We start from the raw sequence: 288,358 nt of genomic DNA, 5'->3' as shown, positions 1-288,358 counted from the left end.
ATGTGTCCTAGACCATTATGTTTCCTAGACCGTTATGTGTATATTTCGTTTCCTATCTGGCCAGATTAATCTATCACACTGTCTAAAAACTACTTGAAATATATGTCTTACTAAGGGCCGAAAGTGTCAACTCCACATATGAAACAACTAACATGCAAAAAGTAGAAAGTGATCCATTTGTAGACTTATTTGGGTTGTGTTTGCAATTGGAGGCATCTTGCTCTGCCATCTTCTCCAACATTCTGCGTCAAATAGAGATGGCAAATCCTATTAAGTTTCTCAGGGACATTTCTCTGATGACTAGACTTGGCCTTGGAAGGTGAAAATCAACCAAAGGAAAATGTCTTGACACGTATTGGATAAGAGGCAAACAGATGACTGAGGCATTTCAACATGACAAACTCAGAGAAAGTACTTGGGAAGAACTAAACCAAACCACATCTAGAGGATAATTGGTTGTCGGTTCTCCAACATAACCTTGGAAAGGCATCTGGGTGTCACTCCTTCAACTCATATTTGTGAGCAAGATGCCACATTAGGCCCCATGGGAGATTCGAAGATGATAAACATGGGTCTTGCCCTCTAAGAACTCACAGTCTTGTCACATTGCAGAAGACGCACAAGATCATCAAAGATTAAAATGTACTGGTTTTTATCTTCATCAAATAGCTTCCCTGGAGAATGTTTTCTGCTTCTATCATTAGCTGCCATGGGTGCTTTCGCATAGAAGAGAGCTCCATGTCTTGCCACAATCAAAGAAGATGCAGAAGAGGACCACAATGACCCTCTGTAAGACCACCACCCTGGAGCTGCAGCCTTGCTTCTTTATTTTCCATCTCCCTTCCGACAAGTTGATGCTGCTACTTCTAGCAGCATCACAGTCAGTCACTGATTTAGAGAAGTGACTTTACAACAACATGAGGAATATTGGAACATATCTGAAGGGAGCCTGGATCAAGAGTAGGAAGTTTTAGAATCCGTCCTTTCCTATCCCAGTTATTTTATTGTCTGGCTCCTTGAGTCTGAATTTTTCTCCCCAATCCCACTTGCTGCTGCTTCTCTCTAAATGCTGAAGACTTGCTCTCAGCTCTCCTTGTCCCAAGGCAGTTACACCATCTGATCTGCCCCCTTCAGGAACCACAAGTAGATCCTGAGAAAGTGGGGATCTTGGGTCCCCTGGGAGCCACCAGGGAGATGTTGACACTTCCTAGTCAGCACACCCCAAAGTTCTCCCCTGGACTCATTCCTCACAGGCATCAACTTCCATACTTTCTCTTGCTTTTCATAACTCTTCTGTAATGGCTGCCAGCACCTAAAGCCTGCACTCTTACTTCAAAGCCTGTGCCAGGTCAGTTTGAATTTAAATTACAATTTATTTAAGTGGACTGATAATCAGATCGTCTCTGTTCTCGTTCTGTCTCCATGGCCACAGGCATGACATTTCACCTCTCCAAGCTCCAGGTGACTGGATGGGAAAAACTCCATCATTGGCAAAGGCATGTTCACTGGGCACTCACATGCAAACATACACATATACACTGATTCTCAGTATGAGTTAGGAAGGTAGTTTGAATCCCAACCCCTCCGTTTACTAGCACGTATAATCTGGGGCAAGTTATTTTTCTGAGTCTCAATGTCTTTATCTGTGAAGTAGAGAAAATATCACCTCCCTCAAAGGGTTCTATAACGATGGAATCTTCTAGGCAAAGCACTTAGGATTGAGCCCAGCACAGAGGAAGAGGAAGAACTTAGTAAATGTCAGTGAGCATCGCAAGCTCTCCTAAGGCTCCCTCCCCCCAATCTTCTCTTCTATCATTTTAACTGACTGATTCTTCAGGTTTTCCCTCTTTTTCCCCCCCCCCCCATTTCTGCTGAAAGTGATAGAGGTCTGGGAAGAGAGTGGATTTGTGTTCTTTAAATGTGCCTACTTACACTAATTAAGAAATGGTAGTGCAGTGCTTGTACCCACATGCTTCTAGCCTTGGTGGCCAGAAGAGACGATATGATTACACTGTGGAACTGGTCCTGAGGTTAACTGAGACTGTCTAACCATTTAAATCCCAACTTCATGAAAAATATTTTATTGCCATCACATCATATTCTTGCAAGGAAACGCCAACATCAACATTAGATGACTTCCTAAAAGTATTTTCTCAAATCTTGTTTTTGGTGAAAATTACACTGTAGGAAAAAATGTGGAGCAGTGTAATTTTAATAGCCCTTTAATTTTTTTTTGTTGTTAAAATTTACTTTGGCTTTTCTGACTATTTATTCTAGAAAATTAGAAATTACAGAAAAATATTTGGAGGAGATGAAAATTAAAATTATCCATAATCTTACTACCCCAAAACAAATATTGTTGGCTTTTTGGTATTTTCTTCTTTGCAAATGCTTTTATTTTAAAGTTAAGGACATTTTTGTATATGTAGTTTTGTGTCCTGTGAACATTTTATGATGCCAATAAAAAAACCGTTTAATAAACAGAAATCGTAAGATGTGTCATTGTCTCCAGATTTAACTAATTGCCTATTGTAAGCCATTTTGTGGTTGTTTTCAATTTTGTTGTTTTGTCTACCCTACATCCCGTCTCCTTTTTCCTCTTTGATTGTTAGTGATGCTAAATATTTTTATATGTTTATTCACCACTAATATTTACGAATTGTCATTTCTGAGAATTTTTCCGGTGTTGGGGGTGTTCATGGTCATTGTTGTCATCATATCATTTGGGGCCAAGAATGGTCAAGGCCAGGTTAGCACAGACACTTGGGTAGAAAAGAGAATCATAGGTTAGAACAGTATTTATCTTCCTGATACTGGCATTTTCCTGGGACCAGGTGGTATGGAAAATAGTTATTTTTGTTGCCAAGAAATCTGTTAGAAAGTTAGTTTGCAAGGACACCCAGGCCTGGTGTGGTGCCTGAAGCTGAACAAGAAGCTACCAAGTCGGGCTTCCCTGGTGCCGCAGTGGTTGAGAGTCCGCCTGCCGATGCAGGGGACACGGGTTCGTGCCCCGGTCAGGGAAGATCCCACATGCCACGGGGCGGCTGGGCCCGTGAGCCGTGGCCACTGAGCCTGCGCGTCCGGAGCCTGTGCTCCGCAACGGGAGAGGCCACAACAGTGAGAGGCCCGCGTACCGCAAAAAAAAAAAAAAAAAAAAAAAAAGAAGCTACCAAGTCGTGAGACTTCTCAGGCGTCTGAGCTCAGCTAAGGGAAGGAAACCCTAGGAAGGATCATTAAAGAAAGGAAAACAAACAAACATGGAATCTTTCTTATCTCTAAGGAGAAAAATCATTTCTCCAGGGAGGAGTTAATTTTCTCCTAAGTAGTTCTCTTTTTGCCTGAGCCTTTACCTGTAGGCTCAGCTCAACTCTACTTGGAAATCTATAGCAGGCGGAGAATGGGGAATAAACATGATGCTCCAAACTTGGGATCGTGCCCCAACCAGGACCTCTCCAAGGCCACCTGCCTGCCAAGCTCACTGGTCACCAGATGGGACATATCAGGGAAGGCAATTGTAGCTTGAAGACAAGAAGGAATGTTGGCTCATTTTCCAATGATGAAAACTACTTATTTCACCTGCCACCCTAGAAAGACTGGGCTTTCCTGCAGCATATTTCCTGGCCTTGATGCTTGACGACCTCCACAACTTTGGGGCACAAGAAAACACTTGGTTGCATCTGTGAAGATATAACACTCTTGAAGTCAGAGATGAAATCTACAACTTCTTTGGAACTCTCACTGCAGGGAGCCTGTCCAAAGCTGTTGGACTAGGAATCAGCCAGAAGGTGTATTGCTTTGCTAGATGCCGGGTCTCTGGAGGGCTGGGTATCATTGAAGGGGAGGAAGTGGGCTGTAGCAAAGACAGAGGCTAAGGATAGCATCAGACATAACTCAGCTCACATCACTGCCTACTCAATGCCCTCCTCCCACCTCATATCACCTTGAGTAGAAGCCAGTGTTCTCATGATGTCCTCCAAGGCCCTCCATGGTTTGGCCCACAATCCCCCTTGTAACTCATTCTTTTTCTTTTCCTACTACTATTCAGGCCACTCTATGTTCAGTGACATAAAGGAGGTGGGCAGGGTGGGGGAGAGACAGTGCTGTGCCCCCAGCATGAAAGAGCATGGCCTCACTTGAAGGTGAGGGCAAATCCTGACATCACTAACAGCTGGGTGCTCTCAGGTAACTGCACTCTGCATTCTCAGTAGCTGAAGGGCAAGTTTCTTTTTTCTTTCTTCCTTCTTTCCTTCCTCTCCCTTTCTTTCTGCCGCTCTGCGCAGCTTGTAGGATCTTACTTCCCCAACCAGGGATCCATCCCAGGCCTTCGGCAGTGAAAGCGCAGAGTCCTAACCACTGGACCCCCAGGGAATTCTGCAAGTTCTTTCTTAAAGGGAAATCCAAGTGGATTATTCCATGGCTGCCACTCTCCCCAAAGTAATTTTTTCCAGGAGTCTTTCCCCATCATCACCCCGCAACCTGCCGCCAATCATGTCTGGGCTGGATGTCCTAACCCTGTCCCTCCCAGCATCCTGGACTCCTGCCTCACTGCACATTCACACTGAGTGCAAGTGCCTGCTCCCTCTTCTCTGCCTCCCACTGGACTGAGGACAGCGGCTGTGTAATTTTATTCACCATTGTATCCCCAACCCTAAGATTTGGCATGTAGAAGACATTCAGCAGATGGCTGTTGAATGAAAATATAAATGAATAAATGATTACCAGCTGTTTCTATTCCCTTAACCTGCTGCAGAATTAATAAACTCATCTTGAACCCAGCAGATATATGAACATAAAGGTATCACTGAGGACTACCAGGCCAACCTTTCTGTACTGGTTGCCGTATTGTGCTTTTGCTGATTTATGCTAATAATTACTGCTACTTTGACTTTGGATTTGGTTGTAAAACGATAACATCACTTGAGAGAAAGCACCCACATTTCTAAGCATGGGGACCCTGTTGAGGACATAGAACTTCGAAGGGCTTAGAAGACATTTCAATGTGCACACGTATACACACACACACACGCACACACACCACTTTGTAAACATCTAGCAGACCACATCTAGTAGAAAAATTCCATAATGAAATTTTTATCTCAAACCAATTAGCTCCAGACATTCCAACCCCGTGGCCAAGCCAAAGACGGCATCCTTGTAAAGTTCTGAAGGAAAATAGGAGAGAAGGACCCATAGTTTCCCTCTAGACCAGGGTATGTTTCTAAACCTTGGCTGTGCAACAGAAACCACTGGTGGGCTTTTAAAAATGCCAGTGCCCTGGCCATACCTAAGACCAATTACATCAGAGTTTCTGTGGCCGGGAACCAGAGAATGATATTTTTTTCAAGTGCCCCACATGCTTCCTCTGTGCAGTAGGCTTGAGAACCACTGCTCTGGAGTCTACCTTGTGCTGAATTCCCTCACAGAGCCCTGCGGTGTGCCAGGCATTGTACGAGGCACTGTCTTTCCCCTTAATTTGTTGATATAAAATTGTATTTCATCCATTTTACATGGACTGGCTTGCACCCTGGAAGGGAACCCCTTTTATAAGTCCTCATTATTTACTCTATACTGTCAGAGCACAGGAAGAATAAGAAAAAAATTGTGCATACTTGCTTAAACTAGCCCCTCAATGTCTGAAGACAATCCTTTAGCTCAGTTTTTTTTAAAGAACGTTGGAACTAAAGCCATTCCATAGATGAACTCTATGGAGTTTATTTATTTAAAAAATTTTTTATTTATTCATTTATTTATTTGGCTGTGTTGGTTCTTCGTTGCTACACGCAGGCTTTTCTCTAGTTCTGGCCAGTGAGGGCTACTCTTCATTGTGGTGTGCGGGCTTCTCATTGCAGTGGCTTCTCTTGTTGTGGAACACAGGCTCTAGGCATGCGGGCTTCAGTAGTTGTGGCTCGCGGGCTCTAGAGCACAGGCCCAGTAGTTGTGGCGCACCGGCTTAGTTGCTCCATGGGATGTAGGATCTTTCCGGACCAGGGATGGAACCCATGTCCCCTGCATTGGCAGGCAGATTCTTAACCACTGCGCCACCAGGGAAGTCCCTGGAGTTTAATTTAGACACTTTAATTTACATGTGGTGGGATAAAAATTGTGAATGTTTGGGAGATCACAGCATTCTCTCTCCACCTTTGTCCACTCAGCTCCTTAATTCTCCCTCACTTTCTGTGAAAAAATGGGGAAAAAAATCCAACTCTCATGAGAAAAGCCATTAGTAAAGAACACAACCCTCCATCCTTAGGGTGCTTTGTGGGACTTGGGGGGTGAGTGGGACTCCTCTGGAGCCTTTGTAGAGCTACATGTGGAGAGAGAAGAGAGGGGAGCCAGGGACCAGGGCAACAGAGACAGGGCAGAAAAAAAAAACTGCAAAGAATTTAGGGGTCCTAAAGATAGAAGAGGACAGGAGATTTTAAGGAATTTCTAAGAACTAGGTTTGGGGATCAGCTTAAATGTTTGTGAGAGAGTGAAGTGTAAAAACTAAAACTTCTGTGTGAATCATGCTACCAGCTCTCACCTCCCCTGGGCAGGACTGCAGAGGCCACGCCTTTATGGGAGTTACTCAGACACGCTCTGCGTGCGGGTCCTCGGCGTGGACTCTGACTCCTAACTCCCATCCCCTCCTCCCCAGATAACGAGGAGACACATCAGGAGTGACCACTGAGGCTCTCTGTCCTGCTTCCCAGGGAATTCTATTCTTTTTCTGTCGCTCTGATTCCTCACCTTCTCATCTTCCTCTTTCTCACTCTCTCTGCTCATGTCTGCTTCCCACACACACTGGCTGCATCCTGGTATCGGTGTTGCCTAAACAGAGGGTTGCCCCAACATACATTGTAGTTTCAGATGTGGTCACGTATACTCCCATCTTCAAGGCTGTGCACAAATCAGACCCTTGTTTATTGAGCACATATTCACTGAGTGCCAGCTGCGTGTCCAGCGTGGCAGAAGGTAACAGGATAGACACAGTGACACATCCCTGGCCTCACAGAGCCTCTACTCTAGCAGGGGATGAGGTGTAATTTTAAAAGCAAGAGGTTGTTTTTGAGTATTACTTTCAATGTAGGGCAAGAATAGGGTGCACACTGCAAAGCCTCACAATCACAGAAAACTGCCTGAGGAAGTGACATTGAAATTGAAATTGGTGATGCTAGAAAGGGTATTTTAGCAGGGAGGAAAAGTATGTTGGAAGCCTGGTAAGGAGAGCAAAGAGTGCTCAAGGAACTAAAAGAAGTTCAGCATGCCTGGAGAATAGTGCTTGAGGGGAGGTATGGGGTAAGACGGTGACAGAGGTCAGGAAGGGCCAGGTCTAGGTTTTGTAGCCAGATTAAGGAATCTGAGCTGCATACAAGGGCAAACCCCCCCTGCAGCTGCACTGTCCAATAGTGTGGCTATTTTGGTGATGACTGGAATGCTGTATATCTGCTCCATTCAATATGGTAGCCACTAGCCTCATGTGGCTATGGAGCGCTTAAAATGTGGCTAATTTAACAGAGGTACTGAATTTTTAATTTTAGTTAATTTAAATATGCAAATGTGGCTAGTGGCTACCCAAATTGGACAGCACAGCCCTATAGTGTTATAATCACATTTACACACATGTACATTTGTTGGCACATAGCACATGTACGGACACCTACGTCACGGAAACGGTTTTATATTTGCACGTGATTATACACCCTCATACCTCAAGAATTCACATATAGATACAGCTAGACACAATTGCATGAAACAGACCCTTACCTATTCTTATGGAAGGATAAGAACAATGAAAATTGAAATTGGAAAGAGTACATGGGTCAGTCTAAGGAGATTTGACACAGGAAGAATTGGAGCAAAAAGGATATGGGTGGGTCGGAAAATAAACCGAATTGGGGATGATATTATTTAACTGAAAACAAGAATAAAGGAAAGAAAATCCAGTGAGACCATCAGTGGTTTGGGAATCTAAACTTTGTTTCCTTTGTTCTTTTAATCACAAATGATGCACATCCTTCTAAGGCAAACTCGAACTATTAGGATGGCCATGATGACTGGGAAGAATTCCAAGGGACATAGAGTAGAGGAAGAAAGCACTTCTTAACAAGGATGACCTAATTCTCTAATTGACATCCATCCACCAAGAAAAATTTAGACACTCTGGTTTGCAGCAGAAATATTTATTTCAAAGTTATTAAAATTATATGAGATGGAATAGATGAAGTTCTAGCTATCAGAATTATTAGTTTACCTGAAAGCTTTACCATCCCATGGACTAGAATATTGCCTTTTTCCTTGTTGAAAAGGTAACTAAATTCTACACACATGAACTAAACAATAACTCCTCCATCTAATAAGTGGTATAATGCTTACGAGCTGGAGATGTTATGATTTGCTTTCCAGTGCTCATCTCATCCACCTAAGTCTCTGGATGGCTACCCTTTACAAATACTGGCCTTGCAGTTCTATCAATGTGCTATGCTCCTTCCTGCCTCTGAGTCTTTGCACATGCTGTTCCCCCTACTTGAAACACTCTTCCCAATCTCTTGCTAAGTTAGCTTATGCACATCCTTTTGGTCTCAACTTACACACCACTGCCTCGGGAATGTCATCTCCAATCCATCCCAACTCTCCCAGATTAGATCGGTTCTTCCTCTTTCATGTTATCATAGCATCCCATTCTGCTCTTTTATAGCACATTTCCCAGTTATAATTACTTAATTTTGTCATTATTATTATTATTTTTTGGCTGCTTTGGTCTTCGATGCTGCATGGGGATTTTCTCTAGTTGCGGTGAGCGGGGGCTACTCTTCGTTGCAGTGCACAGGCTTCTCATTGCGGTGGCTTCTCTTGTTGTGGTGCACGGGCTCTAGGCGCGCAGGATTAAGTAGTTGTGGCACACGGGCTCAGTAGTGGTGGCTCACGGGCTCTAGAGCGCAGGCTTGGTAGTTGTGGCATAGGGGCTTAGTTGCTCGGCGGCATGTGGGATATTCCTGGACCAGGGCTCGAACCCGTGTCCCCTGCATTGGCGGGCGGATTCTTAACTACTGCGCCACCAGAGAAGCCCTCATTTGTGTCATTATTGGCACAAATTTAATTTAATTTTATCTTGTCCTCAGGATTGTTAGCTCCATGAGGTCAGATATTGTAATCTGCCTTATTTGTCAGTTACTTTGTCCGCAGGATTTAGTACAGGTCCTGGTAAATAGTAGATGCTCAATAAATATTAATTAAATGTTCAGTACATGAATGAATGTATTTAAATTTCTTCACTTTAGATTTACTTATCTAATTCCTCCCTCCCTTCCTTCCATCTTGCTGTATCGTAAACGGCATCATTATATATTCTATACAAAGGTAAACAAGTAGAAAGAAACCCTAAGCCCTGTACATGGTTGATTAATTCTAATATTCCTTGTTCAGTTCCATTTAAGATCTGATAGACCATCTGGTGGTAAGTCATTAAGCTGCAGCAGCTATAAACATGTTCAGTCCCAGCATGAACCTGGTCTGACATCCAACCAGTCTTCTGGACGTCGCAGAAATGCCTCCATCTATTTCAGAAATGTGCTTACTAAAGAAAGACACTTTGCTATATTTATGAGATACTGAATTTCCAGATGCCTTTCATCAATAGAAAATACACATTCTCTTTTTACCTGAAGGAAAGAGTGATGTGACTGGCTGTGAATTTGGGAGTGAAGGAAATAAGATGGCTCTCAGAGAATTATTTTAATCAGAAATGTGCTAACTTATCTTAGAGAGAATGGCTTGCAGACAATTAGCCTTGATTTTAATAATAATTATGGAAAAATTTTAAATACATAATGGTCAAAGGGGATTAATCAGAGGTGGGGACAGAAAGGAATCAACAGACACCAATAAAGGAGGTGTTTGTTGTCCTCCCACAACAGATCTTGAGGAGCTATAATTGCATTGGCGGAACCTTTTCCCCCTGGAGAGAGGGTTGATCAGCTATCTACATCCATTGAGATTAAACATCTGTTTCATCTAACTCCTTGTTTTGAATCCAATCACCAAGCTACCTTAATTTGATTTCTTACGTATGTCTGTCCACTGGGAGAGAGTATGTTCATCTTGCCCATATGCGCATCCCTTTTGGCCTAACAGTTCCATTTCCCATTGGAAAGACATGCATTGGTACATCAGTCTTGGGAACTTGGTCAACCTGAGTCCTCCCCCCGAGAGGCGCATCCTCTGCTCCAGGTGTTGAGGATCAGGTGGCAGAGCATGGACAGCTGAGGCCAGCCCTAAAGCCTGGTGCATCCACCACAGGGCTGCCCTGGCAAGCTTCCCGAAGAGTCCCCTCGCCTCTCCCCTCTCCTGGCAAAGCTCCAGCCTTGCCCCCACACGATTTCTGTCCAAATTTCAAACGGAGACTGGGGGAAGTGAAATGTCTGTTAAAACTGGCACACTCTCTTGGAGACCCTTTTGAAGATTTCAATTATGAGACATGAAATTCAAGTCATACTGTGGTGATGAGAACTAATGTCTCAGGAAAGTAAATGAAAATTGGGAGGAGGACAGGAGAAGGAAGGTGGAAGGAAAGAAGAAGGGGCTAATATCCCCATGTGAGGAACTAAGGAGACAAAAGACAGTGTGTCAGAGTTGAGGAGAAATGTGGTGGCATATAAGGAAGTTACATGAATAAGCAATAAAAGAGGTAAAGGTGAGTAACTACACTGTGATAGATACATAGACGAAGAAGGAACTAAAAATAGTAACATAGTAACTACATTGTAGTAGATAAATACATGGACTGAGAAAGTAAAATGAATCAAATCCAGCTTTATCCTAGCAGGGGGCCAATAGATCATGAAAGTAGAAGCATGTATTTAGAGATCTAGGGGTAAACAGAAAGTATAGCTTTAAAAGTTCTAAGTGGTTACCTCTGGAACTGTGACTGTATAAGAAAGGTTGGGGCAAAGGAAATTTTTTTATATGTTATTATTTGATTTTTGATCGTGTGTAGTTTTTTGATTCATTCATTCAACAAATATTTATGAAGTACCACCTATGTACAAGGCACAGTCTAGGCACTGGAGATACAGCACTAAACACAGATAAAAAATCCTGCCCTCAGAAACATAGTAGAGGAGACAGAAAATAAACAAAATATATGGTATGTCATACGATGTTAGGTGCAATCGAGAAAAATAAAGCTCTTTTATATCAGGTGAGAGATTTGAACACAGACAGGAAGGAGGTAAGAGAGGGAACCATGTGGATTCCCGAGGGAAGAGTGTTGCAGGCAGAGGGAACAGCCAGTGCAAAGGCCCTGGGGTAGTAGTGCCTAGTGAGTGTGAAGAACAGCAAGAGGTTAATGTAACTGGAATGGAGTGAGTGAGGAGACGCGATCAGAAGAGACAGTGGTGGTGGAATGGGGGGAGCGACACACTGTATAAGGCTTTGTAGCTATAGTCAGATTCTGACTTTTACTCTGAGTGAAGTAGGAAGCCCATTGAAGGTATTTGAGCAGAAAAGTAACATGTAACAAGGGTTTGTTTTTTTTTAATTATTCTGACTTTTTGTGAATTGGCTTTTTGGAGATAGTCAGGGGAAGGAAAAAAGGGACAAATAGGAGGGTGAACAATTGAAAAAAAATTGCTATAAAGAAATGCAGTGGTAAAAAAAACCTCTCCTCTTAATCTATCATTTAATAAAAAGGTATGTTTTCTCATTTTTAACATGTCAATGTCTATAAGTATCTTTCATGACACAGTGGAAGAACTTTCTATAGTTGCCCTTGGAGGTTCTTTCAACATGCTTGCTCTCAGTGGTCATCCATCTTCCCCCAGTGCGCCTGGGGAGGGGTTTCTAGAAGTTGGAGACTTGATCAGCTCCTCAGATATCCCAACCTCCTCCCTTGACTTTGAGTCGTAGATATCTGTCTCTGTGGTTCCCAAACCTGGCTGAACATCAGAATCACATGGGAGAGCTTTTTACAAATGTAGACTCCTGGGCCGTCCTCCCAAGAGATTCCAAATATTTTGGTTCGAGGTGGGATCTAGGCAGGGATGCACCAGGCGCTGGGTGTCGGGAGTGGTACACCCAGGTGTAGAAGGTGAGTGGGAGCATCGTCTCTAGAGAATTAAAGAACAATAATAGAACCAACAAAAAGTCAGCCTGCTTTTTATTACCACCATGTGCTGACAGCTCCAAACAACATCAGTGAGAAAATCTCTCTCCTCCAAAACCTTGTTTTGGTCTAAGTTCTAAGCACTTGCTGTTGAGTTTAAGTAATATTTACTCAAGCTTCAAACTGCTTGAAGAAATGTCGTATTCTGCACGCATATTAATTTACTGAACTCCCAGTGATACAGTCAGCCCCCAACACACAGTCTCACCTACACATGCTCATTTCCAGAGAAGATTTTTAACGGTTAGAGTCCGAGGCTTGCTTTGGGTTCAGTTCATGTCTCCAACACCAATAGTTCATTTACCTGCATTTATTCAAAATAAGTAAGAATCACTCATGGTAATCGCCTGAGTTAAGACAAAGAAAAAGAACCTGAGTTACATCAAATTTGCCATTCTATGTAATCACCTGGAGTTTTTATTTGTATTTCAAATTTCAAATGGTGAAATAGAGTGTAAATTATGAAGTACAACATGCTATTTTGGAATGGGAAAATTTTATTCTGTATGTGAAACTATTCTATTGAATAATATTTTAAAATTGAAAGTTATTCTTTCTAATTAACTATAAAATAAAAATGAGTCAAGAAAGTAATGCTATTTTATATATAACATTATTTTTAATTTTATTATATATACATTATGTATAACATATATTACATATAATATGACTTTTATATATGTTATATAACATAATCAGTTATTGTTGATTATTACATAACTACTATTTAAATAATTTTGTCACGTAGAGGAGGGAGATTTTTATCTGCTCCAGGCATCAAATGTGCTAGATTCATCGTTGGATCTCGAGGTTTATCTCTTAAAAGTTCCCCAGGTGATTCTCAGATGCAGCCAGATGCGGGAACCACCACCTGCAGAACATGTGTATCACTTGTTCTGACTCTTTTTCTATATTCCCCATCCTCCTTCGCTACACTCACTCAACCCCCAGTTTTCACTACATTAGGTCCACCGAGGACTCTAGATGAAGGGGTGCTAATTAGAACTCTTGGTGCTTCTAGGCAGTGGTGTGCTGGAAAACACTTCACAACCAGCTCTCTGGGGGATTTATAACATTTACGGATTACCCCAGTGTAAAATACCGCGAACCACCAATGAATCTCAGCCTCTGTGGGAAGTTCCCGCAAATTTAACAACCATCTCTCACAAGCCTGTAGGAGTCAACTGCAGCACACCACTGCCCCCAGGGGTTCCTAAGACATTCTGCTAGAAGGATAATGGATGCCCAAGGAAGAGTGTTGTTCATTGTTTAGAAACGATAAAGTCTCGGTTTTCTGGATCCTTTCTTAAATTTGTGAGTTCATCTTTTAATTTAGACTACTCTTACATACACTCTCCCAACAAGGGTCAAGAATAACAACCCTCCATGTTCCTTTCTGTATCCACTTTATGTGACACATGACAGCCCCATATTCAGAAGCATGTGGGGATGAAAAGTTGACTGGCTAGCAATCTGTTGTGGCAGCCCACAGGCTCTTCTTTCTCCCCCTAAGTTTCTAAGTAACGCAGAGAATTTATGCTGCTTCCTCCATCCCCAGCCAGCCTGCTCTTTCATATAACTCAGTTTAAGCCTTTTTTCATTCCCTTTTTTTTTTTTTAATCTGTATACTGGCTTAAGTGATTTACTTTCCAATTGTGAATTTCTCTTTCCTATAGATTCTTGCTTCTCTTCATTAAGTCTTTCCTCATTCTTCCCTCTTGGAAGGAGGTGCTAAGAGATGAGGCACATTCCCATCCTGATTTTGAAGCATAAGCCGTATCCAAGGAGACCTGGGTCCAAGTCCCAGCTCTTTCCACTTACCTGAAGTGAGACCATTTACCCACTCCGAACCTCAGGGTAGTCGCTACCTCTTAGGGTTGTTGTGAGATTTAAATGAGATTATACTAGCAAAGTGTATTGCCTGTGTCTGAAATATAGCTTCAGCATGTGCTATTATTCTTCGAATTACCTTGATAAGTATTAATGTAATTAGTCCCCTAGACTTTCCAGTTACCATGGGAATGAATAGCTGAGATGCTGATGTTCAGTGAGATACATACTCAGCTGGACTGAAACCAGCTGAAGGATCTTTTCCTATTGCTCAGTCCTTCCACTTATAATTACTCACCAAGCATTGTTTAGAAGCAATCCTAATGTATATTTTGTCTGTGTTGCTTTGTATAAACAAAGTCTCAGTACGTAATTCCTTCTTATTACTTAACTGTTCACGTACGGTGCTTTGTTTTCTGAAGTATTTTCTGAAAACACAGGAGCCAAGTCTTATTCCTCAGTGAGCACCTTCAACACACTTAACAGAAGTGCCTTGTATGAAGTGAATGTTCAGTAAATATTTGCTTGACTACATTGTTTATAGAAAACGTTTGCACTGCACCTTTGTTGGCTTGCTTTGGTGCTGTAATTCTGTAATATTTCCTTATTCTTTTTTTTTAACATCTTTGTTGGCGTATACTTGCTTTATAATGGTGTGTTAGTTTCTGCTTTATAACAAAGTGAATCAGCTATACATATACATATATCCCCATATCTCCTCCCTCTTGCATCTCCCTCCCACACTCCCTATCCCACCCCTCTAGGTGGTCACAAAGCACCGAGCTGACCTCCCTGTGCTATGTGGATGCTTCCCACTAGCTCTCTATTTTACATTTGGCAGTATATATAAGTCCATGCCACTCTCTCATTTCATCCCAGTTTACCCTTCCCCCTCCCCGTGTCCTCAAGTCCATTCTCTAAGTCTATGTCTTTATTCCTGTCCTGCCCCTAAGTTCTTTAGAACTTTTTTTTCCCTTAGATTCCATATATGTTAGCATACGGTATTTATTTTTCTCTTTCTGACTTACTTCACTCTGTATGACAGACTCTAGGTCCATCCACCTCATTACAAATAACTCAATTTCATTTTCTTATGGCTGAGTAATATTCCATTGTATATACGTGCCACATCTTCTTCATCCATTCCTCTGTCGATGGACACTTAGGTTGCTTCCATGTCCTGGCTATTGTAAATAGAGCTGCAATAAACACTGTGGTACATGACTCTTTTTGAATTATGGATTTCTCAGGGTATATGCCCAGTAGTGGGATTGCTGGGTCATGTGGTAGTTCTATTTTTAGTTTTTTAAGGAACCTCCATACTGTTCTCCATAGTGGCTGCATCAATTTACATTCCCACCAATAGTGCAAGAGGGTTCTCTTTTTTCCACACCCTCTCCAATATTTTTTGTTTGTAGATTATTTGATGATGGCCATTCTGACAGGTGTGAGGTGATACCTCATTGTAGTTTTGATTTACATTTCTCTAATGATTAGTGATGTTGAGCATCCTTTCATGTGTTTGTTGGCAATCTGTATATCTTCTCTGGAGAAAAGTCTATTTAGGTCTTCTGCCAATTTTTGGATTGGGTTGTTTGTTTGTTTGATATTGAGCTGCATGAGCTGCTTGTAAATTTTGGAGATTAATCCTTTGTCACTTGCTTCATTTGCAAATATTTTCTCCAGTCTGAGGGTTGTCTTTTCGTCCTTTATGGTTTCCTTTGCTGTGCAAAAGGTTTTAAGTTTCATTAGGTCTCATTTGTTTATTTTTGTCTTTATTTCCATTACTCTAGGAGGTGGGTCAAAAAGGATCTTGCTATGATTTATGGCATAGAGGGTTCTGCCTATGTTTTCCTCTAAGAGTTTTAAAGTGTCTGGCATTACATTTAGGTCCTTAATCCATTTTGAGTTTATTGTTCTGTATGGTGTCAAGGAGTGTTCTAATTTCATTCTTTTACATGTAGCTGTCCAGTTTTCCCAGCACAACTTATTGAAGAGAATGTCTTTTCTCCATTATATATCCTTGCCTCCTTTGTCATAGATAAGTTGACCATAGGGGCATGGGTTTATCTCTGGCTTTCTATCCAGTTCCATTGATCTATATTTCTGTTTTTGTGCCAGTACCATACTGTCTTGATTACCGTAGGTTTGTAGTATACTATGAAGTCCGGGAGCCTGATTCGTCCAGCTCCGTTTTTCTTTCTCAGGATTGCTTTGGCTATTCGGGGTCTTTTGTGTTTCCATACAAATTGTGAAATTTTTTGTTCTAGTTCTGTGAAAAATGCCAGTGGTAGTTTGATAGGGATTGCATTGAATCTGTAGATTGCTTTGGGTAGTAGAGTCATTTTCACAATGTTGATTCTTCCAATCCAAGAACATGGTATATCTCTCCATCTGTTGGTATCATCTTTAATTTCTTTCATCAGTGTCTTATAGTTTTCTGCATACAGGTTTTTTGTCTCCTTAGGTACGTTTATTCCGAGGTATTTTATTCTTTATGTTGCAGTGGTAAAGGGAGTGTTTCCTTCATTTCTCTTTCAGAGTTTTCATCATTAGTGTATAGGAATGCCAGAGATTTCTGTGCATTAATTTTGTATCCTGCTGCTCTGCCAAATTCATTGATTAGCTCTAGTAGCTTTCTGGTAGCATCTTTAGGATCCTTTATGTATAGGATCATGTCATCTGCAAACAGTGACAGCCTTACTGTCTTCTTTTCCGATTTGTAATCCTTTTATTTCTTTTTCTTCTCTGATTGCTGTGGCTAAAACTTCCAAAACTATGTTAAAGAATAGTGGTGAGAGTGGACACCCTTGTCTTGTTTCTGATCTTAGAGGAAATGGTTTCAGTTTTTCACCATTGAGAATGATGTTGGCCGTAGGTTTGTGATATATGGCCTTCATTATGTTGAGGTAAGTTCCCTCTGTGTCTACTTTCTGGAGGGTTTTTATCATAAATGGGTGTTGAATTTTGCAAATGCATTTTCTGCATCTATTGAGATGGTCATATGGTTTTTCTCCTTTAATTTGTTAATATGGTTTATCACGTTGATTGATTTGTGTATATTGAAGAATCCTTGCATTCCTGGAGTAAAACCCACTTGATCATGGTGTACAATCCTTTTAATGTGCTGTTGGATTCTGTTTGCTAGTATTTCGTTGAGGATTTTTGCATCTGTGTTCATCAGTGATATTGGCCTGTAGTTTTCTATGATTATGATGTCTTTGTCTGGTTTTGGTATCAGGGTGATGGTGGCCTCGTAGAATGAGTTTGGGAGTGTTCCTCCCTCTGCTATGTTTTGGAAGAGTTTGAGAAGGATAGGTGTTAGCTCTTCTCTAAATGTTTGATAGAATTCGCCTGTGAAGCCATTTGGTTCTGGGCTTTTGTTTGTTGGAAGATTTTAAATGACAGTCTCAATTACAGTGCCTGTGATTGGTCTGTTTATATTTTCTCTTTCTTCCCGGTTCAGTCTCAGAAGGTTGTGCTTTTCTAAGAATTTGTCCATTTCTTCCAGGTTGTCCGTTTTATTGGCATATAGTTGCTTGTAGTAATCTCTCATGATCCTTTGTATTTCTGCAGTGTCAGTTGTTTCTTTTCCTTTTTCATTTCTAATTCTATTGATTTGAGTCTTCTCCCTTTTTTTCTTGATGAGTCTGGCTAATGGTTTATCAATTTTGTTGATCTTCTCAAAGAACCAGCTTTTAGTTTTATTGATCTTTGCTATTGTTTCCTTCATTTCTTTTTCATTTATTTCTGATCTGATCTTTATGATTCCTTTCCTTCTGCTAAGTTAGGTTGTTTATTTGAGATGTTTCTTGCTTCTTGAAGTAGGATTGTACTGTTATAAACTTCCCTCTTAGAACTGCTTTTGCTGCATCCCATAGGTTTTGGTTGTCGTGTTTTCACTGTCATTTGTTTCTAGGTATTTTTTGATTTCCTCTTTGATTTCTTCAGGATGTCTTGCTTATTAAGTAGTGTGTTGTTTAGCCTCCATGTTTTTGTATTTCTTACAGATTTTTTCCTGTAATTGATATCTAGTCTCATAGCATTGTGGTCGGAAAAGATACTTGATACGATTTCAATTTTCTTAAATTTACCAAGGCTTGATTTGTGACCCAAGATATGATCTATCCTGGAGGATGTTCCATGAGCACTTGAGAAGAAAGTGTATTTGGTTGTTTTCGGATGGAATGTCCTATAAATCTCAATTAAGTCCATCTTGTTTAATGTATCATTTAAAGCTTGTGTTTCCTTATTTATTTTCATTTTGGATGATCTGTCCATTGGTGAAAGTGGGGTGTAAAAGTTCCCTACTATGATTGTGTTACTGTCGATTTCCCCTTTTATGCCTTTAGCATTTGCCTTATGTATTGAGGTGCCCCTATGTTGGGTGCATAAATATTTACAATTGTTATATCTTCTTCTTGGATTGATCCCTTGATCATTATGTAGTTTCCTTCTTTGTCTCTTGTAATAGTCTTTACTTTAAAGTCTATTTTTTCTTATATGAGAATTGCTACTCCAGCTTTCTTTTGATTTCCATTTGCATGCAGTGTCTTTTTCCATCCTCTCACTTTCAGTCTGTATGTGTCCCTAGGTCTGAATTGTGTCTTTTGTAGACAGGATATATATACAGGTCTTGTTTTTGTGTCCATTCAGCCAGTCTATGTCTTTTGGTTGGAGCATTTAATCCATTTACATTTAAGGTAATTATCAATATGTATGTTCCTATTACCATTTCCTTAATTGTTTTGGGTTTGTTATTGTAGGTCTTTTTCTTCTCTTGTGTTTCCTGCCTGGAGAAGTTCCTTCAGCATTTGTTGTAAAGCTGGTTTGGTGGTTCTGAATTCTCTTAACTTTTGCTTGTATGTAAAGGTTTTAATTTCTCTGTCTAATCTGAATGAGCTCCTTGTTGTGTAGAGTAATCTTGGTTGTAGGTTTTTCCCTTTCATCACTTTAAATATGTCTTGCCACTCCCTTCTGGCTTGCAGAGTTTCTGCTGATAGATCAGCTGTTAACCTTATGGGGATTCCCTTGTATGTTATTTGTTGTTTTTCCCTTGCTTCTTTTAATATTTTTTCTTTATGTTTAATTTTTGATAGTTTGATTATTATGTGTCTTGGCGTGTTTCTCCTTGGATTTATCCTGTATGGGACTCTCTGCGCTTCCTGGACTTAACTATTTCCTTTCCCATATTAGGGAAGTTTTCAGCTATAATTTCTTCAAATATTTTCTCAGTCCCTTTCTTTTTTCTCTTCTTCTGGAACCCCTATAGTTCGAATGTTGGTGCATTTAATGTTGTCCCAGAGTTTTCTGAGGCTGTCCTCAATTATTTTCATTCTTTTTTCTTTATTCTGCTCTGCAGTAATTATTTCCACCATTTTTTCTTCCAGGTCACTTATCTGTTCTTCTGCCTCAGTTATTCTGCTATTGATTCCTTCTAGAGAATTTTTAATTTCACTTATTGTGTTATTCATCATTGTTTGCTCTTTAGTTCTTCTCGGTCCTTGTCAAATGTTTCTTGTATTTTCTCCATTGTATTTCCAAGATTTTGGATCTTCTTTACTATCATTACTCCGAATTCTTTTTCAGGCAGACTGCGTATTTCTTCTTCATTTGTTTAGTCTGCTTGGTTTTTACCTTGCTCCTTCATCTGCTGTATGTTTCTCTGTCTTCTTATTTTGCTTCACTTACTGTGTTTGTGGTCTCCTTTTCACAGGCTGCAGGTTCGTAGTTCTTGTTTTTGGTGTCTGCCCGCAGTGCCTAAGGTTGGTTCAGTGGTTTGTGTAGGCTTCCTGGTGGAGGAGACTGGTGCCTGTGTTCTGGTGGATGAGGCTGGACTTGCCTTTCTTGTGGACAGGACTGCATCCGGTGGTGTGTTTTGGTGTGTCTGTGAACTTACTATGATTTTAGGCAGCCTCTCTGTTAATGGGTGGGGTTGTGTTCCTGTCTTGCTAGTTGTTTGGCGTAGGGTGTCCAGCACTGTAGCTTGCTGGTCATTGAGTGGAGCTGGGTCTTAGCGTTGAGATGGAGATCTCTGGGAGAGCTTTCACCGTTTCATATTATGTGGAGCTGGGAGGTCTGTGGTGGACCAGTGTTCTGAACTTGGCTCTCCCACCTCAGAGGCACAGACCTGACATCCAGCCAGAGCCTGAAGACCCTCTCAGCCACACAGATGTTTGAGGGGGATGTTTCAGTATCAATGGGTTGTGGAGCCTCCTGCAGTCGGTCACATCAGACTCTTAGTAGCGCTTAGACTTCTATTTAATTATTCTTGATTCCCAGGGATTAAGGATTGTCAGCAAAACAAAGCTCCTCCTTCCCCTTCCCCAACAGAAATGTACATTATTTATATTAATACAAAGGATGGATAGATAGATAGATAGAGGTATGGCTGTGTTCAGTTAATGAAAATGATATAAAGAATACAGTTTTATCATCAAAATGATAATAATGCACTAAGGATCCTCAGACCTATTGCATTTCTCTGTGCCTCTGTTAGTAACTCAGTTGCCCTCAAAGGACACTTTGAGAGCTAACCCAGGCTGCTCATGACTGTTTGTGCCCAGGTGATCAGCACCTGCCTGCCTTAAGACTTCTGACTATACTGTTTCTATAGTGGAACTGGGGAACAGGAAGCCTAAAGAAATTCTGGAGCCTTTGTACCAGCTGCATGGCTCTGACTAGACGTATAGAGGGTACTTGCTAAACTTTTGGCTGTGTGGAGTGAAGGATAGAAAGAGTCATGGATGGAGCCAGGTGTCTGACTTGAACCTTAGGGATGAACATAATCTACTGGGTTGGAAAACCCTGGCAGAGAAATAGGTTTTAGAGGGAAGAATATAGTCTAGTTTTGGAAATGTGAAGCTTGGGATGCTTATAAGTCATCTAATTGCAGATGTCAAGGAGGAAATTGGACCTCAGAGACCAGAACCCTAAAGAGGAGACTAGGCTAGATACATAAATTGGGGGGTCATGAACACAGAGATAGCATTTGAAAACAGAAATGGAAAATTCATCTGGCAATCAAACTGAGAAACTCCTGTTTAGAAAAGGCAGCGAGAAGAGTGGAAGCCTGAGAAGAAGCAGATAGGGACTGATGCAGAAGTGGGAGAAAAACCAAGAAAAAGTAAAATCACGGAAGCCAAAGGAGGAGCACTAGAAGATGAAGGTGTCTCAGGCTGGTTTCCTGGGGAACAGGCTGTGAGAGCAAGCTACACAGGAAGTGGGGGAGAGCAAGGACCCACTAGAACCCATGAAGACGAATGGAACCTGTGAGGACAAACCAAAAAGCATAAGAACTAACCCAACCTTGATCACACAAGGGACCTGCAGGAAAAGCCGGTGTCCTCTACCATGGAGATGCACACACAGTGAGGCCCAGGCTGCAGAGAAGCTGAAGGAGCAAGTGCAGTGGGAGATGCAGGGGCTGGAGCCCGGCTGCTGCCCCAGGCCAACTAGGGTAGCCAGCAGACCAGTGACAATGTGCAGGAGCTGCCACCGTGCCTGGCGGAGAAATGGCGGCTGCTTTACTTGTCTTCCAAATCTCATCCACATTTCTTGTGTGGCCAATCCTAATCCCAAATCATACAGAGAAGTCCTTTCACTTCTCTCAATGTACACAGTGAAAAGCCACCACAGAGCCCTAGAGAGCACAAGAGCTATCATTTCCTTGCAACAGATAACACAGGTTAAATCCGACAGAGTGGCAGGCATACAACTGGTCCCTAATAATGAGAAGGGAATGATAATGCTGTTGATAATAATAATTTGTTAAAATATTAATTTATGGTTTCTTTTCCTTATATTTTCCTTTATATTTCAAACAGATAGCCCTAATTTTCTCTGATTTATATTCTCTTCTTCTTGCTATTAGAATTCCCTCCAGTCCTGTATTTCTTTTGCAGCCAGGTGTGGTTTTATGAATTAGTTCAGTCAGCGGTTTGGGAATTAAAGTGACCTGAGAACTTCTAGATCATCTCCTTAAAGACAAGTTACAGGTCTTGGTCTTCTACTCTTTCCCCTCTCTGCAGGCTGGGTCACTGACATGGAGGTGACCTAGCCTTGGACATGTAGATGAGGACGACCCCCTGGGGACAAGTGGAAGGAGCCTCCATCCCTACAAGACCACATGGAAGAGATAAGCCCCATCCACCCTACTGCTCATCTCCAGGCTGCTATTCGAGTCATCATACATTTGGGTCTCTTGTCATAGTAACTGAGCCCACGCCCTAACTAAAACACATGCTATTTCCTAGCACTCAGGCTTTTTTTTTTTTTTTCTGAAGGCCTAAAGCAGAAAAAGGATTTTTAAAATAAATATATATATATATTTTTTATTGAAGTATAGTTCATATATGATATTATAGAAGTTATAGGTGTACAATATAGTAATTCACCATTTTAAAGTTTATGCTCCATTTATAGTTATTATAGAATATTGGCTATATTCTTTGTATTGTATAATATATCTTTGTAGCTTATTTTACACATAATAGTTTGTACCTCTTAATCCCCTTCTCCAATCTTGCCCTTCCCTCTTTCCCTCTCCTGACTGGTAACCACTAGTTTGTCCTCCATATCTGTGAGTCTGTTTTTTTTGTTGTTGTTGTTATATTCACTAGTTTGTTGTATCTAAAGCAGAAATAATTTAAAGTGTCTCCTAGTTTTAAGTACCTAAACTCATTAAATAGATGTTCCTGGGAGGGAAGGAGAGAGTGGGGAATGACTTGAGGATAAGAGGAAAGAGAGCTTTCTTCCAGAGAAGAGGATTGAGATCTTCAGGACTTGTGAAGAGTGGCAACCCTTATTCTGCTCTCTGGCAGAATCCCAAGAGGTGGCAATTATTAGGGGGAATGACTGCACGGTGCCCTAGGGAGGCTGGGCCCTAGCAGACTGACTCCAATCTCATCATAGATTACCATGGTTGGCCACAGATATGCCAGATATGGGGGACCATTTGGACTGGGACAAAGAAGCTCTTAGCAGTAACCAGTCAATCAGTTAGCAGAGAGGTTGTGCTGATGCTCTGCTGTTGGAAGACCCAGGAACATTTTAGCCAAAGGCAATCAGGATGGAGGCTCCGTAACAACTAAGATTTCCCATTAGTTTGTAAGATGTGGACTTTGAGTTAGATTTAATATTATTTTAAATAAAATACAGAAATGTGATATTTCTGGCATTCCTAAGTTTGTGGATGTGGATTCAAATGGATACATCATCATTTTAATTATTATCCAAGAGTCATACCAGATGTTGTATCTATACCAGGATAATCCCCACCTTGGCTTAGGGACTGACTAAGGCTGATGTGCAGAGTAAAGATTATTAGTGTCCACAGTGGGAGGGACTGGGGTTCATCAAGCAGGATGCACTCTTATGGTCTCAAAGGGCTGTGGCTCCAGGGCTGAGTACTCTATTCCATAGTTCTTGTGCCTCTGACATCTACCAAGTTATCCTTTTCGCTCCCTAAAGTGCCAAGCTTGACAGAAACAAACAGGCATAACTTGCGCACAGTGGCTACCCAGTGTCCTCCATCTCAAGCTCCTCTTGGAGCAGTGAGGGCATGGTCAGGGCATGCTTAGAATTAAGGGAGTGCCACAGCCAGGAAGGACTCTGGAGACCCTATAGCTCAAACTTCCCATCACCCAGATGACCAATCGGGGCCAAGAGAGGAGAGACTTGCCCACATCTACACAGTGAGCTGGAGGCAGAGATGAGATGGGCACCAAAGCTCTTGATTTTCAGACTAGTCCCTAGTTTATTACACACAGGAAGAACCTAGAGGGATTTTTTTCCATTTATTTTATTGGGGACCATTTAATGGGGGATTAAATTCCCATATTCCCCTTCCATAATCCTGCCAAGGTGCCATACATAAACTTTCAGTATTCATTTCAACCCATGAAGCCTTAAGCCCATAAGCTCTTATGTTGACATAAGCAGGAACAGAGCTCCATGTGAATGTGAAAGGGCATGTGGAGGCCAAAGATGCTGACAGGTGGGAGGCCAGAGGACACACAGGGAAGCTGTCTTCCAGCATCACACACCTCTCTCTCTCTTTTCTCTCTCTCTTCTTCCCTCCCTCCCTCCCTCTTTCCCTCTCCCTCTAATACACATACACCGCATCCCCATCTAGGGGAGGGTACAAGAGGGGCTGGGGTGACAGAATCAGAAGGCCAGCTCAGAGGGTAGAGGTCCCTCCCAAGGTAAAATACTGAATTTTCCTAGTGACCAGTACCACCTACAAACCCTTCAGATGTTTTGTAAGTTATGAAGGGCTAACAAATTGTGGAGAGGCTCACCATAAAGGTCTGAAATTTAATGGCCCCAAAGCAGGTGTAATAAACACCTGTAGAAGACAAACAAAGCTGCTTCTTGGCAGCCAGGTGCACTTGTCCTGGGAAGTGGGGTGGCCAGGCCAGCTGTCTGTTCTCAAACCACTTCCTTCCTTCCTTCCTTTTTTCCTTCCTTCCTTCCTTCCTTCCTTCCTTCTTTCCTTCCTCCTTCCCTTCCTCCCTCTCTCCCTTCCTCCCTTCATTTTATCACTCATTAACTAATCCAAAAACATGTATTTGAGTTCCTTCTATGTGCCAAGAACTCTTCTTAGATACTATGGTTACAAAGACAATATTTAGTCTCTGCCCAGAGGACATTGCACCATTTTTATAGATTATTCATTCATTTATGCATTCTTTCAAAACACATTTATGAGTTACTGGGTTAGGAAAAATACAGTCCCCCTGGAATTGGAGCTTACATTTTTACATGCCCTCCACAACTAGCAACTCCCTTCTACCAAGCATGCAGAGGAAATACACAGTTCTTCTACAGACTGATTACAGAATCATCTATGATTCTATTCCCCCCCCCCCGCCACTTTCTCAGCTCCTAAATGTACCCTTCTATTCCTGTGTCCACTAATTTTTCTTCCCCAAAAGGGAAATAGTTTGTGCCTGAAATTTTAAACTCCCTGATTTCAGACAAGGCCTGGGAGAGTATAAATAAGCATATGAATATTTAGCAAAAATGACTGCTATGTGAAGCTTGAAGCACTGTTGTCATAATGCAGAGCCCGCTTTAATCACAGCCACAGGGAAAGCATTTGTCGCTGTCTTATCACAGAGGAATGATTTTCCCATTGGTAATGGCAGTCTGCCAGCTGGCTGTGCAGCCAGTGCTTTATTGGTCTTTTGGGTCACAATTCCAGTTGGCATATGCTCCACCACTGCCAGGCACTGACATTTCTATTTTTGCAGGAGGCACCAGGTCAGTAAACAAAACTGCAGAATCACAGGCTAATTCTTATTTATATCAAATGTGAATCTCATTTTGGCTCAGAAGCCTATGAATTTCCTATCCTTATAGTTCAATACATCAGGATGATGTGGAACTTTGCTGATCAAAGTTGTCTGATAGTTTTGGATATGATCATTCCCTTTAAATTCCCAAGGTGGGTAGTAGAGAGTAAATCTACAGTAATTTGCCTTTTCTAAATAAATCAGCAGCTCAGCTGGGGCACCACTTTCATCCAGGCCCAGCTCAGAATGAGCACAAAAGAATGATGGCTTATATGGGGAAACTGAGTCCTCTGGGAGTAAGGTTTGGAATCATCATTAGTTGTCTCCCCCACAGAAGACTGCCAAGGGCTCCTTGAGACCTTTACATTGGAAAATTCATAGTCATGCATACTCCCTCATAACTGTGTCTTGGAAATATTTTAAGATTAGATTGGCACTTCTGATTCTAGCCAAGATGGAGTAACAGGGACCAGATTTACTTTCCCACATTAAACAAAAACTGGACAGAGTATATGAGATAACAGTTTTCAAGACACTAAACACCAGGCAGTAAGGGTTTTGTGAGAGCTGGGAAACAAACAAGATGAACACTAGGATTGCCTTGGCTCACTGAGTTGAGCAATTTCACAGGTTGCAGTGCAGTGGTGAGGAAACACATCCCTCAACTCACATCCTTGAGTTGAGGGATGTGGCTGAGAGTCTGAGAGACCAAGGCAACTGGAGTTTGCAGGACTGCTTACTGGAGAGGAGGAAGCAGCATGCAGAGAGCACTCTGAACATCTTCAGAGAGTCCCCTCTGAGTATTCAGCTGAGTAATGATCAGTGCATGCACGTGAAAAAACTGCATGAGGCTAGGAGAGAAACACCCAAAAGAATTAGAGGTAATACTGCCCAACAATCACATACAGCTAGGAATAGTACCTGTTCCCACAAGCCAGACTGGACAACCTCATTATTCATGGAACATTGGGTAAAGTACCCAGAAAGGACTTATTTCTGTAGCGGGGAAAAATTAGCCCTCAACTGGTCTCTGCTCCAGTCCTGCCAAATCTTAAAAGCAAGACTCAAAAGGATCAAAATATTTCTAAATAACTTAACTGGGTCTCAGGAAAAAAGGTCAAGAATATTTATAGGAATACAAAAATATTCAGCACCCAATAAAGTAAAACTCACAGTGTCTGGCATCCAGTGAAAAACTACCAAGCATGAAAAGAAGCAGGAAAATATGGCTCTTAATGAGGAGAAAAAACAATTAATTAAAATCAACCTAGAGCTGACACAGATGTTAGAATTAGCAGACAAGGACATTAAAACAGCTATTTTAACTACATTCCATATGTTCAAAAAGTTAAATAAAGGCTTAGAAAATATATATTTTTAAAAACTCCAGTTCAGCTTCTAAAGATGAAAACTACAATGTGTGAGATGAAAATACTTTGGTTGGAAATAATGGCAGTTTAGATGTTGCAGAAGAAAAAATTAGTGAATTTGAAGACAGAACAATAGAAACTATTCAATATGAAACAGAACAAAAAGAGAATTTTAAAATGAACAGAGCATCAATGAGCTGTGGGAAACTTCAAATATAAGTGTAATATATCTATATTCAAATATAATTTAATATAAGTGTAATTGGAGTCCCCAAAGGATGGGTGGGACAGAAAAATATTTGAGGATAATGACCCAAAATTTCCAAATTTGATGGAAATTATAAATCCACAAATCCAAGAACATCATCAAACGCTAAGCACAAAAAATATTTTTAAAAAGTACACCAAGGGTCATGAAATCAAACTGTTCAATATCACTGATGCAGAGAAAATCAGGGGTACAAAGGAAAATAATAACAGTAGATTTCTCATCAGAAATAACGTGAGTGAGAAGACAATGGAGAAACGTCTTTAAATTACCTGAAAAAACCATCAACCTAGAATTCTATACCCAGAGAAAATACCTTTCAAAAACAAAAGTGAAATAAAGCTGTTTTCAGAAATAAAGAAGCTGAAGGAATTCATCACCAGTGCACCCACACTACAAGAAAAATCAAGGAAAAGTATACCAGATGGAAATATGGGTGTATACGAAGGAGAGCTTCGGAAATGGTAACTAGATGGGTAAATAAATAAGATTTTGGGGGAGAACTTCAAGATGCCGGAAGAGCAAGGCGTGCAGATGAACTTCCTCCCCCAAATACATCAGAAATAGACCTACATGTGGAACAACTCCTACAGAACACCTACTGAATGCTGGCAGAAGACCTCAGACTTCTCAAAAGATAAGAAACTCCCCACATACATGGGTAGGAAAAAAGAAAACAGGAAAAACAGACAAATAAGGACGGGACCTGCACCACTGGGAGGGAGCTGTGAGGGAGGAAAAGTTTCCACACACTAGAAAGCCCCTTCATTGGAAGAGATGGGAGGTGGTGGGGTGGTGTGGGAGGAAGCTTCGGAGCCACGGGGGAGAGCGCAGCAACAGGGGTGCAGAGGGCAAAGCAGAGAGATTCCCACACAGAGGATCGGTGCTGACCAGCACTCACCAGCCTGAGAGGCTTGTCTGCTCACCCGCCGGGACAGGAGGGGGCTGGGAGCTGAGGCTCGGGCTTCGGAGGTCAGATCCCAGGGAGAGGACTGGGGTTGACTGCGTGAACACAGCCTGAAGGGGGCTAGTGCACCACAGCTAGCCAGGAGGGAGTCTGGGAAAAACTCTGGACCTGCCTAAGAGGCAAGAGACCATTGTTTCCTGGTGCGTGAGGAGAAGGGATTCAGAGCACCACCTAAATGAGCTCCAGAGACCGGCGTGAGCCACGGCTATCAGTGCAGACCCCAGAGACTGGCATGAGATGCTAAGGCTGCAGCTGCAGCCACCAGGAAGCCTGTGTGCAAGCACAGGTCACTATCCACACCACCCCTCCTGGGAGCCTGGGCAGCCAGCCACTGCCAGGGTCCCATGATCCAGGGACAACTTCCCAGGGAGAGCACACGGCATGCCTCAGGCTGTTGCAACATCACATTGGCCTCTGCTGCTGCAGGCTCGCCCCGCATTCCGTACCCCTCCCTCTCCTTGGCCTGAGTGAGCCAGAGCCTCCAATCAGCTGCTACTTTAACCCCATCTTGTCTGGGCTGGAACAGACACCCTTAGGCGACCTACACACAGAGGCGGGTCCAAATTCAATGCTTAACCCCAGCAGATGTGCAAAAAAAAGAAGAGAAAGGGAAATCTCTCCCAGCAGCCTCAGGAGCACCAGATTAAATCTCCATAATCAACTTGATGTACCCTGCATCTCTGGAATACCTGAATAGACGATGAATCATCCCAAAATTGAGGCAGTGGACTTTGGGAACAACAATATACGTATATTGTTCCTTTTCCTCTTTATATGAGTGTGTATGTGTATACGTCTTTGTGTGATTTTGTCTGTATAGCTTTGCTTTTACCATTTGTCCTAGGGTTCTGTCTGTCCATTTTTTCTTATTTGTTTGTTTGCTTTAGTATAGTTTTTAGCACTTGTTATCATTGGTGGATTTGGTTTTTCGTTTGGTTGCTCTCTTCTTTCTTTCTTTCTTTTTTCTCTGTTTAATTACTTTTTAATTTTTAATAATTATTTTTTATTTTAATAACTTTTATTTTATTTGTTTCTTTCTTTTTTCTCCCTTTTCTTCTGAGCCATGTGGCTGACAGAGCCTTGGTGCTCCAGCCAGGTGTCAGGCCTGTGCTTCCGAGGTGGGAGAGCCGAGTTCAGGACATTGGTCCACCAGAGACCTCCCAGCTCCATGTAATATCAAATGGCAAAAGCTCTCCCAGAAATCTCCATCTCAATGCTATGACCCAGATCCACCCAATGACCAGCAAGCTACAGTGCTGGATACTCTATGCCAAACAACTAGCAAGACAGGAACACAACCCCACCCATTAGCAGAGAGACTGCCTAAAATCATAATAAGTTCACAGACACCCCAAAGCACACCATCAGATGCGGTCCTGCCCACCAAAAAGACAAGATCCAGCCTCATCCACCAAAACACAGGCACCAGTGCACTCCACCAGGAAGCCTACACAACCCACTGAACCAGCCTTAGCCACTGGGGGCAGACACCAAAAACAACAGGAGTTACGAAGGTTCGTAGCTGTGAGACCCCCAAACACAGTAAGTGAAGCAAAATAAGAAGACAGAGAAATACACAGCAGATGAAGGAGCAAGATAAAAACCCACCAGACCTAACAAATGAAGAGAAAATAGGCAGTCTACCTGAAAAAGAATTCAGAGTAATGTTAGTAAAGATGATCCAAGATCCTGGAAATAGAATGGAGAAAATACAAGAAACGTTTAACAAGGACCGAGAAGAACTAAAGAGCAAACAAAAAATGATGAACAACACAATAAATGAAATATAAAATTCTCCAGAAGGAATCAATAGCAGAATAACTGAGGCAGAAGAACAGATAAGTGACCTGAAAGATAAAATAGTGGAAATAACTACTGCAGAGCAGAATAAAGAAAAAAGAGTGAAAAGAAATTAGGACAGTCTCAGAGACTTCTGGGACAATATTAAACACACCAAAATTCGAACTATAGGGGTTCCAGAAGAAGAAGAGAAAAAAGAAAGGGACTGAGAAAATATTTGAAGAAATTATAGTTGAAAACTTCCCTAATATGGGAAAGGAAATAGTTAAGTCCAGGAAGCGCAGAGAGTCCCATACAGGATAAATCCAAGGAGAAACACGCCAAGACACATAATAATCAAACTATCAAAAATTAAACATAAAGAAAAAATATTAAAAGAAGCAAGGGAAAAACAACAAATAACATACAAGGGAATCCCCATAAGGTTAACAGCTGATCTATCAGCAGAAACTCTGCAAGCCAGAAGGGAGTGGCAAGACATATTTAAAGTGATGAAAGGGAAAAACCTACAACCAAGATTACTCTACACAACAAGGAGCTCATTCAGATTAGACAGAGAAATTAAAACCTTTACATACAAGCAAAAGTTAAGAGAATTCAGAACCACCAAACCAGCTTTACAACAAATGCTGAAGGAACTTCTCCAGGCAGGAAACACAAGAGAAGAAAAAGACCTACAATAACAAACCCAAAACAATTAAGGAAATGGTAATAGGAACATACATATTGATAATTACCTTAAATGTAAATGGATTAAATGCTCCAACCAAAAGACATAGACTGGCTGAATGGACACAAAAACAAGACCTGTATATATATCCTGTCTACAAAAGACACAATTCAGACCTAGGGACACATACAGACTGAAAGTGAGAGGATGGAAAAAGACACTGCATGCAAATGGAAATCAAAAGAAAGCTGGAGTAGCAATTCTCATATAAGAAAAAATAGACTTTAAAGTAAAGACTATTACAAGAGACAAAGAAGGAAACTACATAATGATCAAGGGATCAATCCAAGAAGAAGATATAACAATTGTAAATATTTATGCACCAAACACAGGAGCACCTCAATACATAAGGCAAATGCTAACAGCCATAAAAGGGGAAATCGACAGTAACACAATCATAGTAGGGAACTTCTACACCCCACTTTCACCAATGGACAGATCATCCAAAATGAAAATAAATAAGGAAACACAAGCTTTAAATGATACATTAAACAAGATGGACTTAATTGAGATTTATAGGACATTCCATCCGAAAACAACCGAATGCACTTTCTTCTCAAGTGCTCATGGAACATTCTCCAGGATAGATCATATCTTGGGTCACAAATCAAGCCTTGGTGAATTTAAGAAAATTGTATCAAGTACCTTTTCTGACCACAATGCTATGAGACTAGATATCAATTACAGGAAAAGATCTGTAAAAAATACAAACACATGGGGGCTAAACAATACACTACTTAATAACCAAGAGATCACTGAAGAAATCAAAGAGGAAATCAAAAAATACCTAGAAACAAATGACAATGAAAACACGACGACCCAAAACCTATGGGATGCAGCAAAAGCAGTTCTAAGAGGGAAGTTTATAACAGTACAATCCTACTTCAAGAAGCAAGAAACATCTCAAATAAACAACCTAACTTAGCAGAAGGAAAGGAATCATAAAGATCAGATCAGAAATAAATGAAAAGGAAATGAAGGAAATGATAGCAAAGATCAATAAAACTAAAAGCTGGTTCTTTGAGAAGATCAACAAAATTGATAAACCATTAGCCAGACTCATCAAGAAAAAAAGGGAGAAGACTCAAATCAATAGAAATGAAAAAGGAGAAGAAACAACTGACACTGTAGAAATACAAAGGATCGTGAGAGATTACTACAAGCAACTATATGCCAATAAAATGGACAACCTGGAAGAAATGGACAACTTCTTAGAAAAGCACAACCTTCTGAGACTGAACTGGGAAGAAAGAGAAAATATAAACAGACCAATCACAGGCACTGCAATTGAGACTGTCATTTAAAATCTTCCAACAAACAAAAGCCCAGAACCAGATGGCTTCACAGTCGAATTCAATCAAACATTTAGAGAAGAGCTAACACCTATCCTTCTCAAACTCTTCCAAAACATAGCAGAGGGAGGAACACTCCCAAACTCATTCTACGAGGCCACCATCACCCTGATAACAAAACCAGACAAAGACATCATAATCATAGAAAACTACAGGCCAATACCACTGATGAACACAGATGCAAAAATCCTCAACGAAATACTAGCAAACAGAATCCAACAGCACATTAAAAGGATTGTACACCATGATCAAGTGGGGTTTATTCCAGGAATGCAAGGATTCTTCAATATACACAAATCAATCAACGTGATAAACCATATTAACAAATTAAAGGAGAAAAACCATATGACCATCTCAATAGATGCAGAAAATGCATTTGCAAAATTCAACACCCATTTATGATAAAAACCCTCCAGAAAGTAGACACAGAGGGAACTTACCTCAATAAAGGCCATATATGACAAACTTACAGCCAACATCGTTCTCAATGGTGAAAAACTGAAACCATTTCCTCTAAGATCAGAAACAAGACAAGGGTGTCCACTCTCACCACTATTCTTCAACATAGTTTTGGAAGTTTTAGCCACAGCAATCAGAGAAGAAAAAGAAATAAAAGGAATACAAATTGGAAAAGAACAAGTAAAGCTCTCACTGTTTGCAGATGACATGCTCCTATACACAGAGGATCCTAAAGACACTGCCAGAAAACTACTAGAGATAATCAATGAATTTGGTAAAGTAGCAGGATACAAAATTAATGCACAGAAATCTCTGGCATTCCTATACACTAATGATGAAAAATCTGAAAGAGAAATGAAGGAAACACTCCCTTTTACCACTGCAACATAAAGAATAAAATACCTAGGAATAAACCTACCTAAGGAGACAAAAGACCTGTATGCAGAAAACTATAAGACACTGATGAAAGAAATTAAAGATGATACCAACAGATGGAGAGATATACCATGTTCTTGGATTGGAAGAAGCAACATTGTGAAAATGACTCTACTACCCAAAGCAATCTACAGATTCAATGCAATCCCTATCAAACTACCACTGGCATTTTTCACAGAACTAGAACAAAAAATTTCACAATTTGTATGGAAACACAAAAGACCCCGAATAGCCAAAGCAATCCTGGGAATGAAAAACGGAGCTGGAGGAATCAGGCTGCCTGACTTCAGACTATACTACAAAGCTACAGTAATCAAGACAATATGGTACTGGCACAAAAACAGAAATATAGATCAATGGAACTGGATAGAAAGCCCAGGGATAAACCCATGCACCTATGGTCAACTAATCTATGACGAAGGAGGCAGGGGTTTACAATGGAGAAAAATCTCTTCAATAAGTGGTGCTGGGAAATCTGGACAGCTACCTGTAAAAGAATGAAATTAGAACACTCCATAACACCATACAGAAAAGTAAACTCAAAATGGAATAAAGACCTAAATGTAAGGTCAGACACTATAAAACTCTTAGATGAAAACATAGGCAGAACCCTCTATGACATAAATCACAGGAAGATCGTTTTTGACCCACCTCCTACAGAAATGGAAATAAAAACAAAAAGAAACAAATGAGACCTAATGAAACTTAAAAGCTTTTGCACAGCAAAGGAAACCATAAACAAGACGAAAAGACAACCCTCAGACTGGAGAAAATATTTGTAAATGAAGCAAGTGACAAAGGATTAATCTCCAAAATTGATGAGTATCTCATTCAGCTCAATATCAAAAAAACAAACAACCCAATCCAAAAATCGGCAGAAGATCTAAATAGACATTTCTCCAAAGAATATATACAGATTGCCAACAAACACATGAAAGAATACTCAACATCATTAATCATTAGAGAAATGCAAATCAGAACTACAATGAGATATCATCTCACACCAGTCAGAATGGCCATCATCAAAAATCTACAAACAATAAATGCTGGAGAGGGTGTGGAGAAAAGGGAACCCTCCTGCACGATTGGTGGGAATGTAAATTGATGTAGCCACTATGGAGAACAGTATAGAGGTTCCTTAAAAAACTAAAAATAAAACTACCATATGACCCAGCAATCCCACTACTGGGCATATACCCTGAGAAAACCATAATTCAAAAAGAGCCATGTACCACAATGTCCACTGCAGCTCTATTTACAATAACCAAGACATGGAAGCAACCTAAGTGTCCATTGACAGAGGAATGGATAAAGAAGATGTGGCACATATATACAATGGAATATTACTCAGCCATAAAAAGAAACGAAATTGAGCTATTTGTAATGAGGTGGATAGACCTAGAGTCTGTCATACAGAGTGAAGTAAGTCAGAAAGAAAAAGACAAATACCGTATGCTAACACATATATATGGAATTTAAGAAAAAAAAAATGTCATGAAGAACCTAGGGGTAAGGCAGGAATAAAGACGCAGACCTCCTAGAGAACGGACTTGAGCTTATGGGGAGGGGGAAGGGTGAGCTGTGACAGGGCGAGAGAGAGTCATGGACATATACACACTAACAAACATAGTAAGGTAGATAGCTAGTGGGAAGCAGCCGCATGGCACAGGGATATTGGCTCGGTGCTTTGTGACAGCCTGGAGGGGTGGGATAGGGAGGGTGGGAGGGAGGGAGACGCAAGAGGGAAGAGATATGGGAACATATGTATATGTATAACTGATTCACTTTGTTATAAAGCAGAAACTAACACACCATTGTAAAGCAATTATACGGTTTGGGTTATATGGTTTGGGTTTTGCTTTGTTTTGAAGTTTAAAATGTTGTATTTAAGGATTATGCTCCTCTGGTTTAATCCAACACTTTATAAGAAAATAAATTTATGACTTGGCAAAAAAAAAAAAAAAGAAATGAAACTGAGTTATTTGTAGTGAGGTGGATGGACCTGGAGAATGTCATACAGAGTGTAGTAAGTCAGAAAGGGGAAGACAAATACCATACGCTAACACATATATATGGAATCAAAAAAAAAAAGGTTATGAAGAACCTAGGGGCAAGACAGGAATAAAGATGCAGATGTAGAGAATGGACTTGAGGACACAGGGAAGGGGACGGGTATGCTGGGACGAAGTGAGACAGTGGCATGGGCTTATATATACTACCAAATATAAAATAGATAGCTAGTAGGAAGCAGCCGCATAGCACAGGGAGATCATCTCAGTGCTTTTTGACCATCTAGAAGGGTGAGATAGGGAAGGTGGGGGAGAGATGCAAGAGGGAGGAGATATGGAGGTATATGTATATGTATAGCTGATTCACTTTGTTATAAAGCAGAAACTAACACACCATTGTAAAGCAATTATACTCCAATAAAGATGTTAAAAAAATAAGGTTTTTTTAATTATTATTTAAACTCTTTTTAAGGATAATTGTTTAAACAGAAAGTATAATGATGTAGTATGGGATGTATAGTGAGTGTGTGCATGCATGCATGTACACACACATACATGTTTGTAAAATGTACGACAACTGTACTATAAAATCTGAGAAGGGAGAAGTAAGAGTATATTGTCGTACGGTTCTTATACCACACATGAAGTGGCATATTATCACTTGAACATAGAGTCTGATTAGTTAATGATGAATTCTCTAACTCCTAAAGTAATCAATAAAATGACAAAACAAAGAGTTAAAACTAAGAAGCCAACAAAGAAAATAAGATAAAATTATAAAAAATTCAATTCCTCCCCAAGCTATATTGTCTAAGATATTAAAAACAAATCTCAGTGAAGTTTAAGGGAGCAATTTGAAGGACATGAGAAGTGGCAGAGGAGCAGAAGGCTGTGAGAAAGAGAGGAATTGACTGAGAGCAGGAAATGGATACTGGGAAGGATGGGAGGGTAAAGATGGGGTGTAGGAAGAAAGCAAGGGAAATTACGGTGACAGAAGGTCAATCATGAGGGAGGTATTTGATATGTCTACACTTTACCATATTTAAATGGTAAAGCCCTGCCGCTTTCCCTAAGCTTGGATTATACAAAAAAAAGTTAGCCACTACATCTTTCCTCTCTTCTCAATACTCCTCCACCCCTACATTCAACAGATGACTTTATCTCATTTTACATTGGGAAAAATAGCAAACATTGGGTAGGAACTCTCTGATCTTCCCATGAGCATTTTTAGCATCTTACTACATCTGCCCCTAACTGCTGCTTCCTGCCTCCTGGTTCAAATGAAAAAATATTGACCCTCCTTTCTCTCCTTCTCATCTTACCTATGATTTGGCTTTTTCTTTTGCATCATTGTCTCTCCCTGACTACCAGGTCATTCTTTGTGATATACATGCATACTCTACTATCCCTATGCACCCTGCTTTCCACCACATGATCACTGGGCTAAACCTCCTCCCAACCTCCGTCATGCTGACCCGGTTTTGTGGCCAATCTTGAGCTTTGGCTGCCTGCCATGAGCTCCAGTTCTGACCCTTTACCACTGGGAATTTTGACTGTAGCCCTGAATCTTGCCTACATCACATACATTCTCTCCACAGCCATGTTCCTCTTCCTTGTTCCCTGTCATTTGTGACTATATTAAAATTATCCTATGATATATGCAAAGAAAATAATAATATCCCCATCTATGGATAACAAAACTTAGTGAGGTTGAATGATTTACCCAACATTACACAGTAAGTGGAAGATCTGGGATTTAAGCCCAGGTGTTCTGATTACAAATCATTTTATTACCCATAAGTAGTTAAGCTAATGGGAATGGCCGCTGTCTCAGGTGAGCTTTGAAATTCTGACCCCTCTTTATTTATTTATTTTTAAAATTTTTATTGTAGTATAGTTGATTTATAATGTTGTACTAGTTTCAGGTGTACAGCAAAGTGAATCTATTATACAAATACATATATTATATCCACTCTTTTTTAGATTCTTTTCCCATACAGGCCATTACAGAGTATTGATTACAGTTCCCTGTGCTATACAGTAGGTCCTTATTAGTTATCTATTTTATGTATAGTAGTATGTATATATCAACACCAATCTTCCAATTTATCCCTCCCCATCCTTTACCCCCTGGCAACCATAAGTTTGTTTTCTATATCTGTAACTCTATTTCTGTTTTGTAGATAAGTTCATTTGTACCCTTTTTTTTAGATTCCACATACAAGCAATATCATATGATATTTGTCTTTCTCTGTCTGACCCCTCTTTAGATTGTACCTGATCTGGGAAATTTCTGAGAGGCTGATTCCCTTTAACAATTATGACAGCTCTCCTGTCCCCTTTGCTGTTCTTCTATCCCTCCAACTCTCAGAAGTCCAGCCCTTGGGGAGGAGGAATTCCTGTTTTGTCTTTGACTGTAGGTTATTTTGATCAGGGATAAGGAATGAGGTGTAGAAATCAGTATAAACCAAGTTCCTACAAAATGTCCTAACCTACCTGAATGCCCAGAACCAATGCAGCAAACTTGTGAGAAGGGGTCCAGAACACCATTTATGTATGTATGTATGTGTACATGCATGCGTATTTGTATCTATCACTTGAACTAAAATGCAGTTCACTAGATATTTAATAAAAATATGAAAAGAATACAGTAAATTGGAGGACTTATATTACCAGACATGAAGACTTACTCATAAGTTAAAGTAATCAAAATAGTGTGCCACTAACACAAAGACAAATTGAGCAAAGCAAACACAAATCACACAGTGATTTTATTTAAGCTCTAAAACAGAAAGCATAAGGTCATTATTATTCCTACCACATATAATATAAAATAACATGAAGGACCTAATTTCTAATGTATCAGTCATATCAACAATTGTAAATGGGTTAAAATCATCTGTTAAAAGATAAGACTAAATTCAGTTTTAAAAGAGTTATGAAGATGGATGGTGGTGATGATTGCATAACATGATAAATGTCTTTAATATCACTGAACACTTGAAAATGGTTAAGATTGTAAACTTTATATTATTATATTATGTGTATTTTACCACACAAAATATTTTTATTTATAAAAGATAAATCCAAGCGTATATTGTTTATGAGAAACATATGACAGAGGACACAAAAGACTCAAACAAATAGAGAAGTATGCTTTGTTCTTCGATAGGAAACATCAGGTCATAAAAATGTCAGTTCTCCCAAACTTGGCCTATCATCTTTAAACACTATGCAATAAAATTGCTAATAGGAATTATTTGAAACTAGACAACCTAGTTCTAAATTTCACATGGGAAGAAATTTAGCCAAAGATATTCTGAAAAAAGAAAAGTAATAGGAGTGGGTAGTAATACGTGTTATGAAGCTACAATAATTTAAGCAATGTGGTAAATGAATTAGCAAATAAGTGGATCAGAATAAAAAGCCAGGTCAGATCCAAATAAATTGAGAAATTTAGTAAATTTTTAAAAGGACACTTCAAGTTAGTAAGAAAAAAGTATTATTCAACAAATAATGCTCAGACAAATGGGTAGCCAGCTGGAGAAGAATAAAATTGAATCCATGGAGCATACCATACATCAAAATAAATTCTAGGTAGATCAAAGGTTTGAATGAGAAAGTAACCCATAAAAGTATTAGAAAAAGAGAACTCTCTAAGTTTGACACAAATTCAGCCATAAAGTGTAGGTTGATAAATTTAACTCTTTAAAGACATGCACGTGCACACATAATACACATTTACATGTCAAGAGACACCACCAAAAAGCCAAAATATAAATGACAAAGTGCAGGGGCAGGGCGGGTATCATATTTCAACAAAAGCTTAACATAATAATACAAGTACAAATCAAAAGAGGGACAAGAATGGAAAAATGAACAAAGTTTTATTTTTCAGATATGTATTTTAAAACCCCCTGATTTAAGATGATTTTCTTTCATTTTCCAGTCTTCTATCCTTCTAACACCTCTAATATTATCATTGTTACACTTTATTGAAAACTTCACTAATTTTCCAGATGTTCTTTCTATATCTTCTCTGTTTGTTCATTTAGCCATCCTAAGATACCAAGTACTCAATACAAATGTCACCATGGCTGGCTTCCCTGATAACCCATGTCTTAATCTGTTTGGGTTGCTATAACAAAATACCACAGACTGGGTGACTTATAAAGAGCAGACATTAACTGCTGACAGTTCTGGAGGTTGAGAAGTCAAGATCAAGGTGCCGGGATGGTTACCTTCTGGTGAGGGCTCTCTTCCTGGTCTGTGTCTGGCACCTTATCCCTGTGTCCTCACATGGTGGAAGGCACCAGTAAGCTCTCTGGGGAATCTTTTATAAGGGCTCTAATCCCATTCATAAGGGCTCCACCTTCAGGACCTAAGCACCTCCCAAAGGCCCCACCTTCTAGTACCATCATATCAGGCATTAGGATTTCAACATATAAATTTGGGGAGAATACAAACATTCATACCATAGCATCCTTTAAGGACAAGTCTAGGGTTAAGCAGTAAATTCAAGTTGACTCTCTTCTACCTTCAGAGGCTACCCAGATGCATCATTAGCTTAAACCCAAGTCTATTTAACTTCTCAATATGGGTTCTTCTCATTCCCAATCAGTAGGTCTGTTGGATGTATCACAGATACCTGCCACATCTCCTGCTATTACTCCTTAGTAGAAATCACTAATTGATCACATCACTCTTTCATGTTGAACCCATAAAACATTACTCTTTTTCAAGACAGACTGCAGCACTTCAAAGACATGGTGACATTCACAGACCCTGCCCAGGATGGATCTAGGTCAGCTTCCACCCTGGGTGGCATTTACCATGGAGTTCGGGGCCTTCATTCAGCCCTCCCCTAAATGTTCCAGTTGCACTCACAAGGCCAGTGCTCCAATTGGTGCCCTTCTAAGTTCATTGATCTTCCTGTGTTGATGAAAAACAGTAACTTTTTTTTTTTTTGGCAGTACGCAGGCCTCTCACTGTTGTGGCCTCACCCATTGCGGAGCACAGGCTCCGGATGCGCAGGTCCAGTGGCCATGGCTCACGGGCCCAGCCGCTCTGCGGCATGTGGGATCCTCCTGGACCGGGGCACAAACCCGTGTCCCCTGCATCGGCAGGCGGATTCTCAACCACTGCGCCACCAGGGAAGCCCAACAGTAACATTTTTTATTTTATTTTTGTTCTACTTCTAATCCAGAGGAGTCCCTAAACCCTTCTGCCTACAGGATCCCCATCAGGTTTCCACGTCTATAAGTATTTGTCCTGAACCAAAGTCAGCCTGGATTTATATTTGAAATTTCCTGAAATGTAGAGAAGAGGAAGAGGAAGGAAAAGGATGTTATTGTTGTTGAATGCCTATCCGCTGAGAACAGCAGAAGGACCATTTTTGGTTTTGCCAAAATTAGCATTGCTAGATAAATGAGAGCCTGTGTCTTCCCGGTTGCCAGGAGAGCATGCCATCTAATTTTAGCTCACTGTGTAAATATAACCGGCACTGGTATGCACTGGCCTTTAACATTTGACAAGGCTCAATGACATCCGGTAGCAGCCAAAGAAGTGCCTGTACTGCCCCACGATTGACCGGGCTTCCTGGGGCCATAGGCCCCTGCTCCTCCTAGACATACTGATTTTCCACTTGGAAATGACTTTGGAGATCCTTTGACCTGACCCCATGCATGGAGTGTGGCCTCCTCCACTTCTCCAAGCAGAAAACTGCCCCAGCAACGGCAATTTTAATAAGGCAACATCCTTAATGAGTTAATGCTTGAGTTAATATGGGTAAAGCATTTAGAAGAGTTCCTGGAAGATGATAAACACTTAATAAATGTTAATTATTATTTTATCATTGTTGTGGGTTGAAATCACAGCTCCTCATTTACCAGTTGGATGACCTTAGGCAAGATGACGTAAGCCTTGATTTCCTCATCTGTAAAATGGTCATAAGGAAAAGCCCTACCTGATCGTGTAGCTGTTAGGAGCGAATGAGTCGAAACCTATAAAGGTCCTGGCTTCTGCCTGGCACCTGTGTATGCCCAGGATGTGGCAGTTGCTCTTGGTATCTCTTCAGACACTCGAGAGTCTGAATTTTCAGTTGACAGTCATACTGACAAACCACTCAACTTAGATTTTTCCAGAAACAATTTCAGAGTGACTAAAGAAATTCAGAGGAGATGTATATGTGTTCATTGTCACTATTTTTTCTTGATGGCTACTGAGATTAAGATCATGATAAAGACAAAATTGTTCTCAAATATGTAAAAATAATCATAGAAAAACGTTCAAGAAAGAAAGGAAATACTTCTGGGTTGGTTTTTTTTCCCCCCTTTATCTTGTTGTTTCTGGGTGGGTTTTGTTTTGTTTGTTTTTATCTCAAAGTTAGTTACAAGAGTAAGAGTGATAGAGTAATGACTAGAGTGGATTACTCCAAAGGTCCTTGAAAGACATAGATAATAATTGAGGTAGGTAAAAATGGCATATGACTTCTCTACAGATTATGTGTATCTGAAGAAAGCCCTGAAGGGACTAATATAAACTGATGGATAATCCCCCAAGTTTTCTTCATTGGCTTAAGTGTGTATCATGTTATTTCTTTTTAGCAACCAGTTAATTGTGCTAGCCATGTTTTTGCTTAGGCTAACATTAGCTGTTATTATTTCCTGAGCCAGCCAGGCAATTGGTACAAGATAGCGACATGAGAAAGGAGTTGGTTCAGAGTTTTAAAACTGGCAACAGAACAACTGCAAGGCAAATAATTCAGTATTTAAATGTGGAATATTGCTAGATCATTTTCTTTTCATGGAGAAGCATTTCTTTTCGGTAAACTATTTCTACTATTACAAAAATGTACTCCCAGGAGTTTGCCCTCATTTGTAGTTTCTTTTAGAGGCAAAGGCATCATGGCAAAGACAGAATTGCTGAGTGTGGTCTTTGGCAAACACCTCCCTCCTCCCTCTCAGGGACTCTCAGGGGAGCCGTGGTCAAACTGTGCTCCTCGGTAATAACAGGTCATGGCAAGTAGGGAGACATTTCTCCTTTCTACCTCGAACCCCAGTATGAGGAGACTTCTCTTTATGGCTCTAGTGAAAAGAGGACAAGCCCCAGAAATCAGACAGACTGAGTTTAAAACCCCACTCTATAATCACAAGCTGTGTGACCTAGGGCAAATTACTGAACCTCTCAGAACCTCTAAACAGGAACAGTGGTCCCTGCTTTGCATGCTTGCTTTTAGCTCAATAAATGTTAGTGCTTTGCATGCTTAGTTCTGTTTAAGCCTCCCAACACCTCTGTGAGGTGGGTATTAGTATTAGTCATATTTCATAGATGAGAAAACCAAAACCGGTCAGTGGTTCAAAAGTCATATGCGTTGCTACTGTGCGGCTTCTAGCATGCCACCGGTGAATGCTGCACGCGGCATGACGAATTACCCTCCCTGATGGAAATTTGGTTCAGATACTCCAAACAGATGCACAGTACTTGCCACTAGCAGGAGGCAGAAGGGAGAAGATGAATATAGCCTCGCTGCATCCAGCCTCCTTTCTGCCGATCCGGCTCCCTCCCCTTTCCCCGCTCTATGTTAATGACAGTTTTTCTGAACTGTCAATTGAGTTGACTAGAGTAGCTGTTCTTCTTAAAGTAGCAAGATTTGCATCTCATTTCTCCTGTTAACAGACCTTGTTGCTCAGTCCCCCACTGCAACCCCACCACACACACGTGCACACACACGAACCGCTTGGAATAGGCCTGTCTGCAGTAGGGGATTCAAAGACCAACACAAAAAGAAACAGAGACCAGCAGAAGTGAAAAATGCATGTGCAGAAGACAACTCAGGCCTCTTAAGGAAAAGGCCATTGAGTCCCTGCGTCTGAGGTCTCTGGGCCCTGCCCTCCTGAGGCCTGGTTGTTCATCTCTTACTTCAATTCTGCAAGCTTCTTAGAATCCCTCCCTCCCAGCTACCTGAGCCAGTTTGAGAAAGTAAATTGGAGTTGGGTATTTGCAGCCAAAGGAGTTCTATTTTAGTGTACTCAAGTCTTCCATCAGAAAGTTGAGGAGAAAGAATTCTAAATGTAAGTATACTTTTCACATTGCCGAGGATGACTCTACACTCGTTCATTCAACACACTTGAACTGAATGCTGACTCCATGCCATACACTGTGCTAAGGGCTGGCAATCCAAGGATGGATAAGACATGGTCCCGCCAGAAAGGAGCTTACAGTCTAGAAGAGGAAGATGGACACTGAGTTAAAATGCAATCAGATGTCACTTGTGTTTCAATAAAGGTCATGGGGAACTATAGGTGTGGGAAGAAAACAAGTAGTCGATTCTTCCTGGAAGTTTCAGGAAAGGCTTCAGAGAGATAATGACCCTTTGCTGACATTTGAAAGTCAAGTGTCGTCCAGGACTTTGCTGTTCAAAGTGTGGTCCAGAGACCAGCAGCATCAATGTCTAGAAATACAGAACCTGTGGCCCCTCTTGAGGCCTAATGAATCAGCATTGGAATTTTAACATGATCCCAAGGTGATGCCGTGGGAAGCTCTGAGAAGTGCTGATCTAGGCAACAGGAAGGGCAGAGGGAGAGGAATTTCAGGCAGAGGGAAAAGTTTGAATGAAGGCTGGCAGATATGATAGCACGTCATCTGTGAGACTATAAGCCACAGCAGAGGGTTTGAGGGAAGCTGTGGCAGGAATGAAGGCTGACAGAAGAGAAGGGTCAGTACTGGAAGCAAAGCTCCTAAGTTCTGTTCAGGGTCTGTTGAGTTTGGGCCCTCTGTGAGACGTAGACGTGGAGATAAACAGACACGACACGTTAGCATCAAACACCAACCTTCATGTACAAGACCTCTCTTGAATTTCCTCAATTAGAACCTTCTTTACTTACTTAGAAAGTATTTAATTAATTCCATAAAAAATTAGCTCTGCTGTAGAATTCAGTGGCGGTGAACACAGACTCCACACCTGGAAGCCAACCTTCTACCTGTTCCCTCTGCTTCCTGCGCGTATGGCATGGAGAGCCATCGAAGGGGCAGCCAAACACGGAATGTGATGCTGGGGACAGGACAGATAACTTCTCTCTGTCCTCCCTAAATGCCCCCAGATCCCTGAAGCCTTAAGTACAATTCAATTTAACAAGTAATAATTGAGCAGCTGGCACGGCTCAAGCCCTGTGTTAGGCACTAGGGTTACAACAATAAACAAGAGGAAAAGTGTTCTAGCCCTCACGGGGCTTCCATCTAGCAAGGAAGACAATAGTTAAACAGCAAAGAAATGTGGTGGATACAAAGATCTTCGGTTCAGTTCTCCCTTCAGGAAAGGACTCGTTGCCCAGCTGTAAATAGCGTGGTTAGGGACTTCCCTGGTGGCACAGTGGTTAGGAATCTGCCTGCCAATGCAGGGGACACGGGTTTGATCCCTGGTCCGGGAAGATCCCACATGCCACGGAGCAACTAAGCCCGTGCACCGCAACTACTGGACCTGCGCTCTAGAGCCCACGAGCCACAGCTACTGAGCCCTCGTGCCACAACTACTGAAGCCCGCGCACCTAGCAGTCACGCTCTACAACAAGAGAAGCCACTGCAATGAGAAGCCCGCATACCACAATGAAGACCCAACGCAGGCGAAAATAAATAAATAAATAATTTTTTAATTTTTTTAAAGTGTGGTTAGCTAACAGCCTCCAGCCCTTAGCACCTTCAGGTCTACCTCAGCTTATAAGCCAAGGTCACTATTCTCACAGCAGCTCCCAGACGATGGCTGCGCAAAGCAGCGGTAGCTGAAAGCATGCACTTCTTGGGGTGACCCCCAGCTAGAGTTGCCAGATTTAGCAAATAAAAACACAGGACACCCAGTTAAATTTGCGTTGCAGATTAGCAGTGAATATTTTTTAGTTTAAGTATGTACCAAATATTGCATGGGACGTGCTTATATTTAAAAAATTATTTATCTGCAAGGCAAATTTAACTGAGCCTCCTCTCATCTGGCAAACTTACTCCCCAGTCCATGGCTGAGCAAAGCAGTCGTACACTCAGTCTCAGATGGTATTAGCAATCTTTCCTCCAGAGCTCTTGTTGGGTTGGCCAAAACTTTGTCATGTCTTTATCCTGGTCTATGGCTCTCTACACAATCCTGATTTGTCTCCTTTCCCTTTCACAGGTGTTACTCTCCAATAAATCTTCCACACTTCTAACTCCATTTCAGCATCTGCTTCTCAGAGAACTCAACTTCGACAGTTGGTATCAAGAATGACCTGAGAAAGCAAGTGACAAAAGAAAGGTCTGGGGACTGGATCACTCACCACCCAGATGGTTATGAAGACCCACATCCCTGGTGGTAGGTAGTGTGCAGATAGCCCTTGGCATTAGATGGTGGTCCAGTTGTCAGAAGGTTCATCAAGAGTGAGCTGGGATGGCATGTAGGCAGGGGGGAATGTACTGATTCAAGCGTTTGAAATGAACATTGGGATCTGTAAGTATAAGGATGATGGAAGTAGATGATTATCATTAAGTTCCTTGATGCCCTACAGGAAGATAATGAAAAACTGGGAACAGTTAACCGTTGAAACTAAGTGTGAAAGGAATCTCTACAAAGAAGCCCTCCTACTGTGGGTGAGCAGAAAAGCTGAAGATGGAACACAGGATTTAACCGTGTCACAGAACATCAGAAACCATTGAATGTTCAACCAAAGCGGGGCTGTTATGCCAAAGGCACGGCCTAGTTGGCAAAACCTGGGACCATGACATATGGGACTGGAGCATTTGGGTGGATGCTCCCCAGACGCCTCTGACCTTCTGAGCCTGTCGGCGCAGCTCACCACTCTCCAGTAAGAACTAGCACGCTTCTGCGCATGTAGACCGTACAGAGGGCTTACCGTGAAAAGACAGCACGTGGCTCCCTCTTCCTCTCCTAGACATTGGGCCTATCATCAGGGTTAAGTCACAGCATAACCCAGCCAGGGATATGCTGCGCCTGATAAGGGAAGAAAGGGGCCACAACCCCAAAGGAACTGCAAGATGGGATCGGGTGGTGGATCAAGGGGACTGGAACATATGCCTAGATAAAGGAGAGTGGTTTTTTTTTTTTAAACTTTGGTCACTCTCTTAAGATACAGGAAACACCCCAGGAAACAATACAAACTTGCTGCTAGGGCGGCTTCTAGAAGCCTGGAGAAAACAATGGCCCATACTGAACGGTGCACATGCAGACACAGACGAAGAATGAAAAGGCGCAGGGAAGTGGGCTTGCAGGGGTGGTTGTGTTAGTGAGCCCAGAAGACCCATCAGAGGACACACTATCTCCCAAGGCCACCGAGAATGTGCTGGAGAGAAGGGAGTGGCCAGCGTCACTAAGCGGTTCAGTGGTGGCACTCCTGGGGCCAGGGCTGACGATAGAAGAATCCATCACAAAACTTGGCTCACTGGTGGCAACGGGGATGTTTCTTCCCTCTTCTGGGCTGAATGGTGGCCACTGGGTACACACACACACACACACACACACACACACACACACACACACACACACACACACACACACACACAGGGTTGGCCAAAAGTTTGTTCGGGTTTTCCCGTAAGATGTTACAGAAAAACGCAAACGATCTTTTTGGCCAACCCAATATATATCCACCTCCTAGTTCCTGGAATCTGTGAACATTACCTTATTTGGAAAAAGAGTCTTTGCCTATCTGAATAGGTCAAGGATCTGCAGATGAAGAGATCATAATGGATTATCTGGATGGGCCTTAACTGTAATCTCCTGAGAGGCACACAGAAGAGAGAGACACAGAGAAGGCAGAGGAGGCGGAGACTGGACGTATGCAGCCACAGCTAAGGATGTCCAGAGTCCCCAGAAGCTGGCGGAGAAAAGTAACCAATTCTCCCCTGGAGCCTTCAGAGGGAGTGCAGCCCTGCTGACTCCTTGCTTTTGGACTTCTGGCCTAGAGAACTGTGAGAGAATAAAGCCACCCACGTTTGTAATAATTCGTCGCGGCAGCCACAGGAAACAAATACACTCCCCTTTTCTTTTCACAGCTGACACTCCCCAGCCTTTTCCACTCCTGACTACAATTCTGCATTTGCTTTCTGGAGACCCCAACCTGCAACAGCATGATAGAATACAACTAAATTGTTTTCCTGGGGAGAGTATATAGGAGGGATACTTAGCCCAGTCTTGGGGGAGTGGGAGGGCTTTCCGGAGGCAGTGACATCTCAGGTGGCCTGAAGGATGGGTAGAAGTCAGCCAAATAAAGACATGCCAAAGAGAGTGTAACATACTCAAGGAAGCAAAAACTACCCAGTATGGGGAGGAGTTGTGGGAGATAAGGGCAGTGAGGCAAGGAGAGGCCAGATCAAACTGGGCTTTGCAAGTGATCTGGGTCTTTGTACCTAATCCTAAAAGGATTTTAAACAGAGGGTGCCATGATCGCCGCATTTCACTAATAAAGATTAATTCCTTTGGCTTAAAAGCATTGCCAGCACACAGCTATTCCTGGGACAGATACCACAGTAAAACCTCCTCGTGTATCAATGTCTTTTGTGTGACGAGCTGTATCCAATCCTATCCTAAGAATGTTTTTGCTGGGGAGATGGAAACATTATGATGGCCTCAGGCAGCCCTTGCTTCAAAATTTGATAAGGACAGTTCACAGCCTCTTCTCAATCTTAATATAATAAAGCGCTATGCAAAGGCAGTTTCAAGTCCTCCCTTCCTTCCAACAAGCTGGGTAACCCTAAATCCCTTCTGAAGAGACATTCTGGAGCTGTCTTTGGCCGTGGCCTTCAGGACAAGAAGAGTTTTCAACACAGGGAGGAGTAGAAAGGATGCAGAAAACAGCACCACCATCTGCCACCTTGGAATCCTCCCCAGGGACTGAGCCCCCGGGGACTGCAAGGTGTCATTATCTCACCAGCATGTGAGCTAGCACAGCTGCAAGATATGACCAGTCCCAGGCAGGAAGAGACATCAGCACCCACTCTAGGAAGGCCTGGCCTCCACAGGAAATTGTTACCTTACCTCCCTTGGGGAACAAAGAACAAACTTTGATGCGGCATCTAAAACGAGTGGCCTGAGGGCCATATCTGGTGTACTTTCTCTGATCCTCCAGTGCTATTGTTGTCATTTGTTATGGCACCAACATTCATTTTAGAAGAGTTCATGGGACGGTCCAGACTTCCGGGTTCTCTTGTCAAATCAGGAGCCCTGGCTTTAATTCACCCGCATTCCTGCAGTGACTAGAGTGCAGCGGCCACCCCCTTCACAAGGGACAAGCCAGCTTCCATCTACACTGCCCCTGCCCTCCCGATTTTCTCCTCATCACAGAGCCGAGTGTTTTGTTTTTCTGATGCAGGTCGAAGAAATATTTATTCCCAGCCAAAGTGGGAAAATGAATAGTACATTGAAAAAGCCAGAACTTCGAAACAAGCAGACAAGGCTACACAGTGTTTTTCCTCTGACGGCAGCCAGCTTCATTCATTGAATTCATGTGACCAAGTTTGTGACCCTTGATTTAAGTGTTTCTGGGGCCTCAGCACCCCCGGCCTCCTGGTCCAGTTCCTCTGTTCTGCCTGCAGCTTCCCTCCCACCCTCCAGGATGAGCCTCCAGGCCTTGCCTGTATCCCAGTGGCCGAGCATCACTGCAGAGTGGAACCACACCAGAGATATATCAGGGGAGACGTTTCCTGGGTCCCTGGGGAATGGCAAGCTTCTGGGAAGAAGCCACAGACAGAAATACTGGGGGAATGGCAGAGAGAACTTTGGCAGAGTGGCTCTGACCAAAAAGGAGATTATTTCAGTTACCTCTTTCTTCTTTGCCTTCCCTAAGTTATGGTTAACACACCCGGGCACCCAGTCTAGAATTGCCTCACTCTTCATTGTACCGACAAATGGAACTAGAGTCTGCTCCTGAATTACCCTTCCTTGTTCAAAACCACTGGGGCAGGAGTGTGATGGGGGTTGGAGTGGCTGATAATTGACCCAGGAGCTCGCACGCAGGGTGGCCTCGTGGTGGGAGGGGTGCAGTTTCATCTGCTAATTCTCCAGGCCAGAGTGTCCTGCAGGGTGGCGTTGGGGTGGGACAGGTGAGAGGTGGAGCAGAGCTCCCTGGCAGGGAACGTTTCATCACTGATATTGTTCAGAATCTCCGGCACAACTCGGTACTCACTAATTCAGTGTTGGCAACAGTGCTTTCTATTCCGTTTTATTAGTGCCTGTAAATCCTCTACAGAAAGGGCGTCCTTTTATCGCTTGCACCCAGGGCAGCCCACCCACCCTCCTCTACCTTGAAGTGTCATTGCTCCCCTACCTCCACTGAAGCTCCATGGCCCTCCCAGAGCCACACAGAATGAGCCTATTAAACCAGACCTCGCTAACTCACATCCCATCTGATTGAATCCTCCCAGCAACCTGCAAGGTCCTGTAATCATGCTCACTTTTTCAGATGAGGAACTGGGGCTTAGGGAGGGGAAGTGACTCTCCCAAGGTCGCAACTAGGAAGTGGTGAAGGACAGATGAATCCAGGTTCTCAGGACTTCAAGTGCTTGTGCTGTACTGACCCGCTCACCCACTCGGTTCCTTTCCGAGCAGGCTCCCAATCTTGCCCACTTCTGGCCTGGCACCTGCAGTTTCTGTTTCAGCCTCGGCTGGCCCACTGAACGGAGCGCCAGGGCATCTCTTCCCTGACTCAGACCTTTGCTTTTCTTCTCCACCAAGTTTAGGATTCTCTCTCTTTCTGTGTTGCCTCTAGAGTTCCCCAGGAAGATTCCCCCACCCAATCCAACCTGGCTGGAAGGAGGTCCTCCTACCTTGTGGGTCTGCCCATCTTCTGTGAATACGATTTGAACTGCCTGGTAATGCCTGTGTGTGGGCAGGGGCCGGGGGGAATCTGGGGGTATGGAATGGTATAGATGCATGGGATGGGGCAGTCCTATTAGGACAGAGTAGGTAGGTAGAGATACCGGGAGAAAACTAGGAGTAACAGACTTGCCTGTGCATGCTTTATAAGCACTGCTTCCACACAGGTTTCCTGCCTGCAAGACCATTCCTTGAGTTGGCCTTTCCTCTTCCTGCCTAATGCTATTCAGGAACAATTCCTTTGTTTTGCTTCCTGAACGCACTGTCAGTGCTCAATCCGTCAGTGCAATTCCCCAGCAGCAGAATAATAAAGAGGCATTCCTCCTTGGCCCTTCACTAGGTCCTCTGTCTTGTCTCTCAGACCCAGGACCTTAGGAGCCAGCCATGGGCACCTGCCACCCCTGTGCTGCTATGCAGGGAGGACAGCTTCTAGGACACCAGGAGCCGCGATGTCCTAATACGAAAGAAGGAACAGGGAAAAAGGTATATTTTAAATGAACAATGCCATTTAAGTACTACAAAATGGTTTTAGAAGTGGATTTTAACTTCATAAGTAATGCATATTCATTGAAGAAAAATTAGAAAATCTATTTATGCAAAAAGATAAAAATCTCACCACACATATGGGAACCATTGATAATCTCTGATTGCATATTCTCCAAGATTTTTCCCATTAATATGATTATGTATGTCATGTATGTGTTTTTATAACAAGCATGAGAAGCACAGGCAGTTTTGTAACCTGCTTTTCTAAGGAATTGATTATTACACCTTTGGTATAGTTCAATCATCTTCCAGAGATCCAGGTTTCCCTATACGACACTCTAACTTTTTGTAATTTAATGCATCATTTACCATACAAGTGACTATAGGTGGGCCAGGAACGAAAAGAATTAATTTTTTTAAATTATTATTTCTGACCTAAGGTCGGCCTATTGTGTGCCATGAGCTATATGCACCATCTCATTTAATCCTTACTTTAAATTGATTTATCACTCTCATTGTATAGGTAGAAAAAAACCCTGGGCTTAGAGAGGTTCATTGACCTTCCCAAGGTCACACAGCTGGGAATCGGCAGCTCCACTCCTGTCTCTTTGACATCAAAATCAAGCTCTTTCCAAATTAATGATGTCGATGAAATAGACCTTGACCTGGCGCAGGCAGGAGACATGTGTAGCAATACTGATCATGTGATGTAGACCGTAAAAGAAAGCACCCACCGTTACCACGGGCCCATCACCAGCACTTGGTGTGAATGTCTCTGATGGAGGCCCCCCCCCGAAGGTCAACTTCAGCCTCTACTGATGAGCCTTCTCTTAAGCACCCCAGGCAAACTGAAACAGCTGAGCCGGCTTATTAAAGGGCAGAAGCAACTTGGCCTTCTCAGTATATAGAAAAGTAGGCAGATATGATCATCAATTGGGATAACATCTCAACCGGCTGGAGCTGACTGGCAACTGTACCAGCCCTAAGATGGGCTCCAGGGAATCCTGGGCTAGCACACTCAGGCGCCATTAAATTCAACTTCTCCTTGGGAAAAGGGTCCCTTCCGTTTCTTGTAAAAACTCAGGATAAAACAGGCGAATTTCCTAGTGGTCACCCCTGGACATTGGCTGACCACAGTCTGAATGAGCAGGACAAACAATTACTGCATATTAGGGCAGCTTTTTTTCTTCAGGGGATGAAACCCGAGAATGCATGTGCCCACTTGCAGACTTCGGTATTTCTGCTGTAAAGTTGGAAGGATTAGCACTCTATAACTTGACTCTTCGCTTGTATGGGGAGTAATTATTTGTTAGAACAACAGCCATTCGTTCCTTCAATGTTACAGTCATAACTAAACTATTTTAATGTCTTTGAAGAGAATTCATTAGCTCTTCTGTTGATACTTCTAAAGCGCTTTAATGCAGGTCTGTTTTTTTTGCTCAGCCTTTAAAAGAACTTCCATGGTAGCCGTTTAACAGATAACAGACTTTTCAGGAAATGTTCAGTGCTTTGTAGCATCTGAAAGGAATCATGTTTGATAGACATTTGTGCAATTAAGAAATATAATTACTCATTGATAAAAGGGTACTGTTGATGAAAACTCCGTTAAAAATTAAAAGTATGACTTATAATTGATTTTTCTCTTAGTCAAAAAATAATGGCATGGCAAATTTCTTTAATTATAAGGAAACTTTAAAGGATAAGGCAGTATTCAGTGTTTGGAAAAATCACAAATTATTTAAAATCTCCAGAGGAAAATTCATTATTTCTCCTGGTGGTATAGTCCTATATCTGACAGACAGTTTCATTTCCATTCTTCTTTTTAACTTATCCTTAAATAGATTTATTGAAAGCCAGTAAACACCTGCTGTATGCCAGTTTAATCTGGCAATTATTATTTTAAATAATCCTCAAAACCGATTCCATACAACACGTAGCAGTAAAGTCACAAAATACCAACATTTTCCAGATGATAAAACTAAAGTTTGGGAAAATCAATTGACATGGTCCAAGTCGCACAATTCTAAGGTCCAGAATCAGGATTTGCACACAGGTCTAGAGCCTCCAGTGCCCAGCTAGCCACAGCCGCTTTGCTGTGTGCTGTGGAGCCGCCGTGGAAGGGTAAGCCACTCAGTCACAGGCACACCTGTCCCTTCTCTCATCCTTGTCCCTAGGCCGGGGCTCAGGGGCCACTTCCCAGGCCTACTGTTTGGGACCCTTGGCTTGGACGCTGGGCGTCTTCCTTTTTAAAGCTTTCCAAGTCATCTTCAGGGAGGAAGAGTTGTGAAACCTGCATAGATTCCATGAATCCAATGCCTTTGGCTTCAGCTTACAAATCTCATTTTCTGCAAACCGTCTTCATTTTGCCGTGGCTCCCTTTGGGACTTATCCGTCATAATTAACGTGGAGTTGCCCTGGAAGAGCCCGCCAGCTTCAGGAGACAGAATGACAGAACCTGTAGCCTGTTTCCTTCCTGTCAAACCTTCTCAATAACTTCTTACTCATTCAGTGTTTAGGTAAAAAACCTCAATGACTTTGTTTCAGAAGCTAAGAGAGGTCTGTAGGTGTACGTGTGGAGGCAAAACACATCTGTGTAATTGAAGGAACATGGAAAGTCAACAGACTTTTCTTCAAATCCTCGTGATGTGATTTTGGCTACATCATTCACTTCCTCAGAATCTATAAAATAGGGATAATCACAGATACCGCTCAGAGCTATTGGGAGTCATATATGGGCCTCAAACAAAACTCAAAATAACTTTCTTCTTCCCACCCTGCCTAGGCAGAGCGTCAGGCTCAAAAGAAACAAATCAGTTCCAAAATATCTTGAAAAGCAATGTCTGTCTATATGGAGGTCTCTTTAAATATGACAAGCACGGCTTCCAAATGGCAGGACTCGTATGAATAAGCCACGGACCAAACTGCCTAAATTCAAATTTTGACTCCCTCACTTCTCGGTTGTGTGTCCTTGGGCAAGTTTTCAGGTCATTTCCATGCCTCGGTCTCTTCATCTGTGAAACGAAGGTGCTTGCCTCAGAACTGGAGTCTCCAAGAAGTAGAACAACCGTAGCAGAAGGAATCCTTTCGAGGCCTGCTGTCTTGTTTCTTGGAAACCTGTCTTGACCGTAGGCACACTAGACAGAGCTTGCAGAATTTAGATGCAAGGCCCCTTTCTCTTTCCTACGGCCCTCACCACCCCCCCGCCTCTGCCCTAACATCCGCTTCCAGTGGTGCTGAACCTCTGGGGGCTCTGCTTCTCCTACAGCCAAGGCCTAGAGTCTAGGATTAAATGTATGACTAGATGTAAAGAAGAGCGCCTGGGAATAGTCTAGAAAGTGTTTGCCATGGTAGCTATTATTGCAGCCTGTTACACAGAGCAAAACAGCCTTAAAACCTTTGACCCAAGTTAGTAAGTCCCTAAGGCGCCACACTGGGTAGCAGCTGCCCCAGTCTCTCATCTCTTCTTCTCCCTAATACTCGTGTCTGCCTGGCTAAAGCCTCCACCTGCCTCTCAGACATCTTCGACCCATTGCCCTGTCCCCAGAGGCTCCCGCTCTTTCATAGGCAATGTGGTGTACCCCTTTCTCTACTTCTCTTGTTTCTTTAATCTAGCATCCCTCATCTTTACTCCTATCAGCCTGCCAGATGTTGCCAAGGGCCTGGGGAGGCAGAAGGTGGCAAGATATTTTTGTCACACACACACACACACACATAATATATATATGATGTATTATAAATAGATATTGAGTGTCTGGCGGGCACTCAATAAATATGAGTTTCCTTCTCACTTTAATATCAATTACAGAACAATAAGGGCAAAGCGACGCATTTCAGATGTTTACAGAAAGTCCAACACCACCAGCTCCTCCTCACTCACAGAACTAAGACACCCACTTCATGACATTTGTTCTGAAATCCAGGAACAGAAGCGGATCCACAGGCTCAGGGCATATGCGATCTGAGGATCTAGGGTTGTGTTCTCCAACATGATGGCTACTAGCCATATGAGCCTATTCAATTTAAGTTAATTAAAATTAAATAAAATTGAAAATTCAGTTGCCTCAGCCATATTAGCCATATTTCAAATGCCCAGCTGCCAGATGGGACTAGTGGCTGCTACATCAGACAGCATGGCCATGGAACAGTTCCGACACAGGAAATTCTACTGGGCAGTGCTGGTCTCTAGAAGATAAGCACATCATGACTCGGATACCCTCATTCCAGCCCTTCCTGAGCCTCGAGGCCTCGGCTGTAGAAGAAGCTGAGCCCCAGAGATTTAAGGCCATTAGAAGTGGATGTCAGGGCAGAGGCTGAGGTGGTGGTCAGGATGGTGGGAAGGAGAAAGGGGACAGACACAGGCCCTGCATCTAAATTCTGCAAGCTCTAGTCTGCTTTAAGGTCAAGATAGGTTTCCAAGAAACATGGTAACATGCTTTGGAAAGACTCATTCTACCTCAGCCAGAGGTACCTCTGCACTACCCCTTATAACTGAACTGCTTGGGAAAGGAACTCCGAGGTTATTTCTTGCCTTTTATAGTGAAGTGGAAATTGGGAGCAATTATCAGGCCATTTCAAAGAGAAAAATGTCCGAAATAAGTTATCAGCCTTGTTGATACAGAAGTAAGTTTTCTGCCCTGAATTATCCAGATCATGGCTGTGATTCTTATGCAGACACAGTCTGAGAATGTGTTGCCCACCCTTGCTTGTGATTTCTCCCCACTGTGACATGAGAACCATAGCAGGTGGGAATGGAAAAGACAGCAAAAAAGAGGGGCTGGCAATCATGGGTCGGGCAGGTGGCAGAATGTACAGAAGGGGGTCTTGGCTATCAACTGGTTCTTTAGAGGTTAGGTTTGAAAGCCTGCGGAAACTCCGGTTCTCAAAGACATTCTTTCCTTTCCAGGGCCTCCTGCCTATGGGGCCTCTCTTTGCCACTGTCTCCGGGAGGTTCCCAAGTGCGGAGCTGATGAGTGGGGATCGCCAGCTTTTTTACAAGGTGTTTTTCATCAAAGACTTCCATTCAGGGAGGCTCTGCACTCAGGTTCGATGGGCACGGGTGACATCTCAGGTACTTCTAAGGTGGGATAGCAGCTGTCCCAAGTAGTCATGTGTCTGAGGGGGGATGAGGGGGTGCATGGTGCCCACCACCTCCAGGCAGGACTGGAAGTACAAAGCGGGTCAGCAGCCTTGTTGGCACCTGGCAGCTTACGGAGACTTCTGAAGCCCCTGCCTTAGTTTCCCTTCTTATTCTGTCCCCTTTTCCTACACTGGACCACAGAGAGACACATCCTGGCACTTATACAATATGTGAGCCTTCGTTAGGAAACAGGGTAAAAAACTGTGAACACAAATTAGGTAGAAAAGTGAATATTTATTTAGACTTCAAATTTCAGGAAGCGGAAAAATTCAGGACCTTTCCCCTGAAACCTCTTCAGGCAATTTACCAGAGATGCTTACGAAGACATGCTTCCTGGCTTTTCCTCTCTACCTAGAACATTCTATAGCTCCCCATAACAACTAGCACTCACAGGAACCATACAAGCGAGGGGCTCTGAAGCTCCTGATTTATTAGTTTCACAGTAAATCCACCTCTGACCATAAGTTGCAGGACTGTGGATAGGATTAGAGGCTGACCCCAAGTATTCTAGCCCTTTATTTTTCTTTTCCGAATAAGAAAACGACCCCAGAGGAGTAAAGTTATCCCATCGCTTTTAACATTAGGGATGAGAGCCAGGTCTCATTCCCAGCCTGCGTTCTGGTCTCTAAAACCACTTTGTCTGATAGGATGTGACATTGTGAAGTAAGTGGTCAGAGCTCAAGCTTAGAGTCCGAAGATTCAAGTTACAAACCCTTGACCTACATCTTAGGGGCAGTAAGATCTTGGGCAAATCATACAGCTTCTCTGAACCTAGTTTCTTGGTCCAATATGTGTCCCTTGGGTGCGTTGTGTGCATTAAGTGAAATAACGTATTGAAAATGGATAAAATGTCGTAGGTGCTTAATAGACGTTGATTGCCTTATCGTCTCTAACGCCTTCCCTTGGACTCTGCCTTTCTACACGAGGATGTGTGTTGTTTGTTTGTTTTTAATTAATTAATTAATTAATTGGTTTGGTTGCGTTGGGTCTTTATTGCTGCGCACAGGCTTTCTCTAGTTGTGGCGAGCAGGGGCTACTCTTCCTCTCAGTGCACAGGCTTCTCATTTTGGTGGCTTCTCTTGTTGCGGAGCACAGGCTCTAGGCGTGCGGGCTTCAGTAGTTGTGGCATGCGGGCTCAGTAGTTGCGGCACAGAGGCTTATTTGCTCCGCGGCCTGTGGGATCTTCCTGGACCAGGGCTCAAAACCATGTCCCCTGCATTGGCAGGCTGATTCCTAACCACTGCACCACCAGGGAAGTCCCCTGAGGTTGTGTGTTTGAGGCAAGACAATGTGAAATTAAATGCCACAACAAAGCTTTCTTAAATCGTTTTTTGCAAGTCTAAAGGAGAAAGAATCACATATCCTTATATCATTTCTGCAATTCAAACAACCCAGGTGTCGAGTTCCCAGGGTAAAATATGGCTATAAAATTAGCTCTAACCATCTAGGAAAATAAAGTACAGAAGTAATTTACAATTAATATATTCTCCATTCTGCTTATGAAATCTTCATGGCTAGTTTAATGTATTTAAAAATATGAATTCAAGCCAATACTTAAAATATGGGGTATTGATTCTGTTTCCTGTTTTACCTCATGACAGGAGAGATTTCGTGCTGTCATATACACATTCAAGCAGAAAGCCATTTTGCTTTTTCCATTTGTTTTCATTACTTTTTTTCTATATTTGTTCTTTGACACTGTTTGTATTGAAACCAGGGTTTGCCTTTTTTTTCACTTTATCTCTCCATGGCAACAGATAGATTGCAATACCACACACAAAAAATGCAGAATTACAACCTCCCGGCCAGATCAAGCAGAAAAAACTGTATACAGTGTAACCAGTGATGGAAACTTGGGAGAGTTAATGAATAAGCCAAATCTTTCTCTTTCAGTTAGAACATAAATCACAATTCCTTTTTGTATCTTCTCTTTTCTCCCTGGAAAAGATCCTGTAAATATTTGTAGAATGACCAGTCAGAATGGCCATCATCAAAAATCTAGAAACAATAAATGCTGGAGAGGGTGTGGAGAAAAGGGAACACTCTTGCACTACTGGTGGGAATGTAAATTGGTACAGCCACTATGGAGAACAGTATGGAGGTTCCTTAAAAAACTACAAATAGAACTACCATATGACCCAGCAATCCACTACTGGGCAAATACCCTGAGAAAACCATAATTCAAAAAGAGTCATGTACCAAAATGTTCGTTGCAGCTCTATTTACAATAGCCCGGAGATGGAAACAACCTAAGTGTCCACCGACAGATGAATGGATAAAGAAGAGGTGGCACATATATACAATGGAATATTACTCAGCCATAAAAAGAAACGAAATTGAGCTATTTGTAATGAGGTGGATGGACCTAGAGTCTGTCATACAGAGTGAAGTAAGTCAGAAAGAGAAAGACAAATACCGTATGCTAACACATATATATGGAATTTAAGGAAAAAAATGTCATGAAGAACCTAGGGGTAAGACAGGAATAAAGACAGACCTACTAGAGAATGGACTTGAGGATATGGGGAGGGGGAAGGGTAAGCTGTGACAAAGCGAGAGAGTGGCATGGACATATATACACTACCAAACGTAAAATAGATAGCTAGTGGGAAGCAGCCGCATAGCACAGGGAGATCAGCTCGGTGCTTTGTGACCGCCTGGAGGGGTGGGATAGGGAGGGTGGGAGGGAGGGAGACACAAGAGGGAAGAGATATGGGAACATATCTATATGTATAACTGATTCACTCTGTTATAAAGCAGAAACTAACACACCATTGTAAAGCAATTATACTCCAATAAAGATGTAAAGAAATAATAATAAAAATAAATATGTGTAGAATGAATGATGGATTGACTATCACCCTTTCCTTTTCTAAGCTCTCACCAGTCAACTGATTAATAATGTATTTGAGAAGTTGTAACTCTAATTATTATAGCTTATTGAATGCTTTCCATCTATTGTGTACTCTACTGAATGCTTTACGTACATGAGTTTATTAAATCATTGCCACAGCCCTAGGAAGGGGTCCTTATTGTCTCCTGTTTGCAGATGAAGAACCCGAGGCTCCGGGAGGGTAAGTGATATGCTCATAGCTACAAAGTGGAGGAACTGAGATTTGCTCCTTCAAAGTCTATGTGATGCTAGAGCTGAGGTTCTTAACCTCTCTGCTGGCGTACTTGCCCACAATTTTGCTGGGAGATCAATGTCAATTCTATAGATCTATTATTTCCAAGTGCTGCTGCCCCCCACTCCTATTTTTCAAAAGAGGGTACAGTTATTCATCTCTAATGTGTTCCCCATGCTTCCTCAGAGGTTTCTGACAGTGGCTCCACTTTACAATTGCAATCTTGTTCAGTGTCTAGGATTTATTCAATACAGACACCTTTACTCATCTGAAAATAGCTACATGCCTTCTTTCTTTATGGTGTTTGCTATCATCCTTCCAGTGTCAATCCAAGTTCTTTGCAGATTATTTTCTTTGATGATTCATTCTCCTTAGGAATACTTACAAGTTATTGATTGACATGAGCATGTGCTTTGAGCTCATGGGGTTGAATCCTATGTGACTTTTGTCAGGTTCTACAGCCTCATGAGCCTCAGTTTTCCTCTTCTGTAAAATGGGAATTAGTAATGTGGTATAAACCTTTTGGTATTCTTCAGTGCTCAACAAATGTTACCCCCTTCTTTGTTCCTCTTAGGACAGAAAATCAGGAATTTGGCTCATCCTTAAGTCTCATCTTATATATCACCTAAATGGAGCATATCACCTCACCACTTACTCTAAGTAGAAACCCTTCCCCTTGTCATTCTCTGTTACCTCAGTAGTTTTTTTTCTTGATGGTGCTTAGCTACAACTTGTCTATTTGTGTTACTTATTATCCAAGCTCTGTGAGGTTGGGAAACAAAAACTGTTTTATTCACCATCTAGTACAGTGAATGGCACATGGTGTTTGCCCAATAAATACTTGTTGAATGGATTTAAAAGTGAATGAATGAGTGAATGCATATTTTTGCCTCTCCACCAGTTCCTTAGCAGAGTCGGAACATGCTCTTAAACAACCAGCCTCAGAAGTCAGGTGCCATGTTTTCTCCTCCTCTAGGACTTACTCCCAAGTCCTGTTGATTTTTTCGCTACACCCTCGTTCAGACCTGTCCTTTCTTTCCCAGTTCTGTAGCCTCTATCAAATCAAGACACCCCTAAATTATCGCAACAGTCTCTTGAACATCTTTCTTTAAGATCTCCATCCCACCCAGTCCCCTGCTAAAACATTTCGGATTCTTCTGTTTAGGAACTTACTGCAGCTTTATGTCTCTTCAAGGATAGGTGCCAAATCCCTTCACCATCCTCCAACTAACCTATTTTCTCATTCTTCCCAAGGTCAGACCTAGACTAGCAAATCTATAGTTCTCTAACATAGGCTTGCTCCTCTCAGCCTCTAAACTCCCCCTGTACCACTCTTTCGACTGAAATTTCCTCTCCACTCCTTTCTGTCAAAACTTATCCTGTCCCTATAAATCCTTAGTTTGAAATTTACTTCCATGACTAGAGACCTAACTTTCCTCTCAACTCATTAACTAGTTTGGGATCATGGGTAAGCCTCTTAGATTTTTATCTTTTTCTGGCAATTAGCCAGAAATGCTTACATAGACATGTTCCCCCAGAGATTGGCTGTCTTGGGCTTCATGGTGCCCTGGTGGATGAAGGCTTCCCTTTGGCTTGGTGCCCAGGAGGTTTACACCTTGGAGCAAGACACCAAAAGAAGACTTTAGATAAACAAGGACTATGTCTTTTGTAAAGTGGGAAAACGGGCCACTTCTCAGGCAGATCAAATTTAATAATGATGATCTAGAAGCTAAGGATGTGAAAGCAGATTCTCTTCAAATATCCAATGAAAAATCTTCTCATTGCCCTAGAAATACAAATCCTCCAGATTAAAGATCATCGAGACTAGAGGATACTTGGAGTCTTTTCTGATGATAAGATTCCATGTATGTAATCTGCAGTTAAGCTTCTATCTGGGCATCCTGTAAAGTGCAGATCCTGAAGCCAGTTGACTGACATTCAGATGCCGGTGTGTTTTATCACTGACCCCCTATGTGACCTTGGGCATGTTACTCATCTGTTCCTTGACTAAATGGAAATAATAATAGTACCTCTTTCATAGAGATGTTGTGAATAATAAATGAGTTAGTGCAAGTAAAGCACTTAAAACAGTGTCTGGTGCCTACATTAAGTGTTTAATAAATATTAACTACTCTTACTACTGTAATGAGAGAGATGGCCTAGCAAGAGCTTGAGAAGGGAGTCATATCTGTGTGGCTGAGGAGGTATCTGCACACAGGTGGTAATGAAACCTGTAGGCACTGTTGCTTCTAAGAAAATTCTTTCATTCAACAAATGTATATTGATCACCCACTAGTTCTGTGCTAGCTGTTGAAGAACAGATAAGTCAAAGCCCTTGCCCTTCAGGAGCTAAACCTTGGAAGGAAGGTTAAGTCAATGCAGGTATCATGCAGTTAATGGGCAAAATGGTTGGTAGACCATACTTGCTACAGGAAGTCAGAAAAGGGAAGAACAGTAAGAGCTGAGGTTAAGGAACTGACAATGACCTCAAGGAGGATTCAGTTTGGATAAATGTGGAGAGGGCTGAGAATTTTACCCACGGCCAGAGCATCAAGGGAAGAAGAAGAGTTAGTATAGAAGACTAGGTTGGTGAGAGAGAGGACAGGAGCTCAGCCAACCCACACTGAATTTTAATGAGAAGGGGAAAGGGTACCAAGCCAACAAGATGGCAACTGTCCTGTGTGCACGTTCAACATGTCAACTGCACAAATTCAGGAGTAGGTGACCTTAAACTGATGGCAGTTCATGCGAAAAATCCAGGAAGAGGGAAATTAGGGACCAGTTGATTGGATGGTAAGTTCAATATGAGTAAGATTTTTCCAGCCTGAGTTGAAATTCCTAACGCAGCCCAGGAGGCTATCACAGGATCAGGAAGATCATTGTTCAATGTGAGGTTTTTCTGTTGCCCTTGAAGTGACTTTTGAAAAGACTATTCAGGGTTAATTTTGGTTTAAATTTTTGACATACAGTGCTTTACAATATCTATTTCAAAAATTTAGTTCTTAAGCTTTTAAGTTAAACTTGCAAAATCTATCATTCAATTCCAGTAAATTTCACAATCATTTTGAAAGGGGCTTTGAATAATATTTGGCTCCAATTATAAATTTAAAGACCTTAAAAATATTTAAACCATGTTTATAAATGTAATACAGCCTGTTATATTTTTTAAATAGATATATATTTAAAAAATAATAAATGGTATTTATAAATGTGATGACCCAAATTCTCGTAAATATTCTAATACTGTATAACACTTATATATGTGTCAATTCATTGATATAAAAGTATTAATATCCTTGGTTTGATTTTCTTAAAACATGTTATACAATTCTAAATCTTTCCAGGAATGGAATGAGTTTAACCCTTAAGTTAACTACATTATTATACAATTTGGGGGATTACCTTCTGCGATACTGTGGGGAATGGCCTTCTCTGCATGAGATTTTTACAAAATGATCCAAGATTTCAGTGGGGGGCTGTCTGCATTTTCTTCTTTGGAAAGCTTGATGGAATGCTTTGAACTCAGTTAGCTTTTATGGAAATGACTCCATAACTTCAAAGTGTTTATGGGGTAGAAGAAGGGGGAGAAGAGAGGACAAGTAACCCATTTCCCTGGACTCAAGTTTTATATATTACCTAATTTTCATTCTTCTCACAGATGTCTGCAATTCCTACCCAAATTAACCATTTGGCCCAATTTTGCATTTTTTGTGTCTTAAGAGAAGTGTGTTTTTCTTCTAATTCTAAAAGGTCTTATACTTAGTGGAATATGCTGATGTTTTTCATGTATTTGTGATTGCCTTAGGATCACACAACTCTTGCAATTAATTTGTAATAATATATATAGTTAGATTCTGGATACCTCTCTAGGTTTTGCCTTACCTTTCATCCCAACCTACAGGGCCACACCGATGGTCCAAAATCACCAGATTTGGTGCTGAGCAGAGACCATGTCAGGTGTCTTCTGTCCAGTGCTGCTCCAGGTGATTTAAAAGAGCGTGACAGGGCTTCCCTGGTGGCGCAGTGGTTGAGAGTCCGCCTGCCGATGCAGGGGACACGGGTTCGTGCCCCGGTCCAGGAAGATCCCACATGCCGCGGAGCGGCTGGGCTCGTGAGCCGTGGCCGCTGAGCCTGCGCGTCCGGAGCCTGTGCTCCGCAACGGGAGAGGCCGCAACAGTGAGAGGCCCGCGTACCGCAAAAAAAAAAAAGAAAAATAAAAAGAGCGTGACAGCACAGTGAACAGCTTCCAAGGACAGCCATCTGGACTGCAGTGTTGACATTAATGCTGAGGGGTGAAATAGGGGGTTTAGGGAGACATAATAACTCTCTGCAAACGTGTGACTGGCTATCCCATGAAAGAAGGACTCCTGACACCACTGGATAGATGTGACAGAGTAGCAGACTCGGTTCAGCATAAGGAAGAACTTTCTAGCAATTGGGTTTCTCACAGGGGAAGAGATTATCTCGGGAGATAGCCCTTTGTCACCAAAAGAGTCCAAGTGAACCTGGGTCCTCATCTGTCAAAGACGTACTAGAAGAGAGCCTGTCAACAGTCACGAGGTTGATATAAATGATTTATAAACTCTCTTTCACGTTTAAGAACCTTTGATTACAGACGCGGAGCAACTAGGCCCGTGAACCACAGCTACTGAGCCTGCGTGTCTGGAGCCTGTGCTCCGCAACAAGAGAGGCCGCGATAGTGAGAGGCCCGCTCACCCTGATGAAGAGTGGTCCCCGCTCGCCGCAACTAGAGAAAGCCCTCGCACAGAAAGGAAGACCCAACACAGCCAAAAATAAATAAATAAATTTATTTTTTTTAAAAAGATGGAATGTCCTGATTATAAAAAAAAAGTAAAAGAATCTATGATTACAGAAAACAGAGTTCACAAAGCTAGATGGCTCATAAAAGGCATCTAAATGTCGAAAAAGTAATGGTGTCATTATATTGCCACACCTACTGCAGCACGGGCATGTCAGACCTCTTGGTGCTGAAAGCCTTCCTCTTTCCTGGGACAGAAAGCATTGTGAGTTTTACAGAGAGATTAGAAATGAGATGGACCAGGGAAGTGGTGGAGGGAAAAGGGAGGGGAGGCGTGGCAACAACAGCTGGAAGAAATTAGAGCTACAGTAGAAATCAAAAGGAACAGATACCCTGAAAGGAGAGGAAAAAACAGTACCACTGTGCAGTTTGGGAGGGGGAAATAGTGGAAAATGCTTTATCACAAGATAAAGCCCTTGAAGATACAGGCACGCATATATAAATTGGTGTCTGAGTGTGTGTGTGTGTGAAATAGACAATGAGAATTTGACCTAAGGATAAGTTAACTAATTACAATTTATCAAGTGTGGGACAAAATAAGTCATTTGCACACTTCATCATTATGTTATATTTTCATATTAATATTAGCTGAAATTTATTTAACGCCTGCATCAGGACAGGGACTACACCAGGCATTTTCCATGTTCTTTCCTGTTCCACACCAGTGGCAGTTTCAGCATGATACAGTGATCAAAGAAGACAGGAAAACCTAAAGAACATTGTAGAGAGATGTCCATTGACCACTCTTCAGAGCCCACAATCAAACTTTCAGATTCTCTAGTCAGGTACCTGGCTTTGAAAGCCAGCTCCACCATTTTACCAGGTATGGAAATTCTAACTTCTTAAAACTTGTTTTCCTAGATGTAAAATATGGATAAATAACATATCCATTATTTCGTAGTGTTAAAAAGAGAACAACAAGCCCAAAATGGAGTTTCTTATGTTAAGCCCCGTGTCACCAAACCAAGATTTAACTTAATTACGGTTTGGGCTCTCCCAGAAATGGAATTTTAAACCAGTCAGTCAGGAATTGCCTGATCAACACTAGTTAAGTACTCTGCCTGATGTATCCCTGCCAGCCCCTAAAGGAGAGTAACCTTGAATAACTAACTCACTTTTTTGCCTAGTATAACTTCCTTGTTCCTGTTCCTTCTCCCTTTAAAAGTATTTCATTTTGTACAGCTCCTAAGAGCTCCTTTGTATCTTCTAGATTAGATGTTGTAAGATTTGAATCAATTTTTGCTCAAATAAACTTAAAATCTTTAAATATGCCTGTTTAACTTTTAACAATAGGAAGAGTTGTGAAAATTAAGTGAGGAAACGCATGTAAAATTATTTCTATAGTACTTGCACACAGTAAGTGTTCAAGAAGTAGAAGTGATTCTTCTCTCTCAGGGATAGGAAAACTTCCTCTGTAAAGGGCCAGAGAGCAAATATTTTAGGCTTTGTGGGCCATTCACACTCCGTCACAGCTAGTCAACTGCCCAATTACTTCATTTATGGACACTGAAATTTGACTGTCATAAAACTTTCACATCTCCTATAACATACTTCTTCTTTTATATTTTCAACTGTTTAAAAACACAGAAACCATTCGTGGCTCACAGTCTGTGGGTCATTTTTTGTGGACGGCAGCGTTCAGAACACCTTCGCCTCCATCCACGGTGGTCATGAGCAGGGGTGCTCAGGTCTCAGACCACGTCACCAGGAGAATTCTCTTCCTCCTTGAATATCTCATCATTTCTTCTCAGCTATAAAATGGAAAAAAAAAATCTTTGCTAAGCGTCCCCACTGTGCTAAATGTTGCAAGAGAAACAGACTGCCCTTTAGTACTTCCAACCCTGGTAGAGAGACAAAGAGTAAACTTCTGGAAAGCCAGTGGCCACTTTTCCTTACTCTCCCAGCATATCTGTCAAAATCTGCCTCTTCCTCACTAGGGCATCTTCACACTCCATTTCTTTCTTCCTTCCCCAACCTAGATCCTATGGTAACTACTTGAAGCTGACCTTTCAAGCAACACGGGCTCCAATAAAGTTTTTTTTTTTAATGTACACAGATCGATAAAGGGAAGCTCACAGCTTGAGTAAGCTCCTTTTGTGGGCTTTCGTTACCACCTTTTTATGGGAACCCTGTTCATGGAAGACCTCTCCTATAAATTATTATTTCTGTCCTCATGCAGATTGAAAGGAGCCAGCAGCAGGCATTTAACAATGCACGAACGTGTACACACAAATTCCCTGGAAGTGACTTGGCAATATCTATCGAAAGATGGTTAATGTTGCGGATCCTTTTGACTAGGTAATTGACCTTCTAGGAATGTGCCCTAAGGAAGTCATCACACACACACACACAAGTTTTTGAACAAGATGTTCATAAGACTAAATTCTTGAGAGAGATTAATTAATTGCTATAGCTGAATGTATGGATTTTCCCCTATGTGTCAGATGCCTACTTCTGGTCCAATCAACGACAACTGAAAGGGTTGAGAGGTGAGCAAGGTCATGTGGTAATCAGGGCTGTCCCTTCCAGGGGTTGTGGATAGGGAAACAGTACTTTTCATACACTGTTTCGTGACACAGGAAAACAGTCATGATATCATGACAAGTGAAAAGAGGAGGATATAAACTGTACATATGATAGACCTTAATTTTAAAAATACAAAACTGTTTGAAAAGAAATGGATACTTACAAAAATAAATCATGTAGAAATTAAGTTCTATATGAACATATAATCAAAATCTATTTCTACTCCTACAAACCATGAATATGTGCTCCTCATGCCACACTGCCCCCATCAATTCTACAGTCTAACTCATCCTGGCATCACCATCCACAGTTAAAGTGACCGTCGGGATTTATTACTTCAGTTCCTTAAGGTTATGAATTAAAGTAGTACAAACATAAAACTTTTTGACATATGCCTACATGTAGAAGTTGTACGGTATAATGAATGTTGTAATTTGTTTAATTATTTTTTAATCAACCTGCAGATATATAACACACACATACACTTTGCACATGCACACACATACATACACACAGAAAAAAGAAAACACTAGAAAGGTGTACACCAAAATGCAAATGGTTATTATCTCTAGGTGATGGGCTTACCATCATGGTTTGTTTCCTTGTTTATATCTTTCAGTATTTTATAGATTTTCTTCAATACACATGTATTTCTTTTTAAATAATAAACAGTAAACATTATTTTTTTCTAAGATTAAAAAAAAAACTATTGAAGGGGATCAGAATCTGCAACCCCAAAATATGACTGTAAGAGTTCATGACATACCACCCCAAAATAAGTCTCTTTGGTATATTGATTATTTTGAATTGTAGGCACTTGAAAAACAGCAAATGCAGTGAAAGGCTTTCTCTGAACTCCCCTTATCTGCCTAAAGACAGATCCTCCAAAAAGAACTGAGTTATCATCAGTCCTCTCCCCAGGAGATTCATCGACCAGGGAAAATTGACTCTTAACATAGGAGAGGAGTCTAGAAGTTGACACCACACCCCAGACAAACTTTTTCACAAACTATCATACCTCCCATCTGTTCCTCTAAGGACCCATTCATCTTTACTAGAAATCATTTACTCCCCTTCCCTTTCCCTATTAAGACGGTATTTAAGCCTGAATTCTAAACCACCTCAGGGAGTTACCCAATTTTTTTGAGTACCTCCTGTCTATTAGCAAGGTGTACATGTTAATAAACTTCTGTTTGTCTTTCTCTTGTTAATCTGTCTTTTATGACGGGGTCTTGGCTAAGAATTCAGAGGGTGGAAGGAAAATTATTTTTCCTCCCCCACAGTATTCTTTTGCAAGAAAATAAACAATGACCACGTTAGGTACCAGCTCTGAGCCTCAGCCTCCCACACTGTCTTTTCTCTGTCCTTCTGTGTTGGAGGTGGAGCCTCATTGTTGGAGGAAGATGCAAAGCTGTATGGATCAGCTTAGAAATGTGCTCTGTGCTGGGATCTTCCATTCGTTTCTCCAGATCCACTCTCTCCTCTACACTGCTCTGTGGACTAATCTGTATAGATCCGTACTTGTGCTCTGTGCTGAGATCTTCCATTTGTTTCTCCGGATCCACTCTCTCCTCTACACTGCTCTGTGGACTAATCTGTATAGATCCGTACTTGTGCTCTGTGCTGAGATCTTCCATTCGTTTCTCCGGATCCACTCTCTCCTCTACACTGCTCTGTGGACTAATCTGTATAGATCCGTACTCACCAGGCTCCTTTGCCCTCTGGCATCAGTTGATCTGGCCAACCCCAAGGCAGGGAAATTGAGGGCGTCAGGATCTGCAAAAAAACCACAGCTCCCCAGTTCCCACCAGGCAACTCTCTCTGTTAACTTCTCTCCTAAGCCCTGGCAATAGGTCTGCCTGTCCCTGCAGGCCTGGGAGTGATAAAGGCTTCCCATGATGACCGCTCCAGAGTCCTGCACCATTCCTTAAGTTCCCTAAAAGGTTGAAATCAACCTTTTCTTAGACTCTTCTTCTTCTTTTTTTTTTTTTTAAATTCTTTTCCATTATGGCTTATCCCAGGGTATTGAATATAGTTCCCTGTGCTATACAGCAGGACCTTGTTGTTTATCCATTCTATAGATAGTAGTTTGCATCTGTTAATCCCAAACTCCCACTCCATCCCTCCCCCCATCCCTCCCCCTTGGCAACCACAAGTCTGTTCTCTATGTCTGTGAGTCTGTTTCTGTTTCGTAGATAAGTTCATCTGTGCTCTTAGGCTCTTCTTAATGACCCCACTTGAGTGTGCCCTGTGTCTCCTGCTGAGTCGCTGACTGATAAACACTCACATTGCCCTACATATCTGGCTCCGTAATACTCACCACCTGTTTACATCCATCCTCCTGACTTTCCAGGGTTCTCCCACGATGAGGTCCTCACCACATGCCCAGCTGGGTCCTGGCAGTCCTCAGGCCTCACATATTACTTCCCTCTCAGCTCTCTCCCCCTGAGGTCAGGAAGTCAGAGGACGAGGCCCCTCCTGGGTTCATGGAAACAATTCCCCTGAACAGTCTCTGCTCCTTAGTGCTGCCCCAAAGTAGGCCCACTGCCCACACTGCCGTGACACCCTAGGTGTCACACCACTGCCCCTTTCTCCTTTCCATTTCATGGTATATTGTCCACTTTTATTTTTAATCCTCAAATCCAACCTTTATCTTGCCCCTCCCCACCATGCACACAGAGGCTTTGCATATGGTATGCAGCTATTTGTGAAACCAAAAAGGAAAAAAAAAGAGAGAAGTATTTATATACTCAGGATACTGTCCTTTGTTACTTGTATGTATTGAAAATGTCTTCTCCTAGTTAGTGACTCATTTTTCTACACTCGCCACCTTAAGTTTCCCTAAAATCACCCTGGTATACTTCTCATTATATTCAAAATGAATATAAATTTGACCTCCAGCCCTCATCCTGGAACTAAGTTTGTGCATCTCAACTCTGTTTCTTGGGAAAAATTCCTTTCTATCAGACTAGACACACTCACGTAAATAGACTCCCAGTAGGCTCACCCATTCCCAAACATGCCCAGGAAGATATGAATCCTCATGGATGGGCCAAACAGTCCAGGAATGGAGTTAGTGAATGGAGTCAACCGATAGAATGAGAAGCTTCCAGCTCCACAGTGAGGGTGATTAGCAGACACACAACCTGCAGGGAACTAGAGGGATGGAGTAAAAGGCGGGGTTCAGGTTCACTTCCATACACACACTGGAAAACCACCTCTCTTCTTGACCCTTCAGTCTCAGTTGTTTTCCCTCCTCTTTCCCTCTGCCCTTCTCTCCTTCTGTCCTCATGACCTTTCTTCTCTTCCCATTAGGGTGGTGCTCTTTACAGATCATGGCAAACGCAGGGCAGCCTGGCCTAAGACATTTTCTCATCACATTGACAAATATACCAAGTGTTCAACGAAAACTTTGGTGGGAACTTTCAATCGAGTTTTGACATGCTTGCTGTTCCACAACCTGAAGATCTGTCGTGACTTGGGCCTTTTCAGAGCATTCCACTTGGGAAAGTACCTGTGTGCAGATACGTTTTGTTTATTTTCTCCTTTGAGTTCAACACTAGGAGCATTAGACTGTATCTCCTCTGAACCTCCCCGGCTGACCTTCAGGATCACCTTGGAGGAGTCTTCGGTTCTTTTCCTCTAATTCTAAATGCTCATCGACTCTCTCTATGAACCTAAGCTATTTCAGAAAGCAACATGGGGATTGCCATCTAGGTGGAGAACATTGGTATAAGCACTGTGGAGTATGTAGGATATTAACAGGGAGCTTTCTAGCGAGTTGTAATTTTTTTAAAAAAGACGTGTAGTGAGGAAGTTAAATAACAGAATTTAGAAACAGTTCAAGAAGGTCCTCAGGGCAGGAACTACGCCCTTGTTGCTAAGGTTTTCTCTATAGAGTGTCTGGCATGTAGTGGTAGCTACAAAAATGTTAGTCAATTAAAAGCCCAAAGAAATCTCCCAAGGTGCCCCACAACCAGCCCCCTGGTGTCTCACCACCTCCCTGGCTCTTCCTCACCAACTTCAGCCCCATCCCCATCTTCAAGAATCACTTCCCACCTGTCTTAGTCCATTTGTAATACTTTAACAGATACCATAAGCTGGGTGACTTAAAAAACATTTATTTTTGATAGTTCTGGAAGCTAAGAAGTCCAAGATCAAGGCACCAGCAGAGAGCATGCCTTCTGGTTCATAGATGGCCATCTTTTTTCTGTGTCCCCACATGGCAGAACAGAACTCTGCCATGGGAGCTCTCTGGGGGTCTATTTTATAAGGGCACTAATCCCATTCACCAAGGCCCCACCCTCATAGCCTAATCACCCCTCGAAGCCCCACCTCCAAATACTATCACATTGAGAGTTAGGGCTCCACATATGAATTTTAGGGAGACATAAACATTCAATCTAGAGCACTACCCATGCCACTTGGCATACTCCTCTCAATTTAAATGTTCAGGTTTTCACATAAACAAGGAAAAGAGTGTCACCTCAAGCAGCTTCTGAAGTACAGTCCCATAAACACCCTGGAGGACAGGAACACCAAGGAACAAACACTGGTTAAGAGCTCCATGTATCTCTCTGCCACACCAGTCAGGAAAAATCTTCCTCTATCCTGCTGTACTGAGATCTCATTGGTGTCAGGACTGGGCAGTGGGGTTGGGGGATAGGCTCCGGGTGGTAGGACAGTGAGATACACCCAAGACTGCAGAGCCTTGACCATTTGAACTGCTTACTTAGCTTTGGATCACATGTTGCCTCATGGCGATTCTGTTATTGTCTTGCAAACCCGTTTAGTTCTTGAATTCTCATTTCCCTTATTACAGTTATATATCCTACCTTGCCAACTACACTCTAATTCTTCTAAGAGCAGGGATCTGTATATATACCTCCTTGTATGACACACAAAACTCTACAGGTGCTTGATAAACACCAATCAAATTAAATTGTGACTTTTTACACTTTAGACAAACTCCCTCTCTTTCCAAAGTAAGATCCTGATTATTTTAGTATTTCTTCTCTTATATGTGGTTCCACCAATCTTGAATAATGGTAGTTACTAATCTCCAAATAATCTCCTTTACATGCAAAGAAAAGTGTTTCAGCTACAGAAGAGTCATGTTTTTAGAGACACAGGTATTTTTTTATGAAATACTTTGTATTTAAATTCCAAAATTAGGCTGATGAGACAGAGCATCTTCTTGACCATCTAAGATGAGACAGTGTATTCAGGGATCAGCCTAAGCATGTGGTTCTCAAAGTCCCTCGTGTCCCTGAGACCCTCCCAGAGGGTCAGCAAAGCAAAAACTATTTTCATAATAATAATGAGAAATTATTTGCATTTGTTACTGTGCTGGATTGGCACTGATGGTGCAAAAGCAATCAGTCATCGCAATGGCACCAGGCGATGGTGTCATTGCCTTAGCTCTGGTGGTCATTGTGTTCTTCACCACCATGCACTCCTGGTTAAAAAAAAAAAAAAAAGCCAATTTCACTTAAGAATGTCCTTGATAATGCAGTAAAAATTATTAATTGTATTAAGTTTTAACCCTTGAGAACACTTAACTTGTGTGGCAAAATGCAAACTACGTAACTTCTGCTGTGTTATAAATATGAAGGTTGTCTTGAGGAAAAGCACTCAGGCATTCGAATTATGAGCTACACTTGGTGCTTTTTCATGGAATACCAGTTTTACTTGAAGGATGCGTGACCAAATATGGCTACAGTATCTGGCAGATACTTTCTCCAAAATGAATGAGGTGAGCCTGTCACTTCAAAGAAATAAAACTGACGGTATTTGTTGCCAATGATAAAATTGGCATTTACAAGCAAAAATTAGAATTTTGGAAAACATATATCCTTTACCAAGAACTGGACAACTTTTCGATGCCTAAGGGCTTTTCTGATGAGATCCGTGGTGATATTAACAAATGTGGGTTTTTATATTGTAGAATAAAATATCAACATTTGGAGGATCTACAGAACTCAGTCAATCAATAATTTCTAAATAAATAATCCACTATGTTTCACAAATTACTCATGGATTTAAATTTTTTTAAGAATTCAAAGTGCAAGGTAAACCAATGGATTTTAATATAACAGAACATCATAAGATAGTTAATATGGTTTCAGATTCCACATTACAACTAACCTCTAAAAAACCACCACTTGGTGAGTTTTAGTGTAGTATCAAAGAAGAATACCCACAATTACCTAAAAAAGGCTATGAAAATATACTCCTATTCTAAATATACTACTGTGTGAGGCCACATTTTCTTCATCTACTTCAATCAAAACAGCATTGCAACAATTGAATACAGAAGCAAATATAATCAACCACTCTTTTCTCCTAAGTCATATATTAAAGAGATTTCTAAAAATAAAAAAATTCCATTCTTCTCACTAACTTTTTAATTTGGAAAAAATAGTTAATTAAAATTTTTTATTTATATTAACATGTAATGGATTTATTGTAATTTTAAAATAAACTAACAAATAGCTCTTTGGAGTCCTCAATAAATTTTAATTTCTTGGTCCTGGGACCCAAATTTTTGAGAACCACTGGTCTAGGATAACTCAATTTATAGGTCTTCTTTGATCATAACTTACGAGCAGGGCATAACGTCTTTAACGTATACACCCAACATCTTTAAAGTATAAACCAGATTATTTATTTTATTTATTTATTTTTGGCTGTGTTGGTTCTTCATTACTGTGCGAGGGCTTTCTCCAGTTGCGGCTAGCGGGGGCCACTCTTCATTGCGGTGCGCGGGCCTCTCACTGTCATGGCCTCTCCCGTTGCGGAGCACAGGCTCCAGATGCACAGGCTCAGCGGCCATGGCTCACGGGCTTGGTTGCTGCGCGGCATGTGGGATCTTCCCAGACCAGGGCTCGAACCCTTGTCCCCTGCCTGCCTGTCCCCTGCCTGGCAGGCAGATTCTTAGCCACTGCGCCACCAGGGAAGCCCCAGATATTTTTTATCCGTGTGTCTGATCTGACCCTGGCCTACACTGAGGCTCCTGAGTGGTGTTTATGGTGGCATTTATGATGGCTCACAGGTATGATTGAAGAACGTCTTCAATCCATTTCTCAGAGGAGCTTAGAGTTACTTGAAAATTTGGAGGTTTTGCCTTTCCAGGTCATTCATAAAGACATTGAGTAGAATATCCCTGTATACTTATTACCTTTGAAAGGAACCCACTTAGCTTTATATGTTTTCTGTCTCAAAGACATGTGCCTTTGACTAAACGTTGCCCTCAGTTTCATGAAATCTTAACATCAGGATTGTCTGTGGTGTGCAATCTAGTGAAAGGCTGATCATTGTCGATATAGGCTACATCCATGGAGACCCCATTCTCAGTAGACATATGTGACCCCTCTGGGGGTTCCTAGGGCATTTTTCAGGCATGATTTCTCCTTATAAAACAATTTCCCCAGAGAGTTTATGCTTGACTCAGTATTGCTCGATCTCTTAGCTTGAGTGATTTATTTCAGAGTCCTAGTCACTCAGAGATGGCTCATATGAAAATGGTGTTCCTCGTTCTACATGATCCTTGAATTTCTGACTAATTTTTGATGTGAATTTGATCTGATAGAAGTTATATGCTTTCCTGTTTCTGTCATTTGAGGAATGTCTCCCTTCTCCTGTGAAACTCTTTACCTCTCTCTAGTGATTTTGTTTACTGCTCTAGTGAACAGCATAGGATTTTTTCCTCCAACATCTAATTTGTACAATTGGTGACATTCATTTCTTAAGAAGGTATTTTTAAACTCTTTGTATTATTTAGAAAATGAACTACAGGTATTTATTTCAATCTAACAATTTAATCTTATTTCCTTTTTAAAATTAAGCAACTTAATGGATTTTTTCCTTCCTTTTCCTCTCCCTCTAGATCCTGAATTCAATCATGTTGTCACTGTTATGTAACAGTTTACCCACAGCTACTTCCTGTAGCTATTCCTAATCACCACTCAGGACAAAATACAATATGTTTCTTTCCTGTGGATTTAAAGACTAACTTTTTAAAGAAAGAATCTGTGTTATCCCAAACTCTTTATTTCTTTATCTGGTCCTGATTCAGGAAAAATTGCTACAATTTGTATAAATCCTTCTTTGAGGCTCGGTCCCTGGCTATATCATTTGGTCTAGTTTTGTAGCTTCCCTTCTTATTACAAAATACCAGCTCATGCTCATCATTCGATCCAATAAATGTGTGTTGAACACACACTGGTATAAGTGCTATGGGGACACATATCAAAGATGATATAAAAGCCTAGGCACACCATGGTCTCTGACCTTCCAAGAGTCCATTCTAATGCAGGAGACCAAGGCTGACATGAGCAACTCCAGTTGGCATTTACAAAGTGCTTTGGGAGCACAAAGGAGGGCGACAGGAACTGTGGTGCCATTGCTGCATTACCGGAGGTGACTATGCCTTCAAGGTCTCTATTAACCTCTTGTGTAGACCCTGCTTCCCTGAACTATACCCATCTTTGCATCTAAGAGGCTCAGGTGATAAGTACAAGGGCATTTGTGTCTATCCACCTCAAAAGGCCACATTTGACACCCTGTACTTCCCCATGTACACCCTTCCGGTGGGTTCTTTGGCTGTTGTCATTCCACACTGCTTCTTCTAACGCATGCCCAGAAGCCCACTGTACCCCAAAACTGCGACCATGCCTTCCGGTGCCTTTGGTGCTGGGCTCTACTGCCCTTACTGCAATCACTAAAGGAGTTCTAGAAGCTGGGAAAATATTTTAATCCAGTCTTTGAGGTCTGAGAAAGTAGTCAATTACAGTTATTGGGTGGGCCAAAAAGTGCCTTCGTTTTTTAAGTAAAAATAAAAGACACATTTTCACCAAGAACTTTATTGAACAACATATTCACCCTTTTGTTCCACTACCTTCTGCCATTTTTCAGGCACCTTCATAATTTCATCTTCCCAAAACTTTTTATCTTTTTGAGCAAGGAACTGTTCCAGGTGCCTTTTACAGTCTTCCAAGGAATTGAAATTTTTTCCATTAAGAGAATTTTATAAAAACCGAAATAAATGGAAATCAGAAGGTGCAGTGTCTGGTGAATGTGGTGGATGAATCAGAACTTCCCAGCCAAGCTGTAACAGTTTTTGCCTGGTCATCAAAGAAACATGCGGTCTTGCATTATTCTGATGGAAGATTATGCGTTTTCTGTTGACTAATTCTGGATGCTTTTTGTCAAGTGCTGCTTTCAGTTGGTCTAATTGGGAGCAGTACTTGTTGGCATCAATTGTTTGGTTTTCCGGAAGGAGCTCATAATAGAGGACCCCCTTCCAATCTCACCATATACACAACATCACTTTCTTTGGTGAAGACCAGCCTTTGGTGTGGTTGGTGGTGGTTCATTTCACTTTGCCCCACAATCTCTTCCATTCCACATTATTACACAGTATCCACTTTTCATTGCCCATCACAATTTGTTTTAAAAATGGAACGTTTCCATTACGTTTAAGAAGAGAATCCCATGCAGAAATACGGTCAAGAAGGGATTTTTCGCTTAATTTATGTGGAACCCAAACATCAAAGCAATTAACATAACCAAGCTGGTGCAAATGATTTTCAACGCTTGATTTGGATATTTTGAGTATGTCAGCTATCTCCTGCGTGGTATAACGTTGATTGTTCTCAGTGAATGTCTCGATTTGATTGCTATCATCTTCAACTGGTCTACACGACCCTGGAGCATCATCAGCGAGAAATCTCCAGCACGAAACTTTGCAAACCCCTTTAGACACGGTCGATCAATCACAGCACCTTCTCCATACACTGCACAAATCTTTTTTTCTGCATTTCAGTTGCATTTTTACCTTTCTTGAAATAATAAAGCATAATATGCTGAAAATGTTGCTTTTTTTCTTCCATCTTCAATATTAAAATGGCTACACAAAAATTCACCAATTTTGATATCTTTTTTTTAAATGCACACTGATATGACAGCTGTCACATACAATCTAACAAAATTGTTTTGAATGAAGTTAAAGACAACTAAGTGCTACTAGAGCCATCTTATGGAAAAAAATGAATGAAGCTTTTGGCCAACCCAATATTTTTAAGCACTTATAATGGCCTCTTTTGCTTAGCCCTCAGGAGAGGGACTTGGTGAAAGTTCTGCAGAGTGAGGATGGAGATGGGAGAGATGACCTAAGAGTCATCATCATATGCATTAGCACTCATAAGTATATTTTTTTCTCCTCACAGTAAATTCTCTGCCTTCCTAGAGGCATACTGATCCCAGAGGTTGGGAAATTTTATCTCCTCTCTGTTGAGCCGTACTACTTAGGGATCCTAGAATCTGACTCTCAGCTTCAAAGGCGCTTCGAGATTTATCCCAGGAATCAAGTCTCCCATGCAAATAGGAGTCTTGATGGAGATGACTTGACTATTTCCACGTGATGTGGGTGGGCTAGTTATACATTTCTAAGATCCGTGAGGGCAGGGACAGTGTATGTTTTGCTCATCACTGTAACTCTAATGCCTGGCACATAGTAGGTACTCAATAAATATTTTTGCCTAGCAAACCTGATAGAGTGACCAACTGTCCTGGTTTGCCTGGGACTGAGAGGCTTCTGAGGACATGGAACTTTCAGTGTTAAAACCAGGGCAGTCCTGAGCAAACTGGGACAGTTGGTCACCCTACTTATCAATAAACCCAAATGGGCGAAAGAATGAGTGTCCACTTGTATTGAAAAATTCAGTTTAGTCTACTGCCTTTGTACTGTGTGTTTCTTCCCTGTGATTTTTGTTTACTATTCACACAAAACACTTCACTTGTGGTCACCAAATGTGTGGAGGTTTTCCCCCACACCAAACAATTCTCTTTGATACCAGGTGGATGTCCTACAATTTAACTCAATTCTGACAGTATGAATCCCATAGTTTAAGGGCTCAGATCCCATAGGTTAAGGGCTCAGTCCCACAAGACTGCCCACCCCCCCCCAAAACCCCCCACACTTCAGAGGCCAGTCAAAAGTCAGGTTATCACCTGTGCTTCTGACCAACTGGCTATAGATCAGAGGTTTCAATGACGCTCTCTTTGGGTTTAAGTTGCTAGAGTGGCTCACGGAACTCAGGAAACACGTATTTTTATTAAAGGATATGTTTAAGGATACAGGTGAACAGCCAGATGAAGAGATACACAGGGTGAGGTCTGGGAGGATCCTGATCACAGGAGCTTTTGTGCTCATGGAGGTGCGATGCATCACCCTCCCAATGTGGATGTGTTCACCTACCTGGAAGCTTCCCAAACCCCACACTATTGGGATTTTATGGAGGCTTCCTCATGTAAGCATGATCAATTATTAATTCCATTTCCGGCCCCTCTTTCTTCTCTGGAGAATGAGGAGTGGGGCTGACAATTCCAAGCTTCTAATCATAGCTTGGTCTTTCTGGTGACCAGCCGCCATCCAGGAGCCACCCAGAGTCACCCCGTTAGAATAAAAGATGCTCCTAATGCTATAATTACTAAGGGAATTCCAAAGGTCTTAGAAACTCTGTGCCAGGAACTGGGGGCAGAAACCAATACATATTTTCTGTTATCTCCCACCATGGTTAACTGAGGAATAAGGTGTTGCATTTAGGATTAAGAAAGAAAGTGAACATTTTCATTGAGTTTTGTTTTGTAGGTTATTAACCAAATCAAGCTAACTTAATGAAACAGTGCCTCTCCATAATACAAATGATACAGTGATATTTTAGAATCTGTAACAACATTAAAACCACCAAGAGTTTGCAGAACTTATAAATATAAGATTCTCCCTACACTATGCCAACACAATCTAACAGCATCCCAAAGTGAGAAGCCATGAAAGAATTTCCTTCATTAAATTGCAAGTCACTGCAATGTCTTCTCTCCCAAAAGTAATCTGAAAAAAATCAAAGGCCCCGTTGCTCTGGAAATGAAATGATAGTGAAAGAATAGTCGTCTAATAAAACAACTACTTCTGGTGAGAAATATAAGTCATGAATTTGTATTACATTCAAGACTCGACAATTAATTTTTCTAAAATACCCTGAACAGCCACACAGATTTTCTATTTCAAATTAATGTTTATTGCATTCAAAATGTGGGGGAGGGGACAGCAGCATAGCTTATTTAATAAGTAAATAATATCAGTTACCAAAAAGTGTCCTGTAATTTTCCATGATTTACCCAGCCACAAACACAAATTCCTGCAGCATTCCTATGTATTGATAACTTTTCACTTCCAACTGAAATCTTAGTCTCACATGTGGCTTCTGCCTCATTCTTCCTCTATGTCAGACAAGTCTTAAGGGTCTGCCTTTATGATACTTTTCTAATTCTTTTCTTCTGCCCAAGTTGATCCTAGGTCTAACATAATGAGAATAGAAATAAAAAGTGGATCAATTTATAGTATTTTTGGGTTTGTTAGCCAAGAAGTGATGAAAAAGAAAGAAAGAAAGAAAGAAAATACCATGTACTGAGTACCTACAATGTGCCAATAAATAAGTTTACTTAATCCTTAAAATAACTCTGCAAGGGGGCTATTGTTATCCCCATTGACTTATGATGAAACTGAGGCTCAGAAAGTTTGAATGTACTGAATGAGGCCATTCAGCTACCAAGCTGTAGAATTCAGATTCAATTCCAGTCAGTCTATTTCTAAAGGCTATGCTCTCCCACTGTATCTTATCTGGGTGAACATACCCAGGTGGCTTGGTAGTCTATGATAAATGAATAATTTGGACCCACATAATTAGAAAGTGAATTTTCCTGGTTTTAACTAATAAGACATGTAAGAAAATTACCTTGTATAAATGTGTAATCCTACTTTTAGATTTTATTATGGACATGATTTTATAACTTCCTATTTTGATTAAGGTCAATTAATAAGCTGCCTATATAATAAATTTTGCTTGCCCCTCTCCCCAAAAAATAAAACTCACCACTTTTTAGATAAACCTTCTCTCTTATTTTAGCTTCAGTGTATATTAGTAGATTAAATTGGGATTTTATATTATCTCAGAAGTTCATCTAATTTAGGATATCTCATTTTGGATCAAATTATCTGATACACGATGCAATGGATCACCCATAAAGCCACCATTGCTAAATAACGTTTCTTTCATTCAAAAAATATTTAGCCTCAAATGCTTAGCTTTATTAAAACTTAATTTACCCTGTTATATTCTTTGTTAGATTATTTAAAAATACTAATTTTATTTACTTTAAATTATTTTTAGGTTATGAAATCTAAAATATATGTCATTATCACAAATTAAACAATGCATATGTGTATAAAGAGAAATGTCATAGAAGAGAAGAGGTTAGAGAAACAGGCAGATGTCAGTTTATGTTGGTCCTGTGGGTCAGATGAAGGACTTTGGATTCGACTCATATTTGGTAGGAAGCCAATGGAAGACTTTAAGCAGGAGAATAACATGATCTGATTTATGTTTTAAGAAAAGCACTCTGGACTTCCCTGGTGGTGCAGTGGTTAAGAATCTGCCTGCCAATGCAGGGGACGTGGGTTCGATCCCTGGTCTGGGAAGATCCCACATGCTGCGGAACAGCTAAGCCCCTGAACCACAACTACTGAACCTGTGCTCTAGAGACCGTAAGCCACAACTACTGAGCCCACGTGCTGCAACTACTGAAGCCCACATGCCTAGAGCCCGTGCTCTGCAGCAAGAGAAGCCACCACAATGAGAAGCCCGCGCACCACAGTGAAGAGTAGCCCCCGCTCACCACAACTAGAGAAAGCCCACGCAGCAACGAAGACCCAACGCAGCCAAAAATGAAAAAAAGAAAAGAGAAGAAAAGTGCTCTGGCTGCCATATGAAGGGTGGATCACAAAGGAGGGCAAGAGTGGGATCCAGAAGGCCAGTTGAGAGGTGTGGTCAATGTTAGGGAAAAGACAGTGGTAATTGAAGACGGTGGGGAAACAATGGAAACAGACAGAAAGGATCATGTTTGGTATCTTATTCGTGGGTTGAATTGAGGGTTGGGCTGGCTAGAGAGAGCAAAGTGTCAAAGACAGCTCCTAGGTTTGAGGACTGAGCTATGGATGGCAGCATTTTCTGAAACGGAGAATAAGAGAGAAGCAGGATGCTTCCCTTGTTGCAAGATTTATATGTGTGCATACTTGGGGGATGGAGTGGCTCCTAGAATTTAATCCTACTCTACTGCTCACATACATTTTGTAATTTTTCAGTTGTGGCCAGTAGACTCTAGGGTGGTCCCCATGATCCCAACTTGCTGGTACTCATGCTTTGTGTCATCTTCTCCCCTTGAGTATTGATACCCATGATTTGCTTCTAACCAATGGAAAGTAGCAAATGTGACAGAATGTACATGAACACATATTCATGGCTCCATTACATAACATTGTAACCCATTTTTTTCTAGGAAACTCTCTCTCTGGTTGGCTTTGGAGAAGCAAGCTATTTATTATGAGCTAGCCTATGAAGAGAGCCAAATGGCAGCAACTAAGGGCAGTCTCTGATTAAGAGCCAGCAAGAAACTGAGGCCCTTAGTCCAACAACCTGAAATGAATTAAATGCTGCCAATAACTACATGAGTTTGGAATCAGATCCTTCCCCAGTCGAGCCTCAGATAAGACAGCAGCCCCAGTCAACACCTTGACTGTGGCTTTTTGATACCCTAAGGCAGCTAAGCTGAGCTCAGATTCCTGATCCTGACACATAATAAATGTGTCATTTTAAGTATATTTGAGGTAATATTGCTAAATAGAAATAGATAAGTAATACACCAATTTTCTTAAACTATTTTCTTAAAAGAAAATATAGCCGTAACAGGATTCAGATTTCTCCCATATATAAATTCCTATTCCTGTTTTGAAAATTTTGCTTTTTATAAGTATATAATATTTATAAATGTGTAAGTCTATATACTCTTTCCAATAACATACATATAAAAGTTTTGCAAATATCTGTCAATTTAACACTTATAGAATTATAAGCTACAAGGAAACTTGGATAGGTGAAGCAACTTGCCCAAGTTCCTACAGCTAGTCAGTGACAAATCCAAGAACAAAACTTACCACACTGAAATGCGATTTTCACATTCACATAACATATGTGAAAGTCTTGACAATCTTGACAATCTTGACAATCTTCCACTTTTAAAGTGTATACTATCAAAACCTTTCGAGAACTCCCAAAAGGCAAAAATTTTCTCACCTAGAAAGTATACTGCCACATGTGAACTTTAGCATTATGAAATGCATCAAAGCTGAATCAGATGGATTTATTGTGTTTGACTCCTTCCTTCACTCTAAATTTTTTAATAAGAAAGGAGAAGATGGTTTTTAGCTTTTATATTTTACTCAAGATCTTATTCAATACACATGCAGCCATAGGAGATGCTGAAAAAGAAAGAAAGCACAGCCTCTGCTCTCAAAAAGCTGCTAGTTTGAAGTGGCACAGATAGATGTCTGGGCTTAATATAAAGCTGTCTGAAAATGTTTCATTTGGCCCTGATAAGAAAGCATAAATGATAATGCATGCAAAGTGCCTGGCACAGAGCAAATGTACCCATTACTGTTATTACCAAACGGAAGGGACAAGGGAGGTGCCCAGGGGCAGTATGTACCAAATTTTAAGAAAGTGATGAACCAAACCTCGTCACCCAATTACTTCATAATTACCCATAATTTAACTTTCAACAGTTTGTCATCCTATTTGATAAAGACCTTTATGAAAAGAAAAGAACGCTCAGCAGCAGTAACTGGAAATGATTCATCAAAGGGAACAATTGCCCAACCCTTGCCAGGTGGAGAAAGTTGCAGAAAGTTGCACCAAAACAAACAAATACTTTTGGCTGACGCTAGAAGGCTGAGTAATATTTACAGGCAAACTGCAGGGTTTAGCAGGCAAAACCTCATAGCTCTTCGATTCTTTTTGGCAGACATATATTGAGCATCTACTGTGGATCAAACCCCGTGCTAGACACTAGGGATGTAAAAATGATTAAGAGACAGTCTTTGGCTCCAAAAAAAGAAATTGTAATAGAGTTCTGTGATCATGGGGTTTCTTTATGGGGTGATGAAAATGTTCTAAAACTGATCCTGGTGGTGGTTGCACAACCTTGTGAATATAGTTAAAACCATTGAATTGTACATTTTAAACGGGTGAGCTGTATGGTATGTGAATTCTATCTCAATGAAACTGTTAGGAAAAAAGTCACAGTAGATGTTGGTTTCTTGAGTGCTCAAACAGCCTGAATACTTCACACCTCTCTGTGTCCATGCCCTTTGCCATGTGACTTTCCTGTGATGGGTGGGGAAATGAAAGAGTCATTTCCCCACCCATCAAATCTGGGTTCACCTTATGAATTGCTATTTCTCATAGAATGCAGGGAAATGACTTTTTGCCAGTGCTGAGCCTGGGACTCAAGAACACTTGCATGTTTCCATTTGACATTTGCTTCACTGCCATTGCCACGAGAACATGCTTAGATAGGAGAAGAGAGACATGTGGTGCAGAGCAGATTCTCTTTAATCATCCCAAGGTCATCCTAGATTAGCCAAAAGCCAGCCAACTCCCAGACATGAGCCCAGTCATGACCAGAAAAACCACCCAGTCAAGCCCAACCCTAGTGGTCAACCTTCAAACTTACAAACTCGATATTTTTATTTTAAGCCACTGCGTTTTGAGGTTGTTTGCAGGAATTTTTTTTTCTTTTTTTGGTAGAAATAGGTAACTGATACAGTGAGATAACACAGCATTCAAGTGTCGTCCCATAAACTTGAAGGAAGGTGATAGGATAATGAAGGAAATTCAGAGCTTCCTAGTCACCTTCTACAGAGGAGGTGTGGAAGAATTAGAATACATATATTCAATTGTGTGTGTGTGTGTGTGCACAAAAACATACATAAAAATATAAAAATGTTGGTCAGAAGTAGTACAAGGTGGTTGGAAATTCCACAGTGACATTTTAAAAATGAGAACTTCACCTTAATTTTTTCAGCATAAAAGTTTAGCCAAACAACATCACAGATATGACATTCATAATTAAAAAAATGCATAACTTCAATCTATGCATGAGAAAATGTCAGAGTAATCCAAATTGTGGAACACTCTAGTTAAAACAACAAAAACAACAAACTGGCCGGTACCTAGAAGTGTTAAGGTCATGAAAGACAAAACAACAACAACAACAAAAAATTGAGCTACTTTACAAGATTGGAGGAAATAAAGGAGACATGACAATTAAATGAAATGTGGAATCTTTGGATTCTAGAACAGAAAAAGGACATTAGTGGAACAATTAGTAAATTTTGAATAAGATCCGTAGATTAGTTAATAGTAAAAAGTAGTAAATTAATGTTAATTTTAGGTTTCAATAATTGTTCTATATAAATAAGTTCTCAACATTTGTAGAAGCTGGGTGAAGGATTATATGGGAACTCTGTGTACTATTTTTGTAACTTTTTTCTAAGTCTAAAATTATTTCAAGATAAAAATCTTTTTAAATAAGAAAGTTAGGCCAAGGGTAATGTGATCACATTTTTATATATATATATATATATATATATATTTTTTTTTTTTTTAAAGAGGGAAGAATATATAAAAAACTGTTAACAGCAGCAAATAATGTGTTGACATGCCAGGTACTATTCTAGATATTGGTGGTATGGTAATCAACAAGACAGAAAAATCACCAGACTCTCTTGTAAATAGAAATATACAGGATAATTTCAGCTGGTGCTAAATACTATGTAGAAAATAAAACAGGCTAAAAGTAGAAACGGATTGGGTGAGCTACTTTAGATTAGGTAGCCAGGAAAACTCTTTTCTGGAAGTGTTATTTGAATGAGATCTGACTGACCCAAAAAACCAACTTTGTGAAGATATGGAAGGGGCATTCTAGACATGGAAAAGCAAAGCAAAGGCCCTGGGGCAGAAGCAAATATGAAGAATGCCAGGAAGAGAAAGCCTAGACTAGCCAGGGTAGAACGTGACCAGGTCAGACTAGAGCATAGACATCATCCATAGTAGGTAGGCCCGGGTAAAGAGTTTGTGTTTTATGTAAAAAATGAAACCACTGGAAGGTTTTAAGAAGGGTTGGACATGTGACTGACATTCTTAAAAATGGTGTTTCATTTTTTGTGGAAAATGACCAACAGGTAGACAAGAATGGAAAGAGGGAAGCCTGTTGGAGGCAACGTCAACAGTCTAGAGAAGGAGGTTGGTGGCTTGATTAGGGTGGTCACTGAAAGTGGAAAGCAGTGAATGATTCCAGATAGATTGTGTTGAAGGTGGAGCTGACTAAATTTTGCAGATGAATTGAATGTGGGAGGTGAGAGAAGGCAAGGAATCTAGGATTCCTTGTTTTCTTGTGCAACTTGGAGGGATTCTGGTGCCAATTACCTTGGAAGAGTGATGGAGGAACAGTATTCTTGGGGGAAAAAAATCAAGAATTCTGTTCTGGATACATTAGAGACATTAGACCTTCGTTATTTCAGGGTGTGTGTGTGTGTGTGTGTGTGTGTGTGTGTGTGAGTGTATTTATATTTTTCAGGAACTTACATTTTGGAAAAATAATGAAGTTTAGGAACACTCAAACTATGTTAGACCAACCAGGTGCCCCAATGATTCAAAATAAAGACAGGGAGCGTATCTCACCTGGAAAAGTTACTGAGCTGAGACTAATATATAGGACAGATGGCTCCATCCTTAAAACAAGCAGTTATAGAAGTCACAAAGAAAAGTGATGTATTAAATTGGTTCCTTAGCGTGAACAATGGTGGGCATCCATGGGTGAACCATTTTACAATTGTCGTCACCCGTGTAAATACGACATCTTTCATGCGGAAAATAAATGAAACCGTGCGCATGTCCTTCAGGTTTAAGAAAGGAAACTCTGACCAAATGTGCACGTAGTTAGAGATATCATAGTGATTTCTTTTTCTTTTCTTTTCTTAAAGGAACAGTGCACAGGGCACCTGGGGACTATAGGAGGGTAACTATTGGAGGGACTATGGTATTGCGGCCAAGGGCGTAGACTGTTGAGCCCAAAAACCTGCCACTCCGCCACTCACTGGTGGTATAGCTTGCAAGTTCTGTAACTTCCCTGTGCCTTAGTTATATCATCTGTAAAATAGGGGGACGATATACAGTAGACCCTGTAGTGCCTGCCCCTTCCCTTCCCCAGATTCCCCTTCTCAGCTGCTGGAGTGTTACCAGAAGATGGCATTCACCTATTAGCCCTCTTTGGGCATTGCCATGGCTGAGGAAAACGGTCTCTCCTAAGGTCACACCCCCTTCCACATGCAGCCCACATCCAATGACTGAGCAAAAAAGAGTATAAAGGCCTGAACCTTCACCCCAATTCAGGGCAGCTGGAAGAGCCTTCCCAGCTCCAGAGCTCCATGTGGGGTTGACTGAAGGCTTCACTGGGCTTCAACCTCAACATCTCACCCTGCCCAATCCTGCTTCCTTCTCCTCCCTTCCCCAAGAGTGGATCCCAAGACCCCTCTCTGAGAAACATTTTGCAATTCTCATCACCCTCACAGAGTCTGCTTCCTAGAGAGCCCAGCCTGTGAGGTAAGAGTACCCTCCTCCTCTTAGGGGGATCCTTAGGAATAAATAAGTCACTATAATAAGGCACTTGAAAGAGCGTGTGCACACAGTAAGTGGAATATAAGCGTTAGATATTGTTATGGAAGTGTTTTCTTATGAGATTATCAATGCCTACAAAACTACAAATAGTTTTCCCCTTTAGCCATAAAAGGTTCATCACAGTGGTTTGAGTTAATTCTCCATAATTGTGTTACATACAAATGAAGTTAACTTGCTTGTTTTAGATGATGAGAGGGAAGAAATGTATTTCTGGCCTATTTGTTGCTACTGAGATCCCCTCATTCCTGATTGTCAGGGGGCATCTCTGTTTTCAAACTGACTATAAACACTTTGTCATTTATACACTGGGGGTTTTTTTTAATGGAGAAAAGGTAGATGTGAATTATATTTTTATTAGGCTGTGATTACATACATCTCCTTGATAGAGACTTCTTCATGCCAGGAATTGGCATTTGCAGGGTCTTCTGAGATGAGGGTCTCATCCTCTGAGATGAGAGGGAACAAATGTCTTGAGCTTAGCCCATTCTGTTCAGACAGAACAGTTGTGATAACCGGGGGGAGGGAGGGATATTAAGCTCATTTTGTCACTGCATTTTTTTTCCCTGGTTCATAAGTACTTGATCCTTATGGACTAAAATAGAGATGGAACTTTTCCCATAAAACTGAAGGTTCTAAAACAAGAATAACCAAAGAGCTTCTGTACTTGAAAGCAGTGAATACAAGATCACATATAGCTAAATTTGAAAAACAAATGTTAACCCAAAAATCAGATTATACATTAGATTAAACCACAGTCTAACACATCAGGAGAAAGAAAGAACTGACAAATGCAAGCTGTATGAAAAGTAGAGGCTATGGTGGGTAAGAATTTATCTTTGCTTTACCCATAATTCTTCAAAGAGCATTAGTTGTATAATTTGGTTAAAGCCATGTGTACAACGTATAGAAGAGGTCACTGTATTCTTCTTCCAATTAGAAAGCCAGAAAGTTTGTGATTCCATTTCCCCATGAGTCTAATATTATTCCCTGATACAAAGCCTGCAGCCTGTGAACAGTTTGGGAAATAATCACCAAAAGAAGTAATCCTCCCGTCCTGTTCAACGGGAGTCCTGAGTTGTTTGCTTCTTATCTACCTGTGTTCATCTGAAGGCCTTTGGCTTGCATGAGACTCCACGCCATTACCCATGGCAGTCGGGGTACACATCTTCGCTCCAGTGGGCTCCTCGTTTCTCGGCCACAAGTTGAATAAATTGGGAGTGGCTGGCATAAAGCTTGAGTTTATCATTATTGTCCACCCATCCCACTTTCTTGGCATCGTCGCCAGCTTCCAGAAGAAGATGATCCATTTCCTCCCCTGTTTCATCACGGTAGTTCACAGCCTCTGTCCCCATCCACGTGTTATCGTGTTCCAGGGATCATCCACATAGCCTTTACAGACCACAAAGTGTTCCTGGCTGAATAGTTTGTGCAATTGTTTCTTCGACTCCTGTGTTTCTGCTCTGGATTTCTGTAAGGAGTTCATGGCTCCCTCACCAAATTCTCTCTTCATTGTGGTACTAATCTTCTCTCCCAGATCCACCATCCCCCCTGGGATGGCCCATGCCCCACAGTCCTTCCTTTTGATGGCTACAAATTGCAGGATGTTTCTCCCAGAAACAGGGTGGGTAACTGTATTTCCCTTGCTATCCTTTTTCCACCCAGTTAAGATGGGATCTGCAGCATGATTGGGGCCCCAACGCCCCAAAAGCCCTCAGCCAACCAACCCTGGCCGAACTGCAGGATTTCTAGGTCTACCATTTTCAACCTCATACCAACCGTTTCTGGCTCCTTCTCTCAACATGCCCATCCTTTTCATTAAATTTAAGAGAGAAGTTTCTTTCACCCAAAAGAGGGTCTGCCCACCTGGGTCCGGCCAAGCCTGAGCCAGAAGTATACTCGACAGCCTTGTATTCCGGCCACTCAACCAGCCAGCTCACTTTCCCGTTGGGGACCTGGCTTTGCCCCACTTTAGAGCCAGGGTAAGGCGATGTCCTGGCCTTCTTGTGGGGCGTCTCAGCAGGGCCGTTTGAAACGGACATGAAGCTTGGAGGAAACCCATGTGAGGAAAATGGGCTCTAGCCGGCTGAGATGTTAGGGCAGCTGCTGGGCCTGACTGCCACAGAGGCCAAGGCCACAGAGAGAGACACGGTCGCTAAAGCCTTTGCCAGGCCATTTTTGGCTGCGTTGGGTGAATACCAGCCATTCACCACCCAGTAGGCTGTAAGGATTTCCATTGCTCTCAGGTGGGGCGCTTCCAGTCGCAAGGGCGGGGCTCCCGACCTTGCCAGTAGGGGGCCAACGGCACAGCTGAGCCGCAGAGGATGAGCGCCTCACCACAAACCCCGCCCAGCGCCCCCTTGGGGCCATTGCTGCGTTTGTACTTCACTACATTGAAAGGTTTCAACGTCTGGAAGGGATTCTAAAGGGTTGAGAACATTGTTCAAACACCACCAACAAAATCAGCACACAACAAAAGTGCTTTCTTGCTTAGCAGGGTGTTAGTCTTCTGGGTAGACTTAGTTCACTAGTCTAGGACCAGTATCTGTTTGGGAGAAGGCAGAAAGAATGTGTTGGAGGCTCTGGGGGACAAAAGGCTCCTTATTTGGGATGCTCAAAAGCCTGGTGAGGGTGCCCTTGAAGGAGAAAGCTCACTTGGTGCACCCTGCATGGTCCTGGTGAGAAATCCATGAGGTGTGCACACATGGTATGGGGGATGGTTCCAAATCTCAGGCCCATCATTTTACCAGCTGAATGGCTTAGGCAGGTTGCACAAGCTTTATATTCAAAGGAGTAATGGCTACCGCATACCAGGAGCTGTCAAGCACAGAAGATTGTACTGAGGTCTGGACCATATGGCCTCTGCTCTTAAAGGATTCTGGTTGAGGAGGCAGCACATACATTTAAAAATAGAAGTAGGGACTTCCCTGGTGGCGCAGTGGTTAAGAATCCACCTCCCAATGCAGGGAACACAGGTTCGAGCCCTGGTCCGGGAAGATTCCACATGCCGCAGAGCAACTAAGCCCATGTGTCGCAACTACTGAGCCCGCGTGCTGCAACTACTGAAGCCTGCGCGCCTAGAGCCCGTGCTCCTCAACAAGAGAAGCCACCGCAATGAGAAGCCCGCGCACCACAAAAAAGAGTAGCTCCTGCTTGCCACAACTAGAGAAAGCCCACGTGCAGCAATGAAGACCCAATGCAGCCAAAAATAAATAAAAAAAAAATAGGAGTAACATGGGAAGGGCAGTGCACAGTAATCCTTAAGAGTTGAACACAATCAGGTTCAAATCCCAGCTTTCCCTCCTCAACTGGGATCTTCTTGGGCAAAGTTACTTAAGTTACAAAAGCTCACTTCAGTTTCCTCAAGTGTAAGATGGAAATAGAAATATCTACCTCATAGAATTCTGGTGACAATTAAGTAGGCTGTTACACGTAAAGCTGTACATAACTCGTCCATCATACATATTCAGAAATGCTAGTTGTCATTACTATAGTTATCATTAACTTTTTGACCCTGCACCTTGCAAACTGCAGATTAGAACAGGACAGTTGAAATGATCATGGGAATTGAGTGGCTCACATACAAGATCAGAGTTAAATAAGCTACGATTCACTGTCTGGAAAAATTCAGGCTGAAAAACAACAGCGTCTAGGTCCTGAAATGATATGTGAAGCAGCGGTACAGGCTAAGTCATTATATCTAAGAAAACAAACCCTAGGGAAAGGTCTCTGAACATTTGAAACAGATAGTTTTAGGACAAATGGAGTACTATATACTCTAATTTAAACCCAAAGGATATTTAACATTTCCCAAAATTTGTTCCATATTACACCACTCCTATGAGAAAGATGTTCAAGGAATAAATGATTTGATGGTCAAATATGTTTGGGAAATTCTACATATTTTATCACCCTCCTTTAAGAGTTTAGGATTCATAGAATGTTTTAAAGATCCTGTGAATTCCAGTAGAAACAAATCAACCCAACAGTTTAATTCTGTGTCATCCAGTATTTTCCAAACTACCCGACTAGAGAATGCAATAGCTGGTATTATTTTAAGAACACACTTCCTCAAGTTTAGAAGAGTTTCAAAATACATATGTGTGCTTGGGGGTAGATCTCTAATCCTTTCAAGTTATCATCATCATCATCACTATTGGAAGACAGCTACTGAATACTCACTCATCACCCTCATAAACTGAATGAGCTACGCTTCCGAAAGGCTTGAAACCCAGAAACAGCTGGGACTATAGAGAACACAATGGTAGAAGAGAATTGAAAGCAGACACATATGAGACCTGGTCATCATTAACCATTGTCATCATCGTTGAGAATTTGCTGTGTGCAAAGTACCACTAGAAAAGAAAGATGATCATTAAGGGACATGGTCCCAGCTCTGAAACTCATGTCTTCTTATGGCTTCATTTTTTCAATCATGGAATTCCTATTCTTCTGAGCCTCCTGGAAATGTATTAGGAAAACCACTGATATGAAAATTTAAACATTTTGGGAGAAGACACTTGTAAATTCCTCATATTATTATTTCCAGGTATCATAATCTAACTCACAAGAAACGAAAGAAGCAGAAGTATTGGGTCTGGTTCTAGCTTCCCCATCATAGGCTGTGTAGCTCTGCATCCGACCTTGGCTTCCTTGGGTCCTGATTCTTCATATAAAAGGAATCAGATGGCCTCTGTTATCTACAAAAGTCCTTCTGGCTTTAAAATTGTATGATGCCAGGATGTATGAAAATCTCATCATTGGAAGGCCAAGGTCAAATGCTATGAAGCAAAAAGACCAGATGTTCAAATATAAACAACCAGATGCCAGGGGGCAATGACACTTGAGGAAGGCAAGGGAGCAAGGAAGGCATGGTGTGTCAAGTAAATTCAGAATTAGACTGGACCAAGTAAGAGTTGATGGAGCACCTGGTAAGGAACATCAAAACCAGTAATGAGGGGTTTGTTTTGCTTTTAGCATCATCAAAGGGAAAAAGACTTAAATCAGACCATTTGATGATCACAGTGCAAAAGGTGCCCTAAGGGAAGAAAATGAAATACTATAATAGAGACCAAAAGAATTATTTGTTGGGAAACCACTGGGGAGATTCTCTTTCCTAAATTGTCTTCTGAGGCAGAAAAACAAACAGAGCTAGACAGAGAGAATGTTCTGGTCCCATCCACGAGAAAGCCCTAAAGGAACTCTAAGCACAATCAGAGAACAAACCTTTGACCTGTCACTTTGAACTATTCCTGGACTAGAGATTGCATGTGTGATTCCCATTTTATCAAGAATATTATGGGGACGGGGAAGACCAGGGTGATTACAGGGCCCTAGCAGTGCAAGAATCCCTGATCATCCTTCCAACCTCTCTTTGGGAAGCAGAAACAAGTGGTACCAAGGCAACTGGATTATCATGAATTACCCACCTCTTCCCAAAGTGATGCTAAAGCTCAACTTCTGAAAGAAATCTGGAAGGAAGGCAGAGAAAAGGGTTTCTCCTCTCTTTAAAGTGATGATACTCATAAGAAATAACAACAATAAAATAACTATCATTTACTAAGTGATTTCTGTGTACCAGTCTGTGGCTTACAGGTTCGCCCAGGTTTGACTGCCCAGTTTTGAATCCTGGTTCAGCCTCTTCTTGGCTTGTTGATCTTGGGAAAGTTTCTGAACTCCTTTGGACGTTAGTTTTCTCATCTAGGAATAATAATGGAATCTATGTTAAAGGGTCAATGTGATATAATTCATTTAAAGAGCTTGGAATAATGCCTGACCCATAGTAAAACCTCAACAAATAGTACCTATTACAATGATTATTATTAATTACTTTACATTTATTATCTTACCTAATTCTCAAACAACCCTATGAGTTAGGCACATATACTAATAAGATCACCAATTAACAGACTGAGGACATGGCAGTTCACAGAAGTTAAATAACTTGCCTAAAGTCACACAGCTAGTTACTGGTATATGTTTCAGAATTGGAAAAGCTTGACAATAATAAACTTGTATTTCACTGATAGTATAAATGCATGTTGGATTTGACTTTATATGGCAAAATGTCACCACTTTATTATACCTATTAAAAAAGTTAAGTTATATTAAATGGTTCTGCTAGGTTCACTCGGTATAAGAGGAAGAGATTGGCGAGAGACAATGAAACCATTAGCAACCTATTGTAGTGACACAATTGTAAAGAGAAAATGCCCTGAATCATGGGCCAGTTCAGACTAGAAAAACAAGTCAGAGATATCCTGACGTGGAAGGGGGAGGCCTGAAGAGAAGGAAGAGTCAAAGACCACCCATTTTAATCTTAAAGGGCCCAAAGGATGGTGGCAACAGGTAGAAACAGGGAAGTCAGGAGGACAGTTCGCATGCGGAGTTCGCTTTTAGATGGACAGAGCATGGGGTGATGGCTGGGAATTCGAGATTCTGCCACTGACATCTCTGTGCCTTAGTTTCCTCTCCTACAAAATGAGGAGTTGATCTAGAATTAATCCTTTGGATTCCTTCCAGCTTCCTAGAGGATGCATGTAAATGAAATAGAGGAAGTGGAAGAAAGATATTGGGGCTTAAAAAGTCAGTGAGTGCTCAAGGTATTAGGTCATTAGTCTGGCTTTGATGTAAAAGAGGACAATGGGACAATGATTGACATTTTTAAGATTAAAGAAAACTGTGCCTTTTAAGAAATTACTTAGGTGGGATAATTAATACAGTCTTATCTAGAATGGAGGCTGTCTCCAAATTAACCCAAGAAATCTAAACTAAAATGTATAAGAATCAAAGTCAAGTAGCCTTTATTTGTCAGAGAGATAAACTTCAGTTTGCGTGGTGTGATGTGAAGGTGTTACGAAAGTCCAGCTGCCCCAAAAATATCCTTCTGATCCTCTTAAAATGTTGCCTGGATTTCCACCATTAAAATAAATCCCTTTGAATGTGGTTTGTCTTGTAAAATGCACATTTATTTCACATTCAGCTGTTGTCATGCTTTCTGGTGAATTAGTGAAGCAGGCTGACAACTAGCTAAGGACAACCAACCGAGGAGACAAAGCTTTGGAGGAGGAGGTGGAAGGGATCCTTTTGATATGTGTGGCATTGCTCACATCAGTCAGTTCAACGATGTGTGGGCTCCTATTGTGCCCAGGTCCTGAGCTGTGTTCCAGAGGTGAAAAGGTTAGTAGATTGTGGTTCATTGCATCAAGATTCTTACAGTCCAGAGAGTGGGCTGCATGAAGGTCACGGAGCTGGGGAGTTTTGAAAAGCGGGACCAGAGACTCAGAAAGGAAAGGTGGAAGGACAAAGAAGATTCTCTACCATCACAGTCTCATTGAAGGATTGGACACTTGATTCAAGGAAGGCTTTTTCTTGATCTCAGTGAGTTCCCCTAAGGAACCACCAAAATTTAAACTGGCGGGTTTGATACTCCATTGGCTGCAGAATGACAGATCATTCCAACTCCTTTAATTCGATGATTTTTTTGGTCCTTTGAAATTTAAATTAGTAAAATTTGACTCTATCAGAACTTGTCAGCTATATTGTTGACTATGAAACACACGTCCATTGCTATTTTTCATGTCCCTCTCCTCTTGTGGAACTTCACATATGCAGGACTGACCGCACAGTGGGATTGCTGAGGCTGGTGGAAATGTAGAGGATTGGGAGCTAGAAGGATAACTGAGCACTTCTTTAAACAGCAGACCAGAGGAGCACCACAGTCTCATAGATGGCATTCAACAAGCACCCTGAGACATAACTTCTAGTAATGGAGAGGATATTCAACTACGGCTTGAAAGGTTTGGGGGACCAGTTCTGGCTCTGGTGTTTGCGAGCTGAATAACTGTAGGAAAACGTTACAATACTCACCTATATTTATTGAAGACAGACTATATGACAGGTACTGTGCTATGTGTTTTACTTATAAAAACATTTAATTCTTACAACAACCCACTGAGGTAGGTTCTATCATGTTTCCTGTTTTATACGTGAGGAAACTTAAACACAGATAACTTCAAGATCATATTACCTAACATTTGTCAAAGCAGGGATTTGAATACAGGTAGTCAAACTCTAACGCCCGTGGTTAACTACTATGATACTCTAGTTACCTAAGTCTTTGAGGCCTCAGTTCCCTTAAAAATGGACATGTTGGGTCAGACAATGTCTAGATTTCTTTCTGGCTTTAAAATGTTATGATTCCAATTATATGAATTATACCTGTACTTAATATACTTAGGGTTAATCTCTGTTTCTGAGTGGTCTGTCTTAGAGAACTGAGCTCCAAAGACAAATTTCTGAAATCTGGTCTTATCTCCTAGCCATCTCTTGTGTTTCATTAGAGTTGGACCATATTATTCGCTGCTCCACCAAGAATGTCCTTCCTCAATCTCCATCTACTGAAATTCTATCCAGCCTTCAAAAACCAACTGAAATGCCACCTCTTTCAAGTAGCCATTCTCAGTCTTTGGAGATTTAGACTGGAGGTGTATTAGACTGTTGGGGGTTGGGATCTAGAAAAAATATTTGTGTTAATGAAAGGAAAAGATGTAGGATAAGGAGGAGAAAGGGTGGAGGGAAACACTTGGAGATGAGGAAGGTTAAGAGGACCATCAGTAGTGTCGTTGGTGACCCACACCAGCAAACCCTTTCCTGAGATGCACAATCATGAAGCCACCGAAGTGCTATTCAATGATGCCTAGCTACTAGGTGTGAGGTGAGGATTAAAATGAGATAACATAGGTGAAATAGTGTCTAGAGAGGCAACAGTGTGATAGTTCCGAATTCCGTTACTTGCATAGGAACTTGCTCATCTCCTTCATGCTGAAGAAGGCTGCCCTCCTGCCCAGAAAGGAGTAGGACAAGCAGAGGTGGGACGGGACTCAGTGGGGAAAAAAGAGGTCAGGAGGAGGTATATGGGAACACAAGGAGAAAAATGAGAGCCAGAGATAGAGAAGTAAGAGAGAAAAAGTAAACATACAGGAGTCATGGGAGAGAAGAGGATGGAAGGAGAAGTGGAAGCAAAAGGGCAAAGAGAAAAAGAAAGAGGAAGGGAGTTCTGGGGTTTGGAAAGAAAAGGTTTGTGCTGCCCTGGCAAAACCCAACCCCCAGAGGAAGAGTCCTGGAGGTAAGCAAGTGAAGCACCCAAGTCCAGAGCGCTCTCACATTCCTTCTCGTTTCTCTGTTCTCATCTGTTATTGGAGGGGTTCTAACCCCTGCCCTCTGCTGCTTTCTACCACTGGGTGGTCCTGGAAGGTGAGAGGAAGGAAGGGGCCAGGGGATTCCTTCACTCTCTCTGCTTTGGGAGGCATCTCCAGCAGTAGTTGCACTTCCTTCATGGCTCCAGCTCCCACTGGACAAGGCTTCATGGTTCTGGCAGCCTCCTCCCTTTGCCCCTTCAGCCCTAGGGGAGGAGATGTACCCAGCAGTTGCTAATCTCAGGGTTGCCTCACTTTCTCCTGGTTGTAATTCTAGTTCTTTCAACAGCTTTGTAACTAATGCACTGCATTAAATTATCACTATTGAAGTACCTGGAAAAGAAAACTTTACTTTCAGTTGTATTCACCCTTGGAGTTCAAAGACAGCTGTCTCAGGGAAAGCCATGCATTTCGTGAGAGAAAGAAATCCAGCCAACCCAAGAGTTACGAAGGGTCAGGGGCCAATTCTCCAGTGTTTGATTAGAGAGTGATGAATCCACAGTGGCTGCCAGAGTTGAGGAACTCTAGCCAGGGAATTATCTGTAAAATGACTGGGTTTGTGGCCATTCGTGTCCATTCCTTCATGACTTACTGTACTCACTTTGATCACCTTGAGCCTCAGTATAAGGAACATCTCAGTTTTATTCCTCCAAGGGTTATTAAGTGCCCATGAGGAGTATAGAGGGCACGTAGCTAGGTGTGGTGAGGCGGAGACACAGAGACATATTGGGAGGACATTCTCAGTTTTTGGAAGTGTTTGCGTTTTGCAAGATAAGGTTTGTGGATGGTCTATCAAGAGACCCTTTTGATACTCTCGTTTTTGCAGTTGCAGCAGAGCTGCAGACACTCAATTTTATTCTTCAGGCGTTCATCTCTCCCATCCTCAGAGCCCTGTTAAAACCAGGTTCCTGTTCTTAGGAATTCACAGCCTAGTGGGGACACAGAGTTGGGCACACGACTGACCCTCAGGCCAGGCTGATGGCAGCCACAAGGGAGGATTCTGCACAGGGTTCGGGGAGGCTGCACAGAGATGGTGGACAAGTTGAGTCTATTAAAGTTTGACAGGTCGAGGGGGCTACGGGTCTTCTGGCAGAGAACAGAGCAGGATCAAAGTCAATTGTGAAAGAACAGGGGCATCTGAGGTGTTGTCTGTAGACAAGGGTTTTGGGGGTGAGGGTTGGTCACTGGAAAAGAGGCTGAAAGGTGGAGGCCCAGCTATGGAAGGCTCTGAGACTAAAGAGTTGGGGTTTGACGCAACGGGAGTCATCGGAGGATCTTGAGCATCATGTGGCAAGGTCAATTCTGGGATGGCAACTTTGAATTCTGCGCGGAGGACGGATTTACACGCAGAGAAGCTGGAGACAGGCGAAGGAACTGAGAGGTCTCAGAGATGGCTCATACATGGGAAGCCTCAGCTTGACCATCACCAAAGGGGCATGTTAACCTCAATTGAGCGGCTTTTCTCTCCACCAAGGGCAAGCGTCCTCCGTGTGTGTGTGTGTGTGTGTGTGTGTGTGTGTGTGTGTGTGTGTGTTGGCGGGGGAGGGGGAGGGGGGAGGGGAAGGGGTGGGTGGGGGGTTCCTTCTACGGCTGGAAGATACGAGGACTCCAGCCTCCGAAGTTTCGAATTTCTCCTTGCCAAGGTCGGGCCCCTACAGGTGGGCGCTTTCGAGCCCCGGGCCAACGTGCGGGCCCCGCGCCCGGCTCCCGCCGCGGCTCGTCCCCTCCAGGCCCGGACGCCGCCGCGGGCCGTGCCGGGTAGGGCGCTCCGGGAGCTGCGCGGCTGCTGCTCGAGGAGGCCTGGCGGGCGGCGGCGAGAGGCTGTGCCCCAGTTTGTGTCCAATCAGGGAGTGCGGGCTGTGCCCCGAGCCGGGCAGCAATGCGTAAACAAACCCACGGCAACTCCTCCGCCCCCTCGGCGCGCTCGCCCCGCGCCCGCCGCCGCCGCCGCCGCCGCCGGCTCTGCTCGCCTAGCGCCCGCCCGCCTGGCCGCCCCCCCCACCGCCCCGCCCGCGGCCCCGCCCCACCCCCGCCGGCGCGGGCGCCCTCACCTACCGCCCCACGCGCGCGCGCTCGCGCACCACGCGCCCCGCGCGGCCCGCCCGGCTCGTGGCCTCCCGAGAGCAAGGTAAGGGCGATGCGCTGGGACCCGGGCGGTTTCCCCGCCCGGCGTGGCCGGGGGAAGTTTCTGGCGTCGCCGTATTCCGCTGGGCCGGGAGGAGGCCCCCGGCGGCAGGGGAGCCCAGTGAGCGGGAGGGGGCCGCCAGACGCCTGGGGGTCACAAGTTGCCTAACCTGCCATCGGGGCGGGCCGGCGGGCTGCGCGGCGGGGCGGGCGTCGCGCCGAGAGGGGCTGGAAGCGCGGCGGGCGAGGGGAGGGCCCCGAGGAACTTTCTCCTCCCCGGAGGGGCTCCTGCCAGCCCCGGCCGCGGCCCGGCCGCCGGAGCGGCTGGCTCCCCGGCTGGAGGGAGCCCGTGAAACGTGTTTGAAGAAGCTGACGCAGTTTGTGACGCTCGCGGCTTCCTGACGGGGACCGGCAGCGGCAGCGCCTTCTCCGAGGAGGGACGAGCCGAGGCGGCGCTCGGGCCCTTCCCCCCGCCCGGAGCCGCGCGCCCCGGCGCCTAGTTGGGGGGCTGGGGGCTCGGGGCGCGAGCATCCAGTGGAGGCCGGGAGTCGGGCCCCGGCAGCGCGCGTCGCTTCCGTTTTGATTAGCTCGGGTTATTATATAAGATGTCACGGAGAGGAAAGGGGCGAGCGGGCGGCGCGTTGGCCTTCCGCGAGGGGCGGGGAGGGGCGGGAGTCAGGGCGAGCGGGGACCCACCTGTGCGCCCTCCTCGCCCCCTGCGGGTGTTGCCCGCGCGCCTGCCGGGGACGGGGAGGTGCGGGGCGGCGGCCGGGTGGACCGACGTGCCCGCAGCTCCCCTCCCGGCCCCGGGAACATTCGGGCAGCGGCCGAAACGTGCTGTTTCTTCTCCGCCGCCTTGCCTGGGTCTACTCGTTTCTGGCTCCGGGCGTTTGTACTTTGAAACATTTGTTTAATATTAAAGAAGCTGCGTGTGCGGCCGTCCTAGTGCGCTCGGAACGTGTGGCCGTGGGCTCCGGGGCGGTTAATGAATCATCGCCCCGCAGACCGGGCGCCGATGATTCCTGCAGGGTCCACCCCGCGCATACTCCCGGTGTGCCTCTGACCCAGGGACGGCGACCCTTCCTCGGCGGTGACGCCTTGGAGGGCCGCGGGAGAGGGAATGCAAAAGGGCGGCGGCTTATTTTTCCCCCTCCTCCCGCAATTTGGGGGAACTTTGGGGGTGGCAGAGTCCCCACATTTCCCGAGGCTTGTTTCCCGTTGTTAGAAGAGTTAACAAGATTCCACCTGGCTGTGTTGATGAGTCGGTGGAGGAGCGCTGATTCGCTGCAGGGTTGGATCGTCTCTCATTCAGAATCTGGATGGCTCTGAAGGAATCCTTCTAGTAATTGCCTCTACTTAAGTACCAATAAAGTAATCAGCAAAAAGTTTAAAAGTTAGTGGATCTTAAAAGAAAAATCAGTGGCTCCTAAGTAGAGGAGTTCTACTTAAAGGTTTAGGTTTGAGGATTTGTTTTTGTTTTGTTTTAATAAGCCAAATCCTAAAAGGAACCTAGTTTGCCAGAAATTAAGAACTTTTGACCACTGTGACCACCCTTGAAGACTCACCTTGACTCGTTCCCACCATACCCCACACTTGTAGGATTAAGAATAAAGTTTTCTCATCATGTAGGACTCACCTCAAATGGCATCTACTCAGCAAGGCCCTCTTGATCACCTTAAGTAACCTCTCACCCCAGGGATCACCCCCAGTCCTATTTTATTTTCTTCATAGCACTTAATCGCTATCTGAAAGGATTTTCTTGGGTGTTTTTTAAGTCCTGCCCCTCTGCACTAGAAGGTAAGCTCTACTCTGGCAGGAATTTTTGCCTGATTTGTTCATTGCTGTAACTCTAACACCTAGAACAGTGCCTGGCATATTAGGCAGTCAGGATTTGTTGACTAGTGAATGAATGAATTCCTTTTTCCTATTTCTTGGTGGGACTATCTTTGACAGTTGAAATTTACTGCCTTGCGTGGGCAAGACACTAAGATGGTGCAGTTCTAATTTCTTCCAGTTTTCTTTTGATTGATTCATTTCCTCCTCTATGCTGTTAACTTACAGCACAAGATGGGTTTGAGCATCATATCCTAAGATGCTGAGTACAAGGCATGTGGAGCCTTGTCGAGAGAAAGGGTGTTGGCTGTATAAGTTAATGGATGATTAAAAATATTATCTGTGCTAGTTGAAAAAAAAAAGGTACAGGATATTGAAAGGGAATCGGCAAAGTCAGATTCCCACAGTGCTATATGTTTCCACTTGTATTTGAAATACTGATATTTCTATATTCCTCCCTCTCCATCGCCTGCACACCAACCTCAAATTGAGCTGCAGTTTGGGAAGGTCCATAGTAGGTAGCATTTACTATGAAGTATTAATTTAACTAAACAAATACAAGATATACATCTCTGCAGTGGCCTTAACTCTGTTGTTGTTAGTGTCAACGGCTTAACTCCATAGAAGAGTAGATAGAAGGAGTTATTTTAAATTATATTTTAATTTTAACATCTTAAATGAATCGTAAAGAATTAAGTTAAAACTATGTAAGTAATATAATGGAAGAAGGATTAGAAGGTCGTGCTTCATACTACCTCCTCTGAGGATAAATTTTAGTAAACTTTTTTATTATAAATAACAAACTTTGGAGGCGTATTAGTTGGCTTTATACTTGTAGGAATATTTTCAGAACTCAGTGCCTCCAAAGTCACTGCCAAAGAAGAGTGTTCCCTTTCCATAGCAGTAGCTGTGAGCACTTTCAGAAGTGTAATCTCAAGAGTGAGCTCAGACATAATACAGGTTGAAAGCTAAATGGGACCTTGAAATTGGTTGGCATATTTCATCCCTTTTTATCAGACCCTTTACTGAGGTAACTAAGGCACAGTGAGATGACTTGCCCGGTGTGCAGGTCTAGGATTAGAACCAAGGGTTCTGACTTCTTGTTGGAAGTCGTCAAATCAGCCAGAGCTCCTATAGTTGGGGAACGAGTGGTCGCTATGGTTAGTCGACTGTCCGCCTCTTGCCGGTGAACTCTCAGGGAGTGAAATGAGGTCGTATTCAACTTTGTAGCCTTTGATGTGCCTTGGACATCTAGGGGCTCAACACATAGTTGTTGGGTGTAGTTGGACAAACGTATTTTAAGTTGAAAATATATTTAAGAATTGAGAAACCAGAAAAACATATCTCTTTTCCAGAATGAAGATGTTTTTGATAAGAAAGTCAGAGTGTTGGCAGTAATTAACCTTAGAACTTCTATAGTAATGAGGTTGCTGTTTAATTTTCACGCCTCCAGAATTTCAAATAAAATGGCTTACAACTTGTAAGTGTGTGCACTTGCTTAGGTGGCATAATTATTCACTGAAGAAACAATCGGAGGCTGTTTCAGGACACCTGGTAGGTCTTGCCTTTGCCATGGTGTCCAATTAGAAAAGCCTAGACTGTACAGCCAGATAGAATAGGGACCTAAGCTCAGCTCTGCCCCTAACAAGCAGGGCTCTCTGTAGCAAGTTACTTAACTTTTTTGAGCATTCTCTTGTCTCTGAATGGGGGTAATACCACCTGCCTTGAAGGATTGTTGTGACGCTGGGGTAAGGTACAGAAAGTGCCTTGTGTATACTAGGCCGTTAATAAATGGCAACAGTTATATTATGATTTCTGATTTAAGAGACCAGGGGAGCAGCTTAATTTCTTAAAGCTTCAGTTTTATCAGCTGGAGGATTGGTGATTGGCATGGAAGGAGGGAAATTAAATGATCTCTAAGATCTTATCTAACTGTATAGTTTAAGGAACTGATAAAGAATGCAGAGTTCTACAGTTTTAGTTGAAATGATTCATATATCCTTGATCTAACGAGCAACTGCAAAAATGGTTAATTTCTAGACCTTCCTAAGAATTTGGCTTAATTAGCTTTGGTGATACTAAGTACATCTTCATTATTTTATATGCTATATGGTGGATACAGAGTTAACTTGAATATATCAACCTCTCATTCAGCTTACTGTATATAAGGCAGTATAAGGAGTATATGGGTTAATCAGACATAGGTACCCTTTCTTTGAGAGGCTTAGGAGGCATGTAGGGAGCATAAGACAGGTGACCAAAGGTTTTATTATATGGAGGCGCTGTTATAGAGGCATAAAGAAAATGTTTTCTTTGCTTTCCGTTTTCTGTTTTTGGCCGCGCCGGGCGGCATGCGGGATCTTAGTTCCCCCACCAGGGATCGAAGCGTGCCCCCTGCATTGGGAGCACAGAGTCTTCATCACGGACCGACCGCCAGGGAAGTCCCAAGAAAATGCTTTGTGATTTCAAGGAAGGAACACACTATTTCTAGGCAGAAAAATTGGGGAAGGTTTAGTTAAGGGATCTTGAGCTTTAAAGAACTGGTGGAACTTAAACTGGCAGAGATGTAGGGCTCAGCCTGTGCTAAGACTTGAAGGAAAGAGTATATGAGCATATCCAGGATGGAGAGGAGTGTGGTTAAGCTGTAGGGTGAGGAGCCTGGAGGCAAGATAGTGGGACGGCACGCCGCCTGGCAGCGTTAGGACCATATTGTGGGCATCTTGAGCACTGGGCTAAGGAACCTGTTTAGTAGGCAGTAGATAACTATCAAAGGTAGTTTGAGTGGGGGACTTAAAGCTATGCTTCAAGAAGATTAATCTGTATTGGGGGAGTCATGGATAATCCCATTTTGAAAGCTATTAAAATAGTTCCTGGGAGAGAAGGAGTGAGAACCTAAATTAGAGTGGGGGCAGTTGGGTGGGTGAGACCCTGTAGAAATAGTAAATGCAGCAGGACTTGTTGGCTAACTGGATGAGGGAATTGAGGGAGAAGTCAGAGACTGAAGCTGAGTGACTTTGGATGGTGATGGCAGAAATGGAAATAGTCGGAAAGGCCACTAGTAAAGCACCTGTAAGTAGTATGCAATCAGTAAGTATTTGTCTAGTTAATGGAAGTTTGGATTTGGATGTGTTAATTTCTTTGTGCCTATGAAGCTATCCAAATGGATGGCAGCCATTTAAAACAGAGATGGATTTGAGGGCATCCTTATGAGGGGGGATGGTGAAGCTGTGAGAAGGGTTCAAAGTATGGGTGAGAAGAGTAAAAGACCAGGGCAGAGTCAGAAAAACCATGTTTGTGGGCTTGGAGCGAGACAGAAAGAAGCTGACAGGATGCCGAGAGGAAAGAAGCTGGAAGAGAACAAGGAAAAGGTAGGGTAAAGAAAGGGGAGGAAAGAGAATTTAGACGGGACAAGTAGCAGTGTCGAGGCACTGAGATTGAAGACTGAGAAAAGGTCATTAGATTTGTCAGTGAGACCATTGTCAGTAGCCTTTGAGCATCAGGGGTAGTTGGGCAGTGGAGATGGAAGTCAGCCAGGTACCTGAGAGGTGCCTGAGCAGGAAGGAAGCGGAGAGAGTAAGTATAAGTGAGGATTGGTCTGTGAAAATTGGAGAGGACTGTAACTTGAGGTGATGAGAGGGCCAGGGAGCCAGTCTTAAAACCAAACCGTGAGAAAGGCCCGAGAGCGTTGTGGGCCGAGTGGTTGTCAGTGGAGAGGAAGAGGCTGAGGATCTGGAGAGGGAGCGGGAGGGCGGTTCGCGCGCCAGGTCAGTGCTCCTCAAGTAGGAGGCACGGGAGCTGGATAAGGTGGCCACACGTCCGATTGCCCAGGACAGTCTCCGTTCACACCTGTTACCCCAGCTCACTTATAGGATAACAAATAACGCCTGTTTTTATTCTAAAACAAAGTCCCTTTTCTAATACTAAATCATTTGATCATGACAAAGATAGTTATTCGTGGAAAAACAGATGTGACATGGAGGGAAGAAGATTAAATGAAGGCAAAAAGGAACAGATTTAGAGAGGAAAGTTGGAAGCTGGGAGGGAGTGTGACTGCATTTTAAATGGGTTGGTTCCCCTTTTTAAGAAGGAAAGAAAAACGGAGGAGGCCAGTTCTGTTTGCTGAGAGGACGTTGAGAGTGAGAGGCAAAGCTGGGAGGTGGAGGAGAGGGGGAAAGGTTTGGAGTAGCTGTGGGTATGAGTGTGATGAGAGCCAAAGGTGATAAGGGCCTGACAGGTCTCACAGATGCCTTAGCCTTGTGATAGAACGAGTCATGCCTGTATTTACGACTTTTCCAGCAATACTGAGAAAATTGGAAGTGGAGATGGTGTGAGTATCGTTGAAACTGCCAACTCCATATGGGTCCCGGGTTGAGTAGGAAGGCAAGTGAAACTAGTGTTGATGGGCTGGGAGAATGAGCAGGAGATGTGAGATTAGACTGTGTAGTGGCTGGTTGGGCAAGAACGAAGGAAAGGGAGAAATGGGAGTGTGGAGGGGAGTCCTGGGGCTGGTGGCCAAGGGCCTGAGGGACTTCTTGAGTAGCTTATCATGATGGAGGGATCAGTAATGCGCAGTGATGTGAATTCAAAGTCTGGCTGAACCTGGGAATGGTGAAACGACATCAGCATGAGGTAGAAGCTCATTGATCTTCAGGAACTATGAGGCCAGGGTGTCAAATGATTATTATGTATATCAGTATCAATAGCTGTTGTAAAAATTCTGGAATACATTTATTAAAGCCTTTCTGAGCTTTTAGTCTGTAGAGTTGGAGAGTACCCTAAAAGAGGGAAGTTATTCCTTCATTTAAAAGATGAGGAAGCTAAAGTCTCTTAAAGGCTTTCTAGGAAAATTGAGACCTGCCCCAGACTGCAGATGTATGTGGCAGAGCTGTCTCTGGAAAGAACCGGAACCCCTGAATTTCAGTTCAGTATTGCCCTCCACGACAGAAGAAGTAATTAAAGTATCCACTGAACAAAGTTTTACAATGTGTCCTCACCACACGGCCTGCCTACTGCTTGTAGAGCACCAGTGTTTGTGGGCACAGAAAGCCACTGAGGAGAGCTGTGGAGTCGTGTCCACGTGCTCTGACTTCTGACCGAAAGGCAGGTGATGGCGTCTTTGAGGAGGACACATGAAAAGCACCCCTTCTTCCCCACTAATTAAAAAATAGATAAGAAGCAGCAGGTTGTCAAAAAATTAACTTCGTTATTGATGCAGCCTAGGCTGGAAGACACAGCTTGGTGTGAACCCACATTGGTCCTGTGCACCTTCTACACCCTAGGCTAGACTTTGAAACTGCCTACTGGATGGAAAGTTTGAGGCTGCAGAGCAGAAATACCCAGGTTTCTGCCTTTCACTGTTCAGACAGAGAAAGAGAAAAGAGGCCAAATCTCTCATGCCAAGTATCTTTGATAGAAAAACTCCATCCATTTGTAAACTGAGAAACAGGCCCATGGCTGTCACACACCAAGCAAATAAATTGCTCCTCCTCTGTGGGGAGAGTATGGTGCAGGGCAAGAAGACAGGCGTGGATAGGGAATATCCCCCCTTTGGAAACCCTGTGAGTGGCAGAGAGACATTTGTTCCCCTTGCAACAGGTTATAGACCACTCTTAACCTTTGTGTTTGTGTTTGAATTAGACTGACTTCTGAGGCAGCAGGTGCATTTTTATGTTAACTAGGAGTGAGTGAAATGACTCAGAAGGTTTGAGCATAGTCCTTAGTTCATCGATTTCATAGAAATGTCTAGTTGTTTTCTCATTCCTCTCTGGGGAATCTCAGGAAGCTCACAGATATCATCGCAGAGACCACCAGCTTTGATATCCTGTTTCTGAATCCAGAACTTCAGAAAAGTGGAAAGTTCTTTCTCCTCATAACATGTTTAAGGAGCCTTTCATTGGACATACGGCACTTGGAATTTGTCCTGATTCTGTCACTGTTAGTGACCTTACTAATTAACTATTACGTGCCTCAGTTTCCTCATCTACAGCATGGGAGAACATAATGCCTGTTCTGTTTCCCAGGTATTTGATGTGAAAGCTCTTTGCAAATAAATAGTGTCATGCAAATAAAAGGTATCAATATCACCATATGGTATACAAGGTACATTTTGAAGTTTAAGAACTTTTTAAAAATAAAATGTTTCAAATAAAACAACTAAGATGACTATTGAAATTTGATGGGACCCTGGTTTAGGCACTGAAGGTAAATCATGATAACTTTTCTCCCTTTATCCATGTCAGTGTGTATAACAGTTCTGGCCAAGTGTGATTAAAGCACTGTGTTTCATGACAAATGAAAAATTTGCCTTTTTATCTGTTTCTCTTTTAACTGTTAAAAAGGTCTTTTTTTTTTACTATAAAATATAACACGTATATAACTTTTGAAATGTAAATGTATAGTTCAATGAATTATTAAAAAGTGAACATCCATGAACCTACCTCCCAGCTCAAGAAATGGGACAGTTTCACTCCCCACCCCTACCCACCATAGGAGTCTTTTTTCTTTGTTAGATGCTTGCTTTTCTTTTCAGGGAAGTTTTGAGTAGTAGCAGGAGGCAATTATAAATATTGACAGGTCCAGAATATGTGCTTCTTTGAGTGGAATTAGATCAAAGGTGTAATATTAGTGTTTTACTCTGTAGTTATTTCTTATAACTATGAATTCAGTGTTTCGGACAAGTCCTGGGTTTTCAGCCTTAAAGATCAAAATCTTCAGGCTTAGAGCCTTCAGATTTGAATGGGAGTGAAAAAGTTGTGATCCTTTGGATGTGAGAAAATTCATGCGTAATTATTTGTTCTGATCATCCCTCCTTTGCCTGTTTTTAGAAGCAAAATAACTAAGACTGCAGCGTTGATGATGACTTCGTACAGTAGTCAAAGGTCTTCTTGGAAATACTTGAACATTATCAAGGCAAATACCTTTCAGCTCAGGCCACCATAGGCTAGATTTGAAGTCGCAAGAAGGAGTCAATGAAAACAGCTTTACTGCATGAAAACAACCTGTATTTTCTTCAATTATAATCTAGTGTTCTAAATTCTACCATCTTTTAAGGCTTAATTAATGAGTCAATAAACCAGAAGTATTTTGTGGTATCCAGAAAAGGATTCTGTTTTGTTTTTTATGCTTTTATGATTAAGACAGAAAATGATGGTAAACATTAAAAGAATTGGGAAAGTATCTTAGCTAATCAGATGCATCAATTAAAAACAGAAAAGGTGTAAATGTTTCAAAAATTGATAAGGAAAAAAAACTGATAAGGAAAGGATCATCTTTTGGGGGCAGTTTCTGTGGTTGTAAGATTGAGTTATTGGGATTCAGAAATTTGGTGGACTGGACCTGTGTTTACTATCTGTCCCTCCTGAAGCACCACTATAGTGATGGTAAACAAGAGATGGGAGACACCAACACATTTTTGGAGGATGAACAGCAGACAGACCTGTGGCAACTGACTTAGTGTAGTGGAAAAAGTTGATACCTAGGTGCCCTTAAAGGAGATTGGGAATAGATACTGGGAAGAAACAGCCAATTTATCCCTCAGAATCCCAGAAGGGCTCTGGAATTAGAGGCTCTGGAATAGGGCATGGGGCTGAAAATAAGGGATTGATTAAGAGTTCATAAAAGGAACTAGACTCTCAGTTTACTTTCCCCATCCCATATAGCAAGAGGAAGTCCTGGACATTTTTTCTCTGGAGAAATTGAAATATATTAACAGTTCTGGATTTAGGGATAGCAGAAAAAAAGAAAAAAGAGGGTAAGGGTGAAATTCTGAACTGAAAACAGAGGAATTTAATGAAATTATGCATACCAAACAGTGAGACCTGGTGTGTTCTTTTTAACCCACCCACAATCCTAGGATAGCCAGGTAATCACCAACCCAGGCAGCATATTGAGGAACTCTTTTCTGGGCAAAGTGAACAGCCCTAGAGCAAAGATCTACAGATACTGATATATGAGGTCCCACAATGAGAAAACTGACTTACTATCGATTCTTCCTATGGTGAACCCTCAGCAACAACCCAACTCCCCCTATTCTGTGAACATGGAACTTGCAATAAGGTATTTAGTACCTTAAATACAAATAGTCAGTGAATATGAGACATTTGAAGAAAGCATTCAACAAGAAAAAAGGCAGGAACCAGAACAAATGAGAAAAAAATCATGGAGGAAACAGAAATGCAAAAAGAAGAAGAAAAATGGAAATAATCAAAATCAATCCTCCTAGAATTAATAAAATAAGAACGGGGCTGTAAAAAAGTAATAATTAGAGAATAAGAAATAGGTCTTGGAAACTAAAAATAAGATGGCAAAAAAAAAGTCATTGGAAGGACAGAAGATAAAGTAGAAACAAAAGGAAAAAGAGGGAAAAAGTAGAATTAGAGGGTCAGTTGATCAGGTATTATATCATATTAATAAGAGTTCCAGGCAGAGACTACAGAAATAAAATAAAAATAAATCAAAAGTTTACAAAAAAGCAAGAAAAAAAAAGATTACAGGGAAAAGTAAAGGAGAGGAAATTACCACAGACATAATACAGGATATTTTCCCAGGACTGGAAGACATACAATTATAGATTAAAAGAGTTCACAGAATAGCCACATGAGTGAATGAAAAAAGATCCACACGATCCATGTATAAGACACATCATTGTAACGTTTTGAATACTAAGGAAAATGGGAATAAGCTAAATTCTGTGGAGGATAGAACAGATCACGTACAAAATGATTGGGAATTGTAATGGCACCTAAAGAACAATGGATTAATTCTTTCAGAATTCTGAGGAAAATTATTCTTAATCTAGAATTTCAAACAAACTGTCGAGTGGGAGATACAGTAAAGACATTTTGAAGGTGTGAACGTTCTCAAAAGTTTACTCTCTGTGCATCTTTTTACAGGAGGCTATTGGATAACATCAAAATGTGGGCATAAATGTACTGAAACATACAGACTATTAAATACCCTGACCATGCATGACTGCAAAAGACGCTGGGAAAAAATGTTGACATAACTATATCTTAGGAGTCTGGGAGAGGATAAGCTAGTGCATAATAGGACATCACTAATTTTATTAATTACTAAATTAAAATCAAAAGTAAATCAAGAAATATTAGTATATGCATATTGTTTAGGAATATAAAATTTAATATCAAAAGAGAAATAGCTAACTATTTTTAAAGTAGATTGCCTTTGGGAAGTGGGTTTGGGAGTGAGTGGAGACATGAGAGGTTACTGCTGTGTTTTCATTTTAAGCCTGATAGTACTATTTGTTTAAGTAATTTGCATGAGTTATATTGGTAAAAATAAAGTTAGTAGGGAAAAAAAAGTAATGCAGTTCTAATAAGTGAATTAGAGAATGATTTACATGGATCCAGAGCTTTAAAATATATACATTTAAAGTTAAGAAATACTGTTTTGAAGTTAGAATCCTCCCTCACAACTGATTCCAGCGCTCTGGAATCACCCTGTCTCAGAATCATTTGAGGCAGCTTTAAAAATCAAATCCTCCCTCCATCCCGAAATTCATTGGACTTATTTGGCTTTGGCTGGGCCCCAGGGAATCCTTAAGTTTTAGAAGAACCCCAGCTGCTTCTGAGGTATATCTAGGGCTGACTCCTAGCCAAGTAGTTTAAATACCCTTGCTTTTGCTGCTTTAATGTTTCCTGTATTCTTCCTATCCTCTCTCACTGCTTCTGCTTCAGGTCTGATCTTCTCTGTCTCTCAGTTCTGAACCAATACGGTCTATTTGGGGTTGGAAGAGTAGGAGGAGAGAAAGAAGAGACATGGGAGAGGTCATTTGGATGACTAAATAATGAGAATGGCTGTACAGAGAGCCGATATTTGTTTCCTTTTGTTTTGCAGAAACTATGTAAATTGATGGCCTTATCTTGAATTTCTGATGGAGTAATTTTAGAGTTCAAGTTCAAGTAAATTTGAACTTTATGACATTTTGTTATTTCTTTACCTTTAGTGTTGCCTCCTGGGGCTAAATCTGTTGCACCCTTAGGTTGCCCTCAAGTTTTTTTTATCTCCCCTAGGTTTTGCCCCCAACGCTCCCAGCTGTGGTCTATCAGATGTTTGCCAATAGCATTTCCATTTTGCACCTGGGATCATCAGCAGTCTTCATAGCTCTCTAGTTTTCTGTGAGGGAATTCTTAAAAAGGAGATTAGCAAGCAAGAGATGAAGGAATATAAGAATTATGTAATTTCCCAAGGTTAGAGGTCTTGTTGAATTAGGCTTTGACTACAGAGATTTTGTACACCTTTTTTTTTTTTAAATATAGATTTATTTATATTAGGTCTTTGGCGCGGTGCACAGGCTTCTCATTGCAGTGGCTTCTTTTGTTGCGGAGCACGGGCTCTAGGCGCACGGGCTTCAGTAGTTGTGGCTCACGGGCTCTAGAGCACAGGCTCAGTAGTTGTGGCGGGCTTAGTTGCTGCACAGCATGTCGGATCTTGCCGGGCCAGGGCTCGAACCCGTGTCCCCTGCATTGGCAGGCGGATTCTTAACCACTGCGCCACCAGGGAAGTCCCAGATTTTGTATACCTTAAAGGAGAAATGTTTGTTGTGTGGATGAGAGAAACAGTTGAGACCTAAGGGAAGAACTTCTTTAAAAAAAAAAAAAAGAAACCTAACTTTAGATTTTTTAAAATATCAATAATTATAGACATAGTTTCTCTTGTACCTTTTCCCAGTCCCATTTCTGCCTCCCTAGATTGAACTGGTCTTGTGAATCAGGCATCAGTGATCTGCTTGTAACTGTTTCACATCGGGCCAATGCCCTGCGCCATACAGTGAGAGGACTTCCCTCTAGCATTCTGTCCAGTATATAGAGCTGTCCTGGCTGGTTTCTGAGGGGTTACTTTACATTTAATACATTTGCGCAGCAGGACCAAAGTGTGATCTTTATCACACTTTGATAAATCCCATCAATAAGTCTTATTCAGGGCTTGCCCACTTAGTGCAAGTCTCTTCTAGGTCAGTGTGTCTCACACTTCAATGTGCACGCAAATCCCTCGGGATGGTGTTACACTGCAGATTCTAGTTCAGTTGCTCTCAGGGGAGGCCTGAGATTCTGCATTTCGAATAAGCTTCCAGGGGATGCTGCTGGTCCTCAGACCACACTTAGAGGAACAGGGTTCTGGCTAGTGGTTCTCAACTCTGGTTGCTCTGTAGAATCATCTGGGGGCTTCTAGGACCTATCCCTGGTGATTCCCATACAATTGGTCTAGAGTGAGGCCAAGATGTGATATATGTGTGAGTCTGTACATATATTTATATGTGTGTGCACATATATGTGTGTGCACACATATATGTATTGTGCGTGTACATGTATATGTGTGCATGCACACGCGTGTATGTGTGTACATATGTGCTCGCATGCATATATGCATGTGCACGTGTGTGCACATTTATACGTGTATACGTGTGTGTACACACGTGTATGTGCATATATGTGTGTATGTACATATACATATTATCTAACTCCCCAAGTAACACTAGTGTGCACATAGGTTTGGGAACCACTCTTACAAGCTCTGCACACTTTAGCTGTGACTCACAGGTAAAGATCTTCATGTGTGGACTTTGTAGCAGTCTGGGAAGTATCCACAGCCTTTACATATGGACACACCTGCTTTATGGATAGTCTATGGAGGAGCGATTCCTCTTGGATTGCTTGGTTCCTAGAGAGCAGATAGAGGTGGCTATCAGACATAGCCATAGGTGGACATACCTAAGGGAAAAAAAGGCCTTTTCGTTAAAAACCACATGTCACTTGATATAGGAAAGATATTTAAAGTGACGAATAAATACAAAGTTGGTATCTCTTTTTTCAGGGGATCCTTCTGTCTTCTACATCCTTTCAGTAAGAGATCATGGGAAAATTATGTTATAAACTTCGATGCTTTATGTTTTCTCCAGAGAAGGCTATACATTTACTTACTATGTATATGTTTACCTATAAATATATGTACTTGCAGAGTTTCGGCATAGCTAGAATTCTAGTACTTTTCCTTTGCCAAATACTTAGAAAAATTTAGATTATCTCCTATACGTTTACTTTTAGGTCTTAACTTGTCCTAAAAATTGAGTGACTTACCATCCTGGTGAAGGGACAGTTATTATCCTCAGGATCTTCCAATGCTGATAGCAATTGATGACTCGATTTGCTCAAAAATCATAGGCCTTAGCTCAGTTCAAATGTTAATTGTTTTGTTATTATTACAAAGATGATCCTAGAAGCAGATGATACAATTTTCTGTATATTAAAATTATGTTAACTACAATTTCTTGGAAACAATAAGCATTAAAACCAATGGATTAAAATTAAATATAATTGTGCTGCTAAGGAATTGCAATCCTCTCCTCCACCTCCCCACCATTCAGTCAAAAATAGGACTTTGATTTTATTTCCTTAACATTACCTTGTCTACTTCATGGCCTCTGACTTCGGTCAGATTCTCATTACTTCTCATTCATGTTAATTTCCTTACTGGACCTCCCTCCATTCTTGTTCCTAACAGCCGTTCTGCCAGAGTCCTCTATTGTGGAGGTAAATCTAGGGCTTTCCCTTGTCTGAGGATAAAGTCTGAATCTCCAGAGTATCATGTAGAGCTCTCTCACCTGGCCCTACCTTTTCTCTACCCTCATCACCTGTCACTTCCCTAGACAGCAGTTTATTCATTCCTTAGCTGAGATTGAAGGTAGGGGAGAAAATATTGGAGGCTTGAAAGACGGCATGGAAGAGTGGTTTAGGAGAGGGGGTGAGTAGATCGCACTAGGGACATGAACTGTGATTGCTGGGCAGCAGTGACGGTCTCCTGAGGTAGGTGATGACAGATGTAGAGTGAGACCGGCTGGCATTGGCTGCAGGGGTACAGGTGTGGGGAATGTGAAGCCTTGTATCCTGCCAGTTGCCCGACTACGTCATCCCACTTCTTGTCTCTACTCTTGCACATGCTGGGTCTCCATCTAAAACACTTCCCTTGTCTTTGCCTGGAAAAGAGTCTCTTAAGAAACCCCCTTGGTACTTTCCTCCCCTTTCCAGACATTCTCCCTTGACCCCCATGATATCTGGTCATCTCCCTCCATCCTGTCCCCACTGTTCCATTAGCCAGCCACGCCATGGCAAGTATCTGTTCATACTTGTCTCTACTAGACTGTGGACTTAACAAGGGCAGGGATGCGATCTTTTGATGTCCAGTTCATATCACAGTGCCTGGCACGAAGTAGACACATATAATAAGTGCTGGATGAATCAACACAAGATTTCTCTGTAAAGTGTTGAGAATCTGTTCTTGCTGGATTGGAGGTCACTCTAAAAGTGAATTCCACTTAGTAGTAAATGACACGAAAAATTGTGTTGCTTTAAGTTTTAGTCTGATCTACCCCTACCAAATATCCAGGTTAACAAGATCTTTCCAAATGTACACACATATGTGCATGTGTGTATACATACATACTTATGTACATGAAAATGGAGGAAAGTATAAATAAATATTAAATGTCTGGGATAATAGATGTCACAGAGGCCTGCGCACTGCACATGGTTTATCTGTTCTCTTTCAGATGGGCCGCCTTGGCTAGTAGGAAACAGGTTAAAACCTTAAGGAACGTGTGAGCCAGTATTAAACACATCTATGTTTTCAAGCTATGAGTATAAAAATGTAGTTTTGAAAAGGTTTTTCCCAATTGTGTAGAAACATATAGAGATCTTAACTGCCAAGAGAATTTCATGGCATTTACAAATGAATGAAACCTGGAGAGAAATTAAGGGATACTTTTTTTTCCGGAGGTGACAATTTCACATTTTTCCTTAGGAGTGAGGGGACTTGAGTTAAAGGGCTGTGGTGTCAGACAGTCTCCCCACCTCCCTAAGCTTTAGTTTCCCCATGTATAAAATATGAGATTTGGTCTAAATTATTACCAAGGTCATTTTGAATCATCTGTTATTCTGGAAACTTATGAAACATGTCCTGTAACCATGGAGAGGAAAGTTGATTGGTGACTCCAAAAATAGACTTATTTTCTCCTCCTGCAAATGTTGATGCACTCCCATTGAGGAAGTCACTCTGTGTATATTGCCTTAACCAATTTCTTGACTTTTTTTTTCTTATTGCCAAGAGCTCAAAAGTGGATGAAAGATTGTCTTAAGAAACACCAAACAAATAGCCCTTGTCTCTTGTTTTAAATATAGAACTGAATTATTGTGCTCTTTTGCATTCCTGTTGTAGGTATTCAGAAAGCAGAAGGTGGTGATTTGGTAAATTTAGAAACTATTTCGCATCAGTTCCTGCTGTCTTTTGTGTTTGTGTGAGAACCCCATTCAAAATATGTCTTATTTATTCTTCCCTTAAAATATACTTTCCTTCATTTTTGCCTTTCTGCTGACAACAAGTCCATGTCTATAAATACTTCCAGATTTTGTCAAGATCCTTAGGTAACAATTACTTTCCTCTATTAACATGTAGGTAATCTAGTGAGGTATCATTATGTTTTATCCCTAAGCCCTTTGATTTCTTAGTGTGTTGCAGCATCAGCCTGTCCTTAGTGCAGTGATGTCCTGAGGGGGCCTCCTCCAATCACTCTGAGGTTGCAAGGTCTGTGTCCATGCCAAGACCTCAGGGACTGTCCCCTGTCTGGAGCACTCCGCCTGGAATGAGACGTCTTGACCTAGTTGGGCCAAGTACAGTGCTGGTAGGCAGAGTCTTCCTGTCTGTCAGCATCTGTGCTTTATCCAGCCCTTTGAAGCAGAGAATCAGCTCATTAAATGAACATTTAAAATACCTAGAGAGGTTACAGAAACTTCATTTTCACTATCTCTAGTCTGTAAGAATATATATCCAAAGTATCACATCACTGACTAGCTGTGTGAGATTAGACAAGTCACTTACCCTCTCTGAGCCTCAGTTTCCTCCTCTGTGAAGTTTGGATTTGATCTCTAAAATGACTTTGGCTTCAAAAAATTTTTTTTCTTTCTTTCTTGCTTTGTCATACTCCCTCTGACCCTAAACTGACTGATGGCAACTGGTAGTCTTAAACTTCAGCAAGTATCAATTCTTTCTCATGGTTCTTCCTCAAACCAGTATGGTTCATTTTTCCACCGCACAGGCATTTATGGAGATTTTTAAAAAGGATTTATGATGAATTTAGTCATTTATTTTTCTGTACATTCTGAGACCAGATGAACTCAACAACTCAATTTGTTTTGCCTGTGTACCTGGATAATAGCATAAAAATAAAGCATTCTTATTTTTGTAACAATAACATTTTTTTCTAGCAAACACTGCTGTCTTTATAAATGAGAACTGAGCTAGTTAGATACTATTGACCTCAGCTGTGGAGCAATGTTAAGAGAGCAGTCCTTTGATGTTTATCCATATTCCTCATCACCAGTCGAGATCTGTGTTCTAATAAGTGGTTTCAAACTATTGAAATTAAAAACAATCTGTGGAAAATAAACAATCTGTGGAAATAGGGTTAGAGAATGTTCTAGGACAGGACAAGTTTATTTTATTTATTTATTTATTTTTTGAGGTACGCGGGCCTCTCAGTGTTGTGGCCTCTTCCGTTGCGGAGCACAGGCTCCGGACGCACAGGCCCAGCGGCCATGGCTCACGGGCCCAGCCGCTCCGCGGCGTGTGGGATCTTCCCTGATCAGGGCACGAACCCGTGTCCCCTGCATCGGCAGGCGGACTCTCAACCACTGCGCCACCAGGGAAGCCCAGGACAAGTTTATTTATTCATTCAAGAAATAATCACTGAGTGCTTTCAAGCTAGTCTTTGGATTATCAGTGAACAAAACAAAGATTCTTGACCCAAAGGAGTTTATTTTCTAGCAGGGGAAGACATATGATAATCAGTAAGCATAATAAATATTTGTTATATGGTTTGTTATAAGGTGGTCAGAGCTATGGAAAAATGAAAAAATTGAGCATGAAAGGGAGATGAAAGGTGATGGGGAGTGGAGAGCTGGGTTGCAGTATAAATGCCATGGTCAGGAAAGGAGGTGTGATGGCAGAAAGGCTCCCAGAATGTCCATGCTCTAATCCCTGGAACCTGTAAATAGGTTAAGTTCCGTGGCAAAGGGACTTTGCACCTTTAATTAAAGTTACAGGCCTTAAAATATGGAGATCATCCTGGATAATCTGGGTGGCCCTTAAAAGTGGAGTAAGTGGTTTGAGTCAGACAGATGCAGCTGAATTTGGAGCAGATCAAATGTAAGGGAGACTCAACCCGCCAGTGCTGGAGAGGGGCCACGTGGAAAGCATGAGAAGAAAGGAGGGCAGCCTTGAGGAGCAAAGACCGGCAAGGAAACGGGACCTCAGTCCTGCCGCTGCAAGAACCTGAATCTGGCCAACGACCTGAATGAGACTGGAAGCATACTAATCCCCAGAACCTCCAAAAAGGAATGCAGCCCTGCTTACCCCTTGATTTTGGCCTTGTGAGACCCTGAGCAGTGGACCAGCAGAGCCTGGCTATACCCAGACTCCTGACCTGCAAAACTAGGAGGTTATAAATGGATGTTGTTTTAAGCCACTGAGTCTGTGGTAATTGCTCATGGCAGCAGTAGAAAACTAGTACAGTGGCTGAGGACAGCTAGTCAAGGGAAAGAGTATTCCAGCAGAGAGAACAAGGAGAGCCAGGTTCTAGAGTGAAGTCCACCTGGAGGGTTAGAGGGGTGGTGAGTGGCCAGCGTGGCTGGAGTGGAGGCAGCAAGGGACGAGCAGGAGAAGTAAGTGAGAGAGGCAACTGGGGAGGAGGGTAGGGACGCTAGGGGGCTTCGGTTTTTATTCCCAGTGACCCAGGGGCTCCTTGCAGCATTTCGATCAGGAAAACAATGTGATTCAGCTTAATTTTTAAAAAGATCATGCTGGCTGCTCTGAAAATGGACTGTAGGGGAGAAGCCAGAGACCAATTAGGAAGTGACAGCAGAAATCCTGATGCAAGATGGTGGTGGCCTCGACCAGTGGTAGTGGAGATGATGAGAAATGGCAAGATTATAGATATTTTTTGAAGATAAAGTCTACTTGTTTGCGACTTAGATGTGGGATATGAGAGAGAGAGAGAGGAGCCAAAGATGATTCTATAGTTTGGGGCCTGAACAACTGGAAAGATGCAGTTGCCATCAGCGAAGATATGGAAAGCTGTGGGTGGAGGGAGATCTGTGATGGGGGAGGATTGGAATTCAGTTTGGACGTAGCGAGTTATGATGTCTGTTAGATATCCATCTGGATCTCTGTGTGTGGTTGGTAGAATAATGGCCCCCAAAGATGTCCAGATCCTAATCTCCAGATCCTGTATATGCCACTTTAGGTAGCAAGAGGGAGTTTGCAAATGTGATTAAGTTAAGGACCTTGAGATGGAGCGATTATCCTGGTTTATCTGTGTGGGCCCAGCCTAATCCCGTGAGTCCTTAAAAGTGGAGAACCTTTCCTTTGGTGGTCAGAGGGAGATGCAACTCCAGAAGAATGGTCAGAGAGATGCCACGATGTTGGCTTTGAAGACAGAGGAAGGGGGCAGTGGGCCAAGGAATGTAGGTGGCTTCTAGAAACTGGAAGTGGCAAAGAAACTAATCTTCCCCAAGAGTCTTGAGAAAGGAACACAGCCCTGCCAACATCTGATTCCAGTGAAACTCGTATCTGACCTGCAGAACCGTAAGATAATAAATTTGTGTTGTTTTAAGGCACTACATTTGTGGTAATTTGATACAACAGTTGGACCTGAGTTTGGAGGGGAGGGAGAGAGGTCTGAAAGCAGAGAGATGGTATTTAAAGTCCCCGGGGGCTGAAGAAGATCACCAATAGAATGAGTAGGGAGAGAAGAGAAGAGGACAAAGCACTGAACCGTTGGCACTCAACATCAAGAGGTCAGGGATAAAGAAGGAAATAGCAAAGCACACCGGGAATGATCAGCCAAGGAGACAGGGGGCAGACGGAGACGAGCTGCCCTGGGAGGCGAGTGGAGAAAGCATATCAAGGAAGAGGGAGTGATCGCTTGTGAGAGGTGCTGCTGATCGGTTCAGACGAAGAGTGAGGCAACGCCAATGAACAGATTTGCTGTGAAGGGGAGCAAAGAAGAGGGGTGGCAACTGTCAGGAAGAGCAGTGTGAAGAGAACTTTGTTTGTATTTGTTAAAGGTAGCGTTCAGGGCATGTTTGTATGCTGAGGGGAGCTATTCACTAGAGAGCAAGAGTTGACGGTAACAGAAAAAGGGGGAATTGCGGGGAAATGTCCCCAGGTAGGCAGTAAGGATGGTATGTTTGTAGGGCATGAGTTGGTATCTGCTTTTGGTAGGAGAATGGTGAGTTCATAGTGGAGGGTGGGTGAATGTGGTGGGAGTGTGTGGCATTCTCTTCTGATGCTTCCATCTTCTTAGCGGAATAGGAAGCAGATGAGAATGAGAATGGAGAAGGTGGTTTGGGGGATTAAACAAATTAGCGACATGTGGTAGGATCACCTGGCAGCATTAAAAGCCCATTAGAAATCTGTGATCATGAATTGAAAGGACTAAATGCCACCACACACCTTAAAGAAAAGTGCCTCCTAATATTAGATATCGCCTCCCTCAAAAAAAAAACAAAAACAAAAACAAATATTAAAGGAAAATGTGAAGTGCAGAGTTATGCAAGGAAAACCCAATATTTCCTTATTTTCTTATCATTTCTATCACTGCCTACATTCCTTGAGGATAACTTGCCTTAAAGGGTAACTAATATTCCTAAATTGTTGAATATAAATCATATTTTACTAAATCAAAGTTAAATGCTGTCCTAGCCTGGGTTCCTCTGAGTAACAAAACCTGGACAAGGCTTTATGGACAGTTAGTTTATTTTGAGGAGTAATCCCAAAGAACAGGATTGGCCCCTGGGAAGAGCTAACAGGGAAGGAAGGAAACTCAATCCAAGATTTGTTCAGCAACTTGGTCACCACTGTGGGTAGCTTGATCCCAGAGGGGACCCTCCAGGAATGTGCCTGAGAATTGTCTGATGGAGAGACAGACTGGGGGAGGGGCTAATTCATTTTTCATTCACTTGCTCCCATCCCTTGCTGGTCACAGGTTGTCCCATGGGGTGTTAAGTCCATCACAGCACTGTGCACGTGTCAAAATACTCAGTGGTTCCTGCAGGTGACATGAGGGTGCAGCTAAAGTCCCATGAGGGTAGCTTGACGACAGGATCCCCAGCACCACATGGAAGGAGCTAAGTCTATACTTGTTGAATACATGGTTTTCATAATTCATCTTCTTGTTCATTTTTTTCCATGCCGTGTGGCTCATCTCGCCCAGCGAAGCCGCTTACTAAGTGAGGAACTCTGAGGCCTTGGGGATTCACGGGTGGATAAGACACAGTCCCTCCCTCGAGTCTCCCAGTCTGCCGTGGAGCTTCCCGGTTCTTTTCATCCTCTGCATGACGTGGAGCTCCACTGGAGTCCTTCTTAAACAGAAGAATAACATGATATGGTTTCTAAATTAGAAGCAGACAGGGAGTCATTAATAGCAATGCATAGGGTGACAGACCCACCGCAAAACTTGTCTCTCATGGTTTCTGTGGGTCAGGAATTTAGAATCTGGTTGCCTATGTGGCCTGTCTCCATAGGCTCAAAGGCTGGCAGCAGCAGCAGCATCTTAAGGCTTTGCTCACTTACCTGGTGCCTGGTCTGAGACAGTTGGGCTCCTCGGACATGTACGTCTCTCTGTGTGACCTCTGCATGTGGTTTGTCCAGCATGGAGGCGTCAAGGGACCCAGACTTGTTACATGGCGCCTTGATGCTCCCAATGAGCATGTCCTAAGAGAGAAAGATCCAGAGGAAAGCTATGTGGCCTTTTATGATTGACCTTGGAAGTCACGTAGAGTTACTTCTGCCTGGTCACAGGCCTGCCCAGATTCAAGAGGAGAGTTCACAGACACAGCTCTTGAGGGAGGAGTGTCTGCACCACGCTGTAAGGAGCCACGTGGGATGGAAGGTACCTGTTGGTGTGGCCATCTTTGGAAAATAAAATCTCACGGACAGTACTGCTGACATTTACTGAGGGCTTACTGTGATCCAGGCATTGTGTTAAGTGCTGGATGTGTGAATATTATTTACCACCCAGCAGGTAAATAATTTGTAAGGTAGCCCCCTTTTTACAGTGAAACAGGGAGACTCAGCTAGGTTAAGTGACTGGTGTAAGCTCACAGAGGGTTTCCGAATTCAGTGATGAAATGGCTAAAGTTGGTGAGGAGGAGGTGGGAGCTCCCTTCCAGAGGGAAACGGAACCCCGGGTCCCTCATCCCTTCCCTCTTCTTCCCTCCAGTATGAATATATTTCCATTTTGTTCAACTAAATTTCAGTGATGTTTTCCTATACCACTTTCCCCTACTGTGCAGGTAGATCATTTCAGTAATGTTTTGAGTCTGTGGATTGATAGGGAAACATAAGTATTATGAAAAGACACCTAAACTGATTTTTAAAAACTTTCTAGATCATAAACTATTGGTATGTTGGAAACTTTTATATATAAAAAGGACACACTTCCTTATACTGGTGCATCTCAGACTTTTTTTTTGCACCCAAAAGGCACCCCTGAGAATCACCTAGGTCAGCGATTTTCAAAGGGGATCCTCTGTCCTGATAGGGAGGGAGCTGGTGTCACTTGTAAATGCTCTCCTCCCTTCCCCTGCTTGCCTCCAGCCCTGAGAACGGCCAGCCTTTTGCATCCAGAAAGGCAGTCACTCTGAATCCTGTTCATTTTAAACCTCATTATTGAGCATCTCATAGACACTGTCACTCAATATGTGTTTAATGAATGATTTCCATACATGTAAAACCTCCCAAACTGCTGATGCGTCTGTGGTTTTCCCCGCATTTAAGCATCCAGTTTTTAGAAATTAGAAACATGTTTTTAATCGTGGGCACCTAGGTGCCTAAAAGAACAAGTAGGTAATTTGTTGTTTTGGCCTCACAGCACTGATTTAAACAGCTTCAGAGGGAGTAGAAACATTATTCTCTTTGTCTGAATTCATCTTGCCATTTAGAAGAGTTCTTTCTTCAGGTTCTTCTCAAGATGACCCATTCATTCATTCATTCATTCATTCAATAAATGTTGATTATCTACTAAGTGTCAGACACTGGGGGAATCTACAGCAGTGAACAGAACACACAAAAATCATCTGCCCTCATGGAGCTTACATTTTAATGGGTTGAGACAGTCAGTAAATATATAACGTGTATACTTTGTCAGATGGTGAGAAATGCTGCGGAGAAAAATCAGCCCAGAGAAGGGAAATAGAAGTGTCAGATTATGTCACGCTACCCAGTTGTGTTCCCGGGCCTTCCCATCTTCTCCAAGTAGAAGCCACAGTCCTTACCATGGCCCAGAAGGCCTTGCATGACTTCGCCCCTCATCCCCCTGACCTCAGGCCCTCTCAGTTCTCGGCCACACTGGCCTCCCTTCTGTTCCTCGGGCATCGGCGTCGTTCCTGCTCACGGCACTTTCGTGTCTCTCTGCGTAGCCACTCTTCCTTGTGGTAATCATAAGACTAAGTCCTCATCTCTTTTTGGTCTTTGCCCAGGTGTCATCTTCTCAGTGGTGCCTTTGCAACTTAACATCTTACTTTAAATTTCAATCTCCCTCCTTACCCAGCCCTGGCATCCCTTCTTCTCCAGGAGGTCATAGCCCAGCAGAGGGGGTGACTGGGTGCCACCAGTTGGGCACAGCCATTGGCAGAGCAGCATCACTGGCTTTCACTCCAGGGAGCAGCTCTGCCTGTAGTTGGAGAGCCAGCTGTGTCACTCAGTATTGTCGGCAAAATCTCAGGAAAGGCCCTGCCTGTGGCAGCACGATGGGACTCTCCCCAGCCTGTTCAGGAGCGTGATCTAACCCTGAGCTTCGTTAGTGGGAACTCCCGGAATGGCATCTGCCTTGGTCACACCGGGGGAGAGTACCTCTTATGGGTTGCATGTAGTCTCCTGAAGTCGAGGGCCCTCTTTCAATGGATTATTTCTACCCCATGATTTTTGACTTGGTGTGTATGGTATGTTTAGTCTGTTTCTTCTCCTTGGCAAGGACATTCTTGTTTTCCTTCTCTGGGAGAGATTTCTCTCTTTCATCGCCCTCTGTGACTGCTTCATCTGAGTTCTCAGCATTCAGTTTCACTGACTATGCTGACCTTTTATGTATTTCTTGTTTTTGTGCAGAAACCGAAACTGCATCTCATACCATACATAGCTTGTCTGTATCTGCCTCATTCCCATTTTATTAAAAACTTTGCTTTATTCCCCCCTTGTCTCTATCACTTCCTGGTCTTACAGCATTAAAAGGAACCTCCCTGCTTCCCCAGGCAGAGTTCCAGAGTCTGTGATTTTCATGACATCATAAATAAAATTTAAAATGAAATTGTCACAGGTGGGGTCCCCTGGGAAGCAGACTGTGAAGTGGAGTTGAGCGCTCAGGGTGTTTGTCAGCCCTTCGAAGGGTGGGAAGGAAGCAAGGGGGCCAGCCCAGCGGCAACCTGGGCGGCCCCCTGGGGAGCTCTGGGGCTAGAGCGATCCATTGGAGTTGGCTTGACTTGGGCTGAGATGACCAGGCCTTTCCATGTGAGCATCCCTCAGTCAGTGCATGATGGCGACCTTGGAAGTGTGTGACCTTGACCTTGGATGAGAGGATCTCTGCACTGGAGGCCATCCCCACAGCAGCCACCGCAGCCCTGCGAGCGTGGCCAGAAGGACCTCGCTGGCGGGCATTCGGGCTGTGCCACCCGCTCCCTCCGCATTCACGGAGCTGTGGCTCCAAGATGGGGTATAGTGTCTCATTAAAAAGTAACCTCCGTCGTCAGTTCTGGTTCGATGTTGCAACGTGCTTTACTTCATTGAAAGCAAAGGATCTTAGAGCCTAAAGAGACCCTAGAGATCCTCTATCCAGCGCTGGTGTTTATCAGATGGAGAAATGGAGTCACAAAGGAGAGCAGATCTCAGTTTGGCTTCCCCAGAAGGAGACCCCAAGACAAGGATTTGAGAATAAGCGGTTTATGTGAGAGGTTCTCCCAAGAATGTCAGCAGGGAAGTGGGCAAGTGGGACAGGGCAGAGGAGGAAGCCTTAAATCAAGGTGCATTTTCAAGAGAATTACTGCTGTGGGTACCTGGAGCTCAGTCCCTCGATGGAACTGGGGGAGACAGTCCACACACTTGAGAGTTATCCTCCCTAAAGGGCAAGGGAGCAGGGCTATTTGCCCTTGACTGAGGGCTGTTTCCTGGAGACATTAGCTGCCCTGCATTCCCAGCTCACTCTCTGCGCCAGCCCAGCCTGCGCCCAGAGCCACAGTCCAAGCACAGGGCTCACAGAAGGCTGCCTGCAGCATGGAGAGGGGAGGCTTGAAGACTAGGAGGGGTGGGGGACGACAACGGCATCTTCTACAGGGCCTTGCCCCAGGTGGGACTAGAACTCAGGGGTCCCGACCGCGGCCGGGACTCTTGACACTGAGGGTTGGACATCTTCCGACACTGTGCCCAAACCCATTCTAGGTGATCTAGTGAGGAGAGTGAGGATGTAGAAGGCACAAGGGAGATAGTCCCTCGTTTTGAGAAACAACCTAATTGGAGGGCCAGACACACGTGCGTGTCTGAAAGAACACACAACATGATTTCATGAGTGTCGGCATCAGCGTGTGTGGGTGATATCGTACTGAGAGCTGAGCGTTGAGTGTGTGAGGTGCTGCTATGAAATGGCTGCTCCAGAAGGAAGGGAGCTTTGTGTTCTGTTTTGGTTTTGGGAGGTTGAGTCTGGAACAGTGTCTCAGGGAAATTTTGAACAGGGATCTCCTGACTGAGAGGCAGGATAGCGTACTGGTTAAGAGTTGGGGGCCCTTCGGGTGGGCCGTCTAGTTTTTCATCTTACTTCCATCACTCCGTGACCATTGGACAGTGAGCTCCTCTGTAAAGTAGGGCCATAGTAGAATCTCATTCACAGGGCTGTTGAGCACAGTCAGTGAAGGAGTTACGTGAAAACATTTAACCGAGAACCTGCCGTGTAGAAGGAGTTTGGTAAACGTGAGCAGTGGTGGTGATGATTGTTGACAGAGGAGGATGGAAAGGTAAGGTCGTGTGGGAGAATGGTTAGGACATGAGATTCGAGAAGGAAGAGGAGAAATGCTGTGAAGTATTAATATACCTTCTGGGATGCTGGGGAAGTGATGGGGAAAGCTTTCCGAAGTTGAGAAGGGCTCCCCACTCAGACCGAGTTCTCACGGGAGCCTAGGTCCCATCAAAGCAAAAGTTTATGGGGAAATCCAATATGTAAAAAATATAAACAGAACTGCTTGCTTAAAGGTGGCGTGGGGAACTGGGGTCCTATCTCTTCCCCTTCCCCGTCTACCCACAGCCCCTGAGGGAATTCTGAGAAACCCCAAGCTACAAGAACAAAAACAATTTCTACAGAAAGGTTTTAAAAAGCTACTGTAACACCTCATTTGTTCTGTATTGAGTTTGTTTTCCAGAAAAATATTTTTTTAGAAATCATCTTGGATGAAATTTTGCTTAAGTGTGTTACTTCTTTGCCTTCTTAACAAGGCTGAATGAAAACCTTTTAACCTGTTCTCGATGACTTTGATTATAGTAATGAACATTTCGTTATGGGTCTGTGCTTTAATGTGGTTATTTCCAACCTCAGAGGTTCTAAAGAGTTAGGACTGTTTACTTGTGTTATGCTTTTCAAATTGTTAGCAAGAAGCAGCATGGCATCAGGGGAAGGTCCTGGACTTGGAAGCCAGGCTGTCCAGGTTTGCGTCTCAGCCTTGCATCTTCTTAGCATTGTGACCTTGGGCAAGTATACTTAACCTCTCTTTGCCTCAATTTCTTCTTCTGTAAATTGGAAATAATAATCATACCCCAGAGGGTTATTGTGAGAAATAAATAAGTTCTGTATGTTCATTGCTTAGAATAGTGGCTACATATAAAAAGTGTCATACAAGTGTTGTTATTGTTATTGTTAATGTATCTGTTTTTAAAATTCTGGCTTCTCCATTAATGTAGCCTAGTGGTTTAACCGGAGGGCTCTGAAGCTGAATAACCTGGAAATGAATCCCACCACCATTGTGATCTTGGGAAAGTTAATTTAATTCTCTGTGACTGAGTTTCTTCATCTGAAAAATGGGGCTGATAATACAAACTAGTTCACAAGATTGTTGTGAGGATTAAACAGGATGAAATTTGGAAAGCCCTTAGCACAGTATCTGGCACATTGTAGCATAGCCATCATTACTATAAATTATTAAGGCTCTAAATGAGGGATACTGTAACTGTAATGTAATATAGAGCCAGAAGTTTTTACTATATTGACCCCTTAGGAAGAAGCCTTTAGAAGGTTCCTTCTTAATTATTTTTCAGTTAGTAGAAATTAAGTTATTGATCTTAAATATTTCATTATGTTTTTTAATATTAGAATAAGGGATGGATGGGCAGAGGGATTAACCGTTTATGCTATAGAATATGATGCTTATTATCAAACTCTGACTCAAACTTTTAGATGTATTTATGTTGAAAGAGTTAGATTTTTTTTTTTTGGTTAAAAGGTTGACATGATTAGTATTCATACAAAGGGATATTTTTAAAGGAAAATAAACAGTACAGAAATGTGTTGGTGGAAATGACTAGAAGCAACACAAGGTAGGCAGCACATTTTCTGAGATAGAAGAAGAGAGGCCAAGTGTGATAAAAGCAGGCAAGCAAATAAAGAGTGATTTTGCAGCCTTGATGGGGGGCAGGGGGTGTTCATCTACCAGTCACCAGTGTATGCCTTGCTACTAGCATTTTAAGGGCTAATTTAGGTCTCTGGACCATGCCATTATCAAGACTAATCATACATGAGGGTTTTGTATAGTCAAGGTTTTACTGCACATTAAAGTGTTAAGAAAAATCATCTAACACTTGGGAATGAGGCACAAGGGTGGTTGCATGTCCTTTCAGTGATACGCTGAAGCATTGGCAGACATACCCGGTCACGGATCACATAATTTGCTAGGAAACTGTACCTTTGTTTAACTTACTATTTACTATTGATTAGGACCCAGATTCTGTGAAGTTGGATGTTCATTGTAGATTGATAACTTGCAAATAATTTTTGTCTGATAGAGAAGATAACCCTCAAAGTTATAGTTTTATTGACCTATAGCATATTAAACAGTTTTATATATGTATTAGCAATCTTATTTCAGCATTCTGTCTTTCATTGACTATATACACTTCAGGCTTTCCTATACTCCACTGAACCGGATGTATCATACTGCTGGTTTCATCATTAATGACTTAAATAAATTTTTGACACATGCTCAATTTATATTTGTATGAGACTTACGTTTTTAACTCCTTGACAGTGTATCCTAACAAACTATCTATCTGTTAATGGGAATTTCCTTTCTTACTGTTTCCTGCTTTCTCTAACATTTTTGTTTATTTTACATTGTAATTTCAAAATTGAAATATATTTTATAGCTCTTTCATTCTTTTGATGTAGGCTTTCTGTGAAGAGCAGAAGCAAGTGTAGGTAGTCAAAAGCTTTAAACCTGATTTTTTTTAGGCTGTTTAGTTGTGAACCTAATGATTTCAGTAAGATCCACATTTCTAAAATGAGTGTTATGTTAGTATGAGCTAATGTGACACTTTTATAACAGTTTTCATAATGTGGTTTTGCAACTAGTTGCTGTTTATTGAAGGTGTTTGAGTTTATGGAGCATGACATAAAAAATTGTAAAAGTGTTCCATTTAGTGTAACCAGAACTACAAATGAGGTAGTGATAAAATTTAAAGAACATGTTTTTAAACATGTCTAGTTATTGGCTTTTATAAAGAAATTTTTTAAAATTATGAATATAGTGTTTAATTTGTATACATTTCTATTCTTTACTCCTTATAAAATATTCTGACAAACCTTGCAACAGAGAAGAGGGCTATTTGCTAGGGATGTCTTAGACAGGATCCCAGAATTGGATAATACAGTACGTTGAACTTAACGGCCTTTAAGGTCATTTGAATCATTGAAGTTATGTGATCCTGGGGTTTTCATGAAAAACTTTTTATATTAGTCCCTTCTCCTTTTGTTAGAAGTTTGCTCTCAGCTGTTTTAGAGCCTCTTAACTAATATGTACTTAGTAGATATTTGTTTAATTAATATTCAGTTCCTCTGGAATGTAAGCTCCATGAAGACGGGGCCATGTCTGCCTAATTCACCTGTGTATTCCAGGCACCTGGCCCAGTGCCTGGTACAGGGTAGGCCTGCAGTAAAGTATTTGTGGGGTGATTGAGACTACATACTCACTTTCACTCCATTACAAAATAAGGACCGTGTTTAGACCTTGCTAATAGATGATTTCAGATGCTGCAAACGCTGACTGCATTTCATCCAGGGCCTTACCAAGCTAGGAGAACCATAGGGCCATCTAGCATAATCCTTTACATTCTCTTCTTAGTCATCTATATCAAACTCTTTTATTTTCTGCAGTGTTTTTGTTTTTGTTTGTTTTTAACTAGGCTGTTTGGAAATTACTAAAATGGAGAATAAATTGATATGAAAAGGTGGAGCCATTTCTATCCAGGCAAACCTTTGCCTCTCAGGAGTTTTGGAAAGCGACACACATAAGAACCCAGAAAATGCTAAGAGGGATAGCTCAGAGAATAAAACTTTTCGTACATAGCGAAAGTTCCCCCACTTCCAATTCATTGTTCCTGTGTCCTTTTTCTCTCTCTTCCTTAAACCCCATTCCCCTTTGACTGCCTCAGTTTCTTTTTCTGAAAATGAGTGCTTTTGATATTGATTTGGTACTGTGTAGGTCACCAAGTTCAAGAAGGGTAATAAGCTGCCTTTATCTGAGCACAATGTTGAAGGTTTCTTTGGTGCTCAGATTTTAGCTGCTTTTTCATAAAATGACAAAAAAAAAAAAAGATTTTCTTAAAATTCAGAGTGTGTAGCTATATTTAAATTGAGTATATATCTAAATTATCTCGTAAGTTTGTAATTTTTATCTATATAAACAACTTTTTAAAATTTTATGGGTGTAAATCAAATCGTATGTAAAACAGGTTTAGGACCCTAGTCCTTCCAAGTCCAGTGAGATCAGATCTGTAAATATAACTGTTTTTAAAGCATCTAATATATTTCTGTCTCTCATTAGAGTCACTAAGTTGGGCAAAATCTTTATTTCTTTGATTCTCCATGTCATCCATCCTTGAGCACAGTTGCTCCCAAATAGTTTGAAAGGACACTATGAAATCAATCTCCTTTCTTTCTGAGTTTCCAAATTACTACAAAAATTTCATCTCTATACACTTGGCTTCATTCAGCTAACAGGGAGCGGATATCCGCCACTCCTCCCCAAATCAGTCATGGTACTCTGAATCCCTCATAAACAGTCTGCGAGTGAAAACGTACCTGCCATCGCAGATATCCATTTTACAAGTGACCAGCTGGTATTCTGAAGTTCATTTATGAACTAATGGTTATGAACCAAGCCCAAGGCACATTTTTTCCTCTAGAAACGATGTTATAAATATTATAAATGATGGCTTTCACAGGTCAGCCCACACAGCTCCTATCTGATGGGTGGTTGGTCATCAAATTAACCATCCCTCCATCCATCGAATACCTAGTAAGTTCCTACTGTGTGCCGAGCACCGCGTCCTGCATCAGACTGCATCTGAATCAGTTACAATATATTTACAGTTAATAGAGATGAAAGGTACAGTGTATTAACATTTTGGCAACCTCCATCAGCTTAATTAATAAGAAATTGGCTTTTTAATCTTTTTCCCATAAAATACCGTCCCACAGATATTTATTGATGAACTACTATATGCCAGGTCCCTCGCTTGTCACTAGGAATAAGAGAGTGACCATGATGACCCCTGCTTTCAAGTTGCTTAACAGCAGAACTTGAAGAAAAGCAGGTTTGATTAAAGGAGAATGGAGAGGTAGGTGCCAGTGTTTTCTGAAGCACTTTCTGGGCATTTTCGAAGACTTTTTCTTATGCTAATGGCGCTAATGCTTTGTTGCAACTCAGCCCCCTTCAGAACTTAGCATCTAGGAAGGGATAATGACTTCTGTGAGAACCAGCACTGGATGTTATAAACATGGCTCTTAGGTTGATCGGCTATGACAGGGCTCTTTTTTTTTTTTTCAAACCTCTCAACCCAAAGAGAACCTTTTGGAGACCTTTGCATGAGGATTCAGTGGGAGTGGAAGGAGAAAGGGATTAGGCAGAGTGTTCTTGAGTATGGAGCCTGCGGAAGAAACAACCTGAGATGGCTGGCAAAAGGGGAAGCGTGCTTGAGCCTCGTGCTGAGCAAGCACCCTTGGCTGCTTCCCCACGGCAGTCCCTTCGTTAGACGGCTGGGTAGTTAGCTGTCCAGAGTGAGATGGACAGGTGGGAGGCACCAGTCAGCGTATCAGAGTAAACAAGAAAGTCTTGATGATGGTCTGGGAGGGACTCCATGACCTCACCACCTCCAATCTCCCCCTTACTCTCTCTGCGCCAGCTTGAGCACCATCCTGCCTTAGCGCCTCTGCACGTGCCATGCCCTCTGCCTGGTATACACTCCCCCCAGCCACCCGTACAGTTTAATCCCTCACCGCATTCAGGTCTCTGCTCAGCGTCACCTGGCTAGAGTCCTTCTCCAACCATCTGTTTTAAACAGCACTCTGTCTCTGTCAGCTTTATTTTGCTTCATGGCACTTAACTACTGCCTGACCTTGTTTGTTTATTGTCTGTTTCCTTCTAGGAGAATGTAAGCTCCATGAGAACAGGCCCTTTGCCTGCTTCACTGCTCTATTTCCTGTGTCAAGAACACCCCCTGCACGTTGTAGAAGGAATTAGGAGCTGCACTTTCAAAGAAGAGGCTTGTAGCCTCGAAAATGCTTTTTCCTAAAACTCTTATAAAGAGGAGTTTTATTCAGCCTGGCACTTACCTGTATTCAATTTCAAGACCACTCTAGGTGGGGGAGGGTACAGTCGGTAGTGGTATTCTAACTCTTCTAGAAGGTTGTAGGAGGATGAGGGCCATTTTTAATTGCATTACTTTTTGATCTTTTGCACTTTTTTTTTCTATTTCCAACTTTTTATTTCTACAAATTCAAAATCTATAGAAAAGTTGCCAGAATAGTTCAGTGAACACCCATGTACATTTCACTTAGATGAGCCATTTGTTAACATTTTGCCACATTTGCTTTATCTCTCTCTCTATATATATACATATTATTACAGATCTCACTGAACTATTTAAGAATAAGTTGCAGATATGACCCTTCACCTCTAAATACTTCAGTTTGTATCACCTAAAAGGAGATATAGTTACCTTATTCTGGAAATGTAACATTGATACAGTGTCATTAGCTAATGTGCAGACCTGTCTCAATGGTGAACTCTTTAACAATAATATGCATGTAACAACAAGAAGGAAGTCTCAATCCAGGAAGAAGCCTGGGATCACACATTCCATTTAGTTATCAAGCCTCTTTAATCTTTTTCAGTTTTTCTTTGTCTTTCATAACATTAACATTTTTGAAAAGTACAGGTCGTTTGCTTTGTAAAATGTCCCTCAATACGGGCTTATTTATGTTTCCTCATGATTAGAGTCAGGTTTTACATTTGGGGGCAGAAATACTACATAAGTGCTACTGTATCCTCCTAAGTGCATCGCCTCAGCAGGTACATATGTCAGGTGGTCCCGTTCCTAGTGATGTTAAATTTGATCACTTGGTTTAGGTAGTGTCCAATAGATTTCTCCACTGTAAAGTTACCTTTATCCTTTTGTAATTCATAAATAGTATGTGGAGAGATACTGCAAAACTGTGTAAATATCCTAGTCCCCCAACAAACGTTCACCTAATGGCTTTAGGATCCCTGGAGATTCTTTCCTGAACCATTATAATGATGGTAGTTGCAAAATGGTGATTTTTCTAACTCTTTAATCACTTATATAGTTATGTGGGCCTTCCATTGTAAAGAAGAGCTTCCACTTACCCCATTCATTCATTTGTTATAAATATGGACTCATGGCTTCTTTTCTTTAAATTCAGTGTGTTATAATCCCTTACTATCATTCATTTTGGTGCTTGGATGGTCCTAGACTTGGCCTAACTGCACTGACCCCTAGCGTGTGGGGAGAAATACCTAATCCCAGGAGTAAGAAATATTTTTAGCACATTCACAGTGCTTCTGAAATTTTAATTGCATATGAATCACCTGGGGCCCCAGATTCTGCATTCCTAACAAGCTCCCTGGTGGTGCTGATGCTGGCGGTCTGTGGACCGCAGTTGAAGGAGCAAAGGTATAAGGGTTTGTAGGCTGATCTGGAAGACTTAAAAACTGTCTTGCTCTCCCTGTTTTACCACGAAAAATTCCCCTCATTAACATGGAAGAGACTGATTTTTTTTTTAACAATTTAGTGACATTTTTTCTTTTTCAATTAATTTTTATTGGAGTATAGTTGATTTACAATGTTGTGTTAGTTTCTGCTGTACAGCAAAGTGAATCAGTTATACATATACATATATCTACTCTTTTTTAGATTCTTTTCCTATATAGGTCATTACAGAGTATTGAGTAGAGTTTCCTGTGCTATACAGTAGCTTCTTATTAGTTATCTATTTTATATATAGTTGTGTGTATATGTCAATCATCAAAAAATCTACAAACAATAAATGCTGGTGAGGGTGTGGAGAAAAGGGAACCTTCTTGCACTGTTGGTGGGAATGTAAATTGGTACCGCCACTATGGAGAACAGTATGGAGGTTCCTTAACAAACTAAAAATAGAACTACCATATGACCCAGCAATCCCATTCCTGGGCATATATCCAGAGAAACCCATAATTCGAAAAGGTACATGCACCCCAATGTTCATTGCAGCACTATTTACAATAGCCAGAACATGGTAGCAACCTAAATGTCCATCAACAGAGGAATGGATAAAGAAGATGTGGTACATACATACAATGGAATATTACTCAGCCATAAAAAGAACGAACTAATGCCATTTGCAACAGCATAGATGAACTTAGAGATTATCATACTGAGTGAAGTAAGTCAGAGAAAGGCAAGTATCGTTTGATATCACTTATATGTGGAATCTAAAAAAATGGTATAAATGAACCTCTTTACGAAACAGAAATAGGGTCACAGTTGTAGAGCCTGATCTTTTGAAGAGTGTATGAGCTCTGGTAGGCATGGGGGAGAGAAGAGCCATGCCTCTGCTACTTGATTCCCAGAAATCATGATGATGAGGAAAGCTGTATTCTTCTCACTCATCTTATTTTTGCATTTCTCTAGAAATCCTGACCTTCCAGGGAGCTGGCTTCAGCTGATTCCTGGGATCAGGAGAAAATAGTGACAACCTCAGTGGAGGGTGTCCCTACTGGTATTCTCCATTAGTCAGATGGAACTTTATTAATACCAAGGGGAGATAGGTAGTTTCAACTCTCCTCATCAAAAAATAAATGTTCATTTTCTTCCCCCCCTTTTTTTTCTGTTGGAGTTATGAGCTTCTTGTCATTGGTAGATTTCAGTGGCCTTTAGTCAAATGATTTCCTTTTTCCCATTAAAAGCTATTTCTAGACAGATGATTGTTTGCACCTTGGCCATCTGTGGTTTGTGACCACTACATTCATAAAAATTCCAAATCTATGTGGTATTTTGTACTGCTTAGTCATCTTGTATAATCTATTTACATTTTTATCAGTAATCTTTTTTTTCTAACATCTGGCCTCTAACTTTCATATTTCCCCTACTTTATCCTATTGAAAGTTGATGGTGTCTTCCTTATAGAAGCAAACTTTACAAGTGTGGGAATCCCTCTATGGTAGTCTTAGAGGATGCATGACAAATCAGAGGACACCTAATCTTATTGGCTGAATGTTTGTGTCCTCCAACATTCCCGTGGTGAAATCATGTCTCCCCACCCCCAATATGATGGTGTTAAAAGGTGGGCCTTTGGGAGAAAATTAAGATTAGGTTAAGTCCTAAGGATGGATCCCTCATGAGTGGATTAGTGCCTTTATAAGAATCATGAGAGATGGGACTTCCCAGGTGGTCCAGTGGTTAGGGCTCTGGGCTTCCACTGCAGGGGGCATGGGTTCAAACCCTGATCGAGGAACCAAGACCCCATATGCCTTGCAGTGCAGCCAAAGAATCACGAGAGAGCTTGCTTCCTCTACTCTGCTCTTCGCATGTGTGAGGATACAACCGTGGTCGGCCACCTGCAAACCAGAAGAGGGCTCTCTCCAGCACCCAACCATGGTGCCACCCTGATCTCAGACTTCCAGCCTCCAGAACTGCGAGAAATGTTTCTGTTGTTTATAAGCCGTTCCAGTTTATGGTATTTTGTTCTAGCAGCCTGAACTAAGACACCTGCTGTTATCAAGTTATAGTCATCCTCATTTAGCAGGTACTGATCAGGCTTGGGGAGTGAGTGAGTGTGGAACCAATGTGCACATGCCAGCTCATTTAACAGAGTTCAGAAGATTTCCAAAATGAGTGTTTGTTCTTGTTTGAATCTCTACCATTTGTATTTTCCACTGTTTCTCACATTTAAGGAGACAGGTGATAATAGTAGTAGACTTCAGAAAAGCTTGGGTACTTTATGAATGGTTTACAACTTCGTACATCCCAGGGCTCTCCCTTAGCTTCCCCTTCTTTCCAGGAGGCTGGCCCCCACCTCTCTGCTGAGGGGTGCTAGGCCCTCTTCCCCTTATTGCAAGGAATCTACCTGCTATCAGAGCCCCCTTCTCTGCCAGAAAGCGCCATTGCTCTTGTGATTCCTCTCATGGTCACAGCACATATTTGTGTGCTCCTTGAACTGTGCGGAGTTAGTAGGGATTTTATTCTCCCTCTTTGAGTAATGTGTGTATTACAGAAGGGTATTTAATGTAGCCACACTATGAAAACATTACATCTAAAAGCTAACCTGGCAATCTCCTAGTAAGATATATCAACAAGCAGATACCCTCTAAGTGTTCTTTATTAGAGTATGCCACCTGAAGGTTTCTAATATCAAGGTGTGTAATTGGCTTAGCCCAGTAAGAGATGATTGTCCCACAGAGGTTCAGTGGTTGCCATAGAAGCATGGGGCCAGCAGAACCTGCAGTCTGTGCGGTCCGCTGTTAGGGTGCTCAGGGACTTGGCCGTGGCTGGGTGCCCAGGCCCTGGGGGAAGCAGAAAGGCTATCCTAGTGCCTCGTGCTAGACACCTGGTACCGATTAGACCACACCTGCTTTCTGCTGTTTGCTCCCTCTCTTTCCCTCTCCTGTGAGTTACTCTTTAAAAAAAAGCACGGAAAATCAGAAATGCTGCAGATTCTGACCCATATCTCTGTGTATCTTTGTAACTTCTCAAAACTGTGTTTGCCTTCTGATGATACTCAGAGTGCAGGTTTCACCTCGTTCAAATGTAAAAGCATAAATGGCTCATTCTGACCCTGAAAAATTCTCAGGTGAGCTGCTTCACCAAAACCTCTGTGGGACTATGACAGCATCCTTCACAGTGCCCCAAACAGTGTTTAACGTGGAGGTACTAGGAAGAGTTTGTTAAATAAATGATCCAGAGCAAAAAAGAACGGCAACTGGGTGCATTTTATTTTCATTTTCCATCTTATCAGCCTTTTCGAAACATCATTTTGATTCCAACAAACTGGGATCCCTCGTTCTCTTTCCAGTGCTGTGTTTGAACACGCCTCGAGTGTCAGTCCCTGGCTGTTTACACTCTCACATATGCATAGACTGGTGCTATCTAAACACAGAAATGCCTTCTTAGTTGGCATGATCAGCTGGGGAAATCGGTTATTCAGTTGAAGAATACTCTGGAAGTTATGTGCACCTTTACGTGTGCCCCAAAAGTCTTGAGATGATTTCCCAGGTGTTTCATGACAGCGTGCTGCATTATTTTACTCAGTGTATTGCCGTGAGGTTGTTATAAAATCAGCAGCATGTATTGAGCATCTGCTCGGTTCACGAACCTATGCTGGGTCCTGTCTGTCCCTGCCTCCAGGGTGTTTTCCCACCTGACCTGGTAGACCATATAAACACCAAACATCAGTACTCATCCTAAACTCGTTAAAACATCAGGTGCACGGGTCTCTAGCAGTTCTCAGAAAAGAGAGACTCAAATGAGGTGGGAAGGCTGGAAGAAGGAACAATTTGAGAAGATGTAGAATTGTAGTTGGCCTTCCTGGATGGTGAGGAGGAGGAAATAGAGCATCCCATCTGGTGGGGAGCGGTGTAAATAAGCCCAGGTTAGAGGTTGGTGTTCACATTGTGTTTGCGGGACAGTGAGAAGCTCGCTGCAGCTGTGGAGAGGAGGTGCTGTGTTGGAGAGAGTGGAGCTAGGGTGATGAAGGTTGTCTGGTTCCAGGCTCCAGAGGTGCTGTGCTTATGCAGAGCAAAGTGGTCTGGAAGGTGGTCCAGCAGCACCAGAGCACTCCTGGAACTGCCCTGCTGGGTTCCACGCCTCCTCCATCCATCGTGAGCTGTGTGGTCCTAGTTGTCATGCAAACTCTCTGTGCCATGATTTCATTTGTTAGATGAGGACATTGCTGGGTACTTGGCAGAGCTCACTACATTATTTGTTGTTGACCAAGGGAGAGAAGCAGTGGCTTTAGAAAGCTGACTCTGACCTGCAGGATAGGTTGAGTGAAGCTTGAGGAGGGTTCGTGGGGCTGCCTTTTGCCTAGATGGCATCTGAGATAGGATTTCAAAGGTGTCACCGAATTCCAGCCTTTATGTACAAGAAGGAACAGGAAAGCATAGAGGATGACGTGTTGAGTTGAGGCCATTCCGTTCCCACCACATCTCCATTTCACAGATTTTTAGGAATGATCATGCTTGACAGTCATTCAGGAACGATTTGGTCAGAGTAGTTGGCAGTGCCCCTTAACGGCCACAGGGAACTCTTAGGCTGGTTGGTTAGAGGAAATGAATTATTGGGCCAGAAGTAACTGGAAGTTTATTTGCTTTTTATTTTGTACCCACTTGGTTAATATTTTGTACTGTGTACCTAGAGGCTGCTGTGCAGACAGGGATGAGATAGAGAACTGAATCTGAATAACTCAAAGTGGAAAATAACTGTGAATATCCCTATAAGGATTGTAGTGTCTAACTACGGTTAACTCATGAATGCCACTTCTCTCTGTCTGTTGTCTTTACACTTTGGGTGGGTAAGAAAATGGAAGGCACCTCCTTATATAAAAACAAGAATTCTGTTTCATGCCTTTTCTTGAAGCTTTTCTTTCTTTTAACTATAAAACCTTTAGCTGAAAGTAAGTTGAATTCATCATTGTACTAGGAAGTTTGCATTTTTACTAAGCTTGGTGTCATCCGTCTTTGTAAAGATATAAGTTGCACTTCAGTCCTGTCTTCATGGTAGAAACTGTATGAGAAAACTTACAGCGTGAGCATTATACTACATGAAGAAACAGCATCTTCAAAGGATAACACTACAAAACACTCACATTTTTGTTTATCACAGTAAGTTTTACTTCCTAAGTGCTACTTGTCTATATTTTGATTCTGAATAGTATAGATGTTACCATATGTGGTATAGAGTGTTCTTATGTGCAGTTTAAATGGTTTCCAGAGTCAAGGTTTACAAATGCTAGTAGTTCTGATATATTGCTCCAAACATAATGCCAGGCATTGACGGGCATCATCAGCTGTTAATTAGTCTTGATACTTGTCTCTTATAAAGCGTAAAAGAGATAATCAGTTAAAAGTGAGTGTGACTCTAGGGCTTCCCTGGTGGCGCAGTGGTTGAGAGTCCGCCTGCCGATGCAGGAGACGCGGGTTCGTGCCCCGGTCCGGGAAGATCCCACATGCCGCGGAGCTGCTGGGTCCGTGAGCCATGGCCGCTGAGCCTGCGCGTCCGGAGCCTGTGCTCCACAACGGGAGAGGCCGCAGCAGTGAGAGGCCCACGTACTGCAAAAATTAAAAAAAATTTAAAAAATTTAAAAAAAGTGAGTGTGACTCTAATATTTGAAGAAATACATCTCTCTAGTTCTTAGCCCATGTAGTCTTTAAAATATACCATGCATATGTGTGTGTACATGTGTGTTTGTGTATATATGTATCAAGTAATCTCTGTAACTGTTCTGTTATATGTAGCACAAATTAATTCTGTGCCAGATATTGTAAATATCATGTGAACTGATCAAAAAGAATATCTAGAATTAAGTGCAGTATAAATTGATTTTAAAACAACCATATTCTGGCTTGTACACTTGGGAAAATTACATTAATGTGAATGGGGATTCACTACTCCTCCCTTGCTTTTCAGTTCAGTTGACCCCTTTCCTTCTTTGTCTTCCTCAGACCCTGATGTAATCACCCTTAGCTTTCTCTCAGCCTCCATTCCTATACCCCATGTGTCTCCACACGTGTTAGCCTTTTGTTCAGTCCATTCATCCGTTTGTCAATCATGGCTGTCTGCAAATCAGTACTACTCGAAATATGGTAACCAATTCAAATGGATTCTCAGTGCTGGGTTTTTTGTTTCTTTGTTTTTAAATCCTTCTATATGTGCCTGGGCAAATTCTCTCTCATTTCCTGTAGCCATGATCCTAAATTTGATTAGTGTCCTTGAATTCTTTAACCCAGTGGTAGCTGAGTTGTAGTCCCTTCTGGTGGAAACATCCCTGGAGAGAGTTTCCCTCCCCTGCAACGGGCAGTTCTGGTGCTGCTGCTGCAGTCTCTGCTGCTGTCGTTATGTGGCCGTCTTCTCTCTGCGCATCTGTGTCTTCACATGATGTTCTCCCTATTTGTCTGTCTCCTATTCTTATAAGTAAGCTAGTCCTCATTTTTTTTTTTTTTTTTTTTTTGCGGTACACGGGCCTCTCACTGTCGTGGCCTCTCCCATTGAGGAGCACAGGCTCCGGACACGCAGGCTCAGCGGCCATGGCTCACGGGCCCAGCTGCTTCGCAGCATGTGGGATCTTCCCGGACCGGGGCATGAACCCGTGTCCCCTGCATCGGCAGGCAGACTCTCAACCACTGCACCACCAGGGAAGCCCATACGCTAGTCCTCTTAAAGTAAGAGCCCAACTACTCTAGTACGACCTCATTGTAACTTATACCTTCAAAGACCTTTTCTCCAAATAAAGTCACATTCACAGGTTTCAGGGGTTAAGACTTTTATATATATCTTTTGGGGGCACACAGTTCAACCCATAATAGGCATTCAGAAGAAATCTGTGCGGATGTTTATTTAACATGTAATATTTAATCTTTAATGTGGCAATTAAAACAATGACGTTAATGAATAAAGTACAAAAGTATGAAGTGTTCACGTTGTTGTTGAGTATGGGTATTATAAATGTCAACTTTTAACAGATTCTATTTATTCAGTTTATTAATGACTAGTGTTTATTGTTGGATACTTCTAAAGTGAATTAACTTATATGACATAAAGGCTTCATACAAGCATTCATGCCAATGCTAATAAATTCAGTTTCTAACTACAGAAATTCTTTCCTTTTCCAGTAGAAATGAGTACTTCACCTAAAACTTCAGGCTTCATTGGTAAAGAGCGTTAAAGAACAAATTGTTCAGGAAATACTGTAAAGGAAATGGTGGTCTACTAATTTATAATCATCAAATTCCAGTTAACTTCCCTGTCAGTATTTGTGATAAGTATCATCCTTCTTAAATTTTAGGAAGTGAAATATCATTGTAAGTTGTTCAAATCAAGAACAATTCTTGACAAAACTTACCTTTTAAAAGCATAAATGAATACATGTAATTACTTCTCTTCCTTGGACTTTTCTGCAGTGTTTTTAATTTAGTAAATTAAAAATGCCAGCATTTACATGATCTAATGTCAAAGCCTCTCCTTTTGTAATTCAGCAATATAGTAGTGAATGGTCCTCAGTCTTGATGACTTGAGTGAAAAGTACTTTGAAACTCTTTTCTTCTGTGCACAGATCCTTCTTGATTTACATGGAACAGTCATCCAAAAAGCTAGAAGGGGCGAATATCATTAGTACTTGGGCTGTGTAAATTTCTTTGTTCAGCATCTGTAGAAATGGAAGCATCCCTCCTTGTCCCTAGACTATGAGGCCAGATCTAGTTCCCAGAGACTCAGTATTCTTATTTCAAATGTGCTCTCTCTTGTTGCAGCTGTTGTCCTTCAAAGGGCAAAGGAGATGGGAAGGTGAACGCTCACCTCCCTGTCCTTCAGGGCTTCTTCTGAGACCAGGGTCCAGGCCGCAGTGAGGCTGAAGATGACATGTACACACACTCCAGCATGGCTTCCCCGGGTCAGGCCAGCTTGCAGCACTGTCCATCAGTATGTAAGCAGAAAGCTTACCCCTCGAAGCCCTGTGTTTTCTCTCAGATCAGCACTCTAGAATCCTAGGTAGAATGGGCAAGTACTTCTTTAAATGCCACTAGGACGATTTGGTGTTTTGAAGTCAGAGGTGGGAGACTAAGCCTGCTCTTTGGCAAACAGGGGAGAATGTTTTTGTTTAATATTCCTTTTCCTTTTGTTGGCAAACTTTCTGCATCGTGACTTAGGAGAAATATCAGATTATGCAGACCTTTACAAAGAGGAATAAAAGATTGTTTCTAACTCCCCTAGCTGTTTGATGATGACGATAGTGATGAGGATGACCCCCTTCTCATAGTTAAGCCACTATATCCTACTCATTGCCTGGAAAATAGAAATCTTAAAGTTAGTTTAAATTGTTGCACTAAAAACATTTTGGTTTGAGACGGTCGTCAGAGGCTTATTGCCACTATAGAGGTTTTCAACCCTGGGATATAGGGAAGTTTTTAATTGCTGTCATCTATGCATGTTCACAGAGATATGCTCTAGGTCAGGAGCTGGCAAAATACAGCCCAAGGGCCAAATCTTGCTCACTGCCTGTTTCTTAAATAAAGTTTTATTGGAAAATAGCTAGCTACATCCATTTGTTTACATACTGTCTTTGGCAGCCTTTGCCCTATGTGGTCAGAGTTGCATGGTTGAGACAGATATCATATGGCCCACAAGGACTAAAACGTTCCCACCTGACTCATTACAGATGCAGTTCACTCTAGGTAATGCTCCCAAATTGTACAACCATATGATTGAAGATTTTCAAGGCCCATTAGAGATGATGTATCCCAAGTCTAAAGCATTTTTATAGATGGGCAGATCAGGGCTCGTGAAGTGACTTGCCAAGGGTCTTACTGTTTGCTGGTGATTTCTTTTTCCTTTTTTAAAAAAGGAAGATCTTTTATCCCAGAACTTTTTAAAAATTGTGATAAAATAAACATAACACAAATTTTACCATTTAACCATTTTTAAGTGTACAGTTCTGTGGCATTAAGTACATTCATATTGTTGTACTGCCATCACCACCATCAAGCTCCAGAACTTTTTCATCTTCCCGAACAGAAACTCTGTACCCATTAAACAATAACTTTTCGTTCCCATCGCTGCCCCCCACCAGCCCCAAGCCCCTGGCAACTCCCATTCTATTTTCTGTTTCTATGAATTTGACTACTCTAAGTACCTGCTATAAGTGGAAAAATACGATATTCATCCTTTGTGACTAGCTTATCCATAACTTTTTAATTGAAGGAACTATGCTTTACAGAAACAGGAAAATCCTAGCCTTCTCCCTGACTGACTCACCACTTGTCTTGGACCAGGGTAAGCTGATCAACTTTTCTTAATATCCGAGACTATACCCAGGTCACTCAGTTGAAGTTTTAAATGTTCATAAAACTCTACACTGCTGTGTACATCCTATTTCTTGACTTCATCTTGATGAGTAATTTAAGCCATGATTTTCATATTTTACACACTTACCACTTAGAGAGTAATCTTTTAAAATTCTTAGAGGAGGAGGAAGGGTACCTGGCAGGAAAGTTAGGTGACTGTTACCTCCATGTACATCCTAAAAGCAGATAAATTGTATGAAGGCATTTGTTATAAGTATTTGTTTCTCATCAGGCCTTAAATTATGTCCTATGTTTTCATTGTTTTGTCTAGGTATGAAATTCTTAAAATTAACTCAGCAAGCATTTGTTAGCTTACTATGTACAAAGTGCATTACTTATAGTGTCTCATATAATCCTCATAAAAATTCCTCTGAGGTATGTACTTTTAATTATATCCATTTAAGCAGTGAGAAAACTGAGGCAGGAAACAGTTCTTTGCCCTAGAACACAGAGTAGTACGAGATTGTACCAGAATTTGAACATGGGCAGTTGGCTGCGAAGTCAGAATTCGTTTATTTGCTTATACATTCCTTCATTCAACACATATTTAATGAGAGCCTATTATGTTTTAGACTTACTTTGGCCACGCCGTGCGGCCTGTGGGATCTTAACTCCGACCAGGGATCGAACCCACGTCCCCTGCAGTGGAAGTGCAGACCACCAGGGAAGTCCCATATTATGTTCTAGACTTGATTCAAGGGATACAGCAGTAATGATAAAGTCCTGGCCCTCGTGGGGTGTATGCTCTGTTAACTGTTTTCTATACAGCCATCTTGTATTCTCATTCATCATCTAATCCAAGACGCTTTGATACTGGTGCTTTTTTCAGCTTCTCTTCAAGAAGGTATCAAGGGCTTCCCTGGTGGCGCAGTGGTTGAGAGTCCGCCTGCCAATGCAGGGGACATGGGTTTCTGCCCCGGTCTGGGAGGATCCCACATGCCGCGGAGCGGCTGGGCCCGTGAGCCATGGCCGCTGAGCCTGCGAGTCCGGAGCCTGCGCTCCGCAACGGGAGAGGCCACAATAGTGAGAGGCCCGCATACCGCAAAAAAAAAAAAAACAAAAACGAGGTTCTCTTGACTCTGGGTACAGTGTCCTTTCTTCTAAACCACGGCTACCTGTAAAGTTAGGACTTTTTCAATTCGTGTGCCTGCTTTTCTCTGATAGTTGAATGTCGATGTCACTAAGTTTCTATATTGCACTTGCGCCAATTGAATTTCATATCTTTTTTTTTGATAGAACATTTTTTCCCTAATTTTTCTATAGTCACTTCTAACTTAGAATCATCTACATTCAGATTTGATGGAATATTCTAAGTTCCTGCATTTGTGCATTTATGATCTTCAGGGATTTAATCTGACCTCTCAAAATAACAGTTGTGGCTCTGTGCTGATGTTTTAAACTATGGTAGCCCTGATGGAGTAAATCCAGTCTTTCCTTATAGTCTGTGCCTATTTTAGTTCCATTCTCTGTTCTTCCAGTATAACTGGAACTTGCCCCAGACAACCGTTGACATCACAGTGAGGAAACTACAGCTAGTTTTTTCTACCTCTCAAGGGAGAAAAGAAAATTTGGTTGGTTTGTCCCTTTAGCGTAATGTATCTAAAGCACTTTAAAATATTTATTAAGCTAGTTGCACAGTCTTCAGCAGACTAATCTTGTCTCTATTCCTAATGCTATTTATCTGTTCTCACTATTAGTAATTTGACTTCTCATTTTTTCTCTGGCTTTCTCATTTATTTTTCATATCCATAGCTTTTGGTATTTTGCCTTGCTGTCTTTGTAACTGGCAGAATCTTAAGCATGCAGGGCTAGTTTCTTGACCACCCATAGTACTTCTTTCAACTGGAGGTTTTGTCATTTGATTCTCTTTCATTTGACACTTTTTTAATAAATTTGGTATACTGCTCCATAATTGTTTCTTATGGATAAGTCTCTACTCCCTGGTGTGACTTTAATTAGTAGTCCTGGGGGGCAGGGATTAACGTATCCTTTGTAAGGATCCCTCCAAGAAGAAATCCCCCCCAAAATACACAGAATGTCTTAGAGTGTGTGCAGTTATTCAGTTTTTCAGTCAATATTTATTTGAATGATTACTGTTTGCCATCCACTCTGCTAGGCATGCAGTCAAGTGATGGATTCACTGGGCTTATGTGCTAGCAGTTGGTTCAGACAAGTTAACCAGGTAATACAAGACAGTGTAACGTGGGACTTGAGAGAAGAAGGATGAGTTGCGCTCTCTCTCTCTCCCTCTCTCTCTCTCTCTCTCTCTCTCTCTCTCTCTCTCTATATATACACACACACACACACACACACACACACACACACACACACACACGGCACTATGTGTGTGTGTGTGTGTGTGTGTGTGTGTATATAGTGTATGTACATCAAGGAGGCGCCTCATCTACTTTGAGGTTTCTGAGAATGTGGCCTTTGAGATCATCAGATACCCAAAGAATAAATAAGGGTTGGGCAGATTTAGCAAGGGTGGGGAGGGGGTTGGGATAGAATTGGGACAGGATGCTCATTTGAAAGAACAGCCATCTCTAGCGCTAGAGGGTAAAAGGTTCGTTATGACTGCAGCATGGAGTTCAATGGAGAGGCTGTAGAAGTGACAGGGATATGGGGTGGGCTTATTAAGTATTGGGGCTTTATCTTAAGAACAAGGGTTTTTTTAAGTCAGGGAGCAGCATGATCAAATTTTCAGTTAGAAAGCGTCCTCTTCTCTGGCTGTGCTGTGGAGAGTGGTTTGGCAGGGAAGAGCCGTAGGGAGACAGTCTACGAGTTCATTGAAGTAATGGGGATGCGTAGAAATGATGGTGATCTGAACCAGGGTAGGTTAAGTTAAAGGATTCAAGAGACATTTAGCAGAGACAGTCCTTGAGAATTATTGATTACAAGGGAGGGTTATGTTAAGAGAAAAAGACACATGGTCAAGGGTGATTGGAAGTCCTTCAGTTCTCTGTTCCTTCCCATTCCTCCATCATTGATTTTAGGCAGTCATAGATTTTGAGCTGTAATATCCATGGCCATAAAATAAATACATTCAGGCCCAGTAGGACACTTTAAATTTTAATATTTTCTAAAATCTCTGTAGGATGACTTTTAGATTACAGAGGGTAGTTTTATGTTAGAGATAGTCTATGTTAAAAGCTTAAATAGCATACTTAGGTATATAAAATAATTGACAATCATGGAAAAGTCATTAATATTTCAGGGAAATGTAAAGATGTAACTCTTTTAAAATGTTATGCTATTAAACATCTGTTCATCGATGATGTATTTATTAGGCAAGGAAGGAATGTGAACTTTTCAGTACAGAATTACCCATCCATGGCCTAGCCTTAACTGAAATAAAACTCTAGACATAAAGTATAAAGTAATGAAAACATTTGTTAGGTACGCAGATAGCTCCAAGTAGTTCCAAGGGTTGTCAAGAGCCAATTGTGGTTTCCTGGAAGAATCTGGATCAATGATCAAATGAAACAAGCTATCACTGTGGGATTTTGCTGCTTTGATGGGAAATCACCACTGGCCAGTTCACTGCTAAGTACTCTGTAGTCGCCATTTCCCTCCCTCCCTTCATTTATTCTTCCCTCCCTTTGTTCCTTTATTTCCTTGTAAGTTAATCTTTTTCTTACCTAACCCCTCTTAACTTCTTGGGTTTGAGAAGTTCTCTTAAGACGTGTAAATAATATGGAACTGGTACCTTTGTTTTGGTCTTGGCTTTACCAAAATGAACTCTGTGATTATGAATTTGTCACTTCTCAGGATCTTGGTTTCTACATCTGTAAAATGAGACAGCTCAAGTAGATTAGTGATAAGGGGACTCTCAGCTGTGATCTTTTACCTGCCTTTTCTCTTTCCTGGTCCTGTATATCTAGTTGCTCCCAGGCCTTTGTTTACTTGAGGGTCCCACTGGTTTTTGAGATTTGTTATCAAAGCCACCCCCTCATACTGAGGCTTCTATGGTTTGTTCCAGTCCCCACAGTCAGAACCAAGGGACTAAGGGGTGAGCTACTGGAAAGTAGAAAGCAGTCGTAAGGGAGGAGATGCCACACAGCAGCTAAAAGTCCTATGTTTCAATCCTCAGAACTTACACGAGTCAGGAAACTGGCCCCTTCTTAACATTCCCTCTCGCCATTTTTTTTGTTATTTTTTTAACCAGACACATGTTTGAGGTTTTGTTTTTTCTTTTTTGTGTGTGCGCATTTTTTTTCTTGGAATGGGCAGGGTGGGGTGGTAGCTGAAGAGGGGAAAGGAGAAACTACTGAACACTTTACTACAAACCATGCTGCCTCAGGACACGAAGCACAGATTTTCTTACAAAGGCTGTCATTCTCTCCCCGCTTCCAGGTCCACCATTTGCAGTTTCATTATGGCAACCCCGCCTCCATGTCTATCTTCAGGTACTGCTCTGTAGCATATTTCTGACCCCTCCCTCCATTACTAATGTAAGTCCTCCTAATATCCATCTCAAGCTCATCTCCTCAGGGAATGCTGATTAACCCCACTTAGTGTTGATCACCAATAACACTTAAGCCCCCTGGACTTCATTAAGTGTTATTCTTTAAAAATACATTTAAAATAGCTTCAGATGTAAATTAGGAAAATAAGTCATAATGTATATGTTGTAGTTTATACAGTGAAATCTTCCATTACATATATTTTTTTAATATCTATTTTATATATTTATTTGGTTGTGCCACGTCCTAGATGCGGCAGGTGGGTTTCTTAGTTGCGGCATGCATGTGGGATCTAGTTCCCTGACCAGGGATCGAACCCAGGCCCCCTGCGTTGGGATCGCGGAGTCTTAACCACTGCGCCACAAGGGAAGTCCCCCATTACATATTTTAAATATACTAGAAATAGGGTGACTTTTCACATATTGATATGTTTAGTTAGTTTCCAAGATGAAAGATCTGGAGAGGAATCCTGCAACTATAAAGTCATTTCATCGGACTTGTTTTCTTTGCTCGTTGTGATTGCCAGGACTTGCTGAAGTTGGTCCCAGCTTGGAAATTGGCATGTATACTTTTGCACAATGGTTCTTATAAGGACTATGAAAATGTGGTCATTGAAAACTGTTTCAGAAAATGTATTGCTCCTGCTATGATGTTAAAAATGGTAATTTTTAAAGGTTATGTCCACTCTACCTAAGTTTAATTATTAATTGGATGATTTTTAAAGCTGTCTTGTCTACTTCTTGGTGTATTTTAAATTTGAAATGGATCTTTGAACACTTGCACCCTGCTAGACCAGTGGTCACTGGGTTCCTTGGTTTGCCACTAGAGCCATCTCCACTCTGGTATTACTAAGGTGACTCATGTCGTTTGGAGGTAAGGCAAATACTTTGCACTAATTTCCCCCCATCCCTTCTCTATTACTGTCAGCTCCCTAGCCATCACTGCCCTCACTTCTCCAGAGGCAAAGATGATGTAATTGCAGCACCTTTTCCTCTTTCTAATACACAAGATTGAAAGTTGCCCTTGGCAGATACCCTTTGGGGTGTTCTTTTGAACTTTTGTTTACTGGTGTACACCATGCTGATTTGCCTGCTATTTTAGGATTACTGGATTGCAGTCTTCTAAGCAACAAAGAACCAAGTCTAATTTATGTTTAGCAAAATACTGGTTGTAGTAGAAATTTGTAAGTTTGTGGAATGCAGTATATTAGGATTGAATGACTTTGAGGAATCCTTTAATGTATGCTTTTGAATAAATTTTTTGCGCTTGTAGTTCTTAAAGTCCACTAGAAAGAGAACTGGGGTTGGTTGGTTGGTTTGTTTTGAACCTTGCAAGCAGTAAGAACTCTTCACCTTTCCACGAACACCCCCCACCCCCATCGTTCTCCCTTGCTTCCAGTTGTCCTTGATCCTGATCTCCAGACACCACGCCCAGTAATAAGTTCCTTAGTGGTTCTTAAATAGGGTGCAAATCAAGCGGCCTTCGTCCCCACCGCGGCCCACGTGGGGCTAGTTTGGGGAAGACGCAGCTGAGTAGACAATTTCGCAGGGTGACTCATTCTCAGCACCGACCATCGCTTGTAAACCCGCCAGGGAAAATATGCCAGACATTGTTATGATGAAAACAACTGGGAGGGGTCGGTGGTGAGGAGAAGAAGAACTGAGATAAAATTTGGTCAAATCTACCGTCGCCCTGGAAGCCGGGCGGCGAGGCGGCCGGGGCGGCCGGGGTACCTGCGAGGAGCTCGGGCGGGCGGGCGTGGCCTGCGGGCGTGGCGGCGGGGGGCGTGGAGGGGGCGGGGCCGGCCGGCGGCTCCGGCGGTTGGAAGGGGGTGGAGTTGCCCTTGGAGGCGGCACCGGCCCTGGGCCCGAGGCCCGCCGCGCCCTATCGGGCCCGAGTAGAGTGGCCCCGCGGAGCCGGCGCGCTCCCGCCTGCAGGGGGAGGGCGGACGGGGCACGGGGACCGGCCAGGCCGCGGCAGGCGCTGTTTCTCTTTCACTTTCCTTCCTTCTGAGGCCGGCGCGCTGGCGGCGAGGAGCGGCGGTGGCGGCAGCCGCGGGGTAGGTACCCGGCTGGCTGGAGAGCGGCCGAAGGGCCGGAACTCGGCCGCCCCTGCGCTCCCCGCCCAAGTTTGCGCCGGGAGCCGGAGCGGCACCTCCAAGCACCTGCCGCGGCAGGCCCCGTCTGGAGCCGGGAGAGCTCTTCGGGGGGCGGGGATGGGGGTGGCCTGCCGGGGTCTGGGGGCTTTGAGGTCGCGCCTTACGGTCGGGGGCGGAGAGGGCGGCGGGCGCACGGCCCTGGGAGAGGCGGCGCGTCCTCCCAGGCGCAGCCCCGGCCCGGCCCGAGCGGCGCGTCCGCCGGGCCCTGGCCCGCGCACCTGCCAGGCGGGCGGGGAGGCTTGTGCTGGGACCGCCTAGGGCAGTGCTACCGGGTCCTGCCGGAGGACGAGGAAAAGTTCCCTCCTGCCCCCACCCCGTCACTGCAAGTACTTGCTTCCTTTAACCTTCTTGGTGACAGGGCTCTATGGCTTAAGATCACAATCCCACCCCGGGTCGGGACTGTGGATGTCCGGTTTCAGAGGACTTTGTCTGACTTTGGAGCTTCGTAGCAAACCTGTGAGAAAGGCAGGGCCGTTAATCCCAGTATATAGAGGAGGAGGCCGAGATCCAGGCACGGATAATAAGTGCCTTGCTGCAGGTCATACAGGGGCTCAGGACCAGAACCCAGACCCCCTGTCTGATAATTACGCTCTCTTTCTGTTACACCCTCGACACAATTTCCTGAGCGGATAGGATGATTACTTGCAGAACCTATTCCGTGCATATTCTCAGTGGCGATGTGTCTGTCGATGCAAGATGGAACGATACCTTTTACCTCTCCAGTTGCTTTATATTTAACTTATGAGTTAATAGCTGAGATAGAAAAGTTTTTGTTTATAGAATTAACTTGGGAAATCCACACCTTTTTTTCATGTTGTGTCCTCTAAGAGGACACGTTTGTTGTAAGAAACCTTTAAAACTTTTTAAAGTAACCATATGGACAAGCCATCCTAGACGTTTCTGGAAAAAAAAAAAGTTAAAAAAATTAATGACATTCAGTTTTTACAATGTGCTAGCTATATGTATGTTGTCTCATTTAATCGTCACAACTGTAGGAGGCTGGCATTCTTGTTTTCATTTTACAGTTTAAAAAACCGTAAGACTTAGAGACGATAAGTAACATTGCCCAGGTTATACATTTACTAAATGTGACTGGTGTCTGTTTAAGATTTTGCAGTCTAATAGAGGAGATTAAGAATGAATGTAACTGTAAATAAAAATAGAAGGAAAATGTAACAGGAGAGAAATAAGGGTAAAAAAAACCGGGGAGATTACACAGAGGATAGCTTTGGAAAAGGGTTTGAAGAATAGGTAGGCTCTAGATAGGGGAGCAGAAGAGCTCTTTGGATGGAGGGCATAGGACCTGCAGAATGGACTATGGAAAGAGCCATCCTTTCAGTTTTCCTGAGCTTTGAATGATATGTTAAGGTCAGCCTGTGGAGGGTCTTATACGACAAGCTGAGAAATTTAAAGGTTTCTCTGTTACAGAGTAAAGAGGAGACACTGACATTCTTTGAGAAGAGGATCCAAATGTGATAGAATAAACTTGGTAGAACATAAGTTGGGCTGCAGGTGGAGAGGTAATATTTGAGTAGGATGGCTGTGGATGGAATGGAAAAGGACATCCATTTGATTTGATTACCGACTAGGTGTGGAGTACAGAATGGAAATAGGGAGCATTTTGATAGGGAGGATAATGGCTTCAATTTTGAATCTTTTAGCTTGTGTTGGCAGTAACTCCTAATAGAGCAGTCAAGCAGATAGTTAAAATGCATTACTCAAGAGGTACCAGAGTTAATAGCCTCAGGTGTCATTTGTATAGATATGATAGTTGAGGCCTCAGGATTGGATGAATTTGTTATTATTCTGACTTAATCATAGCAGGTTTACAAATTAATGTTACAGTGAGGGAAATGTTCTATTCACCTGTTCACCCAGTTTGGAACATGTAATACTTGTTGCTAATACATTGGTGTTAATACAGTACGGGTAATTTGACACCTTTTTCTCTCGTCTTTTTAAAATTACTGTGGAAGAAGATATGGGAAAGCAGAACCACCAAAAGGAGTGATGACCAGCGATCTCATGAGAAGTCTGGATGTTAGTTCTCATGCCTCAGGACATCCAGTTGGGAACTCCACAGCAGCTCCTGGGATCAGACTTTCATCCACTTAATACCCCTGTTTGCCTGAACTACTAGAGCCAGTCCTAGCTAACCACGAATGGCTACCCAGAGGAAACACTTGGTGAAAGATTTCAATCCTTACATCACTTGCTATATCTGTAAAGGGTATCTGATCAAGCCAACTACAGTGACGGAATGCCTCCATACCTGTAAGTGTTCTTTATTTTGTCATCTACCTATCAGAAGTTTTGGGTTACACTTCTTCTTTTAAAACTACCACATTTTGGGGTTTTTCCTCTAGATTTTAACTTTTAAAACAATGAGTATTCTGAGAATTAACTTTGAATTTATTTTCAGAATTGAATTTCTCACTGGGATACCAGTGGTATGAATTTTTTCTTGTTTCTTTTTTAGATTGTTATAGTTCACTTTTATCTGATTTTAAAATGTTCTGAAAATCATAAGCAGTTATTGGTTAAACTATAACAGTTTTTTTTTACGTGAACTATTTCAGGTTTTCGCTTTTTAAAAATTTTACTGAAAGAATTAATATGCTCAGAGATTTTTTTAGGATCTGCATACTTTAATTCATTGTGGGTTTTTTAAAATCACTTTACTGAGGTATGGTTGACGTAAAAAAGCTGTACGTGTTTAATGTGTATAACTTGATGAGTTTAGAGATAAGTATATACACATGAAACCATCACCCACATCAATGCCATAAACCTTATCCATCACCTCCAAAAGTTTTCTCTCACCCTCGTTTATTATTATTATTATTGTGATAAGAACACAATGTAAAATCTACCCTCCTAGCAAATTTTTAAGTGTACAACACAGTATTGTTAACCGTGGGCACTATGCTGTACAGTAGATCTCTAGGACTTACTCATTTTGTATAACTGAAACTGTACCCTTTGACCAATGACCAACAGCCTCAGCATCCCCTGGGAACTTGTTAGAAATGCAGATTATCAGGACTCCCCCCAGAATTACTGAAGCACTCTGGGAGGAGGCCCAGACATCTGTGTTTAACAATCCCTCCAGGTGATTCTGAAGCACGCACAAGTTTGAGAATCACTGTTCTAATGAATGATCATATCTGTGGAACTCCTGACAAGTTTCTTTTTCACCTGTCCTATCAGTAGAGAGACATTTTTATAGCCACTTAGGCCAGTATTTCACCTATTTTTTGTGTTTTTGCCAATATGAATTTATTTTCCTATTTCAATGAAGGTAATTCCAGTACGTTCTAGTTTAATGCCTGTTATGTGCACCAAAGTAGATACTGTATATACTTGATTTCATTTTAGCTTTACAGTAACCTTGAAGCAGTTTGGAGGGGATGCAGTTTGGGGAGACAGAGAGAGTATAGAGATTATCTTCACTTGTGGGTGTGGAAGCTTAAGAGCTAAGTCACTTGCCCAGTCCTGCAGCTTATGAGTAGGAGACCTGTATTCAGCTCCAAAGCCCATGCTCTTTCTAAGATAACCTGGGACATTTTTTTAATCCCCCCTTCAGCTATTCTCCCTCTGCTTAACCTACATACTATTATACCGGTAGTTTTAAACAGGGTTGCAAAAAAAGAATCACCTGTTAGTTGTTAAAATGGCAGATTTTATAAATATTTTACCACAAAAAAAAAGTCACCTAGGATGCTGTTTAAACATAAACTTTTTCACACCTCCACCTGGAGAGATTGGTGGGTGTTGTGATGAGGTCTGGACCTGTGTATTTTGGCAAACCTCTCCAAGTGATGTTGATGTATACTTTTTGGAGGTATTACTGGGCCCATGCTGTTCAGTTACCAGTTAACTATGAACTGTCTCGAAATGCTCATTTACTGTTGCACTGTATCATTATCTAACTTGAACAGTTATCAGTTAAACATCATCAAACAGATATTTATTGAATGCCTACCGTGTGCCAGGCACCATTCTAGGCACAGAGAATAGCAGCAGTGAACAAGGTAGTCAAAAATCTCTGCTCTCAAGAAAGGGGAAAACCAATAATAAACATATGCCACGTTAGATTGTGTTAAATGCTATGAAGAACAAAGAAGGATTGTAGATAGGAGAGTTGGGGTCATTTTATATAGTGTGTCAGGGTTGGCCTCTTTGATATGATGACATTTGGACAGAAACCTGAAGGGATTGAACTCTGGATATATGGGAAGAGCGTTCTGGGCAGAGGGAAAAGCAAGTACACGGCCTTGAGGTGGGAATGCCCTTCGCAAGTTTAAGGAACAGCTAATCAGTGAGAAGGCTATTGCTGCAGGTCAGCTGAAAGATTATGGGGCCTTCAGCCAGGGTAATGAGGTGTGAGATGGAGGCAGGGAAGAGTGATTGACTGTGGATGTATTTTGGAGGAAGAACCAGTAGGATGTGGCTACTCTAGAGTGGGGACTGTCTTATACTTTCCTGTTTCCCACTACACGAAGCATGGCACCTGGACATGGTCCACAGTCTGTTTTGTTTTGCTTCTTCTGACATTAGTGCATTGTTTTTATAATTGGATTTGTCCGGCAAAACCTGCCAGTTCTGTTTGGCAGATGCGAAGAAAGCACAAATTCTCCAGTTTTTATCTATATAATACAGATTTTATATCTGTTCTTCTGAAAGAAAATTTTCTTTGGGACATAATGAAATCCCAGTTTAAATGTTATTTTTTTTAATGTAAATTTATTTATTTATTTATTTATTTATTTTGGCTGCGTTGGGTCTTCGTTGCTGCGCGTGGGCTTTCTCTAGATGTGGCGAGCAGGAGCTACTGTTCATTGTGGTGCGCGGGCTTCTCATTGCAGTGGCTTCTCATGTTGCAGAGCACGGGCTCTAGGCACGTGGGCTTCGGTAGTTGTGGCACGCAGGCTCGGTAGTTGTGGCTCGCAGACTCCAGAGTGCAGGCTCAGTAGTTGGTGGCGCGCGGGCTTAGTTGCTCCACGGCATGTGGGATCTTCCCGGACCAGGGCTTGAACACGTGTCCCCTGCAATGGCAGGTGGATTCTCAACCAGTGCGCCGCCACGGAATTTCCTAAATGTTACTTTTTTGAAGGAAAAACAAAAGATTCTAGAAGTATAAACAATAAGTTTATAAGCAAGGGTTATGTTTATGTTTGCAACAGCAATTTAATTAAGGTCTAAAGGGATAGGTGACCGCTTAACAGCTCTTATCATTCTGGCCTGAAAAATCCCTTGGCAGTCAGCAAGCCCCTTTACTGAGAGAGAATGAACATGGCAGAATTGTGATTAAAAGACACAAATATGGCCTCTTTCATCCACAGAGAACACAGAACAGTAGAGTAAAAGATGGTGGAGTCAGGCACTCAACCCAGTGTCTTAGGAGACCTGAGGATTCTATAGTGCTAAGCTTTATGCACTTTCTGGTCCTTGGATTTCTATATATTTCTTGGTTCATATTCATACTGGGGCTTATAGGCAAAAACTATCCCACTTGCAAAATATCCCCCTATTTGTATTGATAAAATAAATAGTACTGTAAAGCATGTTCCTTAATCATTGGTTGGCTCTATGATGTTACCTGGTTTTCTTAGGTATAAGGTGGGACAGATATATGTGGTACAATGATTTGGGATCAGTATAGATCCCAAATAGAGAACATGGCCCAATAGAGAAGATGGCCAAATGGGACAGGAGGAGAGTGAGAAGTGTTAAGTGACAATGAGGTACCCCCAGATAGTTTTCATCTTGACTTTGGCATACAAAAAATATCTTACTAAAATAACTTTGTACATAAACTATAATTTTATGATACTATAAGTAAAGAATGGGTAAACAGTAGTTCTTATTATGGAAACTCACAATAAAAGAGAAAGATTTTGTTCTTACTATTCGAGTTTGACATGTGTCAATGGAGCTTTATTATTGGTGAGCAGAAGCAGCCTTTAGGACCAGTCCCTTCAGAACTCTGGTTCTATTCTGAAGGAATAGTAGTCAAGTTAGGGAATGTATAAAATATCAATAAATTTGGATGCTGTTAAGTGTGATGAAAATGAGGAAACAGAATGATGTAATAGCAGATATATGTCAGGATGTTGCAGCAGAATGAATGCCAGAGAAGGAACCAAAAAGAGTGTTTTCTGCAATTCCTGAAGCCATGGGCCCAAGGCCTTCTCAGGCGGGGACATACGCGCTTGGGCCTGGCTGCAGTGGAGGTGCTTTGGGGTGGGAGGTGTAGGGATCATGAGTGGCTCTCCCTGCTTTGATATGGAGAAACGGAGTTCCTTTACTCTTTCAGATTACTCTGCACATGCATCTCGACTCTTTCTCTCTCCTCGAATCAGTTTGTTGATCCCTGTTCTCCCATTAAGAAATTCGGGAGCTAACACTGCCTGGCTTCCCTGTGGATGTAGAAACAAGGGCCAAAATGACAGCAGACTGTCTGACTGCAGCAGCCCTTGGTGTTCTTAGCACTCAGCTCTGTGGAAGACAGAGAAAGGGGCAAGGCAGTCAGAAGGAAGGGGGAGGCAGAGATGGCAGCGCGGAATGTCCCACACTTCTGACAAGGAGTCGCCAAAAAAAAAAAAAAAAAAAGGGGGCTTATAAAAGCCCCATCTTTAAGTAGGCTCATACCTCAACTACTAATACCAGCTCCCTTCAGCAGACCAAGGACATTTGATAAAAGGATAATAAAACTTTAAAATGAGGTAAAATTTTAAAATACAGATGAGTTTTCCCTTTAAATGATCCCTTAATGCTAGATGAACTAAATCCACATGTCTATGAGGTAATTTTAACAACCTAACAAACGTGTGGTTTGTTAAGTTACATGTGGTTACATGTCTATGAGGTAATTTTTACAACCTAACAAACCTAAGGAAATAAATTTGTTCACACAAATAATTATTGAATTCTCTAAAATAAAGAATTAGATGTCAGGCACTTTGCTAGCCCGTGGAGTAGCGTGGTAAATAAGATAAATTTGGAACTTAAACTCTGCTGCAAAACTCATAAGCCAAGAAGAAATTTCTACAGGTGTATTTGGATCTATTTTTTTCTATTCTATATGAACTCACTTCCTCTGAGACTTCAACTGCCTATGCTGATGTCTCCCAAATCTTTATTCTAAGCATCAGAATCCCACTGGATGTCCACTTAGATGTCCTGAAGCCTCCTGGAACTTAACATTACCTAAAAGTGAATGACTGGGATGCCAACATTCACTTGTCCAAGCAAGAAATATTCTCCATGCTTGACTCTCTTTACCCTCACTAACAAAACAGGGGCAAAGTTCTGTCTGGTCTCTCTCTGTAATCTCTCTTGAATCTGTCCCTTCACTCTCATCCTCTGTGACCTTTCTCACTCAGGTCCTCATTCCTTCTCACCAAAGTCCCTGCAGCCCACTTCTAAGCTGTGTCAGTGGTGATCATTTACAAGGGCTTACTGTCTTCATCGCTCAAGCTTCAGCCAACCCAAAATTTCCTAAAGGTACTCTACTGCCCTCAGGATAAATTAAAGCTACGCGGCTGTGACTGATTTCTGCCCTCTCCCTCCCCCCACCACCTGACACACACTGCACACACATGGTTCAGCTGCTTGCTCTGCTTGGAACGTCTCCTGTATGCCTGGCTAGCAGCCGCCCATCCTTTAAAGCTCATCTACTCCAACATATGCCACCTGTCTACTCCCATAGGCCGATTTAGCTTAAGTGTATCCTTAGTACCTGGTACTTGAGTGTTCAGTAAAAGCTGAAATGAATAAATAAATGGTCAATCAGTTGATTAGTTTGTGTGTTTTTCCTTTCCAAGATTCAAATGCAGTGAAAGGTACCTTGAAAGGCATGTAGATAGTGTGGGTTAGGAACTACGGATTTTGAAAAACTGTCTTCTGAAATATAGGTGGGAGCTTTGTGGGTCATGGGTAGGGAGAGGGAGAGACGCAGGATTGGGGAGTAGAGATCGGTGGTTCTAAATTAAGGGATGCTCTATCTCTTGCACCAGGGTCCTGAGAAATTTTTGAGGTTGCTTAGAGTGTGTTTGCTGGTGGTTGTATAGGTTGTTGACTTAAAATGAAAGACTTTTCACTTAAACTAAGAACAAAGGAGCTTTGTTCCAGCAGCTAAAATGTGCAGAACACAGTGCATTGGTTCTTGACTCTTTTGTGGCTGGAGGCCTCTTTAAGAATCTGATGATTCTTTCCTCAGAAAAAAGGGAAGTTTATAGACATGGAATTCTGTGGCACAGGAAAAGAAAGCTTTCTTCTTTCTGCCTTTTCAGAAATTATGGTGGTAGTCCCTTAACTAAGATGAATTCTTTGGAAAAACATTGTTGTATTTAGTTTTCAATTTATGTAAAGAAGAAGGGTTAATTGATAATTAAATAGAATTGATGTGACAGTTAAGGGACTTGGTAATTTTATGTAGCACTGTGTAAGAATGAAGGAATAATTTAATCATAAGATGGTAAAATTTAAGTTCTACCATCATTTATTGTTTTTTGAACAAGTATCATAAATACACAAGTATTTAATTAAGGTACAGAGAACTCTTGATATGTTGATACTCAGTGTTTAAAAATCTTATGCCACATATACTTGCTGTTCAAAGTGCAGTCTCCACACCAGCAGCATCATCACCTGGGAGCTTGTTAGAATACACATTCTCAGGCCTTACCACAGACCTACTGAATCCGGATATCTGGGGAGAGGGCCGGAAATTTGTGTAATAGCAAGCCCTTCAGGTGATTTTGTGATTCACTAAAGTCTGAGAAGCACGCTCTGGACCAGACATTAATAATAACCAGCACCTCTAGAAGTAGGCAGTTTGTACTTTTAATCATACAGTAATTGAAGTAAATGCTAATAAAATTAAGATAATGGCTGTTATTTATTGAATGTTATATTGGGGGTCATGGGCTTTATACATGCATTGCCTTATTTAATCTTCCCAAGAACCCTTCTAGTTAAGTCAGTCAGCAAATGTTTATTAGCACCTACCTTGTGCCAGTCATTACTCTAGGCAGTGGGAAGACAGCAATAAACAATACAGATATAGTCTGTCCTCCTAAATTTATGTTTCAATAGAACAGACAGACAAAAAGCAAGTGAATGATGTAATTTTAGATTCTATGTATAACACATGCTATGAAGAAAAATAAGACAGAATAAGGTCTTGCTTGGAAGTTACCATCTGAGCAGAGAGCGTAAGTAATAGGAAGGAGCAAGCTATGAAAAGTTCGAGGGAAGAGTATTTCAGATTGGCATGCTAGTGTTTTTCACAGAGACAAAACTCAGAAAGGTTAAGTAACACAGCTAATAAGTGCTAGAGCTAGGTTCCTATTCCGGTCTGACTCAGGTACCTCTTCATAATAAATTGGGATATTTGCTAATTTTATTTTTTCTTCTTTCTGCTAGTCTACATTTTCTAAAATTTCTTTAAGCAGCATGTGAATTTTCAAAATATATATAGTAAGCCTCTTCTATGTTTTCATGACTGTATACCTGTCATTATGTACCAATCAGGATCTGAATTTATTAATAATTCTGAGTGATAGCCATTATAATGAAGAAGAGATATAAATTGAACTTTCCAAGAATGTATTCTTTATAAAATTTGATTTTTAGAGTCAAGACTTACTTGTTTTTAGAGTAATAATCAAAGGCCTAGATAGGAACTGTACTTAAACCTAAATAGAAACCGTACTGGAAACCGTACTTTCAGTAGGTGCAAATATAATGTTCTAGGGTTGTGGTAGAAATGAGGTCACTGGTATAACTGATGTTACATATTTCAAACAATATTTTGGCAGAAACTAGTCATTCATGAAAATGATTATAGTGTTCATTTTGATGATTCTTTTTAAATAGGAAAGAATAATTATAGGCCTTAAACAATCTTGGTGTCATCTATTATTGGTAATAATGTTAAGAAGAATTATATCAGATATATGGTTCTTTTAGCTTTTGAAACTATGCATTAGGTAGTAAAGAATGTTTGAAAAGTTGAGCAAAGATTCATAGTGGACACTGAAAGACAAAACTAGGGGATAACAAATAAGTTGTCTTCTGTATTGGTTTCTGTGAATAAATTATATCTAGGTCAGGATGAGTTGGAACTAATACCAGTGATGGATTGAGAGAAAAATATGTAACCTAAAAACCAAATGTATTCAGAGTTAGAAATCGTGGTCGGTGTACAGGCATGTTTAAGAGTCTAGCACAAAGGTTGAGTGTAAACATTATGAACAAGTAGAGTCCAGCCAGTGTAGAGGAGGCAGAAGATAATTTCTGTTTGGGTACTTTGACGATCTATCATATCCCCTGGTGTTGTATAACATACTGGGTTTTGCCAGACTTGTGTGTATATATATATCAGAAATTCAGAAACCAGTGAACAAAGCTATATTCTCTCAGAATGCTCAACTGCTGACATTACTCGGTTAACAGAAAATGATCATTTTATTTTAGAAAATTATGTAGCTTATATTGAATTAACTCATTTTAATTGTCAAGAAAATTACTAGTGAATTCAGAATCTCTTCCCTTGCCTTAGTTGAAAATCTAGGCTGATTTCTGACTTGACTACAGTAGTTCACCTGTAAGTCCTAAAATCGTGGCTCCCTCTTCTATTCCTAACCCTTGTGTCCTCATTTATTCCACAAATATTTACTGAGCACCTCCTCCTCCAGGTGCTATTCTGGGCACCTGGGACACATCAGGCAACATAGTAGGCGGTAAGTCAGAGTGTATAAATGACGGTACGCTCTGGTGGTAAATGCTACAGAAAAAGGGAAGGTCAGGCTGGGTACAGGGAATTGGGCAATCAGTGAGAGGGTATGACCACTTAAAGTAAGCCTGTGCTCAGGGTAGGCATCATCAGGAAGGTGGCAGTTGAACAGATTTAAGAAGGTAAAGGGAGTTGGCTGATCAGATACCTGATCCCAACCAGTTAGGAGTTGGACATAGGAGTCTGGAGATGATCAGCATTTAGATCATATTTAATCAGTGAGAGCGCCAAGGGAGTGAGCATAGATGGAGAAGGGGTGATGGCCAAGGCTGAGCCCTGGGCGCTGAGGGGGAGGAGGCAGTGAGGTAGGAGGAAACAGAGTAGGTCCTGGGAGGCAAAGCAAACACATAGTGTCTAGGAGGAGGGACTGGCCAGAGTCAGTTGTGTTGATAAGATGGGACTGAAAGGCCCAGGCTGAGCAGCGCAGGCACCATGGATAATCTCGCTGAGCACTTTCAGTGGAGTGGTAAGGAGTGGAAGTCTGGGTGGGTGTGAGAGGATGGAAATGTTTTAATTTCATTGTTTTGATAATTGTACAATGATTATGTAAGTCTTTCACCTTAATGAAGGTAAAGAAGGGGTGAAAAAAGAATGGGAAGAGAGGTATTAGAGAGAGAGTATAGGTAGCTCTGAAATGGAGTGATAGCTGACAAGGGAAGTAGGGTCAACAGAAGTTTGATTCTTTTTTTTAAAGATGGGGAAATAATATGTTTGAATGTTGATGGGAATCTTCAGCAGATAGCAGAAGACTGACACAGGCGAGAGAGAGAAGCAATGGAGCAATGTTCTCGGGTCGTTGGAAGAGGGTCTAGTGAACAGAGCAGAGATTGACACGTGAAAGTTCTAGAAACAGGCAAGACCACAAAGTTTAGATGTTAGTGAGTGAGTAGGTATGGTGATATAAATTCTGTTGCCTTTTTTTTTCTTCTTTCCTTTTGTTTTCAGTAGAACAGGAAGTGAGGTCATCAGTGGAGAGTGAAGATGGGGGAGGATAAGTGAGGGCTTGAGGAGAGAGGAGAAAAGGTATGAAGTATTGGTGAAGAGCATATGGAATTAGGGCATTGAGGGTGACTGCCTGGCAGATGAAGGACGACCCATTTTTGAGGGTCATGGTCATGAATTTAAGGTGAGAGACCAATCAGCATGATGCATGTTTTTCTCCCACAATGTTCAGCTGTAATCTTGCAGAGCAGAGTAAGCAGAGTTGGATTTAGCCAGGGTTAATCGTTTAACTGAGCAAGTATGACAAAAGAAGAGAAGGGAAGACGAGTTGAAGTAGAGCAAAGCTATTTAGAGTCTGTGTGAGGAAGTGATTATTCTGATTGGTCATGGAATTTATGTTGATAAGGAGGGGAATGAGATCATTATTGCACTCACTGACCTACTAGAGTCTGCCCTCACCCTGGAGTCCCACTTGACTCCATAAGCCTGTCTCTGGAAGGCCCTCCTGGACTTCGTGGTCTCCTGACCTGCTTGGTCTCAGGTTTCCCTAGTGTGCTGAAGCCCCAAGACTGTGTCCTGACCCTGTCCAGCAAGCTCTGCCTTGCTGCCTGTCCCTCTGTCCTGGCAAAAACAAGAATAAAGCATTCTCCTCAGTAGAAAGTAATGCTATCCTTAGTGTTCTCCATGAAATTGCAACTCATGTAGGCCTTTGAAAGAACTGTGCCACGTGTAACGTAAGATGTTCATTAGTTCCTTATGTGAGTAAAACCAGGAGATACTGTCTCATGGAAGCAAATTACAGCTATTCTGGAAAAATTTAGAAATAATGTCAGTTTCACATGTAAATATGTATCAAAAGCAACAAACTGATGCCTCTTCTCTTTGCAGATGACCACAGTTTACTTATAAATTGTTAGTAGATAACAGGCAAATTTTTCAAAGGTGAACTGTATCAAATGAGTGTTATTAAGAAGGGCACATAAAGATAGTGATGTGCTTAAGGAAGGAGGAAAAAATATGCTTCTATGTTGACAGATAAAACCAACACACTCAGGTGATTTTAACGAAGTCAGCCTTTGATCACTTTTAATAAACAGGGCATTACTAATGAATGACATGACCAAGGACATGAGAGAAAAGACTGTTATTGTTTTATTATCAGTGATAGCAGAATTGGTGCTCAAGAAGAGAAATTTCCGTAGATCCCTGTGTCATTAAAAGCTGGGAAGTTAGCTTTCTATGAGAGATGTGGGCGGACCGTACATCCAAGATAGCAACAACAGATGGGCTTTGTACCTGTTGTGAAGAACCCGCTCCCCTCAAGAACTTGAAAATAAAAAAATAGGATAGCCTTTTAATAGTTAAACTGTGGAATCAATATAAAATGGTGCTTCAGAGCAGGTATATGCAAAGTGATCCGGAAGAGACACAACAAGGTTTCTCCTAGACCAGTGGGACTGTGCTAGAATTGTATTAAACATGTAAAGTTAAGGAAGGAGCATATAATGTGAAAGTGTTGGTCAATCTTGGACCCTCAACCCCAGAAAAAGAAGTATCATACATGCAAAGATAGGCAGTTCCCATTCAGCTGAAGCAGTGTGCCATAAATATCATACTTGAGTTGCAAGACTATCTCTAGGGTGAACATGGCTGCAGAGGGTTAATACCAGTACATGATAGATACTTCAAGTTCCATTAGCAAGGTCATCTGTTATTTAAGACAGATGCGTCAAACTAATCATGGTCTGATGCCACTCAATATTTGGTTACTGATTTTGATGCATATGATTTTATGCTCATCTAGCAATCTAACTTACAGTGATAGCTCATATTTATTAAATATAAGTTACCACTCGTTTACACATTTTACATATATTATCTCATTTAATCTTCCTAAGAACCCTGTGAGGTAGATACCCTTGTTATCTCCCTGTACAGAGAAGCACAAAGTAATTTGCCTAATGGCAGAACCTGGGATTCAGATCCAGCTCTCTGCCTCAAGATTATCTTTCATCTAGAACAACTGTGCCATACTGCCTGGGCTTCTCATGTAAGTCTGCATTATAGAGAGAGAACACATTCATCGCATATTCTTTTGATTATGTTTTGTCCTGTGTCAGTGATTCCCTAATGGTGAATGAGAAAGTGGCTTCTGGTTAGGATTTGGCAGAGGGCCAAATCCTGGAACGGGGCAGCCTCACTGAGGCACTAGCCAGTAAGGATTTTGTGGCTGGGTTTTCCCAGTTGTCTTCTGGCTGCTTCAGTGAGAGCTTTGCACAGTGAGAGTCCTGGTGCTAATCTCCCAGAGAGATTGATTTAATTGGTCTGGGATGGGGACCATGAATCCGTTCTTTTAGAAAGTCTCATTGTTGATTGTGGTGCCCATCTAAATTCGAAAACCACTGCTTTAGATGACACAATGACTCTTTCCCTGCTAATCTGTATAACAACCTAGTTCAAATCTAAGACATGGTAAAAGGAACAATTTCACTTAGTAAGCCTTGGGCAGAAGTTTAATGATGGTTGTGATGAGCTAAATATAAAGATCAGTTAAAAATATGAAATCCTGGTGCTCGGGACCAAATGGTATTGATTTTAAGATGTGTTGCGTAGTGGTTTGGATTTTAGGCCTTGAGCTGCACATCCAGCCTGGGGTTGGGTGCCATGTCGGCTACACAGCTGGGCAGATGTGGGCAGCCTGCTCAGGCTCTCCGGTATCGCATTCCTCCTTTGCCAGAGGAGGATGATAGCAGTCCATACAGTAAGCCGTACAAAGCCCTGAGCCTGATGTTTGGTTAATGCTCAATAAATGTTGGCACTTGTTACCATTTAAGTGTTTTTGCAACTGGGGATATCTTTGGTGAGCCTAACTCCCTTTCTGACCAGGTGTTTCTGCTGGCTCCAGCATCTCTCTGTAGAGTGGCTGGTGAGGATGAAGTCTCTCCTTGGTCTTCACACACAGTCTTAACCGCAGACTGGGACCTTTTTAAACATCATTCTTGGACCAGTTGAGTTAACCAGTACAGCAGTTGAGCAGTTAGACAGCTTAGTGTTAAATCTTTAAGAGACTTTTAAAATGTGTTTTTCAGCTCATATAAAAACCAAATTATAAACTAAGAATCAAAGGTCAGTTTTGTAGTGATGAGTTTTTTTTAAGCGTCTAAGGGAAAGCAAATTCTCATTTTACTTTTTTTTTTTTCCAGTTTCAGTGAAGTTCTGGCCTGTATTTCCTCAGGTTCTAATTTATATAAGTTTGTGCTTTATTTAACAGCTTTTAAAAGCATGTGAGAGATGTATTTTCTAGAATTTTTTAATTTAAGGACTATATAAGCTACCTGAAAGGGCTATTTTGTGCAAAATATTCAGTTTAAAAGGAGTTCTAATTCTACAAGTGGACATATCTAAGGCTCCCAAATTAAGGGATAAGGCATTCTTTTTCTGTATGCCTTAGATGTATAGATATAAAATTAGAAGACAGTGTAGCATATAGGTATGCACTGGATAAGGCAGTGGGCTCTTGATTCAAATCCTGGCTTTCGCCACTTACTGGCTCCATGATTTTGGGCAAACTGCTGAAGTTCTCTATTCCGTTTCTTCATCTGTAAGAGGCCTAATAATATTACCTAATTAATGGGGTTTTAATGAATATTAAATTATGAAATTGTGTCGAATTAAATATATTTTGAAGTGTTTGGGTGGTACCTGTTACATAAACCTTTTAATTGTTAGTGATTATGATGAAAATGATGACATCCACCACCAAATCATCTGAACAAAAAAGAAAACTAGAGTAAATATTATATTTCAACATCTTAAATTTTTCTCTTAAACTATTTGAAAAAAATTTAATTAAAGACAATTACGTGCCTTAGCCTCTGTAAAAAAATTTTTTTAATTCTTTTAATGTAATATTTTATGTAGTAAGGTTAATTCCTATGCCCTATGGGATGGCTTATCTGTCATGTTTACTTGGTGGTCAGATTTAGCAGAGATGCTAAAGATGTTTTGGGGGGATGGTATTTCTACATTACATTCTTTTCCTTTGTAAAGTTAAAAACATTTTTTTAATCTGCAAAATTTGATTTCATATCAGAAATCCTGGATTCAAGTCTCTGTGCTGCCGTTCATCAGGGAAGGCAGGTTACCTAGCTTGTAAAAACCTCTTCTCCTTCATCTGCAAAAGTAGAATAAGATACTGTATCTCAAATGTTGATGTGAAAAATAAATTCACCTCCTGATAGGGCTTTCTATCTCCCTCTGTTGAGCACTATTCAGTAGAAATAAAATGTGAGCCACCTGTGTAATTTTAAATTTTCTAGAAGCCACTTAAAAAAAAAAACAAATGAAATAGTTTTAATATATTTTATTTAATCCAATGTCTAAAATATTATCAGTTCCACATGTAATTAATATAACATTAATGAGATTTTTTTCATTCTAAAAATCTGGCATGTGTTTTACACTTACAGCACATCTCAACTTGAAGTAGCAACATTTCAAGTGCTTGGGAGCCACGTGCCGCTAGTGGCTATCGTGTTGGACAGTCCAGATCTAGAATATAGATTAATATTCCCCATCAGCATCCTTGAGCACTGGGGCTGCCTTGGCCTTAAGCAGCCTTATTCTTGAAACTGTGTGCACCTCTGGACAAATGAGCCTCACATTTCTTTCTTGAACAACCTAGATTAGTATCTTTGCCCCTGGGAGGATAGGCTCCTGCCCTTAGCCTTTTGGCTGACCTAGATGAAGACTTGCTCTGGGCATGTCATGTGCCTCTCTGTTTGGCCAAGGCCGGTAGACAACCAGGAATTCCTGAATACCTTGAGCATGATAAACCTTTTGAACGACAGGGCCCCAGGGCAGGATCAGAGATTCAGGACAAGATCAGGCTTTATAATACCCCTTCATTCTTGCCTCTTATCTGTACTATTTGCCTTCTTTCCCAAATTTCAGAGATGTATCTAGTGTCCCTGGGAAAAGAGCAAATACCAGCAATCTGCAAAAGAATTCAGCTTTTTTTCCTTCTACCTCAGTGTGGCTTAGCAAGGCAGCCGTCCCTCCCAAACATTAACTTTTTAAAAGACATTTAGAATGTTTTGGAGGCCAAGAAATTTGGAGGACAGATATATTCATATCTAAGCTTCTTCTTTTTTAAGGTTTTCTAATACTGTCTTCATCCAAATTTTGTGAGAATTATAGTAAAGGGTTGTTACCCTAATAGCTGTATGTCATGGTAAAAAGAGGTAGAGAATAGGGGACTCGGGTGTACTCTTACAACAAAAGAATCTGCTCAGATGTTACCTTCTTAGGAAGTCCTACCCTGATCACTCGTACCTAACATAGCTACGAGCCCCCAGCACGCACGTGTGCGTTCTCGTGCTCTCTCCCTCCCCCCTCTCTCCCCCTCCCTCCCCCCTCTCTCCCCCTCCCTCCCCCCTCTCTCCCCCTCCCTCCCTCTCCTTCCCTCCCTCCCTCTCTCTCCCTCCCCCTCCCTCCCTCTCTCCCTCTCTCCCCCCTTCTCTCTCTCCCCCCTTCTCTCTCTCCCCCCTTCTCTCTCTCCCCCCTTCTCTCTCTCCCCCCTTCTCTCTCTCCCCCTTCTCTCTCTCCCCCCTTCTCTCTCTCCCCCCTTCTCTCTCTCCCCCCTTCTCTCTCTCCCCCCTCCCTCTCCTCCCTCCCTCTCCCTCTCCCTCTCCCTCTCCCTCTCCCTCTCTCTCTGTCTCTCTCTCTCTCTCTCTCTGTCTCTCTGGCACGCACACACGCACCCACTCTATCATTTTTGTGTTTGTTTTGTAAATATCACTTATTACTAACTAAAATTCTTTCACTTCCCAAATAGAATATAAGCTCCATAAGGGTATGGACTTTGTTTTGTTTACCCCTGCACCCCCAACTTCTAGTACAGTGCTTGACTATTGAATCGATGAATAAATAAGTGAAAGGAAATACCAAGATACTATTCTCTGGATGTACTGATAATTTTAAAATTATTTACTGAGGAGAATTCTTCCCCGACCATTGTTGCTCTGACCAGTATGTGTGATGTGTTTGAACTTTCAGACCTAATCTCAGTGGTAGGAATCCTAGTGTGTACTCTTGATCAATTGTTTACATAAACTTTTACTTGTTTTAGATAGTGTGGGGCTTAAGGAGGGGGGAAAGTAGTTTGTAATGGAGTTGTAAAAGGGGGAGCTGATCAGTACCAGGTGAAAATTTAAGATTACACAGGGTAATAAAATGGAGGAGGGGGTATTGGAATAGGGAATTGGACTGAAAAATTCTTATAGTTCAGATGCTGTAAATATGTCAAAGGTTTTTGAGCAAGACAATTGATAGGTAAGAAGCTTAGGGAAAAGGTGGGAGAGATTCATAACCAGAAAGATTAGTATTATTTGGAGTATTATTTGGAGGAGTGGCAGGCTGTGTAGGCTTGTGGCCAAAAAGCCACAAATCATATTTTTGTTGTCTTTGTTTATAATCTTTATTTGAAATCTTAATTATCCCTTTCAGTTTCTCAGTCATTCTTTCGGTTTACCTCTTGTGCTTTTGTACCAGCTTGATGTCACTACCCATACTTCGTGCCCCTTGGAGTTATGGTATCTGTGAGCACAAACTCATCATACTCTGCACGGGCCAGAAGTTCCGTTGTAACTCTTGGCTAGTCCCAGGAGCACCCTGCCAGTAAAAAGTAATCCAGACATACTGAAAACTCTCAAGTATTATTAAGAACTATTTATGTTGCATTCAAATAAACTTTTAGTAAAAGAAATAAATGCAGACTTACTAGCTTTTTTTTAATAATATGTATATTTTTATTTTGCCATCCATCAATTTTGCTAATTTATCCAAGATCCCCATGGATACCAAAATCTTCTGAGGCTCAAGTCCCTTACAGTCGGCCCTCCATATCCGCGAGTTCCACATCTGCAGATACCATCGGTCTTCTAAATAGAGCTACATAGAAAATCCATGGTTTCGTAATTAATAATTTCACACACATAAATATTTGAATTTGAGATTCTGTATGTTCAAAGCTTACATTTATGAGTACTTTCTAGCCCTGTTAATTTTGAGATAATTTTAACAGAATATTTTTTTCATATTTCCAGTTTGGGGGTAAATTTCTAAAATCTCTAAAGATAACATACTAGATTTTCAGGTTTTTTCAACATTGCATGGAAAGTGAATCTTTAATTTACACAGATTTTGTGCTTCAGATTTGATTTTTATTTGGAGAAGAAAGGATGGGCCTGACTTACCAGCTTCTACCTTTCCTTGTTCTACTTTAAATGAAAACCTTATCATTTTATGTAAACGCATCAGCTTTTTTTATAGTGCTATGAATAAATTGTTTGGTTTGTGAATATATTTAAAAAACAATAAGCAAAATAGTCTATACTTTTTATATTGTGGCAGTAGGCTTTATTTCAGTTGGTTCTTTTCTATAGTGTTATAATTTTAAGGTTTTATTGATTAAAGAATGGTATTTTACATGTAGTAGATAATTTTTAAGGACTATTTCTAATTACATTAAGTTCAAATGATGCATTTTAACCTAACATCTTTTTTCTTCTCAGTCTGTAAGACTTGTATTGTCCAGCACTTTGAAGACAGCAATGATTGTCCAAGGTGTGGCAACCAGGTTCATGAGACAAACCCGTTAGAAATGTTGAGGTACGTAAATGTAGTTTTAGTTCAACTAACTTAAATAAATTACATAAACTCTTAATTTTTATTATGCATCATATTTGTTAGCGCTTTGACTCAGTTAATGTAGGTTTTATGATTTTCATTTTAAAGCATTTTATTTCAATTTAAAGTATTTTATTAAGAGGACATGAAAAACAAGGCTGTGCATATTAAATATTTAAGAAACACATTTCCAAGTTAAAAATTATAACTTTATCTCAGGCTCTGAGTTACTTTAGTTGTAGTTATTTTCAGTATTTTAGATTTATTTATTTATTTTCTCTGTGTTGGGTCTTCGTTGCTTCACGCAGGCTTTCTCTGGTTGCAGTGAGCGGGGGCCACTCTTCCTTGTGGTGTGCGGGCTTCTCATTGCGGTGGCTTCTCTTGTTGTGGAGCACAGGCTCTAGGCACATGGGCTTCAGCAGTTGTGGCTCACAGCTCTAGAGCGCAGGCTTGGTAGTTGTGGCACATGGGCTTAGTTGCTCCATGGCATGTGGGATCTTCCCGGACCAGGGTTCGAACCTGTGTCCCCTGCATTGGCAGGAGGATTCTTAACCACTGCGCCACCAAGGAAGTCCCCTATTTTCAGTATTTTAATATTCTACAAAATACTCTATATTTGCTGAGCTACACGGTAGTGGAAAGAGGGCAGACCTGATGGTCAGGGATACTAATCTTGATACTATTAATTTTTAAAACTGTATCATATATTCAAAAAGAGTGTACAAACATTTATGTAAAACTTAAAAGAATTTTTAAAATGACTACCTTTTTACCATTTACTTACTGGTATAATCATTATACCAAATAATAATAATAATATAAAGAAGTATAATCATATATTTTTAAAGGTAGAAGTGCTACATAAGATCTTAATCCAAACCCTTTTTCAGGATTAGAAATTGAAATTTATAGAAGTGACACAACATTGCCTAAGGTCCTAGCAAACTCAGATGTTACTTCCCAGCTACAAACCAGGTGTCCTCACCACTAAGCCCATTTTCTTCCCACTGTTCCTACCATAGCTGTACCATAGATCAACTGTGCAATCTCAGGAAAGTACCCTGTTGAAAAACAGAATTAGATATTCTCTAGAGAGCCCTTACTAACTTCATCTCTATGTGATGTTTGCCATCATTCTATAAGTCTGGATTTGTAAGTCTTACATTTTAGACTTCTTTTCTATGTTAGTACCTATAGTTGGAATAATTTGTCTATAAGTAAACGTCTGGCCCATTGGTTTTCAAAGTGTGGTCCCCAAACCATTAGTATCTTATTAGAAACGGCAGTTCTCGGGCCCCGCCTCAGACCCTCTGAATCAGCAACTCTGAGAAGGTGCTGTAAGTGAGGGGCGTCAGAGGTATGAAGGGACGGACAGATGCCAGCTTTAAATAAAACGGTAAGGATAGGCCTCATTGAGAAGGTGAGATCTGAGCACGGAATTGCTGTCTCTGAGGGAATTAGCCATGCATAAATCTGAGGAAAGCGTGCCTGCTCCAGGTCAGGGCAGCAGCCAGTGCACACGGCCTGAGTCATGAGTTAGGAGGGCACCTGCAACTTGTCTGAGGAGCAGCGTGGGAGCCTGGGTAGTGGGCCAGGAGCTCAGAGATTGTGGACCTGACCTCTGACCTGAGCAATTAGAGAATGGGCTTGTCATTAACGGAGATAAGGAAGACTAAGGATAGAGCAGGTTTGGGGGACAGGTAGATGGGGAGTTTGGATTTGGACAAGTTGAGTCTGTTAAGTCTGTTAATCATTTCAGAGAAGAGAGAAGTTGGCAGGTCTGTGATTCAAGGGGAGAGGTCTGGCTGGGGTTAAATATCTGGCAGTCTTCAGCATGTAGACAGTATTTAAAACTGTGGGACTGGATGAGATCATGCACGGGTGTGAGTGCAGAGAGAAGAGTAGAGGACCAAGGATTGATCCCTGGAGCATTCCAACATTGAGAGGTCAGGGAGAGGAGGAAGAACCAGCAAAGGAAACTGAAAAGGCACAGTCAGTACAGGAGAGGGAGGATCCAAGTGTGTGGCTTGGAAGCCAAGCAAAGAAGAGGGAGTGATGGACTGTGTCTGATGTTGTAAGGTGAAGACAGAGTTGACGGTTGGATTTGGCAACTTGGAGGTCATCAGCCTTGACAAGAGCACTTTCAGTAGAGCTGTGAGGCAAAAACCTAACTGGATTGTTACAGGAGAGAAAGGGAGGAAGAAGAATTAAAAACAGCGAGTATAGACAACTTTCTCAAGTTTTGCCACAAATGGGAGTGGGAGCAAAGAAATGGGGTGGTAGCCGTTCAGAGAAGTACAGTCAAGAAGGTTTTCTGTTTTGTTGTGATATGGGAGGAATAATGGCATGTGTGAAGGGACTAATCCAAGAAAGAGCAAAAAGGTAATAATAGAGTTGGGGAGAGAGGGCATTGCTGAAGCAGTGTTCTTGGGTGGTTGAGAGGGAGTGAAATCTAATAGAAGAGACTGGCTTCCTACAGGTCATGTATAGCAGCAGGTAGGAGGGCAGAGTAGACATGGGTGCAGATGCCATAGGTAGATGTGGTGGTCAGAGTCTGCAAGTTTGTGTCTCACTGAGGAGAAGATGTTTATCAGCCAAGAGTAAGGGGGGAAAAGGCGGGTGTAGGGGTTGGCAAGAGAAGAAAGTGTGTTGTCCAGGAAAGTAAGAGAATAAATGGACTGGGAAGTGTAGTGTGAGTCCTGGCAACCTGAAAGGCGCACCTGGGTTGTAGTTACGAATTTGAAGGGGTGTGGTTGGGCTTTCCAGCCCATGGGTAGAAGGTGATGGAGAGCTGGATTGGACTGGTGGTGTGGTTACACCACATGATTCTGAGCAAGTGAGGGAGGGACAAGGGAGTCCAAAGTGCATGCAAGCTGTGGCTCTAATGACTGCTGTGGGGTAGTCCTGAATGGACGGCGAGGGCAGCGAGAACATGACGTTGGTGAGGGGTGATGTCCTGCGGGGACAGGAATGGAACTAGTTGATTCCTGAACTGTTTGTGCATAGTAAGAAGAAAATTCTTTCAGAGAATTTCGGAATGGGTATGTAGCAGATGAAGAAAAGAAAGCAATTACTAACGCCAGGGAAAGAAAAAAATTGAAGGAGGGGATATCTTTAATCAGAGTACACTGTGAATATTTAGATAATCCTAACCATGTAAACACTCATTATTTTTAAAATGACAGTAAGACTATTAGGAAGATGAGAGTTGGGAAAACGTATGTTGGGAGGAAAGGGGCATGGCAGGATGATATCAGAGAGCTAAACCTTTATCTCCCACAGAAGGAGGTCAGAAAGACCTAGACAGCAGAGAAAGAATGGCTTTGTTTTTTAATCTATCATCCGTCTATCATATATATAGAAATATGAAAGTAAATACTAGACAAAACAGCTTGGATTTGAAAGCAGTTGCCCCTGGGGTTGTAGGAATCAGGAACAGAGAGAGCGGGGCATAAAAATGTTGTGTTTTCATATAAGGTTACAGGGAAGTTTGATTTGTAAATTATACATGTGTATTACATTGATAAAACAAATATTAAGAAGAAGAGAAATAATACTTCTCTTAAACACTGCTACTATTAAATAGTCTGGGAAAACTCTGTGAAGGAGTTAGTAGGTAAGTCCTGAAGAATCAGGTAACATCGGTTTGGTTGGAGAGTAGGAACTGGAAAAAAGTATTTGAGCCAGGATGAAGAGCATGAGGGAGGAAAACAGATTGGAAAAGGCGAGGCATTCTTGAGGATAATTGAGTAAGTCAGTTGGCTAGAGAAGAGCAACAAGAGAGCAGCACCAGTTACAGTTTGCAGGTTGAACTCAAGTTATATAAACACGTGAAGCCAGGTGGTAGGAAGAAATTAGTTCTCGAGCAGGCAAATAATGATCAAATTAGTGCTTAAGGAAAATTCACTATGAGCATGTCAAGGTAAAGGGAAATATCTCTATGCTGTCCTCTAAATAGGGTGGTAATTGAGGGAACGGAAGGATGGGAATGTGGAAAGACTGGGTGGGAGGAACATTGAGAAGCAGCTGTTTGGGGCTTGGTGAGTAAATATGTGAAGCAGGAGAGACAGGTAGGTTAAAATAATGCTTGCATTTTGAGCCTATTTGGGAATGATATGGTATCATTTCTAAATTTAATTTTTAAAAAGTAAGACAGGTATTCAGTATTTTGTTGAAGGAGAATAGATAAGAGAGTCTTGACATATATGAACAAAAGGAGGTGCTCGGGATATTCAACATCTGTTGGAAGTATGGAACTTGAGCTCAGCAGAGAGATGCAATGTGTGTTTGTGTATATATATGTTATCTGCCTATATGTTAGTTTTGAAGTCACAAAAGTGGATGAGATCTTCAAGGAAGGCGGCCTGTAGAAAAGGTCAGAGGGTGCAGAGAGCAGAGCAAAGGAGAATACTCAGATGTAGAGGTAGTTGGAAAAAGGAAAATATCTTGGGGACAAAGGGAGTTGATAGAAAAAAAGAAAAACCAGGAAAGGAAATTTTCAAGGAGGCAGCGTCAGGCAGCACTGATAAACTGTTGCAGAGCAATGAGGAGAAAAATGACTGTAAAAGTAAGATTTTTTAAATTTTAGCTCTCAAAAATTTTAAATCTATTCATTATGGAAGTTACGGATGATTTGAGGAGTTCAGTCGCGTAAAAGAAGCAAAAGTATGTGACAGAAGTAATGTCAACTGTGATTTCTTAGTTTTTCCAGTTGGAAGAAGAGGTTGTGTATCTGCTAACAGCTTGAAAAGACAATAGGTTAAGCCAAGGTTTGGGGGCTTTTTAGCTGTGAGAAGCGTAGCCGTGTTTTCAGTTGGAGGAGGGTCATGCCGCCGAGCAGAATGAAGGAGATGAGCGGAAAGGGTGTCTCAGGAGCAGCAGGACAAGATGAAGAAATGAAAGCCGTGGAAAGGAACAGTTGTGCTCAGATACAGCAGGAAAAGGAGACGAGAAAAATGTCAAGGGAAATACTTACGTTTTTTATCTAGGAAAAATGGTCTAAATTTCTCAGAAGAGAAGACTGGAGATTATTTCTTTCATAGGAAAGAGCCAGAGTTGTGGTAGAGATTTTGAAAGCAATAGCTGGCTGCATCAGCTATTGCTGTATAACAAACCGCCCCTAACTTTCATGCTGAACACAACAGTAAAAGCACTTATTATTCCTCAACAGTTCTGTGTGGCTCACAGATCCAGGTGGGTCTGCTGGTCTTGGCTGGGCTCGCTCTGGTGACTGCAGTCAGAGGCTGGTCAGTTGCTGCCCTGCCGATCCTGGCCTGGGTTCTGTCCTGTTGGGTTGGACTGTCCATGACCTAGTGTGAGATGGCCTCAGTAGGGCAGCTTGGCTCCTTGGACATAGTGTCCTCCAGACTCGTTCTAATGGTGGCACGATTCCAAGAAAGCACACCAAAGCACGTGATATGCCTCATAAGGCTTGCGCTCAGAGCTAAGCAGTGTCACTTGTGCCACATCCTTTTGGCCCGAGCACATTTCAGGGCTGGCCCATATTCTCAGAGTAGAGAAATAGACTCCATCCGTTTATCAAAGTCCTGTTCAGAGGGGCAAGATTGTAGAGAGAGCTGGGGACGGGACCATTTTTGTAATCTGTGTTCCACTGGGACAGGCTAGAAATAGATGTGCTCCACTCGCAGAGCAGTTGGGTGTGGTACTTGTGCCAAAACTGTGTATGTTCTATATTTTGTAGTATATGTGAGATGCAGATCTTAAATGGTTTACCTATTGGATTTTGATGTCTTCATTGTTTGTATATTCTCTTTTTTCCTCTTTGGAAGGTTGGATAACACATTAGAGGAAATTATATTTAAGTTGGTCCCTGGACTACGAGAACGTAAGTTGCTCTTTGGGTTCTTGCAGAGTTTTGTGTTTTGTGAAATCACCATTTCTGTTAAAGACTTCATGATTGTGTTTCTATTACTTTTATAATTTTTTCTTTTAAATTAGAAGAACTTGAGCGTGAGTCTGAATTTTGGAAGAAAAACAAGCCTCAAGAAAATGGACAAGGTGATTTTTTTTTACTTCTATATCTGATGGAATCTCTCAAATTGGTCAGCTTTTTGTAGCTGTGGTGAACTAATCTGTCTCTTCAAGCTCAAGTTTCTCCTGTACAAGGGGTACAATTCATGTACCCCTTTACATTCTGAACCTTTCTCTGATTATGAACTTCTTATATAGAATCATGAGATTTTAAATAAATGCATGTAAATCTGGAGTCAGTCCAGTTGAAGGTAATTGGAAATAGAGGAAATTGGGAAGAGAAAAAGGAGATAAAACAGAAGAGTGACCGTTGATTATAGCAGTATTAGCTGGAGAGCTAAAGGAGACTGAAGTCAGAAATAGCCATAGCCTGCAACTAAACAGTGAGGCGTTTGCTGTTGTATTTTATTTTGTGTGTTTAATAGGAGAGGGAACTGGGATGTGGCTGAGAGCCAGATCAGAGGATCTTGCTATGCTCTGATAATCTGGAACGAACTTTTCATAGGTAGAGCTCAGATGATACAAATTTATATATCCTAAAATTTGAAAAATATTTCTAGACACTTATGGGAATTTTCCCCATCACCTATGCTAAGTGACCAAATTTCCCTTTTGGGTCCCAGGAGCCTCAGAAATCAGCAATTTTTAATAATTAAGGAAAGTGGCAAACATTACTGGGCAGAGTAATGTTTTTAGCATGTATATAATTCACACAAAAGAAAAAGAAGTACAACGTATCTGAAATTATAAGTAGTATCCTTTCTTATTGACGTTAAATATGAGGTTTGTTTCAAGATGGCCTAAAAATACCATGGAAATCTTTCAAGGATATATGTCTGTTTTTATAGGCTCACTTGTGAGCTCAGTCTTCCATCCCTGGTTTTTCTATACGATTCACAGGATTGTCAATTACATATCATTAAAATGGCTTTCTCACTTCATATGTAAAATGGGGATCAGAGTTTTTTTAGTTCAACTTAACTGTGCAGGGCTGGCTTCCTATAGCAGGGGAGGTTTGAGAATAGTTTTGAATGATTGGAATAAGGTAGCAAGTGATTATTTTTAATCTATAATCAAAACACTGAAATGGGCAAAGAAGCCAAGCCTGGCAAAAAACAACTTAACTAAAGGCTTGTTTTACCCAAGTGTAAATTGCAATTTAGACAGTAGTGCTATACTAAAAATATAGGTAAAATTGACTGAATGTTCCAGTTTTTGCCTGCTTTTTCAAGAGGACAGGAGCCAGGCCTTGTCATCAGAAGCTATAGGGTCGGGTTAGTCCATGACTGTGTGTCTTACAGATTGACTAGCGAAGGACTGTAGCCTACTTTGCGTTTATCTCCCTTTTCCCATATTTCTGCCTTTTTAAAGTATTTTATCATATTTGGTCTTTAGTTTGGGTGAAGAATTTGGACCTTTTCTTGGAGCTGGATCTTGGTTCATAGAAGGCAGCTCCTGTCTATGTGGGTTCCATACAAAAAGGCAGAAGAGAGAGCCCACCTGCCCTGTATGATAACATCTGTAATGCTTTTACTACAGTCATTAAAGAGGAGCTAAGTGGTCTTTTTTTTCCCTGGGATTTTCTATACTGTAATGCTTGGCTGACTAATTCTTTCAAGTTTCAGCTTACAGACATTTTATCTGGAAATCTCCCCTGAATCTCTGCTTCACCCCAGAGTTTGGGTTTATTAACTCTGTTATATGTGCCCACCTGGTCTATCTTACCTCTTATATCAGAGTCCTTATCGACATCTCCGTCTGTTTTCTTTACTTGCCTGTACCTCCTCCTAAATACTCTGACACGATGAGGGTGAGGATGATAACACTAGAGTTTCAATATTGTTTCCTCAGGCTTAGTTAGTCTTAACAGAGTTCAAGGCACTCAGTAAATGAATGAATCAACAAATATAGTTGCATTATATGTAGCCTTCTGGTATTTCATAGGTTAAATACATTTGTTTATAGTATGCTACTCAGATTTCTTTGATGGTGTTTTAATGCTACATAGTTACATATATGTTAAAAAAGCTAATTCATTCTATTTATTTCACTAGCTAATTTTATGAATATCTAGTAATTTGAAATTTTGAGAACTTAGAGAATATTTTAGTTTGAAAAGAGTACTTGGTTTTAAGTTTTGAATATATATAGAATTTGGAAGTATTTTTATATCTTATCAATTTCTAAGCAGTCTCATCACTAATGGCAGTCATTTTTGTGACCAAATATAGCTAGTCCTGAGTCTTTAATTTGGATGTCCCAGTGAGCCTAGAAGTCGTAAGCTATGTTCATAAGTCACTGATGGGTTTTTTAAAAATATTTCCATTGTTGAGTGGTTGGGACATTTAAAGGTACTAAAAGTTTCAGTTATATATTCTTCATCAAAAACTGTTAAGAAATGTTTTTTAAAGTTTGTTTTCATGGTTAGTATATTGTTGCTTAACTATAAAATCAAACTGAGTTAACTTAGCTTTATTTAAATTATACAGATGATACTTCAAAAGTTGACAAACCTAAAGTAGATGAAGAAGGTGATGAAAATCAAGATGATAAAGACTATCACAGAAGTGACCCACAAATTGCTATATGTCTAGATTGTTTACGAAATAATGGACAATCAGGGGACAATGTAGTAAAGGTGAGTGGACAAGTACAATTGTTTTTTTCATGATCATTTATAGTAAACCTTTCATAACGTGTTGATGAATTTTCCTACTGTTTCAGAATGTTTGCTTTCAAATTTTTTATGATTTCACATTTTTTATTAAACAAATAGAATGTCATTCTCCTACAGTCTCTTACCTGCAAATAGCCAAGCAGTTGCTTACTTCAGGCTCCTGATTTCTAAACCTCACAACTGAACCGTCCTGGGTCACTGCCACCACCTAGTGGCCAATGAGGAGAATCACGCCTCTATTTCTCCTCTTTCAACCTCCTTTTATACCTTTGTTGGGAGTTCATATACACTGTTTTTCCCTTTTTAAGTGTAGTCACCAACTCAGACTCAGATTGTTTCATGTTGGGAAACATCCTCAACCTTTTATTCATCCTCTTCTGATTTTCTCTTTTGTTTCTCTGTTTTTATTTGCAATTCAAAAAAGCTATCCATGTCATGGCTAATACATTTTATGAACAACATAATTGGTTTTGATGGATGTCATAAAGTACCCGTGAACTTTTCCTTTACTTCCTCTGTGTGATCTGTAGGCCAGTGAGTTGCATTTTTTTTTTTTTTGCGGTACACGGGCCTCTCACTGTTGTGGCCTCTCCCGTTGCGGAGCACAGGCTCCAGACGTGCAGGCTCAGCGGCCGTGGCTCACGGGCCTAGCCACTCAGCAGCATGTGGGATCTTCCCAGACCGGGGCACGAACCCGTGTCCCCTGCATCAGCAGGTGGACTCTCAACCACTGCGCCACCAGGGAAGCCCAAGTTTTTTTACTAATACATTTAATTTTTTAAATGTATTTAAAAAATTCATTTAATGAATTTTTTACTAATACATTTAATGAAATTTTCCTGTCAGGAAGTTAAAAACAAAATTTTTCAACTCTGATTAAGTTTTCCCAGCATCTTGCAAAAAGAAATATGTATTAGCATAGTGATTCAATGAATATTTATCCACTATGTGGATATTAGTCAGTGAAGATGTAAATAATAAGTTTTTTCACTCAGGGACTTTTGGTTGGGTCTTATACACACAAACAGTTATAATACAATAAGGTATTTCATTTAGTTAAGAGAGGTTGGTTGGACAAGGCATGTATTAGAGTACAGCAGTATTTAGAGAAGTGGCCACTGTACCTATTTATCCTTCCAGGCTTCCCTATTGGCTTTTATGCTCTGGTGCAGCACCCTTTCCTTTTTGTCAGTCTTTTCATCAATTTTTAATAACTTTACATTTCTCTCTTATTCCCAGTCATTTCTGTAATCCTCTTTTGGGGATGTTTTTCTTAATAGAGATTATGATCATTCTTTAGCTCTCTAGTACATGAGTTATTATCTTGTAGTGAAAATTAAGTCAATAGAAAGGTGGAATATCTCTTCATAAATAAATGTGAAGTCTACTTCTCTGCAGGCTTTCTAGTATGAAAGTTATAAAACATTGCATTTTAGAAATTCATCTGAAAAATTAACTACCCCCTGCCTTGATATTCTTTTTGGCATCTTGGACGCTTTGCCATTCCAGTTGACTTTTTATCTTTTCACTCTTTCCTTTATAGACTTTTCTCCATCCTTCTACCTTCATTCTTAAAACCACTTTTACAGCCTACATGACATATACTGTGCTCCCCAATTCTCACCTTTTCTCTCTGGCCACTCCTATACTGTCTCCACTGACTCTACTTCTTCCTGTCTTCTGCTTTATATATGTGAGTATAGCTAATACCTAGTCCTCCACTCAATTATTCTCTCTCTACAGTCATCCTAGGAGGTCACTTCTATTTTTTGTGTTTTCAGCTATTCAAAGAACTTTCAAATCCCCCTTTCCAAACCTGCCATCTCTCCCAAGTGGAAGTATTATATCTAACTACTTTCAGTATCCTAGTTGGGAGTTTCACTAATACATAAAACTTAACACGTTTAAAGACAAATTTGTCATACTGTACTTCCACCTAAGTTTACTCCAAATATGCTGTTTCAGTTATCACTACCATCTTTTTTTTCAAGTTTTATTTATTTGTTTTTATTTAACACCTTTCTTGGAGTATAATTGCTTTACAATGGTGTGTTAGTTTCTGCTGTATAACAGAGTGAATCAACTATGCGTATATGTATATCCCCATATCCCCTCCCTACCCCACCCCTCTAGGTGGTCACAAAGCACCAAGCTGATCTCCCTGTGCTATGCAGCTGCTTCCCACTAGCTGTCTATTTTACATCTGGTTCACTACTATCTTTCAGCCAATCTTAGAAATTCAAAATCTTGGACGTTTTTTACCTTCTACCCTTCCCCTTCAACCAGTCATAAGTCCTGCAAAATTCCCCTCAGTCCGCTGCTGCTCACCTTATATCTAGATTTTTGAAAGTAGTCTGAACTGTTTCCTGTATCCTTAATTTCTTTTATTATGCAGGGCTGAGGCTTCAGCCTGCGTGTGTGCAAGCACTCATGGCCACTGTCAGGGTCAAGTAGTAGGCACTTTGGGCGCTGTGGGCCATATGGGCTTTGTTGCAGCTACTCAGCTTGCTTATTTTAGCAGTAAAGCAGCCATAGACGATAGTGAACAAACTGGCTTGGCTGTGTTCTAATTAAACTTTACTAACGAAAATAGATAGCCAGATTTGGCTTGAGGGCTATGGCCATAGTTTGCCACATTCTAGAATCAAGTATTAACTCCTTGTGTTAGCATTCAAGCTCTTTCACTAACCCCTATCTTGATGAGTTTATCTTCCATTATTCCCATCAATGAATCTGTCTCTCAAGACACAGGATTATTGTCATTTATTTGTGAATACCAACATAAAAGTTGGCACCCGTATTTGACAAAGGATTTGCATCCAGAATATATAAAGGCTTGTATTAAGAATATTTAAAACCCTCTAAAACTTTGAATAGTCCTTCCTTTTTGGCATGTTCTTCCCTGTTCTCACCACTGTCCTAGACTTCTGTCAAGACCCAAGAGACCTCTATTTTTTGTGACGTTTTTTCCACCTTAGTGAATCCCTTCTGAAATTCTAAGACTTGCATTTATTTATTAAATCAGCATTTATTGTGTTCCTAAAGGTACCAGGCACTGATATTGTCTTTTATCTTTTTTGGTGTGTGCTTTTTCCTTGAAACTGGATTACATACCGCTTAAAGACAGAAAAATTATGCCTGCATTCCTTTACAGCCTTCTCAACCATCTCATTCCTCTGTAGTAGGATGAGATTCTCAAATGTGGTGGTGTAGTAGTTGCATGTATGGTTTATACAGTATACCTACTTCAGTTCAAAAGTCAAGAGCAAGAAGGTAATGAAAATAGAAGAGTAAGGACTGCCAAACATTTGCTCCTCCATAAAAGCAGTGAAAAAACTGGCAAAAACTTTCAGAGTCAATTAGTAGGCCCTAAACTGTCACCTTTGGCTGACCTTGAGGCTCTGCACAAGCAGGAAGTGAAGACTTAGGCAGAATTGTCAACAACCTGGTTGAGTGTTGGAGGTGTGCCCCAAAACTCATATAGAGTCCCTCAGCAAAGACCAGGAGACTTAACTGGGTCCAGGTGTATAAGGAAATCTCTGTGCAGTTGTTAGCTGACCACTAGGTAGAAACTTCAGTGGCCACATACTGTAAAGAATACAGGCTTTACAGAATTAGTTTAGGAAAGTTGTTAAACAATGAGAAACAAGAAAAAGCCACAACAGCAATCCCTGAGGAGCAGGCAGGAGTTTGATTTCCAGTGTTAGCACATTATTTTAAATGTTCAGTTTTCAACAAAATATTATGAGACAGATAGAAACAAGAAAGTATAGCCCATATATAGGAAAAGAAGCGGTCAATAGAAAATGTCCCTGAAGATGCCCAGACACTGAACTTGACTAAATATACATTTTAAAATCATCCATTTAAGATATGTGCAAAGACTGCAGTAATCAAAACAGTATGGTACTGGCACAAAAACAGAAATATAGATCAATGGAACAGGATAGAAGTCCAGAGATAAACCCACATACCTAGGGTCAACTAATCTGTGACAAAGGAGGCAAGGTATACAATGGAGAAAAGACAGTCTCTCCAATAAGTGGTGCTGGGAAAACTGGAAAGTTACACGTTAAAAAATGAAATTAGAACACTCCCTAACACCATACATAAAAATAAACTCAAAATGGATTAAAGACCTAAATGTTAAGGCCAAATACTATAAAACTCTTAGAGGAAAACATAGGTAGAACACTCTGACATAAATCACAGCAGTATCTTTTTTGATTCACCTCCTAGAGTAATGAAAATAAAAATAAACAAATGAGACCTAATTAAATTTAAAAGCTTTTGCACCGCAAAGGAAACCATAAACAAAATGAAAAGACAACCCACAGAATGGGAGAAAATATTTGCAACTGAAGCAACTGACAACGGATTAATCTCCAAGATACACAAACAGCTCATGCAGCTCAATATCAAAAAAAAAAAAAAAAATGACCCAATCAAAAAATGGGTGGAAGATCTAAATAGACATTTCTCCAAAAAAGACATACAGATGGCCAAAAAGCACCTGAAAAGATGCTCAACATCACTAATTATTAGAGAAATGCAAATCAAAACTACAATGAGGTATCACCTCACACCAGTCAGAATGACCATCATCAAAAAATCTACAAACAATAAATGCTAGAGAGGGTGGGGATGTAAATTGGTACATAGATCTGGAGAGTACTGTAATTTGAAAAGATACATGCACCCTCTTGTTCACCACAGCCCTATTTACAATAGCCAAGACATCAAAGCAAATTAAATGTCCATCAGCAGAGGAATGGATAAAGAAGATGTGGTACGTATATACAATGGAATATTACTCAGCCATAAAAAAGCACAAAATAATGCCATTTGCAGCAACATGGATGGACTGAGAGATTATCATGCTAAGTGAAGTAAGCCAGAGAAAGACAAATATCATATGATGTCACTTATACGTGGAATCTAAAAAAAATGGTACAAATGAACTTATTTACAAAACAGCAATAGAGTCACAGATGTAAAAAACAAACTTATGGTTACCAAAGGTGAAGGGAGGGGGAGCAGATAAACTAGGAAATTAGGATTAACAAATACACACTAATATATATAAAACAGATAGCTAATAAGAACCTACTGTACAGCTCAAAGAATGGCTATAGGTATATGTATAACTGATTCACTTTGCTGTACAGCTGAAACTAACAACACTGTAAATTAACTATAATCCAATAAAAAAAAAGTTTTAATATGCAAAGAACTAAAAGAAATTATACCTAAACATCTACATGAAAGTACAAGAACAATCTCACCACCTAGAGAATATTAATTAAAAGATAGAAATTATTTTTTTAAATGTTCTGGAGTTAAACAGTGCAATAAATGAAATGAAAAATTAACTGAAGAGATTCAGTGGCAGATTTGAGTCATAGGAAATGAACCCCAAAACTTGAAGATAGATTGAGATTACGCAGTTTGAGGAACAGAAAGAAAAGTAATGAAGAAAAATGAGTGGATACCTGTAGGATAGCATCAGACTTACCAACATACACATAATGGAAGTCCCCAAAGAAGACGAGAAAAGGACAGAAAGTATATTTGAAGTTTTTGGCCAAAAACTTCCCAAATTTGATGAAAATCTTTAAATATCCCAGAAGTTCAACAAACTCCAGATATGATAAACTCAAAGAAATTCATAGCTAGACTCATAATGATCAAACTGTTAAAAGACAGAAAAATCTTGGAAGCAACAATAAAGAAGTGACTCATCAGTTACAAAGGATGTTCAATAAGGTTAGTAGCTGATTTCTCATCAGAAGCTATAAAGGCCAGAAGGCAGTAGGATGACATATGCAAAGTGCTGAAAGAAAAAAACCTGTCAACCAAGAATTCTATGTCCATCAAAAACTTACACCCTTCAAAAAGGAAGGAGAACTTAAAATACTGCCAGGTAAACAAAATGTAAGAGACTGTGTCACTACCAGACCTTCTCTGCAAATAATGAAGGGCGTCCTTCAGGCTTAAACAAAACGACACTTAGTACTCAAATCCACATTAATAAATAGAGACCACTAGTAAAGGTAACTGCACAGGTAAATATAAAAGGCAAAAGTAAAGTATGTTTTGTGTGTAAACTTTTTTTCTCCTATCTGCTTTAAAAGATGACTGCATAAAGCAGTAACTAAATTTATGTTAATGGGCACACTAAGTATAAAGATGTAATTTGAGACAGTAACAGCCGGGGGCGGGGGGAGCAGCTACATAGGAGCAAATTTTTCTGTGCTATTGGAATTAAGATAGTATTATTCCAGAGTAGACTGTTATAAATTTAGATGTCAGTTGTAATCTTCAGGGAAATCACAAAGAAAGTCACTTGAAAATACACAGTAAAAGAAATGACAAGGCAGTTAAAGAGGCATTTTGTAGTATATCATTTCAACACAAAATAAAACAGTAATTGAGAACCAGAGGAACAAAAAGGCCTAAGATACAACAGAAAACAAATTTTTTAAATGGCAGATATAAATCCTACCCTAACAGTAATTATCTTGAAATGGATTAAACTTTCCAGTTAAAGGCAAGTATTGGCAGACTGCATTAAAAATACATGATACAACTCTTATGTTGTCTGCAAGAGACATAGCTTAGGTTCAAAGACACAAATGGGTTGAAAGTAGGGGAATGGAAAAAGAAATACCGTGCAAACAGTAGCCAAAAGAGCAGGAGTGGCAATAGACTTTCAGACAAAAATTATCAGAAACAAAGAAGGACATTTTATAATGATAAAAGTGTTAATCCATCAAAGAAATATAGCAGTTATAAATATAAATGCACCTAACAACAGAGCCCCAAAATATACGAAGCAAAAACTGACGGAATTGAAGGGAAAAATAGACAATTCAACAACAATACCACTTTCAGTAATGGACTTCAATACCACACTTTTAATAATGGATAGAACAACTAGAAAAAAAGGTCAATAAGGAAACAGAAGATTTGAACAGCACCAAAACTAGCTAGACCTAATAGACATCTCTAGACTGCTGTACCCAACAACAGCAGGATACACATTCTTTTCAAGCTCATATAGAACATTCTTCAGGACAGACCTTATGTTAGGCTACAGAAGAAGTTTCAATAAACTTAAAAGGATTGAAATCATACAAAGTATATTGTCCAACCACAATGGAATGAAATTAGAAATCAATAACAGGAGGAAATTCGTCAAAATTCACGAGTGTGTGGAAATTAAGCAACAGAGTCCTTTATTAACAGTGTGTGAAAGAAGAAATCACAAGGGAAATTAGAAAATCCTTTGAGATGAATGAAAATGAAAGCACAACATGCCAAAACTGATGGGATGTGGCGAAAGCAGTGTTTAGAGGGAAATTTATACTTATGAAACACCTACATTAAAACAGAAGGAAGATCTCAGATTAATAACCTAGTCTTCTATCTTAAGAAACTAGAAAAAGGAAAAACTAGAAGTAGAAGAAAGCAATTAATAAAAAGATTTGATTGGGGAAAAATGAAAGAGAATAGAAAAGTAGCAAAGAAAGTTAATGAAACCAAATATTTGTTCTTTGAGAAGATGAAAATCAGCAAATCTTTTACTAGACAAAGAAAGAGGACTCAACTTACTAAAATCAGGAAAGAAAGAAGGGATATTACTAGCAACCTTACAGAAATAGAAAGGATTACAAGAGAATGCTATGAAAAATAGTATGCCAACAAATTAGATAACCTAGATGAAATGGAAAATTCCTAGAAAAACACAAACTACCAAAACTGACTCAAGAAGAAATATTAAAATCTGAAGACCTATAACAAGCAAAGAGATGAAATAAGTAATTTAAAAGAAAAATGTTCCCGCAAAGCAAATCCCAAATGTTTAAGTAAGAATTAACACCAGTCTTTCATAAACTCTTCCAAAAGATAGAAGAGGAATACTTCCCAACTCATTCTGTAGGCCAATTATTACCCTGATACCAAAACCAAAGACATCACAACTTCTGTGCATCAAAAGACACAATCAAGAGAGTGAAGGGCTTCCTTGATGGCACAGTGGTTGAGAGTCCGCCTGCTGATGCAGGGGACACGGGTTCGTGCCCCGATCCGGGAAGATCCCACATGCTGCGGAGCAGCTAGGCCTGTGAGCCATGGCTGCTGAGCCTGCGCATCCGGAGCCTGTGCTCCGCAACGGGAGAGGCCACAACAGTGACAGGCCCGCGTACTGCCAAAAAAAGAAAAAAAAGAGTGGTGAAAAGGCAACCTACAAAATGGGAGAAAATATTTGCAAATCATAACTTTAGGGGTTTTTTTGTTTTCTTTAGACTTCCTTTTTTTTTTGAATTTTTTTTTTATACAGCAGTTTCTTAGTAGTTATCTAGTTTATACATATTAGTGTATACATGTCAATCCGAGTCTCCCAATTCATCCCAACAACAACAACAACCCCCCCGCCGCTTCCCCCCCTTGGCGTCCATACGTTTGTTCTCTACATCTGTGTCTCTGTTTCTGCCTTGCAAACCGGTTCATCTGTACCATTTTTCTAGATTCCACATATATGTGTTAACATACAGTATTTGTTTTTCTCTTTCTGAGTTACTTCACTCTGTATGACAGTCTCTAGGTCCCTCCACGTCTCTACAGATGACCCAATTTCGTTCCTTTTTATGGCTGAGTAATATTCCATTGTATATATGTACCACATCTTCTTTATCTGTTCGTCTGTCGATGGGCATTTAGGTTGCTTCCATGACCTGGCTATTGTAAATAGTGCTGCAGTGAACATTGGGGTGCATGTGTCTTTTTGAATCATGGTTTTCTCTGGGTGTATGCCCAGTAGTGGGATTGCTGGGTCATATGGTAATTCTATTTTTAGTTTTTTAAGGAACCTCCATACTGTTCTCCATAGTGGCTGTATCAATTTACATTCCCCCCAACAGTGCAAGAGGGTTCCCTTTTTCCACACCCTCTCCAGCATTTGCATAACTTTAGGGGTTAGTATGCAGACTATATAAAGAACTCTGAAACTCAACAACAAAAATAAATAATCCAATTAAGAATTGGGCAAAGGGGTTAAATAGACATTTCTCTAAAGGTGATATACAAATGGCCAACAGGCATATGAAAAGATGCTCAATCAACATCACTGATTATCAGAGAAATGAAAAACAAAACCACAATAATATATCACCCTTTAGGATGGCTACTATCAAAAACAAAACAGAAAAAATAGCAAGGGTCAGTAAGGACATAGAGACATGGGAACCTTTGTGCACTACTGGTGAAATTGTAAATTGTGCAACCCCTATGGAAAACAATGTGGCGATTCCTTCAAAACCTAAACAGAATTACCTTATGATCCAGCAATCTCATTTCTGGGTATATATGCAAAAGGATTGAAAGCAGAGTCTGGACACCCATGTTCATAGATGCACTATTCACAATAGCCAAGGAGGTGGAAGCGTTCCACATATCCATCAACAGATAACAAAATGTGGTGTATACAGTGGATACAGCCTTTAATCATTCAGCCTTTAAAAGGAAGGAAATCCTGTCATGTCCTACAACATGGATGAACTTGAGGACATTATGCTAAGTGAAATAAGCCAATCACAAAAAGACAGATACTATGTGATTCCACTTGAGGTATCTATTCAAATACATAAAAACAGACGGTATTATGGTGGTTACCGGGGCTGGGAGGAGGGGGGAAAAAGGAGTTGTTAGTGTAAGGTTTTCAGTTTGTCCCAGTGAAAAAATTCTGAAAATCTGTTTCACAACAGTGTCAGTATACACAACACTGCTCAAGTATACACTTAAAAACAGTTAAGATGGTAAGTTTTGTGTTCTGTGTTTTTTACCACAATTAAAATTGCAAAAAAAACTTTAGAAGAACGGAAAATTATGACGTTTTCTTCATGAATACAGATGCAAAAATCAACAAAATACTAGCCAACTGAATCCAGCAACATGTGAAAAAGGATTGTACATCATGATCAAGGTTGGTTCAATGGCGATATACCATATTACTAGAATAAAGGTGTGAAAACTACATAATCATCTCAGTAGATGAAGAGAAAGCATTTGACAAAATCCAGTACTCTTTCTTGGTAAAAACACTCAACAGATTATGACTAGAAGGGAACTGCCTCAACCTGAAAAAGGTATCTACAAAAAACCCACAGCTATCATCATAGTTAATGTTGAAAGCTTTTCCCCTTCGATCGGGAATAAGACAAGGATGTCTGCTTTCACCACTTCTATTCAACATTGTGCTAGAGTTTCTAGCTAGAGTAATTAGACAAGAAAACAAAACTAAAATCATCCAGACTAGAAAAGAAGTAAAACTGTTTCTGTTTGCACATGGTATGGTCTTGTATATAGAAAATCCTTAGGAGTCCACAGAAAAAGTATGTTAGCGAGAAAACAAGCTTAGCAAGGTTACAGGATACAAGAACTAGGAATAAATGGGGAATGTACAGTCCAAAAATGAAAGTTAAAAAAGTGATTTCATTTTACAGTAGCATCAGAAAGAATAAAATACTTAGGAGGAATATGTTTAACCAAAAAAGATGTAAGATCTGTGTACTGAAAACTACAATACAGCAAAAGAATTTAAGAAGGCCTCAATAGATGGGAGGGCATCCCATGTTTCTGAATTAGAAGACTTACTTAATATTGCTAAGATGGCAGTCCTACCCAAATTGCTCTTCATATTCAATGAAAATTCTAACCAAAATTCTAACTGCCTTTTATGGAACCTGGAATAGTCAAAAACACTCTAAAGAACAAAAACATGGAAGGACAATTTCAAAACCTGCTTCAAAGCTCTAGTAATCAAGACAGTGTGATAACTGGCATAAGCGTAGGCATAAATGAGTGAAACAGAATTGAGATTCAGAAATAAATCCATATATCTATGATGAGTTTATTTTCGACACGGGGCAAAGTTAATTCAAGGAGAAAGAATAATCTTTCAACCAGTGATGCTAAAAGAACTGAATATCCATATGTAAAAAATGAACTCGGATCCCTGCCTCATGCTATGTACAAAAATTAATTCACAACGGCCCAAGCACCTAAGTGTAACAGCTGAAACTATAAAACTCTTAGAAGAAAACATAGGGATAAGTTTTCATGACCTTGGATGTTGCAGTGGATTCTTAGAGGTGACACCATCAGGACAAGCATCAAAAGAAAGATAAATTAGACTATCAAAATTAAAAACTTTTGTACATCAAAGAACACTGTCAAGAAAGTGAAAGGCAACCTGCAGAATGGGAGAAAGTATTTGCAAATCACATGTATGATAAGCCTTTGTATCCAGAATGTATAAACTGCTTTTACAAGTCAACAACAAAAAGCTAATTTTTTTTTTTTTTAAGTGGGCAAGGGATTCGAATTGTATATTTTCGGAGAAATGTCTGATAGCCAATAAGCACATTAAAAGATCCTACACATCATTAGTCATTAGGGCTATGTAAATAAAAATCACCATGAGGTACCACTTCACATCCACTAGGATGGCTATAATTTTTAAAAAAGGAATGGGTAGAATGTGGAGTAATTGGAACCCTTATACATTACTGATGGGAAGGTGAAGTGCTGCAGCTGCTGTGAAAAAGTTTGGCAGCTCCTCAAAAAGTTTAACAGAGTTACCATATGACCCAACATTTCCACTCCTGAATACATGCTCAAGAGAATTGAAAACACATGTTCACACAAAATCTTGTACATGAATGTGCATAAGAACATTATTTGTAATAGCCAAACAGTGAAAACAGCCCAGATGTCCATCAACTTATGAATGGATAAAATGTGATAAATCTACCCATTGGAATAGTAGTCAGCTATAAACTGGAATTAAATACTGATACATGCTACAACCTGTACAACATGAATGAACCTTGAAAACATTATGCTAAGTGAAAGAAGCCAAACACATATCGTATGATTCCATTTATATGAGATGTCCAGAATAGGCAGTTCCATACACACAGAAGGTTAGATTAGCAGTTGTCAGGGTCTGGGGACAGGGAAGAATGAGTAGTGACTGCTAGTGGGTGTGGAGTTTCTTTGGGGGTGATGAAAATGTCCCAGAACCAAATAGTGGTAGTGGTTGCACAGCCTCACGAATATACTAAAAACTACTGAATTGTATGCTTTAAATAGTGACTTCTGTAGTGTTTGAATTATATTTCAATTTTTTTAGAAGTCAAAAAAAGTCAAGCTTGACAATTGGGTTAGCTGGTGGAGATACTAACCATATCATTCTGAAGATGAGAGAAGAAACATTGTAAGGTGTTTGGGCTTAAAAACAAACAAAAAAATCCAATAATCATTATCACAAGAACTAGAATTTGTTGAAGTGTGTCCTAGAACTGGAAGCCCATCTAACTTGTGACATGGACCACTATCTGACTTCAGATCTAGTCTTTATAACTCTTCTAAAAACAAAGGGATAAAGAGTAAAAAAAAGCCTCTAGGGTAACCACCTTAGAAGCAGAAAGGAGCCTTTTTGGAACTGTTCCTCTTCTGGCCTGAGTCAGAAGGGACCGGTTAAAAGGCAAGGGGATTGTTCCATGAAAGGGGAAGTTAACATTCTTCGAAACACAAACCAAATCTTTTCCATATATTACTTCTTCAAATATACAGGTGTGCTAGAATGTTGATCCCCTCAGGGCAGCAGAGCAGGATCTGGGCTACACATCCACTGCCCCAGGGGTCTCCCTTTTAACCCCGCTGTGTGTAGTACGAATGTTTCCATTTCCTATGTGTGTCATGAAATGAAATGGTTAGGGAAGAAGCACTGCTCTTAGGGTCATCTCTTTAAGGTTCTCCCCACCTGCCTTATCATCGTGTACTGATCGCCCTTAATTGTCATTGCCCCTCTTAAAATATGTCAACTACTTTTCAGAGAGCTATACAGCAGTTCCCAAGTGCACTTAGCTAGGAAACAACAAGGTTAATTTGGTGTAGTTATATTTTTATAGAGAGAGAATGCATAATTGTTATATTTTTATTTCCAACGTACTTACAAATCAAATATTAAATAATCCAAGATGGAATTTTGTTAGCGATCGATGTCAAACCTTATTGGATTATAAATTCCAGAAATAAGCTTTTGCCTACTTTTTTTTAAAATCTTTGCTCTTCTGACATCTCTATACTTACTAATAATTTTGAGAAGGTTATAACTAATGACGCCAGGTCATTTCTGCAGGTTCTTTCAACGTTAGACTTCCTCACAGATAAGAATGCACTTAAAGGGTCTTCCAGTACCTTCACATTATTCTCTGACTTAACTGGGACCTATGAAACATGCTAACAATTATTTATAAGCTGTTTAGAGCAAGAAAACAGATAGGAAGCCTTGATGAGGTTGAGATGATGTGAGCAGATAACAGAGAATGTCTATGTGTGTATCTATCACTTTGTTTTCATGCTGACTAGAATGTCAGTCTTCCCATTTGAAATGGGTAGAATACGTCTTGCTTTAGATGTGACTTTTAACTTGTTTTCTTTTAATGGATACTTTACCATCTGAATTGTGATCAGGTGTCATTTGTAGGTTAGTTTCTGTTGGTCTTGGCTGGGAAATATATTTTGCTAGGAATATATTTTGACTGGATAGTTCTACTTTTTGACTTAGTGAATTAAAGAACATCTCCAAATTGTTGACCTAATTTCCTAAACATAAGTAGAAGTAACACTTTATACCTTCAAAAAATTCAATTGGGGGCTTCCCTGGCGGCGCAGTGGTTGGGAGTCCGCTGGCCGACGCAGGGGACACGGGTTTGTGCGCCGGTCCAGGAAGATCCAACATGCCGCGGAGCGGCTGGGCCCGTGAGCCATGGCCGCTGAGCCTGCACGTCCGGAGCCTGTGCCCCGCAGCGGGAGAGGCCACAGCAGTGAGAGGCCCGCATATCGCAAAAAAAAAAAAAAAAAAAAAAATTCAATTGCTGGGTTTTGTTTTTGGTTTAGTATTGATAACAAAATTTTAAGGTTTGGGAATATAGTTTTGTTTCACAAATTGGTTCATGTTTATCATGTCTGCAACCTCATTTTGACTCATTTTGGGTGTCCATTCTAGATTGGTTCTTATATTTTAGTGATGTTCAGCCTTAATGAATGAATTAGTACTGCTAACGAAATGCAAAAAATCAAGGCATGTACAACATTGTTTTTCCAGTAAAGTACTGCCACAGCCCATCAGACACTGACTGGGCATATTTCTTCCCAACCAAGAGTTCATACTACACGACTTCTAGTTGGTGGGGATCTTGTGGCCTAACTGGCTTCTCTCTGTTGAACCCGAAGTCTCCTCAGAGCCCCATTTGAAATCACTGCTTTAAAAAAAAAAAAAAATTATGTTTGACGGTTTTTTTAATGTGCCTAATTCTTTCAAAAGTGACAGAATATTTTATATGCTTTTTGTGACTTTATTTTCAATTAACCTCATGATGTATTCTTTCCCAAAAGGTTTAGAGGAATGCAGATTGCATGTTTGCAAGGATTTTCCTAGTACACAATGATGGTACATGATATTCTTGAAGAATATCATCTAAGTACCCAAGAATTAGGAACATTTTTACTCACAAGTACTAAAGAGCTCTAAATTGAAACATTTTCAGAATACATCTTGAAAATACTCAAAATGATAGTGGAAATGACACCTGTAGTGTTATTAAAAGCGAGGTAAAATATTTTCATTAGTAATCTTTATTTCCTTTAGGGTTTAATGAAGAAATTCATTCGGTGTTCTACACGTGTAACTGTGGGAACGATTAAAAAATTTCTAAGTTTAAAACTAAAACTTCCAAGTTCTTATGAGGTAAGTTAATAATCTAATCTTGATCATTTTGATAATTCTAATCTGAAGTAAAATTCTAATAAATTAATTTTGTGGAAACTTTGGTTACTTTCATGTTAAAAATTTTTGGAATGTAATATTCTATTTCTGTAATCTGTGTTTTTGAATTTAACGTCCTGACTAAAACATGATACTAATAAACCTAACGTTTTATGATTAGAGGAGATATTTAAATAACATTAAGTATTCTTGAAATAAATATCCCAGCTAAATGGATACTTTTTTTTTTAATGCCAGCATGCTTTATGGTATGTCTTTTTCTTTCAATCTGAGACCTTTCAATCCATTTTAATGAATTCTTCATAGACTTCTTTTTCAGAATGTAAAACATTGTCTTTTTATCAAAGGGATTTTGTAATGTTCATTTAGTTCTGTAACATGCAAAAATGATATTTGCTTAGACCTAAGTAAAACCAACATACTGCATCTGCATACATGTAGTCTACTAGTTTCTTACAGAAGTCAGTTGCCCTGGTGTTGATCACTGTACAGCTTGTAATGTGTGCAGTGTTAGAGAATGTTTATGACCCTATAGCTCTGGCTATCCCTTACAAGGAGATGTGGCTACCATTTCTCACCTGCCCAAACGGCAGTCTTGCAACTTGTGTCAATTTCCTCTTCCCCCACTTTGAGTTCCTCTAGTCGCATCTAAAACAACTAAAGATCGAGGCTAGCTTCCAGTATAAACAGAGACATCAAAGGAAAAATAGTTTTTCAGGCTTATGTACAATAGTATTCATATGAACAGTCATAGTAGAAATTAAACAGGATTTGAACATAGGTATTGACAAGTATTAGGTCTGTATTTTGAGGAAACCTCTGAACCTGACCTTATTTTAAAATGTCTTGCAGATGACTAATTAATCTATGGATTAAGAATTCTTATGTGTTTGGTCCTATAAAAAAATTTCCAGAGATAGTAACTTTTACATTAGGAAAAAAATTGTGAATGTTAAAGCCATATGTACTTGATAAAAAGTAAAAGAAAAAAAAAGATTTATAGATATAAACACAGTGAAATAGAAAATGAAATTGTTTTTATAATTTGGTTTTGTTCTTTATTCTCTTCTTGCAAAATACCACTTGCAGTTTTATTTCCTTACTTTCAAGTGTGACTCATTGAGTTATTTTCTAGTTTTCAGGAAGTTGTTAGAGCTGAGAGAACTGTTGCTCTCATACAGTCTTACCGCTGGCACTTACTACATACATTTCTCTGTAGACTTTTCTATAGAAAGGATGGAAGGGGGAGAAACTGAATTCACTGACATCTCCTTATCTATCCCAATGCAAAGAACTTTCCCTATGATTTTTAGTAATATTTACTGTTCCCCCCTTATTTTGCTGCCCCACATGTGAGGGGATGATTTAATGACATTCCTAACAGCTGAAGCGTCTGTAACAGCACTGGTAACTGGGGCAGGATGGTTTGGTTTTCAAATGACAATAATGGAAGCTGCGTACCTAGTTGGGAATTGCATCCTAAGTAAGTCCCTTTACCTCTTTGCTTATGAATTTATTTTACAGGCAAGATAAAGAAAATGAAACTATCTACTTTGTTCTTTTAAAAACAAAATGGTGTCTGAAAAACATTCTGAGGTCCATTTAAGTCACCATAAATCATCCAAAAATCAATATAATTTAGCTAATAATTTATCTAGTACAATTGGAACTATACTCATTTTAGACTTAAAGTTCAAAACTCCAGTCTCTGTCTAGCCAGACAAGAATTATTTAAAAGCCATTCTTCCTCCTTTCCATACTTTAAATCCTATCAGTTTGCTTTTAATCTCTAGAAAACCGAAATGTTTTATTTATAGGGATCTATAATAAATGCTTGTTTAATGATGCTTTGTTGAATTCGTAAATCACAGCCACAGCTCCTGTGGCCTTGCTAAGGACTGGGGGCAGCAGGGGTTGTTTGGTGGCTGCAGCTCTAGAGCAAAAGTGAGCACTGATAAGTATGACCCTTTTTTGAAGTTCCATACAAGGTGGGAAGACGGCCTGGTAAATGTTATGCAGTTTACCAGCTAAGCAGAGCAGAGAGGTGGAGAGCCCTGGGAGATGCAGGCCTGTGGCCTGGTCCTAATTGTTCTGTCAGCTTGAATGCCTTGAAGCCCCCAAAAATCATGTATCCATATGCATTCATTTACCCGCTGCAAATATAAACTAATGCAGAGGAGGAAAGCAGCTCCTTCAAATGAGAGATGAATTCATAAGCCACATGTGCCATGAGGAATTGTAAGGTTTCCACAACTTCTTCTCATTCAGTAAGAAATCACAGAAATATGTCTCAATCTCAAAGGCTGCACAGAGACATAGACTAAGAAGGTTCACATTGCGTTTCAAAATTAGGTGATGAACCTGAGATAGAGGTATGTGGGACAAGACAGCCAGTGATTCATGTTAATTATATCTGAATTGTTAATACCTATGAGATGAGGCCGTGCTTTTAATAGAAAGATCCAGTGTTCCTCTCAAATAATGGACACTACTTCTATTTTGATATAAGTATTTGAATCTTTTTTGAAATTTGGGAAAAAAATGTAAAACACTTACGAATTGAGAATTATTTATGTTAATGGATCTGTAACTATTCTTTTTAAAGTTGGATGTGCTGTGCAATGGTGAAATTATGGGGAAGGATCATACTATGGAGTTCATCTACATGACAAGATGGCGACTAAGAGGCGAAAACGTAAATTGCTTTTATATACCTACGTATATATTTAGTTCTTTACCATTATGTTATTCAAATTTAACAGTTAGACACTTTAAAAAAAAAAAAAAAAACTAGCTTGGGAAAGAAGAAACTGGTTCCTCTTATTGTTTCTCAGCTACTCCATGATAGTTGGTCCCAAGTACAAGGCCGAGATCTGTGTTGGATGTGGTTTTGTTATATTTAAGGTAAGTTTAAAACATCAGTTTGAATATGTTCAGAACTCAGCTAACCTAGAGACGGAGGAGATAGCACTTACATTTTTTTAAACCCCAGTAAATTATGGGAACTTTTAAGTTCTGCCCTGACTAGTATGTTTAATGGTTAAGATATTTTTTGTTTGTGGTAGAGGAAACAGATAGGGTAGAATCTAGATAATCTTTTTTTCAGGTACCAACTTTACATTGAAAGTATAAAATCGGACCGAAGGGTAAGTGAGTTTGCAGTGGTTTCTGATGCCAGAATTAGATTGCCGTGCCTTAGGCCCCAGGCAATATGGGAGAGAGGATTAAAAGGAGGAAACTAAGAAAATTTTTTTAAAAACCCAAAAGGAGTTTGTATTTTGAACTATATCTTTGATTAGGTTAATTAGAAGGTTCAGGTGTATTTTATCTGAGTTATATGTCACATTGATATCAGGGAAATTTGAGGGGCTAGGGACTGTAAGGCTGGTATGTAGCAGTAAGGAATACAGTAGTAATTATAAAAAACACAAAATTAAGAAATGCAGCCTCACCCAATTACGGTGGCTCAAAAACATACTTATGTTGAATGTAAACATCTATGGAACTTTTTTTTTTTCAGAAGAACTGTCTTGGTATGATAACAATAATAAATGAAGCACGTAACTTCTTAATTCAGAATTTTTTTCCATTCACATCCCACTTGGATGACGCCTTCCTTGTGAGGCTGAGTTCTCGTGACCAGGAGGAATAAGTTATGTTCTAGTCCCAGCCACCAACTGGTTGTGTGCCTTGAGGAACTCATGAAACCTCTCTAGGGCTCCTTTTTTTTAAATTCTAATTGTCTTTGTATTTGGTAAATTACTACTTGCCTATGACATTTTATATATTTTTTAATGGTTCTACATACATCACTCTCATTTAATCCATCTAACCAGAATGTTTTGGGTACCTAGTACAGATTACAGAGGTAGTCAGTTCTCTTGCCTGGCCCTGCTGGGGCCTAAATATTGTGATATTACACATAATAGTAATACCACAATATTGGTATAATTTTAGCTTTCTTTGATAGTTCACTGGACACTTCAGTATGTGTTAGTGCTTGATATCATCATTATGAATAGGTTTGCCTTAAGGTTGGAGAGCTGTAACTCATCATCCACTGCAAGACATCTACTGATACTCACTTGTCCTTCACCAGATCCCTTCCCAGAGGTCTCCCACACTGCCAGTTATTTTAATGTCATAGCATGGAAGAGCTAATTCATAGAAATTGTTATTAATAAAGAGAAACCAGTCTTCACTACAGTTACGCTTCTGATTACACATTTCCGAATAGTTTAAATTCCCTGGTTAAGGCATAGTTTAATAAAAATTAGTTCAGAAAAATGGTTTAGTACCTTATTTTTATTCGGGTAAAAACAACCAATAAATAGAAAAAATGCCACATTTTATACTTAGTACAACAGTAAAGAAATAGCCCGTTTCATTTTTTTTGGCATGACAACCCTGTTTTTTGTGTGTTCTCCTCCTCTAAACCTGTTTCTCCCTCAGCCTTCACATTCTCATCAGTTCCAAGATTAATAGTTCCATTTTTCCAGTTTCTCAGACCCAAATCCCTAAAGTCAGTCCTGATTAGTTTCATCCATCCTTAGCAAATTCTTTGACCTCTACCGTCAAAATACAGTAATGAGAATCCAGTTACATCTTATCACCTCCTCTTCTGTCACTCTGGTCCAAGCCACTGTCACTCTTCTCCAGAATTTCTATAAAAGTCTCTTAACTGGGCTCCATGCTTCTACTCTTTTTTTTTTAACGTCTTGAATTTCTCACAGCTGTATCTTTTAGTTTTTTTTTTTACATCTTTATTGGGGTATAATTGCTTTACAGTGGTGTGTTAGTTTCTGCTGTATAACAAAGTGAATCAGTTATACCTATACATATATCCCCATATCTTCTCCCTCTTGCATCTCCCTCCCACCCTCCCTATCCCATGCTTCTACTCTTGCTGCCACCTGTGCCCCCTCCCATCTTCACCCAACACAGCAGCCAGAGTGACCCTCTTAACACAAGTTAGAACATGTCGCTTCTGTGCTCTAAATTATCCCGTACCATCTAATGGCATTTAGATAAAAGCCAAAGTCCTTCCAGGGACCTATAGATGGTGGACCCCACACAGTTTTCCCCAAAGACATCTTTGCTCTTACCCTTTGCTCCCTCCCTCTCACTTCACTGGCCTCTGTGTTTGTTTCCTCTAACATGCCAGGCTTGCCCTTGCCTCCCCAAATATCCACCTAACTTGTTCCCTTTACCCCCTTCACCCAGAGAATTTTGCTTCTACATCCCCTCCTCAGTGAGGCCTCTGACTTCCGTTAATAGTCCAACCCCTCTGCTGATCTGGCACTCTTAACCCCTTGTCATGCCTTGCCATTCTCCACAGTATTTCATCCCGTCACTATACCTCTTCTGTATGTTTATTGTTTGTCCCCAACTAAAATGTAGCCTGAGGGCAGGGATGATTATTTGTTCACTGCTCAGTCTCCAGCACCTAAAGCAGTGCCTAGTACAGATACTCAGTAAGTATTTGTTTGAAGAGTAAATTGAATGAAAGTTTTGTCTTTTATAAGGTAGTAGTTAGGCAAAATATAGCTTAAAGGTCATTTTGTTTATTTCAGTCTGTTTCCCGTTTGTTTTCTGTTAAACAAATTTTAAATTTTTGCTCATGTTCCAGTTAATTATGAGTTATTATAATTGATGAATTCTGACAGTTGGAGTGAATGGACAAACTAACAATAAAACAATTCTTTCTTGATTAAGCCCCTTCCAGCATATTTATTGCAGTCACATCCTTTCCCATCTGTACCCTTCATTGCCAGCAAGATGCCAGATTGTCTGAAAAGCTCTCGTTACTGTCTCTACTGGCATTGCTAACTGGCTGTGTCTTGGGCTGGGGTCGGCATATTTCCTAAACTAATGACCGCCTTATGGTTCTTTCACTTACTTCTGATACTTTTTTATATTAAACATTTTAATCTACCTGGGATTTGTTCATTTACACACACACACCCCTACAACAAGGCTAAGACTCTAAAACTTATTCTAAGAATTTTTTGCCAGAAATAATTTATTGAATAATTCATACTTTGCCTCATTGTTTTGAGATGTCACCGTTATCTGTGCATATGTATCTAGACATGTGTACACATGCAGATGTGTATATCTATGTTCCTGGACCTTGTTTTGTTCTTCTGAGTAGGGCTTAATCCTACACCAGCATTGCACATTACAGCTTTTATAAAAATCTGATCACATAACACCCCTATCTAAAACTCCTCAATTGTCCATTTTCTTTGGGATATATTTAAATAAAGTCCAAACTAACTTAAAAGGAAAATAGTTGGGCCTTCTAGGTTACTTTATGATGTCTATCAGCATCTGTTAGGAAAAAGCTCATTTTTTTTTTTTTTAAATTGTGTTGGCTAGTTTTCCCCCTTTATTGTTTAGGTGAGCTTGAGAATGGGATTGTGATTGGCATTGTATTAAATTTCTTGATTGACTTGGCTGGCATTTGCAGTCTTTTATTCTGTTTGGTGCTGTGGGATGCCCTCTGAAGTTCTGGACTCTTCTCTGTGCCTCTGAGTAGAGTCTGTGGTTTTCTTCCCTCTTCATGTTGGATGCCACCTCTGCCTTTCTGGGTCTTTTGCCTCAGGCAGGATCCCCCGTATTCAGATCACCTGTTGGCCTTGTCCTCTTGCTAGACTCCTGGGGGAACCTCGGGGAGTCAGTTTTGCCTCCACTCCTCAGGAGCAGGACATTTCTGCCTGTGCCACACAGCATCTGGGCCACTCCTCCCCTTTATCCTGGGACGGTTTCACTTCAGGCTCAGCCTGCTTTCTGTCCTCTGTGCTCTTTCTGGATCCTTGTCTTCATTGTGATTTTTTTTTTTTTTTTTTTTTTTTTTTTTTTTTTTTTTTTGCAGTACGCGGGCCTCTCACTGCTGTGGCCTCTCCCGTTGCGGAGCACAGGCTCCGGACGCGCAGGCTCAGCGGCCATGGCTCACGGGCCCAGCCGCTCCGCGGCATGTGGGATCTTCCCGGACCGGACCAGGGCACAAACCCGTGTCCCCTGCATCGGCAGGCGGACTCTCAGCCACTGCGCCACCAGGGAAGCACATTGTGATGCATTTTTGAAACTTTTATCTTTAGGAATCAAATATCCAGTCAAACTTAGCTAAGTCCCAGAAATTTTTCAGTTCATAACAGTATTTGCACCTCAAGATTGGTGTTCATCTTTTGCTTATTAGTGGGAGAAAATGTACCTTTTTTTAAACCATTGCTTCGCAAACTTTAATGCAAATCACAAAACACCTGGGGAGTCTTGGTAAAATACAGATTCTGATTCAGTAGTTCTGGGGCGAGGACAGAAATCCTGCATTTCTGACAAGCTCCCAGGCGTTGTCTGTGCACCTGATATTTGGGGCCACGCTTTGAGTAAGATGATTTTAGGGGACATGATCCATGACCACTGACCTGCCCTGTAGTTTCCACATCCGTAAATTGAGGTGTAGAATTGAAGAATTAGACCTCAGTTTGGAAGGGACTTAATCGCCAATCTAATTACATGGATTCTGTTTATAATATCCATGCAGTGTTCATCACATTTTTTGAAACATAAATGGGATCATACGTATTGTTTTGCAGCTTCTTTTTCTCATTTGTTAATATGTCTTGTGGAGAATCAGTAAATTTTATAATAATTATTTGTAACAAGTTGATAGTATTCCACTTGTGTGGCTGTAGCATAATTTGATTAATATGCTCGTTTGATTTGACTCGTTTAGATTTTTTTCAAATATCTTGACATTACAAACAATGCTGTGTTCCAGTGTATATATCCTTCTGCATATGTGGAAGCATATTTATTGGCTAAATTCCAGATGTGGATTTACAGCAGAGTATGCATGTTTTAAATTTTGATAGGTACTGATAAATTGTCCTCTAAAAAGTTTTTAGCAGTTTATAGTCATACCAGTAATGTATGAGTGCCCATTTTCTGATACCCTCACCAACACTTCATATTTTCAATTTTGTATTTCTTGTGTGAAGTTTCTTTCCATATCCATTGCCCCTTTTTTCCATTGTGAACTTTATCTTTTTCTTACCGGCTCCTAGGAGCTCTTTATGTATTCTGGATATTCATCTTTTATTATGTATTTTGCAGCTATTTCCTCCCTGTTGTATCACGCTGCATAGTTTTGCCTCAGTTTTTTGGTCCTTAAAATTGGGGTAATAATACCTATCTTGAAAAATTTTAGTAAGAATTAATGAAATATTATATAATAAGGTACTTAGCAGAGTGCCAGACATAATAAATGTTATTTTATTAATAGCTTATGTATGTTTGCTTTCATTATTATTATAATTCTCTCCTCCTACACTTAGTCTCATGTCTGCAAACTAACTGTTAATATCTCTGTCTCTTCAGCCTCAGCTTTCACCATGAACTCATGTTCTTCCTGCTTACCTTTCCTTGGGTAGGTTGAGTACCTACTCTCAGGATTCCCCCTTTTCCCAGATAATCCTGGTTGGTTTTATCTCTTCCAACAACCCCCCCGCCAGTCCCTACCTAAAGTTACTGCACCACGTTTGCCTTGCTTTGCTTTCTTTGCATTACCAAGCAATTTTAGGAAAAGCAAACATCTACCTTGACTGATACCAGAGATTAATAGGAAACAAAACAAAAACAAAAACAAAACAAAACAGTGAAATTTGCCTCTTTCTACCCTCTTTACTTGTTAAATGCTATTTGGGACTTGCATAGTTAGGCAAAGTCTGGTAGGCCGCAGTGTGGGGAGTCTTCAGAGAGAAGGGGGAAGGTTGTCAACGATAGCAGTGCTGGGTGTGTCTTACAGCATGTTGATGAGCCCAGTACAGAAATTCAAGGACTAACTTCTAGGGAAAAAATTGCTAAAGTCTTACAGGAAATGGAAAATATCTAAAATTTTATTTTTAAAGCTACCAGTATATTTGTTTTAATAATTGCTTATTTAAATATTCTTCCAAAGTATATTTTAAAAACCTGCTCTGGGATGTTAGATTTATCCTGGTTAATTTGTATCTCACATTTTTTTTTTTTTTTTTTTTTGCAATACGCGGGCCTCTCACTGCTGTGGCCTCTCCCGTTGCGGAGCACAGGCTCCAGACGCGCAGGCTCAGCAGCCATGGCTTACGGGCCCAGCCGCTTCGCGGCATGTGGGATCTTCCCAGACCAGGGTACGAACCCGTGTCCCCTGCATCGGAGGCAGACTCTCAATCACTGCGCCTCCAGGGAGGCCCCATATTTTTAATCTTTTTTTTTCTGTTTTGAAGAAGTACACGATGTTGAATTCATATATGCATAATTTTAAAGTGTGTTATGTTTCATAATTCCATTACAGTTCAATGTTTATGCTTAATAAGGGTTCAGGATAATATTGAAAAATCAAGATTTGGGAATGATTTTTTAATATGAATGGTTAACCATTAAAAGATGGTAGATTTAGAAATGAATCTACTCACTGGTTTAAAAATATGTTAATTCATTGATTTACTCATAAAACATTTGAGTGGCTGCCGTGTGCCAGTTCTGTGCCTTAGCTCTTAAGATTGCAAATATGAATAAGATTCAGACTCAAAGAGCTCACAATCTAATGCTATTAAAATAGTTATGGAGACTAAGAGTCTAATCGGAGGAATATAAAGAACCTAATCTAAAACAGAACATGGATCACTTACAGGCTGAGGCAAGTTCCCTGCCCCTCTCAGAGCTCTGAGATCCTCAGACAGTGTTCCCTCTCAGGGTGGTTGAAGAGGTCTAGCAGAGATTGCTCACAGGAAAAGTTGGAAGAAAGAGGGTGCCCCTCCTGGATTGAGAAGGTGAGGGTTTTCTCAGGAATTTAGTATTTGAAGAGGAGATGGAAAGGACAGGTCACCGTTTTGGTAAATATTTGCAGAATATTAACAAAACTCTTATCTAGAGACTAAAATAATTTCAAGCTAAAATTTACCAGTCACTAAGTTATTAAAGACTTTTTCCAAAAACAACTACCATATTCTGGAAAGTGTTTACTTAATCATGTTGACTCATGTTTGACGTTAAAATATTTTAAATATGTATCCAGTTGTGGATGCCTCTTATCTGATGAGTTCATCTCCTCCGCAGTTTCGGTGTCTGAACTGCTCAGCTTCGCAAGTCTGCCCTCAGGATGGCCCTTTGTATCAGGTAAGAGGCACTCACGACTGTACATATGACCCTCTGATGCCTGCCTGCCACAAAGGTGACTGCTTTCACCCCAAACTCAAGTTCCTAAGACATGTAACTTTGCAAAACTAAGACTTACTTGAGCTACAAAACTTCATCTTTTCAACTTATATCCCCAAAGTTTCCCATTATTTTAGTTCTCTTGAATTATCTTTTTAATTTTGCCAAACTAAAAATGAAGTTATAAATGTTCAGGCCATTATTTATGCATCAGGAATTGTTAATAATTACCGCTTTCAGCCCATGAGAAATCTCTGCTCCATATTGGATCTCTGCTCTATACTTAACACTTCTTTGTGTGTGTGTGTTTTTAATTAATCATTCACCCACAAGTGAAAGATAAAATGCCAGATTAGGTGAAGCTAAATAACAGCAACAGCTCAATGCAGTTGTGAGCTCGCTTACTAGGCCCTGTCCTAAGGACTGTATTTGAGTTACCTCTTCTAGCGCAGAAATGATAGTGAACTGATTTAGTAATGCACTGAGCAAACGTGAACATACCTGAGAAAAGTTTATCTAATACAAGTACATTTTAAAAATTTGGAAAACAGAAGAGACTAAGTGTAGAATAGTAAGGATTACTGTTGAGTGTAGAGATGATCTATGATCAACCTTAATCCATGGATTAACCATGGCATTTCTTAAAAATCTCCATTGTTCTTTTATCCCAGAAATTAAAGTAGTCTTCATAATTATTTCCTTGGAGCCAAGAAAGGAGAATTGTAATTATATAACAAACTTAACTAGCAGACTTAGCTCTGATGTTGCAATTTTAGGGTTGGGACAAATAATTATATGTTAAGTATTAGAAGAACCACTTCAAATCGAAAATGTTAAATTAGCATTTTATCTAGAATTTCCCTCAGTCTCATTGTCAGTGCTGTGATTGTGGAAATCCCCACACTGTCATTAAAATGTGTGTTTCTTAATACACACTTTTTAAGTCCTGTTGTTTTTAGTAATGGAGTAAGCGCATTTAGCAACTATAAAGGCCAATAGAAAATCATTTAGAGAAAAAAAATCATACTTCTCCTTATATTATGCAGTTGAGGGTGAGGGGTGAGTAAATAATTTAACTGAGCTGGTGAGATATGCGTAGATGTTTCAGCTGACTTTAGCTTCACGGCTGATTTCGAGATGCATTGTAGTGATGCTCCTGCCTTTAGTTATAATTCATACATACATGGCTTTTTGCTTTTACTCTTGGCACTGATGTCTATTTATTTCCTGAGAAATAAAGATATTCTTAAACTCTGATCTAAAGTTTTAGAGAACTAGAATAAGACCAAATTTTCAAAAATCCCCACACACCTCCTTTTCTAACTTCAACACTTCATTATAGAGTATAGTCCTGTCAGAACATCTTTAGCCAAAAATCACCTAGAAAATTTCAAGGAAAAGATTATCACTATTATAAGAAAGTATTATTATATGTGTAGCTTTATCCTATTAAATTTTTTAATTTTGTGAAAATTTCATGAAATAGACAGTTTTCTAGGAAAATAATAGTGGACCAACATTCACCCAAGAAGAAAATGTAAATCACTAAATTATGGAAGACATAAAAAAAATTAAATTACAGATACCTAAATATAAAACTACTTTTAATGGTCACGTTCCCTCATATTTTCAAGGAATAGATCATTCTCATTCTAAATTGGTTTAAGTCATTGAAAAAGATGGAATTTTTCCAAATTCATTTTACAAAGATAACATAATCGTGAAAGCAAAAACTGACAGAGAACCTGCAATTAGAAAACGAGTATCAAATCTTATTTTGAACATAAAAACAAAGATGATAAAAACATACTAAATATACTAAAATAATATGCTAGAAGAATAACAAACCAAGACCAAGTAGTATTTTTATCAGAAATGCAAGAATGGCTTCATGCTGGGGAGAGGGAAATTATATATATATATTATATCCTAAAAACACTAAGTCAAATAAATACTAGTAGATGCTGAAAAGGCATTTGATAAAATTTGAATGTTAAGTCCTAATTTTTCCTGCAAGCTTCTTATTTTGAAAAATTTCAAAACAACAACAATGTTGATGTAATACAAAGGAGTATCATTTACTTTTACTTAGATTTACCAATTAACATTTTGCTACAGTTTTTGCCCCCCTTTCCCTTTCTTCCTCTTCTCCTTATCTTGTTAATCTCTTTATAAATATATCTATTGTTTCTTTACAGAGTCGCTTGAAATTAAATTGCACGTATCATGACAGTTGACCTCTAAATACTTCAGCATATGTTTCCTAAGATCAAAGACCTTCTCATATGTAACCGCAATCCCACTTTGCGCACAAGAAATTTAGTACATTAAATATTATAGTGATGTCAGTTCTTCCCAGAATTAAATTATGAAGTTTAATATAGTTTCAAACACATTTTTACCAGATTCTTGTTTAACTTGACAAAGTCAGTCATTCTAAAGTTCATCAGGAAATATAACTTGGTGCCTCTGGTCAGTCCCATTTTTAAATGAGTGATCACGGGGCACATTCATGGCCACCTACTGAAATGTATTTTAAAGCCGAAGTAATTAAAATCTGGTACTATCTTAAACATAGACACATGAATAAAAAGAATAGCTCAGGAACATGAATCTATCAAGAGTATTTCAAATTAGTGGAGGGTAAAAAGATTAACAAATATCTATTGAGCCCTTAATTATGCACTGGGCAATCTTCTAGGCCCTGGGAGCACAGAAGTAAAAATGAAAAAAATTCATTTCCTTCATGGAGCCTATACTCTAATGATAACAGATGAAAGATAAATGAGTAAAATTTATAGTGTTAGAAGAAAAATTAAAGTAGATAAATAGAATATTTTAGATAAGATAGCCAAGGGAAGACCTCTTTGAGTTGGGGATTTTTGATCAAAAAGAAGTGAGAGTAAGAGCTCTGTGTCTATCTGGGGTAGGGCCCTCTAGGCCGAGGGCACACAGTGCAAAGATCCAGAGATGTGGTCGTGTCTGGTGGTTTGAGGGCTGCAAGGCGGCCAAGGGCCTGGAGCAGAGACAGTAGTTGACCGGGTATCGGGGAACTTGGAGCATAGATGTTGGGGTGGGATATGATCTAGTAGGGTTTGTTTTCAGTTAATTGTCTTGAGACTTTTGGTGGTGGTGATGGAGTGGGGGGATTCAATCCATACCTCCCATTATAGGTGTTTTTCATGGCTAAAATGGTACGCATTAAAAATGATACCATCAAAGATCAGGAAGAGAATATAGCTAACTAACCTCAGAGTGAGGATGGCCTTTCTCATTGTACTTGTAAAAGGAAAGAAAACAAACCAAGTTGACTACTAATACTGAAAAGTACATGGCAAAAATACCATAAATAAGGAATATTTGCAATATATGATAGAAAGATTTGCTGCCCTGATACGTAAAGAATCCATACAAATCTGTAGGAAGGAGTTCACCTGTCCGTAGAAAAATCAACAAAAGACATGATAAGACAAGTCACAAAAGAAGGAAACACAACTGCCTAGTATAAAGGTAGTTAACTTATTTAGAAGTCAAAATGGAAGAAGAAATAAAATACTATTATATGCGTATTAAATTTCCAAATTAAGAGAGAGGAAAGGAATAGTACTCATTATTGATGAGGCTCCTGAAGAATGAGCACTCATATTTCTTTCAGAAATGTAAAAATAGAACGACTTTCTTAAAGTCCAGTGTGATAGCATTTACCAAAAAGCCTTTTAAAATGCTTATGCTGTCTGAATCAGCAGTCCTACTTCTAGGAACCAACCCTAAGGGTGCAGGGGAGATAGGGTGGGGAGTGGGGAATAGATCATTGGGTCACAATAAATTTATAATAGCAAAAAAAAAAGAAAAGAAAGAAAATATGCAGTAAAAGATTTGTTGATAATTTATTGTACATTTCTATAAAGGTATCATATGTAGCCTTTAAAAATGATCATGTATGACCATATTAAATACTGTAGAAATAAGTTTATGGAATTTTTTTAATGGACAGAATTCTTTTATGGACAGAATTATTTACCAAACAATATGTGTAGCGTGATTCCAGCTTTAAAAAGAAAAATAATGTAGACAAAAAGACTAGATGGATGTACATTAAAATGACTGTGGTGGTTATCTTTGGGTGTGGGATTTAAATGATTCTCCTTTTTTTCTTGGTGGTTTTCTATATTTTCTAAATCTAAAACCAAGTTACTTTTATGGTAAATAATTTATTTTTTAAGAAAAATAGTACATCAACCAGCCAATTTCTATCATTTTCTAAAATTATCACATTTGAAATAATATATACTTTGGAAGTATGGATTCTTTTAGTAAATGATGAGACCGAGGACTGGCAGTCTCCACTCAGTGTAGTCCCATAACACCAAGAGGAGTGATAGGCCACATTTCATTACAGTGCGCGCAGTGCCATTTTACTTCAGAAGGCAAACTGAAACACAAATAGGACTTAAAGTATACCTTAACCATTTCCAGTTTTGTAACACCAATAATTCTTAAACTTCACGTTGTCATAGGACACACACACACATACAAATGGTTACTTGGAGGAGAAGAGAAAACCATTTTCAGCCAAAAACTGAGAAAATCCCAACCACTGACAACCAAGGCATTTAACTTCCCTCTCTTCCTACATCCTAGTAGAATTGGTGATGGATTCTTCTGTGCATGATGAATGGATTTTTGAACGAGTGACTTAATTATTTGCAGAAAGTATGCAGATTCAACAGGAATGGAAAGCAAAGCTAGAAAGATTATTATAATGAGAGGCAAGCTCTGGGTTGGGTCAGGTAGGATGGGAAGTAGTCAAGTTAGGTTAATACGATGTCTAGGTAGCAGTCTCCAACTCTGCCTGAACTTCAGAAAACCCAGGGAGTTTTGTAAAATACAGATTTCTGTGTCCCACTCACAGATATTCTGATTCAGAGGAAACAGAAAAAAGTTTAAATAAAAACAAGGAAGCGGGCTTCCCTGGTGGTGCAGTGGTTGAGAGTCCACCTGCCGATTCAGGGGACCCGGGTTCGTGCCCCGGTCCGGGAAGATCCCACATGCCGCGGAGTGGCTGGGCCTGTGAGCCGTGGCCGCTGAGCCTGCGCATCTGGAGCCTGTGCTGCGCAATGGGAGAGGCCACGACAGTTAGAGGCCCGCGTACCGCAAAAGAAAAAAACAAGGAAGCAAAATTTAACCACAATAGATTTAGACCATGGAAACCCTGAGAGACTGTGACTTTTACTCCAGTGCTTAGAAAACTGTAGGGCGTCACCTTACTTCTTAAGCTGGGAACAGCAAGATGTAGGAATTTTCATTCCTACCCTCCAGTCCAACCCTGAGCTGAATGGTGAGAGAGACTTCCCAGGATGTAGCATGGCAATGATACCTACAGAAACAGTCATTTTCAGGGTTCTGGAATCTCAGTCTACCACTTTTGTCTATAGGAAAGAAAGACAGGATTTTTGCATTCACCTACACAGAGACAAGGGGGGGAAACAAGTCAGTAGCCATCTCAGCCCTTCCTTGTTTTCATAAAAGTAGCTCCTGGTAATTTCATTTTAAAAAGGGGAATCTGCACCTTTAAGAAAAGGAAAACCATTGTTTCTTCAGACCCTTTCTGACTTTGATGTTTGAGTTCTATGTGATATGACAAAACAGGGGGTAAAAAAGACACAGAAGTAGCAGTGTGGCTTTTACCACAGGAAGCTGTTTCCTCTCTAGGGCTGTATGTTGATGTATGATACCTCCCTACATAGAGCAAAACAGAAGGACAGTCTGAACCATTCAATTATATAATAGTCAAGTCAAAATATTTAGTAGTATCAACTATTGAAAGGAGGCGGTTTCGTCTAACAATTAGTTACTTGTGTTTCAACATTTTTTAAATGACAGTTAAGTTTTAAATCCTGAAAAGAAGTGTCAAAGTTAAGATGTGTGATTTGTAAACACTATCCCAGTTTTCCTAGATCCATAGCAGGAGGTCTCTGTTAATTCGTGGCTCAATGGGCTCTCACAAACAGCAGCCCTGACGGAGTCCAGCCTGCGGGCTTGTCTTGTTCAGCCCCACAGGTGAATGCAGGTGAGAGCTTTCCATCCTCCACACAGGCCCTGCCTCGCCCTAAGTATTAACATTAGTACTATTCACATACGCAAGCAGTATGACGTCTGCGGGCCTTCCAGCTTCACCTTTGTTGCCAGTTATGGAAAACTTGACTGATTCTAGAAAATAGTAGCCGTTTAAAAATATAGTCTTAATGATAATTACAACCTTAATTGTCGTAATCACCAGTACCAGGAAATACTGTAAGCTGTAACTGCACGTTCTTAAAGTCTTTTATGTATAATCTGTATTATTTTTATATCAACAGTCTTATTCATCATCTGTTTTTATTTTATAGTCATACCCCATGGTATTGCAGTATCGACCAAGAATTGATTTTGGTTAGACCACGGGGCCTAGATCCCACTGAATGAATCCTGCACTACGTGTTTACTCATCGACAGACTGCACAGTGAACGGTGTGTGGACTGGAGGGACACAACCAGATTTTCAGCATGCGAATAAGGCCATTGTCTGTCTCTAAATTGTCAGTTGCATTTTTGTTGTTTCTATTAAGAGCAAACCAAGTGCCATTCTGCTACTGAACCATCTGCATAAGGTATCTGTGCTGTCTCACAGTGTACAATACAAGTCATGGTTGAAATCAGTTAGGTGTGCAGCCACGATCCAGCCTTCTGAATATTTTGCTTGCCTGTTCCAAGATTGTTCTAATGTTTGATTACACTAGTAATATGGCTCAATCTTTGTGGTGTTGCAGTTTTCACATACTTACTATTTGATTAATTCTTGTTTAAGTAGAGTACTGTACAAGGAACTAATTATTATATCTTGAAATTATTTTGTATGGGAAATATATTTAGAAAAGTGGTCCTTGAGCCACTGTCCTGTTCTCAGTAAGCTTTTTGTGTGCAAAATAGTTCACTCTTGAGTGTGCAAGTCCTTTGGGGAAGAATTCCAATTGTTCTTTACATTAGAGCACATATAATTGTAGGCATTTTGAGTCATCTGTCTGTGTAGTCTACCAGTCGCACAGGGAGGGCCTGTTCACCCTCCAGAAAACGTATGTGACTTCCTGGAGAGCTGAAGTGAGATTCACAGCCATTTGAAATGTTGGCAGCTGGTCACATTTACTTCTAACAAAATTAATGTGTAAGTGAGGTTAATCCTTCATAATGCCTTATGACGAGCGGGTGCTGCCTCATGAAACGCCATCGCCGTCGTGTAGTCCACTTTACGTGTGCATTGTTTTACTGTGGCTCTTACCTAATGAAGTACATTGTTTCCCTTTTTCAGTTGGCCTTAGGTGTGTGTCACTGTGGCATGCAGAAGGTTATGATGATTTAAGTATTAGGATTTTTAGAGCAGGTAACATTAGCTATTTTATGGATTTCAAAAATCTCAAAGCAATTGTAGATTAAAACTGTTAGTAACCTGTCACGTTTCCAAACCATACGTATAAAATAGACAAAATGCAGTGTAATAGATAAATATGCTAACCAGAATTAATGGTTTGAGGATATTTCATTTTAGATCCTGTAGTAATCAGGGGGAAATGGGATTATATTGTTTTATACATAAGTTCTTTAAGGTCAGAGCTATGATAATGTCCTTGATTTTGCATTTTTTTTTAAGTCTTCCACTCATTTTGAGATGAGTCTGCAAGTCAAAACAAGTCTTGTCACCTTAAATTATATGAAGAACTTCATTTTAAACCTCTTAACATTTACATTATTTTTCATAAACTTCTTTGGAAATTAAGTTTTACTAATTGCTTTGAAACTTAGGCCTATTTCCTCAGTTTCAAATTTAACCTCTGAAATACTTAGGAAATAATCTTGAAAGTTAGGAAGAAATATTTGTTCTAGAAATCTGACATGAGCACAATCTGTGTGTTACACACATAGTTTTTATACTGTATACATAGTAGATGTGCTACATTTTCCAGTAAAATGTATCACAAGGTAATGCCTTCTGAATCTCAAAATGCTTCTTAGAAATAAAACAGTGTACGACCAAGAAACACATACAAAATACAGCTAAATCTTGATGCATTTCACAATATAAAAGGCTGAAAGGTCATAATTATCTTTTCCTTATACCTTTGTTTTAAGTCAAAAAGTCTAAAGTTTTCTGTTGTTTTTGGCCTGACTTGTGAAAAAGGTTATGGCAATACTTTTAAAATTTCACTTTGTTAGACTGTGTTTGTGCTTGGAGGGGCTCGCAAAGAGAATTTAAAAGGCAGATTTTTGTTAACTCTTTAAAAATGGTTGGCACAGACCGTTACCCTAAACCAGAAACTGAATTTACTCCCCAGCTACAGAAATTACTTTGCTACGCTGTCAAATGCAGTTCCCTGACATCCCTAAGAAATTTTTAGATTTCTTGTAAACTTGTCACATCTAGGTCAGTGATTACTTATGGAAGCTGATTTTAATTAACTCAAAATAAATTGAGAGTGCATTTTAAAAACCACAAATGAGACCTGGATGTTTTTGGGTCCCCAGACAAAACTTGCAGCCTTAAATGAGTTTTATATACATGATCTCATTAAATTTGGCTTGTTGCCTCATCTTATATAGTGTCACTGTTTTCCAAGGAAATATATAGGAAGCAATTATGGAATTGAGAATACTTTTATATAAACTTCCTTTATTTAATGTTAATATATTAACACTTTTATTGAAATGCAATGGAATATGTGCCAAAACATGTGAAAACCTTGCATAAAGAAGGGCATCAGTTATATGGGGAAAGGTACACGTTTTATGATGGTCCTGAATAATGTGGTATTACTATTAGAACCACAGACTTCTTCATATATATTCAACTATGGTTTTCTAAGTATGGGACTACTTTCATGTCTAGTAATACATTAATCCCTAGTTAATTATCCCGAGTCAGGTTGTGGAATTTGTAAGAAACGAGGTATAGAAAAATTTACAGGCAAAAATATACAGGTGGTTAGTTTTACAGACTTGGGGTGCTAATAAGATAAACTCCTTATACAAATAGCCTATAGTAATAATCATCTGAATCTGCAAAATTGGAGAATAAAACTAAATTAAGTTTTTCTTTAATCTCTTGTTTCTTAAGCGACAAACTGAAAGAACTTTACTTCCATAAAGGATTTTGTAATCTGTTTTCTCTGCTTTAGATATGATAGATGTACAAGGGTCAAGGAACCTTGGATCTAAGGAAGGCCTGTGCTTTATTTATAGATATCACTTTAACGGAAGTAATCACATTAGTTAATAGAAAAATCCAAATATGGCCCTTTCTCCAGATTAACAGAATACTTTTAAGTATAAAAACAAATAAACTAAAAGATTCACTGATGAGGTAGTATTAGGTCATTCAGTCTGAGGTCCAGATACCTTGGGGTGATGTCTTTTAACTACTTTTAGAAAAGTATTTTTCTTTATTCATTAAAAATCTGTCCCATATTAATATGCCACATTTTATAAATGTAATGAGTTTGCTCAACTATGTGTAACTTAAAATGATTCTTTAAGGGAAAAAAAGTATGTTATATAACATTGTGAACTGTTTAGCTTTACTGAACTATTTAAGAGAAAGTGCCTCATTGCTAAAGTGCGTTTCTGTTGTAGATTTACTGCATAAATTTTGCGTTTTCTGTCCCTGTCTCTTATCAATGGTTTTGTATCTAAATAGGCTCTTGTAAGTTAGAATAATCTCTTTTTGAAAGATTTTCATAAGAAAATAGTTATCACCAAAGACATTTTACTGTTAGTAACCATGTTAGAGAGACAGTTTAACTGTTTGGAGGTTGGAAATTTTTAGACTGCAAGTTACTTTTTATATAATTAGGCAATAACCTTGAGTAATTGCTAAAATATCACCAAAGAAAGGCTTTAAACTTAATTTTCATGGTAAGATCAATCAAATGCAGGTTTTTCTTGCAATAATCAGAACATACTTCCTTTCAGCTATGTTTCTTGTTTTTCCAGCACCATCTGACAGATCTTAGGAAATCCTCAAAGGTGAAAAAGAGATTAACCCAACAAATAGCCTCCCTCTGGATGAAAAGTGGGAGAAAGACATACTTTGAAAAGAAAATTGAAATTGAGATTTTAAATTCTAATTTGAGAAGCTTTTTATTCCATGGAGGCGATACAGACTAAAATTATACTTATTTAGTTCCTGGGTTCTTAGTAATGTGAGAAATTTTATTACAGACAGACTTTGGTAAAAGTGCGGACATGCTTACTTGTAATAGAAAATAGTGCATTCTGTTGGATTCACATAAGTAAATGCATTTTCTGTATTCAAAAGCAGAATTTTCCTAAAGGCCTGTGGTTTTTTTTAAAGTAACTCTTTGTCTTGTTTCTCAGCAATGACTTTGTTTTTAGAATCTAGCCATACAGCCAAATTCGGCAAGATAAGCCCCAGATGAAGAGCATATACACCAGGTTAAGCCCTGTCCTCACACCGATCTTTTGGGGAGCCCATGCTGTGGGCCACCTCAAGTAAAGCTCACATTATGAAGTCTTCCTGACAGGCCACCTGGTAAACCGCATTGGATCGGCTAAAGATGGATGCACTCCATTGTATACTCTGGTTTACCATAAGGAATTTTCCAGCAGGCTGTGCTTTATGCCAGTGAGATATAGATATTGGTTGTGGGAATTACAAAAATGAGTGAGTTTGCCATAACTTTAATTTTCTGGGTTAGAAACATGAAATGCTATTATTTTAAGATATATACCTATCCCTACAGTAAGGAATATAACATGTCTGCAGATCTGGTTTATAAAAATTGAAAAATATTAAATATACTAGAAACTCAAACCCTTTGAAAGCACAAAATAACCAACTAATTCTGGATTTACTTGATATACCTAGTTCGATAGTATTTTGTTGAAAAAAGTTCAGATTGAAAGTTCATTAAAATGTACTCAAATATACATTACAGGGTTTTCATAGTTTTTTCTTAAAACAGTGGCATTTTCCCAAATAATTTAAAAGTGATTCTCTTCCTAATGTAATGTAGTTTTCACAAGTAGTGTGTTTATTTGCTATCCTTACTATATTTTCAAATAGAATTAAAATGCTCGAGCACTTCCTTTTCAGAAAGTTACAAAATTAAACAAAAATAAATTATTTAAATGCTCATTAGAATGTGTCCAAATACTTGTTATGCCCCTTTCTCTAGGATTCAAAACTTGAGTCATTATTCAGAAATGCTTTTTAATTTTAATTACCTTTAAATCTAGAATCAAGTGAAACATATTAAATACTGGGTCCAGTTTTCTTCCATCGTTCAGAGCTTCATGGAGTAAGAAACTAATCTAGTACAAACTGAAGATTAAATATTTCTGGGCAGTGCAGAGATAGTGAATAGATTATGTATCCGTGGACTTCACATCAGTCCAGCAGAGCAGGAGTTCTGCACATTCGAAATGGAACGGGATCAGCCTAACGTTGTTTGGGGTTGGTTTTCTTTCGCTGTATTTTTTTGAGTGGGGATGGGGGCCCAAGTGTCCTTATGAAGCTGTGGTCGGCAAGAGCTTGTGGGGGGAGCACCAGTGTTGTGCTGCGTTCCTGCATCTGGCAGCACAACAGCAAGCACCAGTTTTTAATAGAGTAGCCCTCACACTAAATAAAACCATCATAGACTATACTGTACAGTTATGTTGCTAATTTTCCTTTGAAATATAAAATATTTTAAGTTTTTTTTTTTTTTTTGGTCAAAAGTGGTAACATCTTAATACGAATAAAAACCTTTTTGTGGTTGTAAGATTTAGCTTATAAATCATTCAAATTGAAGTGAAAGATTACCAGGTCATTGTTAATGACTTAGTCTATTAAGAATATATGTATTTTTGTAAAGGAAAAGCACTTGTAGATATTTAATCAGTACTATATGTCTGTTTTGCAGAAATAAAATGCTGCTTAGAGATTCTCTTTAAATATTTTTTATTTTTGTGCTCAACTGTATTTTCTGTTGATCTATGGAATGTTCTGTACAAAGCTGTATGGTTGTACTGTTGGGCTAGACACTTTTGTTTTTTAAGATCTGGACTTAGCCAAGTATATTTGACCATGTTAAAAATAGTATCTTTGTTATTAAAATTTTGATTGCGTAATTTATTGCTGTCTGTCATTCTTCATTATCAGTAGTTGCAGATCATAACCTTCATTTAAAAGTTTCCATTAAGTATTACTGTAGCCAATTTTATGAATGTTTGTTGAATATTTGAGACGATAAACATTTTCTAAAGATTTCTGAACTGTTCACATTTAAGATGGCAGACTGGCCCTCGAATAACACTTGAGGTGTGTGTCCACATACACTTCAGAACAATTTTTTCTGTTAAATTAATCTAATCCATATCATCTTCTGAAAGTAACTGAGTACCAAAGAAAGGCCCAAGTGATTTGAAAGACAGACTGCTTTCTTCAGCTACTTAGGTAACAGCTTTGTTTTATTAATAACTTGCCTGGGGAATTCTAGTTGGGCTGAAGACAGACATTCAAGTCAGAAGGTTGTGATGATTCATATCTCTGCCCCATTGTTACAGTGCCTGAAGCTTTGTCCTAGGTTAGTGATACCATGGAGGTGGCTAGAGACCCCAGGCGTTCAGCGAGGTAGGAAAGCGGCATCCTCTGAGCAAAACTCCCTTCACCTTTCAGCATCACCCTTCGCAGGCTGTTGCAGCGTGGGAAGGAACTTGGGAGGACTGTACGTGGAAAGTGCTCAAAACGTAGCCCGTTTTACTTTTACCCCGCGTCAGGGGCCAGAACAGGGGAAGGCCTCAGGGAAGGCTGGAGGACACAACCAAGGAAAAAAGGAAACCGTTTCCTGCTAATCAGTCTCTGCCACGCCTGCACTTGAGAACGGAGCCAGTTTACCCAGTTCTTAGTGTTTTGTCAACACAGGCTCAGCTCTGATCTTTTCACCAGTTTAGAAAGTTATGGAGGAGTCTGCACCCCAGGTGAGTTTAAGAGCCAGCCTCTGCTTGTTGTGTGGCCAAGGAATTTGCTGACCGTATTTTGCTGGAAGCCATGTAGAGTCCGGCTTGACACCCAAACCCCTGCTGTGGGATTTGGGGTGCCAGGATTACCATCAAATGGAGAATCATGCCCAGAAAGAAGAAACAGCAAATGATCGCCCCCCACCTCCCAAAGCTCTGCTCCTGCCGAGCCCAGTTCAGAAGATCCCATCAACTCCAGGAGGCTGCTTCTTCTGTACCACTTAACACTTTTATCACAACCACAGTAATTGATGTTTGTTTGTCCTCCCATTAGATTATGAGCTTTGAGAGGGATGTTGACAGTCATTGTGGTATATCCTCACCCTCAGAACACGATTGGCATAGTAACTGGCACCAATAAGAACAATGTAGTGAAAGAATCCAGATTTCGGGAAGCAGAGGCAAAGCTAACAAGTCTCTAGTCAATTCCCCAGTAGTCTCCTGACCGTTCCTCTTCTTATATGGACATCAGTCATATTGGATTAGGGCCTCACCCTTATGACCTCATCAACTTCAATCAAAGGCCCTATCTCAAAGACAGTCACATTCTAAGATCCTAGGGTTAGGGCTTCACTGTTCAGTTCATAACAGCCACGTGGTGCCCCATAGACCTGGGTTCACATACAGGCTCCTTCTGTGGTGTGACTTTGGGCAATTAACTGGTTGAGTCTCAGTTTCCAAAAGCAGGAACAAGATCCCTATCCCATAGGTTTGTGGAGGAATGAGAGGCCACAGGAAGTGCTCAGAGCAATGCCAGTGGAAACAACAAAGAACAGCACAGCCGTTCTCCATCTCCATCTGATCATCCACAGATTGCAGCCCGGTGTTATCCAATGTTCTCTCTGATTTGCCGGGAGCTAAAATGCCAACAAGTAACTCAAATTTTGCTTACCTAGAGCTATTCCAATCACATGGCCGTTCCTAAACTCTATTCCCACTGAATGTACTAATAACGTGTAAAGGATGCAGCACAGGGTCTAGCACCTACTTTACAAGTGTCTTCCCTTACTCTCACCCATTTAATCATGAGAACAGACCAGTGAGATAAGAGCAAAAATAAACAAATGGGACCTAATCAAACTTAGAAGCTTTTGCACAGCAAAACGAAAAGACAACCTACAGGATAGCAGAAAATATTTACAAATGATTCGACTGATGAGGGCTTAATTTCCAAAATATACAAACAGCTCATACAATTCAATAACAAAAAACCCAATGGAAAAACGGACAGAAGGCCTAAATAGACATTTCTCCAAAGAAGATATACAGATGGACAATAGGCACATGGAAAGATGCTCAACATCACTAATCATCAGAGAAATGCACATCAAAACTACAATGAGGTATCACCTCACACCGGTCAGAATTGGCCATCATTAAAAAATCTACAAATAATGCTGGAGAGGGTGTGGAAAAAAGGGAACCCTCTTACACTGTTGGTGGGAATGCAAATTGGTGCAGCCACTATGGAAAACAGTATGGAGGTTCCTCAGAAAACTAAAAATAGAGTTGCCATGTGACCCAGCAATCCCACTCCTGGGCATATACCCAGACAAAACTATAATTTGAAAAGATACAGGCACTCCTGTGCTATTTACAATAACCAAGACATGGAAACAACCTAAATGTCCATTAACAGATGAATGGATAAAGATGTGAGATATATATAAAATATATTCCACTATATATATATATATATATATATATAAAGGAATATTACTCAACCATAAAAAGAACAAAATAATGCCATTTGCAGCAACATGGATGGACCTAGAGATTATCATACTAAGCAAAGTCAGAAAGGGAAAGACAAATACCATGATATTACATGTATATGGAATCTAAAATATGAAACAAATGAACAAAACAGAAACAGACTCACAGATATAGAGAACAGACTTCTGATTGCCAAGGAGGTGGCGGGGGAGAGGGAAGGATTGGAAGTTTGGGATGAGCAGATGCAAACTGTTATATATAGACCGAATAAACAACAAGGCCCTATTGTACAGCACAGGGAACTATATTCAATATCCTGTGATAAACCATAATGGAAAAGAATATGAAAAAGAATATATATGTATAAATGAGTCACTTTACAGCAGAAATTAACACATTGTAAATCAAGTATACATCAATAAAATTAAAAAAAAAAAACAGACCTGTGAGGTAGGCACTCTTAGCTCAATTTTAATGATGAGAAAGTGATCTAAATAACTTGCAATTACCAGACATGTGTTTGGATCTTCTCCGTGGGCCTGTCTATTCCCTAGGGCGAGTCTGTTGTCAGGGGCCCTGGCTCTTTGCATCTGAGAGCTGAGAGCTCTAGAGAAGCTTATGCTCAGGCCTTCTGGCTGCTCCAGGATGGATCGCACAGAGGATAAACATTTGGCAGCCAGTACGTGCCTAAGATGACTGTGGTCGAGATGTTTTTTGAGCACCCACTGTATACCAGGAGCTGTGTGAGACGCTGGGGATCCAAGTGGTGAGCCGAACAGATTTCACCCTTACGCTAACTGAGCTTCCAGTATGGGAAAGAGATACACGTGAAACAAAGACCAGAAATACATAATAAAAAGAGGGGTAAGTTGTCTGAAGAAAATAAATTCTATGGGAAAGAATGGGAGGTCCAGACCTTTCTGAGAAAATGGCATTAAGTGGAGATGAGAGAGAAGCTGCAGCTGGCTAGGAGAGAGTATTCCTGAGAACGAGTAAGAGCAGGGAGAACTCCATGCTGCCCGGCCACCTGCGGGAGGTGGAGAAGGGAGGGGTGACAAGGAGGAGAAGAATGGGAGAGTATTCTGGAGAAGAAGGCAAGGGGCTGGGTCATTTAGACACTCTTAGGTCCCCTTGAAAACCTATTTTATTCTGAGCACAATGGGAGGGTTTTACACAGGAGCTTGACAACATCCTGTTTACATGTTCAAATGATCACACGGGGAGCCTTGTGGAGAATAGATGGTAAAGCATAGAAGCTAGAATAGACATGGGAACAGGCTAAAAGCCTACAACAGTAGCCCAGGTAAGAAAAAGCACCAGGGTCCCAGACCAGAGCCATGGACCTCAAGATGAACCTAACTGGCGATGAAGAGAATAGGGTTTCTTTGCACATATCACCCCCACCCCGGCTGCAATGGGCCTAAATTTAATGAAACCTAAGTTTTTAGGTCACAGGTGAAGCTCTGGATGGGGGTGGGGAATTCAGACCAAGAGGGTGGGAAGGAGCCACGAAACTGAGAGGAACAGCTGCACCCAAACTCCCAGCACTTCCTTAGGAAGCCCGGAGTGGGGAGGGTGGCCGAAGCAGCGGGAGGATGTTTGGATGGGAGAAAAGGATCCTGAAAAGCCTGGTAACCAGGGCTCCCACGGACCCCACTGCTCTGCCAGGCACCCACCTTTTCCCCGCCAGGCACCTCCTCCCCACTAGAGGCCCGGCCCCACCCCCTGGCTCAGGATGCAGGATGCTGTCCTCAGGAGCTGCTGCTCTCCTCCCACCAGAGGTGGTCCTTGCCCGCTCCTTCCCCGTAACCCTTTACACAGCCCTGTCCCGTCACGGGCATGGGAGCAATGCGGCCCCAGACTCCAGTAAGGGCTCTAGCAAGGGGTCTCCCCCTGATTAATGGATGGGTGAATTACATATTATCTCCTCAATGGTGACTGAGACCCTAATGTAAATGTGACACTAAACCAGCAAAACTCACGAGATGTAATTAACACACCTACTTCTTGAATCTGTGCCTCTCACAGCCCCCTTCCACTGGATGAAAACATCAGTAGCCCCGGAACTTTCTCAGCACACTTTAAATCACAAAATATGGTCTCAACTGAGAAATCAGAAAGTCCAGTTCAGTATATTGATCCATTGCTCACTATTTTATTGCAAGGTTACACTTCTTCCCTGTTCCTAACTAGGGCCCAGAAAAGGGTTACCTACTTTCCAAAACTAGAGGGTGGTGGTCCCTCCTTCCCTGATCTGTTCTCCCTGGTTTGGGTACACACTTGGTGGGGAAGGAGGGGAATCTGAGAACAGCAGAGCAGCTTGCAAGCTGGCCCCAAGCAATCGACCTGACTGATGCTCAGAGCCCCCCCTCTCGCAGTACTCTTTCTGGGTTCTTTGGAGGGTCCCCTCCAGAACCTTCAACCATCACTCTCCTTGCCAGGAGCCGTGCCTGTGTCAGTGGGCTGTTCCTGGTGCCCCTGACCTTCTATGCCAGCGCTACAGCCCACAGCCTCTTACTGCAAGGGGCTTCCTCTTCCACAGGCTGTCGTCTTGTACAGGGTCCATTGAAGTGGCTCCCTGCTGATACTCTTGCTGCAGGTCCCTTACAGGACCCCCTATAGGCCACGTAGCACTGACCCACAGTCAAGGACGAGTCTGTGTTTTTAACAGCCCCGCAGGCCCTCTCGCCCTCTGCCCTCCCCAATGGCTCCAGGCTGAGAGGCATAGCCTCTGGCCTCTAAATTCTTGCGGGTGTATTGACTCCAGGCCAGTGTCCCCACAGCTGCAGTATCGGATACCAAGCCTTCCTGGGGTGCTGTTGAAGCCCCGCCCCCCAGAAGTGGGTGGAGGGGTCAGCACCCTCCACCTCTCCGCCTTGAGGAAGGGTGTGCGCAGCCCAGCTCACTCTGCATAAACGCTCCCTCCTTATCTCCTGCAGTATTTCTTGGAAACTGTGAAGGAGAGTGCACCAGGTGACCAGAAGCCTGGGTGGTTTCTGATCACTGGGTCTGAGCAGACTCCTCTCTCTGCCTTCCCTCCACCATGGCTCTCTCCCTGGTCACCCTGTCCAGAGACAAGATGGCACTCAGCCTGTCGGCCACAACACAGCTCCTGATGATGCCAGCAGATTGAAGAGATCCGCCTGCACTCCGCCTTGCAGCATCCAACCCAGACTGAGAGACTGAGGCCCTGGCACCAGCCCTGGCCAGACTTTTCCAAAACAGCTGCCCCCTGAGAGATGAGGGCTGGGCTGAAGGGAGGGAGAGTGAAGTCCTGTCTGAACCACCGGAGTCCAATTCAGCCGCTGACTCTCTGAGCGAGGACAGAGTGACCCAGCCAGGGCCTGAGAAGGAGGAAGCGAAACCAGCATTGGGCGCTGTAGGTCCTACAATGCCGGAGGCTCGGCCGCCTGCCCGTGAAGTTGGTACCAGCTGTTCTGGGCTGGTCAGTACAACCTACCAGCATCCAGCTGCCTTGATTTCTCAAGCTCCCTACTGGGAAGCAGTTGGGTGATCAGCAGCTAGAGGGCTGGAAGGAGTGTTCTGGGAAGTTCTCCCATTTGGGCAGACCAAGAAGGGAGATGGAATCAGCCCAAGGACAGTGTCTCTCTCTGGCTGTTAGGAATGTGCTCACTGAAGAGCGTCTTGGAGCTGCCACTGGGGGTTTCCAACCGAGGCAGACCCGGAGCTCCAGGTTATATGGAGTGGTGACAGAAAGATGAGCAGAAATCCAGGAGTGGAGCCAAGGAGGGCTTCACTCCCAGTTCAGCCATTCCCCAGCTGTGTGACCTTGGGCAAGTCACTTCCCCTCTCTGGTCCTGCCTTGGCTACTTCACCCTGTACGTCCCCATTCTTGTGACACTCATCTCAACTGCAGTTGTGTGTGTAGCATCTGTCTTCCCAGCCACGCTGCAAGCTCCCTGAGCACACAAGCCAGTCTGTGTGATTCAGCTCTACATGGGCCTGGCCCGTGGCAGTGCTCAAGGAGAAAAGAGAAACCTCAATGAACAATATGGGCAGCAACCCTTCTATACTATGAACTCACAGATACTGTCCTTAGTGGAAGAACGTCTGCAGTACCACCGTCATCCCTAGACTCGGGCAAGAGGGGCCCCTGCCCTGGGCCTGACTTTTAAAAGACCCTGCATGCACCAGCTCCGAAATACAAGACTTTTTTTTTCCTTTTTGGTCTTTTAAGAAACTTTTTGAAAAATTCAATAACCAATCGAGTGAAAAAGAATTAGGGAAGAGGAACATGCCATCTAACTGGGGCTCTCAGGCCACAGGATGCTGGAGGGAGGGGCTGTGGAGGATCTTGGTCTCTTCCCTGGGAAACTAGAGAAGGGGGTGCTGCTTGGTTGTAGTCACATACCCCAGATCACCCCAAGTGAGTGTCCAGACAGACAGACCGCTGTACCCCTTCCCTTGCTTCTGTTGGGTGGGGTAGTTTGGGGAGGCCCTGGCTCCCTAAGGAGCCTGACCAGTCAGTCTCCATCCTAGGCTCAGGTGGCTTCCAGTGGGTCCAGATAACCTGAGGATTATCTCATTAATCCTCATAATAAACTTATCAGGTCTGGTTATGGTTCCCATTTTGTAGATGAGGAAACTAGCTCAGAGAGGCTAAGTAACTTGCCTGAAGTCACATAGCTAGTGACTGTCAGGGATGGGATTTGAACCCAAGTCTGTCAGATTCCAGAACTTATGCCTTTAACCACCATCACTTCTAATAAGCAACAACTGTTCATCTTCTATGTGCCCGGCACTGTTCTGGGTCACGCACGCCAAAGCATCTTCCTGGCATTCATTATTCTGAAAAGGAGAGCCCAACACGTACCACAGACTTCTCAGCTACTGAGAAATATCAAACAATTTCAATAGCAGTAGGAGTATATTTGTGATAAATTAAGTGAAGAGCCCCTCTCAGAAAAGGAAATATAAAATATCAAGGTGCAGGACTGGTTGGAGGCTGCTCTAGGAGAAGGGATGTAGCCCATCAGGTCTGCTCAGTGTGGAATAGTGAAGAGAGGGCGGGGCACAGGGAGAGGGGAGTGGAATCTATAAAACAGTGCAAAGCCAAGATGAGGTGATCTTCAGCAGAGCCATCTCTCCATCTCCCACAGGACACAGATAAATCCAAACAGTATTTTCCATGCCCAACTTATCTCTCCCCTTAGCAGAATTCAACAATGGTGACCATTGCTTCTTTCTCAAAAAAATTCTTCTGGCTTTCATGACACAACTCTCTCCTGATTCAAGTTATCCCTCTCTGGCCAGCAGGGAAGGGACTAAGTGGAGGCAAGTGAAACGTCTAGGGTACAAAATTTAAGGAGGCATTTACTCTCAAGATCATGCAAATGCTTCCCTCTTCTGCTGCATCTTTAATTGTAGACATTCCCCCAGACTTGGCCCTGTGCTCTCTTCCCTGGGAGATCTCACCCAGGCACAAAGCTTCAATGACCACGTCTATTCAGAGGACCTACAGATTGATCTCTCCAAACACCATCACTCCTCTGAACTCCCGAGCCAAACAGCCCACAGCCCACTGGGAAACCCTTCTTGGCTGTTTCAAAGACATCTCAAACTAAACATTCTCAAAGCAGAATTTAAGATACCCACTCCCCAAATAGTCCTTCCCAGTGCCCCCAGCCTCAGTGAATGGTTCACCATCCATGCAGTTGCCCATACCTAAAACCCTGGGGTCATTCTTGATACAATCCTCTTCTTAATCCTCATCCAATCCACCAAGCACTGTCTCTTTATCTCCTTAATATTTCTTCATGAAGCTTACATCTTGTCTACCACCACCCTAGTCTAATCTACCATATTCTCTTAACTGGATGTCTGTAAAAGCCTTTTATCTGGTTCCCAACATGGGCTTTCACCACACAGACACCCTCATGCCCATTCTCTATGCTGTTTCCAGAAAAATATTTTCAAATCGCCAATCTGAATATGTCACCACATCCTCTAGCCTCCCACAGCTCCCCTCCCTTGCTCAGAGCCTTTTAAAGGCTTCCCATTGTTCCCTGGATAGATCAAAATCCTTAACATGATCTATGAGGATCTTCACGTTCTGGGCTCTGCCCGACTCTCCAGCCTCATCTTGCCTCATGCTTGGTCATTAATAATTCGGCACCCAATTCCAATATGGGTTGGTTCCCACAACGACACATTCTCTGTGGCACCAGCTGGGTGTCCTACCATTTAACTAAACTCTGACACTATCTATCTGGAGATAGTGGTCACCTGTGCTTCTGACTGACTGGCTACAGATTGGAGGTTCCAAAGTCCCCCTTTTGGGGTTTGATTAATTTGCTAGAGTGACTCACAGGACTCAGAGAAACATCTTACTTACTAGATTACTAGATTACTATGAAAGGATATAACTAAGGGACAGCCATATGGAAGAGATGCATAGGGTAAGGTAGAGGAAAAGGGCATGGAGTTTCCATGCCTTCTCTGAGCAGGCCACTTTCCCTAAGCCTTCAGGTCTTCACAACCATGGAAGCTCTCTGAACCTCATACTTCTGAGTTTTTATAGAGGTTTCATCACATAGGCATTATTGATTAAATCATTGGCCATTGGTGATCAATTCAACCTCTAGCCCTTCTCTTCTCCCTGGAGGTCAGAGAGGACTGAAATTTCCAACCCTCTAATCACACAGTTTGTTTCCCTGGCAACCAGCTCCCATCCTTAGATGCTTTCCAAAAGTCATTTCATTAATATAAACTCAGGTGTGGTTAAAAGAGGTTTGTTATAAACATTAAGACACCCTTATCACACTTATCACTTAGGAAATTCCAAGGGTTTTAGGGGCTCTTGGGGGTGAAAACCAAATACATATTTCTTATTATAAATCACAATATCAGTCATGATATAGAAGTTCCACCCAGACCCACCTGGCTTTCTTCTACCCCTTGTCCTTGCTAGTTTCTCCCCATTACTGAGCCTTTGCTTATGTCTTTCCTTTACTTAAGTAACTTCAGACAACCTTTCACTCAACTTAGCCATCATTACCTAGTTTACCCAATTTACCTGCCCAGCTAAACTCGGGAGACCCTTCAGAGAAATCTTTCCCGACTTCATGACCTGGTTAGCCCTCCCTTAAGAGGCCCAGCACAGTGCCTGACACATTGCAGGCACTCCGGGAACATTTACTGAATGATTGAATTAAATAAATTCAATGTAATGTATGGAAGAATTCAATACATGTTTGGTGGTTTGAATTTGACAATGCCTACAGGGCTTCCATAAAACAGAGTCTGACTGAGGACAAATAGCACCGAATGAGAACCATCTGACACTCATTTCATGGTACTCATTTCATGGTGCTCAGATCAGATAACTCGGCCAACTGTGGAATTTATGGGGAATTCACGAGAGGGCTGACAAAGAGATTGGCCAGTTACATTCTGTGGTCAATTATACTCCCATCTTGTTCTGTTTGCACTCTTCACTAAGAGCTACTTTTCCTGGTACTTCGTTTTTACGACTCTTCACCCCTCCTTCCCTTTTTCTCTCCTATGTGACTTTCAAATGACTTCACTATCAGAAAAATCAGTCTAATGATATGCATGCCCTTTGCTCTAGACATCCCAGCTGAAGGATTCTAGCTTATAGAAATGTTATTATTGCAAATGATATCATACAAAAGAATATTCGCTGCAGCATTTTTATAATGATGAGAAAAGAGAAACAATATAAATGTCCACAAATAGAGAACTGGATTAATAAACCCATACTATGGCACTGTAAAGAATGCAGTAGATCTGCATGCTCTGATGAGGAGAGTTGCACATCTTAATTTAAAAGGGAAAAAGTTGAAGCACAGTATGTACATTATGATCCCTCTTCCACAACTGATATATGAGTATATGTTTGTAAAAGCATGGTGAAAAATCTGGAAGGATACACATTAAATTGTAACAGTGGTAACCTGTGAGGAAAGAGTTGGAGGGACCTTGGGAAGGTAAACTCTTTTCTTGCCTTAGACTCCTCTGCATTATCTGAACTTGTGACAAAGGCATGTGATATTTCTAACTTTAAAACTCCAACAATATAGGTAATTCATTTACTTGTTTGTTTACTATCTGTCCCCCTCACTAGGATGTAAATTACATGTGGTCAGGGACTTTGTCCATCTTTTCTTGTTGCCAGACTCCCTTGTCAGAACAGTGCCTGACACACAGAAAGTGCTCAGTGTATATTTTTAATAAATGATGGATCTTTTTTATTTTAGGCCATGCCACGCAGCTTGCAGTTCCCTGACCAGGGATCGAATCCCCGGCAGTGAAAGCACGTAGTCCTAACCGATGGACCGCCAGGGAATTCTCACGATGGATCTATTTTTAAAAGAAAATGGCATTTTAACAAAATTAACAAAAGATGTCTTCCACATCCCCTCCTGCTGTGTGTCCTTGTCTGGGAAATTGGTTGGGTGCTGAGGAATCTGAAATTTTCTGTATCCACATCATAGGCCCTGAATCAAGGTTGGCCTCTTATCCACATCATTGATTCTCACAGCAAATGAGTTGAAAACCCACAAGGTCCTCCACTAATGAGTGTAGAAAAGCCCAGCAGGTTCAATGTTTTCAAGTGATAAAGCTTCAAATGACAAAGAACTGGTGGTTTTAAGAGAAACCTTGAAAATGAAATAAAGTTCATCCATTCAAAAAACAGGAGCTAAAGCAGAACGCAATGAATAAACAAGGAAGAATGTGCTGTCACATCACATGTTCAGTAATGGAAAGGTCACGACTGTTTAACCACCAAATAGTTTAAGCAGGTTAGAAGAACTGAACAAAACCACAAAAGTATAATAGATTATAGCCTAAGAAAAGATCTGCAAAAATACGTACTGAACTGTATTTTGTGGTACTGTTTCTTTTTAACTTCTCTTTTGCTTTACTGCAGAACACAGAGCAGTGTAAAGGAGATACATGATCTCAAGGACACATGGGCTGTCTCTCCTTTTCTTCATTGCAGTGCTCCTAAAGTTGAGAAGCCACAGTGCAGAAAGGGAAATTGGTCAAGCCAAAGCCAAAGAATCCTAAAACTTAGGGGTTTCCACCTTTGGGCAACGGGGGAAGGGAAGGAGGGAGTATGTTTGTCCATATCACCTAAACTTAATGGTTCTGGGTTTGGGAATCCTCACTTCTTGCACGTCACAGTTATATAATCTATAACTTCTGTGGTTTGGTTTTTTCCTTCCTACATCAACAGGCTATTTGAGATGTCAGTGCATAGTCTGGTCATTGCCAACCAGAAAGATACTCAATGAATTCTTAATGGAAGAATGCAGACACACTTGATCCCTATTGAGAGGTGGGGGAAAATGTAATTTGTTAACTTAACTGCTAGAAGCCAATGCAAATAAAATGCTAACAGCCTAAAGAACTTCCAGCTCAGTATCTGATTATTTTATACCTGTGATCTTTATTCATAAAAGAGAAATCTACTGTCTTTCCAGCATCTTTTCCTGTGACAGCAACTTAATGTGATCACATCCAGTGTGGGTGAAAGTTAAATATTCCTTAAAAAATAAGTTTACAAGAATACATCTTAGGGGACTTCCCTGGTGGCACAGTGGTTAAGAATCCACCTGCCAATGCAGGGGACACAGGTTCGAGCCCTGGTCCAGGAAGATCCCATATGCTGCAGAGCAACTAAGCCCGTGCACCACAATTACTGAGCCTGCGCTCTAGAGCCCGCAAACCACAACTACTGAGCCTGCACGCCACAACTACTGAAGCCCACGCACCTAGAGCCCACGCTCTACAACAAAATAAGCCACTGCAATGAGAAGCCCGCATACTGCAATGAAGAGTAACCCCCGCTCATCGCAACTAGAGAAAGCCTGCCTGCAGCAACGAAGACCTAACACAGCCAAAAATAAATAAAATAAAATAAAATAAATTTAAAAATACATCTTAGAAGTATTGAATACAGAAGGATGTGATTAAATTTTATTTTAAGGGGAATATTTACAGAATAATAAAATAAGGCATGTGGTTTGAAGTGGGGAGGAAGCAAGAGAGAAATTTTCACTTTTAGCTTCATTCTGTTCTATATTGTTTGAATTTATTTCAAGGATCAGTAAATACATAAACATAAAGGGATAAAAAGTAAATTCAGAAAGGAAACAATCTATAGTTTTCTCCAAGTGCTGTAGCTAACATTGCCCCATAGGTCCCTTGGAATCTTTCTCAGGAAATCATTTCTCTCCCCATGAGGGTCAGCCAGCACTTGGGACTTCTCTCCAATGGTCCTCGATAAAAATCAGCCCAAGGTATGATGGTAGATCAAATCTGATCTCTCCTGGCAGACTGGGAAATTTACAGGGAACATTTGAACTTTATCAGAGAACGAAATTTGAAGTCACAGGAAAGAAACTGGAGGGGGAGGAATTGTAAACTGTGAAAATATTATTGAAATGGAAATGGGGGGAGATGCTTATAAAATTTTAAGCAATGTGTTTTGATAAGGTAAGAGATCATATGCAAAACAAACCCAATATTTGTGGTTAAGAGCACAGGTTTTGTGGTCACAGAAATGTGGTACTAATCTTTCTCTGCCAGTTGCCATTTGGGCAACTTATCTGCCTCTCTAAGGCTCACTTTACTTTTTTCTTTTTCTTTTTTAATCAGTTGGGTATAATGAAAAGACAGTGTTGCTCAGAGGAGTACATAAAAGTGCTCAGTAAAAGTTAGTCATTAACCCAATCTACAGACACAGTGCAATTCCTATCAAAATTCCAATGACATTTTTTACAGAAATAGAACAAACAATCCTAAAATTTGTATGGAATGACAAAAGATCTCAAATATTCCAAACAATCTTGAGAAAGAAAAACAAAGTTGGAGGCATGATACTTTCTGACTTCAAACTATATTACAAAGATACAGTAATCAAAACAGATACATAGATTAATGAAACAGAATAGAAAGCTCAGAAATAAACCCACACTTATATGTCAATTAACTTACAACAAAGAACATACAATGAACATACAATGTGGATTGTGTATTCAAGAATACACAATTATAAGCCAGGGATGGGGAAAGGACAGTCTCTTCGATAAATGATGGTAAGAAAATTAGACAGCCACATGAAAAAGAATGAAAGTGGGCCACTATCTTACACCATACACAAAAATTAGCTCAAAATGGACGGAACTCTTGAAATGGATAAAAGACTTGAATGTAAGACCTGAAACCATAAAACTCCTAGAAGAAAACACAGGCAGTAAGCAATTTGACATCAGTCTTGGTGATGATTGTTTGGATTTGACATCAAGAACAAAAGCAACAAAAGGAAAAATAAACAAGTGGGACTACAGCAAGCTAAAAACTTCTGCACAGCAAAGGAAACCATCAATAAAATGAAAAGGCAGCCTTCCAAATGGGAGAAAACACTTGCAAATCAATACCTGATAAGGGGTTAATATCTAAAGTATACAAAGAACACTTATGATTCAAGAGCAAAAAAAAAATAGTAATAATAATAATCCAAATAAAAAGGTAGAGGGTCTGAATAGCTGTTTTCTGAAGAAGACATACAGATGGCAAACAGGTACATGAAAGTGTGCTCAACATCACTGATCATCAGGGAAATGCAAATCAAAACCACAATGAGATATCACCTCACACCTATCAGAATTATCAGAATGGCTTTTCTCAGAAAGACAAGAAATAACAAGTGTTGGCTAAGAAGTGAAAAAAAAGGGACCCATGTAAACTGTTGGTGGGAATGCAAATTGGTGTAGTCACTATGGAAAACAATATGGAGGTCCCTCAAAAAATTAAAAAATAGAGCTACCACATGACTCAGAAGAATACAATCTTCCAAAACTGAATCAGGAGCAGACAATCTGAAATGACTGAGCATTAGTAGTGAAATTGAATTTGTAATTTAAAAAAAGGTCCAGCAAACAAAAGTCCAAGACCAGACAGCTTCACAGAGTAATTCTACCAAACATATAAATAAGAGCTAATACCTATCCTTCTCAAACTATTCCAAAAAACTGAAGGGGTTGGAACACTCCCAAATTCATTCTACAAGGCCACCATAACTCTGATACCAAAACCAGACAAAGACAGTACAAGAAAAGAAAATAAGCCAATATCTCTGATGAACATAGATGCAAAAATTCTTAACAAAATAATAACAAAGCAAATCAATAATATATAAAAAGGATCATACACTATGATCAAGTGGGATTTATTCCAGGCATGCAAGGATGTTTCAATTTTTGCAAATCAACATGATACACCACATTAACAAGAGGAAGGATAAAAATTACACCATCATCTCAATAGATGCAGAAAAAGCATTTGGCAAAATTCAACATTCATTCATGATAAAAACCCTCATCAAAGTGGGTATAGAGGGAACATATCTCAACATAACAAAAGACATTTATGACAAGCCCACAGCTATCATCATAGTCAAAAGTGAAAACCTGAAGGCTTTTCCTCTAAGATCAGGAACACAACAAGGATGCCCACTCTTGCCAATTCTTTTTAAAATAGTATTGGAAGTCCTAGCCACAAGCAATCAGAAAAGAAATAAAAGACATTCAAATTGGAGGGGAAGAAGTAAAACTGTCACTGTTTGCAAATGACATGATACTACATATAGAAAATCCTAAAGTCCCCACCAAAAAAAAAAAAAAAAAGTATTAGAATAAATGAATTCAGTAAATTTGCAGGATACAAGATTAATATACAGAAATCTGTTGCTTTTCTATACACTAACAATTAACTATCAGAAAGAGAAACTAAGGAAACAATCCCATTTACAATCGTATCAAAAAGAATACCTAGGAATAAACTTAATCAAGGAGGTGAAAGACCTAGCCTCTGAAATCTATAAAACACTGATGAAGGAATTTGAAAGTGATACAAAGAAATAGGAAGATATTCTATGTTCTTGGATTGGAAGAATCACTATTGTTAAAATGTCCACAATGCCCAAAGCAATCAACAGATTTAATGCAATCCCCATAAAAATACCCCAGAGAGGAAACTTGTACAAGCCTCTTAGATGGCCTCATCCACCAGAGGGCAGACAGCAGAAGCAAGTGGAACTACAGTGCTGCAGCTTGTGGAACAAAAACCACATTCACAGAAAGATAGACAAGATGAAAAGGCAGACGGCTACGTACTAGATGAAGGAACAAGATAAAACCCCAGAAAAACGACTAAACAAAGTGGAGATAGGCAACCTTCCAGAAAAAGAATTCAGAATAATGATAGTGAAGATGATCCAGAACCTCGGAAAAAGAATGGAGGCAAAGATCGAGAAGATGCAAGAAATGTTTAACAAAGACCTAGAAGAATTAAAGAACAAACAAACAGAGATGAACAACAAAATAACTGAAATGAAAACTACACTAGAAGGAATCAATAACAGAATAACTGAGGCAGAAGAACGGATAAGTGACCTGGAGGACAGAATGGTTTAATTCACTGCTGCAGAACAGAAAAAAGGAAAAACAATGAAAGGAAATGAAGACAGCCTAGGAGACCTCTGGGACAACATAAACACAAAAACATTCACATTATAGGGGTCCCAGAAGGAGAAGAGAGAGAGAAAAGGCCCGAGAAAATATTTGAGGAGATTATAGTCAAAAACTTCCCTAACATGGGAAAGGAAATAGCCACCCAAGTCCAGGAAGCACAGCGAGTCCCATACAGGATAAAGCCAAGGAGAAACATGCCAAGACACACAGTAATCAAATTGGCAAAAATTAAAGACAAAGAAAAATTATTGAAAGCAGCCAGAGAAAAACGACAAATAACATACAAGGGAATTCCCGTAAGGTTAACAGCTGACTTCTCAACAGAAACTCTACAAGCCAGAAGGCAGTGACATGGTATACTTAAAGTGATGAAAGGGAAGAACTTACAACCAAGATTACACTATCTGGCAAGGATCTCATTCAGATTCGATGGAGAAATCAAAAGCTTTACAGACAAGCAAAAGCTAAGAGAATTCAGCACCACCAAACCAGCTCTACAACAAATGTTAAAGGAATTTCTCTAAGTGGGAAACACAAGAGAAGAAAACGACCTACAGAAACAAACCCAAAACAATACAGAAAATGGTCATAGAATATACATATTGATAATTACCTTACTCGTGAATGGATTAAAAGCTCCAACCAAAAGACACAAGCTTGCTGAATGGATACAAAAACAAGACCCATATATATGCTATCTACAAGAGACCCACTTCAGACCTAGGGACACATACAGACTGAAAGTGAGGGGATGGAAAAAGATATTCCATGCAAATGGAAATCAAAAGAAAGCAGGAGTAGCAATACTCATATCAGATAAAATAGACTTTAAAATAAAGAATGTTACAAGAGACAAGGAAGGACACTACATAATGATCAAGAGATCAATCCAAGAAGAAGATATAACAATTATAAACATATATGCACCCAACATAGGAGCACCTCAATACATAAGACAACTGCTAACAGCTCTAAAAGAGGAAATCGACAGTAACACAATAATAGTGGAGGACTTTAACACCTCACTTATACCAATGGACAGATCATTCAAATTGAAAATAAATAAGGAAACAAGCTTTAAATGATACAATAGACCTGATAGATTTAATTGATATTTATAGGACATTCCATCCAAAAACAGCAGATTACACTTTCTTCTCAAGTGTGCATGGAACATTCTCCAGGATAGATGAAATCTTGGGTCACAAATCAAGCCTCAGTAAATTTTAGAAAATTGAAATTATATCAAGCATCTTTTCTGACCACAACACTATGAGGTTAGAAATGAATTACAGGGGAAAAAAATGTAAAAAACGCAAACAAATGGAGGCTAAACAGTACGTTACTAAATAACCAAGAGATCACTGAATAAATCAAAGAGGAAATCAAAAAATACCAAGAGACAAATGACAATGAAAAAATGATGATCCAAAACCTATGGGATGCAGCAAAAGCAGTTCTAAGAGGGAAGTTTATAGCTATACAAACCTACCTCAAGAAACAAGAAAAATCTCAAATAAAGAATCTAGCCTTACACCTAAAGGAACTAGAGAAGAAGAACAAACAAAACCTAAAGTTAGCAGAAGGAAAGAAATCATAAAGATCAGAGCACAAATAAATGCAATAGAAACAAAGAAAACAATAGCAAAGATCAATAAAACTAAAAGCTGATTCTTTGAAGAGATAAACAAAATTGATAAAACACTAGCCAGACTCATCAAGAAAAAGAGGGAGAGGACTCAAATCAATAAAATTAGAAATGAAAAAGGAGAAGTTACAAAAGACACCGCAGAAATACAAAGCATCCTAAGAGACTACTACAAGCAACTCTATGGCAATAAAATGGACAACCTGGAAGAAATGGACCAATTCTTAGAAAGGTATAACCTTCCAAGACTGAACGATGAAGAAATAGAAAATATGAACAGACCAATCACAAGTCATGAAATTGAAACTGTGTTTAAAAATCTTCCAACAACCAAAAGTCCAGGACCAGATGGCTTCACAGGTGAATTCTATCAAACAGTTAGAGAAGAGCTAACACCCATCCTTCTCAAACTCTTCCAAAAAATTGTGGAGGACGGAACACTCCCAAACTCATTCTATGAGGCCACCATCACCCTGATACCAAAACCAGACAAAGATACTACAAGAAAAGAAAATTACAGACCTATCACTGATGAATACAGATGCAAAAATCCTCAACATAATACTAGCAAACAGAATCCAACAACACATTAAAAGGATCATACACCATGATCAAGTGGGATTTATCCCAGGGATGCAAGGATTCTTCAATATACGCAAATCAATCAATGTGATACACCATATTAACAAACTGAAGAATAAAAACCATATGATCATCTCAATAGATGCAGAAAAATCTTGTGACAAAATTCAACACCTATTTATGATAAAAAAAACTCTCCAGAAAGTGGGCATAGAGGGAACCTACCTCAACATAATAAAGGCCATGTAAGACAAACCCACAGCAAACATCATTCTCAATGGTGAAAAACTGAAAGCATTTCCACTAAGATCAGGAATGAGACAAGGATGTCTACTCTCACCACTATTATTCAACATAGTTTTGGAAGTCCTAGCCACGGCTATCAGAGAAGAAAAAGAAATAAAAGGAGTACAAATGGGAAAAAAAGAAGTAAAACTGTCACTGTTTGCAGAAGACATGATACTATACATAAAGAATCCTAAAGACGCCACCAGAAAACTACTAGAGCTAACCAATGAATTTGGTAAAGTTGCAGGATATAAAATTAATGCACAGAAATCTCTTGCATTCCTATACACTAATGATGAAAAATCTGAAAGAGAAATGAAGGAATCACTCCCATTTACCATTGCAACAAAAGGAATAAAATACCTAGGAATAAAGCTACCTAGGGAGACAAAAGACCTGTATGCAGAAAACTATAAGACACTGATGAAAGAAATTAAAGATGATACCAACAGATGGAGAGATATACCATGTTCTTCGATTGGAAGAATCAATACTGTGAAAATGACTATACTACCCAAAGCAATCTACAGATTCAATGCAATCCCTATCAAATTACCAGTGGCATTTTTTACAGAACTAAAACAAAAAATCTTAAAATTTGTATGGAGACACAAAAGACCCCAAATAGCCAAAGCAGTCTTGAGGGGAAAAAGTGGAGCTGGAGGAATCAGACTCCCTGACTTAGGACTATACTACAAAGATACAGTAATCAAGACAATATGGTAATGTCACAAAAACAGAAACATATATCAATGGAACAAGATAGAAAGCCCAGAGATAAACCCACTCACCTATGGTCAACTAATCTATGACAAAGGAGACAGAGATATACAATGGAGAAAAAACAGTCTCTTCAATAAGTGGTGCTGGGAAAACTGGACAGCTACCTGTAAAGGAATGAAATTAGAACACTCCCTAACACCATACACAAAAATAAACTCAAAATGGATTCGAGACCTAAATGTAAGACCAGACACTATAAAACTCTTAGAGAAAAACATAGGAAGAACACTCTTTTATATAAATCACAGCAAGTTCTGATCCACCTCCTAGAATAATGGAAATAAAAATAAACAAATGCGTTGATTCCAAAAAAAAAAAAATACCCAGACATTTTTTCACAAAAGTAGAACAAATAATCCTAAAATTTATATAGAACCACAAAAAACCTAGAATTGCCAAAGCAATCTTGAGCACAAAGAACAAAGCTGGAAGTATCACCCTCCCTGACTTCAGACTGTACTACAAATTTACAGTAATGAAAAGAGCATGGTACTGACATGAAAAACAGACACATAGATCAGTGGAACAGAACACACAGCCCCAAAATAAACCCACACATTTATGGTTAATTAATCTCCAACAAAGGAGGCAAGAATGCACAATGCAGAAAAGTCAGTCTCTTCAGTAAGTGATGATGGGAAAACTGAACAGCTACATGTAAACTAATGAGATTAGAACATTTCCTCACACCGTATACAAAAGTAAACTCAAAATAGATTAAAGACCTAATGTGAGAACTGAAACCATAAAACTCCCAGAAGAGAATATAGGCAGAAAACTCTGACATAAATCGTATCAACATTTTTTTTACATCTTTATTGAAGTATAATTGCTTTACAATGCTGTGTTAGTTTCTGCTGTATAACAAAGTGAATCAGCTATATGTATACATATATCCCCATATCCCCTCCCTCTCGAGCCTCCCCCTCCCACCCTCCCAATCCCACCTCCCTAGGTGGTCACAAAGCATGGAGCTGATCTCCCCGTGTGATGCAGCTGCTTCTCTCTAGCTATCTATTTTACATTTGGTAGCATATATATGTCAATGCTACTCTCTCACTGCATCTCAGCTTACCCTTCCCCCTCCCTGTGTCCTCAAGTCCATTCTCTATGTCTGTGTCTTTATTCCTCTCCTATCCCTACGTTCATCAGAACCATTTTTTTTTAAGATTCCATATATATGCGTAGCAACGTTTTTTTGGACTTATTTCCTAAGGCAAAAAAAATAAAAGCAAAAACAAACAAATGGGACCTATTAACCTTAAAAGCTTTTGTACAGCAAAGGAAACCATAAGTAAAATGAAAAGACAACATACTGAATGGGGGAAAATATTTGCAAATGATATGACAGATAAGGGGTTAATAACCACAATATGTTAACAGTTTGTACAACTCAACATCAAAAAACAAACAACCCAATTTAAAAAAACGGGCAGAAGACCTGAACAGACATTTTTCCAAAGAAGATATACAGATGGCCCATAGGCACATGAAAAATTCGCAACATTGCTAGTCAGAGAAATGCAAATCAAAACCACAATGAGATATCACTTCCCACCTGTCAAATGGCTATCATCAAAAGATCAGTAAATATCAAATGTTGGTGAGCAAGTGAAAAAAAAGGGTCCTTAGTACACCATTGGAGGGATTGTAAATTAGTGCAACTGCTATGGAAAACAGTACGGAGGTTCTCAAAAAACTAAAAATTGAACTAGCCTATGAGCTAGCAATTTCACTGCTGAGTATACATCTGAAGAAAATGAAAACACTAATTCAAAAAGATACATGCACCCCAGTGTTCACAGCAACATTATTTACAATAGCCAAGATATGGAAGCAACCTACGTGCCCATCAACAGATGAATGGATAAAGAAGATGTGGTGTATATAGACAATGAATATTAGCCATAAAAAGAATGAAATTCTGCCATTTGCAACAATGTGGAAATACCTAGAGGATATTATGCTAGTGAAGTAAGTCAGACAAAGAAAGACAAATACTCTGTTATCAGTTATATGTAGAATCTAAAAAATAAAACAAATGTATATAGAAAAAAAACAGAAACAGACTCAGATATAGAGAACAAACTAGTGGTTACCAGTGGGGAGAGGGAAAAGGGAGTGGGACGATAGGTGTGTGGGATTAAGAGACACAAACTACTATGTATAAAATAAATAAGCAGCAAGGATACATTGTACAGCAGAGGGAAATATAGCCATTATTTTATAATAACTTTAAATGATGTATAATCTATAAAATATTGAATCACTGCGTTGTACCCCTGAATATTGAAAATTAATTTTATTTCAATTAAAAAAAGAAAATGGGGTATATATACAATGAAATATTATTCATCCATAAAAAGAAGGAAAGCTTGCTATTCGCAACAGCATGTACTGACCTTGAGGACATTATGCTAGTAAAATATGCCAGACAGAGAAAGACAAATACCATATGTTCTCACTTATATGTGGAAACTATAGAAACAAACAAAACCAATAAAAGCTGGAACTCATAGATACAGAGAAGAGATTGGTGGCTGCCAGACGTGGGGCGTTGGGGACAGGCAAAATGTGTGAAGGTGGTCAGAATGTACAAACTTCCAGTTATAAAATTGAAGACTCCTGGGGAGGTAATGTTCAGCATGGTGACTATTGTAAATAATACTGTATTGTATATTTGAAAATTGCTAAGCGAGTAGATCTTAAAAGTTCTCAACACAAGAAAACATTTGTAACTATGTGTGGTGATGGGTGTTAATCAGACTTATTGTAGTGATCATTTCACAATATATATAGATATGCAGTCATTATGTTGTGCACCTGAAGCTATTATCATATTCTACGTCAGTTGTATCATTTTTTATAAAAAGGTAGCCATTACTTTTTAGCTTTTAGGAGACGCATAAGCTGTTTTGAGTAATAAGAAATTACAGAAAATGTACATAAATGAAAATTAACGTTTCTTTGGCAAAAATTCTGGATTGTTGTTGTTATTTAAGGAATTTTACTATGAGTGAAAAGTGGAACCCATGCTAGGCCAGCATGAAATCTAACTCAGTACACTGTATACACCTTCCTAAATGTCTGTGAGAGCATGAGTGTCCCCCAAATGTCGGTAACTTGTAAGAGCTGTTTATTTTCTCTTTTCTCTCCTCTCAGAGCTCTTGCAATCCTCCTGATTGCATGGAGGAGAAAGTCCCCAGGAGAGCAACAGCCCTGGGCCACCCCCAGGTGCTGGGAGTACAGTGATCAATTGTCCTGGTTTTCCCCATACTGTCTCAATTCTAGCCCTTCAAGTCCCATGGCCAAGGAAATCCCTCAGTCCTATGTACTGAGGTGGTTATTCAGGCCCTGCATGTCTGCACTCAATTTTACTTCAAAGCCAGTGGCATTTCTTTCCCTTAGTAATTTCACTAACACCACTGTGAGTCTTGTCAGATGTGATTAGAGTTAAATTGGGGCAATACAAATGGAATGAATAGAGGGAAATGGAATTGTATTTTCCCCTGAGATAACTGGTTAAAAGTTGAGATGATTCAAGGGATGAAGAAGGGGTATGCATGCCTCTGGGTGCTTTGTTATTGATGTGCATCCATATATGAAAGTGTGTGTGTGTGTGTGTGTGTGTGTGTGTGTGTGTGTGTGTGTGTAATATACTCAGGAAGAGACAGACCAGGCAAGGGATCTGACCTGGGCACTAGTCCCTGAAGATGGTGGTCAAGACCACAGTTGCGCACACTGGCCTCCAGGGGGTGCCATCAGCCTGCAATAGTCCTGTCGCCTTTGTGGGGGGCAAGTCAGGAGGAAGTAGACAGACACTGAGAGTGAAGACAAGAGGATGCAACCCGCCACCTTTAGTGGTGGGGCCTGCAAGAATGAGGTTTGACAACTCAGAAGAGTGCTCGAAAATCCTTCTCATTAACCCCAGCTGAGATAAGCACCTCCATCTCTTAAGACTGAGGCTCTCTCCTTCCTGGTTTAACTCTGCCAGCCTCCTTTACTTTGGAAAGAATGAGAAACCTCATCCCAGCAATCTCTCAGGGATCTGTACCCTCAAAAGAGAGAACTCTGACAGGCTGTTTACAGCAGGTAATGATGAGGCCAGGCCTCCCACTTGGTGTCCCTGTCCCCTGGCTGCTTTCACATGGCACAGGGCACCTCTGGGTCACCAGCTGGAATGAATAGGGAGCTGATTGCTGATTGCCACTCCATGCTGATTGCTGTATATTTATTCCATTTGAAATGTTCTGAGAAAAAAAAAAACGGTGGCTTTGAAGGAGAGCTTTGTGTGAGCCCAGTGAACATTAGGGGGAGATTCCAAAACCACCGGGGGGGGCGTCAGCTTCAATGTGAGAATGTGCAGAAGCAGGGTGCCCAGCATCCCCTGGGAATCTGGGAACACCTGTGAGAAAGGATGGCCATAGTCTCCTTGTGTCAAGCCCCTCGGTGGGAACTGTTCAAAACAAGACCACAGGCCCCCAAATGGAGTCACTTACGCTAAGGCCCACATCATCAAACTGAGACTTAACTTATAGTTTTGGCTCTCCCAGACATGGAATCTTAAACCGGTCAAACAGGACTCACCAGATCAGCACTAGTTAGGTAGTCTGCCTGATAGACCCCTGCACCCCCCCAAAGGAAAGTAATCTTGTGATACCAACCTGCTTTTCTGCCTATTCCTTGGTCCTGCTCCCTTATGCATATAAAATTCATTTTTTCCCAGCTCCTTGGAGCTCCTTTCTATCTGCTAGATTGGATGCTGCCTGATTCGAACTGATGTTTGCTCAAATAAACTCTTAATTTTTAATATGCCTCAGTTTCTCTTTTAACAGAATCAAAAAGTATAGAAGCTGGTGCAGTGCTAGTTCTGGTGTTGCCTCTTGTGTGACCTCTTGGCAAACCACAAGAAACCTGGACTTTGGTCTCCTCATCTGTAAAGTGATTGAGCTGGGCTGGGTGATACCCAAAGCCCCTCCAGGTTGGCGCTTCATGAGTTCAACATCATTCACCACAGAGGTAGTACCAGTTCTCAAACTTCTTGCCCTTAGGACCCCACTACGACTCTTAAAAGTATTGAGAACTCCAAGGAGCTTTTGTTTATGTGGGTTATATCTATCAATATTTATCATATTAGAAATTTACATGGAGAAAAATTTAAAACACAAGAATACACAAGTACCCATACAGAGTGATGATCTCATCACCCATCATATATTCTCCAGAAAATTCCTCTGTGAGAATGCGAGTGAAATGTAATAACATCTTAGTCTTATTATGAAATAGTTTCGATTTCATAGACCCCCTGCAGGGGTCTCTAAGACCCCAGAGGTCCCCAGGCCACACCACTGCGAGCACTGCTGGAATGCTAAAAGCCTCTGGAGCCAGAACCTGCATCTGAATCTTGGTTTTGCTACTTGCTAAGTAGGTGATCTTGGGCACGTGACTTAAACACTTGGTGCTTTTATTTCCTATAAAACCGGAATAATAAATAAAAGTACCTAATTCACAGGCTTTTAGAAGTTTAATTAATGCATGAAAAGTACCTCGACAAATGTAAGCGCTCCCTAAATGCAGGCTGTTATGAATTAATGAGAGATAAATTTTCATCAAAAAATATACTTGGAAACTTCCCAACAGAAAAGCGGGGGAGAAAAACTTACCAAGCAACAGAATTGCTACGTTTTCAGACAGCGTCTAGAAAACCAGGCTTGTGCAGGGAATTTCACGGGACATCAGGCCAATACTTCACGTCTCTGTGCTCGAGCTGCCCCTGCTTTAGCAGAGTCTGGAAGGAGTGCACTAGGCCTGGCCAGAGCTCCGTCTCCACTGACGGTCAGTGGTAACTGCAGCCGACATAGGAGCTCCCAAATTACATTCAAGTATCTTCACCGGTAACTCCCTCCACAGCTGTATGGGCCCAGCACATTTTGGAAGCTGCTTAATAGGACAATTTCCTGGCTTTCAACACCTGAGCCCCCATAAAGCTATGGGGGCTTCTTTTGCTATTGGGCAGTTAGTACTGATCACGACTGGCTCATTGACATATAGCAATTTTGGTTTATACACCATAGGTCTAAGTTTCCCTCCAAGCCCCTCTCTCTACCCCTCACGTTTTTCACTTGCCTTGGTTAATGTGACGCAGTGGTTCTGAACTCTGGGTGCGTATTGGAATCATCCAGAGATCTGAAATACAGCCTGGGACACACAGCCCAGAGATTCTGATTTATTCGCCTCTGCTGGGGCTTCCAAGGGGACTCTAATGTGGAGCCAGGCTCGAGAAGCATCGCTTTCATAGCCCTGTGGCTCTCAAAGTGTGGTCCCGGGCCAGCAACGTCAGAATCACCTGGAAACTTGTTAGAAATGCACATTCTCAGGCCCACCCCAGACCTACTGACGTGGGGCCCAGGAGTCTGTGTTTTACCAAACCCTCTAGGGGATTCTAATGCACACTCAAGGCTCAAGTTCTTTAATGAGGCCCAGTGCTTTTTTTTTTTTTTTAACATCTTTATTGGAGTATAATTGCTTTACTGGCCCAGTGCTCTTGATTGCCACACCTCAAGTCCCATTTCCACCATTACCATCACCTCCAACAACCAGATAAGCCTGTGAAAAGAAAGTACCAGCTTCCTGTCTTCCAAGGTGCAGATGCCTGTGTGGCCTGAGGTGGAACAGCTCGGGTGACTCTCACCTCGTTGGCCTGCCAAGTCCTTCTGCAGAGCTGCTGGGTTCTTGAGTGAACCAATGAACCAAAGACCACTAAATGTTTCACACACACACCCACACACACACATTCAATTCAGCAAACATGTATTGCACAAACGTTTACGGAGGCATCAGGCTACTGCATTAGAAAAATAGGCAAGTCTCAGCCCTGCCCTAAGGAGCGTGTGACCTAATAGGCACGGCACATACACAAACAAGATGCGGGATACAGGGCCTTCAGAGAGACGTAGGGTTATAGCGACACTAAGATCACATGATAGCTGACACTGATTGAGCACTTTCTATGTGCCTGGCCAAGTGCAGGGAGTCTATGTGTAAATCCTCTTAACAACCTTACTTGAACTTCACACTTAATCCTCAAAACAATTTATGGTGTAAGTTCTAGTATTATCCCCATTTTGAGCACGCGGAAACAGGTTTGGCAAGAATGAATACATTGCTAGTGACACAGCAAGTGGGGAACCAGGACTTAAAGCCACATTTGTCTGACCCCAATCTTTATAATCACATACCTGCATGTGCTATTTTTAACACAGAAAGGGTGTACTAGAGATTTTTGGAAACATTTCCTAGCTAATTCTGAGAAAAGAAACTGTTCTTAAATGTTAGGGTTTGTGTAAATAGGTTAAGATGACGGCAGATTTCAAACAGCTTCTAGTTAAGAGGAAACCAGAGGAAGAATCTAGAATCTGCCTCCACCTTTGACACACAGGAGAGGCTCTAATGCTTAGGAATCCTGAAGAATAAGGGTCCCTCTGGCAGAAACGTCAACAAGAAAATCACAGCCACATCCAGCCTGTGCTAACCTCCCCAGCAAAGTTGCTGGAAAGAATGGAAAATATTTGCGAACATACAATGCTATTTGAATATTTAATAACTAATTCTATATTCTTAGTTTTTCTTTATAGAAATTCCATTTTACTATGAAAACAATAGACTAGTGGTTATAGTGGAGATTTACAGGATTGTCTGCCCAACGCTTACTATACTTGTTTTTCTAGAAACTGCCACCCATCGCACCCATGTTTCTCAGGTGAGTGGATATATACATATATGTTTGTTCTTTTTACACGACCCACCAGCCTAACCACAGTTAGTTTTTCCAAAGGTGGGCTTATGGACTTCTTTGCTTGGGATTTTGAAAATTTCACACTGAGAGTCTCCCTCTGGTGATTAAAGCTGGAACATGCACAGCACAAGTTCGAGCACGTTTCTGGCCATGTAGAGTGATCCAGTCTGTAAGGAAAGAGAATATAGCTGACAACACAGAGCAGCAGAGGAGAGGGAGAGGATCCTCATGCTCTTTGAGAACCTGGCTTTAGTTATTCCTGAGACCTATCTGCCCCCCTGCTCTTTCCCAGTCTTGGTCTTTCAAAAATATTCCCCTTGATTTTGTTACTCAACTCATTCCCCTTTGACATGAAGCTATTTGGGATTCTGGTCTGTCACTTGTAACCACAGTCCTGACCAGAACAGGCATGTGAAGAGCTTTCAGGTGATTAAAATGAATACACAAGAGAAATGAAGCAATTGCTCTAACTTCTCATTCTCTGCTGCTTCATGTCTTTCTTAAACGTGTGAATTTCAGTAGATATCCCCTCTAAGGGTCAGTTTTGTAATTTTTTTAAGCAAAACTTGTATTGAATTATAACACACACACAAAAATCCAAACACTGATAAATCATGATTTTTCAGAAAATACATACAGTGGTGTAACCAACACCCAGATCAAGAATGAGAGCATTTCCTTCAACATCCTGTGATAAACCATAATGGAAAAGACTGAAAAAGAATATATGTGTATAACTGAGTCACTTTGTTGTATAGCAGAAATTAACAAAACACTGTAAATCAACTATACTTCATTAAAAAAAAAAAAGAATGAGAACATTTCCCACAGCCCAGGGGCCAATTCAGGCACCCCCCTGCCAGAGGCATATTGCTCCACCTGAGGGCAGCCAGTCTCCTGATTTCTGACATCAGAGATTAGTTTTGCTTGGTTTTGTACTTGAAGGAATCATACAGCATGTTCTCTTTTGTGTCTGGCTTTTATTCTCACTTGTGAGAAGCATCCATGTTATTGCGTGTGGTTGCAGTTCATTCTCATTGCTGAGGAGTAACCCAGCTTTGTATTTTAAATCTTATTTTTACTTAAGTAAAGTAAGGCTGGAACTCAGTACTGAGGACCTAACAGAAGTAGCTGTTTGTTCTCCTGATGATCTATTGATACTGAAGGCCAAAGACCTAATTTAGGCAAGCTGCCTGGAAGTTTGCAGAAGAGAGAAATTGCTCTTCTGATGTTGGAAGTTTCACTGAGATTATTATACACTTCAGCTCAAGTGAGGACACACAGGCTTCTTCTTTCTTATGAAGAAAGAAAAACAACAAATGACCTGCCTCCTATCCTTGCTCAGAACAGGACTTTTAAAAGAAAAACATGGCATAGCTCTCCTCAAAAGTCACCCTTCCAACAACCTAATCAGACCATATATTGTTTATTTCAGCAAATAGCATTAAATGACTCAAAAGTGTATATATGCTGTATACAAGAGACCTACTTCAGACCTAGGGACACATACAGACTGAAAGTGAGGGGATGGAAAAAAATATTCCATGCAAATTGGAAACCAAAAGAAAGCTGGAGTAGCAATTCTCATGTCAGACAAAATAGACTTAAAAACAAAGACTATTATAAGAGACAAAGAAGGACACTACATAATGATCAAGGGATCAATCCAAGAAGAAGATATAACAATTGTAAATATTTATGCACCCAACACAGGAGCACCTCAATACATAAGGCAAATGTTAACAGCCATAAAAGGGGAAATCGACAGTAACACAATAATAGTACGGAATTTTAAACCCCACTGTCACCAATGGACAGATCATCCAAAATGAAAATAAATAAGGAAACACAAGCTTTAAATGATACATTAAACAAGATGGACTTAACTGATATTTATAGGACATTCCATCCAAAAGTAACAGAATACACTTTCTTCTCAAGTGCTTATGGAACATTCTCCAGGATAGATCATATCTTGGGTCACAAATCAAGCCTTGGTAAATTTAAGAAAACTGAAATCATATCAAGTATCTTTTCTAACCACAATGCTATGAGACTAGATATAAATTACAGGAAAAAAAACTGTAAAAAAATACAGACACATGGAGGCTAAACAATACACTACTAAATAACCAAGAGATCACTGGAGATATCAAAGAGGAAATCAAAAAATACCTAGAAACAAATGAAAATGAAAACACGACCAGTGGGGTGCAGCAAGAGTTCTAAGAGGGAAGTATATAGCAATACAATCCTATCTCAAGACAAGAAACATCTCAAATAAACAACCTAACCTTAAACCTAAAGCAATTAGAGAAAGAACAAAAAAAACCCCTACAAAATTAGCATATGGAAAGAAATCATAAAGGTCAGATCAGAAATAAATGAAAAAGAAATGAAGGAAATGATAGCAAAGATCAATAAAATTAAAGCTGGTTCTTTGAGAAGAGAAACAAAATTGATAAACCATTAGCCAGACTCATCAAAAAAAAAAAAGGAGAAGACTCAAATCAATAGAATTACAAATGGAAAAGGAGAAGTAACAACTGACACTGCAGAAATACAAATGATCATGAGAGATTACTACAAGAAACAATATGCCAATAAAATAGACAACCTGGAAGAAATGGACCAATTCTTAGAAAAGCACAACCTTCCGAGACTGAACCGGGAAGAAATAGAAAATATAAACAGACCAGTCACAAGCACTGAAATTGAAACTGTGATTAAATATCTTCCAATGAACGAAAGCCCAGGACCAGATGGATTCACAAGTAAATTCTATCAAACATTTAGAGAAGAGCTAACACCTACCCTTCTCAAAATCTTCCAAAATATAGCAGAGGGAGGAACACTCCCAGACTCATTCTACGAGGCCACCATCACCCTGATACCAAAACCAGACAAAGATGTCACAAAAAGAGAAAACTACAGGCCAATATCACTGATGAACATAGATGCAAAAATCCTCAACAAAATACTAGCAAACAGAATCCAACAGCACATTAAAAGGATCATATGCTATGATCAAGTAGGGTTTATCCCAGGAATGCAGGGATTCTTCATTACGCGCAAATTAATCAATGTGATAAACCATATTAACAAATTGAAGGACAAAAACCATATGGTCATCTGAATAGTTTCAGAAAAAGCTTTCGACAAAAATCAACACCCCTTTATGATAAAAACCCTACAGAAAGTAGGCATAGCGGGAACTTACTTCAACATACTAAAGGCCATATATGACAAACACACAGCCAACATCATTCTCAATGGTGAAAAAGTGAAACCATTTCCACTAATATCAGGAACAAGATAAGGTTGCCCACTCTCACCACTAGTTTTCAACATAGTTTTGGAAGTTTTAGCCACAGCAATCTGAGAAGAAATAAAAGGAATCCAAATCAGAAAGATGAAGTAAAACTGTCACTGTTTGCAGATGACATGATACTATACATACAGAATTCTAAAGATTCTGCCAGAAAACTACTAGAGCTATTCAATGAATTTGGTAAAGTAGCAGGATACAAAATTAGTGCACAGAAATCTCTTGCATTCCTATACACTGATGATGAAAAATGTGAAAGAGAAATGAAGGAAACACTCCCATTTACAATTGCAACAAAAAGAATAAAACACCCAGGAATAAACCTACCTAAGGACAAAAAAGACCTGTATGCAGAAAACTATATGACACTGATGAAAGAAATTAAAGATGATACAAACAGATTGAGAGATATACCATGTTCCTGGATTGGAAGAATCAGCATTGTGAAAATGACTATACTCCCCACAGCAATCTACAGATTCAATGAAATCCATATCAAACTACCAATGGCATTTTCACAGAGCTAGAAGAAAAAATTTCACAATTTGTATGGAAACACAAAAGAAACCGAATAGCCAAAGCAATCTTGAGAAAGAAAAACGGAGCTGGAGGAATCAGGCTGCCTGACTTCAGACTATACTACAAAGCTACAGTAATCAAGACAGTATGGTACTGGCACAAAAACAGAAATATAGATCAATGGAACAGGATAGAAAGCCCAGAGATAAACCCGCACACATATGGTCACCTTATCTTTGATAAAGGAGGTAAGAATAAACAATGGAGAAAAGACAGCATCTTTGATAAGTGCTGGGAAACTGGACAGCTACATGTAAAAGAATGAAATTAGAACACTCCCTAACACCATACACAAAAATAAACTCAAAATGGATTAAAGATCTAAATGTAAGACCAGACACTATAAAACTCTTAGAGGAAAACAGACAGAACACTCTATGACATAAATCACAGCAAGATCATTTTTGATCCACCTCCTAGAGAAATGGAAATAAAAACAAAAATAAACAAATGGGATCTGAAGAAACTGAAAAGCTTTTGCACAGCAAAGGAAACCATAAACAAAATGAAAAGACAACCCTCAGAATGGGAGAAAATATTTGCAAACGAAGCAACTGACAAAGGATTCATCTCAAAATATACAAGCAGCTCATGCAGCTAAATATCAAAAAAAAAACCACAACCCAATCCAAAAATGGGCAGAAGACCTAAACAGACATTTCTCCAAAGAAGATATACAGATTGCCAACAAACACATGAAAGGATGCTCAACGTCACTAATCATTAGAGAAATGCACATCAAAACTACAATGAGTTATCACCTCACACCGGTCAGAATGGCCATCATCAAAAAATCTACAAACAATAAATGCTGGAGAGGGTGTGGAGAAAAGGGAACTCTCTTGCACTGTTGGTGGGAGTGTAAATTGATACAGCCACTATGGAGAACAGTATGGAGGTTCCTTATAAAACTAAAAGTAGAACTACCATATGACCCAGCAATCCCACTACTGGGCATATACCCTGAGAAAACCATAATTCAAAAAGAGTCATGTACCACAATGTTCACTGCAGCTCTATTTACAATAGCCAGGACATGGAAGCAACCTAAGTGTCCATTAAGATGAATGGATAAAGAAGATGTGGCACATATATACAATGGAATATTACTCAGCCATAAAAAGAAATGAAACTGAGTTATTTGTAGTGAGGTGGATGGACCCAGACACTGTCATACAGAGTGAAATAAGTCAGAAAGAGAAAAACAAGTTTCATTTGCTAACATATATATATGGAATCTTAAAAAAAATGGGAGGGGGGTTCTGAAGAACATAGTGGCAGGAATAAAGACGCAGACATAGAGAATGGACTTGAGGACATGGGAAGGGAGAAGGGTAAGCTGGGACAAAGTGAGAGAGTGGCATGGACGTATACACACTATCAAATGTAAAATGGATAGATAGCTAATGGGAAGCAGCCACATAGCACAGGGAGATCAGCTCAGTGCTTTGTGTCCACCTAGAAGGGTGGGATAGGGAGGGTGGGAGGGAGACGTAAGATGGAGGAGATATGGGGATATATGTATATGTATAGCTGATTCACTTTGTTTTATAGCAGAAACTAAGACACCATTGTAAAGCAATTATACTCCAATACAGATGTTAAAATAAATAAATACCATATAAAAAAAGAAAAACATGGCACAGCTCTCCTCAAAAGTTACCCTTCCAAAAACCTAATCAGACCATATATTGTTTATTTCAGCAAATAGCATACAATGACTCAAAAGACAAATAACACTTTACTGCAATTTGTATAATTTCTGGAAGACAACACCATTCTTCTAATTTTTACCAAGCAAGCTAACAGTAATTTATCCACAGGGCTCTTCCATCAGACCTTTCCTCACCAGCCCTGAGATACAGATTCTGAATATAATTTCCATCAACACCTGTAGGTTTCCTTCTTTATGCTCCATGGGAATTACAATACAGATCATTACAAACACCAGTTCAACTGGTTTAACAAATAAGAAGAATTTCTTATTTTCCATCACTAGAGCTCTGTTGAATTGGGTCAATGACGCCAACAAGGACCTAGGTTCTTTCTGTATCAGACTGTCCACAGGAGGGCACCCCATACATCCAAGGAGACAGAAGTCATTCCAGGAGTCAAATCAAGAAATAACAGCTTCCAGCTGCAAAAGAAGCTCTCTTGTGCACACTCTCTCTCTCAATTTCTTTCCCTTCCGCAGAACCCCACCACTCCTCATCAGCCAGAATTAAATTCAGACCCATTGGTAAAGCCAAGTAACAGTGGAAGGAATGGGATTACCATACTTAACACATAACAGCAGTGTTTATCCCTAACATTAGGGATAGAAGCCCCTTGCCTGAGTCACCTTCAAACAAAACAATGGTTCTGCTGGCAAGGAAGAGAAGGAGAAGGCTCATCGGGCTCACAGCTCTCCAACTGTCATCTTCCACAACCACCTCTGTGGCTTTCCCACATCCACGCACACCCTGTGTTCCACCTCAAAACATGCTCATACGTCCATGAAATACACATAGTCCCTCCATGAGTGAAAATAACTTAAAGTCTCATCAAGAAGAAAAAAGATAAATCCAATAAAACTCCCATTCATAAAAGTGACTGTCATCACTGATCCATAGTTCATATTATTTCCTGTAGGACAGGAATTGCAAGTATCATTCCCATGACCCAGCCAATCTAGGCATCCCTGGGTTTGCTCTCCTGGAGGACCTCCCTTGCCTCCTGGGCCCCATGGTCACCTCTGAGGTGAGCATTGAAGAAGATGCCCTCCTGGAGGCTGCCGGGTTTAGCAGCTTACTTCCTGCAGGTATAAATCCATGGCCACAGGACCACCTTAGGGCTTGAAGGTTCTAGACTTTCATGAGTCAAGTTAGGAATTCACTTCTGTCAATTCCAGGAACCGATAATGGCCAAGAATCTTGTCTGAATGAGGTCTTTGAGTCCCATAGTCCCTGTCTCCCCATCAGGCTTCTCTGTGCTCTGCCCACCCTCCAGCCTAAAGTTTAATGACCTTCAATTTGAGGCACTTGATACACAGCCACACTGTGAAAGGGGGAGCCGAGCAGAGAAAGGAATGGGTGCCACCTGGAATCCCAGCCTTCCCAAGAGCGTCTAAGCTAGACTGTGCCTCTTGGCTTGTAGAGAGCATTTGAAGAGAGATATTAAGGGGAAGTGTGGGGAATCAGATTTGCTTTTATTCCAACCCTATCAGTCTTAGCTTCTGCTAAATTTCTTCCTTCTTTACCTTTTTCTTTGGGGGGGGAGTTGAACAAAATTAGAATCTCTAATCTTGAAAAATCTCCAAATGATGGGACTTTAAGTCAACTTAGATTACAGGTTAGAGGCAGAAAGAGTCTGTGTTAGCAAAACCCTAATTTCTCCCCTTTCCACATTCCAGTATGGTACTTCTCATCCAAACTTGCCCCTCAGATGATCCCCTCCTGGAAGGCTGTAAGAAATAACCAGCATGTACCAATATCCCCAGTTTTCCTATCATTTTTCCTATAATTTTCCTTCCAGGATCTCTAATTCTATAGTCTCTGCAGGCACATGGTCAGGGACCTGAGGTCCAACGGGTGACAATTTGACTGAAGCCTGCAGACTCAAATTTTGAAATATGGCCTTTGCCATTACAAAACACAGAAGAGCTGCATATAGGAAGAAATGAAGGAGTTGACCACCAGCAGAAGACAGGAACTACCACACCTCATTTTTTTTTTTCTTGCGGTGCCTCTCACTGTTGTGGCCTCTCCTGTTGCGGAGCACAGGCTCTGGACGCGCAAGCTCAGTGGCCATGGCTCACGGGCCCAGCCGCTCCGCGGCATGTGGGATCTTCCCGGACCGGGGCACGAACCCGTGTCCCCTGCTTCGGCAGGGGGACTCTCAACCACTGCACCACCAGGGAAGCCCTTTTTTTTTTTTTTTATAAATTTATTTTATTGATTTATTTATTTTGGCTGTGTTGGTCTTCATTGCTGTGCAGGGGGTTTCTCTACTTGCGGCGAGCAGGCTTCTCCTTGTGGTGGCTTCTCTTGTTGAGGAGTACGGGCACTAGGGCACATAGGCTTCAGTAGTTGTGGCTCACAGGCTTAGTTGCTCCGCAGCATGTGGGATTTTCCTGGACCAGGGCTCGAACCCATGTCCCCTGCACTGGCAGGAGGATTCTTAACCACTGCACCACCAGGGAAGTCCCACACCTCAGTTCTTAATACATCAGTTTTATATTTTCTCTATATGTGAGTAAACTCTGGTTTTCCCTACCGACTCCACTTTTCCAAAGATTGTTTTAGCATCTAGAGCAAAGGGAGGCTTTTCTGCTCACAGGTAAACACACCTTTGAAGAAGGATTTGTATACACATTTTGGAAACCATTGTAGCAAACAATGTAAAATATACATCTGAAAATACATTAAGATACACTGCTTACAAAAGGAAGAGGGAATCATTATTTTGATAAGAACAAAGGGGAGGTTAACATTGAGACTTTCTTTGTTCACTGAGATTTTTCCCATTTAGAGAACATGACATGAAGTTCTATCCATCACGGACAGTCCCAGTTAACTTTTGTTTTAAGAAGGATCTTGTCTTCATCGGTGTTCCACTAATGACAGCTGACTTTCCTCCATGACCCACGGGAGAAAGATTAGTGCTGGTGCACCTTTGAGCTCTCTGGTCTTTGCACTCTTATTCAAAGCCAACATTCTAACCTGACAAACTGCTGCACAAACAGGCAATTCACACTGAATCCCATGGACCTGGGAAGTCTTGGGGGTCCCAGCATTAACACCAGCATCCCAGGACTCACCATGTGGTTCTGGTGATCAAATTCTCACCCTGTCTGGGTGTGACATGTTTTGATGTTATTTAAACCAAATCGAATTCACTTCCAGAAGTAAATACTCCTATTTGGTTTTGAGTTGAATGTTAATCAACTCCCTTGACACACATTCAGCACATTTGATCAAAACAGAACCACGGTTCCAAAAACAAGGTTGATACGGTGTATTGTGCTCACCAGTTCATCCCTGTGGTTAACATGTTTCTGGCACATGGTAGGTGCTCAATAAACATGGCGTAAATGAATGAATGAAAGGAGACATGCTCACTCAGTAGCTTGGACAGCATTGACTTTGAACATTTCACTGGTCACATTGAGTTGTTTTCAGTTTACTAACAAAGCAGGTGGAAGCAGACATGGAGAAGCCAGATTTTTGTAATTTGAAATCATTTGTCATTTCATTAGACTTTGAGTCTTACTTCTCTTGTCAAATAGTGTCTCTCAGTATCTACTCCCTCCCAGATGGAGCTCCAGACAGAGGGCTGAACGTTAAAAATTCCAGAACGAATCTCTATCTACATTTTTCTTCCTCCACCCCAAATACCTGATTCTGAGCCAAGTGCCTGTATGGTCTAGCCCTGAAACTGTGGTAACGATTGGCCCCAATGGGGCTTCTTAAACTCTGCCTCTCCTTCCCTCTTCCTCCAGTCTAAGAGATAACTGCTGCCTTCCAATCCCCATAACACTGTTCTTACAACTGGTATAGCTGTTATTATTGCAAGTTGCATACACATGGCTGCAGAATCACCAAAAATCTCTTTTTCGCTTTGCCACATCATAAGTTCCTTGAGGACGGGGCACCCCTCTGCAGTCCTAGCTTCCAGTATAGTACCAAGCACATAAGAAATATTTATCACATGAAAGAATAAATGAATGAACAGCAGAGATTTTTTTTTTCTTCTCTGTGAACTGAGAATTTAAAGGTAAAAAAGGAAAACTGGGTAAAATGTCTTTCCTTAGCATAAGACAGAGAAGGGAAAAGAGAAAATTCAGCACTTAATTATCTGGAAGATCAGTGAAGGGGAGCGGTAGTCTAATTCTCCTTGGGCTCGGTTATTCTGGAGAATGTGTAGAGCAAATGAAAATTCCCTGACACTCTTCTCATTAAGACATGGGGTCTGGGCTTCCGTGGTGGCGCAGTGGTTGAGAGTCCGCCTGCCGATGCAGGGGACACGGGTTCGTGCCCCGGTCCGGGAAGATCCCACATGCCGCAGAGCGGCTGGGCCCGTGAGCCATGGCCGCTGAGCCTGCGTGTCCGGAGCCTGTGCTCCGCAACAGGAGAGGCCACAACAGTGAGAGGCCCGCGTACCGCAAAAACAAAACAAAGACATGGGGTCTACGTCCCTTCCCCTCAAACCTGGGTCTATCTTAGTGTCTCAATTGTAACCAATAGAATGCAGGGGAAGTGACGTGGCATAACCTCAGAGGTTAAGTCAGAAAAAGCCATGCTGCTTCCACCTGGTTCTCTTAGGAGGCTCGCTCTGGGGAAGCGTGTCCCTGCCTCCATGTAAGAAGTCTGACTACCTGGGACCACTATGCTGGAGAAGCCACAAAGAGGCTTCTGGTCAGTCCCCGCTGAGGTTCCAGTCAACAGCCAGCATCAGCTACCAGCCATGTGTGTGAGTCACCCCGGACACCCAGCCCAGCTGAACTTCGGACAACTTTAGCCTCAGGGGATAGCTGACAACAAGCACACGAGAAACCTCAGTGAGGATCACTGAACTGTTTCTAAATGACTCACAAACTCATGGCTGTTTTCAACTGCTGAATTTGGGGGCGATTTATTATATATTAATAACATCTAGATCAATTGCCTCTGGCGATTAATACTATAGAAAATCCTTGAATTTTTCTCCCGTGTTCCTGAAGGGGGCAGTTGAGCCCTCTGCCAATTTTCAGACCAAGCATATACAAGGACACACAAGTGCATCATTTATCAGTGAGTGTCTCAGTGCATAAATAAAAACATCCAGAGCTTACGCATGTAGAATCCATCAAAATGTTAATTAAAAATCACAAACGACTTCTGGAATGGAAGCAGTCTCTGCTTAACTGAGGTAAGAAATGCAAAATCTATCTAAAGTGAGAGTCATAAAGATAATGATTAGAGGCGCTTCTAGAGAGTTATGTTTCTTAGTTACTGAACAAAGACTTTGGTTACTCGAAAGGCTAAGAAATTATTCTCCTCTAAAAGGAAATGAAGGGAAAAAACATTCACAGAAAATCTTGCGATTGAAGCCAGCTCTGCCCCCGTGTAGGGCCACGATGCTGACTTCACCCCGTTCACCATCTCCATGACTGAGCTCTGACAATTAGTCCAAACGTACATTCTCTCCAGCCAAGGCAACAGTAGGAAACCTTTGCATATGGCCAAATTTTCTCCAGTCCGTAGGGTTTGCAGGATTCGTAAATTAGACCTTTCAGTTGCACAAAAGGAAAGAAGTACCCACGTAGCCATTCGTTTTTCCTTGCTTTGTTCCCCTTCCCATCAGAAACGTGTCCCATCCATGTGCTGCTGAGGAGGGGGTTTCCTAGGGTTGTGCCCTTCCTTGTCTGCCATTTTCTGTTCAAATCTTCAGCACTCCCTGTGTTTGGGAAGGACTGGCCCAGCCTGACCTGAGGGGCAGTTCAAATAGAGCTAAACTGTCATCACAGATCTGTCTCCCAGCCTAGCAGGTCAGGACCAGAGCAGCCCAAGGCAAAGAGCACGTGGAGCAGGGATTTGGTTCCCCGGAATAACTCCTGCTCGGGGGGCAGCTCCTGGTGTCTGTTCCTGGGACTGACAACTGAGGATGATAACCCACTTCCTGGCAGCACCCTGGCTTGAGCAACCTTGTCACAAAGATCTCTGAGCAATCCAGAGAGGCCATGGCTTGCAGACTGTGCTCTGAAAACTCACATTGGACACCCCTAGAGGTTATCACAGAGAATGGAGGGTGGGGGAATGAGGTGAATGGAGCTCTGAGACCCCACCCACATGACAACCAGAATGTCTCATCTTTTCTCTGTTTCACATGTTTGGCTTGAAACATTTCATTTTTAGAAAGAAAAAAAATAATAAATAAGCCCTGCCCCTAAAAATTGTTTGGAAACCACCGCAGAGTAGAAAGAAAGAGAATGAGCTTCAGAATCAGAAGACTGTGGGCTTAAATTCCAGCTTTGTTGCCCCTTACTGGCACTCACTAAATGTCTCTGACCTCAATTCTTCTGTAAAATGGGGATAACAATGCAAAACTTGCCGGCATACAGAGAATCGAATAAGACGATGTGATCAGAGAACCTGGCATATTGTAGTTGCTCAATAAATATGAAGGTTGGAGCTTTAAAGGGTTAGTAAATAGTACTCTCTTTCTCTCTGCCTAAGTTCAGAATCAATTGAGAAAAAGACTCAAGATAGATGGAGGCCAAAAGGAGTAAGCTGTTTAGAGAATGAGGTTCAGCTCTGTGGCTTCAGAAGACTTTCTAACACCGTATCCCAGAACTAAACTTACCCACTCAATCACAGGTAGAGCTAAAAGTCTGCAGGCCTCCAGGAGATGAAAGGCTCTCTTGTATAATTTATAACATAAAGGATTTCTCTGCAGAAAGGCAGATCCGAAATACATAAGTAGGAGGAAGGGGTTGTGTTACACATACTCAGTTCTCTCAAACTCACTAATAGATAAATCACCCAGGACCATCAGGTACCGTTGTACATGTTGTTCACTGCACACTTGTGGATAGCGTTTATGGTATATTTTGATTTGGCTTCTAACAATAAATCCCAAAATTTCCATAGGTCACAGCCAACAAATCCATTGAATTCTCAAAATTTTGTATGACAGCAAAGTGAAGAGCAAAGTATCCATTGGAAAATATCCAAAGAGAAAATTTACCAGATTTAATCTTGGCCATCCCTTGACTAGCAGTTTTGGTTTTTTTTTTTATGAAATGAAGGGTGGATTAATCCCATTATGATCAAAATGGACAACACTGCTCATTGCCTGAGAAACATGACTATATAAGAGCTGCAGTTTACCGTTGGTTTCTTCATCTGGGATGATTGCCCTAGGACTTGACAGACTTCACATGCCTGCTGGGCCATATAACATAAGCCCTGTCACGTATTTGTTTGGGATAATTTTCCATGAATGCTTATTAGTTATTTTTAGCGATATCAGTTGGTGCATTTAACTTCTGTGGTCATACAAAGAGTTGCTCTCTGCTCCCTGACTCAGAGTATTTCTATCCTCCCCAGGTTGTATCTTGCCTGGAATCGTTGTAGATAAAAAGGCTTTTACAATAACTTCTCAGCCTCTCAACATGAAGGCTAATCTTGGGAGAGTACCAAGAGCTCACCCTAATGTCATAGTGTTTATTGTGTATATATCCTACTGAGATGAAGATTTCAACTCATTGTGAAAATAAGCATTTCCCCATATCTCTCTGAATATACTCAGTTCAACTGGTATGAACACTAGTCTTGAGTTGCCAGAAATATTTGGAAAGGGGACAAATGTTGTTTATTTTGGTATCATTCTCTTTTACCCCCTCTTTCCAGCTTTCTGTTGGAGGAATTTAGCCATATTTGGTTATAAGAAATGGAGAAGGGGATGGTCTGATTTGTGGGATACCAGTGAGAAGAAACAACTGCAAATTATTTGGTGAAACAGTAAGGCCTTAACAGAAATATGAGTATTTCTAAGGGCAGAGGTTTAAAAGATTTGACGACAGTTCTCTGTAACTGTGGAATTTCTCTGAACTTTTAAAAACTCCATGGATTTGAACGAGAAGCCAAACACAGTGAAAGCAACAGCTTCCATTTGTTGAGCTTTCACTGAGTTAAGTGCCATGCAGTGTGTTAAGTACTTTACTTTCATTATTTCCTTTGATCCTCATCACACCTCTATGAAGTTGGTTCTATTATAATCCCCTTTTTATAGAGGAGGACACAAAAGAAATTAAGTAGCTCACCAAAACGACATAGAGCTGGTAAGTTTCAGAGATGTACTTGGATCCAAGCAGCCTGACTCCTGAGGGTTTGAGAATATGTAGAAATAATTTTTGCTGTTGAAAAGATTCAAACAAATATAACTTCTGTCAATTTTTCTATAGAAAACCCATTTGGTTTCAACTGGAGTTGAGGGATTTAACCAACAGTAGAACTCTATGGAAAATGTTCTTTCTTATTACTAGAAGTAAAGGTCTCCTAGATTTGTAAAATAAACATGATTAGAGAGTTATGTCCAGGCAAGGAGCTCTGTGAAAGAGAATTACTCCTGTCCAGGAATCACGTAATGGATTATGAACAACAACAAACAGTCTCTGCATTGCTGTGCTGAAAATGGCCCATCCCTGAGCTTCTTCCCAAATCTATGCTGGGAAGATATTTTATATAATCAGGGTTAGGGTAAAGCCCTGGTCTTAATTAAAAATCCCAAATAACTGAGGAGTATGGAGATAACTCAATTCCTGATAGTCTTTATACCAATGTGAATGTAGGACCTGAGAATAAAAAAATAGAATAAAAATTGGGGTGAATTTGTATGAAAACAGAATGGAAGAATCCTCTTGAAAAATTCAAGACAAATTTCTTAATGCATTTTTCTTAAGGTTGTTTATCTTCCAAAGGAGCTGGGACGCTGTGGTGAGAAAGTCTACTGGTATCATTTCAAATGGCATTGTATTGATTTTCTGGTTAAGTCTTAAAGGCAACAATACATTTTTGAAAATGAAACAACAAGATTTGTAACCATCATTATCCAAGGGTTCAACTGGTCGACAGTTTTTGGTTCTCTGGATTTAAGGCTTTCTAAATAATCCTCAAGTGTTTTGAAATTGCCTATTATTTCATCAGAAACAATTTGCCCATGTGAGGTAGGGGGAATATGGGAGATTGGCATTGGAAACAATGCAGGAAGTATTATATGGGCAGCTCAAACCCATGGCTCTGCCTCATGTCCCATTAGAATAGAAAACAATCCTAGGGCTAAAAGAATCTAAGGAAAAAGTCTCTCCGCTCAACTCAACTAGAATCAAACTTGGACAATCCAAGGGCTACTTAAGGAGCTAATTCTATATATTATCCATCAATGCCAGTCATTACCATTATCATTTAAAACTCATTGAACTATGGAGCACAATGCTAGGATGTGGGGTGTAAAGATGAACACAAATGGTTCCTACAATAAGGAGCTTGCAATAAAATTGAGGAGACAGGGCACATCCATGTCAAGATAGATCATGATTCAAACCAGCATTTGACAATTGATATAAAATGGTCCAAAAACATTACTTCAGTGGTTTAAATGAGCAAAATCCTGGGGACTGGGAAGACAACTAGGACTCTAAGAGGAAGTAAGGATTCTGGGAAAGGTGGGAGGGGGGAAAAAAAGGCTTTCAAAGTCTAGATGCTCCATCTTGAATGTGGTTAAAACATTAACATAGTTTCAATTCACATAAACTCAAAAATTCTTTTGTGAGAATTTATTGAGCTGTATACTTATGATTTGTGTACTTTTCTACATGTTATACTTTAATACAAACTTTAATTTTTTTAATTTAACTTTAATTTAAAATTTTTTTCAAAGGAATACATACTTGTAAGATAGTTGAGTAGGACAGAAAATTTTAAAATAGAAATGAAACTTCCCAGATAGTTTTCTCTCTCTCTGGCTCACATTTTTCCTCCCTTTCCCCACAGTTGTAAACTCACCTACCCTCAGGTCAATTTGCAATCAGTGACTCTTATACCTCCACCACGGCTTCAGCTAATAACTGAGACATGCTCTGAGAACCTTCCTAGAGGCCCACAATATCAGTTGGGAAGACTTTCCTGTTTCTTGCAGTCCCAGAACTTGTATTGTTTTTTGGGTAGGTTTGCAAGATTTAGCAAAGCAAAAATAAAAACAACCCCCCAGAATTCAGTTATATTTGAATTACAGATAAATAAGCAATAAAAGTTTATTATAATTATAACCCATTCAATATTTGAGACATAACTTTACTAAAATATTATTACTTTTATCTGAAATTCAGTTGTAACTGGGCATCCTGTATTTCACTTGGAAACCCTGGGTTTGGGACACATAGATGTACAGCTGCCTTTCCAGAGATTCGAATTTTCTCCCTACCCCTAGTGACATAGGAAGAGAAACAGTGTTTATAAGATTCTAGAACTTGGCCAACATTTATTTTATATTTTTATTCACTTTACTTCATGTATTGTCTTTATTTTAAAATTTATACATGCTTATGGGTTTTTTTAAAATTTAGATACTACAGAGGGCAACATCAGTAGGAACAGTAGGGAAGAACCACCAAAATTTGCTCCTCCATAAAAGCAACAAAAACATTGACAAAAGTGGTCAAAATAAATATTTTCAAAACTCTGGAAATTAGCCAAAGACTGGCAACAATATAAGGAATGTTCATTCAAGATAAATGGCTGAATCTCAGTAAGAACAGTAAGATTTGTGGTGTTTTAATTTGTCCTATTTCCATCTTCCTCTGCCAAGCTCCACTGAAGTCTTAAAGAGAAAGAGTCCCCTGAGCAGAGTGAAAAACAGCATGTTGGCAACTCCTGGAGGGACAGAATGGGCTTGGAGCTCCCCCCAAAACACCTTTCTTAGAGAATTGTCATTATCTGACTTTTGTGGAATTTCTTTAGAAATGCCAAATTGCAAGGCTTGTCTTTATTTGACATGACTCAGACTTCTCATTTCAAACAGCCTCTTTCCTAGGAGCATTTGTTGAAAACAATCAGTCATAATTGTTTAACCATCACATTTGCCTGAAACAGTAATTGCAGTTGGGGCTAACAAAAAGCTGATCAAAAAAATTAAGAGGAAAAGGTGGGGAATGAGTTGTCCATAGGGTGCCTTGAAAAGCTTTAACACATTCTTTAGGATCAAGAAAGCCATGCACGTATGTAAAGTTGCACACATGCCAGGGCTGTGTACATGCCCGGGAAAGACCTGAGAAGGCTCCATCTTAAGTTCTCACCACTAGCTGATCTTGAGGCTCTGAATAAGCAGAAAGTGAAGACTAAGGCAGAGTTGTAAACTTCCTGCTTGAGCATTAAAAGTGTTCTTAAATATACACACAGACTTCACTGGCAAGAGCTAGGAGACTTCTCAGCTCCAGCCATTTAAGGAAATTTCTGTTTAATCATTAGCTAACTAAAGCAAAACTCCCTTGGCTAAAGTTGACAAAGAATACAGACTCTACAGAATTAGTTTAGGAAAGTTACTAAGCAAACAAAAACAACAGCAAACAGCCACAACAACAAACCCTGGGGAAGATGGAAATATGACTTTAAGTGTTGCCCCATTACATAAAATGCCCAAATATAGACAGAAAAATCACCAGATATGCAAAGAAATAAGAAAATTTGGTCCATACATGGGGAAAAAACATTCAATGTAAACTGCTAAGCAGGCCAAATGTGGGAAACAGTAGACAAAAATTAAAATCAGCTTTTAAAAATATATTCAAAAACTTAAAGGAAATTATGTTTAAAGAACTAAAGCATGAGGAGAAGAATGTCTCACTAAATATCAATAAAGCTAGAGAATATCAATAAAGATACTGAGATTATTAAAAAGAAATATAGCTATTCTGGTGTTGAAAAGTAAAGTAGCTGAAATGAAAAACAACTCTGAGCTGTCAGAAAAAAGAATTAGTGAACTCAAAAATAGGACTATTGGGATGATCCAATATGAGGAACAGAAAGAAAAGAATAAAAAACAAAACCCCAGAGCCTCAGAGACCTGTGTGACATCAGCAAGCATAACAACATATGTATAATGAAAGTCCAGAAGGAAAGGAGAAACAGAAAGGGGCAAAAAGAACACTTGAAAGAAAAATGGCCCAAACTTCCTAAATTCAGTGAAAAATATTAATCTATATATCCAAGAAGCTAAAAAAACTATAAGTAGGATAAACTCAAAGAGGTCTATCCCTAAGCACATCATAAACTGTTGAAAGACAAAAACAAAGAGAATCTTGAAAACAACAAGAGGGAAGTGACTCAACACATATAAGGGATCCTTGATAAGATTGATAGATGATTTCTCATCAGAAATCATGGAAGTCAGAAGTCAGTGACACGACGTTTTCAGAGTGCTGAAAAAAACCTGTCAACCAAGAATTCTATACCCAACAAAAAAATCCTTTAAAAATGAGTGAGTATAAAATGGTAAAGCTGCTTTGGAAAATAGTTTGGCAGTTCCTCAAAAAGTTCAACAGGGGTTATTGTATGACCTAGAAATTCCATTTCTAGATATATACCTAAAAGAACTGAAAACATATGTCCACACAAAAATTTTTACAATAGCAAATTATTGTACATAATTGCAATATTATTTATAACAAAGAATGCAAACAACCCAAACGCCCATCTACTGATGAATGAATAAATATAATGTGGTATATACACATACAATGCAATATTATTCAGCTACAAAGAGGAATGAAATACTGATAATGCTACAACATGGAAGGAGCTTGAAAACATTATACTAAGTGAAAGAAGCCAGACACAAAAGGTCACATATTATATATTTCCATTTATATAAAATGTCTAGAACACAAAAATCCTTAGAAAAAAAAGTGGATCAGTGGTTGCTAAGACTGGGCATATGAGAGAATAGAAAGTGAGTGCTAATGAATTTAAGGTTTCTTTTTAGGATGATGAAAATGTTCTGGAATTAACAGTAAATAAGTGGTAATGGTTTCACAACCCTGTGAATATACAAAAACTGATTAAATTATACACTGTAAATGCATGAATTTTATGGTATGTGAAAGATATCTCAAAAAAAAAGAAAAAAGAATACAAACAGCTCATGCAGCTCTATGTCAAAAAAAACCAAACAACCCAATCAAAAAATGGACAGAAGATCTAAATAGACATTTCTCTAAAGAAGAAATACAGATGGCCAAAAAGCACATGAAAAGATGCTCAACATCACTAATTATCAGAGAAATGCAAGTCAAAACTACAATGAGGTATCACCTCACACCAGTCAGAATGGCCTTCATCAAAAAGTCTACAAACAATAAATGCTGGAGAGGGTGTGGAGAAAAGGGAACCCTCCTACACTGTTGGTTGGCATGTAAATTGGTACAACCACCATGGAGAACAGTATGGAGGTTCCTTAAAAAATTAAAAATAGAGCTACCATATGATCCAGCAATCCCACTTCTGTGCATATATCTGGAGAAAACCATAATCTGAAAGGATACATGCACCCCAATGTTCACTGCAGCACTCTTTACAACAGCCAAGACATGGAACCAGCTTAAATGTCCATCAACAAAGGAATCAATAAAGATGTGGCACATATATACAATGGAATATTACTCAGCCATAAAAACGAAATAAATAATGCCATTTGCAGCAACATGGATGGACCTAGAGATTATCATACTAAGTGAAGTCAGACAGAGAAAGATAAATATATGATATTGCTTATATGTGGAATCCAAAAAAAGGTACAAATGAACTTATTTACAAAACAGAAATAGAGTCACATGTATAGAAAAAAATTATGGTGACTTGGGGGGCTAAGAAGGCGGGAAGAGAAATTTGGAGATTGGGATTGATGTATACACACTACTATATATAAAATAGATAACTAATAAGGACCTACTGTGTAGCACATGGAACTGTACTCAATACTCTGTAGTGACCTATATGGGAAAGGAATCCAAAAAAGAATGTATATATGTATTGTTGTATGACTGATTCACCTTGCTGTACAGCAAAAACAAACACAACATTGTAAATCAACTATACTCCAATAAAAACTTTTTTTTAAAAGAAAGAAAAAAAAATTGAAGTGTTTAAAGTGGGAAGTCAATGCATCCTGGCCACATCTTATTCCACCACCTAGTGTTAACTGTTATTATATTTCTTTGATATTTCTATAGAAATGTTCTATGTATATATAAATATACACTTTTAAAATTTATCCATAAAGGAACACACTACACATGCTGTTCTGTTACATGCTTTTTTACTTTCAATATGTCATAGATTTTTCCCTTTAAATACAAAGATAATCATCCTTGTTTTTATAAAATTGTTGCAAATCATTCTACCCTGTGGATGTGCCACATTCTACCCTGTGGATGTACTTCCCTATTGAAGAACATTTGGGTTGCTTTTAATTTTTTCCACTAAAAATATGCTGTAGCATGTATCCTTCTAGATGTAACTTTGTGCACCTTTGGGGGTATATTGTTAAATTCCTAGTAGTGGAATTGCACACAAACGTTTTAAAGTGCAACAGAGGGAGAGTGTAATGGAAAGAGATGGACTTGGTGGTTAACTGGACCTTGATTCCTGGTTCTGCCACTTATTAAATGTGTTATCTTGGCCAAATTATTCAACAATTTCTGAGCCTCATTTTCGTCATCTGTGAAATTGAAACATGCTTGGGAAACACTTCCCCACTCTTGAAGTTTCCTTTATAGTTGGAGGGACTCAAATAGGGAGGTGTTCCTGCCCTTTCTGCACCCCTTTAATCACTCCATCTCAAGGGAGATAAAGTGACTTACTGATGAGTAAATTTGGTAAGGATAAATTGAGTGTTCGGCACAGGTTCCCCATATTCCTTCTTGGGAGTGAACTCCTCTTCTGTGTTGTAAGCCTTCCTTGGACAGCTCACATATTGAGAGGTCTGTTTAGGTCCACCACTCAAGTGATTAGATGGGTTCAGTGAAGGAAGCACATGGGTTTTCTGCTAATCTAAATCATCTGACTTACTTGCTTTTAGTAAGAAAAGTGATATTTGCCTCTCTCTTCTTTTTTGTCTTATTTCTCAGGTTATTTAGAACTTAGGTGAAGAAGAGGGGTGCTATTTGATCCTCTCAAGATCCTAACCAGTTACTATTACCTTCCTTGAAGTGTGATTTTGAGGACTGAGATTAAATGTTTGAAAAGTATTTGGCATATCAATATAAACTATAAAAATAAGTGTTTCACTACCATCTCACTCTCTAGTGTATCCCCACTAGCCAAGATTTTTTAAGCTCTACTTTCTGTGTTTTGTATTATATTTTTAAAAGTACATACATTGAGGAGGAACCAAGATGCGGAGTAGAAGGACGTGCTCTCACTCCCTCTTGCAAGAACACCAGAATCACAACTAGATGCTGGACAATCATTGATAGGAAGACACTGGAACTCACCAAAAAAGACACCTCACATCAAATGACAAAGGAGAAGCCACAAGAGATGGTAGGAGGAGCGCAATCACAGTAAAATCAAATCCCATTACTGGTGGGTGTGTGACTCAGAGACTGGAGAACACTTATACCACAGAAGTCCACCCACTGGAGTGAAGGTTCTGAGTCCCACGTCAGGCTTCCCAACCTGGGGGTCCAGCAACAGGAGGAGGAATTCCTAGAGAATCAGACTTTGAAGTCTAGTGTTAATTGATTGCAGGACTTTGACAGGACTGGGGGAAACAGAGACTCTACTCCTGGAGGGCACACACAAAGTAATGTGCATATCGGGATGCAGGGGAGACTGAAAGAGACCTACCTGCTAGTGTTGGAGGGTCTCCTGCAGAGGTTGGGGGGGGGGGAGCTGTGGCTCACTGTGGGGAAAAGGACACTGGCAGCAGAAGTTCTGGGAAGTACTCCTTGGCATGAGTCCTCACAGAGTCTGTCATTAGCCCCACCAAAGAGCCCAGGTAGGCTCCAGTGTTGGGTTGCCTCAGGCCAAACAACCAACAGGAAGGGAACCCAGCACCACCCATCAACAGTCAAGTGGATTAAAGTTTTACTGAGCTCAGCCCACCAGAGCAGCAGTCACCTCTACCCACCACCAGTCCTTCCCATCAAGCCTCTTAGATAGTCTCATGCACCACAGGGCAGTCAGCAGAAGCAAGAAGAACGACAATCCTGCAGCCTGTGGAACAAAAACACATTCACAGAAAGACAGACAGGATGAAAAGGCAGAGGGCGATGTACCAGATGAAGGAACAAGATAAAACCCCAGAAAAACAATTAAATGAAGTGGAGATAGGCAACCTTCTGGAAAAAGAATTCAGAATAATGATAGTGAACATGATCCAGGACCTCGGAAAAAGAATGGAGGCAAAGATCGAGAAGATGCAAGAAATGTTTAACAAAGACCTAGAAGAATTAAAGAACAAACGAACAGAGATGAACAATACAATAATTGAAATGAAAACTACACTAGAAGGAATCAATAGCAAAATAACTGAGGCAGAAAAACGGATAAGTGACCTGGAAGACAGAATGGTGGAATTCACTGCGGCAGAACAGACTAAAACAAAAAGAATGAAAAGAAATGAAGACAGCATAAGAGACCTCTGGGACAACATTAAACGCATCAAGACTCACATTACAGGGGTCCCAGAAGGAGAAGAGAGAGAGAAAGGACCAGAGAAAATATTTGAAGAGATTATAATCGGAAACATCCCAAACATGGGAAAAGAAATAATGACCCAAGCCAGGAAGTGCAGAGAGTCCCAGACAGGATAAACCCAAGGAGAAAAATGCCATGACACATAGTAATCAAATTGGCAAAAAATTAAAGACAAGGAAAAATTATTGAAAGCAGCAAGGGAAAAACAAAAAATAACATACAAGGGAACTCCCATAAGGTTAACAGCTGACTTCTCAGCAGAAACTCTACAAGCCAGAAGGGAGTAGCATGATATACTTAAAGTGATGAAATGGAAGAAACTACAACTAAGATTACCCTACCTGGCAAGGATCTCATTCAGATTCGATGGAGAAATCAAAAGCTTTACAGACAAGCAAAAGCTAACAGAATTCAGCACCACGAAACCAGCTCTAAAACAAATGCTAAAGCAACTTTTTTAACTGGGAAACACAAGAGAAGAAAACTATCTATGAAAACAAACCCAAAACAATTAAGAAAATGGGAATAGGAACATACATATCGATAATTACCTTAAACTTGAATGGATTAAATGCATCAACCAAAAGACACAGGCTTGCTGATTGGATACAAAAACAAGACCCATATATATGCTGTCTACAAGAGACCCACTTCAGACCCAGGGACACATACAGACTGAAGTGAGGGGATGGAAAAAGATATTCCATGCAAATGGAAATCAAAAGAAAGCTGGAGTAGCAATTCTCATATCAGACAAAATAGATTTTAAAACAAAGACTATTAAAAGAGACAAGGAAGGACACTACATAATGATCAAAGGATCAATCCAAGAAGATATAGCAATTATAAATATATATGCACCCAACCTAGGAACACCTCAATACATAAGGCAACTGCTAAGAGCTAAAAAAGAGGAAATTGACAGTAACACAATAATAGTGGGGAACATTAACACCTCACTTACACCAATGGACAGATGATCCAAAATGAAAATAAATAAGGAAACAGAAGCTTTAAATGACAAGATAGACCTGATAGAGTTAATTGATATTTATAGGACATTCCATCCAAAAACAGCAGATTACACTTTCTTCTCAAGTGCACATGGAACATTCTCCAGGATAGATCACATCTTGGGTCACAAATCAAGCCTCAGTAAATTTAAGAAAATTGAAATCATCTCAAGCATCTTTTCTGACTACAACACTATGAGATTAGAAATGAATTACAGGGAAAAAAACGTAAAAAGCACAAACACATGGAGGCTAAACAATACGTTACTAAGTAACCAAGAGATCACGGAAGCAATCAAAGAGGAAATCAAAATATACCTAGAGACAAATGACAATGAAAACACAATGATCCAAAACCTATGGGATGCAGCAAAAGCAGTTCTAAGAGGGAAATTTATAGCTATACAAACCTACCTCAAGAAACAAGAAAAATCTCAAGTAAACAATCTAGCCTTACACCTAAAGGAACTAGAGAAGAAGAACAAACAAAACCTAAAGTTAGCAGAAGGAAAGAAATCATAAAGATCAGAGCACAAATAAATGAAATAGAAACAAAGAAAACAATAGCAAAGATCAATAAAACTAAAAGCTGGTTCTTTGAGAAGACAAACAAAATTGATAAAACACTAGCCAGACTCATCAAGAAAAAGAGGGAGAGGACTCAAATCAATAAAATTAGAAATGAAAAAGGAGAAGTTACAACAGACACTGCAGAAATACAAAGCATCCTAAGAGACTACTACAAGCAACTCTATGCCAATAAAAAGGACAACATGGAAGAAATTGACAAATTCTTAGAAAGGTATAACCTTCCAAGACTGAACGATGAAGAAACAGAAAATATGAACAGACCGATCACAAGTCATGAAATTGAAACTGTGTTTAAAAATCTTCCAACAACCAAAAGTCCAGGACCAGATGGCTTCACAGGTGAATTCTATCAAACAGTTAGAGAAGAGCTAAGACCCATCCTTCTCAAACTCTTCCAAAAAACTGCAGATGAAGGAACACTCACAAACTCATTCTGTGAGGCCACCATCACCCTGATACCAAAACCAGACAAACATACTACAAAAAAAAAAAATTACAGACCAATATCACTAATGAATATAGATGCAAAAATCCTCAACAAAATACTAGCAAACAGAATCCAACAGCACATTAAAAGGATCATACACCACAATCAAGTGGGATTTATCCCAGGGGTGCAAGGATTCTTCAATATATGCAAATCAATCAGTGTGATACACCATATTAACAAATTGAAGAAAATCATATGACCATCTCAATAGATGCAGAAAAAGCTTTTGACAAAATTCAACACCCATTTGTGATAAAAACTCTCCGGAGAGTGGGCATAGAGGGAACCTACCTCAACATAGTGGCCATATATGACAAACCCACAGCAAACATCATTCTCAATGGTGAAAAACTGAAAGCATTTCCCGTAAGATCAGGAATGAGACAAGGATGTCCACTCTCACCACTATTATTCAACAAAGCTTTGGAATTCCTATCCACGGCAATCAGAGAAGAAAAAGAAATAAAAGGAATACAATTTGGAAAAGAAGAAGTAACACTGTCACTGTTTGCAGATGACATGACACTATACATAGAGAATCCTAAAGATGCCACCAGAAAACTACTAGAGCTAATCAATGAATTTGGTACGTTGCAGGATACAAAATTAATGCAGAGAAATCTCTTGCATTCCTACATGCTAATGATGAAAAATCTGAAAGAGAAATGAAGGAAACACTCCCATTTCCCAGTGCAACAAAAAGAATAAAATACCTAAGAATAAACCTACCTAGGGAGAGAAAGGACCTGTATGCAGAAAACTATAAGACACTGATGAAAGAAATTAAAGATAATACCAACAGATGGAGAGATATACCATGTTCTTCGATTGGAAGAATCAATATTGTGAAAATGACTATTCTACCCAAAGCAATCTACAGATTCAATGCAATCCCTATCAAATTACCAATGGCAAATTTTTACGGAACTAGAACAAATCACCTTAAAATCTGTATGGAGACATAAATGACCCCGAATAGCCAAAGCAGTCTTGAGGGAAAATAACGGAGCTGGAGGAATCAGACTCCCTGACTTCAGACTATTCTACAAAGCTACAGTAATCAAGACAATATGGTATGGCTCAAAAACAGAAACATATATCAATGGAACAAGATAGAAAGCCCAGAGATAAACCCACTCACCTATGGTCAACTAATCTATGACAAAGGAGACAGAGATATACAATGGAGAAAAGACAGTCTCTTCAATAAATGGTGCTGGGAATACTGGACAGCTACATGTAAAAGAATGAAATTAGAACACTCCCTAACACCATACACAAAAATAAACTCAAAATGGATTCGAGACCTAAATGTAAGACCAGACACTATAAAACTCTTAGAGGAAAACATAGGAAGAACACTCTTTGACATAAATCACAGCAAGATCTTTTTTGATCCACCTCCTAGAGTAATGGAAATAAAAACAAAAATAAACAAATGGGACCTAATGAAACTTAAAAGCTTTTGCACAGCAAAGGAAACCATAAACAAGATGAAAAGACAACCCTCAGAATGGGAGAAAATAGTTACAAATGAATCAACGGACAAAGGATTAATCTCCAAAATATATAAACAGTTCATGTAGCTCAATATTAAAAAAACAAACAACCCAATCCAAGAATGGGCAGAAGACCTAAATAGATATTTCTCCAAAGAAGACATATAGATGGCCAAGAAGAACACGAAAAGCTGCTCAACATCACTAATTATTAGAGAAATGCAAATCAAAAGTACAATTAGGTATCACCTCACACCAGTTAGAATGGGCATCATCAGAAAATCTACAAACAACGAATACTGGAGAGCGTGTGGAGAAGAGGGAACGCTTTTGCACTGTTGGTGGGAATGTAAATTGATACAGCCACTATGGAGAACAGTATGGAGGTTCCTTAAGAAACTAGAAATAGAACTACCATATGACCCAGCAATCCTACTACTGGGCATATACCCAGAGAAAACCATAATTTAAAAAGACACATGCACCCAAATGTTCATTGCAGCACTATTTACAATAGCCAGGTCATGGAAGCAACCTAAATGCCCATCAACAGACAAATAGATAAAGAAATTTTGGTACATATATACAATGGAATATTACTCCGCCATAAAAAGGAATGAAACTGAGTCATTTGTTGAGACGTGGATGGATCTAGAGACTGTCATACAGAGTGAAGTAAGTGTGAAAGAGAAAAAAAAATATTGTATATTAATGCTATATGTGGAACCTAGAAAAATGGTACAGATGAACCAGTTTGCAGGGCAGAAGTTGAGACACAGATGTAGAGAACAAACATATGGACACCAAAGGGGGAAAACCGCAGTGGGGTGGGGATGGTGGTGTGCTGAATTGGGCGATTGGGATTGACATGTATACTGATGTGTATAAAATTGATGACTCATAAGAACCTGCAGTATAAAAAAACAAACAAACAAACAAAAAACAACTAATATTAAACTTTCTTTGGGTTATTTGTATGGAAATATGTTAATATACATGTTTCAGACATTACATGAAATTTCTAAAAATCTTATATATTCTGGTATAATATTATAAATCATAATTCTAGTTATTACTTTAAAATGTATATCTCAGAAATAACTAAATTTCCTTGTCAATTGCATTATTATGAACTTCCATCAAATCTTTAACCATGGTCATTTTTAAGTCTTTTGTCATTTACAGACAGTAGTGGGTGTACTCTGATGCTTTTGCAAAAATGTTCCTATAAAAGGGTTTCATCTTCAAGGAATTCATGGAAAATACTCTGACAAGTACAGGTTTCTGGTCACCGACTATACTGCTGAACTGAATGAATAAGCATTTTCAGAACTCTAATGGAAAACTGATGAATTCATAAAAGTGCTAATAATGATCAAGATGAAAAAAATTAATTACATGGGACAGTGAACTGCTGAGGATGATTATAATTTTTGTGACTTTCTGTTTAATAATAAAAAAAAATCCCACAAGGACTCAGGCAAAAATATATACAAATCAATTTTCACTGCAAAGTAAAGGAGCTGTTACAGTGGAGGATTACTGGACTGAATGTCAATATTATGACATAGTATGAGTGTGTTTCGTGTTTGGTAATTGCAATCATTGTTGCTTTTGTTGTGGTCATCCATTTACAATGCTTGGTGTCAGTTTATTTATCTCTTGTAAAAATAAAATACAGTGTGTGTGCGTGGAAGAAAAAAAGAAATTGGAAGCCTTGTGCTTTGCTGGTAGGAATGCAAAATGGTGCCTCTCTTGTGGAAAACAGTATGGCAGTTCCTAAAAAAATTCAATATAGTATTACCATATGATCCAGCAATTCCATCTAGGTATACACCCAAAGGAATTGAAAACAGGCACTCAGATATTTGTACACCCACGTCCATAGCACCATTATTCACAATAGCCAAAAATGTGGAAGTAACCCAAATGTCCATTGACAGATGACAGATGAATGGATAAAAAATGTGGTATATAGGTGCAATGGCATGGTAGTCTATCTTAAAAAGGAATGAAGTTCTGATCATACTACAACATGAATAAACCTTGAAGACATTATGCTAAGTGAAATAAACCAGACACAAAATGACAAATATTGTTATGATTCCATTTACATGAGGATCTTAGAATAGGCAAATTCATACAGACAGAAAGGAGAATCGAGGTTAACAGGGGCTGGGGGGGAGGGAAGAGGGGGAGTTATTGCTTAATAGGTACAGCATTTCAGTTTTGCAAGATGAAAAGAATCCTGGAGGTGGTTGATGGGAGTGGTTAGACAATAATGTGGTGAATATATACTTAATGCTACTAACCGTCCACTTAAAAATGGTACATTTTGTGTTATGTATATCTTACCACAATAAAAAAATCCTTATCTTCCAAAAAAAAGGACATACATTAAAGATACCATTTCAAATTACACGTGCCCTTCTTACACTCTTGCAAAGCTACTTTTCATTCTTTATATCGGTCAGATTCTTTCACATGCAAGGGACAGAAACAAAATTTAAACTATCTTTAGCAAAAAGGAAAATTTAATGACCTTATGTAACTGGGAAAGGCAGAATGGGTGTGATCTAAAGGAAGACTGGATCTAAGATCTAAGATCTCAGTCAGTGTCAGCTACTTTCCTTATTCATCATCAAGCATACTTCTCTGTGCTTGTTCACACTGTATTCCCAACACCTTAACTAGTAACTGACACACAGTAAGGATGCAATAAAGTATACACAAAATAAAAGAACATATAAGTTCTTCTGTAATGTTCTCAGACATCCTTCTTACAGTCACTCACAGTTAAATCTTGAATTATACAATCAAGCTATTGACCCCAGAGGCAAGGGAAGCCTTCTTTCATCTGTCTTCAGCATATCTGCATACCTCTGTCTATTCATATCCATAGCTATATCTAAGTCTTCTAGGAAAGGGTTTCTATTGCCTGAGTCTCATACCACCCTCTTTGACCAGTGACCATGGGAGGTGATAGGGTACCACGCCTGGCCAGTTTTTGTTCGCATGACCTCTATGGCTAAGGCAATGTGACTGGCAGTATTACCACAAACACTTGGATGGGTAACTGCAAAGAGAAAGATTCCCCCAAGGAAGAGGGGATACTGTTAAGAGAAAAAGGGAAGAAGGAACCCTAGGCAGATAAAGACAAATGAAGTTCACTACATCATTCTATGCCAGGGGTCTACGCCCTGCTAAAAATTACCGCAGCCTGATGGACCTAGAGATTGTCATACTGAATGAAATAAGTCAGACAGATAAAGACAATTATCATATCATATGGCTTATATGTGGAATCTAAATAAATGATACAAATGAACCTATTTACACAACAGAGTCAGAGATGTAGAAAACAAACTTATGGTTACAAAGGTGGAAAGGAGGTGAAGGATAAATTGGGAGATTGGGATTGACATATACACACTATTATATATAAAGTATATGACTAATAAGAATGTACTGTTTAGCACAGGGATCTCTATTCAATACTCTGTAATGACCTATAAGTAGATAGAATCTTAAAAAAGAGTAGATATATGTATATGTATAACTGATTCACTTTGCTGTACAGCAGAAACACGACATTGTAAATCAACTATACTCCAGTAAAAATTTTTTTAAATTTTAAAAACTAAAAATTACTGCAGGCTAAATTGAATCCTGTAAATGAGGGCTTACCAATTAAATAATTAAATTCTTCAATAAAAAGAATGTATTCCAATGACTCTCCTTGTGATACTTATAAAGGTCTAGTATTTCTCCAAAAATTATGACATTTTTAGCAGATTTATTGAGGTGTAATTGACATATGACAAATTACACATTTAAAATGTACAATTTGATAGATTTTTAAACATGTATGCTGTGAAATCATCACACTATCAAGGTAACAAATATATCCATCACCCTCCAAATGTTTTTTTTTTTTAACATCTTTATTGGAGTATAATTGCTTTACAATAGTGTGTTAGTTTCTTCTGTATAACAAAGTGAATCAGCTATATGTATACATAGATCCCCATATCTCTTCCCTCTTGCATTTCCCTCCCACCCTCCCTATCCCACCCCTCTAGGTGGTCAAAAAGCGTGGAGCTGATCTCCCTGTGCTATGTGGCTGCTTCCCACTATCTACTTTACAGTTGGTAGTGCATATATGTCAATGCCACTCTCTCACCTCCAAATGTTTTCTCATGCTCTCTTGTCATCCCTTCTCACTCTCCCACCATCCACAGGCAGACCCCCATCCATCGGAAGCTTGTCAATTTGTACCCCCAAAAAAACTGCTGATAATTTTATTTAAATCGCATTGAATCTATGGATTGATTTGAGGAGAAATGAAATATTAATATTGAGGCTTCTAACCCATGAACATGGTATTTTTCTGAATTTATTTAGATCTTCCTTAATTTATCTCAAGATTTTTTGTGCTTTTTGTTGTATAGGTTTTGCGCATCTTTTGTCAGACTTATTTTTATATTTGGATGCGACTGTAAATGGAATTGTTTTTTATTTCAATTTCCAATTGTTTGATGTTATTATATAGAAACACAATTGATTTTTGTACTTTGATCTTGTGAACTCATTAATTCTAGTAGCATTTTCATGTGGGTCATTGGATAACAGAGGCGATAATGTCCTCTGTGAAGAAAGTTTTATTTTTTCCTTTCCAATCTGGATGCCTTTTATTTACTCTTATTACCTTGTTATATTGGCTAGACCTATTAATTTTGGCTTCATGAATTTTGAAGTTCTGTTACCAGATTCATAAACATTTAGGGTTATGTACTCTTGATAATGTGACCCTCTATCATTATGAAATAACTCTCCTTTTCTGTGGTAATATTTTTTGATCTAAAACTCTGCTCTGTCTGATATAAGAATAATCATTCCAGCTTACTTTTGATTAATGTTAACACGGTATGTTTTTTAAAAATCATTTTATGCTTAATTTATTCAGGTGTTTATATGTAAAGCAGGTTTCTTGTAGGCAACATATTGTTAGGTCTTGCTTTTTTATGCAATCTGATAATCTCTGCCTTTTAATTAAGGTATTAAGACCATTTACATTTACTGTTATTATTGATATGGATGGGTTTAAATCTACCATCTTATTTTCTGTTTTCCATTTATCCTATGTGTTTTTTGTAACTTTTTCCTTTTTTCCCATCTTCCTTTTGGATTAGTTGAGTATTTGAGAACTATTATTTGAGAACTGTTTTCTTGGGTTATTATCTACAACTCTTTGTCATGTTTTTAGTGGTTACTTTAGGGTTTGTAATATACTATTTAACTTGTTACGTCTAACTTCAAATTATATTATACCACTTCATGTATAAGAATTTTACGTTTAAAAAAATAAGTTTTAACATCTTTATTGGAGTATAATTGCTTTACAATGGTGTGTTACTTTCTGCTTTATAACAAAGTGAATCAGTTATACATATACATATGTCTCCGTATCTCTTCCTTCTTACATCTCCCTCCCTCCCACCCTCCCTATCCCACCCCTCTAGATGGTCACAAAGCACCAAGCTGATCTCCCTGTGCTATGCGGCTGCTTCCCACTAGCTATCTATTTTACATTTGGTAGTGTATATATATCCATACCACTCTCTAACTTTGTACCAGCTTAACCTTCCATCTCCCCATATCCTCAAGTCCATTCTCTAGTAGGAATGCATCTTTATTCCCATCTTGCCCCTAGGTTCTTCTGACCATTTTTTTTCTTTTTTCTTTTTTAGATTCCATATATATGTGTTAGCATACAGTATTTGTTTTTCTATTTCTGACTTCTTTCACTCTGTATGACACTCTCTAGGTCCATCCACCTCACCACAAATAATTAAGTTTCAATCCTTTTTATGGCTGAATAATATTCCATTGTGTATACGTGCCACATCTTCTTTATCCATTCATCTGTTGATGGACACTTAGGTTGCTTCCATGTCCTGGCTATTGTAAATAGAGCTGCAGTGAACATTTGGGTACATGACTCTTTTTGAATTATGGTTTTCTCAGGGTATATGCCCAGTAGTGGGATTGCTGGGTCATATGGTAATTCTATTTTTAGTTTTTTAAGGAACCTCTATACTGTTCTCCATAGTGGCTGAATCAATTTACATTCCCACCAACAGTGCAAAAGGGTTCCCTTTTCTCCACACCCTCTCCAGCATTTATTGTTTGTAGATTTTTTGATGATGGCCATTCTGACCAGTGTGAATCACATTGCAGTTTTGATTTGCATTTCTCTAATGAATAATGATGTTGAGTATTCTTTCATGTGTTTGTAGGCAATCTGTATATCTTCTTTGGAGAAATGTCTATTTAGGTCTTCTACCCATTTTTGGATTGGGTTGTTTGTTGTTTTGATATTGAGCTGCATGAGTTGCTTGTATGTTTTGGAGATTAATCCTTTGTCAGTTGCTTCATTTGCAAATATTTTCTCCCATTCTGAGAGTTGTCTTTTCGTCTTGTTTATGGTTTCCTTTGCTGTGCAAAAGCTTTTAAGTTTCATTAGGTCCCATTTGTTTATTTTTGTTTTTACTTCCATTTCCCTAGGAGATGGGTCAAAAAGGATCTTGCTGTGATTTATGTCATAGAGTGTTCTGCCTATGTTTTCCTCTAAGAGTTTGATAGTTTCTGGCCTTACATTTAGGTCTTTAATCCATTTTGAATTTATTTTTGTGTATGGTGTTAGAGAGTTTTCTAATTTCATCCTTTTAAATGTAGTTGTCCAGTTTTCCCAGCATCAATTATTGAAGAGGCTGTCTTTTCTCCACTGTATATTCTTGCCTCCTTTATCAAAGGTAAGGTGACCAGATGTGTGTGGGTTTATCCCTGGGCTTTCTATCCTGTTCCATTGATCTATATTTCTGTTTTTGTGCCAGTACCATACTGCCTTGATGACTGTAGCTTTGTAGTATAGTCTGAAGTCAGGGAGCCTGATTCCTCCAGCTCCATTTTTCTTTCTCAAGATTGCTTTGACTATTCGGGGTCTTTTGTTTTTCCATACAAATTGTGAATTTTTTTGTTCTAGCTCTCTGAAAATTGCCAGTGGTAGTTTGATAGGGATTGCATTGAAAGTATAGATTGCTTTGGGTAGTATAGTCATTTTCACAATGTTGATTCTTCCAATCCAAGAACATGGTATATCTCACCATCTCTTGTATCATCTTTAATTTCTTTCATCAGTGCCTTATAATTTTCTGCATACAGGTCTTTTTTCTCCTTAGGTAGGTTTATTCCTAGATATTTTATTCTTGTCATTGCAGTGGTAAAAGGGAGTGTTTCCTTAATTTCTCTTTCAGATTTTTCATCATTAATGTATAGGAATGTAAGAGATTTCTGTGCATTGATTTTGTATCCTGCTACTTTACCAAATTCATTGATTAGCTCTAGTAGTTTTCTGGTTGCATCTTTAGGATTCTTTATGTATAGTATCATATCATCTGCAAACAGTGACAGTTTTACTTCTTTTCCAATTTGTATTCCTTTTATTTCTTTTTCTCCTCTGAGAGCTATGGCTAAAACTTCCAAAACTATCTTGAATAATAGTGGTGAGAGTGGGCAACCTTGTCTTGCTCGTGATCTTAGTGGAAATGATTTCAGTTTTTCACCACTGAGGATGATGTTGGCTGTAGGTTTATCATATAAGGCCTTTATTATATTGAGGAAATTTCCCTCTATGCCAACTTTCTGGAGGATTTTTATCATAATTGGGTGTTGAATTTTGTCAAAAGCTTTCTCTGCATCTATTGAGATGATCATATGGTTTTTCTCCTTCAATTTGTTAACATGGTGTATCACGTTAATTAATTTGCATATACTGAAGAATCCTTGCATTCCTGGGATAAATCCCACTTGATCATAGTGTATGATCCTTTTAATGTGCTGTTGGATTCTGTCTGCTAGTATTTCGTTGAGGATTTTTGCATCTATGTTCATCAGTGATATTGGCCTGTAGTTTTCTTTCTTTGTGACATCTTTGGTTTTGCTGTCAGAGTGATGGTGGCCTCGTAGAATGAGTTTGGGAGTGTTCCTCCTTCTGCTATATTTTGGAAGAGTTTGAGAAAGATAGGCGTTAGCTCTTCTCTAAATGTTTGATAGAATTCGCCTGTGAAGCCATGGGGTCCTAAGCTTTTGTTTGTTGTAAGATTTTTAATCACAGTTTCAATTTCAGTGCTTGTGATTGGTCTGTTCATATTTTCTATTTCTTCCTGGTTCAGTCTCGGAAGGTTGTGCATTTCTAAGAATTTGTTCATTTCTTCCAGATTGTCCATTTTATTGGCATATAGTTGCTTGTAGTAATGTCTCATGACCCTCTGTATTTCTGCAGTGTCAGTTGTTGATTCTCCTTTTTCATTTCTAATTCTATTGATTTGAGTCTTCTCCCTTTTTTTCTTGATAAGTCTGGCTAATGGTTTATCAATTTTGCTTATATTCTCAAAGATACAGCTTTTAGTTTTATTGATCTTTGGTATTGTGTCCTTCATTTCCTTTTCATTTATTTCTGATCTAACCTTTATGATTTGTTTCCTTCTGCTAACTTTGGGGGTTTCTTGTTCTTCTTTCTCTAATTGCTTTAGGTGTAAGGTCAGATTGTTTATTTTACATGTTTCTTGTTTCTTAAGGTAGGATTGTATTGCTATAAACTTCCCTCTTAGAACTGCTTTTCCTGCATCCCATAAGTTTCGGGTCATTGTGTTTTCATTATCATTTATTTCTAGGTATTTTTTGATTTCCTCTTTGATTTCTTCAGTGATCTCTTGGTTATTAAGTAGTGTGTTGTTTAGCCTCCATGTGTTTGTATTTCTTAAAGAGTTTTTCCTGTAATTGATATCTAGTCTCACAGCATTGTGGTCAGAAAAGATACTTGATACAATTTCAATTTTCTTAAATTTACCAAGGTTTGATTTGTGACCCAAGATATGATCTAGCCTAGAGAATATTCCATGAGCACTTGAGAAGAATGTGTATTCTGTTGTTTTTGGATGCAATATCCTATAAATCTCAATTAAGTCCATCTTGTTTAATGTATCATTTAAAGCTTGTGTTTCCTTATTTATTTTCATTTTGGATGATCTGTCCATTGGTGAAGGTGGGGGGTTAACGTCCCCGACTATGATTGTGCTACTGTCAATTTCCCCTTTTATGGCTGTTAGTGTTTGCCTTATGTACTGAGGTGCTCCTATGTTGGATGCATAAATATTTACAACTGTTGTATCTTCTTCTTGGATTGATCACTTGATCATTATGTAGTGTCCTTCTTTGTCTCTTGTAATAGTCTCTTTTTTTTTTTTAAATACATTTTGGGGTTTTTTTTGTGGTATGCGGGCCTGTCACTGTTGTGGCCTCTCCCGTTGCAGAGCACAGGCTCCGGACGCGCAGGCTCAGCGGCCATGGCTCACGGGCCCAGCCACTCCACGGCACGTGGGATCTTCCTGGACTGGGGCACAAACCCGTGTCCCCAGCATCGGCAGGTGGACTCTGAACCACTGCGCCACCAGGGAAGCCCCAATAGTCTTTGTTTTAATGTCTATTTTGTCTGATAGGAGAATTGCTACTCCAGCTTACTTTTGATTTCCATTTGCATGGAATATCTTTTTCCATCCCCTCACTTTCAGTCAGTATGTATCCCTAGGTCTGAGGTGGGTCTCTTGTAGACAGCATATATACGGGTCTTGTGTTTGTATCCATTCAGCCAGTCTACGTCTTTTGGTTGGAGCATTTAATCCATTTACATTTAAGGTAATTATTGATATGTATGTTCCTATTACCATTTTCTTAATTGTTTTGGGTTTATTATTGTAGGTCTTTTCCTTCTCTTGTGTTTCCTGCCTAGAGAAGTTCCTTTAGCACTTGTTGTAAAGCTGGTTTGATGGTGCTGAATTCACTTAGCTTTTGCTTGTCTGTAAAGCTTTTAATTGCTCTGTCAAATCTGAATGAGATCCTTGCTGGGTAGAGTAATCTTGTTTGTAGGTTTTTCTCCTTCATCACTTTAAATATGTCCTGCCATTCCCTTCTGGCTTGCAGAGTTTCTGCTGAAAGATCAGTTGTTAACCTTATGGGGATTCCCTTATGTGTTATTTGTTGTTTTTCCCTTGCCTTTTTTTTTTTTTTTTTTTTTTTTTTTTTCAGTACACGGGCCTCTCACTGCTGTGGCCTCTCCTGTTGTGGAGCACAAGCTCCGGATGCACAGGCTCAGACGCCATGGCCCACGGGTCCAGCCACTCCACAGCATGTGTGATCTTCCCAGACAGGGACACGAACCCGTGTCCCCTGCATCGGCATCCAGACTCTCAACCACTGCGCCACCAGGGAAGCCCTCCCTTGCTCCTTTTAATATTTGTTTTTTATATTTAATTTTTGATAGTTTGATTAATATGTGTCTTGGTATGTTTCTCCTTGGATTTATCCTGTATGGGACTCTCTCTGCTTCCTGAACTTGATTAACTTTCCTTTCCCATATTAGGGAAATTTTCAACTATAATCTCTTCAAATATTTTCTCAGTCCCTTTCTTTTTCTCTTCTTCTGGGACCCCTATAATTCAAATGTTGGTGCATTTCATGTTGTCCCAGAGGTCTCTGAGACTATCCTCATTTCTTTTCATTCTTTATTTTGCTCTACAGTAGTTATTTCCACTATTTTATCTTCCAGGTCACTTATCCATTCTTCTGCTTCAGTTATTCTGCTATTGATCCCTTCTAGAGAATTTGTAATTTCATTTATTGTCTTGTTCATCACTGTTTGTTTGCTCTTGAGTTCTTCTAGGTCCTTGTAAAACGTTTCTTGTATTTTCTCCATTCTATTTCCAAGATTTTGGATCATCTTTACTATCATTGCTCTGAATTCTTTTTCAGGTAGACTGCCTAGTTCCTCTTCATTTTTTAGGTCTGGTGGGTTTTTGCCTTGTTCCTTCATCTGTTGTGTGTTTCTCTGTCTTCTCATTTTGCTAACTTACTGTGTTTGGGGTCTCCTTTTCTCAGGCTGCAGGTTTGTAGTTCCCATTGTTCTTGGTGTCTGTCCCCAGTGGCTAAGGTTGGTTCAATGGGTTGTGTAGGCTTCCTGGTGGAGGGGACTAGTGCATGTGTTCTGGTGGATGAGGCTAAGAATTTTACATTATACTTTCTCCCTCTCAGTCTTTGTGCTATCTACGTGTGTTACAAATCTCACAATACATAGTTATGATTTTTGCTTTAAATAGATTTTTTAAGATTTTAAATAACAAAAATCTTTACATCTACCAATATAGTTATTTCCAGTGCTTCTCACTCCTTTCTTCAGATCCAGATATCTGATATCATTTTCCTCCTACCTAAAAGACTACCTTTAACATTTCTTATAATGCAGGTCTGCTAGTGATGACTTTTTCAGCTTTTGTATGTCTAAAAAGTTATTTTGCCTTCACTTTTGGAAAATGTTCTCACTGAGTAAAGAATTCTACTTTTAAAACTTTTTTTCTTTCAGTATTTGAAGATATTGCTCCACTGTTCTATTGCATGCATTTTTCCAACAAAATATCTGTTGTCATCCTTATATTTGTTTCTCTGTATATGATGTCTCTTTTTTCCCCTTCAGACTGCTTTTAAGAATTTTTTTATTTATCACTGGTTTTAAGCAATTTAATTTTAATGTGTTTTTGGTGCAAGTTTCTTCATTTTTTTGTGCTTGGGGTTTCTTGAGTTTCTTGGATCCGAGGGTTTATTGTTTCACCAAATTTGTAAATTTTTCAGCCATTATTTCTTTAAATACTTTTTCTGTCCTTCCTTCTTCAGAGACTGCAATCACACAAACATTTGGCTGCTTCATTTTTTCCCATAAATCACTCATTTTTCTGCTCATTATTATCACTCTCTCTGTTTCATGTCGGGTATTTCTATTGCTATGTCCTCAAGTCCCTAATCTATGTTTAATCTGCCATTATTACCACCCAGTGCATTTTTCACCCATTTTAATTTTCATGTCTATAGTTTTGATTTGAGCATTTTTATATCTCAATTTCTGTACTTACTTTCAGTATTTCCTCTAATTTCTTGAACATATGGAATACAGTTATAATAAGTGTTTCCATATCCTTGTCTACTAATTCTGTCATGTATGCCATTTCTATATCATTTCTGAGTGCCTACAGTACCCAAAAGTTTAGCCCTAAATCAAAGTTAACCTGAATTTGCTGAGAGGAAACAGGTAGATAAAGAAATTTGCTTTTGCCCTCTGCTGGAAGCCTCAGGAAGAAATCCTACTAGAGATGGTACCCAGACTCATTACACTGGCAACCTCAATGGAGACACAAGTAGGATGGGGATAAGACTTTCCCAGGGCCTCTGAAAACTGACTAGTTGAATACATGCTGTTTTCTCCTTTGATAAACCAAAATGCATATATCTGGGTTGAGTTCTGTGATGTGTATACATGTATTTGCAACAACCTTAAAAATCATCTAAGAATTTTGCAAACCGGGGGTTGGCAAATTGTGACCTGTGAGCCAAATCCAGTCACACCCATTTGTTAAGTATTGTCTATGGTTGTTTTAATCCTACAATGGCAGACTTGTGACAAAGATGATATGGTACTCAAAGCCAAAAATATTTACAATCTGACCCTTTACAAAAAAAAATTAGTTGACCTTGGATCTAGTCTAGTGATTTTCCCAACTTTAAAGTTGGATTCTATAGAGGACTCTGAGGTTTTCATGGGGAGTGAAGGAAAAGGGAGAACCCACCATTACCACATCACAACCTCCCCTTGTATACAGCAACTCTCTTTGTATCTGTTAGGTTGCCTTTTAAATTTTCTTCAGAAGACAACATTTTAGAAAGTTTAAATCTATTCTATTTCCAATATTTTTTTTTCAGATGTAAAAATGAAAACTGGAGAGGGAAAGTAAATTTCTTACTCAATGTAACATAGCTCCTTATAACCCAAATAATGTAATGATTTCCAAGTCTAAGAGTTCTTTACACCATCCTGAGTTAAAAATCAACTAGGAGAGGCCTCTCCTGAAGAACGTGAAGTGGGAAGTTCCCAGACTATGACCAGATAAAGTCTGTCTTGAGACAGAATTCCCAGGAGCACATCACCCACCCCTTGGTAGTCCTGCTGCTTGATTTATGAGACTTAGGGAGCTGTCCCACTCATGAAAAGAGTTGCTTTTTATTTAGTCCCACGTGCCGGGTGACAAGAAGGAGTAATGAATCTGAAAGTGTTGAGAGACCCAGAAATAGAGATCAAAGAATGATAGAACTAGAAGAGAAAAGCAAATATAGACATAATAAAAGGATTAGCTGGGAACACAGGGAAGGGCCTGTGTCAGGAGAAATTTACTGTCAGAACAGGCCTGGATGGAAACGTGTATTCTCCTGACAGGCTGAAAAAATCTTGGTGTCACTTCAAACTCTACTTTCATTTAGAGAGAAGGCTGAGTGGAATATGGGAGAAAAGCAGGGAAAGATCACTGGGGTAGCTCTTAGACTCTCTTACGCTCTGGGCCCAAACCTGCAAACTACTCAACAAAACAAAATACCTGTTAAGACCTGCCCTCCTTAAAAAGCAGTTTAGTATGTATTTACTCTTCCTCAAGCATGAACTTTGAGGTCTCAAATTCCCCACCCTAAGTGGCATACTGTTATGGACTGAATGTTTGTGTGTCCCCAAATTCATATGTTCAAGTCCTAACTTCCCATGTGATAGTATTAGGAGGTGGGGCCTTCGGGAGATAATTAGGTTTAGATGAGATCATGAAGGTGAAGCCCTCATGGTGGGATTACCGCCCTTATAAGAAGAGAAAGAGACACTTAAGTTTCCTCTCTCCACTGTGTGAGGATATAAGAAGGAGGCAGCCATCTACAAGCCAGGAAGAGGACCCACACCAAGAAATAAATCTGTTAGCACCTTGATCTTGGACTTTCCAGCCTCTGGAACTATGGGAAATAGTCTGTTATTTAAGCCACCCAGTCTATGGTATTTTGTTATAACAGCTTGAGAAGACTAAGACAGATGTCAAAGTAGTCCTTTCAAATCCCCTCTCACATCAGCTCTCCTTATTTATTGGCAGTCCAAGCTTCATTTAAGCAATTTATTTACTTTTGTCTCCTAGTCACTGTGAAATATGTAGCCAATTATGTTTCTCTCTTTGAACTTGCTGTTGGAAAGTTTAGAGACAAACTGAGGTCCCTCCAATAGCAAGTGCTGGGGACTCCTTCATATGCATTCTTGTAATAACTTCATTCCTAGCTTCATTTTGTCCCTGATTGTTTTCTTTCCCTATTTTAAGTGAAGGGTGTGTGTCCACACATGGCCAGCATGGTGGTAGAAAAAGCAGCTAGCAAAGGGAAGGGGAATCTCTTGGGACTTTAATTATAAGGTTCTAAATTCCCTCCCCATATGATGTCCTTCCTCCACTGCTTACCCTTAGAAAATTTGAGTTTTGTCTCACTATTGCTGACTACAACTGGGTCAACATCTCCCAAAACTCAATTAACGGAAGAAGGATTTACATTGGAAATTTAGGTTTATCTGCATGATACATTCACATATTATGGTAACAGGAGAAGTGTGGAAATTGTATAGAGAGCCACAGAATACTATTGGCAAATTTATGATAAGAGATCTGGGTTTTGTTTGTTTTTATTGAGAGGCCATTTAGAAAGCCTATGTGTGTAGAAGGATCACATGAAGAGGGAACTGGAACCAGGCCTCTAGCAAAAAAAAAAAAACGTGAGAATTTTGAAAAGCTATCCCATCCATGGAAATGGGGCTAGAAACACCCCCATCCACTAGCCTGGGAAAGTGTCAATAGCTCTTGAAGGTAACTAGGGCTCTGGGTGGAAAAATTGTACACAACTCATGAGAAATCAAAGCATATACCATATAAGGATATAAGGTCCAAAATTTAGCTACCCTTATATTGCAAGAAACCAAAGTGATAAACCAACACTAAAATTGGTGAAACTACTAGGACTGAAGCAGAAGCAAACTCAAAATAGTTCTATAGGAATACTTCTACAATTCAGAGCACACAGGAATCACCACGTTGGAAAACAACGAGATAACTTTGCAATATGAACATTACAAACTATACGAGGAAGCAGTCTATCATGAGGGAGAACTGGCAGATGCAACCATCAGGAGAAGCAGCATTTTTAAGGTCTGAAGCAAGCAGAGCCATCTCTAAGACTAAAGCAGAAGTATGTTGAAAATAATTAAAGAACACAATAGGATGTGTAAAGAACAGGCAGAGAGGGCTTCCCTGGTGGTGCAGTGGTTGAGAATCTGCCTGCTAATGCAGGGGACACAGGTTTGAGCCCTGGTCTGGGAGGATCCCACATGCTGTGGAGCAACTTTGCCCATGAGCCACAATTACTGAGCCTGCGCGTCTGGAGCCTGTGCTCCGCAACAAGAGAGGCCGCGATAGTGAGAGGTCCGCGCACCGCGATGAAGAGTGGCCCCTGCTTGCCTCGCACAGAAACGAAGACACAACACAGCAAAAATAAATTAATAAATTAATAAACTACTACCCCCAACATCTTCTTTAAAAAAAAAAGAAAAAAGAACTGGCACAGAGAGAAAATAAATATAAATTTTGGAAGTGAAAACCTGTTTATAAGATTAGGCACTGAATAGAGAATTAGTGAACTAGTGGACAGATGTTAGCCAATTATATGTAATGCAGCACAGAGGGATAAAGAAGTGGAAGTTATGAAACAGAAGTAGAACTATGGAGGAAAGAGTAAGAACATTAATCCTACGTGTCTTTAACATATCAAAGACAAAGTGAACCAGAAAATTAAGGAGATGATTTAAACAGGCTATTATAAGAGATGAATGTTAATTGATGAGGCCTATCTCAGTGAAAACGAAAAGGACTTGGGGTTTTACGGAGGCAGGTAAACAAGAGAGTCATGAAGAGTATTTTGGGAGTCCATAAGGAAGGAAGGAAATGGGTTTCATATCAGAGGATACAAGGGCAGGGTGGTCCTTTGAGGTTAGCTGTTTCCAGAACACAAAAGAATTGGAGGGATTTCTTAACCATCCCTGCTTTCCAGAAACAACAATCTCCGATAAAATTCAACATTGACAAATAAGATTTCCAGAAGGACAAAGTAGAAAGAATGGAGATACTAGAGGGAATCTGAAAAAGATCAAATCTGAGAATTTTTCAGAATTAAAGACATAAATCCTCAGAATTATGAAGTACACCGTGTCCCCAATATGGATAAACAGAAGTCACACCTAGACACATGGTAGCAAAACTGCAAATATGAAGAAATATTGTTGATTAGGAATGTTTTTCCTGCTCATTTTTTTCATCTGTCACATTTCAGTTGTTACTGGTTTTATTGAGTTAAAATGATACTTTTTATTGATTGCTCTCTGAAAATGAGAACTTAAGTAAGACCAAAATCAGTGATTAACCTAAGACTTGGAACACCCCTAGACTACACTCCCCTTCTCTGTCACAGGGAATCCTCCTCAGGACTGAGCTTGCTTTCCTGGGTCTCTTCCTTTACACTTCCCTTCTTTCACTGATCTGAGACATTTGCCTTCACTCTCCTAGTCTGCCCTTGAGAAACCCCATAATTTCCTTAATTTATTTTGCAGAGAAATTCAGCCTTCTCTATTTCTCTCTCCTTTCAGACCAAGACCACTCCCAAAGAGGCCTGCAATATATTTCCCTAAACAAAATATCTACCCTGACACAAATTATGTCATTACTCATGTATGCAGAAGTTGCTGTTGTTTTTTTGTAATAGATAGCAATTCTTTTTTTTATCCAGCAACAGTGATTTTTCCCCTTAATTATCAAGTTCTATACGTAGTAGATGTCACTGACTATTAATTCATCTTTGACCCCTAACTTTCCATGCAGGGCCAGGCTTGGAGTGGGACACAGTAATAGGATAAGGATTCTCATACACGTGTTGCTTTAAAACTTAAAAAAAAAAAAAAGGTCAAAAGTGTAAAGGATTTGTTATTTTTTTAGGTCACATGAAAATGGCTAAGCCAAAGCAGCTACATTAAAATGGTTTCATCAAAATGTCACGTACATATACACACGTTATAGTAACATTCCTGTCTTACAGATGAGTAAACTGAAGCCCCAAGCATTCATTTAATTTACTGCTCCAAGTTCACAGGGCTGGTAAGTAGTCGAGCTAGGCTTTCAACCCACATCTTCTAATTCAAAATACCACTCTCTTCTAGTGACACATTGCAGCCCCTGTACACTTTCCTTCTCAATTTAATAAGTTTCATTTCAGCCTAAGGAAAATATTGACGGTTATTGCAACTACATATACTTTATATTTCTTTCTAAGGATCACATCTGAGTACAACTGAGAGTTCATTTCCTTTTTACAGTGAAAGTTCCCAGAGGGTAAACAGGGAAAGAACATTTGCAGTTCTTCACACAGAGGTTTTTTTTTTCCTTATAAATCATCACGTAAAATCCCAAAGCACTGTTGTGATTTTAATACTTATGGAAATCAGATTAGCCTCCTCTACTGCAAATAAAGTGGGGAACTTCGTGGCCTGTATTATTTCCTGCATATGGTATATTATTATTTCCAGCTCTGATGTCAGCCAACAGTACCACTTCATTAGAGCCAAAGAGTGTCTTTCTTAAAGGATTGCCCTAAAAGCTGCTGCTGCCAGGCTCATTCATCTCCAAATCATCAGCCTTCTATTGTGCCCTTCAGACTCTGGGCAAAGGGACAAAGAAATGTCTTTTACACGGCAGTTCAGCTGGGGATCAGAAGTTGTATGGAACCACCAAGTGGAGTCATTCAATTGTGTGTTCATCCAACGTATATCTGAACACCCGTGATGTGCCAGCCTTGTGCCAGATACTGGGGACATGTTGACAAGAGGCACAGTTCCTAACCTCATGCAGCTCACAGATTAGGTGGGGGCGGGGGGATGGGCATCCAATACTGTGATCACACAAGTAACTCAAATGTCACTGACCCTGCGAGCCACCTCTCTTTTGATCTCCTACTAACCTTCATGCAGGACACGGCATCTCTCTGCTTTCCAATAAATAAACAGACAATCTGCTCTGCACCAAAAGCGCTAATGAACAACATAGGTGCTGATCAAGATTCTGTATAGGAGACAGAGGAAGGAGTTTGGTTTCCTTTATTACACACCTCAGTGAAATACTCCAAATTCTCCTACGAGTGTCTGATTTCCAACCTGGATTCTTCTCCACCCTTTGCTGAAGCAGCTCTGGACCTGGCTGTCTTGTGTCTGCTTCTTCCTGGATTTCCCAGTGGAACTTCAGTTTTCCTTTCCCCCTACCACCCCATCCCCATCATGGTGAGCAATTCAGCTCTGATTCTGAGTCTGCTCCAGCCTTACTCACTGGCAGCATCTCAGAGTCCAGCAAAGAACATGCCTTCCGGTGTCTGGAACCCATTTCCTCAGAAAATAGCGTGTGTTGAGTTGGGGTGGATGTAATATCAAAAACTGGTTGTGCTGCACTTAAATAGTAATAATTGTGGTAATATGCTAAGGGGAGAAATACAGGTGTTGGAGAGTGGGTAAGAGGCCAGCCTGGTGTGATGGCCAAGAGCAGCTGTGCTGCAGCAATCCCACCGCGCCGGGTCCCAGCCCCCTGAGTCAGCCTGGGGCTATTTAGGACCCACCACCATCGCTGTCTGAATAATTCTCCGGGATCGGGTTTCTTCCTGAATGACTCGATTCACACGGGATTGGAACTGTCTCTCTCCACTAGGAAGTGGAATAAACCAACTGACTCACATTTCATGCTTTCATTTTTGCCAAGCATAGATGCTAATGTCTGTTATTCAGATGTGGGCTAGAGCTGAATCTGCTTTATATAACTGATTTGGCTAGGAAGTCAAAATCCAGGTAGCAGGAAGCTGAGGGAGGCACACTGAGTTAAGTTCCTGGGTCCTAGGCTCCAATAAAGTCCTGGAGTGTGGCCATTCCTTAGTCTGGTGATTGGAACCCATCCTGGACGAGATCTGAGGTGATCCTGTTGATTCAGAAGTTTCCTTCCACTAAGCCTTATCCTCCCTCTATGTCTCCTGGAAGAAGTACAAATCCCAGATAGCCTTAGAACATGTCTGATATCCTAGAGTCGGAGCATGGGGCTTCAGGGCTAACAGGCGTTGCTACTTGTAGACACTAAGGAAGTCAATGTTGAGGACATATGGCAGAGACAGAGCTCAGGGACCAAGCTGGGAGCACACCTGACCACCATGGCCAAAAGCAAGAAGAGTGCCCAGATCTAGAGTGCTGGACAGGACACCAGGGATACCGGCCCATGCCCACAGGCTACAGTATAGTGGGAGGTAGACAGGGGTTCCGACCTGAATTTATGTGCCTCCTAATGACTGATGGTGATTAAGGGAGTTAGCAAGGAGGACCCTGCTTCTTTTCCGCTTACCAGTATCTCCTAAACATTTCCCCATGTCCTGACATATTGGATACATTGTGATTCTACTAACCGTTGCGAAAAAAAGACCTGTGGTTTATATGCACACGATTATGCCAGCATTAGATATTGCTCACTGTGTTCTGGGCTATGTCCACACAGTATATAACATCGCAGTAAGTACATGGTACTATTCAGGGGTGACAAGTTTCCTTCAGCTGTACCATCATCACTGCTCTGGAGTTCACACATTCTCCCCACCCATGAGGTTGCAAGACAAGATCCTGTCGTTTTAAAGACTAGCTTGCCAATTAAAAAGTGATCACTTTTGACCCTTCCCCTTGATACTCACAAAGCTAAGAATTGACCTGTTAAATTCTTTACTGGGTAGACTCTGTAAACTTACCACCAGCTGACAGTTACTGAGTTTGGCACACATTAATAAATCTTCAACAACCACGTAATATAGCACCTTTATTATCCCTATTTAATAGAGAAGGAAACTAAACCTTAAAAAGTTAAAGAACTTAGAGTCATTCAATAAACGAATTATTGAAAGTCATTCAATAAAGAGAGTCATTCCATAAACCGAGACTCAGACCAAAGTGTGTTTGGTGCCAAGGCCATGTGCATGACCACTCTGCTGTTTCCCGGGAATGCATGTCAGGTACCTTTATGAATCTTTTCAGAGGTCCCTTGTGTTCACGGTGCATTGATACTGCACATTGGCTCTCCTCTCCTCCACAGTATGTTGGAAGCATCACAATTCTTCCCACAGTTGAGAGACTCATCAGTCTAATTTTATCATGACCATCTCTTCCCTGACTCTTCTGTCCTTGAGCAAGTCAAGCTAGTTTACCAAATAGCAGGTTCTGACTTTACATTTCTCATTTCCAGGAAGTGGAAAACTACCAACAAATTTAGATGATCCTTTAGAAAACTCAGGTCTTCCCAAGCCTGACCCAACCTGACCTTGTTCTAGAAGGAAGTACGGGTCAGTTAGCTTCCTGAGGCAGTGATCACTAAGAGTCATTAAGACATCCCTAGAACACACCAGAAGTCTGTATCAGTAACTCAGGTTTCTCACGAAAGTCACAAGTGCCCTCATGTGGAAAAAAGAGAAACATTTACGACCAAAGAGGCCCATCTGTGTTGGTTGCCTTCCTGATATTCTCTGGAACTTGAATCATCATAGCTGTACCACCAACCCCAAGACCTTCCATGATAATACCTATAGGTCAGCTGAAATTCTTAAACTAAACAATGGTTTATTTTATTATCTAAATTATAAACTCTTTATATACATTCCAATAAGTTGTCTCTTCCCCCACCAAAATAATCACAAAATAACACTGAACATTATAGAAAAATGGGAAATGTTTTGGCAAAAGGAAAGTCCAAAAAAGGATCTTTAAACATAATTTGGACAAGATTTTGTAATTGTATTCATATAATGATCTCTATTCATAGAGTCAGTGAGTGAATTGTAAGTAATGGACGTGACACAAAAGACCATTTCAAATAGTTGAACCTATTTGAATATTATATTAGATCATGGAAGCCAGGTTTCTCAATGTTTGAAGAAGGGAGTTGGAAATGGGAAATTGGGAAGGCTAGAGTCAACACTACAGTTTATGTGGTTGAGAAGGTAATTTCAAAGTATCCCCTACAAATTACTTATTAATTACACAGTGGGGACACAGTAACTGCCCAGAAGATTAACATAACCAATCATGGAACAAGCTGACTTTGTGTGCTTCCTGATGTGAGGGAAATGACACAGTATCACACCTCTAGTGTTCCTGCCGAAAATGCATAACCTGAATCAAATCACGACGAAATTTCAGACAAAGTAAAAGAAAAAAATATCCTCTAAGAAACTTAGCGTGTACTCTTCACAATTTTCAAAAACAGGAAAGATAAGGGAAGAAGAAGAAACTGCTCCAGGTTACAAGAAACTAGAGAGACATGACAACTAAATGTAGTGCATCCTCTGGATTAGAACCTGGACCAGGGAAAACAACGATTATAAAAAGCATTACTGGCACCGCTGGAGAAATCTAAATATGAATTTTAGGTTAAAGTATTACATCAAAGTTACAGTTTATGATTTATGATCATTTTAACCTAGTTATGTAAGAGAAGTCCCTGCTTTTAGGAAATACACAGTTAAGAATGTATGGGGAGAGGATCATGATATCTGCAAGATACTTTCAAACGGTTAATAGAGTGAGAGCAAATAATAAATCAAATGGAGCAAAATATTAACAATTGGTGAATCTGGATAAAGAGAATACAGAAGTTTCTTAGACTATTCTTTTGACTTTTTTGAAAGTTTGAAATTGTATTAAATAAAACATTTAAATATCATATTATATTTAGATCATTCACTAAATCTTTTTTAAAACATAGATAGTATATTACTTTCCTAGTGCTGCTGTAACAAATTACCGCAAATTTAGTGACTTAAAATGACACTAACTTATTATCTTATATGCCATTTCCAGCTACTATAGGCTCCTGCATTTCTTAGCTCATGGCTCCTTCCTTATATCACTCCAACCTGTTTCCATCATGACATCTCCTTTCCTGACATTGACCTTCTTGACTTCTTACAAGGACCTTTTGTGATTACATTGGACCCCTCCCTAAATAATCTCCCCATCTCTGTTCCTTATTTAATCACACTTGCAAAGTCCCTTTTTATCATATGTATCAGGGGTTAGGTTGTGAACATCTTTGGGGAGCTATTACGCTGTTTACCACAGAGTAATTCAATTTTAATATAAAGATAAATAATTCTATCCCCCTCTCCAATAAATATTAAACAATATTCAAAGATTATTTATTTGAAGGGGCACTCTCAGGCCTAGGAAAGGAAGATGCCATCAGGGATGAAAACACAAGGCATCAAAGGTATTATAATATTCTAGGTCTGAAGTTGGGAAACATATATACGGGTATCTATTTTATCATTCTTATTTAAATTGTACTTATGCCTTAGTCTGTTATATGAGTTAGTTGATAATTGTTTTTAAAAACACATGGAGGGCTTCCCTGGTGGCACAGTGGTTGGGAATCTGTCTGCTAATGCAGGGCACACGAGTTCGAGCCCTGGTGTGGGAGGATCCCACATGCCGTGGAGCAACTAGGCCCGTGAGCCACAACTACTGAGCCTGCGCGTCTGGAGCCTGTGCTCCGCAACAAGAGAGGCGGCGACAGTGAGAGGCCCGCGCACCACGATGAAGAGTGGCCCCCGCTTGCCACAACTAGAGAAAGCCCTCGCACAGAAACAAAGATCCAACACAGCAAAAATAAATAAATAAATAAATAAACTACCCCCAACATCTTCTTTAAAAAAAAAAACAACACATGGAATTACATAAAATGATAGAATATTCTATGCTGATAAGGCTTGCCTTTCTTAAGCCCTGGAGTATTTTGAAAACTATTTTACTTAAATGTTTTGAAAAAAAATATTTTTAAATAGTTTATCTTCTCATTAGGGTTAATTACACGGAAACATGATCTTAGTTAGCAGACCTAGCAACTAAGGTCTTGAACCTATTTACGACAGAGTAATCATTACTTTGTCAATCAATCAAACTGAAAAGTAGAAGATTATTACCATTAAAAATTATGCTGTAACAGATGAGTTGTTATCAGGTGGGAGGAAGAGGGCAAAATAAAGAGACATCATGGCAACGTGTTTGGGGCGATGGACTGTTCTATATCCTGATTAGAGTGGTGACTACAAGAACCTATATATGTGTTAAAATTCATAGAACTCTACACCAAAATTAAGAAGTCCTTACTTTATGATAATGTAAAAATATAAAAGTTTACTCTACGATAATGTACAGAATAACTTTTTAAATTATTCTAATGTATTTTGACAACAGTTTTAAATCCAGGAATTTAGCCCATGAAACATCCATACACAAACACACACATACGAACACTCAGATATTCCTCAAAACAGAGTATGTTCGTTGAAGCAATAGCAAGAACCTGGACCTTATCCAAATGCTTTTCAGCAGAGGACTAGTTAAACAAATTGCAATGTTTTCATACTCACAAATCATTAAAATAGACTTTAAGTAAACTGACTTGTAGAAGGATCCTGTCTCAGAATTGGCTGGAGATTGAGGTGATAAATAACCCACACTCTAAAGGGAGCCGACAACAGTTGGGGGCCAGGCATCTCTTCAGGGGAGGTAAGAAACAGCTGGATTGGCTCGGCTACCCAGCTGTCAGTGCATAATTCCCTCTAATCTACACATGTATATGCAGACCACTTTCGGAAACAAAGTTCAAGGAGAATTTTCAGTCTTGAGATGTCAGCCTAGTGGGGAGTGCTATGGTTTCCCTTTCTTTCCTCAGGAGGAATAATATCCCTCAAAAGAATTAAGTAAGAAGAAACACACAGAGTTTAGAAGTGCAGGCAAGAAGGGGGGTCCTCACATTTTATTCCCTGCTCGGATACCTTCTTATTCAGTGGAACTGCTCATGTGTCCTTTGTGTCTGCTTGAGCAGGGAATAAAAGGAGGCAGACCGCTGGGCAAAGAGGATGTAGGCATGGAGCAGTCTGCCCATCCACTCTTGGTTGTGACAAGGCTATGTGGGCTTCCTGAGATTGAAATGAGCTTGGAGTGTAGCCAGGCTCCAGACACCCTGCTGGGTACCCTACCTAAGCAACTTGGTCACCAGGAGGGAGACCCCCGGGAACAAGAGACTGTAGAGTGAACTGTCCTGGGTGGGCACTGAGAGGGGACTGGAAAAAGATGAGCTCCAGCATACTTCCACACCAAAGAACTGTGTCCTGAGAACTTTCTGTGAGCCCCCTGAAGAAGCCACACGTGTCCATGAACATGTGTCCCACGAAAGGCAGCCTTCAGAGTACAAGAAGCACAATCACAACACCCCAACAATGGTCACTGTGTTCTTTTGCTTGGGCTGCTGTATCGAAATACCATAGACTGG

At 40.5% G+C, this 288,358-nt stretch overlaps 1 protein-coding gene, 1 long non-coding RNA gene and 1 pseudogene across 6 annotated transcripts; 1 reads left to right on the top strand and 2 right to left on the bottom strand.

The window, feature by feature from the left end:
* Positions 1-64,641: 64,641 nt before the first annotated feature.
* Positions 64,642-96,721, bottom strand: LOC132439811 (uncharacterized). Its single transcript, XR_009522424.1, has 3 exons — positions 96,484-96,721; positions 90,825-90,931; positions 64,642-64,825 (listed from the first exon to the last, which is right to left on the bottom strand). It is a non-coding gene; the product is annotated as an uncharacterized lncRNA (long non-coding RNA).
* Positions 86,374-87,390, bottom strand: LOC132439622 (ADP-ribose pyrophosphatase, mitochondrial pseudogene; annotated as a pseudogene).
* On the top strand, positions 96,489-211,028 carry PCGF5 (polycomb group ring finger 5). Of its 5 annotated transcripts, XR_011246754.1 has the most exons (11): positions 96,489-96,556; positions 147,695-147,989; positions 165,036-165,132; positions 170,940-170,995; positions 171,109-171,168; positions 173,631-173,779; positions 188,535-188,633; positions 191,278-191,367; positions 198,771-198,830; positions 205,259-205,379; positions 208,890-211,028. XR_011246754.1 is itself a non-coding variant. In XM_069541529.1 (10 exons), the coding sequence occupies exons 2-10, from the start codon at positions 147,878-147,880 to the stop codon at positions 205,304-205,306; spliced, it is 768 nt and encodes a 255-aa protein (XP_069397630.1). In that variant the 5' UTR covers positions 96,489-96,556; positions 147,695-147,877; the 3' UTR covers positions 205,307-211,028. The 5 variants fall into 5 exon arrangements, 4 of the variants coding, with proteins under 4 accessions (XP_069397630.1, XP_059890476.1, XP_069397631.1 ...); XM_069541529.1 differs by having other exon boundaries at positions 171,112-171,168; positions 205,259-211,028; XM_060034493.1 differs by having other exon boundaries at positions 205,259-211,028.
* Positions 211,029-288,358: the final 77,330 nt, after the last annotated feature.

The sequence above is a fragment of the Delphinus delphis genome, chromosome 16 (assembly GCF_949987515.2).
Source record: "Delphinus delphis chromosome 16, mDelDel1.2, whole genome shotgun sequence".
NCBI classification, from domain to species: Eukaryota; Metazoa; Chordata; class Mammalia; order Artiodactyla; family Delphinidae; genus Delphinus; species Delphinus delphis.
Note: the sequence above shows the minus strand (reverse complement) of the source record. Positions and strands in the feature narration are given on the sequence as shown.

Bases quoted from the DNA above. Each gene is read 5' to 3' on its own strand.
- PCGF5 (XM_060034493.1), top strand. From the start codon at position 147,878: ATGGCTACCCAGAGGAAACACTTGGTGAAAGATTTCAATCCTTACATC. The intron at 171,169-173,630 runs GTGATTTTTTTT...TAAATTATACAG, and splicing joins GCCTCAAGAAAATGGACAAG to ATGATACTTCAAAAGTTGAC. The intron at 191,368-198,770 runs GTAAATTGCTTT...TCTCCTCCGCAG, and splicing joins GGCGACTAAGAGGCGAAAAC to TTTCGGTGTCTGAACTGCTC.